The 287,021-nt window shown below is 43.5% G+C and overlaps 6 protein-coding genes and 2 long non-coding RNA genes across 19 annotated transcripts; 3 read left to right on the top strand and 5 right to left on the bottom strand.

Annotated features, from left to right (window-relative positions):
• Positions 1–5,777: 5,777 nt before the first annotated feature.
• Positions 5,778–11,949, bottom strand: ZBTB42 (zinc finger and BTB domain containing 42). 2 transcript variants are annotated; one of them, XM_072865206.1, is made up of 2 exons: positions 11,818–11,949; positions 5,778–10,479 (listed from the first exon to the last, which is right to left on the bottom strand). In XM_072865206.1, the coding sequence occupies exon 2, from the start codon at positions 10,463–10,465 to the stop codon at positions 9,035–9,037; it is 1,431 nt and encodes a 476-aa protein (XP_072721307.1). In that variant the 5' UTR covers positions 10,466–10,479; positions 11,818–11,949; the 3' UTR covers positions 5,778–9,034. The 2 variants fall into 2 exon arrangements, with proteins under 2 accessions (XP_072721307.1, XP_072721306.1); XM_072865205.1 differs by lacking the exon at positions 11,818–11,949 and adding an exon at positions 11,177–11,298.
• A 51-nt stretch (positions 11,950–12,000) lies between these two features.
• On the top strand, positions 12,001–17,880 carry LOC140653285 (uncharacterized). The gene is made up of 3 exons (XR_012043073.1): positions 12,001–12,570; positions 13,144–13,291; positions 13,960–17,880. It is a non-coding gene; the product is annotated as an uncharacterized lncRNA (long non-coding RNA).
• Positions 17,881–43,904: 26,024 nt separating this feature from the next.
• Positions 43,905–118,874, top strand: AKT1 (AKT serine/threonine kinase 1). 2 transcript variants are annotated; one of them, XM_072863815.1, is made up of 15 exons: positions 43,905–44,485; positions 45,534–45,608; positions 51,034–51,213; positions 83,462–83,590; positions 90,246–90,357; positions 93,143–93,290; positions 95,115–95,246; positions 95,413–95,478; positions 97,161–97,229; positions 97,959–98,084; positions 99,429–99,557; positions 103,563–103,777; positions 111,906–111,993; positions 116,776–116,878; positions 117,564–118,874. In XM_072863815.1, exons 3-15 carry the CDS (start codon positions 51,168–51,170, stop codon positions 117,641–117,643), a joined length of 1,443 nt encoding a protein of 480 aa, XP_072719916.1. In that variant the 5' UTR covers positions 43,905–44,485; positions 45,534–45,608; positions 51,034–51,167; the 3' UTR covers positions 117,644–118,874. The 2 variants fall into 2 exon arrangements, with proteins under 2 accessions (XP_072719916.1, XP_072719915.1); XM_072863814.1 differs by lacking the exon at positions 45,534–45,608.
• An 18,206-nt stretch (positions 118,875–137,080) lies between these two features.
• SIVA1 (SIVA1 apoptosis inducing factor) lies at positions 137,081–139,249 on the bottom strand. Of its 2 annotated transcripts, none has more exons than XM_072863816.1 (4): positions 138,821–139,249; positions 138,408–138,614; positions 137,816–137,975; positions 137,081–137,313 (listed from the first exon to the last, which is right to left on the bottom strand). In XM_072863816.1, exons 1-4 carry the CDS (start codon positions 138,936–138,938, stop codon positions 137,256–137,258), a joined length of 543 nt encoding a protein of 180 aa, XP_072719917.1. In that variant the 5' UTR covers positions 138,939–139,249; the 3' UTR covers positions 137,081–137,255. The 2 variants fall into 2 exon arrangements, with proteins under 2 accessions (XP_072719917.1, XP_072719918.1); XM_072863817.1 differs by having other exon boundaries at positions 137,816–137,972; positions 138,821–139,237.
• Positions 139,250–151,412: 12,163 nt separating this feature from the next.
• Positions 151,413–182,520, bottom strand: ADSS1 (adenylosuccinate synthase 1). Of its 2 annotated transcripts, XM_072864570.1 has the most exons (14): positions 180,444–180,469; positions 177,229–177,340; positions 167,906–168,008; positions 166,406–166,468; positions 165,568–165,618; positions 165,172–165,238; positions 163,909–164,016; positions 163,468–163,549; positions 162,391–162,517; positions 161,012–161,166; positions 159,695–159,819; positions 157,574–157,671; positions 156,251–156,400; positions 151,413–154,780 (listed from the first exon to the last, which is right to left on the bottom strand). In XM_072864570.1, exons 1-14 carry the CDS (start codon positions 180,452–180,454, stop codon positions 154,728–154,730), a joined length of 1,305 nt encoding a protein of 434 aa, XP_072720671.1. In that variant the 5' UTR covers positions 180,455–180,469; the 3' UTR covers positions 151,413–154,727. The 2 variants fall into 2 exon arrangements, with proteins under 2 accessions (XP_072720671.1, XP_072720670.1); XM_072864569.1 differs by lacking the exons at positions 177,229–177,340; positions 180,444–180,469 and adding an exon at positions 182,198–182,520.
• Positions 182,521–187,899: 5,379 nt separating this feature from the next.
• Positions 187,900–208,947, bottom strand: LOC140653005 (inverted formin-2-like). Its single transcript, XM_072864567.1, has 15 exons — positions 208,835–208,947; positions 207,560–208,067; positions 205,992–206,134; positions 205,448–205,509; positions 203,889–203,991; positions 203,167–203,252; positions 202,005–202,105; positions 200,699–200,769; positions 200,487–200,594; positions 199,822–199,892; positions 198,071–198,191; positions 197,183–197,347; positions 192,619–192,707; positions 191,066–191,151; positions 187,900–187,923 (listed from the first exon to the last, which is right to left on the bottom strand). The coding sequence occupies exons 1-14, from the start codon at positions 208,916–208,918 to the stop codon at positions 191,142–191,144; spliced, it is 1,722 nt and encodes a 573-aa protein (XP_072720668.1). The 5' UTR covers positions 208,919–208,947; the 3' UTR covers positions 187,900–187,923; positions 191,066–191,141.
• A 5,554-nt stretch (positions 208,948–214,501) lies between these two features.
• INF2 (inverted formin 2) lies at positions 214,502–257,049 on the bottom strand. 7 transcript variants are annotated; one of them, XR_012043208.1, is made up of 23 exons: positions 256,944–257,049; positions 239,537–239,945; positions 238,022–238,137; positions 237,322–237,481; positions 236,455–236,488; positions 235,248–235,389; positions 234,997–235,138; positions 233,500–234,465; positions 232,122–232,267; positions 231,974–232,035; positions 231,264–231,366; positions 231,094–231,179; positions 230,445–230,545; positions 229,059–229,129; positions 228,834–228,941; positions 227,781–227,851; positions 227,022–227,142; positions 226,305–226,469; positions 225,487–225,589; positions 224,477–224,635; positions 222,676–223,440; positions 218,063–218,242; positions 214,502–217,474 (listed from the first exon to the last, which is right to left on the bottom strand). XR_012043208.1 is itself a non-coding variant. In XM_072866211.1 (22 exons), exons 2-22 carry the CDS (start codon positions 239,928–239,930, stop codon positions 217,449–217,451), a joined length of 4,041 nt encoding a protein of 1,346 aa, XP_072722312.1. In that variant the 5' UTR covers positions 239,931–239,945; positions 256,944–257,049; the 3' UTR covers positions 214,504–217,448. The 7 variants fall into 7 exon arrangements, 5 of the variants coding, with proteins under 5 accessions (XP_072722312.1, XP_072722311.1, XP_072722309.1 ...); XR_012043209.1 differs by lacking the exon at positions 256,944–257,049 and adding an exon at positions 245,391–245,775; XM_072866211.1 differs by lacking the exon at positions 218,063–218,242 and having other exon boundaries at positions 214,504–217,474.
• LOC140653754 (uncharacterized) lies at positions 256,154–266,190 on the top strand. Of its 2 annotated transcripts, none has more exons than XR_012043210.1 (3): positions 256,154–256,536; positions 263,820–263,884; positions 266,125–266,190. It is a non-coding gene; the product is annotated as an uncharacterized lncRNA (long non-coding RNA). The 2 variants fall into 2 exon arrangements; XR_012043211.1 differs by lacking the exon at positions 256,154–256,536 and adding an exon at positions 257,224–257,468.
• The last annotated feature ends 20,831 nt before the right edge of the window (positions 266,191–287,021 follow it).

Raw genomic sequence — 287,021 nt, 5'->3', positions numbered from 1 at the left:
TGTTCCCTGGCAGTCCCCCAGCAGCACCAGACCCTTTCCCTTCCAGCAGTGAGTTTCTCCACCATACTCTCAACATACATCAGCTGAAGCGCTCAGACCTTACAGGGCAGAACGCAGGAAGGACTGTCACGTTCACTACCTCATTCACTTACCAACATCACCACAGGCTACACTGTCCTACACTGGTCCAGCTCCAGTCTGATGGGTCTCACAATAACCCCTGGTGTAGCCTGGCCCCTGCCTCCCTTTTCCTAGCATGATGTATCTGGACACCCTCCTTTTGATTTAATGCAAGAAAAATTAGTATCATTAGTAAGAGGCTATTTCTGGGTTATTTCTGAATTCAGAACCAGAGGTTCAGTTTGAAGGCTACAGGAAAGGGAAGGCAACCACGTTTGGTTTTTTCCCCTCTAAAAATTTCAATAGTGTTCATTAAAAAGAGATCAAAATTCTGCCTGAAGCAAAAGCCTAAGACAAGCCACAGGAGAACACAGCCTATGTTTGGCCAAGCAAATGTATGTCCCTAAAAGCTTCCTGAAGAACAAACAGCACTGAGGTCTTAACCTTGCACATCGTACAGAAGGCACTTCGGTGTGCATTGACCCCAGGGCCCATTCCTCATGCTGCCCACCTACAGACAGCAGCTTACGCCCCGGGGCCTCCTGTATCTTACTGGCCATGAAATAAAACACCCAGGGGGCTTTAGAATAAGCTCGTTCTGCAGCTTAGCTGCTTTGCCCAAGACTCTGCATCCAGGTCTAGTTTATAAGTTGGGTCAGTTCCCCACATAAGCCCATTTTTACAGCTCAGTCATCACACCGTTGGTAGAGCCTCCCTCCTTATCCACCTGGAAAGGCAAAAGCATCAGAGCATATGACCTGGGCTAGAAATCAGGGGGAGAAAAAAGCTTTCCAGGCTAAGGGGCAGGTGGGCACCATGACAGATTGCCTGAGGAGGTTCACCACAAGCAGGTTAGACACATATTTGTCAGGTAAAACTAACGGTGAGTTGGCCCTGCCCAGGAACAGAAGGACAGATCAAATGCCCAGACAAGGTCTCTTCCCGTCCTCTTCCAAGGACGGTGTGTATGCTCTTTGACAGTAGCAGGGTGAAAGGGCTTGCTCACAAAACATTTCAGAAACAAAACTTACGTGTAAGAGCATTTCTAAGGAAATAATTAAAAGGAAACCAGCTGCTTCTGACGGCTGATTAGACATCAGAAGAGTTGAAAACCTAGTCATTGCAACTACTCCTGGTCTACCAAAACGAAGGTATTTTTATCTAATTTACAAAGTAAGGGAGAGAGAAGCTTCTGCTCCTCCAAATATCACCGGCCCTCTGTAAAATAGAGATAGCTTCTGGTACATGAGAACTGTCACGACCCATTCCTGGTCCTTGTTCAGTGCTCATTGCCATAACCTATTGCACAGATGTGATGGATTTTTGAACAGAAGATCTATTATGTTTCCTGCCAGAGGCTCAAATGTGTACAGGCTTTCAAAACACCTTGCCAGGTAGTTACTTTTTATACTGACTCAGTATTTGCCGGCAGTCACTGCCAAGCATTAGCTCGAGGTTGGGAAGTCAGCACTGCTAATGAAATTCTTTATATTATCTGGAAGATCATCCTCTCCCCATCCCAGAGCAAAATTCAAGTGATTCTCACACTCGAGGACCTACCCCAAGGCAAACAAGTGGAATTTGTGATACCCAAAGCAGAACTGGCATCACCCTTTCCGCCCCACTCTTGCACCCAGCCCAGCCCCACATGGCATTTGTTCTGCAAAATCCTGCTGGACTAGAGCTGCCTTATTGCCCCACAGGGGAATTCAGCCCCTTGTTTCCCCCACTTTGGAGACACTGTATTTTTACACTTGTGCTTTTGCATCCAAGCTCCCTCAGTATGACCTTGGGAACGAAGATGGCACTGTCGCGTTCCCATCTTGTGCCAGCCAGGAAGCCCAGTGCCTGCCAAGCGCCAACCAGACACCGCAGAACATCACAAAGTGCAAGGGAGGTTCTTCCCTTCCCTGGCCAAAGCCAAAACAGCCATTTGATAATTAACCACCCGGATCGAGCCAGACAAGCCACGACGATGAAGGTGAAGATCGCTGTGCTCCCCCACACAACCTGTGCCCCGCGGGGTGGCCGGGAGGAGGTTAGGGGCTGACCCCAGACCTCGCTGGCAGACTCGGCGGCAGATGTGCCGGGCTTCCCCACGGTCTCCCCCTTGCCTGGCAGATGCTGGCCTCTCTGGGAAAGCGCTAAATGGATTCTGCTGAATCACTGCAGCAGATGGTTCGTAACACCACCTGGATAGCGCAGAAAAGGAGAAAGAGATAAGGAAGGTTGGGGAACAGAGAGTACCTAGTGTGTGGGCTGAGTTATCCCCAGGGAGAAGTAACCTGTGGATAAGGTCATCATTTGAACTGTTGTTTCCCCAAATTCCTATGTTATTAAGACTGATAACACCCCTTTCCTAGCAATTCTGTCCCAAGGTCTACAATGTATAGTGCTTCAAAGCCTCTTGGGATGCCGGAACCCACGCTCCGCCGCTGGAAAACACTGGCAGCGCTGCCCAGGCCAGGCTGCTTTGGCTGGTGGCAGCACCAGCCTTCATCCCTGCCTGTGCCAGCCTCCTCTTCCTGGGGTAGGGCACGTGCAAGGTTGATGCACATACAAGGCCCAAGAATGTTAACATGGGTTTTCAGGGGGTTTTTTGGGTTAGTTTTTTTTTTAAAGCCAGGCTGGCAAGTCGTTTTCTTTTCTGCGACAGATCATTCTGAAAGGGCAGAGGAGCCAGCTGTGTACAGAAGCGTGCAGCTGTACGAGAGGGAACAACAAACAGGAAACAGGTAACAATAACCAACGTGTTTGCTCGCTCTCCTCCCATTAAACAGCATGAGCAATTTTTTTTCTCTTTTTTTTTTTAATCGGGATGAAAACAGCTAGTCAGGAAGAGAGCGGTGGACTACGGTGCATACACAGAGGGTGCACGCTTGGAAAGCGCTCGGCATCCTTCTGCAGCGGCTCATCCCCACGTGTGAAAAATAAGAAACCAGGATCCCTCTGTCCTGTCATTATGAAAGACACCTCGCTGCACAAAGTTGCTCAATCCGTGGCACTTCCAGCCAGGTCCTCACCGGCACAAAACATCAAGTCATTCGAGACAAAATGTTCTCTAGGCAGGTCGCTCGCAGCCCCGTTCACGATTCCTCCTCCTCCCAGGACAAGGCGTTTTCACACACCAACTGCACCGTAGGCTCGACTCCATTTCACTTGAGCCCAGCTTTGTCCTACATAGGCTGTTTTTGCTGGGTCACACCTGCCATTGATTCCCTCAGATAACAGCTGCTGTTTCATGTTCTGCTGTGCGCCTTCCTCAGCAAAACGGCACAGAAAGACACTCACTGGCAAGCAAAGCTCAGGGTGGCACGATCCAGCCCTGAGCACCAGTAGAAGCTGGATGGTGACGGTACTACCAACAAGGTGGACAAGACAAAGATCCCTCTACCCCTCCACCCCAACTACTTCTCATGGGGACTGGGACCTCCCTCATTAACAGGCTTGGAGGCTTATTTCACCTGCAAGTATCTAATTTAAGCAATAAATATGGTCCATCCACACCCTGCTTCCCACAACGTAGGATCCAACAGCACCAGGGACCTCACCTGGTGACAACCCCATGGGTCAGCATGAACTCTTGAGTGGTTGTGAGGTACTCGGTCCAAACCTGCACCCCACCACCCAAGCTAGGAAAAAGCCATTCCTCCGTGGTCTCCGGATGCACAGTGGCATTCGGCAACACATGGCCAGATGCACCCAGACATCCACAGCCACCCCTGTGTGTACCAGGGCCAGATCACCTCCAGAAGGCACTTAGCACTTCAAAACAAAAGTTACAAAATAAATAAAAACGTTTCACACCACTCACCCCAAGGAGAGCCGGGCTTTGCAAGGGTGGCAGGAACCCAATCTGCTGGCATTGGTAGGGCTGACCCTTGCCACCTAAGGAGCCCATTACCTGCTGTAATCCTGGAAGATGACAGCCCTTGCAGCCCGGGGTTAGGACAGCAGATGCTCCCCAGGGGTCACCCCCTTTCCCGCAGGGAAGGGCAGGATGACTCCCAGCATACCTGCGAGCTGGCAGGCAGGGAACCCTGCCTGGAGGGATCCCATCACTTGTTCGGTACGTACACACCCCACACCCCCCCTTTCCAGTATCCGCTTAGTGGCCTGGTTTCTTCTCAAAGCTTTTTATATTTCACATTCCTAAGATTTAATTATGTTATCAGAACAACAGGCATCAGGATTTGAAGTGCCAGAATTCACATTAGCAATTGCTATCAACAAAGAAAATGGGCACAGCATGCCCATGCCAGAGTAGATGTGGGCTGCTCTCCTCAATCTACTCACGGTTATTTATAGCCTGTTTGCAAGCCATCCACCTCCCAGGTTTAGCTTCGAGCTCGCTTCTTTCTGAGCACCCTCTCCCTCAAAGAAAAGCCTTTTGCTTCCCCCTTCCCTAACGCAGCACCCGGATTTGGACACATTTAGTTAATTTTTTGGGGCAGGGGGGATAAAGCACCTTTGAATCTTCTTCCATACATCCACAACAGCAGCAAAGAGTGAAAACAGAGAGTGCTACAAATAAGCAGCTGCAAGGACACCCACCCCCCAATGGTAGAAATTAAAAAATATATATATTTATAGTTTCTAACACTTCACCATGTTGGAGCAGGACCGCTGCACATCTCCAGCAGCTTTTCACCCTCCCCACAGATGGGGACAGAGGCACACGCTCCGCGAGGCAGGACACATGCTTGAACGCAAGAAATACCTACCTATTTTGAGATGATTGCAAAGAAGCGGCTACGTGATAGCAGGAGGGGAGATAGCTGTGCCTCCACACCAGCATTAACTGTAATTTGCCCATCTCTCAACCAGCACCATTTCAAGGCAGTCCGATTCTACCAGGATCCTTCGCCTCCAAATAATTAAGAAATACAAGATGCAGTGCGCGTAGTACAGGTGCAAACCTACCCACCAGCTTACTTTCCTCCCCGAGCAGCAGCTGGCACGGGCAGCTCACGTCTTCTTCCTCTTAATGCCAGCTCCTGCTAAATCAACCCCAGTTTTAAGGCGAACATTAGCAGGAGTTGGGTCAGACCTCAGCTCTCCCAAGCCTGGGAGAGTTTCGGCGCTTAAGAGAACCCCTTCACACAAGTTAGCCAACGTGGCTTTGGTCAGCCCGGTGGTGTTGGGATGCTGGCAGGCACCGGCGCCTTTGCCGGGCCGTCCTCGCATGCTGCATCGCTTCTGCGTTCCCAGGCTTGTCACCCAGTCCCCTGCACCCGCCTGCGGCTGCAAGGCAGCATCGCTCAGGGCAGGGCTGGCCCGAGGCTCACTCAGGGCATCGGAGCGAGAGCCGAGCCCGTTCAAACCTCCCCGGTACTCTGGTTAAAATGCAGAAGTGGTGCTGGTTTGAGCCCTGCCCAGTGACTAAGGAAACGCTCGGTCAGGCTCTGACCAAGATACGGCAGCTCCTCACATGCCTAAAATTCCACGTGGCCCTGAAAAAGAAATAAATTATTAGAGTATATCATAATAATTTTTAAAAAGGCAGCACAACCACCTGTAAAATATTAATAATAAAAAATAATAACATAAAAATGAATATAAATAAATAATAATAAAAACCCCAAACACCACACCCCTTCTTCTAAATGGGGGAGGGGGAGGAGGAGGAGGAGGCTCAAGCTTACAACTCTAGCACGTTTTATTTTGTGTAAATTTATAAAGACAACAATCCTAGTCACGATTGTCACATTGTACAGCACATACCAATACAGTTGCAAACAGAACTCCACGCAAAACTAAGCGCTAACAGTAGCTTGAATCACTCTTCCTGCGATTGTCGTATCTAGACTAACAGTATTACACTAACACTGAAGAAAAAATAGTTCACTATAAAACAGTGATAGAACGTTTTTATAAAATATATTCCATTCCAATAGCTTTTCTACATACTGTATACTATAAAACTCTCCCACAAAAATTAGTGTCTTTAAATATACATATTTAATCTGAACTGCACCAAGATTAAAAACAATTAAAAATATCAATGATTTTTTTTTTTTTTACATTAACTTCACAGTATTTGTTTGCAGTAGAAGACAAATCCAGTGTTTAAAATGCGGGGCAGGACCGTCCCCTACAGAGACAGAAACCGCCCCACAGTGAAATAGTTTATGAAGAGACAAGCATAAGTGTGCAATGTTTTTAGTACTTCTCTGTAGAGCCATGAACCATTTTGAAAACATGCTCCGAGCTATTGCAACTTAAAAATAAGAGAGACACACAGAGAGATAGCCAAAAAAAGTCACCTTAAGAACAAAAATAAGTGCAAACATTTTTTTACTTTAGAAATTCAAGCTATGAGGAGTGGGAACACAAATACCAGACTATGAGAACAGCGGGTTCATGATGTAGTAAAGAATGAGAAAGTCGGGGGGTTTTTTTTTTCTTTTTTTTTCTTTTTTTAAAAAACTTTTGCCCCATATTCACTGCAGTACAGAGCATGCTCATAGCATCAGTTTAATGAATTATTTCTATACTAAGATCAGACACAAACTTGTTTCAACTTTTCCCTGCTCCATACGCTAATGATGTTCTTATGGCACATCCTATTTTATGATCTTAAAAAAAATAAAAAGAAACAGTAATTGAAGACTGAAATGCAAAAAAAGTGTCACAAGAATGCAAAATTAAGGTTACCAGCTTCAGTAATGCTGACTCTACATTAAACTCTTTACATGTTGTTCAACATGCAAAACCCATTGTTATAAAATTTAAAGTGAAGTGTAAATTAACTAGTTTTGAAATAGATTAACAGTAATAATTCCACTTAAAAAAAAAATCTAATAAATACTATATCAAGTATCTTCAGGAGAAAAAAAATAACTTAATTTTAGTAGAAAGAAAAATAACTTAATTTTAGTAGATTTTGTTCAGTGCTATTTCCAATCACAGCAAAAACGAAAAAAAAAAAGGAAGAAAAAAAATGATTAAGTAGAATAAGACCACAGTACCAAAGCCACTTATGTTCAAGATACAGTACTCTCCCACAACTTTCATATGTAACAGGTTCAGCAAAAATATTTTACAGTCAAGAAATTAGACTGAAAACAAAAAAACCCAAAACTATAAATAGAAGCAAAATTTCACATTACATGTACATTCATAGTTTAAGAGATGAATAGTAAGAGGAGGCTGTAACAAGTAGATCCTGATTTTCTTTAAAAGAGGAAGTACTTATTTAAAAAAAAAAATCAATCCCATATTATTTTATGTAGGTAGTGCTCAGTTTTTGGACCAGAGGAGGAAGGCATTGGGAAATTTTTTCTTCATAAGATGAAATACAGTATTTTAAGCACAACTTTTAAAAATAATCTAACTCAGTGCTTCAAATTCATTTTAAAATAAACACTTAAGTTTCACAAAACAACTCCAGGAGTGTCAGGAAAGCTGGTGAAGCAACGCTAATGCAGCAGAACAACATTCAAAACCCTCCGATATTATTATTATTATATTTCAGTCCTGTGTACATGTACCTTGTATGGGTAATTTGACTGGAAGGGAATAATCTGATATTTACCGACATGCACAGACCAAAGGATGCTCTATTAGGCAAGTAATTGAGTTATTTGGAGTAAAACTGGTTAAAGTTACAGGCAGCCTCAGTTTACAAACAAAGTTAAAAAAACCCCACACCTAAAAATACCCCCAAAATCTCCCCTGAAAAGGTGGGACATGGGGGAGAAAGTTGGGCCACGTTTTCCCTCCAGCGGTTTATCTTCATACTACCCCTTCGAAATACCAGCCATTGCACAGAATTTGGCCCAGAGGGAATCACCAACTTCATAAAAAAAATAAAATAAATAAAACTCTGAGCTGCTGATTTTCACATAGCAGCAAACTTTTTGGAGAAGATCGCAGGGCATCTCCTAACACACGTGGTATGAGTTAGCTTGAACTAAGACAGCCCAGGAGCCGCTTACAGGGCTGCTGTCCTCCCGGGGGGGACGGGATCAGCCCCCGGGTGTCGATCCGGGAATGAAGTTACTCACGTATCCTATGATTTTTCATATGTCCTAGCGCACATCCTTCAATATTTCGGGAGTGAATACGCCGCAGACAGAAGGAGTTTTTCCGTCCACGTTTTATGCTCAAAAGCAGCTTTTCAGTAGGTCAGCCCACAGATGGGGATGGGTGGAAGGGAAAATTTAAGTCAAGTCCCGAGGCAAAAACTTCTCATTCAGATTTTAGGACCGACTGCAGAACTATTCTAACATAATAAAGAGAACAAAAAATGACCAGTACCAAAGACGCAGCCAGGAATCCTCAACCCCCTTTACAATCGGGGCCAATTTAAGGTCTCGTCTAGCTCTATAAAATAAGAGTACGGCCACTCACTCTGCGATATGCAGACAAGTTTCTCTACACTGAAATGTATTTAAATCATAGCTCATCTCTTCAGATGTTTCTATGCAACACGCAGAGAACGTTAGGGGAGCTTAATGGAATCCAAATTTTTCTCTGGAATTTGATTATAATCTTTTTTGAAACAAAAAAAAAAAACCCCAAACACAAAAACAACCAAAAAAACCCCTGACCACGAAGCAAGTACTTCCAGCATGAAAACAGACTGCAGAATTACTTAGATCATTTCACATTAATAATGTAACATGGGCGCGCAAGAGAAGACCTAAAGGACAGGGCTGGGAAGGGAGGGTGGCAGGAGAAGGGGGGAGATGGAAAGGTGGAAGGATTGCATTAAAAGGCCTCTGGAGTGTATACCTCTGCATCTTTTAAAGATCATATACCTGAAGTGAATATCACCAAAATAAAATAAAGGAAGGGGGAAAAAAAAATTAAAATTCAGATGCTGCCTTTTTTTCCTGTTTTGTTTTAAAACGATGGGGGGGGGGGGGGACGGGGGGACAGGGACTTAAAAAAAAAAAAATCACGCATCTCAAACAACTAAGGACTTTACAAGGCCACAATGAAATTTGCGGATATGCCTGTACAAATCGCCAGACTGCGTGAACCGTCTCTCGCACCACTTGCACCCGTGGGGTTTCTCCCTGGTGTGCACGACCGCATGGCGGCTGAGGTTGTGGGAATACTGGAAGCTCTTTCCGCACTGGCCGCAGGTGTAGGGCTTCTCCCCCGAGTGAGTCCTCTCGTGCCTCTTTAACGTGTACATGCAAGAAAAAGTCTTTCCGCAGAGGGTACAAGTGGGGACCGAGCCGTCGGGGGACAGGCGGGTCCGGGAGCCGTCCCTGTCGCGAAAGTGAGAGCTCAGGTGCAGCTGAAGGATGTGCGGGCTCGGGAACACCTTGCTACAGAGGGGGCAAATGCAGATATGCCCGGGAGGCACGAGGACGCCCGAGGAGGAGATGTCCGACGAATCCATGTCGTCCTCGCTCTCGTCTCGCTCTTGATCTATATCCTCCTCTCGGGCATGAGAGCTGCCATTCCCCGCGAACATGTGTCCTAACCCTGTCACTAGGCTTTTGGCTGAATTCCCAAAATGCTGACTCTCCGGACTCCTGGCTTCGCCGTCCTCCTGATCTGACAGCAAGTCTTGTTCATCTTTAACAAGTGGCTCGGTACCCTGCTGCTGGCTGTCGGAAGCCAGCTGTCCAAAGACATAGGAGGGGTGTAAGGAATCTCTCCCCGGCACGGGCTTGAAAGACAAATCCAGCGCGCAGTCCACATCACTCGAAGCCAGGGGATGGTTAACAGACCTTTGGGACAAAGGTCCTGTGGAACTATTGACATTAGCCTTTGTTTTTCCAGCTGCTGTGGCGCACGGTTCTGCCTCTGTCGGCACAGAGCTGACACTTATATGATCAGAGGACCAGGCGGGGTGACTGCTGACCTTTTCTTTGCCTGCTGCTCTCTCGTATTCTGCAACGCTGAATTTTTGTTTGTTTCCTGGGTCAAACTCGTGGACCAGGGGCACTCCGGCGTCTAGAAAATGCTCCGCTTTCTCCAAACTAGCCGCCTCATCATTAATCTTCTCTTCCGAACATAATTCTTTATCTTTCAACTTGCCCTTGCAGACTTTCACAATGTCATACATGTGAAGGTAGCTAGCCGCAGCCAGCACATCTTCAACCGGGAGACTGTTGAATTCCAGCTTTCCCTCGTACATGAATTCGAGCAGCAGGCTGAAGGCAGGGGCTGTGACAATGTCACTGTTCAGATGCACAATATCCCTTTTGTCTAACTGGTCCCTGTAGAAAAGATGGAAGTACATACTGCAAGAGGCAAGAACGGCTCTGTGAGCTCTGAATTGAGCTTCTCCAACTAAAACAGTACAGTCACACAGGAAGCCCTGGTGACGCTGCTGACTCAGACACTGCAGCAACTGGCGGCTATGGTCTGGAAACTCCATTCTTCCTTCATAACCTGTTCAAAACAGGAAAAACTTGAATGCTACTGTAAACTAAAGCCTCCTAGCAGCTGTAACAAACAGATCGGCTTTTTGGTAACACAAGCCAAAGAAACAGCCTTGGAGATAACGTTTACTGTTAATTGTCTGTAATAGTTTTACTGGGGGGGGTGGGGGGGAGAAAAAAACCGACACAACATGCTTCTCATCCTTTCGCACCTGCTCCGAACAGGAAAAACTTGATTGTAAGTAAACAAAAGCTAGTAAAGCAGCAGCCCCTCCAACCTTTGTTTCTCCCACTAAGCACTTTAATAAAATTAAGAGAAGGAAAGCACACACACACAAAAGCATAAACTCCCAGGCTGTCTTCCCAGCAACGCTAACTCAGGGCATCTTTTAATAAAGCATATTACCCACGTCACGCACATACACACACGCACATTTAAACTTTATCCTCAGTCGTTATGCACCGAATCACAACAAAACAGTCGCGGCTGGCGCTGGGGAAGCGGCGTTTTTGCAGGGAGGGAGCAGGGTGGGGAGGGGGAAGCGGCCCCGGCCCCGCACCCGCATGCCGAAAGGGGGGGGGGGAAATAAAGGGAAAAAGTTTCCCTTGAAGTTATTAAAAGCCAAGGAGGAAAATAAGCGGCGTTAGGACGGCGAGAGGGCAGGGCTGAGGCTGCAGCCGGCTACCTGCCGCGGCCGGGCGCTTACCTTCCCGCGGGGCGCGGCGGAGCCGGCCGCGGGCGCGGAGCCGGGCGGGCAGGAGGGAGCGCGGGCGCGGGTGCGTGCGCGAGTGCGAGCGAGGCGCGGCGGGAGGGAGGGAGGGAGGGAGAGAGGCAGGCGGGAGGGAGGGAGGGAGGGAAGGAGGAGTGCTCGGTTTGCTAATTACACCGCAAGCTGGAGAGTCAGCTGCTCTGACTTCACTGCGATGGAAATGCTACCTCCAGCTGTGCGCCTTTTAATGCCATATGTTACTCCAAATCTCGCTACCAGCCAACCACAGCTTGCTGCCTTTTAAAGTTCCAGCAGCCCCATTTATAGCCCGCGATTAAATCCCACAAACTTGCCCCGAGCCCGCCCCCCCCAATACTCCCCCCCACCCCCACCCCGGACCCCACCTCCCGCCGCAAAGTTGCTCCCCACGCCCGCCGCCGTGACCTTCGCCGGCGCCCGGCTCCGCGCAGCGCGGGCGGGGGGGGGGGGGGCACCGCGGAGCTGCTTTTCGGAGCCCCCCCCCACCCCCCCTTTGCAGCCGCGCTCCCCAACTTTGCAGGGAGGACTTTTCCCTTGCGGGGGGCGGGCGGGGGGGGGGGTGTAGGTTGGCCCTCCCGGCCGGCTCACCGCGTACTCACCGGCGTGCGACGGCGGGGCTCGGCGTCCGCATGTGCGCGGTGGTGCGCGGCGCTCCGCGGGTGCGGCGCGGGGCCGGCGGCGCGGCGGTGTTGTGGAGCAGGTTGTTAGCCGGCCGCTCTCGCGATACTTTCCCTCCGAGCCGCGGGTGTGTGTGCGTGTGCGTGTGTGTGTGTGTCCCCGTCTGGTGCACACAATAGCCCCCGCCACCCCGGCCAGCCCCGCCGGCGGCGGCCGGTGTGCGCTGCCGGCTGCGCCCTCCCCCCCCTCCTCCCCTTCTTCTTCCTCCTCCTCCTCCTCCTCCTCCCCCCCTCGCGGCCGCTGCATTGGCAGCGCGGCCGTCCCGCTCCCAACTCCGCTGCGCCGCCGCGGAAAGGGCGCGCACGCCCGCTGCAGCCCGACGTGCCGCGGAGGGCGGCGGGGTGGGCCGGGCCGGGCTGCCCGGTGGGGAGCGGAGCCGCCTCCGCGGAGGGCAGCGCGGCAGCGGGAGTTGCGCGGCGCCTGCCCCGCGGCGGGGATGGGGCGGGAGGCGGCGAGGCGCTCCCCCGGATTTATCTTTAGTTGCGCGTCAGCTGATAAATACCAGATGCCTACGGATTTTTCAAGATGACCTTTTCGATAGTTGATTTGAATTTTAAATTTTAATTAGCTGTAATCCCATCAAAAGTGAGCGCCTTCAGAGGGAGAGAGCGGAGAAGCGCGGGGCCGGCGGGCGGGGCCGGGGCCCGGCCGCGGTTCCCAGCGCAGCGCCGGGGGTGAGAGCCGGCCGCCGCCGAAACCCGCCGCACAACTCCGGCTGCCGGAGCCCCGGGCGCCTCCCCCGCCCCGCTGGAGGCCGGAGCGGGGCCGGCGGGGGGAACGTCGCTGCTGCGGGTTGTCCCGGAGCCTCCGGGCTGCAGCGGTGGCGGGAGGGGAGGCAGAGGCGGCCGCGGGCGTGAAGCGATGGGCTGAGGCTCGGGATGGAGGGTGATGTTTAGGGTCTCGCCGCCCTTGAAAAGCAAAAGGGATGCGTTTGAGAGTGCCCGTAGGTTTGGGGGAGCGGAGCACTGGGGTCACGTCAGCGCTCCCCTGCGAACACCCTGCGTGGTGCCGGTCGGAGTCTCTAGCCCGTGCTTGAGCCTCCAACAAGTAGAGCAGGGAAACTCCTTTCTCTTCCTTCCTCTAGGTTGCCTTGTCTAGATTATAACATCCGCAGGATAGTAACTTTTTTTTTTTAATGTATGTCTTCTCCAATGCACAATGGTGGCATTAGCACCGTAAAACATCAGGTTTATTGATTGGTATATTTGTTACTAATTTAATCCCATTCTTCGATATTTTATCTTCAGGCTCTTTGTCACAGAAGTCAGGGTCTGCATCGCCGACACCACTTTTCTCTCACGGACCTCAACTATTTAACTCCATTGGCAGCGAATGCCAGGATATTTGCGTGGTTTTTGAGCATTAACGACTGCATCGTCACAAAGCTCTTCTCAGGTATTTGGTAATACTATCATCCGAACCGTTCAAAGTGGGAAACTCCAGCCCAGAATGCAGAGGTGCCCAGTGCCAGCAAAAGAGTTAAAGGTCCTGGGGTTAAATCTGTCACCGTTCAGTAAAGCTGAGAGCTTTATCTATTTGTCCACGATCGCAGACCCGATCGGGGAACGGGAGCTCTCTGTCCTTTTAAAGACGGTATTATCCCACAGTCACAGCCTGATAATACAGGCTCTACCAAAAGTGGAACAATTTCTTCCCCAAAGTGCAAGTGCGGTTTCCATTAAGTTACTCTGTGGATTTGTCGGCTTGTAGAGTTTCGCTGTCTTTGTACACTGGGAATGTCAGGCAGTCTCTTGTATTCATATGAATTATGCTGCTTGGCAGAAATCCCTTATTTTGTGTAATTCATTGTTCATTTTTCCCTCTCCCCTTTAATACTAAGGGGTGAAAAAGTAAGATAAAAAAAGAACCAGTTTTAATTCCTGTTTGGGTGCTGTAAGCTAGGAATAATTGTCTACAATCTGGCAGTGTCTTATTTTTAGTAAACCAGTTACAGTCTCACAGTAAGTCTGTGGTCATTACCAAGTTTGAAATGTCAGAAAATGCAACAGCATTCCCATTTTCTCTAGGTATCCATTTTGCGCGTTGTTGGCTTGCTTTTTCAGGACTCAGAAATACTATACTCACCTTCACACCAAGGCAACGATAGATACAATACAGGTGTTGTGCTGATTTAACTACGGTTGTATAAAATACTGGTAGTACAACTCTCTAATGTAAACAAGCCCGAAGTCATTACTGGAGGCAAGGCAACAGGAAGAACTGCCCCAGAAACTTTATTCTGAGAGCTCCTGCATTTCTCAAGGCCCTCGTGAAAGCACGCCATGGTAAGCAAACCGTCTGCTTTCATCGCCCGGGCCCCTGAGCCCTTTGCAGGCTGAAGGCTCCCCTACCACGAAGCCGAGAAGAGGCTCCGTTTTCAGTCCTTCCCCAAGGGAACAGAGCCAGGCAGCAGCTGCTCGGCCGATAGGAAACTCCCCAACCGGCATCCATGCTCGGAGGAGATCACGACCATCGTGCCGCTGAACATGAGGACGGCCGAACATGAATGGGGACTGATGGAAGACGTTAGGAGCCACCATGTTAGGCATCCTTGTGCGGCCATGTGCGTTCCTGGGCCCAGCTAAAACCCTTCTGGGTGCCAGTGAGCCTTTTGCTGCTTACGGAGCCTTCTAGAGTTGAGCAGAAAGCCCAGGTTTAGGGCAGAGTAAAAATCAGGGCTAGCCCCGCTCCTGGTTGTTTATGCTGCCTGGACACCAGCCAAAGCCCACAGAAATTAGTAGAAAAACCAACTGGATCAGGTCCATAAAGCCTGAGGACTCATTTCCATTCTTACCCCTTTGATCCAACAAGAGTATATATTTACCGAGTGGGGCCTCCCTATCCCTCTTTGTTGGCCAAATGCAGAAGTGGTAGCAACAGGTTTTTCATGTGATTTAATCGTTTTCTCTCTCGCTGCATTGGGCAGAAGCCTCTTTGTGTTTGTTTCTACATGATTTCAGTGCTTTTATGTTCCTTTTTTTTTTGTAGGGCATCTTGTTTGTGGTAGTCCAGTTGCATTTCAGAGGGAGAGTCAGGGCCTGAGATTGATACTTGCAGGGATTGAAGATATTTTCAGTGCATTGGTCATAGTGAGGTTTATTTGCAGAAGTTCTTCCAAACTTTTGCAAAGGTTGATTTATCCCGTGCAGAGAGCAGCGGGCATGAGAAGGACTGGATGCTTCATTCCCTCCTCTGAAACAGGGAGGAATTTAACCCCAAAGGATGCTGAACCCTGTGGTGTTAAGAGAAGGAGCTGCCATTGGCTTCCACGGATCTTCCCCGATTTGCAATCTACTCCAGCGCTTACCCTGCAGTCAAATCCAAGGTCAGCATTCAGGGGGTTGCTCCATTTGCAGTCAAGTCATAAAAGTGGGCATGACCTTCCCAAAGGTCTTTTCAGGCATGTCATCTAAGACTCAAGGAAGCATTACCTTGCACTATTGCCATTCCAGACATTAATCAGAGCATATATTGCAGACAGTCTCCTGAGCAGTGTGCTTATGTGAGTCGTATTTGTTTTATGGCTGTCCTGCTGATTTCTCCCCGATAATGAGACCCTGTGTGTGCACTGGAGTATTTGTGAGTATATATTGTAGCAGCTAGGACCTTACATCTCTATTGTCAAATCATCCTACCAAATGGATAGGCTCATAGCACTAAGCTGCGTGTATAAATTACATATTAACTTGTTGTATTTGCTATAACACGGCTATCAATAAGGATACACTAATCTAGCGACATGCATTAAGAGCGCAAAGGACTCTGCAGGGGTACCGCTGGTGCAGGTCACGTTCAACTCCGCAGCAAGAGCTTGCAACATCCCCGTCCGAACCAGCCAGGCATTTAATATCACACCTGTACTTCAGCTCCCTTGTCAGCGGCTGGGAGACAGCTTCCTCTCAGCTATTCATCTTCCATAGTTTCACTCAGCTTGCCTAACCCTCAGCTTCTGGTTGGTTTTGGTACAATCTGCCGTGTTCTGGATTTCTAGAAATGGTAAATGGAAGGTACTTTTTCAGCCTTTAAAAATCCATTGGTTTTTTTCTGTAAAGGGAGCACACTTCTTAGTTTGCAGTGGCGAAGGAAATTTGTATGGCATTGATAAGGCACAGTCTCCTTTTTGAGAGGGTTTTTTTTTCTCCCTCTTTCACCCTTGCTAATCACCCTGGCAGCCATATTTTAATGTTGCTTGTGTTTTCTTTGGCACATTCAGAATATCATATAAATTTACTTTAAATAATCTAATACAATTAAGCAAGTTATTTCCTTTTTAATATTTGCTTTATTTATTTATCTATCCATCCCCAGGAAGGAAATCTGAGAGCCTATGTTATAAATTAACAGGTGTATAGAAGTTTGTAGCAGGATATATAGAGAATGACAGTGAAAGGCTGTAAATAACAGTGGACAGTCAGAGACAAAATTGGTGTCTGCTTTGGGACCAGGCGTAAGATTTACCAGGCCCAGACAAAGGTCTTTAAATCAGAAGCTGATGTATTCTCAGATAAGCTGAGCAGCACTGGCAGGGTCCAATGTAGAGTTACTAATTTCTTATTAAAGGAGAGGTTCTTAATTGGCATTGCTCTATTTGTAAGCAAATAATACATCGCATTAACAATGCGCTTTATTTTAGTAACTCCCAGAAGAAAACAGGGCTAAATACTGCAGAAGTGTTTTGCTAGATTAGGACTGGGAAATCTCACAATGGAAATGCTTGCTAAGCAAAAATATAACCTAGAATAAAGGGCTTAGTACTAGCAATGTTCTGGTGCCAGCTTAGCAGCAGTTCCTCAGAAAATGTTTTGTCCCAGGATAAATCAATTTTACCTCCAACTGTTATCCTGAGCTTTGTAAGGCAGAGAGTTGGTGTACCTATCCCACTGTCTGTAAAAGGTCTGTTAAGCAGGATGCTCTCTTGGGACTTGTGGGTTTGGCCAAACATATTCATAGAACAAGTGTTGTGATCCTCAATAGATAAATCTGCAATCTCAGGGCATAAACGGCTCTATCTTTTTCTCATGTGTGTGGCATATAATATTGGTCTTCTCTTTATTTTTGGTTTTCCACGGGGTTTCCAAATCAACCCAGCCTGAGCAAATATAAACAAGCATAAGCATCCCAGATGCGAGTTAAAAAAATAAAATCCCAAACATCTCACTTTTCTCCATTCCCCATACTAAAACCTTCATGTGCTACACAATTCACACCATCATTGCTACAATCTCTTTGTTGTTGGCCTTACTCATGCCCACTTCTGTCTTCCTGAACCCGTCCAGATAGCTACAGCAATCACCTCTACTATTTCTTTATCCTTTTATCGCGTAGCAAATCAAAACCAAGCTCCTTGTTCCCACCTCCAAGACCCTCTGTAATTTGGAGCACTGACAGTGGTGTCATCTTGTAGCCCCCTTCCCTACCCTCCCTGGGTATTTTCTTCTTCCCTCACCCTTGTATCCTTTTTGTGCTGTCCTTTGGGACTAGAACTGCCTCCCCTGCTCAAGGAGCCACACTTCTTCCATTACAAACACTATTTCTGTCTCCAGATACATAAACTACCAGTTTTTAAACATATTGGGTCCGTTTAGCAGGGGCTTCTGTCCTCCTCTTCACCATGCTTCAATATTTCTTTGGTGTCGTTCTCCTCGGCTTAGTCCGAGGAGCTGGGATGAGGATTTTGGGAGAGGTGGCACTGGATGGGAAGGGTTTTGGGGTGAATCTGGGAGGTCTGTGCAGAGAGAAACTGGGCTCAGCATGCTCCCAGCCTGTGCTTAACTCCTTTGGGAGCCTGGGTGCCAAACCCGCGCCTCTGAGAGCAGTCCAGCCCCAGGAATGGAGAGAGAAATGGGAGGCTGGGGATGAGGAAAGCACGACAGACCATTTTTCTAGTCAAAAAGAGCTGCTGTCATCTCAGCGCTGTATAGTAGCCATCACACTGGTCGCTCCACTTCCCTCTGATGTATTCCAGGTGGAGGGGAAGTCCAGAGAATGTCATGTAAGAAATGCAAATAAAAATATTTTTCTAGACTTCCTTCTCTTATGTACTGTCTGCCAAAGTCTTTGCTCCCCTCCTTTACTGTTTTGCCTATGGATGTGTTTTATGCTTTTACCTTGCTCTTCTGGTAAAAGAAGAACTACTTGCTGCGAGTTTACATAACTTGCTTTTTACTGCTCTGGAAATGAATGTGGAACTTTGGTCTTAATTAGACTCTCAGTATAAGTCCTGTTTTAATGAATCACTGAAATATGTGAATAATATTAAGCTTCAGAATATGGCTGTGGAGTCCACGGGAAGTTGGATACTTGAAGCTGGTCGCCCGGCTGGGTCTATGGCGAGACGAGCGCTTAGCACCCGGGCGAAGGTGTAGTAAGGGGGAAGGGACTCCCTGAAACTGGGAGTAGGTTTGAATTTAGCTGCAGGTAGACCCCTCTGCCCATGGAAGAGTTTTGATTTCAGAGCCCATACTTGTGTACTGAACACTTTGCTCCTGCATCATGGCTTCACCGTGCAATGAAGTGACAGGCTTCACAACATCAGGGGTTCAGGCTGCAGTTTGAGATCCAGGCTGTTACGTTACCGAGTTCCTCCTGCAGCCCAGCGAAGAGCCTGAGCTCCACCTGCACCCATAGAGGAGAAGGGTTTTAGCAGTTTGCCCTTGGAAATGAAATGTTCAGAATACGGGATAGTGGAGGTGTCAGCAAATGTGCAAAAGCTTGGGAAAAAATACCAGCTCATTAAGACATACTCCTCATGCTTTTGCAAAGTGTCAGTCTTGTCTGGCCAACCCGGTGACACTTACTAAAGAGCATTTGGAAAAAAGGCTTCCAAAAGACACTCGGCACCAGGCTTAGCTGAGGTCAGCCTGTAACAGTTAATAAGTGAAAGGAAACAACCTGGAATGGTAATCACCTGCTGGGGACCTGCGGGCGTCACTGGTAGGATGTCACCTGGTCAAAGCAGGAAGGGATAAATGGACCGCTGTCGTGGAAATGCACTAAAGTAACACTAAATGGACTAGGAGATTTGCGTTTAAGAAGCAGCTGTGGGCCAAAACCCTGTGGTTTTTACATCTCCCTTAGTTTGGCTGACCTTCAAGACCCAGACTTGAGGATGTGCCTAGATGGTCCATTTGCCTGGGGTAACTGTAGGACCTTGGTTTGCGTAGCCAGCAGTGTACACAAAGTGATGTGCTGCTGCTCATGTCTGCCTTTAATTCCATAGTCCAAAAGGCTAAGTACTTATTTTCAGCCGAGTGAAGCAGAAATAGCCTCCAGCTCAAGTCCAGAGCAACGTTCAAACTACACCTTTGTAATTGGGATACTTTCACGCTTTCTGCTGTGTCTTGGGGATGAATGTGCAGGAGGATTTGTGACTACTCGCATTTAGACCAGACTTGTAAGAAGGCAGGGAAAGAAGAGGAAAGCAGAGGTCCTTTTAAGATCAGTTAAGAAAAAGAAATCCTGGAATTCGTTTTTTTTTGTTTGGTTATTGGGAGTTACACCTGAACTCTTGCAGCTGTTCCAGCATTTGATGCAGAATCAATACTGAGAAGACTGGCTCTGATGCAGAAACTGAAATCCAAACAATCTCTCTCTCCTAACTGGGAGGTCAAATTGCCGATTTAACTCATGTCTACAGGTAAGGTGGGCAAACGTAGAGAGATTTATATAGAGGAGAGATTGGAAAGAAAGAAATTGCAAGTTAAATGGTGTTTGAAGTGATAGGGAGCTCTGGGGAAATAGGCAAAACCTGAACAGCAACGAAAGGATAAAAATCCTGAAGTTCTCTAGAGAGGCTGAAAAAAGTACATTTTATTTACTGGAAAAATAAGATGGGTAAAGGCTAAATCCCACAATCCCTTACTCATGCAAGGAATCCTGTTGACTTAAATACTTGTGTAAAAGTATTTCTGTGGGTAAAGGATTTGTTGGACTGCGTCCAAAACCGGGTTAAGGTTGATGTTTTCACAGAGACGGCAGTTTTTCGTATGCCACCCTGGGTAGTAAACGGCAGTCATGGGACACGTTTTACAGGATGCACCAAATAAATAATAACAAAAAAACCCAACCCTTTGCCTAAGTGCGTGGGAGGTTGAGGGTGGCGGGGGGCTAAGAGGAAGGTGACTCAGTGACCTGGGAGGCAGGGTCGCTGGTTACGACTGCCGCGGCCGAGCGCGGACCCTCTGCCGGAGAACGCCGCTGCCAGCACAAACTCGCACAAGTTGTTTTGGCGCCTGGCCTAGAACAACACGGGGCTGTTTTTTCCCTTTTGTGCTCAACTGCGTTGCACTGGGACAATGTGAGTTTTTTAATTTATACACAGAAGAAAGAAAGAATACAACCTTTTTTTTTTTTTCTTTTTCTCTGCTGGACTTATCTTTGCATTTGGTGATGTTACAAAGGCAGGTCAGCAAGTATTTTATTCTGGCGACAAGTTTTCATGCAAAGGGCGCAAGGGGCGGCTGTGGCGGACCAGGGCACCCATAATAGTCACAGACAGAAGAGAAAACCCAGGATGTGCTGCCCCGGCCTTTAACTTTCTGCAATGGGCTCTTCAGCTGCAGGCTGCCAGGTCCAGCTGATGCAGAAAGAGGGAGAGAACAATGAGCGGAGCAGAAGGGAGGTTTTAGGTGCTTAAAGCCCTATAGACAAATGAGATAAAAAGTCCCGTCTCCCCCGTGCCCTGCTCTTGGCACCAATGACTCAGGGAGCTGAGCTGCAGATCTTGCACTTGTCCAGGTGTGCCTGGATGGAGATGGAGTGACTCTGGCCATGCACGACTCTTCCCACATCTTCAACGCAGGCAGCAGAGTGACTCTTGCGCGTACCTGCCCACCAGCACCAGGAAGGGCTCCACTCTGCCTACAGGAGCCCAGTCTGAGGAAGCTGGAGGAAGACTTCCTCATCGTCCTCATCCTCCTCCAAGACTTTGCAGAAGGTGCCGTGAACGTGCACAGGCCCAATGTCATTGAGGCTTAGTGCTAGGGAGGTGCTCCCTGGATCAGGACCTAAATGGTTAATTTTCAAGTGGCTTCTTAGAGCAGATGTTCCCATGTGTATCCCCTCCTTCCCTCTTCTGACACATTTCCTACACAAACAGCAGATTGCATTGCTGCTGTCCTTTTGATCTGCGGGAGGGGGAGGAAAATCCCACACAAATGATATTAGTTCTCTTTGCAGGCAGGCTGGTGACAGTGCGTACGGGCATGTGCCTCCCTCCCACCTCTCCCTGCCCAGATGTCTTTTCTGGGACTTTCTTCTTTAGCCTCTGACCACTTCTGGAGCCACTTTTAAGGTTGCTTACCTTAAAGCATGGAAGGAAAGAGGAGGTAGGGTTGGAAAAATTATGATTGCAAAACATTGCTGTCTGTCTAAACACATACAGAGGCTGGCATACAGGCTGATCTGTCTGCTGCCACGCTGCTGGTGCTCATGCGGTGCCTCACACTTGTGTATCTGTGCTCCTCGCAGGCGCTGATGAATTAAGCCGTGCTGCCTGGGTGAGGCTTAAGACCTTCCCAGGCAGGAGAAGATCTTTGAGCTTGTGTCCGAGACCATTCCCGATCCCAAACCTGCTGTCCAGACCAGTGGGATGTCGACCTGCACGCCTGCATAGTCTCAGGGTGGTCGCAGGGGGACGGCTCTTGCAGCCTCGGTGCAAGGCGGCTGAGGGAGGGTTGGCAGGAGCCTGCAGGATCAGATCAGTATGGGGAGATCAGCCCTTCCCTCTTTCTTCCAAGGTGAGAACCAGGGACAGCAGATAAACTTGGCAAGACGGCAGGTTCGGGATGAATTAAAGGAGGTGATTCTCTATGGGACTGTGGTTAAGGTGTGGATCTCCTTGGTACAGCACCTTCAGGATGCCAAGACTGCATGGGTTTGGAGGCCCATGAGAAAATTTCATGGTCAATAAATTCACCAAAAGGTGTTAAACACAATGCACTGGTTTTGACTTAGAAAGCCAAATTCTTCACACTGTGTTGACAGTGTGAAGAATATTCTGGGGAAGTATCACTGATTGCTCCCCCTGTTCTCACATTCATCCTTCCACATCACTGCTGTTCTTTGCTGAGGAGAAGACACTCGACTAGATGTATCTTTGGTCTGCCCCAGGATGGTCTTTTTTATGTTATTATCTCTAGATCGAGATGGGGAAGAAAGCTTGCTTTCACCCTGCTACTGGCAGCAGTTGCAGAAGCCCTCTAGACATATGGTGGAGATGATGGAGGTAGATGTGGTGGCCACCAGTTTTCCTGGCATCATCCTCCTAATTCCTTCCTGTGACTTGACTGGTGTGAAAAAGGCAAACAGTTCTGCCTGAGCTCTTTCCTAAAAGACCAGACATCAGAAAGAGCCTTTGGGCTGGCTGGGATGTTTAAAGCTGCCAGTATGGCTGGCCTTGCCACAGTAGCCGGGTGGATGCACCAACATGGGGCAGGACACATGCGTGAACCAGCCTAACGCTGAGCTGGCTGCCACTGAGAAATCTAAATGTAGCCAGTGGAGTTTTGGAAATCGGATCTTTTTCTTCATTTAATTTTGTCTTCTTCCCTGCTTTAGCATCATCCTAATTTCTAACCCCCAGCAGTAGGCTTGTAGTATCAGGGCTCTCTCCTGTTGTCTTTGGAGGCTTCTGTAACAAACACCTGATTATTATGAGAATGATGTTTCTTGAGGCAGGGGATGGGAAGGCTCAAATGTGACACTGTGACCAGCCAAAACAGCAAGCCAGGGAGGGACTGATTGAAATGCTCTAAATAATAAATTCTTTTAAACCAAAAACAATTCCAAAGAGACTCAGCGTATTTGCAGATGTTATTCATATAGAAGAGTCAAATATCATCAAATAACCCACTAAGCCTGACTTGCTCACTGGCTTAGAGAGGATACACTAAGCTTTGCACTTTATTTCACTTGGTTTCTCGAGCTTGTAACCAGAACCAGGCAGTTTGCAGCAGTCAGCCCGCATGTTCAATTCAGCTCCTTCTTCTGTAGTTAAAATTGTTAAAATTGCTCAAGAGTATGTAATGAGCCCGTGTCTGCGCGGCTGTGCACCAGCATTTCTGCAGAGGCATAAAGTACACATGGATGGATGCTGGGTGGGTCTATCGGGGAGGGTGCATGCAGCGATGCAGGCTGGCACGGGCAGTGCTGGCACCTCCGCTTTCCCAGCGCCAGAACATCTGCCCCTGGCACCGGGCACCGGCGGCGAGCAGCCCTGCTCTCGGGGTGAGCCCAGCCCTTTGCAGCAGTCGGGCAAAAAATACACGTAGCAGCAACAGGCAGCGGTGGGGAAAGGAAAGGACAGACTTGTCACGCTCCTGGAAAGAAAAGTGCAGGTTGTTTGTCTTTCATGGTGTTTCAAATGCAGTAGCTTTTCCAGGAATGTTTGGGATATTTCTTAGATGGTGATTTTCCTTGGATTTAGCAAATTTCTGATGTTTAGTGTTTCACCTTGACTCCAGGGGAAAAAAGAAACCTGCCCAGTTCTTTGTCTTCCCCATTTACCTTTTCTCATTATTTCTCCATTGCAACCGATCAAGTGAGCTCTCGTTTCAAAAACTATGGGGGTAGGAAAGCTAGAGTTTGCTGTACTTTCATTTCCCTGTAAATTTTCTGAGGTTGATGAAATGATGAGAAGTTAGAGACTGAAAGGAAAAGCAGTCGGGAAAATGGGGACAAATGAATCCCTCCCACTCCTCACCCTGGCATCTCCCCAACAACTTTTGGTTTATTTTGTTCAGCAATAACAACAATAGGAAACAGAATTATTTGTCAAGTAATCAAATGTCCTTTGTGAATGCTCAAAAAAGTGATTTTTTTAGTTTATTTCCATAAGCATTGGGCTTCGCTGCTATACATTCTCAGGGCTATTTAAGAGGGGTTTTTTTTCTGGGAGAGCACATTTCGTTGAAAGGACACCAGAGTTGCCTGAAGAAAATTAATTTCCAATTCAGATGAAATAAGGTGAGGGAGGAGGAAAAATGGGAAAAGTTAAAAGTAAAAGCTTTGGAGAACAGCAGGTTATGGTAGGTGCGCTTCCAGCCATCAGGAGCTCAGGCTTCGTGTGGGAGATGAGGATTCGCCCAGAAGCGTGGGAAGAGCAGGGTCTCCACAGAGCATGCAGGTACACTTGCTCTTAAATATTATTCTGTCCATCAGATCATATTCTTTGTACTATATCAGTAAAAGCTAAAAGCAATTTCTTTGTTTGTGCCTTTCCCAAAGTTCCCGGCATCCCTCATTCCCACCTCGCAGTTGGCCCATCGCGTGGTACCAGCTCTTCTTCCCAGCTGCTTTTACGGGTCGTCCCAGGAGTGTTAGGGCTCAGGGCTTAGGTGTTTGCCCTTCACATCAGGAGACTGTATGATGCATTTCAGCATTTAAACAGATAATTTTATCAGTTTCATTGCCTTGTGTATAATATCTATTTATGAAGTGTGTGTCCATATGATTTCTACCACTGAGCTTGTAACCCTGTGGCAGCCCTAAGGCTTAGTAGACTTACACACAGAAAGACTCAAATTCTTTCCTTTTAACATCAAATCGTTCGTTACTGTGTGATTTATTCAAAGGCTGCAGCATGGAAAGTAAGAAATGCCTGTTGTTGCCAATAATATAATCACATGTGGGGCTTAATCCTGTAAACATGCACAAGTAAAGTTACTTACATATCTAAGTCTTTGGTGCATGCAGCCATTTGAATGTAAACTCCTCAGCCTGAACGTGCATCTGTACAGTATTTAACGTGAAGGGTTTGAGCCAGCCTGGGGTCTTTGTGCTAAATATATAACAATTATTATACAGAGAGTATTAATGATTTGTTTGTGTGCTGCTCTTACATCTAGTGCCAAATATTCTATAGAATGTGTATCTGGGAAGAATTTAGCCCTTCGTATTTTATATCTGTAATAATCCATGACTGAGTTGCTGGATTCCATCTCATTTGTATATGCCATATTTTTTTCCAGAACATCTGTTTAAACCCACACTGGATAGCTGCCAGATTAGTGGAAAGGATATGGTATAAAGAAGACTTTTGTTTCCTCCGAGCAAGGAGAAAAAATAAGTTACAAGTCGGTGCATATTGCCGAGAAGAAGCAACTTTTTCTCTCCAGAAGCAGATGTCCCGTAGTGTTTGAAAATGAAATGTTTTTGTGTCTTGCAGGCAAAGGTTCTGCGCTTCAACAATATTGATTGTCAGTTAGTACAGGCTGTCAGCCTGCCGTGGTTAACCTACCAGTTGTTGGAGAGACAATCATGAGCAATTAAGAATCACATTTCGCAGTTTCAAATGCATCCATATTGCCACTTTATTCAAAATCCTTTTTTTCATGTTGGAAAGTACATCGGTGAGAGAGAAGGAGTTTTCTTTTTTCCCCCTGCCAACCATATTTTCATTGCTGGCCAAATTGAGAGAGATATATATTGCTCATAAACTTACTGCAGTTTCTTGATTAAAATCTTACATGCAGCACTCCTTTCAACATCAATCTATAATAATAAGGAGGGAGCACATTGCATTGCATGTCTTTGTGTTGCGCCTTAGATGCAAAGCACCGGGGAAGCATCAGGGAAAGATTCAGCTGCAGAACAAGCAGTAGCACAGTGAGAAAAGGACCGTTCTTCGTGAGGACGGGCCTTTGTGATTTGAAATGGGGAAAAGGATAGGAAGATTAAAACCAAGAAGAGCCGAAGGCTTAGCAGTTGAAGTTACAACGCCGCTGGCTATGCAGCAATTATGGGAACGGCTGATAGAAGCAAGGTAGCAAAGTGCTGAAATCAACCCGTTATGCCAAGAAAAACCGCCCACGTGAGAGGAAAGACAGAGTGCTACGCAACCCCAAAATCAGCAGTGCCTGGAAAGCTTGTGGCTCTTGCCACCTCTTTGCCAAGCACCTTTCAAGGCTTTGGTAGCTGGTGGCCTTTTAAAGGTAAATATCAGAGACACTGGGTCTGGGCACTCTCTCAGCATAAATCCATGTGCTACAGCACCTGTGCCAGGCACTATGCACGTTATGTTGTCACAAACTGTGTGCATGCAGTCACCTTGGCTGGGGGGTTTGATCCAAACACCTGGGAACCATCTCAGAATCATCAGCCAGCATGACTTAGAAGGACTTTAGGCAAAGACAAATCCTGCCTCCTTTTCTAGAACTTTTCCAAACCAAATCATTTCCTAAAAGCAACAAAAATCCATCAGTTCTTCCAAGAGAGCACACCACTCATGGCCTCAAAAGAGATCTCTGACCATCAGATGACTCCCTCCATGGGGTTTCTCAGCACTCCGAACCTCAGAAGCCCTTCCCACGCCTCTGCCACCCACCTCTCATGAAATCCATGCGTGGTCTGGGTCCATAATGCTCAGGGGAATGGGACCGGGCGAAGCACCAGCAGGTTTCGCTGGTGGGAATATGCCCCTTGCAGAACACATGAGGTTCTGCCTTACACACAGGGAAGGCAAGCAAATGTCAAGTCCTGAGCAAAACCGTATACATCATTCAGATGTCAAGAGCAACAAGTAGAAAATGTCGGCGCACACTTCACAATTAAGAGGCTCAGAAAGGCAAGTTGTCTGTGAAGCTGTCCATGGAAAGGATTTCTTTCCCACCACGCATTCCCCTCCATCCCATCATCATTACAAAAACCCCCAAACCCTGAGCAACATCAAAACAGACCAAGCCAGCAATGGACCCGAGCCGAGCATCACAGTGCTGCCTTGGCACTGCAGCACTGATGGCTTAATCAAGTGAAATCTTCATGATTTAGGATCTCAGCAGAAGTATTTCAGAAATGATCGACTATTTGGGGCAGCATTACCAGCAAATGAAAGATGCTGAAAATGGGGAATCACAAGAAAAAAGGGAAATTATGTAGCTGAATAATATCGAGAAATCATCTCCCACACGCAAATGTACACAGGTTCTGATACCAAGGCTGGTATGAGTATAAAAGTGAAGAGTTTCATCTTTAGTAATACTTTGTCAATTCAAAACTTAGATTAAAGGGATTTCTGTGCAGTACCTCTCTCTGACCATCTTCACCTCTCTTCTGTACAAAACACAAATTTGTGGTTTCACAATCACATTTTCCTATTTTTAAAACACGTTTTCTCTGCTGTCTTGCTTTGTGAGAAAGACACTGAAACTGCAAGAGAAACTGTCTCGACAGAGGAAACTGAAATGGCTTCATGTATGACATGCAAACAACGGAACAAAGTAAACACCGACAAAAATAGAAAGCAGTGCTTTGTTTTTTCTCTGATCTTATGTTTTTAGGGGATATTTGTGATTACGGAGAACTTCCAACATTTCAGGCAAATGGGAAATTTTTAAACAACTGATATAGTAGAGAGTTTAGGCGTTAGCATGCGATGAAACAATATCTTATTCTCACTGACAGCAGGATACAAAGATTTCTTGTATTTAGGACTCTTCCTGAAACTAGCAAGAAGGACGGATAAATGTCTTTAAATGGACTGCAGATCTTTGCATCACACTCAATAACTAAATGCTCTGTCTCTTTGATTCTTCTAGGATTAAACATTCAAGAAAACTAAACATGCTTTTCCCCCCTCTCCTATGTTTGCCTTTGACTTGAGGAAACGTTTTCTATCAAGCGATTCAAGCTGTGGAAAAAGCCGAGTACCCTGAGTACCTTACTGTGATTTATGATCCCCAAAATCTTGATCCTGATACCAGAGATGAGAAACTTTGGTCTGCTTTGAGAAAATGATTTGATCTTATGCTAATCTCAATCAAACTGTTGACACTGACATTAAGCAAACATAATAGGGTGTAATTACATTTTACACTGATCTATGAAATATTCATGTAATAATAACGAATACATACATGCAATCATATAATATCATCATCATAAACCGTGGTCAAAGACATATGATATTTGCAATGCTTATACCTTGTTCATATAAATAAATATTCATTAGGGCTGAAACTAATTACTGCATGGTCGATGACAGCTGAGAATATTAAGCACCGCTACTGAATTATGCCTTTGAAGGCAATTTTGAAATGACATTCATTTTCAAGTTGTGGGTCAGTTTATTTGTCCAGCTATGATAATATTTTTTTCCAATGGAAAGAATAATGTTTATACTAATCGTCATGAGAATGTCTAAGCATTTTCTGTGACTAGTAATCAAATGAGGGAGTTGCAAGTGTCTGTAAGTACACCAATGTTAGTCTATTTTCATATTTAAAATTGGCCTTTCCCACAGCTCATTCAAGTTTATGTTCTAGCCACATGTCCCACAGATAAATAAACAGATGCTCTATATAAAGAGTTAGATCATATTCTGAATGAGTGAGGAACATATGTCATCATTAAGGGAAGCTTCGGTGCCAACGCTGGCATTAAGGTAGAGGAAAGAAAACAAGGAAGAACTTGAAATAGAGCAACATAATCCCAAGGAAGTTGTCAAAACCAGAAGAGAGGTTATTTGCACTAGAGTTGGCAAGAAAATGTTGTTCAGCAGTTTTTGCTGAAAAACAAAAGAACAGGAAGAGGAATTTTTGATTTTTAATTAAAAAACATCCTCTGTTGTTGGCAGCTTTGGGCTGAAACCAAAAATTATGGTTTTTTACCTCAACATGCCAAACCCCTAAGTTTTGTTTGAACAGAACTTCTTGCACGGGATTTAAGGTGCCCAGTTTTCCAACGAAACCAATGACAAGACGAGTAAAACTGAAATTTCCCAAGAATATTTCTCTTTGTTGGAAATCTAATTTTTTTTTCAGTAAGAAATTTTCATGGAAGTGTTTTTTCCCATGCCACTGATGAAAGGAGGATATTCAGATATAGCTGATAATAGATCTTTACTGTCTGCATGCAACTAGATGACATTGTTTTTATTGTTACTATTGTGTTGTGCACTTCATAAATAGAGACTGGAAAGACAGTTCATGCCCAAGAGATCATTGTAATCTAAATATAAGTCTAGAGGCTTTATTTAGAAAATGTACAGAATCAGGGTTTTTTTAATTGCGTGCATAAATATTGTTCAGAGAAAAATACTGTGCACACATAAAAATAATTTTAGTTCCCGGGATTTGGGAAAATCATAAATGAAAAATCATGCTATAGGTAAAAAAAAAAAAGAAGAAAAAGTTATCTGCAAATGCCTTCACCAATTTATCTGCAATTTGATCATAGCGGATGAGCAGAGGACTAACAGCCCGAAGAGCTCCTTGAAGTACCAGAAAGGGGAGGGAGTCTGTGATGGGCAGAGGAGAGATCACTGATGCAATTAGAGGGTTTATGTAGGATATTGTTTCAGGTGACGGTTGATTTCCTAAACCACAAACTTCCCAAGATACATCTGAAGGTGCAGTGAATAACAACGCGCAAAGCACTGGAAGTTTGTTGGAAATCTAATTTTTTTTTCAGTAAGAAATTTTAATGGAAGCGTTTTTTCCCATGCCACTGATGAAAGGAGGATATTCAGATATAGCTGATAATAGATCTTTACTGTCTGCATGCAACTAGATGACATTGTTTTTATTGTTACTATTGTGTTGTGCGCTTCATAAATAGAGACTGGAAAGACAGTTCATGCCCAAGAGATGGGCAAACTTCCTAAGATACATCTGAAGGTGCAGTGAATAATAATGTGCAAAGCACTGGAAAGACAGAGCTGCTGTTACACTGATTTTTATTTCTAAATTCCCTAAAAAAGGGTTTATTTCTTGGATGAAATCCACAAGAACTGGGGGATCCAAGGGTGGGAAGGAGAGACTGTCTCGAGGAAAGGAAAAGACCCATTTCCCTGCTATCGGTGTAGCACGATGGGATCCGGAAATCGGGGGCAGGCTGGGGAGCCTCTGGCCAGTGGTCCGCAGGGGAGGTGGGACCTTCTGCATCTGCACATGGTGCATCAGCTCTGGACGAGGGTGCTGGATTTAGCGAGCCACTTTCGGCTGCCGAATGGTTGCATTGGTCAGTGGCAGTGTGTAAAGATTTGGCAGTACATGGCCGGATCTGTGTGAGACTTGGCTGCCTGCACCACCTTTTTATGCACTTAATTTGAGAAATGAGTACACGACAGAAATCTCTGATGGCCTGGTGCGACAGAAAACATCCAGTGCTCTGTAAGCTGAAAATGTCCTATAAAGCCCCAGATTCAGGTGTAGTCCCATCTGAAACAAACACCAGCGTGGCACTCTGCATTTGGAAAAGAAACTTTACCAGGGAAGTTGTCAGTAGGTTTTTGGAGCAGGACCATTCACACCAACAAGCTTTGGGCTATTTCTTGTCCACGATTGTGCAACTGTCCTTCTGTCCAGGTCTTCAGCACTGCCACTAAACAAGTCCCACACTGACCAGCCCTTGCCAAGGGGTCCCGAGTGTTTGGGAGTGAGGGAAAGGGACAGCCTGGTCCAGGGTGGCCGCTTAGGTTGTCTTCTCCCAGTTGTTGTGGCTGTCACCACCTCCTCTGGATCTCTTGTATGGGCAGGTCTTCTGAGGTTGACTGGAAGGAGAGCAGAGCCGTGGTTTGCTGAACGCAGTCAGCAGGTGCTGGCAGCTGGTTGGCAATCGGGTACGTTCCTACCTCGCTCCAGCTATTTCATTTATGTGACAGTTTGTGGGAAACATCTGGCACGGCATCTGACTGACACATCTCCAGCTACAGAAAGCTGAGAAAAATCAAAGCAGCCACGACAGATAACAAAATGCAGTTTTATGCATCTTAAACCTCATTCTCTTCTCTCAGCTACCAGACCTGAGCCAGGGTAATTCAGCTAGTCAGTGAAGGACAGGCTAAAGATAGCGTGAACTTTGGTTAAAATGTTCCTGCCTGATGAGACGATCCTTGAACCTGGCCATCCAGGTTCCCCTACTTGCACCATCACTGATTTTGTGTATGACCCTGGGCAAGTCATTTTTCTTTCCCTCACCTCAGTTTCTCTCCCTAAAAGAGGGAAACGAGAGACTGCTTTGGTCATGCATGTTGATATCTGCCAGTGCAGCCTAGAAGAGTTAAACGTAATTACAGCCATTCTGGCTCCATTGATGATTGTACGTAACTTTTGGTGATCATCCAACAGCCAAAGGTAAAACAGGACCAGGAGCTGGAGGCTGAAACTTTTTAAGTTCAGCCTGAATGTGTAGAGCATGTTTTTAGGCAATACTGCCTTAAAACATTGCCATTGAACGTTCAACATTGCCATTGAACCACTGCAACGGCTTACCAGTGACCATGGTAAATTCTCCATGCACAATATCTATGGGCGGTCTGGGAGTTTTTCTGACAGAGGTTCTAGAGGACTAGAAATGTGTTTTAACTTTCATTTTTCCTTCATCCTACACCTGATGTTATTGCTACTATAAATTAAAGATAATACTATTATTTGAGGGGAACCAGGGTCTCTGCAGGGCTCCGATGCATGATCCAGTTACTGCGAGTGAACAAGCTACCTCATGTCAGCTGAGATGTGGTAACTCTGCGGGTACTTGCTCCTACAAGCAGTAACAATAGCTCCCTACAGCAACTGTGCGCTATTTCAGTTTTGCTTTCCCCACCACAAGAAGTGCCATTCCACTGCCTTTACAAAAGACAAAGCGTGCACACGGTTATAACAGTTGCCCAGCTCAGCTGGGCTAGCAAGCACGAGCTTGTCAAATGGCAGTAACTCGATCGAATGTCTGAGCGCTAATATTGAAACTCTGCTGAAAATGAGAAGACCTTTTTGGAGATGTGTTCATTCTTAAGACATGGTAAAAGTGGATGTGGTTGTACGGCGGCGAAGTTCAAACAGGTAGCCCACAATCTTTTCCACGGGTCTACGTGAAGCTCTGCAGCTTCGTAACCAGTCACTGCTGCTGCTATCCAAAGTCACTGCTTAAAATACTCTCTGCTGTTGGAATACACCAGAACAGCCCTCCTCCCACATCCAGCCCCCATACAGAACGATCTAAATGCGAAAGAAATGACAAAAAGAGTGTTTTTGGAAATAATTAGGTCAATTAGAATGTAACAAGGAGAGTGGTCTAGACATAGACAGCATTTAAATTAGCAACAAACTGCTCCATTTGGGTTCTTCACCTATTTAATCATCAATTCATCTATGCGAATTCCTAGCAAATTAGAGAATTTGCTAATTTAACGTACCCTGAAGGTGGTGACTAAATTATGTATCAATGTCACTCATGCCTGCTCTGTCTAAAGCATAAGAGAAACACAGTCAGGATCTTCAGAGAGGGACTTTGGTATCACACGCTCTCCAAGGATCACACAACATGCTGTTTTAGAAAGGTCTGTAAGGTTAAAAAAGTCCCTTTGGTTCTGCATTAGCCAATCTGAATTTCATTTAAACTTTTCTCGCCCCAACCTGAAGCCCATGCACAAAGCCGCCAATACAAGAAAGGGAACTGAAATAAATTTCACTCTCAACATGTCCTGTACTCCAGAGTTGCAGGGGACCATTTCTGACGCCAAAGGTAATGAACAATAATCACTTTTGTAAGTGATACAGTATAAGCAGATCTAAAAGTGGGAGATGATACAGGAAACCACAGTGTCCTCTTATATGATATGCTAAGAAACTAATTCTGTGGCTTGTATAGCACTTCTCCCAGGCCGTGCAAGATGCCATCAGTCTCTCCTAGTGGGGCTGACCCTTACCTGGGGTGAAACCAGCCCCTGTGGAAAGCCTGCACAAGAGTTATCCATCACTCAGGTCGCTCCTCTAATTGCAAGTGGCACATAAAAAAAATCTGTTCTGGCTTTATAATTGATGCCCTGCCAGAAGCCTAAGTGTCCTTCCTCTGGGGCTCAGACGTGATCCTCTCATGTCCTTCTTCAGGACTGACACGGACTTCAGTGGGACTGAAATCAAGCTCTGAAGAAAACAAGCGTACGGTGCGTCTCCAAAAGGGATCTTTGCAGAAAACATGGGCGGGGAGGGAATGGAAGATGAGGAAGTTGGGTGGGGAACATATCTGGGAGGAAAACAAAACCGGAATTTTTGAAAAGTCTGATTTTATGCTGCACAACCTGCGTGTTCTACCCTCTTTCCTGTTCGATTTCATTTTAGACTCAGTAGTTTGAGGAAGCCCCTACTGTGTAGTCAGTAAAAGATTGAGGATTCAATCTTGGGTTCTGCCTAGAGCAAAAAAGATGATATTATTTGTCACACACAGTAGCTCTGCTTAAACATCCCCCAGAAAAAGGCATGCTCCTGTCTGGTGAGACCAGGCTGACGGTCCCAGAGATCCTTTCAGGTATGGTGGATGGAGTGGTACCTCTACAGGTAAGAGGCAGCATCGTTCCAAGGCGAGGTGTGCTTTGGCAGCACACCGTCATCTGCAGGGTTTCTGAGAGGTTACGTGGTGACTTGAAAACAGGCCTACCGTCAAAGGGTTCAGATGCTTCTTCAGTGGTATTCAAATGCCTAGAGATATAGGGATGGGTGCAGCCTTGGCAAGATTTTAAAAGCAAGATAAGGAGAAATGAATAATTAGGCATCTGACTGGAGCTGAAAATTCACATCTCTCCTCCGGATTGGTGAACTGCTTTGGCTAAAATAAGATGCAATTTGAATCTTTGCCAGTTGCCTGTATTAAACTGAACCCAATTTTTTTTTCCCCTTAAGATCAGAGATTGCTTTGTTCAATGTTGGAGCACGTCAGAAATTCTTCTGGGAGCCTTGGAAGTCTAAGTGAGGGGGATGGAGAAGAAGGAGTTACCATATTGCTGCATTTGGCACTGGGTGCAACTGAGTGAATGCTGCCTGCAGGTCTGGGTCTGTGATTCCGCAAGGATTTTGATACATTAAAGAGGCTGCATAGATGCCGGTACCCACCTCGGTACCCCTCCACGCCTGTTTTAGGACATTTGGCTTGGTTAAATATAGTCTCCAAAGAGAGGGTCCCTCTGCTCGCCCCAGGACTGGCTGTTTTCAGAGAGATTTGCCCTTCAGCCCAAGACCTTGCGCAGACACCAGCTTTCTTCCCTAGCCGCTTGCTGGCTTTAAAATGACTTGCTCCCTTCCCAGATGGGCCCGATAATGGCACAGAGCTGGCTGGCCCCAGGCCCTCAGGATTGTAAAAGGTTGCAAGCATCACCGCTGCAGCCCAGAGCAGAGCCAGGAGAGGGGTTACAAGAAAAACTCCCTTTGACTTCAGCAGAAAGTGAGATTATTTGGGCAGTAAAAGAATCCAGCAAGTATATGCTAAAGTGGCCAGATCTGAAATGAAAATAAAGGCAATTTTAGCATTCCTTTACTTTACAGTGCCCGATTGAAGAATTTGGTCACATGGCAAGAAAGAAGGTCACTGAAGAGAGCTCTTTTAACAGAAGCTCATTCGTATTTTAAACTGGTCACATGCCTTTTCATTTGTGTCTTCTCTGACGTGAGTCTCCTCTTCCTTCACCTTTATTTACATTGATCTGTTTTCCTATTTTGCTTTGAACTGCAAGCAGACTTTTATCTACTAGCCACTTTGAAGGGTGGCAGAGGCATCCCCACTCAACTCCTGTTTGCCCTGTATCTGAGAGGAATGATTTTTCCTAATGAAAGAGCATTATGGCAATCGCATTGACACAATGCATTTTATGCTGACGGGTCAAGATCAATTCTAGAAACAAACTGTAGCACACAAGTGTTCCTACTCTTCCATTTGTCTCTGCAGTCAGGCACACGTCAAATACATTCCACGTCACGTCCCGGACCAGAACAAAAGGTTTGCATCTAAAACGGTGGGACTCATAGCTAACATTATCAGAAGTGTTGCATAGTGATGCCACTGTAGCAAAACACAGATTTCTATCGGAGAAACATATATCATGCTCAGAAGGATAGCAGTGTTTGTAAAAGCATGCAGTACATAACGAGGAGAATTTCATCATGCAGAGCAAGGAGATGTGTCGGCAGCTACAAAGCAATAGATTTAATTCATACCTGAGAATAATTTGATCTTCAGTTTTCCCCTACACTACTTACTATGCCCAGACAGCTTGTATGAGCTATTGACGGGCAGAAATTGTCAGGGAGTTATGGCTTTTTAAGATCTGACTTCCTCAGCAGTTGCAAATGCAAGAGCAGAATGCTGATTAGCTCTAAGATGACATATGCATAAAAAAAAGGACCCCAAGAATATAATAATTCAAGGCTACTTAAAATGAAATGTGTTTTTTGTAAACATTACGCAAATAGTGTTTTGGGGAATCTGAGCCCCAAGCCGAAAGCCAGGCTGAATGCATTTCCAGGGAATATGCAGTTAGTACCTCGACCATGATAAGATTACAATGAGCATTTTCGACTATTGCTAACTATAACCAGAAATTTGAGCTGTGTGGGTCAACATGGTGACTCAGCAATCCAAGTTACTTCGTCCTGCTGCAGTCAGAGGACTGCAGTTTGGTTTCCAGCACCATATTTAGGATTTCCAGGGGGAACAGGAGATGAGTCAGGGAATTAGAGCAACCTTGCATTACTTAACTAGTGCTTGTGGCTTGATCAATGGCACTGGGAAGGCTCTGCTGTAGGGAACCCCTGCAACAGTGTCGCAGTGTGCTCGCTGTTACAGAGCGCTGTGGAGGCTGCCAGTGCTGTCAGATGTAGGGGGGGGAAACAGGGGAGAGAAGAAAAAAAATATATGGCCAGCAAATAACGTGAGAATTTACTGTAGCATCACATGGCAGATAATATTTACCCTATTGTGCACGAACTGATACATACTGTATCCCAGCTGTGATGCAGGTAGACACAAAACTTTATATCCCGTGGCTCAAAAATACTATTTTCAAGGTACACCCAATCCCCAGTAAACTGGAACGCACACAAAACCCACGACGTTCCTAGAGCAGGAGTGCATCCTCACCAGTCAGCTGCAACGTCAGGCAGGTAATTAACAAATGGCGGGATAAAATGAGCAAGGTCTTGTTTATCAATCAACATACTATTAATTAGCTCACGTGTCAATTTTAATTGAAGTGATTTGTATTAATAATGGTCGTCTGTGCAAGTTGTATGGCATACCTGCAGGGATCTGTGCTTGCTCCTGGGCTTAACTTTTGGCAGATATGCTAACCTAGGAGATATGCTATCTCCATGATTTCAAAAGTAATAATTTTCTGAGAGATAACTAGCTGTGTAAGTGATGGCTATTTATTAATACAATCTATAGATGGAAAACCATCACCTAACAACTACGTCTGAAATAAAACCAGAATAACAGTGTTATGTAAGAAACTGTCTAGCTGAAGACATGTCATTAAAAAGCTCCAATGACACACGTAAAGGGGGTAACATTATTTGCAAATTATAACAATAGCTTTCCACATCTGTTCTCATGAAGAGGGAAAGCTGTGTGGCTGATGGCATTTTATTTAAGCTTTGAATCTGTCCATATTGCTTTACATTTTGTAAAAAATCTATGACTCTCTTCATTTTACCTTTTCTTACTTTGTTAAGGGCAATGCTGTAGCTCAGGTTACTCTGGGGTTGTCATCATCCCAGGATCAGGTTGAGCCTCTTCTGGAACTGAATCGTCCCATGTGTGCTTTCAGTTTAAAAATGACTCTGTGAGGACAAATATTAGGGCAATCACAGCTGCTTCTGTGCTACTGAACATGATTATTATTTTATCATTTATAGGATTGCCAGAGCTCCCTGGTGCTGTGTGGTGTCCTGGCACCCCAGAAGAGGCAGCGTCTGCCCCAAGGAACCTATAATCAAAAACCAGCGAAGGAGCTGGGGGAAGGGAATTAATCAATGATTGACTTTCTCTGCATTAAATACAGGAGTGTCTGAGGTATGGAGATTAAATGACTTGGCTAGGTTATGCAGAGAGTCTATAAAAGAATTGGGAATTGAAAGTAGCCCTCTTCCATCTAAATGCAGACATGTTGAGTCATCAGTCAATAACAAGACTGATTTCCACGGCAGTAGTGTTTGGAGGCTTTAATCGGGTTTCATGTCCTATTATGCTGGGTACTGTGTAAATATAGAATAACAGATACTCTCTGCAGGCATGTCCTTAAACAGATCCCTGCTGATTTCAGTGGAACTCTACACGTCCAGAAGGGTACCCTGGGGTAGATCTGATTTTCTAAATAGGGATGAGATGCAGTAAGTGGGAGTAAAACCTGCAGGATTTATGGGGAAGAGATTATAAGTAATGGGATCACAGGGGTGCCTGCGTAAGGTATGCAGTGTAGCAACTCTGTTGATCACTTATTTTATTTTGGAAGAGGGTAAATGAGCAAGGGAAAATCATAAACTGTTGCAGAAGTCTGGTAGCTATATGCTTTGAAGTATCTGAATTGCAATGTTTTCCTGCCCAAAAATAAATCAAAAACACTTAAAACAACTGCAGCAAAGCTCTTTTCCATTTTTTCACATAAATAGTCTTTAGCAAAGAGTAACCTCTTTGCCAACTTAAAAGGTGGGATGGTGAAAGATAAATGGAAAATAAAGATGCTATAATGGGAAGAACTGTGAGCACATTTGGAGGACATCTGCTGAGATGTTATTGGTGGCGAAGAAGCCCTGCCCATTTGGTGACATCATTTTCTACAACTTCCAGCGTGTCCTGGCAGGCTCAGGGGCTGCAGTGGGAACGCTGTGCGAGAGCCAGGCTGGATGCGGCAGAAAAATACAGTGGACCTGATTCCCTCCAGGCTGGCAACGAGTACCTGGCCGAGGAGCAGCTAGTTCTCCAGCCGAATGCAGATGACATGGCTGAGGGCAGTGAAGACCGCAAGGCGGGTCAACAGGTTGATTTCTTTCACAGTTGCCTTTATTATTTTAATATTTAGCGTGTATGATAGACGAGCACCAAGAAGCTCCTGCAGAGACTGTGCTCGGCACTGGACACAGACATGCTGAGGTAGGTCCTGTCCCACACAGCCCTGAAGGGATGGCCCTGTTATGCACAGGCTCTTAGTGGACCCAGCTTAATGCGTGAGCCATTCTGTTCAAGGCTGGGATGCGATGTTCAGCAGACGGGCAATGTTTGCAGACCCGAGGTCCAAGAAAACCCGTGTTATGTGCTGAGTATGGTGAGGGGTGGGGTGGGGAGGGCAACCAAGTAGGTACTTGTTGTATCAGCACACATGCAGGGTTTTTTAGCCTGAATTTTGCAGTGTTTGTGCGTATGCCTGATTCTTCTTCCTAGTATCTTCTTAACTTCTGGATACCACCAGCTCATGTGGCATCAACGTTCTCAATGCCTGTGTCTACATTAGCATGTTTGAATCAGTAGTGTGCTTTTGAAGCAAATCTGCTGATCATGCTGAATTACTGTGCTTCAGTTTGTATCACGGACCAGTCTGGGAGTGCGTGAACTGGGCTCCCTTCCAGTGAACCTAAAGCAGTGACGTCCTCCAGTCCAGTTCACATGAACTCCGGCCACCCCTGGGCATGCAGTCCATGGGACCCCATTACAGCTAGCCCGAAGCATCCCCACTTCACTGAAACACCTTCTGTGTGGAGACGGGGTCCTCGACACCAACTGAATCACTCCAGAAAACCCCTCCTCTAGGGCCACTGCTGCTCGTGCAGACCGAGCACATCTCGGCTTGTTGCCCACAGGACACTTCAGGCTGGGGGCGGAGGAAGAGGGTTCAGGCTTGGAGAGGAGCCTTGCCCCTCAAAGCAGGATGGACATAACTTGCTCTGGCCACAGGGTGCAACAGCCACAAACCTATCTGTAGGCACAGCTAACAAAACCAGCGCAGATGTAGCCAAAGGCTAGTAAGAGCACTCAGAAGTTTTGTGACAATAAGAAGTCAGGCAGAAAAGGAGACCTCAGTGATTTCACTGAGGGCAAGTGGTAGTATGAGCTCAAACCTGATTAGATATCCAAGAACTACAGGAAAGAGATGCTCTAACAGTGAAAAAAAAAAAAATATTTTTTTAATTTTTTATATATATATATAAAAATATATAAATTATTACCAGGGCTCTCCTTTCATAGGACTGCTTCTTGTATTATAAATAAAGCAGGAACTCCTCTCTCCTGTTGCTCCATAAGCCACTGCTTTTCGGTTGGTGTCTGATTGGCATGACTGCAGAAACAAGGACGCAGCAGGGCTCTGAAGTAAAGAGAGCACCAAAGATAAGTTATCTTTCCTCTCTTTTCCTCCTTTTATTCATGGTAGTGTCATCTCTCGTACCTATGAGGTGTGAATACAAATGAAGACATCTGTATGATGATCATCTGTATGGCCAGAATGATGCTGAAATGGTCACTTCTGCCCTTAAAAGTTTCCAAACTATACATTTTTGAGGAAGTGATTCAAAGGGTAGCAGATTTTCGTGTGCATGCAGATGCCTTTAAAAATGCACTGAAGAAATTAAAAGCAATCCCTTCTCTTCTAGCGTTAATATACAAATAATAAAAAAAACTGCCAGTCCACTGGATAAATGTCATACGTACCTCCATTTTAAAGGATCTAGGAAGCCCCTGTCACCATGATGCCTAAAACCTTAATAGCTCGATTACAGGTCTTGATCTCAAGGAAATTGCGGACGTCATGAGGAAGACTGACCTGCTCGGCTCTGGCTTACACCTGGAGCTCAATGCAGCCAGAATCAGTACTCCAAGAACCCATTGCTGTGCCCGTGCCCATGTCCAGCAGTGCAACTGCTGCTCCTTCTGTGTTTCCATGTGGGGATCTGCAGGGGTAATCAACCTCTGACACTGCACCCAAGTTAATATGCCCACACTGCACTTAACTCTGTAATTTTAGGTGAAGAGCATAATCAGTGTTAGATGTGCGAGAGTTGGGAATGCAACAGGAACTTGAAAGTTTTTTACTTTTGTTTTAATATGTGTATATAACTTCAGTATTTCAGTCCCAGAGGATTTGCCTTTCTGACTATCGTGAAGATCGTGACGTTTCCTCACACAGATCATTGGAATTTCGGCATTCTCAAGTATCTTCCCAGAACTAAGAACTCACGAAATGTTACTTTATAAGCAAGGGGAAAAAGCAGTGGTTTGAAGCAGACTTCAGTCTCTGTGTCTGACTTCAGACTGTGTCTTCTGCTGCGTCTCTACAGCACCTAATGGTGCCTGGTCCAGACTGGGACTTGTGGTTATTACTCTAACAACAAAAGCCACTGCAGTGGTGTATGGGACAGAACTGATATATTTGCTATTTTTGTACGTTCTGTATCTAACTAGCACATTTTCTATGCAAACCAATTTGGTTCCTGTTTATATACCAAATTCCCCATAGCATGTTTGCTGCCCCGTGTCACAGCTATCATTATTCCTGGCGAAGAGGACTGTACGGCTCTCGCTTTGGAGTTTGTCAAGACCATTTGTGACTCAGCCAGGAAAGCTCTTTGCAGGACTGTGAAGCATGCCTTCTTCCTCCCGCTCCAGCTGGAGAAAGCACACTGCCATCCCCGGGCTGTCCAGCTTTAGCACCCTGGTGATCAGGAACAGAAGCTGGAAACCAAACCTAGGTCTCCTGTCCGACCTCTCCCAGGGTTTTTAGCAAGCTATCAGGAAGAGCTCCCAAAAATGCTTCAGCAAACAGGCATCATTCAGTTCGCTGCTCCTTAGCTGATACCTAGTCTTGTAGGAAATTCATCAAAGTACAAACAAAATCATACATTTATTTATTCAAACAAAATCACACATTTATTTATTCACTAGATGAATTTCTAAAAAGCAAAATGACAATGTTTCAGTATGACTATATTTGTTATTTTTTCCAGATAGCCTGCTATTGTTTTGCTATTGAGAAACACACCTTCAAACATTGTATTCGTTCAGTTTTAGAAGCACAACCATGTTTATTATATTTGGCACTGCAAAATGCACTTTTAATTTGTATTTTTATTGAACTAGATTTTTGTCTGAGACCAAACCCGAGTTGTTTGTTTAAAAGCTGTTAGTGCCTAGTCTGAGATACTAGCTGTGTAATTCTAATAGCATGTCATATAGTCTCTTCCTTTGAGTACAGCCCACCTTTTAAAAAGGGAGGGACAAATTCACTGTTGGCCCATAAAGGTGCTGTCATTACTTGCAATCATGGAACAGAACTTCTTCTACTGGGGGTTAACTCAATAATTTCACTTCATCTTACCGTGCTAGTCTTTCTTTTTATGCCTGACCGGATAAAAAACATCTTTATCCAAAGCTGCATAATTTCAACATTTTAAAATAACTTTTAAAAGTTACATCAAATTATATGTTACCTATATATGTGTTAAAAATGGATGGAAACAGGAGTGCCTGCTCTTCTGGTGTGGTATTGATACACTGTCTAGCAATCAACCATTCTTTGCCACTAACCACTATGTTCAGTATTTTCACCACTAACCACTATGTTCAGTATTTTCAGGTAATATAATACCAAGGAGCAGTTGATGCACCTTATCCTGAAGCACTTAATAAACTAGAGTCAACAGATGTGAAATTTGAGGAAGCGTTCAGGGAAATCTAGGTACTTCCCTGAAAATTAGGGTTTATAGACTATAATCCCATTGATGATAACTGAGTGATAAAACCCACATTGTTTGCATATATAACAATTCTTGAGTGATTTCATTGTTCTCAGAGAAAAAAAAAAAGCCTGCCTTTGTTCATTGTTGATACAAAGTCACTCTTGTTGTTGCAGACCAGGCACTTCCTATTTTACCTGGGTATTTTTATCCACAGTACTTTGCTGTGTTTGAGAGATAAGCCCTTACTCCAGACTCTGAATCGCACTTCCCCCTCAAATTTGGGGAATGTCAGATCCAGATCGGGATCCAAACTTTCTAGTTTGGGCCTGTCTTTCATCGTGGCAAATCAACAGTTGGCAAATCTAAACAATCTGTTCATGTTGAAATGTCTTTTTTTTTTTTAATTGTACTTCCTTTCTAGCAAACAACGGAGGTTTATTTTCTTCTCTTCAGGACAGAAAAGTATGTTTACTGTATGACCTTATTTTTTAAACTGCTGCTTCGTTTGCAGGGGAAGTCCTAATGACCTTGCTTACCGTGCAGCCTGGGAGCTTATCAATCAGGACAGGGTTTGGCAGGAAGGCAAGAAAGCTCTCCTACAATCAGATCGATTACCAGAGATCCCCCTGCCTGGACAGGAGTGTCTTACAGCCAGTGAACTCCTGTACTTACACACAGTCTTTATTGCTAGGTGTAACTGCAGTCTGAAGGCTCAAAATTAGTTCATAAATGAATTTTCTTCTTGTTTTTGGCAAGTTCTACACATGTGCTCTGAGCTGCCTGCAAGCTTTGCATGCTGATGATTAATTTAATTTTAAATATATCTTTAATGCCTACCTACATTTTAATCTACACTAAATATTCTGAACGTAATGCACAGTAGGTTGAAATGTGATCACAAACCCAGATTTTTCCTTTCCATTACCTTTGCATCTTAGAAAGTTCTCACAGCTATTTCATTCTGCCCTGATATCAACAGAAATCTTTCCACTGACTGCAGCAGATGAGGACCTGACCCTAAACTAGGTAATTGGGCCTGTACCACGGGGTCTGCTTATTCCGCTAAGTTGCCCGAATGGTACATTTTTAAAACTGTGCTGAAACATGCCCCAGTAAACCTAAAGGAGAGCCACAGAAAATGCCACGCTGGTGCAGCAGCTCTACCAGGAGGAACTGGTCTGTTCTTTGGTAGGAAAGGAGGTCTTGCTCCGTCTCCCTCCACCATGAAGAAGAGCGAAACCTTTCCTCCTCTGTCTCATTGTTGTCTCCTTTAGCACACTGGTGTACCCAAAATCCAGCGATCCATTTGACGCTCAGGAACCCTCGTGACAGATATGATTAGACAGACCGAGTTGAAGAAAACAGAAGGAGAAAGTGAATTTCACTAAATGTGTACAATCATTCAAACGATGTGGCAGAAAAGCGTCTTATATCAAATAGGTTTGCCACCAGTGTAAATGCTGCTTTACTGCTCTAAATGCATTTTACGCACCTTTATGTAGTTAACAGTGCAAACCTGCGGGAAGATGTGTTGCTTTCGAAATTCCAGCTCGCTTCCGATTGCAGAAATGCGATCATCAGTGATCGTATGTTTCTATACAAATCAATTAAATTCTTACAGCCCAGTTAGCATTTACGGCACTGTCAATTAGAAAATAAACAAAATCCCTTAATGGCCAAAGAGGGCAAATTTTGATACTGGAAGTGCGGCGAAATAATAAATCTGTCAAAGGTATTTCCACAACATCGTTTCTCAGAGCAGAACGGCCCTTAAAAATCTTACAAAATATTGCTGCCCCGTAAGCAATAGTTGAAGTAATTTGTGATGTTTCGAGCCATTCCTGCTGCGAGAGCAGGACGGCCTGGAGCGCAGCAAGGCGGTGGGGAGAGCAGCTCCGGGCCCACCGCCCCGGCCCCTCGCCACCGCGAGTCCCCGGGCAGTCGCTGGACCTTTCCGCGCCTCGCAGCCCGCCTGCTGCGGCAAGGGGTATTGAAATATCCTCCAAGGTACCGGGATACCCAACTGTTTAATCAATCAGTATTTCGCGGGCGCAAGGGAAAGCTCCGAGTGCAGGGTAAGCGGACTGGCACCCCATGCTTTCGGGGAAGCTTGCTGGGGGCACCCCATGAGGTTGACGAGGGCCTGGCCCTTCCCAGAGGTTGCAATGCCGGGGGCTGCCCGGGCCGCTGCCCTACGGCGGCGGCGGGCCCCTGCTTTTTGGGGTAAACTGGCCGCGCTCCGAGCAGCAGGCTCCTAACGCTGGCGGCTTCCCGCAGGGCCGAGTCAGGAGAGGCCGCATCACCTCGCGGGCACGGCGTCCCAAGCGCCCGGGTCAAGGGCCGGGACGGTCCCGGGGGGGGCGACCCCACCGCCGGGCGGCCCGGGGCCAGGCCGCCCCGGGGGCCCGGAAACGCCGCCCTCGGGGCCTGGGGCCGGCCTGGCGGGTGGGCGGCGGGAGGGCCGGGCCGGGCCGGTGGGCGCTGCCCCGCCGCGCTGAGGGGAGCTCCGAGGGCGGCGAGGCGGGGCCGGGCGGCGAGGCCCCGGCGGCGGCGGCGGACACCCCCCCCCCCCGCCCTCCCCCGCGGGGAGCGGCGCGGAGCGGAGCGGCCCCTCGGCATCGGCGGGGCGGGCGGGAAGCGGCGCGGCGGCGGTAGGACCCGGCGGCCGCTCCCCGGAGGATGTGAGCGAGCGCCGCGGAGACGCGGGTGGGACGAGCCCGGCCCCGGCTGCGGGAGCTCGGCCCGGTGGCGCGAGGGGAGGCGGCGGCGGCGGCTGCGGGGGGGGCTGCTGAGCGAGGCGAGGGGCGGCCTCCCCCTCCCGGCCGGAGGCAGGGCGGCGGCGGGGGCGAGGCGGAGCGGCGGGGAAGGCAGGCCGGCAGCCGGAGCGGGCGTGTGAGCCCCATGGGCCGAGCGCCTGCGAGAGGGGGAGGAGGAGCCGCCCCGCCGCCCGCCGCCCGGGGATGGTGAGGAGGCGGCGGCTGCCGGGAGCCCAGTGAGGCCTTCGCTCGGCACCCGCCGGAGAGCCCGCCTCGCCAGCCTCCCCCTTCCCCCGCTCGCTCGCTGGCTCGCTCCCCCCTTCCCTCCCCTTCCCCTGCCTCCTTCCCCGGCTCCCTTCCCCTGCCGCCGCCACCCTCCCATCACCTCCTCCCCGGGCTCCAGCCATGTAAGTGACCCGCTCCCCCGGCTGGGAAGGGCTGGGGGAAGGAAGCGACGGGGCCGGGGCCTGCTCCGCTCGGTCGCGCCGTGCCCGCCGCATTGTGCGGGGCCGGGAGGGGAAGGGGGGCGGCCGCTGACCCGCCTAGGCCGCGGCGGCGGGCGAGGGGCTGCCCCGCCGCCCCCCACCCCGGGCACGGCCGGGCGGGGTGGGGGGGTTGGGGGGCCGGGCTGCGGGCGGCCCCCGGCCGGCGTCCTGCCGGCGGGCCCGGGGCGGACAGGAAGCTGTTGGCTCTCCGGGGATGCGGGGGATGAGAGGGCGGCGGGGCGGGGGGCTCCCCCGGCGGCCCTCGGGCCTGCCCCCGCCCCGGCCCCCGCGGAGCCGCGGCCCTCCAGTGCCGGCGGGGGCTGGGGCCGCCCAGGACCTGCCCGAGCATCCCCCAGGGAAACGGAGGTGGCGGGGGGGGGGGGGGTATCTTTAAAACTGTGGCAAATAAAGTCGCCAAGTGCCCCCCCGTTCTCCCACCTCACCCGCCCCCATTTTCCTCCCTTGTCTTCTGTAGCCGCGTTGTTCAGCCCAGCTCCGCTTTGCGGACCACTAAGTATTTGCCGACGGGGGTGTGATTATCTCCGTGGGCATTTGGCGTGTGTAGGTGGCTGTGCAGCGTTTGTGGACTTGATTTTTTTTTTTTTTTTTCCAGTCGTGTTTTGCAGAGCTGTAGGGAGCTGTCTGCAAATGCCTCCCCCCCCCGCCGCCCCCCAGGTGAAATTCTGCAGTTGCCAAAATGTTCTTGGAGACTTCTAGGACTTTTGCTTCTGTTTCTTTCTAAAACACATAATTATAATCAAGTATATGAACATGCTGGGAATTTTTATTTATTTACTGACAGTACGCTACTGATGCTAATGCTGCTTGCACCTTACTGGTATCCCCCCCCCCCCCCATCCCCTTGGGGAAAGTATTTAACTGTTTTTCTTCTTGCTTTGTTTTCCTACCACCTTTAACATATAAGAAGCAAATCCCTGATTTGCTCTTGTTTGTTTTATTTATACCACAGGAGGGATGTACATTTCAAAATACAGTTATAAAGGGGAGTTACTAACACTTAATTCAGAAGAATATTTGTTTACAGGTAAATAAATTTGACATACTGCATGACTAGTAATTACTTTTATGTAGTAGTTAATTTCCTGATGACAGCCACAACATTTGTCTGAGTTAATAGATTTAAAGACACTATGGAACTACCTTTGATTTTTTAAATAGGAGGGTTTTTGTTGTGTGCGCTGTTTATAGAACTGTTTTTGGTGTGCAGCAGTGGTAAATCAAATTTAAGAATTGATCCAATGTCCGCAAGTAACTTGTAGCTCCAGTGTTCACTTGCCGGCTTATAAAAATGTCCTGTAAGTGATTACATTAAGAATTAAATACGTTCACAACTGACTTGATTTGTTTGGGGACAGAACAAAACTTCTTTTACAAATACTTTAAAATGGAACTTGGTTAAATGCATTTAAAGTTGGTACAGAAGTTCTGAGCAGCACAGTTCTTAAATTATATGAGCATAAACTGTAAAAGGACTTGTTCTTGTTTGGGAACATAAAGAGGATTTTGTCTGGCCTGTGTCTTTGACAGAGAGTATGAAGAAGTCTCTTTTCTGCCGTCACTCAGTTTTGAAACAGGCAGCTTAGTTTGTCCTATCAAACTATGGTTGTGGTTGCAGCTTGGACAGCTGGATGTCGTAACTCTGGCCCCTCACCTGAACAATATTAACCTCCTGTCTATTGATCAGCAAAGACATGAGAGCACAAGCATTTCAAATTACAGTTTTGTAAACCTAGATTAAGCTAACAGGTTGAAAGAGAAGTGGGTGCGGCTTTAGAGATTTTTATTCTCCACTCACCATTTTTCCTGTAGCTCTTAGTATGGGAGAAGCCTTTCTGAACCTTGTGATAAGCTGCACGTGCAGCCATGAAATACCAGTTTAGAGGTGGTGTCATTGGACACAGAACACATAGTAGTAAATACTAGTGACCACACCTAACTCATGGCCCGCAATGCGTTTTTGTAAAGTAAGCTGAGATGCTGGAACAACCTGGTCGCTCTAAGCTTTCTTGAAAGCTGTCTGCCCAGATTTGGTAACTGGGTCACGGTGCGAAGCTACTACTGTGTGCTTAGAGGGCCTTGGGCACGTTGGAACCGCTGCCGCTCCTGCGAAACACCCAAGGCAGGATTTGCATAATGCAGGAGATGTACTTCACTGGTCAAAGGCTGGTGGGGACACCTATCTGTACGCTCCACTTGAAATGCTGGCTGGAGCCCAACTTTGTTGTGTCTGTGCTGTTCAGGTGCAATGGGCTGCCAGCTGTGAGCTTACACTGGGATCTACTGTGGGAAGAGAGCTTAGGTTGCTCATGATATCCTGTGTAATGGGCCCAAACACACACCCCTCTGCCCCACTCCAGTTCCTGTGTGTCTCATCTACTCTGGTGATAGTGTCATGTGGCCAAGGTAGGCAAACAGGGGCAGCTGGATCCTTTTTTGCCTGGTCCTGCTGTTGTGCGTTATAAGAACATGTAAGTATGTGTAGCACATTAGGGCTCAGGGTGTCCTGGGAGTATCAGGACTGTGCCACACCAGGGCAGTGGGCAGTGTGATGGGCAAAGTATTAGTCCAGGAGCATGCTTTGCTGTGACCTGCTTTCTGATGGGCTAACTAGTACAGTCTAGACACAATCTAACATGCCAGGTGCAGCAGTAGCAGGACTGAGGTTGGTGGGTCTGATCCTCCTTCAATCTCTTCCTTACTCTCCTTCATAGATGAGGTAGTTACCATAAATGCTTCTGCATCCTGTAAAGCTTAGGTTTCAGCTTCAGTGTTACAGAAGAATTCCTTTTCTTCCTGCTCTGCTTTAGGGTGCTGAGTAGAAACAAATATAAAATTTCATCTTGGGAAGAGGGCAAGTAGGACAGATTCATCTCTTGATCTTGTAGAGACAAAAGAAGGTGAGCATAATAAGTGGAAGAGAATGAGAGAAAGAGCTCTGACACGACTCTCCCAAATACGGAAAAGACAGTTCTGCTCCACCTTCTGTTGGATGGTTGGTTTGACTGACTCCTTAAAGCAGGTTTCGCTGCTGCAGTGCCTAGGGAAGTGAGTTATCTCATTATTTATGAAGAAGTTAATAACCTTTAAGGAATTAATATATGCATAAAACCAGCATCACCATGATATGATGCTGATGTCATGGTATTCATGATTTACTGCACTTCAGCCACATCAGGAATACTTTGGTATTGAAAAAAGGTATTGCAGAAATGTGTATTGAAAATCAAGCAAAGAGAAGGCTAAGAGAAAGACGGAGTTGTTTAGCTTTTGACAGTATTCAGTCATGTGCAGACACAGGCTGGAGCAGCCAGGTCATACTTACCTCAGATGCCTTCTGTTCACTGGGAACCATTCCTAGATGGCCATAAATGAGGACTGTAATGATTCCTTCCCCCCCCGCCCCCCCCCCCCAAGGATTTTGTAGAAAAGGAACTTTCTCTGGTTTACGCATTTTCGGCAGTACATTGACCTGTAGTTAACTGGCTCTTCTGTTCCGAGAAATTACTCTTACTTGCTGCCACTGTCTTCAAGAGTGTCTTTTACTAAAATAGGTATATTAGGCACAGCTTGAATGTGTGTTTTAAAATATACAGATAGAGTGGGTTTGCTTCTGTTGGAGCTGTGTCTATGGGCATCTTGTTGGACAGTGAGAAGGGATTCCCAGCTCTTCACACTGTGAAGAAAAATTAACTTAAGTCACCCCTTACAAAATAAGCACTCTAGCATATCTGATTGAAGGACTAAGGTGGAGCCCATGCTGCAGGTTGGTGTCAAGGAATGCTTAGTGTTTTCCCACTTCATTGTGCCGTGCTACCTGATCTTCTGTGCATGGCTCCTTTACAATACCCACTACCCCCTTCACCACCCCTCTCTCCTGGAAAGAGACGGGCAGGTAAAGACACATAGCTGATAGCAGGGCTGCAGTAGCAGGTGGGGAACGTTTCTTGGGTAGAAGTTGTGGGGAAAAGGCAGTCCAAACTTTTTGGACGCCACAGAGAGTAGAAAAAGTAGTTCCTCTGAACTTTGTATTTCTTTGTTGATCTGCTTTTTTGGACTGTATTGTCATTCAAATTCAGATTATGAGATGACAGTTTAGCTGATGACAAGCAGGAGGCTGCCAAGTGGTAATCTTGGCAAGCGTTAACCCAGAAAAACCTGGAGTAAGTTAGCTGCAGATTGCAGAATTTTGGACCTTTGTGCTTTTTTCTGTTTTTAATAATAGAATTGTCCTTTCTACAGACTAGTTTGGCTTGTAGCTTCCTTTTTTACACATGGTTACTGAAAAGAATATTGATTGTTCAATGTGGCTAAATTGTTGAATTCAAGACGCAGAGGTAGGTTGCATAGTCCCCGTGTTCTGTTATGGCACAAGGTTAGAAGTGTCAGCTTTCACACCTGAGTGTTGCATTTCCAGATGTAAGCTGTGATAATCTTATGGGTTTTGTTCAACACTTTGCAAGTTGCTTGATGCTTAAACGAAGCCTCTAAATGAGGTCTAGTCTCCTCTTGACATCAACAAATAAGTCTAGCTCGTAGGACTGTTGTGCATGCATTTTTGAGAGGAGAACAAAAGCCTGCCATGTTCATCAGGTTCTATCCGAATTGCTCTGGAGCTAACGGAATTTGTTCCAAGGTAACTCTGTAAGCTGTGGGTTACTGGTCTCTATTCTGTAGCATATGGTGTTCTCATATTTATTTATGGAATTAAGGAATTCTTACATGCCTCTTGTTCCAATCTCATTTTTTGTGTGTTTTCCCTCCCTCAGGCAAACGACTTATCTGTTTCTTGGAGTTGATAATTATAACCAGTGAGATATGGCAGATTTGTAATTTGGTAAAAAAGCCCCAGCTTGTTTCTTGGGAAAAAATAGAAAATAAAGTGTTACTGGAAAAGCTGAGGAATAGTGATAAACAGTGAAGGTTCATAGGCAAAGTATCAGGGGAGTGACCTCCTTTCTCCCAGTCCATTTCTGCTTGCAGTGATGGAACTTGTTCAAATCTGACCTCCTTGCTTTGAAGCCTGTCTGTTTCAGAGCACTGGTGATGTACGGTACAGAGCCCTCTGTCTCTGCTGAGGTTTCACTTTTAGATTGGATTCATTTTGACCACCTGTTTCTTCCATCCAGTGCTGTGTCTTAGTGAGTTATGGGAAATTAGTTGCTTTTTAATCTAGTTCCTGATGGATGGCTATCACCTGCATGCTCAGAGATAACTGATGCATGCGTGCATGCAGAGATGGTATATATTTGTTAGGTGGGAATGTGATGTCTCCGTGGTTGGAGAATGACTCCAGTAAAAGCCAGGTTTTTGGCGGTGAGTTACAAATGCTGCTGGGTTCTGTTTTATTAAACTTCTTGGTTATTGCTGGGAATTTGTCACCAATTATGTTTTTTGATCACCCAAGTAATACCAAATTGAATGGTGGTATGGACACTTCGGAGAGCACAGAAGTCATTAAAGAAAAACAAACAGAACATTTGTACCGCAAGAAGAAAAATAATCAGATTCAATTTAGAAAAATAATAAAAGCTAATGCATTTGGGAAGAGATTACTTTCATTGAAGGAGAGAAATGCGAAGAACATTTCTGTGGTAGTCAGCCATGAGCTAGACACATTTTCAATAAGATACGGCAATTTTGAGCTATTTCGATAGGAACTTCATCTCATAAAGCAGAGGGGTAAAAATCCTAAGTTGTGCTTAGGTGTAATTCATTGCGAGAAAGACAGTTGCAAACTGCGGTGCATTCAGGGAAGAGCAATAAAATTGATCAGGGTGCTATAAGGGCTGATTTAGGATAACAGAAAGGTATGTGAGCTTATCTGAGATTCTTTGTATACCTCTAGGAGAGGTAGGAGTTATAAATATCAAAGATAGAGAAGACACTTTCTGGGGGAGTTGAGGAGATCTGAGTGAGATTAACAGGATGATGCTGAAGCGATGAAGATTTGAAGGAGAGTATTAGCAATTTTTACTGTTAGGGGTATATCTCTAAGATGCACTGTGTGTTATTTGATAGATTGCTATACACCGAGCTATAAAGAAACCTTCCAGAAGACATTCTGGAAGTCTTCTTACCAGGAAATATTTAAACCTAGACTTTGTGAAATCTCAGAATTTGTATTGTTGTGGAGAGTGAGGTGTTGTTGGAGATATGGAGGTCTACTGGGCAAGGTCTTGCATCCACCTCTAATCCAGACAGTGTCTGGTGTTGTTGTGAGTGTATCAATCTGCTCAGTGAACTTCAGCAAGCACATATTTTGGCACCTCCACCCGCCAAGATATAAAAATCTTTGTGAAGAGCAAAGCCCTCGTTTAGGATTTGTAATAATAATAAAAAAACCCCCAAACCAACAACTCAGCAATGAAAGCTACTCCCTGTTGTATCCCTTACTGTACATATGTGACATACTTTAAAATGATGGTGCACTCTTCTTTTGATCCTTTTAGAAATAGCTGAGAAGGAGAAAAGCGGAAAAAAAAAACAACCCATCCCTTCTGTGGAGCCTTCTGCGGGAGTTCAGGAATTTCAACAGAGTGATCTTTTGGCATAAACTGGTTTTTCAAGAGACATTCCTGCCATTATGAATGAAGTAGCAATAGTGAAGGAAGGGTGGCTTCATAAACGAGGTAAGTGTCTCTTCTCTCCAGGACAGGCTTTCTCTCACGTGGTGATCTGTCCTTTAGCAGCATATCTTCAAATGGTCCGTTATTTTCCCGTTCACCCTAATGGGAAATGGCGTATAAGGAGTGTGTGTGACTTTCTGTCAAGTTTGAGAAAACGCATGTATAAGGGGTTTTCTTTGGGTGTGTGCGTGTGTGTGCGTTCACCAAAAACTGCGTCAACTGCTTTGAAAGCGATGATAAAGATAGCAACTGAAGGAGATGCTACTTAGAGTGTTAAAGGTTAAACTGCAGCAAATTATTTTGTTTTATGTATAGGTCTGTAGCTTTTCTTTGTGTATTAGAAGGTAGAATTGTCTTGAGGTGAATCTTCATTTGAACGGTGAAAAATGTGCCTGTATTTTGCGAGCAATACTGTGCCCTTGCAGAGACTTGCTAGAGAATGTGCTGTTTTGTTTGTGTCTGAACCGCTCTTGGTACCAGTGTCCTAGACTGGAAGAACAGCCTTGAGTTTGTGCGCTCTGTGCATTTCTGTTGTACCACTAACAGCATTTGATTTTTATAAAAAGTCTTTATTCTTGACTGTGTGGCAAAACTGAAATAACATAATTGTGTACTGTTATGCTTTTTGCATTCTTAAATGTTTTATTCCCAAAACAGTGGGTTTGTTATTTTTTGGGGGGGGATAGGGGAGTGTTTGTTTTCAAGTAGTACAGCAGTGCTCCTATAAGGTACTTGACTTACCTGTTTCTTTGTATTCTACTATCATTTCCTGGAAAGGAGAGGGTGGTATTAGGTACTTTCCATAATATCGTCATTTTTTTGGACCAAAACCAGAATCTGTGTGCTCCAGCAGTAGGGAAGCTTGCATGGTTCTGCAGACTCAGGACTTTTCTAGAGGGTTTGCAACAACTTGCTTAAAGGTGCAAAGGTGTAGCATAATTATTTCTGGAAGAAAATGGAAATACGTTATCATAACCTTGATAAAGGCTGATGGTTCTTCTGCAACAATAAGAAATTTCTAAGAATTTAGAAAACATGTTGGTAATCTGTGTTTTAAAAGGGTGGAAACATATATTTCTAACAGCTGGATATGCAGCTCAGTTTAGCAAATTGCCTGATGCTTGATGTAAAAATGTTTTGATAAAGTTTTTTCTGTTTTGTTTTGTTTTGTTTTTTTCTGGTTTATTTAAGTTAGAAATGCCTTTCCAGTCATTATCTTAAATAACTCATTTGATAATGCTGGTGTACCCAGGCTACCTTGTTCTGATAAAGTATTTGAGAATTATGCTGTGTTTGGATAAAAGAGGAGAAAGAAACACAGAATTATGCTTCCCATTCCCATTTATTAATTCAGAAACTCTTCAAAGAGATAAATTTTTAGTTTTAAATTATGTTTTTAGGCTGAGGATTTTTTAACTGTCTATTGTTACAATTCTTTCTGCACTTACTTGTAACTTTAAAGAAAAATTATTTTGTTATTTTGAGGAGCACTGTACAAAACTCTGGGGGAGAAACATTTACTTTGAAAAGTATGAAAATGGAATTGTATTGTCAGGATGATTCAGAGGCAGATGTGTCTGAAACTTTAAAACAGTCTTGTTGTATTTCCAGCTTGTCCGTATTTACTCTTGAGAATTGAATTTTCGTTGTTTCTAGGATTACAATAAAGCTACTTTCAGGTAAGGAGACCTCTGGAGGCGGTCTTAGTAAAAGATGCCCTGATCTCCTGATCTGATTTTTTTTTTTTTTTTTTTTTAAATTACCTTAGAGAAACAGATTATTATCTCTGATGGTTTGCTGATAATAATATGATGAGATTATCTGCTGAACACATTTCCATTTCCAAAGTGTTACTCTGCATTTTCTGCATATTTGAGACTGCAAATTTGTGCCCAAACGCCCAAACTGTTAAATGTATCTTGGTGGTTTTTGGATGCCAGGTTTTATAATCTTTTTAACCTGCTCCCCAATGCCTTTTCGCTTTCTGGGTATGTGCAGTGACACCTATTTCATTCCACTTCATTGACTTTGCAGCTGTTAATTTGGTGCTGTCCATGCGAGGAGGGTTTTAGAAAGCAATGCTGTCTCTCCTCAGCTTGCCAGTGTGTCAGCTGTTACTCTCTTGGTTTTTGTAGCTGGTTTTGGGATCAGTTGACAAATTTGGTTCTTTTGGCTGGGGGTGCATGTGGGGGGAACTGATCCACTCATGTGCGCGTGGGTTTTTTAAAGGATTTTTTTTTTAATCATCTACATTTATTGCCAGACCCTATCAGTTTGCTGGCTCTGCAAGATAAAGTGCTTCAACCACAGGATGTTTCCAAAACTGATGTCTGATACCGTGAGCTTCTGAAGCAAAGGCATAAACAGTAATTACTGCAGGGAGGGACTGCTAAGGGAGGATTTTAGATATAGGAAATGTATATTGTTTGTCTTTTGGGTCATTTATAAAACTGAAGGTTGTGCTGCATGTGTTCTTTAAAGGTCCTAAGGCTTTCCACATGCAAATATTTTAAGTAGTGACTGGCCGAGATCCAGATTGGGCAACGATGTTCCCCTGTTCCCTCTACCTAACGTTCCCCCATAGCTTTGGTTGGATATGGTGTCTCTTAGTTCACATCCTGAGCAGTTGAACAGCATGGCTGTGTGCAGTTAAACAGTTGCTACATCTCACCCCAGCAGTGGCTTAATTTTGGTGGTTTTAATGATTTGTGTATGTATAAATCAGGCTGCAAAGTGCTCTGGAGCGCTTCTGGATGGCAGGTGTATATAAGCATAAAGCCGTCATTAGCAGGAGCAGGTGTTTTGGCCTGGCAGGGAAATAGCAGGGCTTTCTAGAATTGTGGGGTTGTTTTCTTCTGTCAGCATGCTTTACATTTGTTTTTGTTTCCAAGATTAAAAATACAAATGGAGAAATGAAATTAAACATCGCTGCCTGGCCGAGAGCTCTGTAAGTTCTGTTCTTAAGGCAGTTCTGTAAGTCAGTCGCTTAAAGGAAGCTCTACTTCCAGTAGCGCAGATGTTTGTTTGTGCAGGGGCCAGAGTCATCTCCATGACATGTCTAACCTCAACCAGGCAGAAATAGAATAATTCATGAATGAACTTTTTTTTTTTCCCCCTTTTTTCCCCGTTGGCAGCGCTTGGTGCTGTTACTCCAGTCACAGTGAGGTGATAGACTCGTGTGAAGACAGAAACAGTAGTGAAACAGTAGTGAAAATACTAACCACTCTTTGCATAACTGCGTGGCTGAAGTGTTCCAACACACACGTAGCAAATGTGAAGAAGCTCAGACTTGGGGTTGGTGTATTGTACATGTACGTCCAGAATATATAGTCCCTGGTTGTGTTACATTGAAGGTTTGTTTAGTGGGAAAGGATGGGGGAAATGGGTCCATGCAGAGGTACTGTAATTGTCATTGAATATGAGGGGAGAAGGAGAAAACTATCTGCCCAAATTGCTGCTTGTTGAGTTCTGAGATTACAGGTTTTCTGGATGTATGTCATGAGCATCCTTAATTTTGGTCATGTGTTGTGGAACTTTTGGGTAAAAGAGGTATGCCCGAGTGTATTTTATTTACTTTACTGATCCCTTTTAAAGATCTCATTGGATTTCTTGAATCTTTCTGCTCTGGTCCCTGTTTATAAAGGTCCTTCTATTGTCTTCAGTCTTCATCCTGTTTTTTTTAAGTCTTTCTGCAAGGCTAACAAAGAGGGGGATTGTGCGTTTTGGTACTCTGTCATCTCTGTCTTCCCTAGTATGTCCGGTTTTCTTATTAGGGCATAAACTAGTATGGAAAAAGGAGTCTTTTGGAGACAGGGAAAGAGGGGGAGGGAAAAATGTACACTGACATTTAAAGAAGGAAATAGAAATCTTGATTTCTCACTCTGAGAACTCTGAAGCAATTATAAGCAGCAGGAGAGACGTGTGTATTCATCCATTAATATTTAGCAGCAAATGTGGAGCTACTTTTTGCTTTTGTTTTTAAATAGTATATAAACACCACACATTCATTTTAACTGTGAAAACCAGAACATGTCCTCCAAATGTCAATTTGTGTGGACCTTAGGCAGGTAAAACTATTTGACTGGCTGGGAGTCTGACTTCCAAGCTGATCAAAATTACTGGAGGTCCTTAAATGAGAAATTATACAAAAGATACTTATTCCACTTATGGAAATTCTGCTAATTTTTTTTGTTAAAGAATTATTTCTGTAATGAAATAGAGTTATACAGATGTCCTAATAAATAACCAGTAGTCCATGTGATTGTCTTCCTATAGCTTCATTGCATAAAATGAATGCAGGATCCATATGTAAAATACAAGCCAGGAATTAAATGCCAATTGTTGCTCTTTTAACCTTGTCTAGCAGAATAGAAGAGACGGTGAACTTTAGCTTTGTTATTTGGAGTAGAGGTTCATACTTTCAGTATTCTGTTAGTATGAATCAAAACAGGATCTTACAAAGTGTGACCATAAGTTAACTTTTTTTTTAAGCCAGTGGGTCTCTCGTGTTGCTGTTTTTCTTCACCTCATCTTTCTTCTCTTTTCTATTCTCACCATGTTCCCTACCTCTTTTTGTATGCCTGTGTGTGTTTTATTTTGGGGTGGTTTTTATTTTTTACCTTGGCTTCTGTCTGTCCCTGGGATGTAGTGGTGCACTTTCTTGATGACCTATGTAGCCAGAACCTTTAAGGTTCAGATTAGTTCAAGGATCATCTGGCTTTCATGGTGTTTCAAAGGAGTGGCTGTGGCACTTGATGCAAAGGATCCTAAGACACATCTGAACTCTGAAGATGCCAGCTACAAAGGGCAGCTGCTTCAGAGGAAAAACTGGGGGGAAGAGGAAAGGTAAGAAACAAGATAGGGGCTGAACAAAGAACGGAGGGGGGAAGTTTGTAACAGAGGGAAAGAAGCTGGTGCTACTTCCAGAGCTGAAGGGTTGTGTTTATAGGGAAATCAGTTGCTCTTCTTATTGGAAACAAAAGATAAGCTGTGTCAGTTTGTGGTTTTTCTTGTGTGTCTCTTTTTCAACACAAGGGGCAATAGTTTTGCAATGCTAGCTCTCGGTTGCTTTCATTTTTCTTGCCCTGTTCTGGGAAAAGGGGACTGGGGAGGAACCAGGAAATTGTCAACCAATAAATCTGACCTTGGTGGTAGGCAAGATGCTAGAGACATTAAGAAAGGATGAGATCACAAAACATCTGGAGAAATATGAGCTGATAATGGCTAGTCAGCTAGACTTTCGGAGGGTAAATCTCATCTGATGGAATTATTTGTGGAGAGATCATAGGAAACAGGCTGGATCCAGTGTACTGTAAAAAGTCTGCTTTGGATGACAGGGAAGTCAGTGCTGAGAATTACCTAGTACAGTGTGACTATGCTGTACTACATCTTTGAAAGAGCTAACTTAGCCTAGAGATTGCCCATCTTCCTTCCACTGAGCAGGCTACTTAAGTCTTTGACCATCTTTGTTACTTTCCAGTGTCCTTTTAGAAAAGTCGTTCTTCCAGAACATTTTTTCATGTAGGATAACCTGTTCTTCAAGCCACAGCTTCACATTTTTGAAGGGTGAAGTCCAAATGTTTCTTTTTTCAGTAAAAATTACTCCCAAAAAATCTTTATTCCAACATTTTCCACCACCTTTTTTGCAAAATACTTTCAGTTCTTTAGAGGAGTCATGCTAGGTTAGATGTTTTTCTCTGTGTTTGTAAACTGACTGTCTGGAACTTACATGCGAGTGACACCAAACACACTCTCACTTTGAATGGCAAAGAGGAAGAGCTCAGATGTTTATGCCCACATTATTTATGTCAGTCCTGGAGGTTTACTTTCATATTCTGTTTTGTTGTACATGAGAAGCGAAACAAACTAGCTCTCAATTTTATCTCTAAAAGTGGGGTAGCATCATAAATTACTGCTACTTGTCGTTAAAAGAGATTTGAGAATGAGGCATCTAGGGCGTTGCAAGCCCTGTTAAAGCAAGCCTGGGAATGCGTGATGCAGTGGATCATGCAGAAACTGCCTGCATTGGCTTTGATCCTCTCTTTCATGGTTCCTTCATTTTCGAGAAGGAAAAGGTAGACCTGTGCAAGGAAAAAAAAAAAGTTCTCCACATGTGGTTTTCTGTTCTTTTTTTCTCTCAGTAAGCATATTGAGAAGTCATCAGGTTTGGATTTAGGAAGAAAGAAGTACTAAGTGAGTATGCTATTTTGAGGTAAAGAGAGAGCAAGAGAGTAAAGCTTTCTCGTTCTTGCAGGAGTGGTTTTAGGCAAGGTGCTGTGCCATGCATTTTAAGTTTGGCGCCTTGTCCTCACTTGAAAATGTCTTCCCCTGCAGCCCCTGCGTGGATGCCAGGAGGTTCCTTCCCTTCCAACATTCCCTGCTGGCGTTCCCGCTGCCTAAGCACCATCAGTTGCACTCCTTGCCTGTGCCTGCGGCTTCCCCTGCCTAAACTTGCTCTGTGTTAGCACTCTTAGCCCTAGACTTTAGCATCTGAAAAAGCTGGTGAGGACTTGGATGCTCTTAGAGCAGTACATGGTGACAGGTAGTGTATCTCCTTTTATCCGCAGTTTATGTTACTGGCAAATTCTCTTAAAAAGCGGGGTAGTTGTTGGTCTCAGACTCATTCAGGAAACAAACCTTAATATATGTTGGAAAGAGGGGTTTACTTAACATTTGAACATTTAATTTGAATGCATTTTAAAAAACAGAGCATTGTAAAAACATTAACTGTCAGCCTTGTGTTTTTTTTCCCATTTACATGTTGAAGTAACTGATTTACTAAGAAAAAAATGAGTTCAATCTTATTTAAAAAGTCATCTCTCATGGGGGGAAGACAGAGGCAGGATTATTATTTTCAGATGTATTATGTTGCAGGTACAATGTGCCTCTTAAAGGGGGAACAAAAACCAGGAAACTATATGAGGAAAGAGGAAGAAAAAGAATGGAGAAAGAATAGCACCATATTAGGTGTGAAGTAGTGTGCTTCTGTGAGAAATATTTACTGCAACTGAAAGGGGGAAATAATGAAGCCTGACTTTGAATGCAGTTGGAAAACATGTTACAGAACTCTGGGATTATTCTCCCACTTCTTTAAGTTGAGCCAAAAATGTGAAAAAGATAGCTGGTCAAACAATATTGTGAAATTTGTCAATTTATTCAAAAGTGCATGGTCATATTTGAGGACAGCAGATGTAAACAATCATCACAGACTGTGGGCAAGTCAGTTACTGTTTTCCCGAGTCTCTTGGGTAAGTTGGGAGAGTGTGTTTTGAAGTGCTGTCCAAAGCCCAGGCCTTTGGTGAACTGCACGTAGGAATACGCCTTGGAGTCAGTGGTTCTGTGCATGACTGCAGTGGTATTTCATGTTAATATTGAGACTGAGTGCAGCATCTGAATCATTTACAGGGCTATCAAATCAGTCTCTTCTGCTTGTGCTTTACTAATGTACTTTTAATGAGGACCACAGAACGTGCATGGTGTTGGTCGTGAACCATCACCTTCATAGGAGATACCTGTTTTGGGAGGGAGCTCCAGTCATGGAATCACAGAATGGTTTGGCTTGGAGGGGACCTTTAAAGACCATCTAGTCCAACCCCCTTGCTGTGAGTAGGGACATCCTCCACTAGATCAGGTTGCTCAAAGCCCCATCCAACCTGACCTTGAACAGTTCCAATGATGGGGCAATTCATGACTTCTCTGGGCAACCTCTTCCAGTGTTTCACAAGCCTCACAGTAGAGAATTTCTTCCTTATATGTAATCAAAATCTACCCTCTTCTACTTTAAAACTGTTACCCCTTGTCCTATCACTACAGGCCCTAGTAGAAAGCCTCTCTGAGTCTTTTTTTATAAGCCCTCTTTATATGTTGAAAGGCCACAGTAAGGCATCCCCAGAGCCTTCTCTTCTTCAGGCTGAACAACCTCAGCCTCAATCTCTCAGCCTTTCTTCACAGGAGAGGTCTTTTAAGACAAGCATTATTATGCTGATAGGAAAGTCTAACTCATGAAGTTGATGCTGGTGTTATTTTAGTGGACTTCAGGTGCTGATGGGGGTCAGGGCTGCTTACAGCAATTGATGCCAATTCTCAAATTTTAAGTGCAGCCCTTATGTTTGTTGTGGCTTTATAAATCGGTTCCCACCTGTAGAAGTGGCAAGATTCTGAAGGTTTCGCCCATTTTTCTTTCTGAAGCAGAGGAGCTTGCTAATCCTTGTGATGTAGAGGAAAAACTGGAAAACATAACTTGAGTGCATTCTTCACAGTTTAGACTAAGGAGAAGAAAAAGGGCTGTTTCATTACTTTCAGTAAAAAGTCTCAAAAAGTATACGATTTAAAATAATTTATAATGTGTGTTTTTATTTTTCTGAACACTCAGCCTTAGCAGTATACCCTACTATTTCTGCAATTCTGTCAAAGGATCTGAGGATCAAGAAATGTACCCTGATTACACTTCAGACAGCAAGCATTGTGAAAGAATAAATTTGCATTTGCTGCAAGAGGCTTGACTGGTCTAATGGCTAATAGAAACATACAGATGAAACTATATTTGACCTGCTTTTTTATCCATCAAACTCCAGTTAAACTAAATCTCAAGGTTTAAGAGAAAAAATAGTTATTTAAAATTTTTACCATGTGTTTCCATATGAGCCTTTGTACATGCCATATTACATCTGCCACATTAATGCTGCCTTGTTTGGAATGATGTAGTTATACCATTGTGGAAAATACACAAAGTAGGGTTTATGCCCTGAAATGCAAGGATGCACACTATTTTATATATTCTTGCCATTATGCCTAGGTTGGAGCTTCACTGCTGAAGTGTCAGTAAGAAGTTACACCCTTGGAGAAAATTGTTAAGCAGTTCAAAATCCATTGTAAGGCCTCTTCATCCCTGCAAAAGTGGGAATGCTACCTTATATTTGCTGCTTGCTTTTCAAGGACTTCCAGGCATGGATTGTCTGGAGTGGGTTTTTTTTTTTTGTGGGTCATACATATCCCTGTGCCTGCCTGCGGTCTGTAAACCTTCTATAAATAGTGGTCAGTTAACTAAATGAAAGAGTTTTCTCTGTAATGCAGATATTTTTTGTGTTTTGTTTTGTTTTTTTTAATTTTTAACTTTTGATCATGCAATTTCCTTTCCCTCCTGTCCTCATTAAGGAGAAATGAAACTTTGAGAACACCAAGAGAAGTGAAGGCATTTATTTCTTAATTGAAGACTTGACTTAAATGTGTAGTTGTATAGTTTTAGCTATATTCCACTGCAAGTTTATGCATGGAGCAGGCTAGAATCCAGTTGTGATAATCTGTGGTGACAGTGCTGGTTGTGGGTCTTGGAAGTAGTTTTATAGGTGGAAAATGATTTCTGGACATAGGATATGAATCCCTTGCCACTAGAAATTAAGTAATCAAGTCACTTTGTGCTAAGTGTTCTTTGTGTTGCTCTGGCAGTGTCTTGAGAAGACCATGCTTTAGATTGGGTGGTTAAACACCACTAAACATCATGGCTTTTTCCTCAATATTTTTTTAAAAAAAGAAATCTTGCCTTTTTACATGGTTGTTAATAGAAAAATGGTTTCGCTGCTTTAATACAGCCTTTGGTGATATGTTTCAGCCAGTGAAAGAGTAGGATAGTAGTTGACTTTTTCAACTTGAAATTTTCTTTGCATCAGAGATCATTGTAGTTGTAGGTCTTCTTTTCTGGTACAGATACATTTTTACTATAGCACGAACATTTGAAGGTATGTAAGTGATGTATCTCCTGGTGTGGAAGTCGAAGTTGCCTTGTTACTTGCATGATAGGAAAAGTATTTATTCTAAACCAGAATTAGGGAAAAATTACTTTTTCATACATGGAAAATCACTGCAAACTTGCCAGCAACAGCCTTCAGCTGACTTGCAGAGATATTGCCTATTGAACGCTATTGTGACAGCTTGTTTCTGTCGTTTTCGCTGAAGTTTAGCCTGTAAAGTCAAGATATCTTGATCCGAGAGATGGGGAGATAGTTAAATTACATCATCATGGAAGAATACCAGCATACTTAGTTTTAAAGCCATTCAAGACTACATTGGCACCCCTTTGTTATACAGTGTAGCTGAAAACGAACTGCAGCAATAATGAACCAATCCATCTAAATCACAGCAGCTGAACGACTGACTGTTCTATCTCAAAATGCAAATGCCTTGTGCAGAATGGATTTAATTGTAAATGTTTGCTTAGTAGGGAATATGAGCCTTTTAGTTTGCGACAATAATCGTGAATACAAAGACCCACAGAATTTTAGGGTTTACATAGCTTGTCCCTGTTCTCATAACAGTATTTCAAAGTCAGTTTTTTAAAATGTACCATTTGGCTTTTTTCTAGCCAGTGAATAGAACTCTAAATGCCCAATCTCTAAGTGGTGTTTCGAAAACCGAAAGATAAATTTAGCTCTATGTATTTAGATCAGGCAGGATTTTCTGTTGTATTTCTTTCAAATCTATATGAGGACTTTTATATAGCATCAGATAATAAGAGGGAAAAGTGCTGACCTTCAGAGCCTGGATTTGTTTTTGCAGTGCAGAAAGGCCGAGTGTAACTTACAATATTAACATTTTCTTTGAGGTTCTAGTAAGGTGCCTCTTAAACAATTAAAAGGTTACTGTTAGTAATTGCTATTCTAGTAAAAATCCCAAGCAAACAAGCACCACCACCCCCCCGTATTAAAATCTTCTTTTTTTTTCTTAAATTCTTGAAACCTGGCTGCTGAATGCAACTAATGAGGATGAATCTCTGTCACCGATTTGAATGAATTAAAATAAAATAGCATGGCCATTTTATGGCAAGGAAAGGAAAAAGCTTTCAGAGCTTCACTAGTAAAAAGAGAGAAAGCAGAAATACCTGCCTCCAGGCTGTTCAGAGGTATCTTTACGTGTAAGAAAAGACAGATAAAACTTCGAAAACACACACACACACACAGAAAGTGTGCATGTTTATGCTTCTGTTGGCATTTTGTATGTGTGTTCTTTAATAGCCTTCACATGTGGATTAGTCCTTCCGAAAATAAAAAGGCAACCAAGCCCCCTGAAGAATAGGCCTTTGTGACACTGGAGAAGTTTAGTGCGCCAAAGTTATGGTAAGAATTTGTAAATTTTGGCTGCTAGAGTACTTCCTTCCCCTGCTATGTTTTTAACGTTGGAAACGTATAAGTGTGGAATAGAGGGTGTGTTTTTTGTTTTGTTTTGTTGTTTGTTTGGGTTTTTTTTTAATGATAATGCAAACATTCATTTCACAAACTAAACTGCCTGTTCACATGATGCTGCTGGCTGTATATAAACACCCTGTTGATCTTATTCTGCAAAAGTCTTCGCTGGGCTTCCTGAGTCATACAGAAATGCTCCAGTACTCTTTTCGGGGCTGTGCTGTGGACTTAGGCTGTATCTGCTCAGATTTAGTTTGCCAAATTAATGTCCCTGAAAGAAATGTTCTTACTTGGAACAGGGCCCTCAAAGCTGGGATGTTTTTCTACGTCTCTTTTTCTCTGTGTGTTTAAAATACTTCATTCTGCTATCTTGGGAATGGTTTTTGTTTTGCCTGTATTCCTTGGATAAAGCTGAACCTGCCGGGGAGATGTTTAGTATTTCTTAATTGCAAAACTGTCTTCCTCTTACATATGATGTTGTTTCTTCACGCGGATCTTATATTGAATGTTTTAGTTTGTGGGTAGGCAAAATAGCTTGGAATGAGAGAGCACAGGGGGCTGAGAGGACACCAGTAGCTGCACTGCCAGGTGAGCTTTCCTGGCGGCCCGGGATGCTGTGAGGAGCTGTACAGCACAGTTGACTTCACAGGGGTTTTCTGGAGTAACCAAGGGCAGAATTCAAGTCCAAGGCTAGACTGTCATGGTGACAAAATATTTAGAAAACATTTTCTTGCTTGAAACAAAAGCTTGGATTGTGCAACATGAAGTACCGTCCCAGTGTAATAAACGACGTTGTGTATTTTTAAAGGGTTCTGTGTGTTCCCTGACCATCAGCTCTTGCCAGATTCAGTGTGTTCAGGTAAAACGAGGTATTTTTCCTCCGGACTGCTGGCTTTACAAGCTGGGTTAATTCTCCTCCTTTACACAGTGGAGTTTCAAAGATGTAGCACCCAAATCTGGCCTCAAATTTTGAACATAGTGGACAGCCCTGTTAAAGACAGATGCAATGGAGCAGCTTCTTCTCTTCAGCCATGGTAGCTCAGCTGCATTAAGAGGAATTGCTTGAATCTTACACCTTGTCATTGCCATAGACTGATCTGATCCCGAGTAAGCTCTAGGACTAGACTTGGTGATTGCTTTTATTGGGTTAGAAAGTGCTGTTCTTGCTGCAGTAGGAACCTTTTGTACTGTAGGCGTTTCATCCTTCCATAATAACTGCTATAACTTTTTTTTTAAAATGCCTGAGCTTTTGAGATGTCCTAGCCTTATTGATATCTACCCTCTGACTTGAAAGGAAGCCAGAGGTCTGAAGTGGCTGTATTATATTGTTCATTGGGAATAATATAAAATGATTTTAAGGATGAGCAAAGCTGTGACAACTGAGTGAAGACTACTAGCCAGCTGCATACAATTCAGTTCAACATAACTGTGCCATTTGGAGTTAATGCAATTTTTCCTAGTCTAGTCTGTCGTCTTGGGTAATATCAGTTGTAATTTTGGAGAAAAGCATGCTTTTACAGGTATACTGCCTTCTCTGCTTAGAGCAGCAGGTGGCCAAATTTCTTTCTGAAATAGGGACTTCTCTCGGCTCTACAGCAGCTATAACCAGATCATCTGCAGAGACTATATTTTTTGATCTTCAAAGAAGTTGATGTTTTCAAAGTTGCTGTAGTTGTTGGAGTATACTGTTATTCAGGAAAATGGAAAACAAAAGCAAAACATGGAGGGGCGGAATATAGTTTTCTAAGGTTTGCATCATCTTGCATCTTTGTATGCTTGGCGTGTAACCTTGTCCCATTCAGAGTGCTGCTCTGAACAGGGCAGAGCTCGTTCTTTGGGCTGCTGCTTTGTTGCTATCTACTAGTTCCTCTGTTGCACTGAGCTGCAAAACCAGCTGCTTTTGCTTTTCATACCTATTTTTACCAACTCTAATTTGCTATTAAGATGTTAACTTCTGCCTCCAGTTAGCCGGGCATGTCTCTATACTGACACCACAACGCGGGGGCAAGCAACCGCTCTGTGCTTTCTCTTGTGCTACCCTTTCACACTTGGGAAATGGTCCCTGTAAACAGCTGCAGTACTGCTTTATTATCCTCTTTAAAAGCTCTCGCTCCTTGTGTTGCTTATAAAAGGCCTTGACAAACTTGCAGTGCATGTGTACCGAGACTGCCGTTCACTGAGATGCCCGGTATTGGTCCCCCTTTTTTGTGTGTGTCTGTCTGTCTGGCCTTCTGTTGTCCCTGTCTTATGACAGTAAACTCTGCAGAACAGGGACTGTCTCATTGTTTTATTTGTACAGCAGGTGGCTCAGCTCCAGATGTGTATCTAAAGTTGCGGTGTTCTGCAGTAATACAAATCATTATGGTATAGAAAGCTGTATCTAAAATAGGAAAAAATAAGATCGGATTTACTGTTACTAGTTTTGTGCATTTTTAAGGGGTTTTTGGGCTGTTTTTTGTTTGTGTTTTAGGTTTTTTTTGCATGTTAATCTTCTGACTAACAGGTTACTGTCAGGAATGTGCAAAAATCAGTATATATGAAGTTTTCTTCCCACTTCCCTATGGCCAGAGGAAAGCTTGCTTCTCAGCAGCAGCTCCAGTCTGCTAGGAATGGGCTACTTCACACCAGTTCTTGTTGGTGTCTTGGAGAGTTTTACTCCCGTGACTAGACTGGGTGTGCTTATGGCAAAACCTCATGTTTCTGGAGACTTTTCTCTTTTCGGGCACCATTTTAGAAGTGAAATGACACACAACAGGATGTGTGGTTGTAGATACATGTTCTTGCTTCAGAGGCAGTGCATACCTTTTTGACCATGTACAATCCTGTGCTATTTCTCTTATGATTCATGTGGTGAAATAAAACATGGAGGAACACAGAATTCATTTCTCCTTTTTTTGCCCAGTACACACAGAGAATATTTATTGATTTTCATCTTTCTGCTGACTCTTACAACCCTCAAACCAGTTACTGGGGACAAGGAGATCAAAATGAGGGCACATGGCCAAGCAGACTTGAGGTTTTGTTCCCTGAATTTGATTTGAAAGTTGCAGTTTGATAAAGTTGCATTAATTATGTTTTTTCCCTTTGTATTTTTATAATTTTCCTAAATTACCTACATGTACTATTAGTGTTGGGATTTCTTTTGTAGCATTTTGAATGGCCCTGCTTTGAGTGGACGATTAGACCAGATCACCTCTAATGGCTCCTTTCAACATAAAGTGTTCTGTGATTCTTGACCGGTTTGGTATTGGGAATCTCATGCAAAGCCCAGCCTGATTTTGAAGGAGAATAACAACCCCATTTGTAGAGGTGTTTGGTTTTAGTTTTGATATTCCTTGCGATGGCCGACAAACAGAAAATAAATAGCAGTTCCTCTGTTGTCAACAGGCCTTTTCATTTTTCAGTGTTGGCTGATCTGTTCAAATACAGAAGCTGTTTTTTTTTTCAAGGAAAAGGTTCAAAACATGTAATAATAAACAAACCTCGCTAATTTACTACTTGTTGTTAGTGTTCTGGGTCTGTGCTTTGGAACCAAAAGTTGCTTTTTGCTTTAATTACTAGCATGTCTGGTTTACTAAGATTGCTATGTAGCTGCAAAGCTGCTGGGACTTTTGCTTTCTTTTGTTTGTTTGCTTGGTTGTTGTTGCTGTGAGGCTCACTGTCAGAAAGTAGAAATCTTTCTAACCTCATCCCAGCCTTTCTCCTTCACCCTTCTGTAGTCCTGGTGTAAAAGAAGGGGGAGAAGTAGGGGTAGCAGGATGTGTGGTGGGGCTAGTTCTGTTCCTTCTGGTCCTCTCCATCAAGGCTTCAGTTATTTTATGTCACTGATGGAAGTTAAATAAGGTGCCTTGATGGTCACCTTCAGCAATAGCTGGTTGGCTGCAGCTTCTTGAGACTCTGACCATGGCAGAGGAGGTGTGCTCTAGATTTACATTGTGTTGCTGGTTGTTGAAGTTTACAGCAACAGCCTGTTATAAAAGTAGAGGCCTGGGCCATGAGGTCCAGCTTATCAGCAGCAATTGACAGGATAGTCTACTGATAGCAGAGGCAACCTGGAAGCTGAGCATGGCTGATATGGTGCCCTCAGCTAGTACCAACACACAAATTTCTTCCTTTATCCCAATCGAAATGGTGACCGTGCCCTTCATCAAGGCCTGTTCATGTTGGTAGTAGCGGTCTGTTATCCTTTGGCCGTTATGATGAGCAGCCACCTTTTGGAGTCAGATTTGATAAACCAGGTGATCCATAGGGTGATGGATCTCTGCTGTTTGTTCCAGGGTAATAGTTGCCTCAAACAGTTGACATCAAATGCTGCTTTATGAATGCCCTTAAGTTGTAGAAGCTTGTTTCACAACTGGTGATCTGGATGGCTGCAACCGGAGTCCCAAAGGACAGAGTAAATTTTGGACCTGAGATGCCATTTCACTCAGAAAAGAGAGCCTTTGAGGGCAGGGTTGAAGTTTAGCCCAGCCAGAGATGGGAAACCTTGAGCAGTCTCCAGCCTCTGGAATTTGTTTTATCTGAGACAAGATTGTTGTGTGAAGTCTGGAGTCAGGGTCTCCTTATGAAACTACATCAGATCTGTGTTTAGATCTGTGTCTGAAATGAGATAGCTGTAGTCCCAAAGGGATTTTTTTTATTTCTTACTGCTTTATAACGTAAAATCTCCAGAACAGGGAGCTTCTTGAAGGATACATGTCTAATACCAGCTTCCTATTAAAACTTTCACTCATTTTTTTAAATTGTACTTATGACCTGCAATGGATTTTTTTTATTTTTCTACTTTGAAAACTTGATATGCCTTCCTTCCTTTTCCCACAATACCAGGATAGTGCTGACTATTTTGGAAATTGTTTTCTTTGTTCAGATTTGGACTTCTGAATACAAACCACGCCTGCATCTGATACCCTCTTCCATTTTTGCTGGAAATGCTGTTAATAAAAGGCATAGTCATTCCCCATTCCTTGTTGCCCAGGGGAAATAAGTAGGTCGGTCAAACGGAAGGCAGAGCATCTAGAAGCTGAAGAGATGGCTGGTGTATTAGAGTACCGTCCTGGAACTGAGAATCAAAGCCAGTCCTCCCTTGCTCTGCCACAAACTTCCTCCTATATGATCATCTCGGATAAGGTTATTTTAATCTCTCTGTGCCCCAGTTCCCTATCTGTAAAATGGTGATAACAGCACTTCCCTACTTCACAGGGGTGTTGTGAGGACAAGTGCAGCTCAGGCTGTGGGACTCTTGGATACTGTGGTAACCGAGGGCACAGATGGAAGAAGGGAAATGTTCCGCACAAAAGCTTTCTGTTCTTTAAGCCCAGCGGTAGGTTACAGCACTGATGTGAGTGTGGTTTCCGCTGAAGTCATGGCTTGACTGGTGCCATGTCTTTTCCCCAGGTGTTTCTTTGCTCACTACTGTCTGCATACCAGCAAAGCACTTAACGTCCTTGCTAAATGCTATTGTTTGCATCCTTGGCTGCAGGCTCTGAGAGCCCAAGCGCTGGGGTGAGACTTGCTACTCGTGTGTTTGCTGGCGTGGGCTGCTCACAGTGACTGAATGGAGTCTGTGCTTCTGGCAGCAGCCACCCAGTGCATTTCACAGACTCACTCAGACCCTGGAAGGAGTTAAAAATATGTATGAATGGACTTTCACTTGTGAAATTCAAACTACTGTAGCAGTTACTCTGAGCAAGCCGTGGACTGCAGTCTGACCAGAAGAAAGCAATTGTCCTTGACATAACTGGTTAAATTTCATAGAACCACATCCTTTCTGTTGCCACTGACAACATAACATTCCTTAACGTTTGATTTCAAGTGGTGCTTTATTATCCAGCTGTATATGCAAACATACTTTCTTTGGAAGAATTCCTGTCCAAAGACACCCCAGAAGAGTGCAAACCTCTTTCTGTTTTAACATGGACTTCGTAGTGCTTGTTTATATATAGTACAAGCAGGTGAGAGACAGGAAGCCTATCTGCTTAGCATTTACATTGTCACATGTCCAAAGGGAAGGCTGTGGTGAGTTGAATATTTGTTCAATCAAACCTTGCTCATGCAGACTGAAGTATGTTTTTGGGGAGCTTTTTGGGCCAGGAGGTAGGAGTGTACTTCGTTTATTGCTTGCTCCTTGACACATGTAGCTCATGTCATCTTCCTTGTTCACCTGCTTTGATAAACTCTATATTTAGTTGTCTCTGCCCATCCACTTGAACAGGACAAAAATAACTTCAGTGTAATCCATCCTCTCTGTCCTTTCCTCTCCACCCCTTCCCTCCCCTTTCCTGCCACTGGGTTTAGGGCATTCAGTTGTTTGGGAAGTGGTGGATTTCTTGTTTGTTTTGCTTTGTTTCCTTACAAGTAGGGTTGAGGGGCAGGAGAAAACATTTACACCCTGCAATAAAATTGTTGTGAAGAATATGCAAACTGTCAGAAACACTTCCTTCTCTCTTATAACATTTGCTGAGGGGTCAGCATGTGTGCAGAGTGCGTGGAGGGAGGTGGAGCAGAGAGGTTGGGAAATGACTTGCATGTGGCATACATCTGTCTGACAAAAAGCCAACCGTGCCAGGGGATAAATGGACAAACAAATAGTGTTTCAGTTCTGAACTCTGAGGTTGAACCTAAAGTTTGCACAGGAGCAGCTCTTCAGATAAGTTTCTGATGGACCTTGATTCCTGTTGTGCAAGCATGTAGTAGGTAGCACAGAGACCGTCCTCTAAATCCCTGCTCGCGAGAGGATGTACGCATAGGCTGTGCTTTGCACGGCTTCTCCTGTGTCCCATGATGGGCATATATATATCTATAGTCATAAAGTCTGACACAAATCAATGCTGGCCCAAACACCCAGAAGTATTTAAGCGCCTAACCCCTTGACTTTAGCATGAATTAAGAACCAAATTAGTTAAGCACTTTTCTTAATCTAGCTGTGGATGTTGACTGTTTTTATCTGTGAATTGGATAAAGAATGTCCACTGAACTTACCAAAATGTTTGCTCCTGTGTTATCTGAAATATTATTGTCTTCCACTATTAAGCTGATAGGGATTTGAGGGAAACTGTATTGTTTTGGGGAAACTGCTTTGAGATAGGGCCTGCCAAGTTCTTGTATCTTGAGCTGAGTGTTGGGTATGTTGTTGTTCCTGACAGACACATTGTCTGGAGATGTAGGGGGAGAGTTTGTTCCCACCAAAAAAAATTCACTTTTTGTAACTTCAGCGATTTTTAGGTTGTATTAAAGGTGGTGATGAGGAACAGAAAGATTGAGGAAAAAACCCCTTAGTTGATGCCTAACAGAATTCAAGTTGTTTCTTGTTGAAATTTTTCATTCGGTATCTGCTTTTCAAAAGAAAGTGGTTTTGGTTTTTTTTTTTGCCTCTTTTTGCATTCATAGAATTACTTTACTGTAGGACAGGAGGAAGAAAGAATTGTTTTTGAAAACTGGTCACCATTTTAAAGATTAAAATTCTCCTTTCTTCCTCCTCTTTTGCCTGTGTGCCGATGAAAGCCTGAGCCCCGTGGCAGTGTCAGGGTGGCAGTGCTGCCCCGTTTTGACTTGCAGCACCCTGGGTGACGCAGCCATGGAGGACAACTGACAACTAGCTGGAGGACACCAGATCACGTAGGGACTTGTGAGACGTGAAGTGTGTTGGGCAGTACGGTGGAACTGCTCACCAAACCTGGCTTTCACTGAGGAGCCTAATTCCCGGTTTGAACCCCCAGGCTATGAACTTGTAACAGGACTCGCTAGCCAGCCTGCCTTGCCACCTCATCTCTGTGGGGTGGCATCCGATTGCCTTGGCCCCCATGCTCTGTCCCGCTTTTAAAGCGAAGGGCGCTTTAGTTTTTGGGGATGTTAATTCCTTACTTCACAAGTACGAATATGCGCTCTGGGTGTTTGAAAAGAAGCGGGCCCTGAATTGAGAGTGCACTTCTTACGCTTCCAGGCATAGTGTAATCCTGTTAGTAGTCTGGGTTGCTGCGATCATACCGGGCAGGCCAGGCTGCCTCGCAGGCATCAGCTTCTCTGCCTATTGAGTCAAGTCAATATCCTCAAAACTGTAATTTTCACTGTAATGATGGATTGCGCTCGTCACGGTTTACAGAATTTTGCCTTGCGTGTTTAATAAAAGAAAACAGATTCTAACGCTTATTATTTCTGAAGTCCAATACATCTGAACTAAAGCTCAGCGTATGCAAGACAAACTACGCTTTAATTTTACAATTGTCTGATGGGACTTTGCGATTTATTTGTTGTTACTTCCTTAATGATGTTGCAGTCAGAGGCACTGTTTTGCTAAATGTTGTGTAAAAAGTAAATTGTAGCACAGCAGATGTTGGTATTTGGATGGATGTCGGTGCAATGGGGGGACAGCAACAGTCATCTCTGTCAGCTGTCTTCAGGCTCGGCAGGCCTGCTGCGTGGTTACTTTGGTGTGTAAAAACAGCTCGTTTTGCAACTGGGAAGTTTGGCATTACATTTGGCACCGAGCCATGTAACTGGGTTAACACAAGTGTTTATCCAGCGATTTTCTCAAAATTGGTAACTTGGAGAAAATGTTTATTAAACTTCAGTACAAAGCAAGGGGGAAATATGGCTGGATCTCTTCTTTTTAAAAGGCATCATGTTTGTAATGCTGAAAACCTTTTTTATTAGTATTTTTATTTCTTCCACCCCTGTCTGTCTTTTACTGTTTTATCATCAACCTTTTTGCAGCTTACTGTTTATAATTTCCTTTTTAAAGATTAAAACAGGGAAGCATACCAGCTGAAATACAAAGTATATAGAGTGTTGTAACTATCTTTCTCTCTGTCCTGTGTGCTGTCATGAATTAGGTGCAAAGAAGTGAGGACTGCGAATAAAGCTATGTAATTACTACCACCCCCCATTTGGTAGGAGTTCCAACTGCAGCATGGAACGGGAGCCCTGATCTGCAGAGCAGTTAATTTTTGTATGATAAATTACTGTAGATTTTACCTTTGGGTTAAGTACAAGAATCCCTGCAGGCCATCAAGAATTTTTCGTAGAACTCCAGTCAATATCGGACATATTTCTTTATGGAAATAGCAATTTGAACTGCATTTTTAGTAAGGAGGGGCAGGAGAAAGCAGTAGTTTCGCAAAGCAGCAGGAGTTGCAATCAGATTTTATACCTGAAATTGGGAACCTGTTGATTTAAGGTTCAGGAAGCTTTATCATAATGGAGACATTTAGTTTGGATTAATTTTCCTAACCCATTTTAATCTTGTACTGCCCCTGTGGTTAAATAACTAAATGTCTTAATTGCTTAAAAAGGCTCCCATCTCTTTTGGAAAAGGGAAGGTGATTAAATTAGGAAATTTGGATTCTCTGGTGAGAGGAAGAAAAGTATGTAGAAAAACATATTCTCAAACCAATGACAGTGACCCAGTAGTGGGCTTGTGCTTAGTTAATTTTGTAGTTGAACTGCAATTTTATCACCAAATGTAATACCAGGACGGTAATTTTCATCTGGGTCCTTTGTTCTCTCTCTCTCTCTCTGAGGGTGTTACCTGTACCTTCCAATTTCTGTACCCAAGCATGGCTTTGTTTAGAAAACCATAATTTGCAAGAAGGTCTGCCCACTACAAAGATTCATTTAGTGTGCTGTGGATAAATGAAAATTGCAGATTAGCCACTGCAAGTGTGCAGTGACTGTTTTTTGGAAACTTTTTTTTGTCTCTTAGCTTGATACTGAAACTGTAATCCTGATGTTAAAATGTTTTTTTCACAGTATGGAGGGGGAGGGGGAAATAAATGCAAGGAAGCATTAATCTGTGGATATTCTAAACTTTATAGCTTCCCCAGACTAGAGAGGGTGGGCTGAGTCTTCGTGGCCAGGCTGACTTTTGGAAGATTTCACTGTGAGCATTGGCTCTGCCTGTGCTTGCCTGTGCAGGATCAGGGTCAGTGCAGCGATGTTGTGTGCTCATGGCCAGGCTCTGCGTTAGCTCTGTTTCATGTATGTACGTATGTGTGTGTGTGTGTATTTTAAAGGATGTAGCTTTGCTATTTAAACTTGCTAGAATTTGGCCATGTTTCAAGAATGAGGTCCTGAATGGGGAGCAATACTCTCCCCATGGGCTGAGCACAACCTGGGGGCCCCTGAGGCAGGACCAGGACCGGGACTGGTGATGGCCACAGGCACAGCTGGCATGGCCTGGGGTGAGGGTCGGGCTGCCACCTCTCCCTGCCCTGCCTGTGCTCTCAGCAGCCCAGCGCCATTACCCCTGCCCAGCAGAGACCCAGTGCCGGGGACACCCCAGCTTGTCCCTTTGTCAGCATCCTCCTCTCTGATACAGCAGAGTCCAGCCAGAATTGTGGTAGCCACGTCTTGGCTCATCTCTCCCACGCTCTTCCCCCTCCACAGGGTGCCTCTGTCTTCCCCCTTTCTCTGCCTGCTCCCCTCCCACCCTGCTGGCAACAGCAGCAGGGTTTTCAGGGTGGCCTTGCTTGTCTTGACCCCTGGGGCAGCAGAGGAGCCCCTACGAGCTGCTGCCTGAGCTGATAGCATCAGATCAGGGACCAGTAGAAGAAAATGCTGTAACCAGAGCGTGTGCTAAGCATCGACCAACAAAGCAGGGTTTGTATGTGGAGTTTTCTGTACGGGTGCATGTACCTTCCTTCGCAGAAGTCTCCGGGGCATGAACATGGCCCCAGATGACCTTCTTCAGGAATGTTACCCCAGGTGACCTGTTGTGAGGTTTTTCCCCCCCCCTCTCTCTCTCTCTTTAAATGTTTATATACAAAGCAAAAAAACCCCTCATATGAGTTTAAAGCTTTATTTATGGCTTTCTGGTGTTCTCACAATTAAAGTATGGGAATCTAACTCTTGTGGATGTTTGCTGTAGTTGTTGTAAGTTCTCCTACAAACCTGAAGGGTAGCTATAACCTGGCTACGCAAGGGGTGTGTTTTGGTGTTTGTTTTGCTTCTGTTCTTTGGGGGCATGCTAGTGAGAGTGGGAAGATGAACTACAGAGAGTGGACTGTGCTCAGTCATGGGATGGGGCTTTTAGGATTCAGGTGGTAGAGGGGATGTGCGTGGTGAGGAGCAGTCGTGTGGTGTGGTGTGCTGTGCTTGGAAAATCAGGTGCAGAGGAAAGGTGGAGCCGATGCAGCAGTCCCTGACCTCTGAAAATCCAGTGGGGCAAGTGCCCCGCAGGTTTGATGCCCGTGGAAACTGGTATGAGTTTAGGCCTGGCTGGGGGTGGTGGTGGGGGTGATGTTGGTTTTTCCCCAGGGAATAGGAGCAGTTTTAAAAGAGGAGACTGGAATTTTTGCCATGGCTTCCCAAAACAACAGGATAGGGCACTGCAGGTTGGAAAGTGTAATTCAAGCTCCCATCTTCCTGTGCCCATCTGCTTTTTGCTTATGTGGTGTATATCTTTCATTTTTGATGCTTTTTTAAAAATGAAAAGTGGCTTTAATGTACCAAGATGCTGTTGCAACATGAAAATTAATTCATGGTAACAATGTCAAGGTAGATGAGTCTTTATTCAGGTGGGTCTTTATTTCATTCCTCCTTGTGTAAGAAACAGATTTTTGTGTGACTGACTGGAATGCATCTCTCCTGGAGCTTAGAGCTGTTAGGGACAGATATGATGGCTTACTATAATAGATGACTTTGGGGTCCAGAAAATAACAGTCATGATTATATGTATGTGGTTTTAGTAGTACATACATATATTTCAGTGTTATAGGACTAAATTGTGGTACCACTGAAACTGAGCAGGAATTTTGCTGTTTGATTATATTCCAACTCAATATTTTTACTGTATATTGTAAAAATAAATGAATTTTAATAGTGTTTAAGGTGACAGAAGTGTGTCTAGCTGAGCCTGTGACCCTGTTGAGGCAGCAGCGTGGATTGTGCTCCGCTTCATGGTGATGACACACCTCAGTCCAAGGCACAAAAATCCTTGGCAAAGTTTCTTACGCCTGTGTTACTTGGCTAAGCTTAGCACCAGAGCTATGGTGGGTGTTTACTCTCACGTTAGCCAGTGGTGAGGTTGCTTTAATAAATTCTCAGTATGCAATTAAGTTACTTTGCAAAATTCCTCTGAACTGAGGCAGGCGCTCCTGTTATCTGGAGGAGACTTTCATTGCTGAGTATGGGGTAGTGACTCAGTAAAAGTTATCTGTGGAATACTAAATTTGGAGGCGTAACCAGGAGGTTGCTATGATAACAAATATTAGAACTTGCTTTCTGGGAAGTGCTTGTAATTTTTCCATTGATGGCCGTTAAATGGCTCAAGATAAATGAAACGTTTTATTAGAACTAACACGGTCTCCATGTGCTCCTCCAGAGTTTTGCAGACTTTGCTAGTGACGAAGTGAAGAAGGGAAATCCAAATTAGCCCCAGCCATATAAACAGCACACCCATTTTTTTGTTGCTTCTTATTTTTGCCATTGAAATATTTGCTTAACTTGGCTTTTATGCATCTTTCTACGAAATATTTACCCAGTAACTGTTTGTACAAACATGTTTAAAATTCTGCATTGATTTTTTTTTCTTGGCACTTTTAAGAAATTTCCTGATGCACAGCATGATCACACAATTACTGGTAGAGCTTTTATTGTAAGTGGCCTAAAACAACTCTTGTGTGTTTATGTTGAAAATTAGGACTCAAACCCAGAAGCTAAAGGATAACAATACGATGTGTTAATTTCTTACCCTCCATAAAGTGCTTATTTATAAAAGTCCATGTTCTGCAGCTTAGTTTTTACAAATAGAGCTTTTTTTTCCATTTCAAACCGCCTCTGAAGTTGGTCCATATCATCTGTTTTAGAAAAGCTGCTGTTTCCATAAATCTCCCCTAATGTCCCTTAGCCTTTTTTTCACCATTTCTTTACAGTTCCCCAAGGTTTTTTATTTGCTTTGTGAATGACACAATGATCTAGTAATGGGAGCCTAGAAGAGCGAGCCAGGGGCTTGTGAGTCCTCGCCACGGATGTTTTCTGCACGGCTGTGTCCTGGTTTTTCCCTCCCAACTCTTGCTTTCCCATGTGCTCCCCCCCCCCAAGTTACCAGCTCACCTCACAGCTTCACCAACTTTGGGATTTTAATGGGGAGCCTCTGCTGAGTACTTTTCAGGTTTAATGTTCGCAAAGCAAATAAATGCATCATAAAAATCACTCTCGCCTGAGTCTTTGCCTCTCCTAATCTTTTTTTAATGGGGCAGAGTGGGGGAAGGGACCTAAAATCAATTTTTAATCAATTAATGATGCTTTTCCTGAACATCCTCTATGTGTACGCAGCCCTAGGAATACAAGCTAAAACTGTGCTTTCGGGCTTATTTTATTTCATCTCTGGAGGAGCTTTGGTTTGTGTGCATTTCTTTGCTTTGTCCCCTCTTACACTACCTCTCAGTCTCTAGACAGGATTTACTGAAGAACAAAACTGGGTATGTCATATTCAAATAAGGCATGTGTTCAGGTAAGTGCAAGAGTCACGGCTAAGGATGCTTATGCTAAGAGGTAAAATAATTAAATCAGCTTCTAGATGATGTCTAGAAAAGCCCTTCCTTGTTCAAATACATCAGGGTGTGGTGCATTTGGTGGTTTGGGTTTGGGTTTTTTTTCTTTGTATTTTTAGTAGAGATCATAAAATCTTTGGAGGATTAAGTCACACCCTTCATATAAATACATGCAGTGTATTTAAGAGCCTGGTTTGCAGAAATACTGATTGTATTAACTTCAGATTGAACTCGAGGAATAGTTGTAGGTACCTCCCTCCTCTAAGGGAAGATATTTAAAAAGTTGCAGAGGCTTATTAGCTTAAGTGCCTTGTTAGCTGCTTGTGCTATTTTCCATCATAGTGTCAAGGTAAAAATTACTTGGGGAGAAATAATTGTTCCAAGTATGCCTAATTCAGTTCAGTGAATCTGACACCTCCTCTGTCATCTGTATTTATTTATAAAAATGAGAGAGAGTTGGGCCCCTGTCAAAAGCAGGGGAATATGTGATGGCACTGCCTGTTACAGGAACATTTTATTTTGTTAAAATGCTGTAGCGGCTTGCGAGCATATTACAGAAAAGATTTCTCTAATTGTGTTGGACACCTCGTGGCAGTTTTAAGTCCTTTTGCTCCCACCATGAGGTAGTGGAGATGCAATTCACTCTGAGATTGTTTTCAGCGTAGCTTAAGAAATCACTTTATACTTTCCTGTAATGTATGTAGCTATCCTTAAAACTGCTGTTTTTAATGAAACTTCATTTACATCTTCTCCCACTGGAGACAGCTGTAGGTTAGGACTAGCCTGACTAAGCTGTGCCAAAGGTAGGAGTAAGGAGTTTTTTACATGCTGATTAATTCTCTTTCAGTCCTTTGGGAATATCTGGTATTGCTTAAATTGATTGCTGTAAGCAATATGGCAACATTTTTGACCTTCTAAACTGAAATTCAGCAAAAAAAAAAAAAAAAAAGATAAACCTCCGTATTTCAGTTTTACATAACCGTACAGTTGAAATACAGTGATAAAAAAAATACAGAGCTGTCATCTTCTGTAGTGGTGGTGTTGGCTGGTGATCTTAAACCCTTTGACAGAGATGGAGTCGGAGAACGTGGTAGTTGTCCATCCCCTGCATGGAGAAAGTATTGGGTGAGAATCTGTTTTTCTTTCTCAGTAATCTGACTTCTGATCTCTCCCATGGCCTAGCTTTGTGAATCACAGCACCCATTCCTTGCCTTCGTTAGGTGTTTCCCATCTGCGCTGTTGTGTAACTAAAGACAGAGGTAGCTTCCAATACGCTTATTTTTCTACTCAAGCGCGCCTGTAGAGCTTTGTGGGGAGCGCTAAGCCAAGGCCGTTTGTTGCTTTCTGCAGTTAACGTACAGATGTGGGGTGCCAGGTGACCGGGAGCAGGCCTCGAAGGGCAGACCGCTCAGCCGTCCCCCTTCGCCCCAGCTCCCCTCTTCCTTCCCTCCCCCCCTCCCTCCCCAAATTCCCCCAAGATATGATAATGAAGCAGGTGCCCTGTATTGCAGCTTTGTGCGAGCGTGAGAAACGGCAGCAGGTTTAGAAAAGCCGGAGCCGAGGAGGAGGAGGAGGCATTTCTTCGTAACCTGTCGGCAGTCACGTCAGTCACGGCCGTGCGGGCTGCCGGCGCACCGCACGACCGTCCAGCTGCCCGCGGGCGAATAAAGCGGGGAGCGGATTTGCCGTGCCCCGAATTAGCCCGTTGCGACCGTGGGACCCCGCGTTAGGGCCGCGGACGGCGCGGAGGAGCCGGGCTGCGAGCTGTGGAGCGGCGGCCTGGCGCAGGCGGGCGGCGGGCTGACCTCCCCGCCGCGGAGCGGCCCCGGCCGGCGGCAGGCCCGGCCGCCTCATTGAGATTCAGGGCACAGGCGGCGCCGCCGCAGCTGTACGCTGAGGCGGCGGCCGAGGAGGCATCCAGAGAGGGGCCCAAAAAAATCATCAAAGAGCCGGCCCCCTTCGCTGCGCCTCTGAATAGGCAGGCAAACCAGAGGTCCTCCTCTCTCCGCGAGCCTGTTGGGAAAGGCATTAGCATAACCCCCTTTTTTTTCCTTCTTTCTTTCTTTTTCTTTTTCCTTTCCCCAAGCTACTGAAAACCTGGCACTGTGTTTAAATATCTTGTTTTGACAGTTTGCTGAGGGAAGGGAAGAGTGCTGCACCAGCCTGGTGGGTGTCTGTGCAGCTATTTAAAAAAAAACAACACCAAAACATATTTGAACTGAGAGTTTTCATTCGGGTCACCCTAGACTTGTTTAATTGTTTGGTGTCAAGTCGTTAAGATCCAGAATTAGCTCGCTGCGTTTGGAAAGGGCTTGCTTCCAAATGCTTTAGAAATGCAAAGGCGAGTTTTCAAGCCCTGCTTTCTTTTTCCAAATCTGTTTTGATTTCAGCTGATTTTGAAGCGAGCGGACACATACCCTATTTACTCGAGCAGCAGAAACTAACTGTAAATCCACGTCCCGCTCTCCAGCGCGCACGAGATGGCAGCTCCTGAAGGCTTCATGTCTTTAAGGAAGCTGGCATCTGTTTTGCCAAAACCTTATTAGGCCACCAGGATGCAGACCACTTCTCGCAGCCATTGAAGTCTCAGAAATGAGTCATTCCGCCTTTCACTGGTGGCACATTAGCGCTGCGATTGGCATAGCTTTCGCGTTTCCCTCGGATGGTTCAGGGCTGTACAATCAAGGAATGGCGTACGTCTTCGGAGCGGGTGGGAACGTAGTGAAGGCTTGCGTAACTCAAAAGCGCTAATATTTTGAGCGTTAACCTTAATTGTAATTAATGGCGCTACTTCTGATGCTCAGAGCAGAAAGTTTAATGCATTATTTATCCATAGATTTGTGGTAGCCACTTGAGTGCATTTAATATAACTGAGACCTTGTTTTCAGTCGGTGCTCCTGGGCTTGTTCTGGTTACTTTGGGGCATAAGAAAGTTAATAGTTGGTCCAGTGCTTTTGTAAATATCAAGGGTATCATTGGATGCTGACTTGGTTAACCTAATGATTTTTTTTTCAAACCATTGGTATGTATGAGTTGATTAAAAAAAAAAGCAGAGGCTTCTTAAATATAGTCTGTTCTGAATTAAAGGGTGTGGTGTTGGCTTTGAATGAGCTTGATGCAGCAACAAGCATGCAGCAGTTGGTAAATAAAGATGGATTTTCTTTTGTTCTGCTGGTGCTTGCTGCTCATTATTCTCCACTTACCCCGTGAGCTTCCCAGGGAGTGGCAGCTGTTTCTGATGTTAGACACTCTATCAGTGGTAGACAGCTCCAGATTCGGTGAGATACTGTTGTGGGGAGGAGAGGAAAATAACCTAACCCTGCATTATTGTAAATCCTCAGTAGAATTAACTTTTCATGAACCAAAAGAGTTTTGTGTTTAACTTTTTCTGAAATATTCAGGCGTAAGCGTGCTTTGCAGTATGTGTTACTGTGAAAAAGCTTTTCTGGCATGAGATGGATTTACATTCTAAGTGTGTGTTAAGTATTTTAATGTGCAGTATGTGGGGGCAGACACAAGGCAATAAAGGGAAATCGGTCTATAACAATCTTCATGTATATTTCCAGATATATACAGTTTGGGAATCTTTGCAATTTGGAAATTGCTTGGAGTAAACAGAATGGTACATAAAGATTTTAAATAATAAAGCTAGCAAGCTACAGAGGAGTCTATTTGGTTCCAGGATTTTATATGTAGGATTTATAACCCATGCTTTTGCTTTCCTGTCTCTGCAGTGTTAGCATTCTGTTACTGAAAACAAAGAAGGCTGTGCCAGGGCATTACACAAGCAATGAATCACAGAGGAAAAAATGTTTTGCTTTGTAAATTGTTCACTTTTCCATGGTGGATCATTATTATTATTTTTTTTTTTTTTTAGTGTTGTCTGATAGAATTTGCCACACATGCTTGCATTTACTGCACTCGGTACAATTCTTCTAGTGTGCCTGCATAAGTACTAATATTAGTGACTTCAAGTAACTTCTTGCTTATGACTCTTAAAACCAAAACCACAACAGGAACAAAAAACACAGGGCAAAAATTGAAACAGCTCAGTTCACTCCTCAGGCATGACAGCTTACTGAGTATATCAGAGGAAGGAAAAGGTGTTAATGTTTTTCGGTCAGCTTTGTCCCAGCGATTCTACGTAATTATTTTTTTGTCTGAATTGACAAACTTTTCTGTGTAAAATACTCGGATTTGCTGTCATGATCAATGTGGTCCTTCTCACAGGTTGTAGGAAGTTTATAGTGTTTTAGCTAATCATACAAATATAAACTTGTTTCTTAAGAATATGCACTTTGTACGTTTTCTCGATGACTATGTTAGTGAATCTGTGTTTCAGAACTTCGTAGAGGAACGATAGTTTGCTCAGGCTTGAATGTAAAATTATACTTGCAGATTTTCTGATTGGGAAGTCACACACGAGGCAACGTCTTGCCACTTTGCTGCAAGATGCAGAATTATAACCTCAGTGTGTTACATAGTAAAATTTATACCACAGATGCTGCAGTGTGCCTCATACTGTCCTTGGCAAGAGCAATCATCAATAATATGTATGCTTGCCATATTACAGGATTCATTAAGCTCCAGACATGTGGAAAAAGAAGTTTAAAATCATGTTACTTATTTGCAAATTAAAAAGGTGGATCAGGAACCAGAACCAGCTAAAGCAATGGGTAAGGGAACGTCCAAGTAGAATGGTCCTTGCAAAATGCCTGGCAATAATGAAATCCTTGATTTTTCACACAGAAAGAGTGAAGAAAGAGTGAGTGTGGAGGAGGATGCTATATATGTATGGAATACACCGTTTTAAAGACTATGTGATTAATCCTGTTAGATGATATGTTTCTAACAGAGAAACAGATTGGTGGAATAAAGCTGTAAGAAAGTATGAGAGCCAAACATAAGCATCTAATCTAAGAGGAAGAGTCTCTTGTGACAGTACAGTGTAATTTTGTGTAAAATCATGCATACCTCACTGAAAATAACCAGATAATAATTTCAGAATTGCAAAAAATAAATGTCTGCTCTGTAAATACCAATGAGGAAGACCTGTAGCATAGATTAGGGAGTAAGGGAAATGGAAACTCTCTGTCTTGCTCCTTTTCAGATATCTTTTGTCCCATCCAATCTGGATTTAGTCCTAAATGCAGGTATGATAAGGGGTATGAGATGGTTCCTAGGTCTCCTGGGTCTGCTTTATGCAAGAGAAGAAAATACCAACGAGTCAGGTACGTAACAGTGCGTTCCAAAATCGTGATAGTCCAGGCAGCCGCCTCCCCAACCTGCTTACCTGGCAAACCCCTCGGCAAGAGCTAGACTGAACGCGCCATGTATCTTCTTGTCCCTGTAGTCACATCTGTGTGTAATAGTAATGAGATTGCAGTAATCTCACTGGTCTGGGCTGAGTTGGACTGGTAATTTAGATGTTGAAAGGCTTCATAATCTCCTAGTGATCCCAGAAACTTTTCAGCTTTTAATTAAGGTCAGAATTAAAAAGACGACGACAACAAAACCTTCTACATTTACTGCCTTGCTTATAAATGTTAAGCCATGACAGCTATAGGTGAGTTCTTCTGAAATTCCTAAAGCGATGATGACACTTTTGTAAACTCCTTATAGGTTAGTATAACACTTGCAGCTGTAACAGACGTCTCTAAAAGAAAGACTGGAAGGTTTGTGCTCACTCCTTTTCCTCTCATCTTTCTTGCCTCGCGCCCTGTTTCATCAGTGCAAATGGATGTTTTCTGCAGACGTGGCCACTGTTGGAAAGGTAGCTCTGTGTAACTCTCCTCTGGTTTTGTAACTCTTAGTTTTTTGCTTTAGATTAGCCTTTGTTAAGCTTTTAATTTTCTAAACAGGTGAAAGCAGCAGGTAGGGGTGTGCGTGCCCTTGGCCGTGTGGCGTGGGTGTTGGCGTTGCTTTGTGCTTCTGTGTGCAGGAGAGAAAAGTATGAGTCTGAACGGAGAAGAAATGGCACAGCTGGTGCCCGAAGCAGGTTGAAACTGCACCACAGAAGGAGAGGAGGTCTGTGGGGAGAGGAAGGAGGCAAAGCAGCTGCAGAGGAGTTCCTGGGGCAGGGTGCACATCGCTGGGAGAGAAATTACTGGCGGAGGAGAGCCGAGCAGCAGGCAAAGAGGGTGTGAGTGGAGCCTGGGAGAACAGGAGAGCAGAAGGTTGCCAGAGCCGATAAATCTGGAGAGCCTTTTCTTCTCACTGCTCTTGGTGGTTGTTTGAAGAGCTCGCCAGCAGATGAAACCGTGGGCACTGGGTACCAGCCGCTGCAGGGGCAGCCTCGTGGGGTGCGCAGGTGTGCTCCTGCTGCGGCAGACCTGAAAGAAGCTTGGCTCCTAGTCTGCTCCCTCGTCCTCTTCCTGATGCTGAACAAACAAACGAGAAACCATACTGGAGGGAGGAGGGTATAGCTGCTGCCCAGCTGTGGGTGCTTTGTAGTGACCACTTCTTTTTTTAATTTTTTTTTTTTTAAATCAGTTGTTTTTGGGGTGAACAGAGTTGGAAAAGTGTGGCTGGTACCCTGATTTGAATAGCGCCTTGAGTGAGGCTTTTGTGAATGAGCCAAATAGAAACGTTACTGCAGGGCTTTGTAGGACCTAGAGGCCCAGCTTGACACCATGTAAAGCTATTTGAGGTTCTGGAGAGACTGCCTGAGAAGATGACAACATGGACATTGAGCAAAGGGGGAAACTGAGGCACATTGACAGAGTCACCTAGGAAAGCCACAGGTGGAACGCCTGTCTTCCTTCCCTGAAGCCCATCTGAGTAAATCCAGTAAATAACTGAGGTTTTGATCAACTCTTTTCTTTTTATTGTACGGCTGGAGATTTTGAACGTGGCTGTAACACAGTCATGCGAGTGTTACCTGTGCAGATTACTCAGATGCGCAGTAGCGTGGTGTGAGCAAGGGATGTTTTCTGTGACAGAGGTGGAATATCTTTCAGAATAGGTGTTTGTTTTCTTCTTTGTGGTGGCTATACATCATCCAGTGTTTTCCCTTTCATATTGTGACACATCATCTCGTGTTTCATGCTTGAGATGTTGTGAGAGGAGTGAGTGATGTTATGTAACTTAAGCAGAGAATTATCATCTTAGGTTCTAAAAGTGACTGTTGGTTTGATAAAGCAGTTGACTAATTAGTAAATTACCCATTGTTGTTTAAAATACTTGCGCTGCAAAATGTAAATGAAAAAAATTTCTCCACTTGTCAGTATGAAAAATGACAATAGCAAAAATAATACATAGGACATCTGCTCTGATTTTTTTAAAATTTAAAATGCATTTAAGGCAGATGTTGCAGAATTTGAATGGAAATCGGAGTAGATGGAAGAACAAAACATAGCTGTTTACCTTTTATGAAGTCCCATTTTTATGGTTAACATCACTAGCAATATCTGACTCAGTGCCTGTATTTTTCCACTGTTTGTATGAGAATGAACTGAATGTTCTTAAAACTGCTGCTATGTCAGGATGACATATAGTTTCAGTATTAAAAAAAAAATAATAATTGTTGGTGAGTCAGTGTTTCGGGGTGTTTTCTGATGATCTCTCCCTTTGCCCATCCTTTCTTTCCAGGAGAATACATAAAAACATGGAGGCCGCGGTATTTTCTTTTAAAGAACGATGGCACGTTCATTGGCTACAAGGAAAGACCTCAGGATGTCGACCAGCGGGAATCGCCTTTAAATAACTTCTCAGTAGCTCGTAAGTGTTTTTACATACTCCCTCATCCAGTTTGGGGGTTGATGTCTTCTTGTAGTCATAGCGCCCATAAGCTGCATCAGTAACATCTGCCCAGAGCGATGTATCTAAACACTAAATGTGTTTATTTAAGATGTGTTTCTCAGGAGTGACTGTGATGTGGACATTTGATGCTCTGTTTTTTTGTTTTTTGTTTTTTTTTTCTTTTATTTCTTTTCTGTTTTCTACTAATTTACCGTTTCTGGTTATAGAATAAAATGGGTTTATTTGTTAATATTTTGTATGTCTGTTTTTCAGCAAGTTGCTTTAAAGTGAAAATTAACCCAGGTGCATGTCTTGGTACTTGGCAGGTAGGCACAGCTGAAGCATTTCATCCTCTGTTCTGCCACCAAATCTGGATTCAAGTGGCATTGACATAGGTCAAAGTTATTTGATTATTAGCATAAGAGAACATGGAGCAAGCACTGCTTTTAATGCAAGACACTCAGTTTTTCTTAATTTTTAAGACAAAACCATATTTCTTCTATTAGAGCCAACAAAAAGGTCTGGAAATAATAACATCTCCTAACCTCTGCACTCTGTCCTATGCAAACATTTCCGACTTTGCTCAGGTGCTGCAGCACAGGATGTGATAGAAGAATCTGAAGATAATTTCCTTTTCTTGCTCATGTTTTTAACCTTTCACTGTATACTTCCAGCTTTTATTTTCTCCTGTTCTTAATCTTTCCTGTCTCATGATCTGCTTGTGTCTCGTTCCACCACTTAAAAATAGATCATTGTGGCACCTGTTATTAACAACGATCTGTTCCGTGTTCCTGGTGACTAGTGGAAGCAAAGCTCTGCAGAGAGAAGGGTAGGGGCTTTCCCTCTTCATTACAGGGTAGCTCAAAATATATGGGGTTCATCTTTGTAGTTGACCTTTAAGCAGACAAATATTTTGGAACACCCTAGGCCTGGAAGAGGGCTGGGCAGCACTAGGAATTAATGCAAATATTAATTTTTTCCTGCTGGTAGCAACATATACCTGTTCCGACTGACGACTGGAATAAGTAGTGGACGTGCTGTTGCCTGGTGCCTCTGTGAAGGGATGCCAAGAGCGCTTTGGGGTTTTTTGTCTCGTTTTAGAGAGAGAATTGTCGTAGCGTTTTCATTTCGGTAATGACACGGTACTTTCCTCTTTAGACTGGTATCTCCTTATGGATCAAGAAGGTAAAGAAAAGCAGCAGAAAGCCATTAATTCATAAATTAATTCAGTACTTGGTCTGTAGCCAGAGGCTTTTAGCAAATGCACTTTTTGCAGGACACTTCCATCCTGTTGCTGCTAACTGCATTACTTAACGATAATTATTTACTGCAGCTCAGTGCTAAGGAGTAAAAAAAGATGCGTCTGTTGCCTTCTCTTTGTCCTAGTTCCCTTCAAGATGGGTTAACTGAAATTGGTTTTCACAACAGGAATATGGTGCTTTTCTTGGCAGATTGAGCCCATCAGTCTTGGCATTTATAAATATATAAGTTTGTTACCATGGCATCGGAGCATTGTCGAAAAAGACGCGACACACGCCTATAGAGTAAGGTGTATCCCTCCTAAGAGGGATTGCGGGAAGGGTGGTGGGTGGAAGGATGTTCCTAGCAGTGGCTCTTGCCTGGTGAACCAGTGGCAGCTCGGGAAGGCCTTGGTGATTATGGGGAGGCCTCCTTGCTAGAAGTCATTATTGTGGTTTTGGTTTCTCAGAAGCAGCTGTTGCCCCACCAGGATTTAATTTCTCATGTAGGCACTGGCATGCAGTGCTGCCAGCACCTGATGTGCAGTTCCCTTCTGGGTACCCTCCACACTTGTATCATTTGGATGTGTTTTGCACCACAAGTTTTCCCTTTGAACCTGCTTGCTTGGTACTTTCATTTGGGTTAACTTGTCGAGTTAGCGTGAGTGAACTTGAGCTGCCTCTGGAGGAAGGCTCAGGCCAGAATGCAGCCTTGCGCTGCAGAGGCAGCCTGCGGAAGCCTCCTGCCAGTGAAAGGTGGGGGGAATTTAGCTTAAATGTTCTGTAAAAATACATCCTTTTTTTTTTTTCTTTTTTCTTTTTTTCCAAGAGACCATGATAGCCCTGACTTTTTTGTTAATTAGTGAACTAGATTTTTATTTTAATGAGATGGCAGGCTGTCTCTGTCAGTCTGTTCTTTGGAAGTGGTCCCATGTTTCTGATTAAAATCTTTACCCTCTTCTGCTGTAAAATAATGTAGGCTTTTTTGTCTTTGCAAGTAAAAGGTTTTTTTCATGACTAGGGGACTCTTCGTACTTGTAGTGTAAAATTCATATTAAGTGATTTTTGTCAACCCATGAGAGGTAGGAAATATTCAATTCAGGAGAAAACAGTGAAAGAAGATAGTATCTAACGATGATTTGTCTTTTCCCTTAACAGGTATGAAGAAAGTATTAGCAATAAATACAGAGCGTGCTTTCCATGTGCTTGACAGTCTCTTCTTTCTCTACACTAGCCTTTTCCTTTCAGTCTGTGAGGGTTTTGATCATACATCTTTGAAAACTTGTTTATAGGACTCCCCATGTGTAGAGAGGCTCATTTTTTTTTTTTTAAGTACCTTTTTCTCCACCTAATTTTCCATTTAAAATAGCCATATATCTATGTTTGTAATTCAATTATATGTTTAAGGAGTTTATTTTCCCTGGAAGTTACCTGTTGTTGGTTTATTTAAAAAAAACAAAACAAAACAAAAAACCCCCCAAAAAAACAAAAAAAAACCCAAACAAAGCAAAACTTCTGAAAGATGGTGGATGAGCATTTAACTGTGATTTTTGAGCCATATTTGTGTTCATGTTCTGTATTTCACCACTAGTAAGACAGGAGGAATAAAAAAGCCTGTACCTACATAGTTCTGCTCCAGAGACCCTGCAGATAAATAACCAATAGAGCCTGTGTTGTAAATCTGCCAGATAAGTAGCCTTCATACCGATTGTAATCTGGGATTATCATGTATGTCTGCCTATTAGGTTATAAGCCTTTAAAACCATATAGCTGAGAAGAGCAGTATATTGTGAAAAACCACATGGAGAGAGAGGCTATTCCTGTTAGAAAGAAGGGATTATTTCTCCGACTGTCAAAAAGGAGGGTGGACTGTGGTGGTTTTGTTGTACAGCTGAAAACGTAATTGCTCAACAATATGAGTGCTCCTTTTGGGACAGGACTGCGTGTCTGCAGTCAGGCATTTATCACAGGGCACGGGGTGGCCCAGATAGTGGACTGGTTTTCTATGTCTGCTGTTACTAGGGGCCACCTTAGTCCAGGTCTGTAACTCAGGGCTCCCAGCTCCTCGCTTCTGCCATGCTGAGCTGTTTGGGGGCAAATCTATCCAGTGGTGCTAGCAGAAAAGGAGCACTTCAACATAATATTCCTGTTCACCTTTCCAAAGTTTTATTTATTTATCATTCTTCTTGCCTGATATACCTTTTTTTTTTTTTTTGGTCCCCCATCCCCTTCCTTGAAGAAACTAAAGCAGGAATGGGAAGGATTCTTCCTTTACATTATTGTTTTAAAGTGTGATGTCATTATATAGGGAGCAGAGTTTGACACTTTCATCGCAAGTAATCTGCCTTTTAGCTTAAGTGCTGGGGAAGCAAATATTGTGACATTTTAGAAAGTCACCGGGATAATACTAAGTGTCTTTCAAATACAAAATGGTAATTTACATTTGAATGCCTTGGTGTCTATTCCTGTTAGGAACAATTTCTCTGTCCTACTTACTTTAAAAGACCAAATGCCAGGAAAGAATCAAGAGGTTCTTTAGAGCAATTTAAATCATTTTTAACAGGCTGCTGTTTATAGTACTTACTTTGTTGCAAATGGGGAATACTTTTGTTGGCCTGTTTGACAGGAAAAACTGTCTTCAGTGTGGGTAAGCGACCCTCAGCCCGTATTTGAAATGTGAATGTTTTTATAGCAGAACCCCCAAACATGCCATGAATCAGACCTAATATTATATAGCATCTGTAGTTTGCTCTGCTGTAGTGGTCCATGTTGCGGTACATGATTATAGAAGGCAAGTTTGGCGCTTCTCTAGCTTGCAACTACAGTAAAGAGCACAGAGTCGGTTTTAAAAGTAAGAAAAAACCTACTGCTTCATTGTTTCGTTGATAAAATCCATGCGGTTGTCGTATATGGGGAGAACTTAAGTGGTAGCGTCAAACTTTTTGAAACCTATGGGGTACAGCACTTTGGTAAAGCAATTTAAAAATAAAGCCTTCTGTATTTCTTGATATGTGCTGTTATGATTGAGCAGGGTAATTAGACAGCATATTGTTCACTAAACAAAACACTTCTATGTGACATACTTGAATTATAGTGGTTATTAACTGACAAATCTCTATTATTCATCTTGCTGTATGCCTTCAAGATTGCTGGATCAGCAAGCTTAACAAATATCAATGGACAGTGCTGATTTAGGGGAGAAGTGGTGATGTTTAATTGGTCCCCTTCTATGACAGAAAATGCCTTGTGTGGTTTATTATGCTGAAATTTAAATGGTTAAAGTTTAGAGTTCATGGCTAGTTTAACTATCTGTGCTGCTACTTCAGAATACTTAATCTGAGGCACTAAATGTGAATTTAAAGGCTGTTTTAAAAAAGTAACCAAAACCTCTCAGTGTATTTCTTGATCATGTTGCACTTCTGGATAAGTAAAGGAGAACAGCTCTGGATTTGCACGAGGTTAGAAATAGCCTGATTTTCTTCTTCGAGTCTTCAGCCACAGGATTCAGTATGCTAGGGCTGCATTGTGCAGGCTCACAGAGGACAACCCCAGCCTTCATCTAATCATGTTAGGCAGACAAAAATGGGAGACAGAACAAACAACAAAAAAAGGAAGAGCAGCTAAGTTAAGGTGGACGATTCGGGAGCAGGAGTGAGATCTCTTGAGCTGAATTTATCAGGACCGGGCTTACTGGGTTGCACCAGCTCGTGCAGTTGTGTTCGGCCTTCGCTGCCATTCTGCGGAAGCTGGAAGGCTAAATATGGCAGTCTGCAAGCACGGCTGCATCGCTGTGTGGAAGTTCTTTAATCTCGGTGAATGAAGGAGTGCCATTTATCACACTAAAACCTTTTCATGACTCATTAATAAACTTTCTCTTATCTAATTGCAGTGCTTTAGTAGGATGCAGTATAACCTCAGCGTGCTATTAAAGAAAAATTAGATTTTTTTGTCATGAAAAATGCAAAGTTACTCATTGAAAAGCTTATAATTCCAGTTGCAAATGAGGCATGAAATATATTGCCAAAAATACGGCGCCCAAAAACACTGGTGGTAAATATTTTATCTTGGTGCTAATTAAGAGCTTGAATTTAAAACTGAGCATTCTAAATTTTCACAATAATAAAATTAACCTAACGATACCAGTGTAGTCTTAGTAACATGCACTGGTACTCTGGCCAGACATTGTCCTCGACTTGCGCATTGCTGATGGTGGAGGATGTTCATAGCTCTAGCAGTAAGCAGAAATTTGTTCTTGTCTTCATAGTGCCTTTTTATTTACTTGGAAGTTGATTTAGAACCCGAAGACCAAATAATAGCAAGCTTGTGGTTTCATTAACTGCAAGGAAAAAGAGTTTAATGTAAGAAAAAAAAACCCCAATTATCTCTCCCCCCCCCCCCCCTTGGTTTCTTAATTTGACTTTCCTTTAACAGGAGCTGTTTAATTAGCATTAGATTTTTCTATTAATATAAATCTGAAAAATGTGGTGTTTTGTCTTCTGTTGTTATTTCCTTGATTTTCTCTTGTTTTTCTGATCCTCACTTTTAGTATAGCTAGCGTGCCCTTAATCAGGTGCATTTTCAGGCCCAAATTTGAAGGATAAACACTCATAACATCCTATGAAGCTTAAAATAGTAGGTGTGATTTTAAATTAAAAAAAAATGAATGCTCAGTTCTGGAGAGAGCATTTTTATGAAGGAAGTGGTGTTTTTGCATGTAGCCGTACTTCTGTAGACTTTTTAGGTTGTGCTTAAATGCTGGACGTGATGGAAGCTGTTAGCTGCGTGTCCGTACAGCATCCAACTCTGCGGCAGCTGTCCCAAAGGCATTTTAAATGGGGTCTTTTCTGGGGGTACCTCTGCAGTTTGATGTTCCCTCTAGTGTTTGAGGACTGGAAATGCTGAGTCTAACCTTCATCAGGTCGCTGCAAAATGACCAAACACGTTCTGTAGCAACTCCTTGAAAGCCAAGGACAGGGTTTTATGCTGGGAAAGTCAAAGGGAGGGAATGTGGGGGCTTGGCTTTAGTTTCAGTGGATGTAATTGCTGCATTATCAGCTGACTTTGTCCGTGTGCTCTGCTCTGGATGACCTTTGGAGTGTAGGACCTGAGTCTGAACGGCTTCTGTGTCATCACATCACATTTCTTCTTAGCTCTATGGGCAGACCAAATGTGGAGCCTGTCTAAGCAGAATTTGATTTCGGTGCTGCTTAGATGACTATCTCCCAGGCTATTTATTGGTTTCATCAACACAGTAAATTGTCTCAAGTCTCCTAAAGAAGTACTTACAGAGATTTCTGTGGCTGATTAATCGCAACAGTTTGCTAGATAAGAATAAAGACAAATGATTATTTAAACCTGCTTATGTACCATGACTCTTTCTTCCTTGATTGTGGTAGAGTGCCAGCTGATGAAGACAGAACGACCTAAACCAAACACATTTATCATTAGATGCCTCCAGTGGACCACAGTAATTGAAAGAACATTTCATGTGGAGACTCCAGAGGAGCGGTATGTTTCATTCATATTTAATACATAAACTACTTGCAAAAGCAGATGCGAGCGTTCAGCATTAATAGCGAGTCCTTTGCTGAAGCTCTTATTTATCAGATGATGTACATCTAGACTGAAAAGCGACAAATAATTTTTGAGCGCCTCAGTTTTAGTGCGTGTTCCAGTACAAAATATACCTTAAAGGGGGTTTCAGAGAGTGGATTTTGAGTAGTATTTGTAAATGAAATGTTGCTAGGCTGGTTATCCAAAATGGACAAGTGCAGGTGTGTACCAGCACACAGGTGGTTATTTCTGGAAACTCAGGGTTCATTTCTCACTGGAAATGTTGTGGTACGTGAAATGAAGGGTTTCTGACCTGGGAGTTTCTGGAAGGATGAGCGCAAGTGAAATAGAGATTCAGGCAAAGTTGAGTTGTATCAAAATACTGACTTTTTAAAGTCTTGTTTTTAAAGGAAAAAAGTTAGTTGTATCATTGCTGATTGCTAATGTTTTATGCAAATTAGATAATAAAGGTGATAGTTATCTGCTGCAGGTGCAGATTTCTGTTTCAGCTGTTAGGAAACAAAGCTAAGAGCATACATCCTGTGCTCTCATCATTGGAGAATTGATCTCTTACCTCCTGAGAGAACAGTTTTCCAGCACAGCTATTCTACAACTATAGAGTATTTAAATATTTACTTGCTCTTCAGGAACTGAACTTAAATTATTCCAGTACCATTGCCCTAGGGGAAGGGGTATTTTAGAACCCTTCTCCTCCCTAGATATGATACTGGCACATGTTTATTTTTAGGATCAGCAAATTCTACCTAATATTCTTTGCTTTTTTCTTTTGTAGCCTTTGCATGCACTGATTTAGAGAAGGTTCCTGTTTATTGCTTTTGATTCTACTACAATGATCAGAAGAAGGTGAAATCAAATTAAAAGCAAAGAAAAAGAAACTGGTCCTTGTTTCTTTTAGTAGCTTTGTGGTCAGTGACCCTAAAGGGAGTGAATAACAGTTTCCACTTGGGGGAAGATTGTATTTCAGTCTTGTTTTTTTCCCTCCTAGCCAGTTAAGTCAGCTTTGTGACACTTCAGGGCTCGGAGTGTTAGTCACCTCTGTTGTGTACACTTGAGACATAAAAGCTGAGGGTGAAATTCTGGTCTTCCAGAAATCAAAGATACTCACTTCAGGAGGGCTGAGGTCTCAACCAAGTCAGTAACAAATCCAAAAGAGATGTGAAGGTAGATATGCCTTTAGCTTTCTCTGTGCCTTTAAACCCAACATTTGTTTTTTGAGAGAGAAGGAGAGATAAAAATACAGAAGAAAAAGTTCTTTTTGTAATAGTTCTGAATATGAAAAATGACTAATAAATAAAGGAATGTGTTTGTGATGGTGAGTGAAGTAGTCTGTGCTGGGAGTATAGGGAGAATGTTCAGAATGTTTAGCATTACCTTGCTGCCCCAGACAGGGCTGGATAGTGCACATTCAGACAAAATCCAAAATAAAAAATACACAGGGTGGGAAAGACCTTATGTGTAATTGGTGCAGTTTTTATTAGAATCTTATGTTGGGTACTTTTTCCCATGGGCTTTTTTTCCTCTGGGGAATGATCTGCCTCTTCCATCCATCACAAACTTAAATTCACTTGTTCAGATATGAATTATTATTTTTTTAATATAATTTCATAGTACCAGTAAAAATTTGACATTGATTAGGATGGCATGGCTTCACTGCAGATCATACATGGAGTTGTTCAGCATTGCCTACTTCTGTTCCTGCTGTAGGAGCAAAGTATTTTACCTGGGGTGTCCTTGGGAGAAGAGTTTAGCCAGTGCCCAAAAAATATCAACTAAACCACTACATCCCGTTCCTTACAGATACAAAAGATAGTAAAATATGATAAATTCACATAGTCCACTGAACATGTCTTCAGCCCCTGTATGCCTTAAAGCCCATCCCAAAACCCTGTAAGCCCTTACGAGTTGTATACTTTATGTTCAATAAATTTGCAGTGAAATGAAGTGAAGGCCAAGAACTTTCACTTCAGTAGTTTCCAGAGGTGTGAAATTTCCCAAAGGACACTGGAGTGGAAGCGGTCTCCATAGGAGTCGAAGGGGTCAGTATTAGAGCACACATTGCTGATACAGCTGTGGAAACTTTATCGTAACCAAGACCTGTGCCTAAGATAAAATGTCACTGCTCTTGCTGACATTCTGTTAAAGTTTACATAGGAATTGCTGTACTTCTGTCATCATCTTTACAACAGAGGAGTAACCTGAGTATCCTGGGCTTCAGTACCTTCTCCTAGAACACACATGGCAAACATTAATATTTGGGATATGTGTACGAAGAGGTGGCATAGTGCCCCCAGCAGTTGGATATATGTGTTTCAGTGTACCATAGGAATGGAGAAGCTGTGTTTAATTGCTTTGTGCTGCATGGGAGCCTTTTGCTTTTTGGTTTCGGCAAGTCTGGTTTTGTTATGTAGAATTCTGTATCACCAGGTCATATCTGGAGCTGCTGACTGAATGCCTATTAGAAATGCTGTTGTCTGAAAAGCCTTATGTTATGTCCGGACTGTGAGGACTTGAGTTGTCTCTTGTTTCTAGTACGATTAATAAAGATATATCTTAAAAGCGCTCTTAAAAATGCCTTTTTACAGTGCTTGAAAATGCACATAATTCAGTGTATTGATTCACCAGAGAGCATTAGTTGCTCTGTATTCCTTGGTGACCCTTGCCACGGCAGACAGTAATCTAAAGTCACAAGTAACAAATGTCTTTGCTTATATTTTGCCAGGGAAGAATGGACAAAAGCCATCCAAACAGTAGCAGACAGCCTCAAGAAACAAGAGGAAGAGATGATGGATTTTAGGTCTGGCTCTCCCAGTGATAATTCAGGTGCTGAAGAAATGGAAGTTTCTATGACAAAGCCAAAACACAAAGTGGTAAGTGAGCATAGCAGGAATAACTATTTTTTAGGTCTTCTGGAATATAGACAAGAAATAGCCATCAAGACACATCTGTTCCCATAACAATTACACAGTTGGTTGTAGATGCAGCTTCTGGAGGAAACAGTTGTCTGAGCTGAGCAGGTACCAGGCAAAGCCTTGTCTGGGTCCACCGGAGTTCCGACTTCAGATGTCCTTACTGTATGACTTTCAAGGCCAGTTCAGGTCTGGAATTAGTTTGTCTATTTTCCTGTGATACAGAGCCTGAAATCATAACTCCTGCTGGACTGTGTGATTGTGTAAACTCCTTGCAGGCTCGTGCAAAGATTTGCAGGACTTACGGTGGGTCCAGTGGATTTAATTGCTCTGGGTTAAGGGTTTAGGCTAACTCCCAGACAGCCACTGCAGTGTCTGTCCATAGTGTTCCTACAGCTCAGGTTTTTGCATCAGGCACAGCATTGTCTGAATGCACAGGGCCGTCTCAGCAATGGCCTTCCATGAAAGGAGTATGTGCCAGAGGAGATCTTTGCCCTGTGGAGCCCTTTTAGGTATCCGTCTTCAGCTCCCTTCACTGCTTTCTACCCCCTCATGGTCTCCTGTTTGGGTTTCCATTTTCCAAAGTGTTCCCATCTGCTCTTGTAAGAAAGAATTGATAGAATCTTCTCCCATGCGAATGGGATGTCTGTGGATTGTACCAAGGCACTTCTTTGTGTCCTTATCTCACCATTGTCGTCCCCACTTAGTTTCATAAGTTTGTTTCAGTTTTGGGAAAACTGATAAAGTTTTTAAAGAAAAAAGATAGCCATCCACCAGTGTCATCACTAAGTATATGTGCCAGCCTTGTGTCATGTCAGCGGTTTTAGCCTGTTGTGGGTGGCTACTTACATGTCACTCTGAATTGTAGCTGCCATTAGTCTTCTGTGTCCTTGACTGAACAGGTACTGCTCTTGCTGAGCAGCTCTTCATAGAAATGCAAGAACTACCTCGTTGGTCAAATATACATGTTCTTCTGAGACAGTGACTGTCTGGGCATCTGAGGATAGTCAAAATGATTATTGGGGTCCTGGCATCGACTGTATTGAACAATTAGCAGTAAGTGTCCTCAGCTGGCTCTAGGGAAGAATATGGAGAAAGTTTGCTATTGGAAGCATATTAAAATTTTTCCCCAACCTAGGCTGCAGTAGCCTTTGGCTGTGTAAGTCTTACTGTTGCCATGTTGGCAACGGTCATTGATATGACAGTACAGAGACTATCCTCAGTCTGCAACAGATTCTGATTTTCCCCAACATTTTTCCTAATGGCGAAACAAATAAGAGCGAATGGCTAATCTGTGAGGCAGTCGTTTTGTCTGTGGGTTTTGGTGCTGTTCAATGGAGCCCAAGCAAGCTGGTCCCTTAGAGAGGTGGGGAACTTCTCTAGGGGAAAAAAGGTATGGGTTTAATCCCTGGAATCAGAGCAACATGTGCTTTTTAGTGAATGGCTGCACTGACAAAGTGGTCAAAAAGTCTATGGATTAATAATAATACGTTGAATGGTATCTGCACAGTTGAGTGTTGAGTCATGTGAAAGAGCGTTCTATTAATTGAAAGCTTATGGTTTTCCCTAAATAGTTTGATTGATTATCTTTCAGAGTGCACTGGTATTCATTTTTATGGAAGAATCATTTCTGCTCCTGATTTCTACTAAGCAAAAGGATTTAAAAAAACCACATATGCAACATATGCAATGCATTCTCACATGAATGAGAAATTCTAGTCTGAGAATGATATACTTGCTGTTAGTTCATGTAATTCAGTTCTTGTTTATCTGTATCATTAACAGACCATGAATGAGTTTGAATACCTTAAACTACTGGGAAAAGGCACTTTTGGAAAGGTCATTTTAGTTAAAGAAAAAGCAACCGGACGGTATTATGCTATGAAAATTCTGAAGAAGGAAGTTATTGTAGCAAAGGTGAGTAGATGGGAAAATTGGGAATGTGGTTCATCCTTGATACAGCCTTTGGGGAAGTCATACCAAGGATTCTCTGAGTACTTGTAAATAATTGCTCCATTAGTGTTTGAAATGGACCCCTGATCTGGGGAATCACTTTGCTGATTTCCTTCTGCTTGTGTTTCAGGATGAAGTAGCACACACGCTGACAGAAAACCGTGTTTTACAGAACTCACGGCATCCATTCTTAACAGTAAGCATTTTTCCCTCTGCTGAGTGTAACTTGACATCATGACAACCAAGACTTTCCTTATTTTTTGTTATTTATATAATACATCTGAGATCTGTGTTTTCAGAGTGGCTGTGTATTTTTGTACCGTTCCATTTTTGGGAAGCACAAATTAAAATGCTTTTTTAAGTCTTCTGATTCTTGCAGAGCAGGTCCTCAGTACCTCTTGAAGACAGTGTTTCAGGGTGTGGTTTGACTTTATGGCTCACCCATTTAATGGCTTGCTATCTCTGAGAGAGGTATCTGCTTTCCTTGTCCTCCAAATGCTTGGTCTCTTCTTTGTAGCAGAGATCAGGGTGACCCTGATCTTGTGACAAACAAGCTCAGGAAGATACAGTGGGGGGAAAAGCCTTTAATTTTGCCTTTGTTGTTTTTTTTACGCTCCCAGAAGCAGCTCGCTATGGAATCAGAGTACTGGTAATGCCAGCCAAAGAATAGTGGTGGGAGCATGTGGGATGGGACAGGGAAGAGAGGACTGTGCTTTATCCGCTGCTTTCCTTTTGGATTGGCTTAGCTGTAAAATCAAACCATACTCTCAGTTTAGACCTCCAACACCAGCAGTCTTACTGGGTTGAGCTCAGATACCCAAGTTCTACCTCAAGATTTTGTTTCTAGTATTTATGACAACTTGGCTCTGAATTGTTTCCAACCGCTTAAGTCCTCTAAGAGACCTGTGTAGGATCCTGGTTGTTTCCTTTCTCCAGGTACACAAGGGCTTAACTGGAATTTAGACTTTTAAGTGTGGCTTCTGGAAGTAAATATTGGCTGTATTGGGTATAATCAGTAAATGTTTGTTGACATGTCTAAAACCTGATCCTCCCTCTCTCTGCAAAAATATGACTGGTTTAAAAATGCCACCCCTAGTAATGAAGACGATGATATCATATGCGGTATTTTCTTTTTAATGCTTTCATAAATCCAAATACCTAAAACAAGGGCTGTCTTGAGAAGTCAGCTACAAAGACTGGGTTACGACCAAGAAACTTAAGACTGTGGCAAACAAGTTGATGTTACTCTTGCCACAGGAATACACGTGACAGGACTGTACAAAGGCACCTTGTGCCACTTCATCACACCCTCTGTCCGGTACATTTTTGTGAATTGCTCACAAATTGGTATTGACAGCGTTGCTCAATCCTCTGGCAGGCTATCAACAGGGAGCAGTTGCAGGCAGCAGGGCAGAGACGAGGGGGCTGGTGTGTGTAAATATATATGTGTTTCATACAAGAGGGCTTGTAGCCAGTGCAGTAAAACCTTGTGCTCTGGGGTTTGGTTGTGGCCTCTTGTCTGTGTAATGAAACTAGGGGAGCTTGTGGCCTGGGCACGAAACTTCAGAGCCACTATTGGTACATTTTGTATCACTGTTAATGGGCCAGGACTTTGTTTCACACCATTGTAGGCATTACTGATAGCTTCTGCAAGGGATTGTTTTAATGCTTTATTAGATTTATTTAATGAAATAAGTTGGCAGTGGATCAGTCCTCAGCTGCAACAGGAAAGTGTAAGTATTAGATAAGATCCAAGGACAAAAAGTCCACTAAAATAGAAGATTTAATGTCTGTCTATGTTTCTGAAAATCTATTAAAAATGCTTTTATAACTGTCAGTGTGATCTGTCTTCTAAGTTTTGGTTTAAATCTGTTTCAGGCTTTAAAGTATTCCTTTCAGACACATGATCGCTTGTGTTTTGTTATGGAGTATGCTAATGGAGGGGAGGTAAGGGAAATGTAATAATGTTTAATACTTTAGGATTTTCTTGTACTACTGCTAATTCTGCTTGACATTATTTAGCTAAGGTCCATGTTTGCAATTCTAATTAATGCAAGTTGTCCCAGTTAAACAGAGCTGTTTGCAGGTTTAACTAATACTAAGAATTAAGGCTCTCAATTTTCTTAACTCCATTTTTAGAGAATAGAGGTTTTGGGTGTAGGTTCATATTTTACGTGACAGCAACATACTGTAATCTGACATTTAGTAAATCGAGAAGGCAAGGTTGCTTTCTAGTTGCTCTGCAGACAACTTTTAACACTTTTTAATGAATATTGTGAGCACGCATTACTTTGGAGGGAGAACTAGAAACAGCAAACTACTGTTAGACAGCAGGAAGGAAAAGTTGGAATATTAACATGTCTCTAAATCGTGCATTAAGCTGTAGTTTTAATATGTAATTGTAGTTCAATCAAAATGGGTTTTTATAATTTTCTGTACGTACAAGAATGTGCAGTATACAAACTGGTTATCGGTGTGCATCTGTGAATATGAGATATAATTGTCTAGTTATTTAATTTATGATGCTTTTTAACACATTTGGGAACACAGCTGGGTGAGGATGGGAAGGGGTTTTCTCTTAGGTAATATCTTATTCCAAGCAGGATGGCCTGCAAAGTGCGAGACATAACTCAGAAACATGTGCAATCTAAAGGTAACAAATTATCGTTCTCGTAGTTGTTTTTCCATCTGTCAAGAGAGCGTGTCTTTTCTGAAGACCGGGCTCGGTTTTATGGAGCTGAGATTGTTTCAGCACTGGATTACCTGCATTCAGAGAAGAATGTGGTTTATAGAGATTTGAAGGTATGTAGAAAAATAATTTCATAGGCTTTTTGGTTTTGGGCTTTTTGTTTGTTAGTCACAAAAGCAAATGAGCCTGAACTATAAGAAGGTCTTTCCTGACTGAACTTTAACATAACAGTTATTGCAGCTGTTGGACTTGAATGTACAGGATGTCTAAACACTTTTATAGTCTAAGAGGTTGTATAATGCATTTATCAGGACACTGGCAGCATTTCAGAGAATATGAAGGTGTACTGAGCTACTTGGGTTGCATTTTCACTTGCCTGCTTATGTTCTAAGAGAAACCTTACTGGCTCTTCTGCATGGTGGAACATAATCCTGGGCTCTTCATCCTCGGTCTTATCAGATAGATGCAAATTCATACTGTGTGGATGTTGTGCTTTCTTGCAGTGTGCTGCGCAGCACTATCTTCATAGTACCTGCTTGCAGTTAGAAAATTGGATAAGCTTCAAGTTACTTATTTGTTTGGTGAGCAGAGAAGGGGGAAAAAAAACCCCAACCAAACAAGAAATCTCGGGGCAAACAAACTTGGGAAATTCTTGAGGAAAATGCAACAATAGCTTTTTTTTTTTTTTCCTGGATAAGTGTATTCAGGAGAGGATGAGGGGATACCGGTAGTTCATTTAGGAGCAAGGGGATACTGGTAGTTCATTTAGGAGCAATCTAAAATGAAGCATGATATGTAATGTTTTCAGGCTACATCAAAGTCATTTTGGGATTCCTGCTGGGATTTTGTCTCCCTTATCACTGTGATTCCTTTGAAAGTGCACTTTATTTCATACACAGTGGAAACTCTGTCCTGAAATCTGGATGGCTTTCTCAAAAATGAGTGGCACAGGCTAGGATGAATACCACGTGCTGAGTAAATGTATGAAGTGATTCTCATGTAAAGAGTCTCCTTGGAAGTGGTTCCTTAGCCTTGTATTTGATTTTTTGTTTCATTTGCTATCCTTTACTGGTACAGAGTATTTCATAAAATCACTTAGAGTAAAAGCAGGGATGAAGTTGTGTGAGGGGGAATACTTAATATATTTTTTAAAGAACTGGCGTTCTGTTGGTGATAATATTGCAGAAGCATAAATACGTCTACATTGTGCATTCTTTCTGTATATATGATTGGTTACCCAAAGACTGCAAATTGGTTACCTAACGTTCCCTAAAAAACTAAAGAAAATGATATAAATGTATATTTACGTCATGCGTGCTTTGGCAGCTGCTATGGTTCTGACCCCAGTAAGAACAAGGTTGAAAACTGATCTGCAGAAATTCATGTCTTTCATTGACTTGCTCAGGAGCAGCGTATGTTATACGTAATAATGTCTTTCACTTGGATTTTCTTTTCAGTTGGAAAACCTTATGCTGGATAAAGATGGACACATAAAAATAACAGACTTCGGACTGTGTAAAGAAGGCATCAAGGATGGAGCAACAATGAAGACTTTCTGTGGCACTCCAGAGTACCTTGCACCAGAGGTATGTTTATGTTGGCTGTTGTACTAAATTATCTTCTTAAATGCCATCTGTGATAGCAGTAGCGGTACAGAATAATTCCTGGGCTATAATGTGTTCATACGGTAACTACTGTTATATAACAACACACACTGAGAATCTTTTATTCATCATGTTCTGGGACATATCTTTAGCATAACGGTATGTGATAATTTTGGGGCAGGGTAGTATCTTCCTTCCACTTTAGGGAATACTTACATTTTACTGGAACAGTGCTTGCTTCTTGTGTCAGAAATCTGATTTAAAAAAAAACACTTCTAAATCACTTCAAATACTACTTCATGGATTGGTCACTGTTTTGCAATTTGTTTACTGTGCGTTGGCCTATTTGAAAGCTATCAACAGGACTTCGCTTAAGAAGTAGAAGTATTGTCCAGTTCTTTTACTCTTTGAAGACAGTATAAGGCAATGTGTTTTCAGAAACAGGACAGACCAAGCTTTTTCTGCAGTATTTAGCATGGTATGCATTAAAAGTGCCAACCGTTTTGTGACTGTAAAAGCACGAGATGTTTCTCAATGTTAATTTCAACTTTTCAGTTTCAGAGGAAATAAATCCAAGCAGGGGATCTTGGTCCCCAAGCTGTACGTTTTGGGGATTTTTTTTTGCTAATTTCTTTTTTTTTTTAAGTATAAAACACAAATGTGTGCTTGCAACTTTCATCCTGGCAACACCCCTTCTGAGAGTTGTGCAACACAGGTGGTGTTATAGCTGTGAGTTAGTTACGGGCAGATCAAAAGTGAAATTGTGTGATGGAAGACATACGTATACATGGTATTTTGCAGGCAGACACTAGTTTTCTCTGCCCACGCTCTGAGCTATCTGGAAGCAGACTCTCTGTATTAGTAGGGCACCAAGCCTGGCCTAATGCGGTGTGCCTCACAGAAGGGCTCGTTGCCTTGCAGTGGGTGCTTTGCTACCCATGGCGTTAAGGCTTCCATCCAGCTCAGAGCACAGGCAGAAGCAAGTCTTGGGCTGCCGGCAGAATATATATTGTTGGCATAGCCAGGATGTAGCCTTTCTCTGAGGTGGGGGACCTGGGCATTGCAAACCTTTCCTGAGTTGAAGTATGCAGAAAACCAAAGTGGAGGAGGAATATTTCTGCTGAGAGCTGATGTCTTTGCTGATCAGTGCTTTTGCACCCTCTGCTTGCATAGCCGTGGCAGCGTGCTCTTGGTTTTTTTTTTTGTTTGTTTTGTTTTTGTTTTTTTTTTTTTAACTCCCAGCTGCTTTCAAGGGCCTCCAGTGTCTTTGTAATAATGAAGAACGTGGGCACCTGTCAAAGTAGCTTGCAGCAAGGAGGTGGAGCCAGTCTCATGATAGCTGCCAGCTCTCCATGGATCACCAGAAGTCTTCAGTGAATCTAAATTGGGGTCCATGCGCCACTGTTTGAGATTTACTGATGCAGGGAGTAATTAGCAGCATGACAGAGTGTTTATTATTCATAAACATGGCTTTTATTTTAGCTTCCCTCTTAAAATCAATTGCTGAACTTCAGTTTCTCATCAAGAATTTTATGAGGAGACTAAAAATATTTATTGTTTTGGGTTTGTTTTTTCTTAACTTGGAATGTGGGGATTCCCTGTGCAGGCGTTATGTTGTTCTTTTTGTTATATTATTTGCTATTATTTTTCTTTTTAATATTTATGATGAGTTGGCTCATCCAAAACCCTGAAGGACAAATCCTTTTGATTAACCCAGCTCTCTCCCTTACTTGCAAATCCCATCTGTGAGTTGGAGTGTTAAATTCTGGAGGCTTTTGTCATCTGGTTGATAGCATGCAAAAAATCTAGAAACTGTGCGCGGGTGATATTCCCTGCGTTTAAGGTCATACATCCTTAAAAGCAGGGGTCTCAATCTTCTTGACTGCATTTGTAACTTGAGTCTGGCATAGCGGCGTGTTTGTACAGTTGTTGCATCGTTGTTTTTAGGTTCCTATTGGAATCTCGTGCATGGATGACAGTGACTGAACCATGTCAACTTTGATGTGTCAGATGCATCGAGGGCTGTGATGTTTACAGGAGGTGAAGAAAAGAGTTGTAGTTAGTAATCTAGATTATAATACAGAGTATTAATACGCTTACTAAAGTAACAGTTGAAGTATTTGCTGTATTTTGAAAGCACCTGTAGCATTTACTACATATACAACAAAGGCCTCCGTGGTTTTGTTTTTCTTTCAGTCCTCTCCTATTGCATCTCTTGCAGCAGTTTAAAAAATAAAAATAAAAATCGGAGGCCCCGTGACTGTTTTATTTTAGGTAACCCAAGTGTAGAGGAGTGCGAACAGGAAGCGCTTATTGAACAGGGTGACTCAGAGAGCAGTAACTGCATTGTCACACAATATCTCCTGTGAGCTGCAGGGCCGCGATGCCTTGGGAAGGACGGGGCCGGCTCCTGGAATCCTGTCCGGTCGGCAGCTGTGTCGGCCGTATACATATACAGGGCAGCTGCAGAGCCAGCTGTCGTTTGGTGTGAATCATACGGCAGGGGATGCTGTAAATAGACCAATGTGGGGTAATCTAATACCTGGCAGCCTTTTGATTTTTAGTGCAGGCCCTTTCTCTCGTTCAGATAATTAAGGGGAATAATTAGTGAATAAAGAGAGGCTGAGTGCATACAGTTGTTACATGGAGTGTCTCGATGCTTCTTTTCTGTGTGCAAAACCTTTATCAAGGTTTGTAAGAGGTTCAGATCCTGCCTTTGTTAAACTTGCATCGGCTTCGTTTGGCTCTTTCACCCTATTAATTTTGAGCGTAAAAGTATTCTGAATTGTAGCAATGTAAAGCTCACAACAGACACCATGCAACAATAAAACATGATGGTGGTGCTGTTGTGGTTTGCGCTCTTAGCAAGAGTAAGCAGTTCAGTGCAGACCCGCGAAAAGAGTTAAGATGACAACTAAAACCTGAGGACAGGGTCTGGAACATGAGACTGTTAGTGTCAGCTACGGACAACTGCATAGGAGACACAAAGTCTAGAGAAGTCCTCGTAACATCCACTCCACAAGCCACAAAACACTCCCCACTCCCTTCGGCAACCTTCAGTGCAGATGATCAGAAATGCATTATGACAGGGCTTCTCCGGAGCAAGCAGGAGAGATGGAGGGCACTGCTGGGGTCCTGAGTCCCTGCACCAGCCGGGGCGGTATTAGGTAGAAGTGCCCAGGGGAAGGGAAAAATGAACTGTGCTGGACTCCTCCTGCTGTGAGACCTGGCAGAAGTCCACCGCACTGACAATTCCTGGGCTTGTAGCCCCCTAAGCAGAGGCAGGAGTGTTAGAGCTAGTGAGCAAGTGCCTTTGGAGGGGGGCAGAGGGGAGGAGGGGAAACATTTCCAGACAATTTGGCTGCCGTTTTACGGCCTTACAGCCGGTCAAATGTTAGGAGTGGCTTTCTGGCTCTGAGTGTTTAATGTAGATTAGTCATTTAGTATTTATGGGTGGTCTTTCAGGATGTGCAGAGCCACCCTTTGGGGGATGCAGGTTGATATGAAGATGATGGGGATGTTTGGCTTGTCGCTTGTGAAGTTACAGGTTGACGGTCTTCTCTCTTCTCCCTTTACTGGCTCCTTAGTGGTTTGGGGTTTTTCTAAAAAATTGGATCCCATTTGGAACAGTTTGTGATGAGTAAGTGAGAATTTAACAGCTGGCTCTGTAACGTGAGAACAGTTCTCAGCCTTTGGGCTTTCGAAGGTTGTGCTTATCATGACCATAATGTGAGAGGGAAGGTGGGAGGAAGAAGAGAAGGAAGCTGCCGTAACGTACCCGCTGCCTCCTTTTCCCCCTCCTGCTCACCTAGCGTGGTGAATGTGGATGCCAGTTCTTCTCAAATGGATCTTCTGCAAATACTCTGCTGGTAGATTCGGCTATGACATGTGAAAAGATGAACTTCCTGGGGTAAATTTTGCCTCGAGTTCTGTGTTCATGCCTAGTTTGGGAATGTCTTCTAAGGCCTTTTCCTTACATTTCTGCAGGTGCTGGAAGATAATGACTATGGTCGTGCAGTGGACTGGTGGGGTTTAGGAGTTGTGATGTATGAAATGATGTGTGGCCGGCTCCCTTTCTACAATCAAGACCACGAAAAGCTCTTTGAACTCATCCTCATGGAGGAGATTAGATTTCCACGCACTTTGTCACCTGAAGCAAAATCTCTCTTGTCAGGTTTGCTGAAGAAAGATCCTAAGCAAAGGTGAGACTGGTGCTTAATAGTTGCACTTTTAAGCACTCATGCCCTCAGAAATACCAAAAAAAAAAAAAGGGAAAAAAAAATTCTGTTAAGGGCTTCACAAAGAAGTTAATAATTGTGCTATGCAGAGGCATGTCTATTATAGGGAACTATCTTCAAGACAAGTGACTTAAAAGTGACTATTTCTATGCTGCCATATGAAAGGCCTGTATCGCCATCATTGAAAAGCAATTGAAAATGGTACTGCACAAAGGGCTACTGAATGCATGCATGCCAGTTGTTTTTCTTTATTTACAGTTGAGGAAGGTATTTAAGACAAAATTGTAGTTTTGTTTCTAATCCATTCAAAATGATCATCCACTAAGATGCAGCAAGTGGACCTACTCGTTTTTATTTTAACTTCTGACATGAGCTGACACTGCAAATAGCGACATGAAGCAGCTTTGGTGATCAGAAGGCTGAACTTCAGAATACAATGGCTGTCATTAACACAAAACTATAGCCTGAGACAAAGCAAGTTAACCCTGCCTTCGGTCATATTGAATCCAATGGCTGCTGTGGGTTATAAGCTGCTCTACAGTGAATGCTTTCACCTGCTGTCCCAGTTCAGGCTGCTGTCCGTTTTCTGAATTTTTGGTTAAATCTGTGCCAGTGATTTAGCATCGTGCTTTGGACAGTAGGTGGTGGTGTTTGTACCACATTTGTGGTGGAGTCTATACTATGCTTAATCTACTTTTCGCGTTTCCTCCTTTTGTTTTTTGGGGGTTTTTTTTGTTTGTTTGTTTGGGGTTTTTTTGCTATGCTGTATTATTTAAAAAGTAACCCTTGATTTAAAAACAGAAGAAAACAAAACAAAAAACCCAAGCCCTTAATGGCTAACAAACAGAAAATAGAACAAGATCCAAAAAGGATGTTGACCTTCACACCAAGATAAACATCAGTTTAAAAACCTGCCATCTTGTCAACCCAGACATTTTTAAAACAAATAATACTGTGACTCTGCCCCTGATGTCCTGTCGTGAACCTTCCACCGTAAATGGGCCCCAAATAGGAAATCTTTCATGTGAGGTGTAAGCAGAGTATTCTGGTTTGCTTTCTGATGTTTGTTTAGTCTGTGTGCGTGTGTGCACATAGCAGGAAGATGGGTTTTGCCAGTACGCGGATACTTGTAGCAAGGATTTTTGTCATCACCGTAGGCTATTTCCATCACTATTTTTGATGGAAAATCCTGTTGAGACATCTTGTAATGCAAATCCACAACTTGTACGACTGGAGGATTCAACTTAGCGGTGACATGGGGAACCAGGAACGGTTGTAGTCAGGATCATGCCAGCCTTGTACTAGGTGGCAACAGCTGCACACCCCTCCTGAACCTGGCGCCTGCAAGGGGACCTCCAGGAGAAGGTTGTGTAACTGATTAGCAGCCCCCCCAGGCACCATGCTCTGCGAGCGTGGTTGTAGCCCCTGCCAACAGGATTCCTGTCCAGGAAAGCACTGGGTTAAATACAATTGTGACCCTTTTGTAGCTTATTCAGGTGGGGCCTTTCAATCACTGGAAACACAAGCAGCATCTGCTGTAATTTGTTCTTAAAGGAGCATCTCTGATGAACCAAAATGCAATTTGTTTACAAACAAAGAACGCCCACTTGTTTCTAATTACAAGGTTTTCCCAATGCCAATAATTACTCCACAATATGCTCATTTTATACAAATAGCCACTTCTTCACATGTATCTTCTGCAGGCTTGGAACCAGCGAGGCTCTGATCTGTTGGACAGATGATTTTCATGCTGCTGATAGAAATAACTATAGACTAGACAAGCCTGCACACATGCCCGCAGCTTGCTAATTACACTGGTGCTTCCCAAGCTTTTTGGATCATGGACCGTTCTTAAATACTGGTTTCTCACCAATCACTGTTCACCCAACTTTTTAACTGAAGTTGTGATTCTGCAAATCCACTGTGCTTTGTGGCGTTTTGGGCAGTACAGAGAACTGAGCTGGAAGCACTAGGGGTAAAAGTCCTGAGTTCTGGCCTTGTAGTTTTATTTTCTTTTTACTGTGTGGTCTGTGTGCTGGGTGGGCGCCTGGGGTACTTGGTAGTTGACTCATAGTGAGTTCAGGGAACCTTATTGAAGAAAAACAGCCAGATAGCTACGAAAATACATTCAGTGAAAAGTTAAATAATGTGCGATAGTCTGGTTGACATTAGCCCGTTGATGATGCTTTGGGGAACCACTATGTAATTCAACAGAAATCCCCTCTCTCACAAAGCCCAGTGGTGGACAGAAGTTGGTGTCATTGTAACATTGTCTGTGGCAGAAAACATCAGAATTGGCAGCGTTTAGTAACTGCTGATGAACTTCAGAGTGGGATGGAGGAGACAGCCAAAACCATGAGAAAAATGAAGCTGGGAGATGTTGTCCCTTCCTGTAAAATCCTCAAAAAAAACCCCAACAACAAAAAAGGTTGATGTAATGAATCTCAGTGATGAGGATATTTTAAGTTAAATATCAAGGAGCTAGGGAATTGTGACCTGCATCAGTGAATTAAATCTTAAAAATTACCTGTTGTACCTGAGATGGATAGAAGTAGTCTTAGCACTCTGCATCCGGTAATACCAGTTCAGTCTCGAACTTACAGGCATATGGGAAAATGTGAAGAACAATAAATTGCATTCTGCTTTTAATCATGGCTGTTTTCTGAATTTGGTCATATAAAATCCATTTTGTAAGAGAAAAGGAATTTTGAAGTTTCTTTTGGGATTGATATAAGTTTATTAATCTTGTAATGTGAGCCCTAATTTTCCTAAGAAGGAAAAAATATTCTGTAAATATTTCCTTTTAATGTGACCTGAAATTCTCCTTTGCTGTTTTGTGACACGTATCAAATGGAAAGAGGTGATCAAAGCATTTTTTTTCACATGTGAAACAGCAAGGTTTTTAACTTTTATTATTCTTTCTCTGGCTGTGGAGACTGCAACCTGTGAAAGTGGGCATGGATCAGAGTGCTCCATGTAAACGAGCTGAGTTTAGACGAGTGGGTGGGTTTGTAATCAGCAGAGTGTCTCGCAAGCTCTGAATCTTGGCAGGTTTTAAACTTGAGAGAACTTCAGGATGGTTTCCTCTGAATTTTGATCATGTGTATTCACTGCATGCCTTAGTGCTCCCTGTCATAGGTCAGGGTTGTTCAGCCTCTTTCAGATGGGGTTTGTCACAAGCTGCTTCATCTACTTCTGTCTTCTGTGGTGCTGTTGGACCTTGCCATTCAGGAAGAATGAGAGAAAGATGATGTAGCATTTCACAAACGCCTGTTAAAAGATTTAATGACTTCACAGAGTTGTAGTTGTGGCTTTGGAGTGCTGAAGGTGGTCGATGGGAACTGGTGATCAGTCCTTGCAGCCACACAGAGATCTGGCACTTTGTTCTTTCTAGTGATGGTGGTTCTTTCCACATCCAGAGTGCAACTTTGGCTGCAGATGCTCAGGAAGATCAGGGTCAATCAAGCCTTTCCCTGCATGAAAACTAAACTCCTTGTTTTTTTTTTCCTTGTGAAAGGAGGCGATTTGTAGTTAAGGTGTATGTCTCTGTCCTCTGTGGTGCTCTGCTATGGGAAGGGCAGATGGCTTGAGCAAACTTGCTCTCGGACACAACTAGGTCTGCAGCCCACACAGCCACTGCTGGAGTTGGAAGAGGTAGAGGTGACAGTCATGGGGATTGCAGGGGCCTGGAGGTGGTCTCAGCTAGCTGGTGGCAGGCAGGAGGAAGTAATCTTGAATAGCTGGTCCTCTTAGGCAGCAGACTTCATGCCTTGTGGGCATCCAGAGTTTTGAAACCATGCATGACAAGTGTCTTGTGTTTTCTTTGAAATGTGTGTGTCTTGAGTACAAAAGTGTTTCTATCTCCAGACAACTCCAGTGTCCTGGGTATCACTTGAAATGCAGAGTGCTCATCAAGTCTTCATACGTGTTTCACCAGGTGCTTTGAGGTAGACTGAGATTTAGTTGTTGTGCATGGTAATTTTAGTCTAAATCGGTTCAGTCCGAAGCTATTCAGAATGAGTTTGGGCAAACTCAAACAGTTCACCCATAAGAAATCTAAATTGAAGCTGAGGAAAACATAAAAGGCAAATTTAAAGATATTTTTTCCCAGCTTTCTAGAAATCAGTAGTTTAGAGACTTCCCAAGCCTCAGCATCCTCAAACATGACTCCTTTGTGGTTACTAATGTTGGAGGGTGGGAGCTTTTTCCAGTGTTACTGGATCCACTATGTTTGTGTCGCATGCATGTGGTTAATGAAGAAGTGGGAAAGTAAAGCTCAGCACAGAGCTGGGAGTTGCATTAGGCTTTCCAAAAGTCTTAATCTCTGAGCAGGAAAGCCCCCAAAGACTGTGTGTACAGGGCTTTGGGAAGAATATGGCCTTTTCTTTCCCAATCTGGAGTCATCAAATCGTGCTGTTCCCAAAGCCAACCAGAGCTTCTCCGTGCTGCTAGTGCCCGTCACAGGAAAGCAATGTAGGTGCAGTTCCTAAATCCTTCCCTGTGGCTATTAGAGACCTCTGAAGGTAAGGGCCATAGTAAAAGAAGTTAGTAGTCTCCATCCTGACTGTATCAGAGAAGGAGAAATGCGCATCTGTGTGCTCTGAGCTGGTGAACGCTAATAGCTTTTGCTGAGCTGATTTTCTTGAGCCCAGTGGGTATATTGGCACTGTTGTAGACCCAGGTTTGGGGGCAGGGGGGAGTCAGAGAAACCATGTGAAGACAGAACAGCAACAGAAGCGGTGCCTAAAACTGTGGCCGTCTTCTCCAGTGAGGATGGTGCATGTGCAAATCTGTAAACAACAGAAATTGGTCACATAAAAGTATGACAGTCTCTTCAGATGAGGATTCGCCCACGGTTAGAATCTGTATTGTGGCTCCTAATGTGGTGAAGCACAAGCTTATGGATGGGATTATTGGGCAGGGCAGAAGGCAGTTGCTGCCCACTTTCCTGTGTTGGAGTCTGGCCATCCTTACTGTAGAAGCTTTTTAACTATAAAACTAAAAGATTGTGGGTTTCTTCTTAAAGAGCTGGGAATGGACCTGGGTGCTGAGCACTGTTCACTTTTTCAAGGACAAGTAGAGAAGCAGTATTTTTCCTGTGATCCACTAATTGCAATCTTCTGGCCTGTGATAATACTACTTTGACTGTTGACCGTGTGTATAAATACACTATATTTTATATATATATATAAAAAAATAAAATTACAGTACACATTTATAAAAATATTTGCATATGGTTTCTCTGTGGAATGATAGTTGATTGCCCTTGACTCATGGAGCACAGACATTTGTCATTAAATGATTAAAGTAACTTGCAAGCAATACACAGTTTCATAAAAACTAAAAATGTAGAAATGGTTTCAGTTTAATATTGATGTTGCACTTTATTAATAATTTTCTCCTTGGGATTCAGCTGAAACATAGAAACAAAGGCTCTCAAATATAGATGGAAGTTAAATGTATAACCAGAACTGTTTGGCAGGTATTTTTTAAGGAGACCAGTGTAGACAGAAGTTTGGGGTTTGAGGGGTTTGTTGTTTGTTTTTTTTAATTGCTTTTTAGCCTCTACACTTTCTGTTATATTTCCTTGTATACTGTAAATCTCAGTAGCATTTTCTTTTTAAGTCCTATTTATACTATTTTTCGTTCTGTCTGAAGACTTAAATGCACAGAATGTAACTTTCTTTAAAAGATTCTTGTACAATACTTTTATTCCTGCTGTATTTTTCTTCAGTTGTTTTATGTCCTTATGAAAGGCAAACATGCTGCTCTTTCAGTTCTCAGTGGTGCTTAACCACGATTTTTGCATTAGGTGCTGATTTAATTTTGCTCTCCTTGAGAGGGTCCTTTCATAATAATTCTGAAAAACAAGAGTGCATTTTGGAATAAGTCCATATCCAAAATATGAGGTTTCTATCATTTCCCCATTCACTTTGAAAGGATTTGTTTAATAGTATAGATTTTTAAAAGGTAAGTAAAGCATCTGGGGTTTTTCTTGGCATTTCCCTGAGTACGTATTTGCCCTTCATGGAACAAAGGCTTGTATTAGATAACGTGTTCTCCAAAACACTCGTACATGGCTGCAGCCAGCCAGCCTTCCTGCGTGCTTCTGCAGAACACGATTCAGGTTCTTCTTAGCTCATAGTCACTCCTGAAGTTCTGTGCAGAACTGCAGTCTGTTGACATCTGTGGATAAAGAGGATCGACTCCACCCTCTTCGTCACTGGCCATCATCTGCGCTGGGGAAGCAATGAGGAGCCTGGCAGAGACTTGGCAAAGCCTCTAGAGCTGTGGGGAACCAGCCGAGAGATGATTACTCACAGAGTTTGTCTCTGTTCCAGGCTGCTCTGCAGCTGTATAACGTGCTGCCAGGCAGATGGGAGAGCCATCATCCAGCTTGGTTTGGCCTGTGGAGCTCTAGAGTGCACTTAGGCTTGGTCTTAGAGCTTACCTGGGGAAGGAGAGCATCACCCGACGCTTTGCAACTCGAAGACTGGGGATCTGTTCCCTCTTCCACTGCACATTTCCTGAAGGAACGTGAAAGAGTAAACCCCTTAGGCTGCTGTGCTGCTAAATGAAAGAGGGCCAGGAAGCAAGCATGGACTCTGAACTGCCCGGCGCTTCTGCTGCTTGGTCTCTCTGGTACAGCTGTGGCCTCTGCCAGCTTGCGCTCTCTGAAGACAGTGCTCGGGCATGGCTGAGAGGGTTGCATGCACCAGGATCCATTCCCAGTCGGCAGTATGGACAAAAAGTGTCACTGTATTTGACGACTCCTCGCTAAACAATCGTCCAATGCTGTCCCGATAGCATTGTGCCTTCAAACTGTGTCCCAGAGCATGCAGTACAGTCTCAAGCTGTCAAAATACCACTTCAATGGGCTGTAGCACAGCCTTCACATTATCTCTGTTATTCTGATCTGAAACCCTTCCCTTTACCCCCAAATAATGACATATTGGGGCCACAGGGTTACCACATGTGGCCCAGAGGAGATTCAGGGCCAACTGCTGTGCAGCAAGGATGAGACCTGGCCAGGCAGCTTGGCTTCAGGTTCGAAGCACGGTCCTTGGCTCATGTTTCTGTAGCAGTATAGCTCTCGCCTTGGTCATGTAGAGCCGTTGTTCCAAGCTCTTAAAATAGGGATAATATCTCAGTTTGCCAGTGGCACCAAGAGTCAGAGAACAGGCAGATACTAGAGGTCAGCCTGGAATGACACGGTGACACCTCTTGTACTTAAAATTCTGAGTGTCGTCTTAACCTTTTTACCTGAAAGTAAGTCTCCTGCTGATTACTCAGTATGTGTTTTGTTTTCTCAGTGCATGCCTTTGCTTGCAGATGCGGTTCAATCTTTTAGAGAACATTTTAACCTCCATAGCAAAATTTAAGCATCTGTTAGCTCAAGACTGCAACTAAACTGATTGTATCTATAAGCTGTGTGGACAGTTTTATTTTGGAATAAAAGTGCTTTATCTTGATATACCTTAAGTCAATAAAACACCCTTTGTGCTTTTGTGAAGCCGAGGAGGAGGAAAGATTTGCATACAACACGATATTATCGCTGCAGTTGTCAACTGTTTTCTTTAATGGAAATTTAAAACAGGTTGCATAAATCAGTTTGTCTTAAAAATCCTTGCCTCTCTTACACTTCAAAATCAAATTCAGTTTTACTGCTGGCATTGCTCTGCTCTAGAAAATTGTAAGGGCTAGTCAGTTCTTAATTTGGAAAGAGAAGGGTGGGTGTGGCTCATACCTTTTACTTGCAGGATCTGCCGTGGTCCCTAGGACAGCATCTTTCCTGAAGGCCAGGTCTTTGGAATTGTGATTATTATTTTTTTTCTTTGTTTGTTTGTTTAAGAGAGACCTTTATTGAAATTCTATTTGTTAGCATGTTTTCAAATCTTTTAGTGGAACTGTGTTGAAGCCTAAAATAGACTATCCTGCAGCCCTTGCACAAAAAACCAAATATGAAGCAAATGCTAGAACTGCTCCCAAATGTATTATATAAACTCAGAATTTCTTTACTACTATTTAATAAAAATTGTATGAGAAAAATAATTGTACTCAAACATTTAATTACCTATTTTGCCCCAAACAGGTTAGGTGGCGGTCCTGATGATGCCAAGGAGATTATGCAGCACAAATTCTTTGCTGGCATTGTTTGGCAAGATGTATACGAGAAAAAGGTACTTATACAACTGTTCTCCCAAGGTGAACTGTAGCTGTGGATATACTGAATGTTTCAAGTTTTTTTGCCCTCTGTAAGGTACACAGAAGCCCTCTATGGAAGAGGTTTGCAATTGTTTTTAACAAGGCTAAATTGCTTCATGTTTCTTAAAATACTGTAATCGGATTACTTCGGAACCAAAGCTTTTTTTTTCTCAATGAGAGGAGTATCTCTCAATGAGATACTTGTTTCTGTGACTGAATAAATAGGATGTAACCAAAATTGCTTCCCAGTTTAGACAGTATATAAGCTTTTAAAATGGCTTTTCCTGCGAATTCTTGTTGCCATTCCTTGCTATCAACTGACATATCCCTTGCGAGCCCAGGAGTTATTGTTGGTTCCTGAGCATGTGGAAGCAAAACTTCCTAGAAGCAGTAGTGGAAGGTGGGCTGTTTATTCCCTTTGAGTTTTTGCTGTCTTGAATGATGAAATAAGACTGAATAGGCAAGTGCAGGCTTTTACATCAATCCAAACCTTTTTTTTTGGTGACAGAGGGCAGATGGGAAGTGTCTGCACTTTGTGGTGTTTCTCGTGGTTTTCCTTGAGACCCGCTGAGTTTTTCAGTGGGAGCCACTGAAGTCAAAGAGCCCAGCCCTTTCCGTATGAGTGTGTTTCATCAGTTGTCTGTGCCTCGCTGTCCTTTCGTTCACGGATAACTTACTCCACTCCTCCAAGATGCCCTGCTTTGTGCTCTCAGGGCAATCTGTTGTCCTCTCCCATTTGATTCTCACCAGCCACATTTTCTGTAACGCTCGCGTGAAATGCAGCTAACTAAAACGTGGGTCTGATGATTCAAGGCTCCCATCAACTGGTGCCACATGATCTCACTCAATCCCAGCCTTTCCTGATTTCCCTCCTTCCCCCTGCAGCCCCTTATGATATCAGATCTCATTTGATCTCTAAATACAGTTCAGTTTTCCCACCAGTTGGTGGGAGCAGGTAAGAAACTTAGCAGAAACTGAGTTTTAATTCTTCGGATTCTTTCGGTAAAACTAATACAGTGATCTATTAGCATTGTTTGTATTCTTAAAAAACAGAGCATAACATTGCTGGTTTCCATGCTGTAGTGGGAAAATTGTTCAGTGCCTGTATACAATTACAAAGAGTGCTCTGTTTCCTTCTCTTCTTTCACTTCCTCACAGATTTGTGTGGCTAAACGGAACTGAAAAATCATAAAATAAGTTTTTGTACCTTGAAAGTGTAGATAGAGTTTAGACCTCTGTCCTTTCAAAGCATCCCTTGAGAGTGAGCTGTGTGCGGTCATGAGGGCAGGCGGGAGTTGTGTGGAGTTTATCCAGTATAATGTAAAAAGCGTATCTGCATTACTGGTCTAAACAGGAGGTTATCCCCATTTTCATCCAGCTGACAAGCTGACTACTGTGGGGTTTGCTATTTTTTCGCAGTTAAGGTAAAAAGTTGATAACGGGGCTCAAATGTCTTCAGTGAAGTTATTTGTTATTTGATGGTAGTCCTGCTTCCCTGAATGGAGGAGAAATCATACAAGCTGGAGGCAATGTATTTATCCATAGGACTGAGAAAGCCTTCATAAATTGTCCCATAGTAGTACTGACTCAGATTGTTGTGGAAACTACCAGGAAATTCCAAATGTTACATATTTTGGAGAAAACAGGGTGCTAATTGAGACTATTTCTGACCTTGGAATATCCAGGGAGGCTGGGTTCTGGTTTTGCTCCTGTCCCATTAGCATGTGCATTTGAAATTGGATGTAAACCATTACCTACTGTAGAAATAGCCATGCTGTGCAAATGAAGAGATTTCAAAAAGCCTGTGAGTAATTGCTGCCTACATTCTGGGTCGTCCAAAGAGAATCTTGCAGCATTTACCTGAAATGCAGTTTCATGGATAAAAGCTGAATTTTGTCAGCTGCTTAGAGGTGTTTATGTGCTAAGCTTGGTTACCCACTATCTCCAGATAATGGTGGATATGTTTATGAATATAGGCTTGGGGTAATCGAGAATACTCACTTTGTAATTAAGCTTTTTGGAAACATAGCTTTTCTTTGAATTATAAGGAGTTTTGAATAACTGGGGTTGTCCCAAGAATTTAAAATATTCATTAGCCTCTCCTGAAAGAGCGTTGTTGTTTGTCTCTGGTGCAAAGAAAGGTGCGATTTAATTTGCAGAATTTTTCCCACCCACAAGCCAAACATATGCAATGAGATTTTAATCACATGTTTTCTTCTGGTCTTTTTTGTCTCTTAAACCAACGTAAGCCTGCGGGTGTCGTGCTGGTCTGCAGCAGTGGGAAGCTACAGGTGGCACCTCTCTGCCAGTTGAACTGCAGAGCTATTGCAGTGACAGCTTTTCAGTAAAGCAACATATTTGCTTGGTAAAGCCAGCGTTAGAGCTTTCTGCGGCTTCCCCTCTGTTTCGAGCTTAATGTTCTGAATTTGACAGCTAGGGGGAAAAAAAAATGTCTTGTGGGTGCATCATAATCTGTCTCAAATTGCTTTTAACAGATACTAAAATAAAAGGGAAAATGATACAGGCAGCGCTAGCCCATTACGCGTGTGTTCTGACTTAGGATTGCTGCTCTGAGTCGTTCTGATGTGCATAGTTCAGGTGTCTGCTGCAGTGCCCAAGTCCTAAATCACTCTGTGCTGTGCACAGCAAGCTAGAGCGACTGGGAGCATTGCGAGTGCCAAAACCACCATTAGCTTAAAAGGACAGATAGAACTTCACATATGGATGCACGCACAGCTTGTCAAAAACAAACCAAGGTTCGCTTTAAGGAATAGGCAGACAACTGCTATAAGGAGAAAGAGAATAGACTTAAAATGTGAAAGAAAGAATGCTCATCCTCATCAGGGTTTTTATACATAATATGCTGGTTTGACTTGATTGAGAATAGCATTATTAACATTATAATGCAAAGCGTTCCCTCTTCACTAGCTTCAGGAAGACTGTAAGGCTCAGAGTGACTTGTGGTTTTGGGATATCCTGTTTCCATTTCCTTTTAAAATTCAGGACATAAAGACCACTTCTAAGGACGTCATTTTTTTCACAGGAACATTTGCCAGGCTCCTTTAAGCCATCCTTGGGCACAGAGGATCATTGATAATTCAGAAAAATGATGATGAATATATACTGTAATTGTGCTCTTTCATAATAAACAGAATTTTTATGTCCCTTTATTTTTAAAGATTGGTTTTAAACTGTAGAATGTTTCTTTGTGTTTGGAAATATCACCTTATGTGTAGATTATATTTCTTAAAGTGTTTACTTGAAAATGAAGGAGCTTCATTGGATTGTTGTTTGTTGTTTTTTGCAAATCCAAGACGGGACAACACTCTTAGGCGCTCTCAAAACAGATCAGAAAGATGATCCTGCCGATAGGGAGCTTGAAGCTAGTGCTTTTCTTACTAACTGACTTGCCAAGCAAATGGTTCTTCAGATCTAAGCTGGAGGAAAAGTTGGGGGTGGGGAAGAGGTGTTTTGTACACTCAAGATTTGCTGATGTTTTCCAGGTGGTGATTTCTGTTGGTGGTGTTCTTATTTCTGTCAGAGCAGAAGTGCAAGTCTCGGGGTCACTGCTTAATTCCAGTTGGAGCAATTTACCATTTGCCTTGATAAACCTTTCCCTGCAGTTTCAGATTGGAAGCAGTATACTTCCTCAATCACGCTCCTAAATTGTTGCCTGGTGTGGCTCTGTGCTATTAAAAGATGGCCATGCTTAACCCCAGTGGTGGGCGAACTGAAGCCCAGCGCTGAGAGCTATTACATGTCCTCTGTGGGAGGGCTAAGAACAGTGTTTACATTCTGTTTCTACCGCATCGTGCAGCGGGGAGGTGAGCGAGGTCTGAATCCCAGCTCCGTTGCCCTCCAAAATTGTACGTGTTCCAACTCTGTGCATCTGTATGCAACCAGCTCCGCCACCCCGCTTCCCAGGCGCGCTCCTCCTCCAGCCCCAGTCAAGCAGCTCCGCTCCATCTGGAGTTCCTCTTGCCAGAGCTTGCCTAGGTACACATGGATGATTTTTAGCCTGTCTGCCCAAGCGAGTGTCAAGAATAAAACCCAAATAGTGCGACTCGTGGTGTAACAAGAGGAGAATGTTCACCACTAAGCATGCTCGATTTCTTGTAAGCACTCCAGATTTTCTAAGTTCAGAGTTGATATCAAACTGTGTTTGGAGACCAGGAGTGTAAATGCTTAATGTTGCTGCTGCCTTGTCCTAAATTCTCCTGGGTTGGTCCAGCCTACAGCACAGTGGCAGTCAGAGCTGCATGGGCACAGTAGCTCTGTAGCTGAAATTTTTTTGTGAACGTTACAACCCTTGTGGTGATACGCAAGTCTAGCTGATCAGTTTGGTATCACTGAGTATCTTTCTTACTCGTTTTCATCCTCCTCAAGCATAAATCTGACTAGAGGCAGTTGACAATTTCCACATAATTAGGTGGGGAACCAGTATATACTATTATTTTTAAAATTTGTAAGCATGTTATTTATTACTTGAAGAAATGTTAGGATTCTAGGTTTTTCTTTGTGCAATTAAATCCTAGAGACAAAATGCCTTAAATTCCCCATAAATAGGAAGTATACACCTAAATAAATACTTTTTACTGTATATGGTTCCTTCTTTATGAACTGGTGTTTTTTAAACTTATTTTAGGAATGTAGGAAAAGGCACTATAGCTTATAACTCTATTTCAAATTCTACCTGTTTCAAACAGTACTGCAAGAACCTGTAAATGGACAGGTTTTTTTTTTTTTGCTTTTCATAGCTTGTACCTCCGTTTAAGCCACAAGTTACATCTGAAACAGATACAAGATACTTTGATGAAGAATTTACAGCACAGATGATAACAATCACTCCTCCTGACCAAGGTAAAGTTTTCCCAAATGTTGCCCACTATGTTCTCCAGACGACCAGAAATAATTTGCTGTAATGTTACCTGGTCTCTTTAGACCATGTGAAAAAGCATCAGTTTAAACTTGCTGGTTTTCCATATATGTATTTGACCAAGAAGTTGGTAAACTGATGTGAAACTTTCCCGTTTGGGAAATGAAAAACCTGGTTTAGAAGATAGTGAAATTACTTGTACTGTTGTCTTTTCCAAATCTGCACATTCCCACTGGAAAATACTTCTGTTTGTGAGTTTTGCTTGTGTACATCTGCACACGCACTGTGTATATGCAAGCAGTCAGTTGACTATGGACTAACGTCCATATTCAATCAAAATATATTTTATTTTCATGGTAACTGAACACGTTTGATGCTCTGAAATAGCAATTGCCAGAAATTCAGAACACCGAATATGGATTCAAGCAATGCAGCTCCTAGCAATTTTAAATGGACATCTGAACAACTGTTTGCATACAACAATCAGGGTCCTCTGTGATGCCCATTTAATGGGGTGAGAATTAAGACTTCCTGTTTCTTTGTCCTTTCAAGTTGTGGAAGAAAAAGCCGACAGTGAAGTTTTCTGAAATAACTTTACAGTGCATTATCTTATTGTTTGTTTACTTAAAAAGGTAGCAAATGTTGTCTACTGTTTTTTTCATTTTTCAGATGACAGCATGGATTGTGTAGATAATGAGAGAAGACCTCATTTTCCTCAGTTCTCCTATTCAGCCAGTGGAACCGCTTAATGTTTTGCAATGTTTTCCCATTCAGAAACAAAACAGACTGCATTTTGGGGACCTTACTTCAATGGACACTAGAGAACTTTCTATATTATCTGAATTACAAACTGTGTTTGTATTACGATTTAGATGAATTTCTAGGAAGCCTCACAGATTCTGTATTTAAAACAATTCTTTGATGCATTTTTGAGAAGGAAAACAAATCCATTCTTAAAGTATTACGTCAAGGCTTTTATGCTGAATGACCATAGGTTTTTAAGAATATACACCAAAACTGTTTACTTTAGAAATAATTAAGGTATTCAACATATCAGCAACTCTGACCAGAAAATCCCCTTATTTTATTTATTTCATACAGTTCATTATCTAAATATAGAATCTGCACTCTGAACAATTAGATTTATATAGGAAGATATAAGACTTTAGTAGCTAGTGCAATAATATAAGCAACAAAGTGAACAAACTCTGGAGGGTTAAGGTTCAAACTCATTTTGGACAGCAGTGAAGTGTCATCCAACTCCAGAAAACCAACTATAGGAACAGCATTAATGGCCTCAGTGAGGTAAATCAAAAAGCAAAAGTTATTTTTGTTATAACATCTGCTACAAGGCATTACATATCAAACTGAATCCAGTGGAATTGCCACGTCGTACAGATGAGTATTCCATTCTAGGCAGTGCATTTAATTATTCCATTTGCATAGAGTTTAGGAATACTTCATAGGATTGGCTTCTCAGAACCTAGAAAACGCTTAATTTACCAATCTAATATGGAATGCAACAATGCAAAATCACCCACTTTCACCACTGTATAAAAATACCATACAGGTCTAAGTGAGAAATCATCTTAATGAGTGAGTCAACCAGACAAAAGTACATTTTGGCACTGAAGTAATGACTTGTTGCCGCTTTTTTTTAATGAAAAAAATATATGAATATATATAAACACTTAATGATTTTTTGCATCATGCCAGATCATTTCGTCTTTCTTGAGTGTGCATTAAAGGTATCAGCCAACAGTTCGTGGTGCCTTCTCACTCTTGAAGATTCACTTTAACAGTGTTTCCCATGTATAAGGAAAAAACTACATTGAAACTTCGTATGTGTTTGAATAATAATGGTGTTCAAAAAGTGAATTTTTTTTTTTTTTCATTTTTAATCTTAGTGGAAAATTCCCCACACCCTATTTTTGTTGTATCATGTTTCTTTGTAATTTTCATAAAAGCAGTCTTATTCTGTCTCTGCTGCGAATGAATTTATTCCATTGTAGGTTGCGTTCTCTTAAATTGCTTTTTTTTGTTTTTCATTCTCTTGACTGTATAAAAAATGATGACATGTACTGCAGCTAACTAGCATTTAATTTTTTTATTTGAAAGGGAGTATGTTACGAAAACCCTTGCTTCCCCTTCCCATCAGAAACTGCTGTGTTTGCACAGAGAGCCCATCATCTTGACTTTTTTTTTCTTTAACTACGTTCAACTCTAGTATTTTTACTCATGATATGAAAGTTTCCATCCAAATACTTAAATAAAAATTGCTTTAACAAGTTAGGTTCTTATTTCTTGTGGTAGGAGCCTTCTGAATTTGTAGAGATGCAACAACTGCTCCAGTTTCTTGAGTCTGATGTGCACATCACTGAGGGATTTAGGCTTTTCTGCCCCTCCTCAGTTGTTTCATCTCTGTGCTGATCATTATGCAAAGATAATTTTGGAAAACGTTTGTTAAGAAATACACCATGTGCCAGAAATAGTTTGTCTTGAGGTGAATGAGGACAGGCCTCATTTTGCTGCCTTCCTGATGCCAGTGCGATTGTGTTACTGAGGCCCTACTCTTCAAAGGTATTTCTATTCCAGTCACTTGGGCCAGTGTACAATATATAATACTGCGTTTCCTTTCTAGGGACTAATATTAATCGCTTCTAGGAGGTAGTTATACAAGGCTGGAATGTCCTTTTTACAGAGCAAAATACAACAATGTCCAAGAACAACTGCAGTATGCTTCAAACTGAGCACAGAAGTTGCAACTGTGGTAAGCCATTAAGCATCCAAAACATTTTTTGGTTCAAGGAATAGGCTATAATTCCCAGTATAATTTACTGCACATTTTATGCAGGGAGGGAAGGTGAAAGGAGGGATCTGTGTTTCTGTAGGGCATACCTTGCACTGATGCTGGACAACCTATCCCCTTCTGCAAGTCCCATCTCCTAACTGCTCTCCTTCCTTTGCTTCCAAGCCTTCATCTGAGTTTGCAGCCAGCCTGGGGACGAAGTCCAAAGAACTCTTCTGCAAGTCTACAAGCCCTGACAAGTTCTGAACTAACACACTTCACGCATCCAAATATAGGCAACATGAATGAGCAAAGGTTACCATCATCTGCCCCAGGAAAATCTGGTCTTCCAAATGCAGGAACAGACATGGATCGGGTTGTTCTGTTGCGGCTGATTATGTCTCAGAACAGTGTTTTTCTGTCGTTGCTAATGGATTTTTGTTTTAATTCCCATATATAAAATGGAACTTAAAAAAAAAAAAGCTCCCCCAAAAGTCTGGGAATCTTAGTGTTGTTAGCAACAGTGAGCTGTGAGGCCCACACCTGAATGCAGGGTCTTCTGGGTATTTTCCCTCATTTTGCCTGTGATTATTCAAAACACCTTGCCTGTTGTCTATAATTGAATGATTACCGGTGTTACAGCTGTCTGCCTGCAAATGTAAAGTGTGTTCTTCAACTTTTGATTTAGCACGGAAAATGAGGAGTAGCATATCCATCACTGTTAGCATTCTGTTGTCTTTCCCTGCCTATGACAAAAGTCTGTGACCTGAGTGCCGTTCACCTCGGATTGCTTTTGTACCATATACGCAGAGACTGCTTAAATCTTGCACTTTCCTTTAGCTCTTTTATTTGAAAACCCAAAACTTTTCTAACTGTCTGTACAGCTAAAACCTCCTCATTCTTCCTTCTGGCATTGACAAATGTCAGCTAGCTCTGGTGTTGTACATTGCAGCAAAGATGGTGCATCCCAAGTGCAGAACAGTGGTAGCATACGTGTTACAGCCCAGGAACTTGGTTGTAAGCTCAGGCTGGGAGAAAAACAGAAAAAAAAACCTTTGCAAGAGCAAATAAGTAACATGCAGTTCTCTGTGCACCACTGACTACAGTCAGAAGAGGAGGTCAGCTGAGCACTGGTCAAAACAGAGATACACTGCTGCTTGTGCTGTTTGTGGTTAAGAGACATTGGCAGAAGCCAGGTAATTCTGCAAATTCCATTTTATATTCTCTTGTGTTAACTAAAACATCTAGTACAATCCCATCAGGATATGGCAGGCTGTTCTCCCTTTACACTGGATGAAGATCACCGTGGTTTATAGCCTTCCCAACTCTGCACAAACTATGACCTCTCGCCCCCCACGATAAAATAAACTGCTCTTTCTTAATTTTTCTTTCTACACCCTCACCCCTCCAGAAGGTAACCTCCACTGCCCTCATGCAGGCCTTGAGTATCTCAGCTGCTATTTGAATTTGTTCCTGGTTTTCCACCTGAGAAACAAATTACAATAGTTTTTGGAGGTTTGAGGGTAAAAACTTTCCTTGATTGTTTGAATTGGATGAGCTTTGCTTTAACTGAGGGTGAATTTTCTTGTCTGCTACTTTGGATGCTTAACGTGCATTTAAATGCTCAGTACAAGAGTACTGTATTCTTCATACTCCTAAGTGTTTGTGGGGTTTTTTAAGATCTTTGTCAGAGAAAATACCCTTTGCTTTTTAGAAAGCATATGCTAAGTCAAATTTTTATCTCCAGTAGCAGGATTTAAGATGGTGGTCCCAAATTAGAGGTCACAACCTATAGTGGGAATGCAAACTCCAAGGAGACGGAGTTGCAGAAGAGAAGCCCACACACGTAAAAAGCCTGTGAGAGTTGCGTGGGTTTTCTGCCTGAGAAGTTTGGGAAATTATAATTTAGGAGGAAGGTTTGATTTATTTCACTGCATCTGAAAAGGCTTCAGAGGTAAAAACACATTTGAAGAAATGGGCATATGTAAAAGGATCTTATTTCTTCAGTGTTGCAAATGAGTGTTTTTGTCTTCCACTTTTAGCTCAATTTTCTTAATAACAGGGAGGTTAATTGCCACTAGAAGTAAAACGAAAAGAACACACAGTGCCTATAGCAAATGGGAGCTTATTATCCCCAATGCAGCTGAGCGTACAGACGTTTGGTAGCTCTGTCTAATGGAACATATGTTGCATTCTAATCAGGTGATGACTACTTGCTCTGTGTCTGAAATCATTTTAAACAAAACCATTTTGTTACAGTAGTCCCTGCATGCCACTTTTTTTTTTCCTTTTTTTTTTAATTTTAATTTTTGTAACTGCTGGTCACCATCCTGGTTTTGTGAGCGTGGTGGGTTCTTTCTTGAGGACCAGATCAAGAACTTTGTATGTGAAAACACTACTTCCCTTTGTGGTTCTTCAGTGTGCTTCTAGCTGGGTTCTCAGTTTCTCCTTCACTGAAGCACGGCTTCACATGGTTGTCTGCCTGTTACTGCGCACTACCTGTTTCTGTAGAGATGGGCTTCGTGAACTTCTTCCTGTGTTAAATGCAACCCTGGTCTATGCTAAGGTTCCATTTTTATGAATTTTTCCACACTGTTTCTTCATGTCTTCTGTCATATTACCGTAACTGCTTGTATTTTGCATCTTCATCAGGTCTTTCAGTTTGTTTCAAGAAGATAACAACAACAGCACAGACGGCGGCTGCTGTATTTTCTGGATTCTGAGGGTCTCTCTAATTCTGCACGTTTTTAAAATAATACATAACTTTCACCCCACAGAAGATACTATAATTATTTTGAGTACAAGAGTGAAAATTCTTCACAGAAACAGGGGAGACACAATCCCTACCCCAAATGTTGTGATCTTTAGTTATTTGTAAAGTCTACCATATCTATTTCCTTGCACTGTTACGTTCCTACAGTAGTGATGCTGTTAGCCAGAAAACGGTTGTGCAGTACTGAGAAAACCTGTATCAGAACAAAAAATAGTGATTGTGATCTTCAGCACAGTGCCTGGGAATGCACTGAAATTGGATGAAAATTATCAGTAAATATGTGCTTAAACATTATATTGTTTGGGGAAAAAAGCAAAACCAGTAATACTGTTCTTTTTTCAGCTTACTGAGGTACAGCAAGTGGAACAAACTGGACTCCTTTGGGGAAGTCTTGCTGACCATGCTTGGAGCAAGGCACTGAGCTAGACAATCTCCAGAAATCCCTGCAAACCTCAACTAGTCTGTGAGTCTATTTAATGATTTAGGTCCTGGATTGGAGAGCACGTGCTTTAGTGAAGGAGGTTCTTCATGGTATTTTTCCTATCATCTCTGGTATGTATTTATACTTCCAGACTGACATGACCTGTCTACTACTTATGTACAGTCTCTGTGACTCAGCACCAGCCTTGCTTTGAGATGCTTCCAGTAGTACAAATCCTGCATTCTTCTCATTTTCTTTTATGTCATCGGCCCTGGTCATCCCAAGTTCACTGCGCTTACTGTTATAAGCAAAGTATGTATCTATCTTAATTGCATTTGTACATGTTTTATTAGATTATAGTTTTGTAAGTAATTTTCTCAGGGATATGAAGAGTACATTGTATTCTGGTATATTGTCACTTACTGACCTGGAAGTTGTCAGCGCATTCCCCTAAAGCAGGGGAATGTGCCCTCGCATTGCTTGAGATGGGTGCAGGCAGGCTGGATGCTCTAGGTTTCTTCCTGGCGTGACTAGGAGAGAAAACCCTGAGCAATATTTACTCTTTCAGGTGAAGGATGGTGTCTGCTTCACTTCAGGATTTGCACGTTAACAGGATCCTTTGGTTGTTTCTGAAAGGCTGCAGTAACAGCATCACCACCAGGCACCTCCATCTCTGCTTGGTTTTGGTGGTTGCAGCTTTTCCTTTCCACAGTGTCATGCCCAAAATAGATTCCTTTAACGTTCTTTTCACCTGTCTGACACAGGTCACTCAGAAATTGTTTCTAGTGCAGGCTGGAGCTGCCAGCTCCCTTAAGGTGGCTGGCACCTGGAGCTTCGCAGCTGTACCCCATGGATTTGCATATGCTTCCAGTTTGCCGACTGCTGTTGAAAATGCCAGTTTGACGTAGGTCTCCTGACAGGATTGAGTCCAGCAGCTTGCCAGATGTCAGCAACGCCTCGGTCAGGTGCCTCAGCGTGGCTGAGGGCAAGGTCTGCCCTGCAGAGGCTCCTGAGCCTGAAATTGGGTTTTTGTTTTGAATTCAGTGAAGTGCAAATCTGACTATGAAGAACAAGTGCAACACCTTGTCCCACACACAGGCCTGGCATGTGGGGATGATACAGCATTTGAGTGGTTTTTTTTTTTAATAGCTAATGAACTTTTCTAATGTATTTGGTAAATTGCTCTAGTGATTTTAAAGGCTTTATAGATGTGCAGAAAGATCAAAACATAAGCCCTTTAATAGTGAAAATGGAGTGATACTATTCTTTAAGATGATTGCAGCATATAGTAAGCTTTCCATACGCTATGTTCAGCTGCTGCAGTTGTTCCTTATTCTGATATTATTGGGGGAAATGAAACTAAAGAGGAAGACAGGAATACCTGCTGACAGTCCAATAATGAGTATAAAATGAAACTGAATAAAAACAAAGTGGAAAGCGCAAGGTGACTTGGTGCAACCGCCGACTGGAAAGTTGCAGAGGAAGGGAAGTATAAGCAGAACAAAATGTACTTATTTACACAGGTGAGGTTGTCATAAATGTAATGGGTAACTAAGATAAAGGGATTAAATTTAGTATCTCCCTTTACTTGATTGTAAAACTTGAAATCATGTTACCTTTCCAAAGTTTTACTTTCTGTGCTCATATCCTCAGCTGTTAAGGAAGTGGAGATCAAAGGTGACTGCTTGTTATTTAAAACAGATTTTTTTTTTTTTTTATTCTAGTAAGCAACAAACTGAGTTGTGATGAGGGTGATGCTTCCTGGGCTGCCCAGTAGTTTTCCAGGTAACTGAGAAACTTGTCACATCTGTGCTTTGTTGGAGGTAGGAGAGGTAACATAACACCGTAGGAAAGCACTGAGACTGACTGACAAAGTCAGTGCATGAGTGACGCAGTGGTGTCTGGGGTTCCTCTGTGCAAAACAGTCGTGTCAACTTTCTTTTCAGCTCAGTGCTGGTGGCCCAGTTTTTATTAGCAATCTCCCGATAATGAAAAAACACGGGCGCATGTTCCAAGAAAGGAGAAGTCAACAAGGATACTTTTCAAACATGGAGAAAACCCAGATATAAATACACCTATTTTTCTAACAGGTTCAGCTGAAATTTTCACAGTACCGAGATGCATGTGTGCACATGTCTAAGTAGCATATGATACGGGTACGCAGACTGGTGGAGGCCCCGAGCACTCGAGGGCTGCTGGAGAGGAAGGCTGTAGCAGCACAAAGAGGCTTCCAACTCCCCATCTGCAAAAATCCCCCACAGGAGCACAGGCAATGGTAATGCCATCTGTCTCTTTTCTGCAGAGCAGCTCTCCTCCTGGGAGCAGGAAAGCAAGCTGGCACATGGAGGTGGGCTTTCACTTCCCTGCTGCATGGAGGTTGGATGCAGATTGCTGGGTGTTACCTGTAGAGACCAGGCTGCTCTATTCTGTCCCCTTTTTTTAGTCACTTTTGTCTGAATTCCAGTTCTCTTTATTTTACCTTTTGACTTTTTCCTTATGACACCTTCCTCCTTCCCAGTCTCTTCCCAGCAGACAAGAAACAGTGGATTTCTTCCTCCTCTTCTCCCCTGCCTTTTCTCATTCTTTTTTATGCCTTCTTAGCCTATTTCCGATCTTCTTCTGCAGTCCCTTCTAGAGGGTGTGTTATGAACTGACATAATATCTCTTACTTTAAATAATTATTTTCTCTTGGGAAGTGTCCTGATGCTGGATGCTCCTTGGGTCACTGTGAAGACTTCAGAGACACAGTATACAGCTAAGCTCCCTTTTAAATGGTAAAAGGAAGCTGCGGACAAGTGCAGGTTTAATGAGCAAAAGGAGGTACGGCAGTTCAAGCCTGTGGTGTAGTCCTCCCTTCTCCCACCAGCACTATCTGGTGTGGCACACAAACTGGGAGGAAGTCCTGCCCGTCGCCTCCAGTGTGGGTCAGGGCTGTGCCTGCCGCTGGTCTGGGTGTGGTGGCTTTCCTAGAAGATACAAAATACTGAAGACAACCAAGTATTTGACTTCAGGGATGGACATATTGGGTGTACTCTATCAATGATACTACATGATACTTATTTTGGATACTACAGTTCCTTAATGTAGCGAAGCTGGGTGAGTTAATTTTGTCATCTGACCCAAACCTATAGGCCCACTTTACATTGTCTATATAAACCTGCATCCTCAGGGTTTCCTGTAGTCTTGACTGATGTATTAGGGCATGAAATACTGGCCTAACCAAAGAAAAGAGCATGTCTCCCATTGAGTTTTAAAGTGAGTTCCTATTCCTATTGATATTTTTAACATCCTTTCTGCTGCAGAAGCACAACTAATAATCACTAGGGTAAGAAGAGGAGATAACCGCCCAGCACCTTTCAGCATTCACTCCTCTTTCTTTAGTAGAGTTAGAAGGGAGCCAGTTGCTTTCAAAAAAAAAAAAAAAATCTGGTCATCCTTCACTGTCTAGCATCCATTTCTGTTCCAGGGCATCCCTAAATTTGTGTGGTTTTCCAGGTGGTAAATTTAAGAAACCTGGGGAAAACAAAACAGACCATTTCTCTGCCCTTTATCTAGCTTGTCTTTTCATTGTGGTATGAACTATCAAGTTTAACCTATCCAGAGTTCTCTATAAAAATACAGTTGAATCCCTGATAAGACATTAAGTGAAAATTGCTGATGGAAGACATTTACATATTTTCTTTAACTCTTTAAAACTCTTATAAACTCTTAAGAACTCTTTAAAATCTGGGAAACTAACACTATCCTTCTTCAGCATCCTCAAGTTCACTGCCTCGGTCTGCAGCCTGTACATCCTGAGACCTATTTAATCCACTCTTCTAGTGGTGTGAAAGGCTTGCGGTCCGACTCAACAAAATTGGTTAAGCTCTTGGACACAAGACTTAATCATGTCCTTTCCCATCCTGCTTCTGCAGAACCACTGAGGCTTTCCATCTCTGGCACCCATCCCTCATTATCCCCCGGGAACCCACTGATCCAATTTTCTAAGAGGAACTGGGGGGAAGTCCTGCCAGGCAGCTCTGTGGAAGTTGCCCAAGAAGTTTCAACACCCTATTCCTGGATGATACTGTCCCATCCTATAGTTACCCTGCTTGGCTCCAGCTAGTCTGCAGATGCAGCTTCAAAATAAAATCAAGACAATATAACCTCCGTATTGCTCCCTCCCACCCTTATTTAGACAGCTAAGTGAAATACAAACATACGGACTCCATAAATTCTTTTGTGAATGGCCTTGTGTTAAATACTCGGCCAAAGCAATGGTTATTGTTAAACAAATAATGACAACACTAGAGCGTAACACAAATTATATGCAGGGCGAGATCCTCAGCTGTGTAGCTGTTTGCCCAATGACACGAGGCTGATTTACACCAGTCCTTTGGGCTTGGTGTTAGTGCAATCAGCTAACTGCTACAAAACCAACAAGGGATCCACACTATCCTCTTGCAAACCTTAAAAGAAGTGCTCTTGCAGCTTGCTAAACTCGGAATGAAATGATGTTTGGTAGTGTTTGCAGAAGAACAGTACATGATAGCAAATCTTGCAATAAACATACAGCATAATCAAGAATGTATCCACAGCTAAGCAAACCGGACTAAAACAACTGAAATAAAATACTGCTGGAGACAGGTTTAAATATAGACTGACTCAAAAGCATGTGAAGAGCAGTTCTGCTGGGACAAACTGCCTCTCAGTAATATGAAATGCCATAGGGAATGTGTCAGAATAGTTTGCTATAACAAATAAACACACATGCACACACCCCCCAGCCTACTGAAATTTTTTTGTAATTAACAGTAAATTCTTATGTACAATCTAGGTATTCCCAAAGCTTTCTGAAGAGTAATGAAACTTTAGAGCATGTTACATTAAAATAAGTATCAAAATAATGATCTTAAATTTATGTCACACCTTCCGAGGAGCTCAGTTCATAGCACTTTTGCTTGTGTGGCATCTGACCAGATTGTCAAAACCCATTCTTACAGGGTGCTGCAGGGTACTATAACTTAAGTGATTCATGCATGCAGCTGTTGGAACTGCTTGTTGGGTTGTGAAAAATGGTGCCAAGTGCTGATCTAAGAGAACTCGGATCTCCATCAGCCGTCTTGGCTCTGAGTAGTTACTGAACAACAGATGGTTCAGCCTGACTTAGGCAAACTAAGAAAATATTCTGAGTGGAGGAATAAAGTTAAAAGCCTCGCAAAAACTGAAATTCTCAAGAAAATACAGAGAACAAGGGTTGAGGTTTGAACTAGTTTTCATGGCCAAGTGATGTACGCCACTAAACATTAAAGGGTAGTCTCATTTCTGACGGTGTTTCTGAAGCATTCAGTATTATGAAAGTTTTCATTTAACTTGGGCAGAAGACACTACCTGTGAAATTAATATTACAGACATTTCAGATACAGCTCGAAGCCACAACTCTTGCAAATTAAGCTATACTTGCACAGTAAAACACAACCAAAGACAATATCTGGCACTAAGAAAAAGATGAAAGAACCCCAAATCACACTATTTTGCAGTAGATTACAAGCACCAGCAGGAATGAAGGGACAGCATCATGAGCTTTGACAATCTCTTCAGCAGAGCAGGGACAGCACTACACTTCCACAAATGGAAAACTTACTAGCGTTAAGGTGAACAGAAGTGCACAAGTTCTTGCTGTATCCATCAGTAGCATCAGCACAGAAGGGACAAAGTCAGCGGAAGAGTGGACAAAGAGTGGAAGACTTGTACCAGTGAAGAGGGAAAGTCCCTCTAACTTGGTTTACAGCAACTTCTAGTTCTTGGTCTCAAGAAGACAGTGCACTCCCATTTTGGATAAGTGAGGAACAGAAGATACGTTCAGGACTTACAGATGCTTGTGTTGAACAGTGCCGATGATATGAACTCACATGAATTAAGCAGTTTTCTATAGAACTTCTTTACTCCACACGATGGCTGAGCAAGAAAGCTCTTGCATTCATGTGAAAATCTCACCCGTCTAAATACAGAGGTGTCTTAAACCAGCTCTGTAAGTAGCAATACATGTGACTACACCCAACTGAGACCAAGTTCTCTGATTTTCGAGAAATGAGGACTTCCAGAACAATGTGGAGTTAAACTACTCAGCAGAATATGAAACAAGGTATGAAGGAAGTATTTGAGCCGGCTTTCTTTTAACATTTTTGTGAGGAGACCATGAAAATTTGCACACTGACTATATATTTACAGCCTTACATTTTACTATGCTTTAATTCCTTATACTGTTCATCCAAAATGACTACAGTCTCAGGTTTCTATGCTTGTTTTTACTGGGTTTAAAAATATTTAATATCTAGTTTCAGTCAGTAAATAATCTTGCTATCATGGAAAGAGAAATCAGAACAATCAGATTACTCATTTAGTGAGGTATTACTCACTGCAAGAAAGCGTGGGAGAATCAAGCTCCTAAAATGAAACTTGCTGGGACTGAGATAAATAAAAGTGCATTAATTTTTGTATGTAAGCTACTTGGCTGAAAATTTAATTATTTCTTTAGGCTCCGGAACCTATATTCTGCAAAGTGCTGCACTCTACAGCACAGCGCTGCACTCTACAGCACAGCCCACCAAAACACTTAAGGATATGAGTAAGTTTCATCATATCAGTAGTTCTAGCAGAGTAAACAGGATGTAAGAGTGGACATACGCAGACCACATATCCTTTTACCAGTTCCTCATTTCTGACAGCTAGCAGTAATCAATGCTTAGGAGAACAGAGGAAGAACACAGCAGGTCTAATAGTGCTGAAGAGTTTCAACAGTACTATAAATTCCTAAGTGTATTCAAAAGCACCATACATGAATACACAGCCTCAGAATCCCAAGAAAAATCATAAAATATTTGTGCTTCTGATTGATAGACTCTGAAGGCCACAGACATGCTCCACCTGTGAACTGGAAGTCACCAGCCTTCCTGTCCGTTAGCGTTGTCTCTGTGCCGCAGGGTCTTCAGGACAACTAAAGCCTCTGTGTGCAACACTAACACCCCTGGATCTCCGGCACAAGGGAACCCGTGCTGCCTCTGCTCTTGCTAACGCAGCCCAACGTGGCTGCCTTTACCATGGCAAGGACACACCGTGACTCAGGTGCAACACGCCCCAGGACACCCAGGTCCTTTTCTGCAAAGCTGTTTTCCAGTCAGTCAGCACCCAGCCTGGGCTGTGGACGGTGCGACTGTCCCCAGGGCCAGGACTTCGCACTTACCCTCACCGAGTCCAGGAGCCCCCTGCCAGCCCGCTTCTGTGGCTTGCTGGGGCTCCTGTGCTGTCCCCTTCAGGCACTGACCACTGCCCCCAACCCAGCGTCATCCAGGGACTGGCTAAGGGTCTGCTCTGTCCCATCATCCAGGTCATTAGTGAAGACATCCAGTAGCATCAGTTCCAGTAACAACCCCCGAGGAATGCTACTGGTAATCAGCTGCTGACTGAGTTTGCCCTGCCTGTCACAGCCCTTTGTATCGGACAGTCCAGCAAAGCTTCTACCCACCTTATGGTTTACCTGCCCAAACCATACCTCTCCAATATGGCTTCCACAGCAGTACTCTGGGGGCCTGCGTTGAAAGCCTTGCTAACGTCAAGGTGGAAGACATCCATTTCTTTCACCGGGTGATGCTCAGTTAGCTTGGTCAGACATAATTTGCCCTTGATAAATCTGTGTTGACTGTTCCCAATTACATTCTTGCCCTTCATGTGCCTGGATGTAGTAGTGGACACAACTTTTGTGAGGCTCCACACTATAATTTACCTGTGGACTGAGATCAGACTGACCAGCCTGTAATTCCTCAAATTGTTCTCTTCAAAGAATGGCATAACCCTCACCTCTTCTCAATCATCAGGATCATCCCCCAGTTGCCACTGCCATTCAAAGGCGATGGACAGCAGCCTTCTAGTGATGTTAGCCTGCTCACTGAGCACCCTCCGGCCCATTTCAAAATCCAGCTTTACAGTCCTACTATTGGCATAGCAATCATCGTACCCTTTCACATCTTTACGAGAAGCAACTTGTATGTGATACGTTGCTTTAATGCAACAAAATGTGGAATGTGACATAAGGTGTTTGGGTTTGTTTGTTTGTTTTTTAAGAAAAGAGTGATATAACTTACATATTGTCTGGCATATAAATACCCTTGTTTATGATACTGATACCTTAAAATTCAAAGAAAAAAATAGCGTGATCAATTTACATTTATGCATATGATTTACATTTTGCTTTTGTCTTTGTAGACAGCAAAATGGTCCATTTTGAATTTGAGGCTATGTATTATGAATGGTACAAAGTATTTTTGGATAAAAAATTATTTTTTGGAAGCATTTGTTTTGGACCTACAGATTTGAGGGGGATATTTTAAAACGCCCCACCACCACCACTAAACTAGCAGTCCAGTTGTAACAGTATCAATCAAACTGTGAGGACTTGAGAAAAAACTAAGAACTTGGGTAACAACCTACAAAAAACTAACACAGTGTTGCCACCCTGTGGCTATAACATGAAACTTGTACTGAAAAGGTAGGCTGAATGGTTATGTTTTATCTTAAGTCTCTAATCAGGTTAAAATGGACTTCTGCACAAGGAGCCACTGGCAGTTTTCAGAACTTCAGTGCAAGTTTAAGAGCATATGTTTGTAGAGCAGATAAGACAGTACCTGGTGAAACTATGTTGATTTTGACATTGCTGTGCAGGTTATCAAGTGGACATCTGGCTCCACTACCTACAGCTGTATTTGTGAGGGAAAGAAACAGAAAAACATCCGTATCTTACAGAGTAAGTGACAACAGAACAAATGAGAAGGGGATAATGATTTCAACTGTTACATTTGAGTAAAACAATGTAAGAAAATACAATTCAATAAATCCTAGAGTTTAAAGTAAATCCTACAACCACAAAATGTTTAAGCAATAATCACCTCTGCAGGAGATAAGTAACATAACACCTATCATTAGGTTTTAATGGAAATCACAAACATGAGAACTAAAAACTTGTAATAAAAGTGTAAGCTATAATCATTTGATTCCAGCTGAGGCTGAGGCTTTTCCTTAAGAAAAAAAAAACAAAATAACAAAAGCCCAGAATTCACAACACTAGCGAATATCATTAAAACTTGTATTACAATGGTAGCAGTTCAAAAATGCAATCTACTATAAAAAGTATATTTCAATTTCTTTAGAAATAAAGTATCTACACAAAAGGAATACATAGAAGAGTTATATATATAACTGTGACAGTCATTAAAATATTATAAAATATACGGTGTCTGATAACTTTCACTCTATTGCAATTTTATTAATGTAAAATAGAAAGTAAGATTTAGAATAATTTTCTTCCAATTTTTCATCCAGAAGCAGTGTTGGTCTTTGAATTATATAGCTCCTATTTATTTTTTAAAAAAGCATTAACATTTTCTGAAGCCTCCTTGCTGCTTCTAATAGGTTAACCAATTTTCTTCAATGCAAACAAAACACAATGTTCAAAGTTTTGCTACCTTCCCCTGTAAGATTCAGTAATGACAAACCCTAGAGAGTGGAAGAAACAGCACAAGGAAACTCACCATCAGGGTACCTGTGGTCTTTCTTAGCCTTATCTGTCCTCATGCAAAAGCCTGCTGGAAGAAAGACGCTCTCTTGGAAGAGCCTCCCACCAACCCTCTCCTTTCACATTTGCAAAGCTGTAATACCCAATGTTATGCGACAAAGTTTGGCTATAGAATCTTTTGTGCTGCTGTAGCAGTTTTGTTCTGCCCGTTGGTACAGTGCTTCTGTTGGATGGTTTGAAGTTTTCCTTCCTCTGTTTGGACAACCCCACATATTTCTACAATAGCTTGGGATCTAAGCTTAGTCTGACAACAGATGGTAAACCACTGCATAGAACAGAGGACAAGCTTGACATATACAGAAAAAACTGTGGAGATATACTGCCACGCTCTATACTACCCGGAGTTTCACATGCACTGAGGACTTCATGCCTAGGTAGTCAGCACTACTGGAATCTAGATGGAAGGTAAAGGTGGCACAAATAGCTAATAGTTGCATCATCTGCCATAATGAAACAATATTAGAACTAACCAAACATTAAAAGGGAGCAATATATCTAAGTTTGTATGCATGCAGCATAGGTGGGAGTTCAATATAATTTAAGTTTTGCTAGGATTCAATTTTTTAATCCAGTCTGATCTTGTCAAAACACAAAACCATCATGAAACTACTAGTAGGGTCCTGCATGGTGAAAGAGAGAAGTATGTATTATTTGCGTACTGCTGGCATTTGCTGTTGTCTAACCAATTCACCTAAGAGCTAGTTGTGCATTTTCAAAAGAATGAGACTTAACAAACCTAGGGACAAAGATACTGTTTCCATTTCTACTTCTTGGTTGCGCCTCTTCAGTAAAGACTGAGAAGATTTAAACCATTCATAGATTGCTGCCACTTCTTAGTATCTCACAGCTGATGGCAGCAAATATAGCACAAAGCATAAATGTCCTGCCCATATTCATAAAGAAAAAAGGACATCATCTTTTGATTGCACCTAAATAACTTGGGTTTTGTGCCCTGTCCTGAGATAAAATACAGCTGCATCTAGTTATCACCTGCCCAGAAAGAAGAAAAAAAAAAACAAACAAAAAGGCTATGAATTCGCTACAAGTCAGGGTCCAAATGGGTAGGATGCTAAAACGAAAGGAGGGGAAGAGACTTAGGTGCTGGCTGTATTAAACAAAAGAGGTACCAATCACACAATGGCACTGGTTAGATTTGTGTTCCGAGCTAAGATTTTTATTTTTTCTGAGGGTGTCTGGATCATCTGTGTAATGGCTCACTTTTTTCTTGGAAAGCAAACAGGCTTCTGACCTGATCTACAAAACACACAGGAATTACCCACTGCGTGCACAGGACCAAGGTTATTTGTGAAACCACCAAATCTGATCTACCCACCAAGAACACAACGCTACTATGAGGGATGCATGTAATGGCTAAATGCTATTGAAGGACGTAACTCAAGTGTATTTGATCTTTTTACTGAAGTTCTTCATCATAATGTGTGGTTTTGTTCTAATGCAGATTGTAGAAACCAGAGACTAGTGAAGTCATTTACCACCTTAGATTGTCCCTACAGGAATATCTGATATCTCTGAAACCATACATTTCTAGTATTTACTCACATATGAGGCTTAAAGGAAATTGTTTTATCCTGATCAGATCAGTTGACTTCCTTTTAGACATAAAACTGTGCTCTTTGAGATGTATTTCACCAGTAATGATATACAGGCCTCAGAAGAAGTTTCTCATCCATCTGTAAAATCATCACTGTAGGATATTTTTGCCCATCAGTATGCTGGCTCCTCAGAGGATCTCCTTCCCTGTGAACACCAGGCAAACTTTGATTTTTGACACTTAGCACTGAATAGGAGGGGAAGAACATATGATAACAACAAAGGACAGTATAAAAACCAATTTCCTGCTCAACTAATAAACCAGACAATTTCTCTGGCTCTCCTATGCAGTCCCAGTAGTACCCAATGTACAGCTCTATGACCAGTGGCAACAGACAAGGCCTTGTGAGTAGGAGTTCATTAGACAAAGAGAAAAATCTTCGGACCTCTCACCCAAAGTTTCTTCCCTTCCCACAGGTTTTCTCTGTAGGCAACACAAAGATTTAAAAACAGTCCCCAGTCCTACCTCCCGTTGTTCCTCTAAGAACTGCAGGACTAGAGGAGGAACTTTCCTCAATAACGAGATCTGAGTCTTTTGGGAGATACAAGCACACAAGCAGCAGTTTTTCACACCTTCTGAAGCTAGAGAAGCAAATGTGCTGGTAACCACTAAAAAACCATTTCTTACATGTATGATGCACCCCCCCAATGCAAGAGTTGACCACACTGTTCTGTGCTCCTCCTGCCCTGCTCCTCCCAGCCTCCAACCATTCTCTTGCAGCCCTCCTGCTTTTTTCTTCTCCCAGCTCTTCACTCTGCACCAGGTTATCTATCCTAATGAACAACCATCTTTCAAGGGGCAGGCTAGAGGATAACAAATAAGAACTTTAAGCTATGAAATCCATGTCATTGTTTACAGAGGACAGCTTTCTATGAAATACAGCAGTGACTAAATGAGCCAAAAAAACGTATCTATCAACTACTTTGAAACATAAATCATCTGTAAACAACATGTCTCCTCTCTCCGGGAGCCTAGAAGCAAACCAGTATTTTCAGTCTCTCGCCCTCGGGAGAGAATGAGAAAAAGCAGACACATACTTAAAGGTTTCAGTTTGAAAAATATGCTTGACTGAAAAACATTTTTGTTCACTGCTTAGAGCTTCAAATGAAACAAAGCCAAGTTTTAAAATTCTTTCCTAAAACTAACATTTACATGCAGTAACCCACAGATTCTTCCCATTCATAAAACTCAGCTTTGTGTTTTAAGATGATTACCACAGGAACATTTTTATCTGCCCTGATACCTGACAGCTGGGAACTGCACCAGAGACCTGCCATCATCCTGACTTAATCTATTACAGTTTTGAAAAGATAGATAATACTGTGGAATTACTGCACACTCTGACTAATACTTTTACTGCTAGCTCACCTGACTGACATAGACTTTTGTTTGCTTGCTTTGGGGGTGGGGACAAGATACATTCTAGAGTTGCTCAAAATCAAGACTGGAGTTAAGAACTAGTAAACTCTCCCATTTTAACCGGCTATAAAGCATGCAGAAAAGGGGACAAATGTGAGTAATCAGCCAGACTATGCTAGCACACAGATGGTTGACCTAGCAGTGAAGTGACCCCCCCCCCCAGGATACCCTAAAGGGCACAAGTGCTTTTAAAGTGTCTCTGCATAGTTATACAAGGTGTTACGCTGGGGCTAGAAAAAATGTCATCTTGCACCTCATTGTGGCTGATACATCCAAAGCCACACACTGTGCAGCTATGAAGTAGTGCTATTCAGCAATAGCTATCACCCCGCCCTTTGCTAAAGCATTTACTGTTCTGTTTGGTTAGTTGCAGTATTCTGAAATGTAAAAATACCCAGTATGCTTTCAACAGCATGTCAAATACTCTCTTGTGGGGACATCTGTAAGCCTCTCAACTTGCATTGCAAGGGCCTTTCAATTTTTTCAAATAGAAATGGCTAGAGGGGAAGGGAAGAGGTAAAAAAAAAGTTACTCCACGCAAAACATACTAATCACAGTTGAGAAGACTGGGAAGCGTGAGTGGCAGACTTTGCTTTGGGAATTCAAGGCAAATAATTTGCGAAACGGAGCATTAGCTATGAGTGCCATGAGAATTTCTTTTCTCTGAAATCTGTTCCTTTTTTCCTACAGTCTGAAATCAGCCACTTAAGTCATCATTTTCCTGAAGTAAAGACCACTGTAGTTTTGTCTTACATATGGTTGGTTTGCAAGATAAAAAGTCTGGAGGTTTTATTTTTAAAACCAGCAAAAATAGTAAGAGAAAATTACTTTGAGGACCTTTCCAGTAGTACTTAAGGATAGTCTCATTCCTACAGCACAACAGTACTAAGCAAACTGGTCTCTGCAGTGACATGACAGGAAAATGAGGAATGAACTAGTTTATGGAGACATACACTTGAGCGCTGACCATTTTTCAGACCACTTCATGAGCTACTTTTGAGTGGGTATTCAGGACAATATGAAGTTTACAGCGTAGATTATCAACTCCCACAAACAAGCTGCTTTCCAAGAAAGACCTCGCAATGACAGTGCAGGAAAATTAGTCTTTCACACTTAACTATTGAGAAAAGCTTTTCTGCTCCAGGCTTGATGTATCATTGTTCTTTCTATCAAAGTCACCACAGAAAGAACAATTAAAACCATTCAAGCTGTCAATAATCATAAGATGTTTGTGGCAGCTTAAAAAAAAATTAACTAGAAATCAGCAAATTCTCTATTTGGAAAAGCCTTCAGGCCTGACTGATTTTTCTAGTTAGCTCACAAAGAAAATGTTGTGTGTCCAGAATAGATTTACGCTCACCTGAAAGCACGCAAGGAGCAACTGATTTCTATTCTGATCCCAGAAAAGCGTGTCCTAACACAAGCAACAAGTGGAGAGACACTGAATGAATATTCTGAATTCTGTATCACAAAAGGAACACCAGCTAAGAGCACAAAGTCGCTCCTTCCAGATAAGCATATCACAACTAGGGAAAAAGAGAAAATTGACTCGAAATAATCTAGAGATCTTCAAAATATAAAAGTTTATTTAGCTACAATATTAAAAAGTATAATATAAAGATATAAAACATAGAAATTCCATAATTAATTCACATGCTAAAAGGATTAATTGACCAGCCATAAGGAGGAGACTTCATGAAATTTACGGACATCTTAGCCATAAAGGCTATTTCATCAAGTTTCAGACTTGAAATATTGAACAGCCATTGCAGAGAACTTGCTCTCCCACATCACCGTAACTAGGGGGGGAAAAAAAAAAAAGAAAACCAAAAGAAACAAAGTCAGTGCGTCTACTGTTTCTGGAACATAACAAAGAATGCCATCTTATTCCATTATGAACTGTAACCATGGGACTCCCACACAATATTGAGCACACTCAATATTTCTTTATATCATAGAACTGTTAACAATGATGGCAAAAACTTAAGATTACTCCTTGGGAGTGTATTCATTCATCACTGGCCAACATACTATATTGCTGGCAGGAAAGCAAGAGGACGTTTTGCCTCCTAGAACATTTAAATGAGAAGCTAAACTAGACTTGCACTAAGACTGATTAGACTTCACATAGGCATTTTATTCTCCATGCTTCACACAGCTTTACTGCTGCTAAAGCAACACAAGAAGAGTTCTGAGTTCATCACGTGGAGGAGCTAGATATCTTGTTGGGTCTTCATGTGCTACAGCCAATTTTCAGGGCATATATAATTAAAATAAGCTTAAAAATTCAAAAGCACTTACTCAGTGGTGGAGCACAAAGAACAGGTAACCGTGTTACAGCAGCTGCAGAGCCTGCTGCAGTTCTGGCAGACAAACTGGTCGCACTGCGTACATGCTTCCTTGACATCAGCAGTTCTTACACACGATGAACAGGCTTTGGAAACTCCCACGGGTGGAACTGCTAGGAAAAGATGCGATTAAGAAGAGATGTACTTTGCAGCAAAACAGAGAAAGCACCTGGAAGTTCCGAGAACCGCGTAGCATGGTATCTCCACTCAGCTTTCCAGCTACAGCTGGCAGCACTTTGCAGAACACGCTTGCAGGCACCAGCACAGGGCCCACTGCTTACAGCGTTGCTGGCTCTTTTTTTATTCAATGGCAAGACCACTCAGAGACTGTCAAGCAGACCATACACGCAACAGTTTCTAAATCCGTCAGTGAAGCTCAAATCTAACACTTCCTTAAAAAAAGAGAATAGAGAAGCACTACGGAGGGACACGCACCCCTCCGACGAGTGCCAGGAAGCCCGGGGGACGGAGACCAGCGCCCGCAGCCTGGCTCACGCAACAGCGCAGGGCAGCGCCGGACGCCTGCCCACGGCGGGGCCACTCACCCTTCCCCGTGGCGGCGGGGCGCCTCAGCAGTTTCCCGTCGTGGCCGATGAGCAGCTGTCCGCTCCAGCGGCGCCCCGCGCCGCCGTCCTGGGCCTCCCCGCCCGGCTCCGGCGAGCGGGTGACCGCGCGGGTGGCGGCGGGGCTGGCGGGCCAGGCGCCCTCCATGTACGCCTGGGCGCCCCTGAAGAGCAGCCGCCGGGTCCTCTCTGCCGGCGGGAGAGGAGAGGAGAGGAGAGTTAGGGGCGGCTTCCCTCACCTCAGCCCCCGCCGCCAGGCCCGCGAGGAGCGAGGCGCTCCCTCGCCGGAGCGGCCGTGGGGAGGCGGAGGCGGCCGGGGAGGCCTGCGGGCCCAGGCCGGGCCCGGCGGGGCGGCGGCTCCGGCGCTTCCCCCTCCCCTCCGCCCCCCGCCTCACCGAAGACCTCCCGGCGGTACTCCTCGCCCCGCACGCCGCGGCTCAGCTCCCGCAGCCCCACGCGGGTTTTCAGCTGGAGCGGGGCCGCCTCCCCGAAGGGGCAGGAGCGCTTCGGCATGGCGGGCCCGGCCAGGCCCGGCGCCGCCTCCGACGGGCGCCCTCGCTCCGCGGCGTCAGCGCCGCCCCGGCCAATGGCGGGCCGGCAGGGGAAGCGCGAGGCGATGGCGGCGTCGCCTCAGGCCCGGCCCGGCCCGGCAGAGCTCCCCTCCCCAGCCTGAGGTATTTCGGCGCCGGGACCGCTCGGCTCTCGTCGCAGGCAACCGAGCGCTTCGTCTGCAGGCAAATTTCGCTTTCCGCCGCGTCCCGAGGGCCCGCTGCCGCCCGCCGGGGTTTGACTGCGGCGCCCGGCCGGCCCTGCCGCTCCACCCGCCGCTCTCGCGCGTCTCGACGGCTGGAAGTTGTCTCCTCCCTGAGTCGGGTCCTTGGTGTGAGGGACCCGGCAGGACAAAGCGAAACAAGGCTTTGAAACTCGGGTTCGCCAGTAAACCCTCTTTCCCCGTTAGCGTTTTCGGACTCGTCTTCCTTTCTGGAAGTCCTGCGGGTTACATTTGTGTTCAGGCTCAGGCAGTTCTTCCTAAAGCTTAAACCGCCTGCCAAAGGTTGAGCTGTCTAAATGCTGTAGAACCAACGAAAATGTGCTCAAGTGCAAGAATTCACCTTTTTTTGAAACCAACCAGGAGGCTGGAGAACCTCCGGCTGGCCAAGGTGCTCCGCAGCACCTGCTAACAGCAAGAGCGGATTCACCACTCGTGGCGCTCAGTGGGGCTTCAGGGACTGATCCTCGGTTTCAGTTAAATCACGGAGCTCCCTGAGACTTTCTGCTGTCATTGTGTGATAGGGAATTACTACAATTAATTTCCTATTTATAGGTAAGCTGCCTATAGCAGTCTAGATACGGTTTCATGCATTAAAAGCATCACGTTCAAGTCCAAGTAGCAGTCAGTCTGGTTACTATGTATATTTTGAAAATACATTGTTTTCCTCAGGGCAAACAAGACCTTTAAAACTGATGTTGGTGTTCCTGGCACAATGTTTTGTGTCGTTTGACGAACCTAATGAGTCACGACAGTTGTATTTCTTCCAGAGAGGTTTCTGAATTCAAACCTTCACCTATTTCTGGACAAAATCACAACCAAGTATAGGAGTGATTTTTCCATCAATGAAAACCAAAACCATGCTTCCACTGGCTGCTGAACTGCTATTAGGTTGCAGGTACAACCACACTGATTTCATACTGGTTAATCTGATTTTTTTTTTCTGTAGAGCTGATCAGCCCAGCCTTGTGGTCTGTGGAGTGGAAGCTACGGTTGTAATGCACAGTAATTCACAAAAATCCCTTCTGAGCTGGAAAGTCTGACTCCTGCCACGCTTTCTTTAGCTGTGAAGATTTCTACTTTGGCTTTTTCTGCATGTACTTGCAAATGCATGCTTAAAGATGTTCAGCAGACAATTTTCCACTGCACATTGAAAACTCATGGTCTTTTCTTTCTCTCTAAGGAAATTTCTTTGTAAATATTCATTACGTAGACACTCTGATGTCCCTGAAGCTCTCTGGGGAATATGGGTGGATCAGAATGTAATCCCAGTCAGACAGAGCCCTGCCAGGATAGAGGGCAGCAGATCACACATATTTCATTAAAATGGCATAGGATAAGTGTGGATGGAACTCGGCTGTCTGAGCACTGGATGAAGTAAAAAGAAGAAAGTTAAAAGCGCTGTGCTGCTTGTGAAGAAGGAGTGCTCTGAAACGCTGATCTCAGAATATGCGGTAGATTTGAAAGCGAGCAGCGTGTGCTGCAGCAGTGCTGCTGGTGCTGTCACCAAAGGGTAAATTTAAGGGCACTTTCCCTGAGGGCTGGTTACATTTGACGGCTGCCACCGCCACCCCACTGCAGGGCAGACGCAGAAATCTTCTGTTGCAGCTATCTGAGTCAGCCTCAGGTGGTGGCATCTCTTAATTGCTGTGCAAGCATCAACCTTAACAGCATGTTACTGATCAGCTATTGCCTATTTGCAAGCTATAAAGGCAAAATAATTCTGTCTGGTCTGTACCAACGTACCTTAGCGTCCTACGGGAAGGGAGTCAGTTCATCTGCTGATGATCACCCAATAGAGTAATTCTGAGTTTTTTATTAGTTTTGTAGCAGTCAGCCTTGAGGAAGATCCACCGTTGATCTGAAAGGCTGAGATCTGATCTGGCAAGGCTTGCTGGTATTGAGCATTCATGAAAATGAATGCTGACAGTTTCCCAGGTTAGTTAATGAGACTGATTGTTATGTTACACAGCTTCTGAATATGAGAAAAACAACCCAAACAAATCCCAAACCGCTAATGGTAATTGTGAAATATGACGATTTTGGTTTATCCTTGAAAACCTGTTTGTGAAAAAAAGTAGAGAATAAAAATGACAGTCATTTTCTTGATACTTTGCTTCTCCTGTGCCTGTCTGAATTGCAGACAAATTGCCTGGTTGATAGCTTTGTCACTTACAGAACAAAGAAAAATTGCATTTCATTTTTTTCCAATAGTTTTCAATTCCAGTAAGCAATTTTAAAGAGAAAAATGGACTGGATTATGCTTGCTAAGTCCATCTCTCCTAATTTTCTACTTCTACTGGTGCTTCAAGAAAGTCAGGGCAGACACAGAAGGACTCTGGCTATAGTTCACCTTCATTGCTTCTAGCAGTTTAGAGTTCAGAAATTTTCTGAGCCAAAATTTCCACCTGGATCTTAATATTTAATAGTTGTCAGTAGGCCCACTCTTCATGAATTTGTCCAGTCCCCTTCTCAAAACTGGTAATGTTTAATTTCTTATTGTGTCCAGCAAGGTCTATAACTTAGCAATATATTATTTAAAAAAAACGCTTCATCTGGTTTGTTTTCAGTTCGCCACCTGTTAATTCCGTTGGATGTCTTCTGTGTCTGGTTTTATAAAAAATAACAAATAAGCATTCCTTATTGACTCTGCATAACACCCATGACTACAAAGATGTCTGCCATATCATCCTCCTTCATCTTTTATTCAAGCCAAAATATTTTGTCACTGCTTTGAAGCACTGCTTTGCAGTGCGCCAGCTGTGGGCCTGCTATGCATTTGGACAGCATAAATATAAAGAATTTTTCTTCTTGGCCCCTTCCCCAATAATTCCTAACATCTGATTTGTCATTTTGATTACTACTGAAGTACCAAACATGCTTTCAGGGAACTATTCATAAATGGCTCGCAGCATCACTCCCCTGAGTGCTAATCACTTCATTCAGAACCCATCGCTCTATGTATATAACCGAGGTTATTTTCCCCCTATGTGTGTTACTGCATACATATGGACGCTGCCGATTTATTGCCTGTTTGGTACAGTGAGAGCCTCGAAAATACACAGCTGTAGCTCTTCCCAGTTGCCTTTTAGATCTGACTTTTAACAAGGAAGCAGTAAACACTGATAGCTCACTGCTCATCTCCCTTTCTCAGAGTAGTTATAAATACATTGAACTGCCAGAACCTTCCTCAGCTTTACTTATACACAGTCCTCAGGATCGCAGTGACCCCTTTGTAAGAATTAGCATCAAAATCCTTTCACACTGAGAACAACTTAATTAAATATATCCCATTCAGACCTGAACTACAATAGACTTTGCCTGCAAAGTGTGTAGATCTAGAGTTTAAATACTCCAGTAAGCCATGACAGATTTTAAGATTTTTGTTTCTGATCCATCTGTAAGACAATCATGATAAATGCCTGTCAGCCAATGCTTCTGACCCCAAAATATAATTAGAAATAAACAGGTAGACAGAAATAAAAATCACAGTGTACATCACAGACATCGCAAATTGAGACTGGATGCTTTCTTAAAAGAAAAAGAATGTACAAAGTTGGAAAAGAGCAAATTGAGGAAAATTATGCCTTCTGGTTTAGGCAGGGTCAGACAAAATATCCACAATGGCTGATTTGGCTTTGTGAATCTAGTTATTCATCAGTCTTACTTCTTCTTGTCTACACCTTGCTTTGCAAGCAACCTTTATCCATTTACTGTAACGAGTGTTCCATTTTAGGAACAAGTGGCAGATAAATAGCAATCCAGGACATAATATGAGCTTTTAAACTGTTCCAAATGCCTAATAGTAGGTTTCCATAAGCATCAGAGGACCTTAAAAATATGTTATCCTTCTCTTTAAAATCAGGAGTTTCCTCAATGATTCCGCTCCGTTTTTACTGATACAAAGAGAGTGTATTTTGGCCAACTTGCTGGTTCTTTTCTAATGTCTTAATGTAAAATGGTGAAAGCAATATTCTGGAAATTCTTTTAAGTGGAGTATGTGTTACGGTAGCTGATGTAGTTGGCCGTGCGCCAGCATGCAGCCTGTGTTAAGTCGGCCGGAGTATCAGGGTGCACCCGCATCCTCTGTGAGGACTGAAGTAAAGCACAGCGCCCCGTGCACTCAGCCCCGCCGTACTCTTCTTTCTCTGCTCTGCAATATGGATTCGAAGATAAAAAAACCCCTCCTTGCATAAACCTGCTTGTATTAGAATGGCTCAGGGCCGTTTCCTTTCTTCTGTACCCTTTTATTTTCATATCGTATGGTAGCACGTCAGCTTTAACAGACAACACGCTTACAACTCGGATCAAGGGGTTACTCACAGTTCAGACATTATCTGTTCACAAGTACATGTCATTTTACTACGACTCATTAGCAACAGAGTTCGTGCCCTCATCCTGATGAGTCAGTTCGCGCGTCAAAAAACGTTTGATAAGCCAGTGATGTGCAGGATTAAGGGCTGGCTCTTGGAGTATGCTGCTCTTAAGCCAAGGTTCTGCCATCTTGGAACGGCAGCCAGTACTCACTCTTAAATTAGCATGGCGTGGTTGAATTTCATAGCATGTTACTATTCTGCCAGCTATGAGAGACACCAGTTCTGCTCAGCAGATCAAAACACTGGAAGGTCCCACTTACACTAGAGGGCAATAAATTGTTATTGCTGTTGCAAAGATGTTACTGTTCTGCTGACAGCAATGGGCAGGGTTTACAAAGGGGCTGCTTTCTCCAAGTTGTTTTTCATGGCTGTTCTTCTGGCCTTTCCACTTGGGTGCCTTCATTTCTGCTGCACACGGTTTCCTTTTATTTTGCCTTTCCAGATTATTTTAATCTATCAAGAAAAAAGAAAACTGAGCTCTGATGGTGATAACTGCCATTACTGACCTAACATGGTGCCACAGTGTTCCGATTTCTTCCTCTGCAGGAAACACCGTTTTTCATTTAATAATAGGTGGTTGTCCTAAGAATTCTTTAAATCTGTGTCCGAATGGTGCTATTCCATTATTCTATATGGATTTACCTGGGAGAGGCTACAGGTACCTCTGCCCTTTCACTAGCCCCACACAGTACAAACCATCCTCTCCCTCACATGGCATGGGAAGGGCTAGGCAAAACCTTTCTCCCTCCACACTGCAGCTGCATCCAGCCCTGGTCTTGTAATTTTGTTGTGGAAATGAATCCTTGCTTTGAGACAGCTCTGTATGTTGTGCCTCCCATGCTTGCCTTTATCCACTCCCTAAAGCAGCCGGAATAACCCAGGGCACATCTGTTCAGCTCGAAGGGACTATGTCAGCACATGCTGGCCAAAGAACCTGGCTCTCGGCCCTCACCACGTCTAACAAACGATTCCCCAGCAGCAGCCCACAAAGTGTGTTTATTTTAAATATGTGTGGCTGTATTGTCAGTCCTGGATAGAAAAGATCTCTGTCCAGAAAACAGAAGCTGCACAGAGTCAAAGCGAGTCCCTGAACGTTGCCAGGATAACGTGCCACAGCTACAGGGACTATCACCAGGCTAATATGGAAATTTTCTTAGTGCAGCCTTTTCGGTTGAAATCTGTTTACTCTGGGAAGTCTTGAAGGCACTCATTCTATCTCTCTGCTCTCTGCTGAGCAGTTCCCATGAGTGGTGTGATATAAGCTATAAAAGTAATGTTCAGTCCTAGGCCTACCATCCAGGGTGCCAATTAATAGAATGAGACTTTTTTGCGCTGCTGGCATGTTTCCCCTGGATGGAAATCATCAATACATTTTGCGTAGGGCTCAGACTTCCATCAGTACCAGCTTTGGTATTTTAATTATGTAGCCTGGTGCAAATCAATCTCTAATAGACAAAATGTCTTATCCCATTTGTAATGCCTTAACTAGCTTTTATTTCTCCCACTTGACCTCTTTTGCATGTATATTAAAATGTGTTATAACTTATTCTATATATTTATGCTCAGTACATTCCTGCCATGTATATGCACTAATCTTTTTTTCTTTTTTTTTTCTTTTAATTTTTTTTTCCTCCATGGGAATTTCAGAGAAGATTTTGATGTGACACAATCATATCTTCTTTTCTTCTGTTGTATCTTTCCTGTCTTCAAGATTTGGAAGATCTCCAGATTGATGGAGAAGTATTGCCTCTAATACTGATTCTTTATCACTACCTAAACTCAAGGAAAAACTACCTATATATACAAGCATATCATCACCACTGAAACTGGTGCAAATATAAAACTGTAATATTGGCATCAAATAATTGACAGAATAACAGAGCAGAGTAGCCTGATGTTCCTCCTAGCCCTTCAACATTCACAGCCCTCCAGTGTTCGTCCCAGACAGCAGTCATTCTTTTGGCTGAGTTCAGCACCCAGCACATGAGCTTGCTGCTGGTTTATTCCAGCTTCAGTTCTTCTGTCACAGTTGGAGATGCTTCTTTGTCCAGCCCTCTATTTATTGCAGTACTCAATATAGGCAAGTAGAGATCACTAAAGGTATGTTCTTATTTTGTCTGCAGAATGTATATACTTAAAATCAGTGGACCAAATACTCAGGAAAGGGGTTTGATTTCTTAGTTACCTTCTCCAGTAATCTTCTTTAGAAGCTATAGATAGAAACTTAATGCTGTTTCAGAATGGCAAGGCAAACCTTTTGTGAACTTACTCAGTAAATGTCTTCAAACTCTATTTTATCTCACATAGACATGATTACAGCGTCGTTGGTACAGATATAGACTTCATTCCAGAATTCTGAAAGAATGGGTCTATGCAATTTCAAGGCAGGAAGAAATGCTTGTAATAATCTTTCAAGTTGAGAGTGGTATTGCATTATTTGAGAACTGAAAATGTAATACTTTTAAAGGAGGCAGTGAAAAAAATTATGCTGATAACCAGAGGGTTAATAGTCTAGACTCAGTAGTTTGCAAGACTTCAGCAATTTTTTCAAGGAAAGGCTCACTAAAAACATGGAGGTAAATGCAAAATGAGATGAAATGCAAAATGGGCTTAAAAATAGATGACCCCTGAGTATCTTGGATAATAGCTGATTTTATGGGCAAAGGAAATGCAGTAGTTATAATCTATTTAGACTTCATTAAGTATTTGATATAGAACCATACAGAGAATAATTAGTTAGGGATTAGTATAAAGTGAACAAAGAACTGTATAAGGGGAGATGGAATGGCCCATGTTCAAAAGCTGTGTCTGTATTAGCACGCAGTGCAGCCCTACAGGAACAAATACGCAAAGTAGTTGGTGCTCAGGACCCGATATCCACACTGTAGGTGGAGGGTTGCTTCTGACCAGCTCTTGTGTGGCTCCATGGACTGAACTCTGATTAGCATCCGGGCACAGAGGGGGCCACAGCTGGAGAGCAACTCTTGTTGAGTTTCATCTGAAAGGAACCCAGTTTCCATGCTGACACTACTCCAGAGTGCAAACCAAAGTGTTTAACTGTGATAACAGCCACTGCAGAGCAGGATGAAGCCACCACGAGGGCAGAGGCTCGATGGCTAGAACAACTGAAGCAGAAAAAACTGCAGTATGAAATGCAACTTTCAGAATTTGAACTGCATTGCCTATTTTTCATGCTGTAGGATGCTAACTAAGCAGTAAAGTTGTAACTGTAGTACTGACGTACATGTGACTGTGCACTGCAGCCACTGCTACTCTTATCTGTAGCAAGGCAGATTCCTGAAATAAGAATGTCACATCAACTCCCTGATTCTCCTTTTCTTCTTCACCCATTTACTAAGGACACAAAACATGCCATTACAACAGATACCAGTGGACATAATAACCCAGTGGACCCATAATCCAGGAGGAAATGGTTAGTGACCTGCTACACCACTTAGACATTCCCAAGTTCTGATGAGAACTTGAGTTCTGATGGGTTCTGATGAGATCCACCAGAGAGTACTGAAGGAACTGGCAGATGTGCTCACCAAGCCCCTTTCCATCATTTACCAGCAGTCCTGGCTAACTGGGGAGGTCCCAGTTGACTGGAGATTAGCAAATGTGACGCCCATCTTCAAGAAGGGCCGGAAGGAGGACCCGGGGAACTACAGGCCCGTCAGCCTGACCTCGGTACCAGGGAAGCTGATGGAGCAGATCATCCTGAGTGCCATCACACGGCATGTAGAGGATAACCAAGGGATCAAGCCCAGCCAGCATGGGTTCAGGAAAGGCAGGTCCTGCTTGACCAACCTGATCTCCTTCTATGACAAGGTGACCTGCTTAGCGATGAGGGAAAGGCTGTGGATGTTGTCTACCTAGACTTCAGTAAAGCCTTTGACACCGTTTCCCACAGCATTCTCCTGGAGAAACTGGCTGCTTATGGCTTGGACGGGTGTACTCTCACTGGGTAAAGAACTGGCTGGATGGCCGGGCCCAAAGAGTGGTGGTGAATGGAGTTTACTCCAGTTGGCAGCTGGTCACAAGTGGTGTCCCCCAGGGCTCTGTGTTGGGGCCAGTTCTGTTTAATGTCTTTATCAATGATCTGGACGAAGGGATTGAGTGCACCCTCAGTAAGTTTGCAGATGACACCAAGTTGTGCGGGGGTGTTGATCTGCTTGAGGGGAGGAAGGCTCCGCAGAGGGACCTGGGCAGGCTGGATCGATGGGCTGAGGCCAATTGTAAGAGGTTCAAGACTAAGTGCTGGGTCCTGCACTTGGGTCACAACAACCCCATGCAACGCTACAGGCTTGGGGAAGAGCGGCTGGAAAGCTGCCCAGCAGAAAAGGACCTGGGGGTGTTGGTTGACAGCCGCCTGAATATGAGCCAGCAGTGTGCCCAGGTGGCCAAGAAAGCCAATGGCATCCTGGCTTCTATCAAAAATAGGGTGGCCAGCAGGACTAGGGAAGTGATCATCCCCCTGTACTCAGCACTGGTGAGGCCGCACCTTGAATACTGTGTTCAGTTTTGGGCCCCTCACTACAAGAGGGACATTGAGGTGCTGGAGCGTGTCCAGAGAAGGGCAATGAAGCTGGTGAAGGGGCTAGAGCAGAAGTCTGATGAGGAGCGGCTGAGGGAACTGGGGTCTGGAGAAAAGGAGGCTGAGGGGAGACCTTATTGCTCTCTACAACCGCCTGAAAGGAGGTTGTAGAGACGTGGGGGTCGGTCTCTTCTCCCAGGTAACAAGTGATAGGATGAGAGGAAATGGCCTCAAGTTGCACCAGGGGAGGTTTAGACTGGATATTAGGAAATTTTACTTCAGTGAAAGGGTTATCGAGCATTGGAACAGGCTGTCCAGGGAAGTGGTTGAGTCACCATCCCTGGAGGTATTTAAAAGACGTTTGGATGAGGTGCTTAGGGACATGGTGTAGTGGTGGTCTTGGTAGCGTTAGGTTAACAGTTGGGCTTGATGATCTTAAAGGTCTTTTCCAAACTATACGATTCTGTGATTCTGTAACATTTAGCATCAATCAGTGGTACTACTCACCAGTATGAGTAATGGGAAATACCTTCCCTCCATCTCCTGGCCATTATGCCCCTGGTATAGCCCAGTAGACCATTTGCTTTATTCAAGATGCACGTGCATTGTTGGCTCATATTCACCCTGGCATCTGCTGTAAACCTCAGGTCCTTTCTAGCAGAGCTGCTCCTCAGCCAGGTGCTTCCCAGTCCGTACTGAGACATGGGGAACCCTGTGCTTCTTCCCGAGCTTCGTGAGCTTTCTGTTGCCCAGTCCTCAAGCTTATCAAGGTCTTTGCCATTTGTTGTCAGCCACTCCTGAATTCGGAACTCACCAAAGGACAGGTTTCCATTCGTGGCAGAGCACTGCACTATTTTAAGAATCGCAATGGAAATGTAACTCTAAATACAATAGGTTTGTAACTGGGAGTTTCCTCTTCAAAAGCAAAGAACACCATCAAATACTTTTTTATGATCGTGACTGGTAACACACTGTATTTACCAAGTTGTCATTTTGTCAGGCTCACCAAAGGTTGACTCCAGCACTCCTTGCACAGGAGCATCTCCATTTGCAGGCCAGCTGGGCTTCCACAAACCTCAGCGGTAAACACCCTTTCCACACATTTGAAGAATTAGGCCAAGTTCGCACTAAAACTTTTGTCTGATAAAGGGGAAGATGAAGATGCATGCTGCCACCTCTGCTGTAAGGGCACATATAGCTGACTGTATTCTGCTGTCCTTAAGAAACACATCTCCAGTGCTTCTGCCCAGGGTATTTTAAGGATTTCAGCAACAACCCAAACTGCCTGAAGTGCTCCGCCACTTACCAAGCACTGTAAAGGTATCTCCTGAAACCTAACACTGTTGTCTGAGGCACTATTTACAGGCCTGTAATGTAAACTCTGGTGTCTGTACTCAACTTCTAAAAGGTAACGCCTGTCAAAGGAAGGGTACTTTCTCAAAACTGCGAAAACATTCAAATACAAGTGTTATTTTTTTCCTGACAAAGACATTTCCTTGCCAAAGACATTTTTGTAGACAGTGTTAAAATTTCTGTTTCCAACCACTGAAAAATGCAGCTGCTGGCCCAAATTTTCTACATTAAAGGAAGCTATAAAGTGTATGTGCTTACAGAAGATCTTTCCTGTTTTTTTTTCTTACAGGCAGTCTCATAGGGCTGATGGGCAAATATTTAATGCACAGTCTCTACTCCAGAAATGTACAGATATTAATAACGCATGGAAGTAATTTAGAACAACTAATTTCCTGTAAGTTTATAAGAGATTAAAAGGCAAAATCTTGAAATCCTTATTTAGACTTGACTTCTTTAATGCCTCACTCTATGGCTGACATCTACAATGGATAATTTTTTACTTTAAATTTGAGCAATATATAAGGTTCAGCCAGCCCCATCCAAGAATAAAAGGTGTTCCTTACCAAAGCTCCTTTGTGATGGACCTGTGATTTGGGAAGGAAAGAACCCGTTTTCTTACCTCCCTGAAGCAGGCTGTACACCACCAGTTCGCACACACCATCAATCCCACGCAGTGCTGTGACGGTCGAGCAGGCTCCACACCTCAGGCACCCTATTTTCATTGGCAACACAGATCTAATAAAGGCATGAAACCAGCACTAACAAACTCAAATTAGTAGCCAACAAATCCACAGGCTACTCCCCTGATATTGTGCCTGTATCAGAAACAGGGACTCCTTCTAAAGATCAGATGGTTGGAGCTGGATTTTCTATTCCTGCCTGCTGCCTAGTTAAAAGGGTGATGTCAGCTCATCCTTTTTGCAAACATCCAGCACTTGAAACCAGCTCTCCGATGGATAGGAGAAGTTACTGTAAAGGAAGCTGGGCCACTTCCACAAGCAATAAGGAGTGGGTTAGAGCTTGACCCCATGTAAAGTATTACTAGAAGAGGACAGGAGCAGGAGAGTCATCTATTAATTGCAGCTCTCCAGAGACAAGATGGTTGTTGTTCCCATTTTTACCGGTGCTGGGGAGGGAGGAAACAAGATAGACAGTCTTAAGACTCAGCTCTCCAGCTGACAGACAACAGATGGACCAGTAAAAAAACAGTTTTTTCCCAGTGGGTAATTTTTCTTCCCAGCAAAGAGAGACTCCCTCAGCTTTTTTAGTTTTGGGGTTTTTTTTTTGCCTTGGGCATTGCCAGCATCACATGGAGTTAGATGAAACTGCTTCAGATGCTTCGGCTACCAAAGACCGTTATATGTAACTGATGTGAAGAAAATGAATAAACATTAATTAGCAGAGCAGTTCTCATACAGCTCTCAGACATTGCCCTGAACTGTGTACTAACCTGCTGCTGTTTACCGGACAGGTGACTCACCTGCTGTTCCAGGCGACTTCTAAAACGGATGAGAGAGTGATTTCTATAAAGGCTTCTGAAGGCCCTAACAGTACTTGTCTGAAGCCCTCCCACATTTTAGAGGTGATAATTATGTTATCTGAGACAGTATCTACCTTTCCTTTCTAGCACAGTGCTGTTGATAAAGAGCTATATGAATTCAAATCAGTTGCTCTGAGACAGCTGGTACAGCAAGAAAATTTTTGCATCAATTAGGAAATGTTTTTTTTTCTTCATACAATCACTGTTCACTCAGGTGAGCTAACTAGAGATGACTAACCATGAATCCCCGGTGGTACACATGGATCCCTGCTCAGTTTGTAAATGGGAAAGTGTGACGAAGTTTATAGAATATGTAAAAAAAAAAGGCCAAACGCTGAGAATCATAACTTTGTATGACGTCTATGTATTGTGTTAAAAAAAGAATAGAGAAATAGAGACCAAGCACTGTTACTTTAAATTGGTTTTAATATGTCTTTCAGGACAAAATAAACAGGTGTGGATCCAAAATTCATCTGAAAAAATCTGCATAAGGTGTAAATATAGTTGTACATTACTATGGAAATGCTTAATTTTCTTTCCTTTTATAAAGTGCATTATGCCAGAACTGTAAGACCATATATAGCCAAATTAAAAATTACAAAAGCGTCAATATCCTATACTGCGTGTGTTAGGAAGCATAGACCTGACTATGAAGGCCATATTGTAAGGGTAAGTGTGAGAAAACATGTCAAATACATTAATGTGCCTGAGTGAATCAGTAATTGCTACTTTTAAAAAACTATAATCTTTACCACAAATTCTGCCATTTTGGTAGACGTTTACCCTTATTCTTCCATCCAGATACCTAACAGGATGATGCATCAACCAGTTTTAGTCATTATTATTGCATTTGGCTGGGGAGAAAAAAGAAAATAAATTCATCACAGTGATTGTTATTAAAATGAAATTCCAAACAATACAAAATAATACACAAGGGAAACAGCCAAAATGAAAGCAAATTCACATGAAAATGTTCTTATTAAGCATTGTGTCACTCAGTAGATTAAAGAGCTTTTTGATAAAGGCCTGACCTTACTCACATTTAACTCTATGACAACACATATGAAATTCAATAGGAGTAGATCTTTCATTTAAAAAATCCATGCTATGAAATGAAATGAAATGCCTGATATTATTTTTACAGTAACAGAGTAAGTCACGGGATAATTGCCTATTACATCATGCCCATTGACAACATCACTGGGTCTCTGATGAACCCTTGAATGCAAAGACAGGCAATGTGGATCTACTGGAGACTTAATGGAAAAAATACTTAATGGAAAATAAAAAGATTAGGTGAAAAGAAGAAGTAATCCTGTGAAAATTAAACTATAAAACCTAATTTTTTCAATATGTCAAATACTTCATTTAGAGTTGATCATTTAAGCCAGTTATTCAGCACACCAAGGGGCCTGTTAGTCATTGTGGACTTTGCCTATAAATCAATGAAAGCTTAAATATAGTGGCAATCTCCTAACACAAATGCACTGATGAAGATGAGGCCAAGAAAAGGAACAGGTCTAGATCATCCAGTAGGCAAATGTCACAAGGTTAAGCCATGTGAAAACAAAACTTAATTACTGCATCTCCAAGCATCTTTATGCTTAAATGACCTCATATAAGTGAGGCACATTTCACAGTGCTTGTAATAATTAGCACTTACCAAGCACCTTTCAGAAGTGCTTTGCAAACATTAAATAAGGTCAGAAATCTCATCGCTCTTTCGTTAGAACACCCATAAATCTGACAGGGAGATCTTCCTCATCAATGTCAGAGCAAGGATTGCAGGGCTTGACCCACCAACCTCCAAAAAACAGTTCAAAAGAGGTGAGGCAGTATTCCTAATGGCCATTTTACAGATTGCAAAAAAGTAGCAAGGAGATTAAACAACTTGTCAAAGATTGAAAAAGGAGTTGTAGCTGAATTAAGGATTCATGGCTTTGGGCTCTTTTTTTTTTTTTTAAAGAGATAAAAAGTATTTGATTGTGGCATAAAGCCCCAGTCTGTGATGAACTGGGGTACGAAGAGACTGCACTGCAGCTGGAGGGTGTCAGAGTTCTGCCCTACAAGCAGCAATACAACCATAAACAGTTAAATTTAGTGCTTGCTTGCGATGTGCTTGTACTGGTACTTTTGTAATTGCTTCTTGACACAAATGGGTTTGAACATTAACCATTATTTAATATTGAGCGAGAAAAGACAAAGGGGATGAGTATGACACCAGATACTCCAGACAGGTTTTTCTTCTTCCCCATCTCTGATGCAAAGAATGCCATTGTTTTGTATCCTTGGAGTTATCATCTCAGAAAAGGGATATTTTCACACACTACATAATGGCATTACCGGGGTCGTGATGCCATTTCCACAGCCCCTGGGAATGATACAAAAATATTGTTATAGCTCTCCAAGACATATATAGAAAAGGAACATTTACTTGGAAAATTCCGCAGTTAGGGAATAACTCCGTTTCTAGTGTATTCTTTTTCCTCTACAAGAGGTAGGCCTCTTTTTGAGAGCTCTTGAAGTATAGCCGTTACAAATTAGAAGATCCACAAAGAAATCCAAGTGTATTCTTGAAGATTCTGGGACCTCTCCACGGCTTCTACACGTCCCAACCCTGGCAGCCACATGTCATCCCCTTCTATAAATAGGCATTACATTTTGCTGAGGAAGGTCAAAATGTGTGAGGGGTGTAAATATTGCAACAGTCACCATTAAGTCATGCGTTGATTTATTCTTGGAAACCTAGGAGCTGTGGAAGCAAGCGTGCCTTACAGAGCTGCAAGTCCCAAGTTCCTCAGATAACTACAGTAAAACTTTGGAAATTACAATCGCTGCATTAGCAGGAAGAAATGTCTCAGGTTCACTGAGAAAACACAGCGTGCTGTCTTGGCTCCACTCTCCCCGTGTGTTTTGCACCCTGAGGTCTCTCTTCCACCTTCACTCACTCCTTCCCTACTGCATAAAATAAAGACTGCACATCTGACAGTCTCCACAGGGATTGTCTGTTAGTACACAGGACATTTGAAAGAATTACTAGACAGGTCAACTTTCTGCAGTTTGGCCCCTCTACAGATGTCATCTCAGTTACTAGAATAGGCTCTGTCATAAAAATGCTTGAGCTGCTCTCCATTCATTTTAGTGGGCTATTAAAAAATAATTATATAAAAATTATAGATAATTGTGTTTGCTTTGCTTTGTGCAGTCAAAAATACCTACCTAACTTCACTGTATTTCAGAAACTGAAAATCTGTATAATCCAACCAATTTAAGTACACGGTATCTGTCTTATTACTGCCAACCCAGATACATAGACATTTTAACATTTGAAGTTGAAGAACAAATCCAAGCGTCACAATTCTAAAGTTACCCAGTAACTACTGGAAAAGGCTTAATACTGGTTTCAGCAAGAAGAATTAACTCTATATGGATGTAAAATACTTTCAAATAGTAACATGGCTCAAATTTTTTTAAAAATTTTTTCCTTATTTTGGTAAGAATACTTTTTTAATTTTTTTTTTTATGATGACCACCAAGGAGATTTTACACTGAATTTACTGAGAACTTAAGGATAAATAAAATGTTACAATACAGAATATATGTTTTTTTTCTATTCAATTCCTAGAAGAACATGTTGGTTTTAAATAGCATCTCCATTTAAAGAGGAAGCAGTAAGGAACAGATGAATGCTAAATTGTGCTTCTCATCACTGAAGTTCTTCATTTGTTTAGAATAGCTGGATCATCGACTCTCTTGATTTTCCAACTCCGACCCATTTAACTAGGGAGAAAAACACATCTATTAGAACAACTACTGAGAGTAAATATTATAATCAATGAATTGGAATAATTTTCACCTTCCATCACGCTTCACTATAAACTAGACAACTTTGTGCTGAAACACAATGCTAGGAAGTTTTACTGTCAAAAATCACTTTACTCCTGCTGTATTACCGGACTAGAAGTGCAAGATACTGAAGTTTGAAAGCATGAAATATTTATACCATAAACACAAAGCATTGCAGATGGAAGGCCTAACAGAAGGCCAGGCATGTTTGTTGCAGGTGTAACTATCATTGTCTTGAGTGATAGGATGTCTAGCTAAATCCCTGCAGAGAGGAAGCGAGAGCTCTGACAGACTGTGAAATTTTCTTGATGCGGACCAGGAGATAGTGATGCACATATGCTACCGTATTGTTAAATGTAAGGCTGCAACTAAAAATGTTATCCAATGTGAGCAGCCACCCCAAATACCATCCTATAATTGTTCCACTGCAGTTTTTAATGCCCACAGATACTATAGAACTGACTGTAGGTAGGTCTCCTTTAGCCATCAAACCCACCAAGGCACCCTGGCTTCACACTGAGAACCAGAGAAATAAAGTAAGGGGAGCTTTATTTACATATCCCATCGCCCACACCTGTGTCCATGACCACACACGAGCCATCCACTGAGTTTCAGGCTTTGCTATCAGATGCTTCCTAATCCATGAACAATACTGGAATTGCCACAGTTGCAACTAGCTCACACTCCCCAAATGTGACCTTTGAGGTGCTTTATGGAAAACAAAAGCACACATGCCAGCTTTCTAAGTTTGCTACTGTGGAAATTCCCTTTCAAACTCCACCATTTATGCTCCACCTAGCTCTTGGCATCTCTAGAGCTCTAGCAATTAGATTTGAAAAAAACTGGATGGCTTAACCTTTGGAGACCGATCACGTTAAGATTCTCATTTTTCCAAAGGGCAGAATTGGGCTAAACAATCTTGTATGTGTTATGCAACACATCTCCTGATATGGGTAAGTATGGAAGAGAGGAAAAAAAAGAAGGGGGAAAAAAAAGAAAGAGAAGTCTATGTTCAAACAGGGATGCAGTGCAGGAAGTAAAGTGAAAGGAAGAGGTTAGTAAAGGGAAGACATTAGACTAACTATGCACTGAAGCATGGTGCAGAGATCCCTAAGTTTTCACTGACAGAAGGCAGCAGTTTGCCAAGAACAATACACATTTATCTTTCCTCTGGTTAAATCCTTGTCAGCAGCAGCTTGGAGCTCTCTGCAGACCTGCCGCAGAACACCACCCCCTTTGCTGCTTCTTGGCAAGCTGTCATTTACCATTGTCAGCCCAACCACAGGTACTTCCATTGCCTCCTGCCCAAATCAAGGCACTCCCTGACTAACGAACGGAGCACTTTTACAGAGCTGCTCCTGTCTGCTGTGGCATCCTCCTATGTGCATCTACAGAAAGATTTACCTGGCACTCCAACATGGTTCTCCACGCAGCGGATGTAATTCTGGGCCTTGGGTGGGAGGTCCTCCCATTTTCGTGCACCAGTTGTGTCGGTCTTCCACCCAGGCATTGTTTCATACTCTACTTCCACCTTCTGTAGTATCTCCTGATTAGCTGTGGGAGAACAATTTTTATCACTGTTGATTTTAGCTGCTCCACCTTAAAAGAACAGACCCATGGTTCTTGACCAACAAAGTCTTTTGACAACATTTAAAATCTGATAAATAACCCCTCCCCAGTATTTCTACCGGTTGGTTAATTCATTTATTCTTAATTTAAATTAATTTCTGTTACTTAGGAAGATAACTCTGACTCAAGAGGATCCAGTAATCCAGTTTCCTCTTGTCAAAACCTTAGGATGCACTCTATGTTGTCAGAAGACTACAGTAGTATTTTTAAGGAAACAAATTATTTGACATTTACAGTAGTTCCACTTTTTGGTTCAGATTTGCACATAATAAAATAGAAATCCTCCTGTAGACAAGGCACGACTTTCTCAAAAATTTTTACCTTCATGGAACAGGGTTAAATCAGGCTTGCTAAAAACTTAAATATCTGCAAGCCTTTCCCCACTGGAATTCTCACTGTGCTGCTGTCCACAGCCAGGAACTGCCATCAGTGGTGGGAAAACTGCCTGCTGCCAGCCCTCCCCTTGCCTCCAGAATCCCCCATCTCAACAGAACAAACCCCTCATCTTGCATAAACTGTTACAGGTATCTTGAAAACATCATTAATGTACGAAAATTACATATTCTTATATCTTAAAAATTTTAACAGGAAGCATATTCATGAGGCAACGTATACTTTTGTTAACCACAATGTTGTTGCTGTTAATTACAGTTACATGATGGTAGCTCATAAGCACCTTTATTCTGCTTGTATCCATCTCGTTTTTGCACAGCTTAGGCACTGATTTTATTTTTACCTTACTTCATTAAAGGCTATTGCCAAAGGCTATACCACAGTCACTGACTTGAATCTTGCTGACTTTCAGATCCCTTGTGTTGTCAATAAAAAAATCTAATGGGACAAGACATAGAGGCCCTAACACAAGATTTTATTTGCTCTGAACTTCTTGTCATCATACATACAGACACAAGGTGACTAGAAAATGCTAATATACTGATACAGTAGTCTTTATCCTGATACCTCAGTTCTGCAAATTTCTACAGAAGGTCTAGAAAAAAAGAAATCAAGCCTGATTTTAAAAAGCAAACAGTCTTTCCCAACAGGTAGGACTCAATAGGCAGGAAAGAGAAAAATGAACACAGTTATTTAACAGCATACCTGGAAAATATGGAATTCTTTTTCCACCCAATTTGTAAGCAACACCAATTTTAATCTCATCAAGGACATCCAGAATATCCAGTTTTGTTAATGCCAAACTGTACAGAAAAACATTGGTTAGGGTTACACACATGATGAATCTCCTCTTTAATACTTTCCACCTGTCTTTTTTTTTTTTTTTTTTTCCCTCTAGTTTTGTATTCACAAATCCAGCTCAGGCAACCCAGCAAGCAGAAATACACAAATATTAAACTATGAACGTATTAAACTATGAACATTGTTAATTGAATTCACACCTCTCGGGTGAACACATGACTGAGTTACTAAGACACATTTCCAAATGCTTGGCTGCTCATACAGGTGCACAGCATTCCGTTCAGCACGTGAAAATGCAAGCTGACTATGTAAAGTGGCACGACTGGACTTGGCTTGGGTGTGTATGACGGCATGTCACTTTATGTCACTACTACTGATTATTTCTGTTATTCCTACTGATTCACAACAACTGTAGGACAGACTTATTTACTAAATTACACTTTTAAAACAGACTTCACAAGCATAATCTGGCTACTAAAATCATGTATACAGTTCAGTAGGAAAGATCCCAGCCTGACTTTCAGTGCCCGGGCTGTGCTGTCAGGGTTGTCAGTTTAATGAACCTTTTTAATCTTTTGAATGAACACAATGGAACACAAAAATGGAATCTCAAGAAGACACCGTAGCATTCACTGATCAGAATAAAACTACATTTTAAAACTAGTCAAATTCTCTAGAAACAATATGCCAGACCTTGCTTGGTAAACATATGAGTAGCTAAGGACTTAGACAGGTATGTACATAATAGTCCATGCTATATGCTCAGTAAGTATATGATTAATGCAATGATTAAATTAAAAGACCTTTTGGGAAAGAAGGAGCATAGAGCCAGTTCTTCAACTTTTTTTAAGTTTTTATCTCCCCATGTTTTTTAACTGTCACAGTTACCAGAGATGACATAGTTTTGTTGATAGAAGTGCAGTAATTGTATAGAACTGAAATGGAAGGAAACATAACGCCTTCCTAATACTATTTCCACATAAAGTAGAACCGTCTAAGTTAAAGCAAAATATAAATCCAAGTAAAAAAAAAAATTAAAAACCCCTTCTGGTAAATTAATGAACAAAGATCATTGTTCCTTTGTAATATTAGTAGCATAAACTATATTAAGTTAAGTCTCAGTTTACAAGATATTAAAATGCCTGGGGTCATGTGTTTGCATATATGAACAAGTTTGCCTGAATGCATGAGGAAGTCTACACTTTATATGAACAAAACTGTGATGAAACTTTTGCAACTTTTTCTGAAAATACAGATTGGTAATTAGTTATAAATTAATGACTTGTTACAGTTACTAGCATTTTAGCATTAGACATAAGCTAGCTTGATGGCATTATGATCTTGAACAGTTCCTTTAAACAGCCACTTTTCTTTTAAAATGTCGATTTAATATATATTTTGAATTGTAAAATAATTTACCAATCAAGTAAGTTTCTCAGTCCCAAAGAAAATAAAGCTCAGCCCATTAAAAGCAGAATTTATAATAAAATATTAGACTACATCTTTGTAAATAAATGAACCTGTTGGGACTGGAATGAAAGCTGTGCCAGTTGCTGTACACTTTGTGTCATTCCCCTTATTTCACTTCAAGAGGTAGTGGTTCCAAATGATGCAGAATTGGTCCTACAAGTATGATCCACTAGAGTCAACCAAAGCTCAAAACCAGCGGGTTTTAGATCATGACGTAAGTCAGTATGAAAGCACTGGATCAAGAATGCTAGAGCAAACTGTTAGAAAATGGATATATAGATCCAATCTACTTGGCCATCTGATGTAAGCAAAATGAAAACATACATGAAAAAAATCACTGCTATGATGTTGTAAGATCACTTGATTTGAAAAAAAAAAAGTCAAAGGAATTAGATTAATATTAGCATTAAGACAATTCTCAGTTGCCCATTGTGAATTATTTTATTGCTTAAAATGTAACACTTTACTGGACTTATATTAACGTTACCTACATATTTATTCTGCGAAGCACAAAATTATCACTTCCAAATGTAGCGCAAAATCTGTGATGCTTACGCAGTGAATCCGTTGATCATATGAGCATATTTCAAAATGACAAGATCTAACCAGCCACAGCGTCTCTTTCTGCCTGTAGTTACTCCCCATTCGTGGCCACGGGACTGTAAAAGATCTCCAATTTCCTAAAAGAAGACAGAAAGAATGCTGATGGTATTTCACTGAAAAATAGCAGGAAAACAAATATAGACAAATAGCAAGAAAAATATAGTTGTACAATTCCAAGTTTTTTTGGTAGGAAAAAAAGAAAAAATATATTAAGTTTTATTACAAGGGGACTAAGGCGGAGAATAAAGCCCCTCATGCACAGGATTGTTGTATTTCAATCACTAGCATTTCCAAAATACTTATTTAATGTGACTATTTAATGTTCCAAGGAGACACTTTTCTTCCTTCTTCATCTCATGGGAAGACTTCCTTGACAATTCAGCCCTGTTTTTAATTTTGTTTGCATTTACTTTCTTCATCTGGTCTTTTGGCATCTACTGTTTTTGGGGCAAGATTGTAAATGCTTGGGACAAGATCAATGCTTGTACAATGCCTAGGTCAAAAGATTCCTTGACTGTGCCTAGGGCTCCTAGGTTCTACCACAGTATGAAACTGCCAACTGTTCTCTTCGGGCTGGTAGTGTTTATAATGTGTTAAAAATGAAGAAGAAAGAAACTTCATGCTCATGATTCATAAAACTAAAGGATATCACCAATTCATTTGAGTCATTAGAGAAAGGATTTTAGTGACTAAATCCTTAAATTAGATTCAGATCACTGACCTAGAGATTGCTGTGTGCACAGCTCATAATCAATACTCGGAGCTTTCTAGTTTCTTGATAATGAAAATACAATAGACAGTTTAAAAGAATCAAAATCTCTCCCCTTCTTTTTATTGATCAGCTTGTGCATGACTGGCTGATGCACACACCACATTTATTCTATAAATCACTCAGAACACAGGCTGTTAAGCACAGAAGTTGTATCTTGCAATTTAAGCTTTCCTGTGATGCACTGACAGTTCTAGTCTACAACAAACTCTTGCCACTGAGATGCACCTAATAGTATTACACAAAATTATGAAATTTGTTTTCAGATCATTCATTACAACAGAAGTGGGGTCACTGTAATATAACATCATCACACTCGTGTTTTTCTCCTCTGAAGGAAAATACCTTAAGTTTATAATGTAATTCTCCTCTCTTCGTGAGCGCAATTGCTTGGCATTATTATTATGGTGCTTATTTATCGTTGGTATACCCTTACCCCATTCCATTGACCTTACTTTTTTGGCAACTGTATATATTGCATTTTGTAACATTAAACCTACATTAATCTGCTCAGTGGGGAAGGCTCCAATTCCCACCCGAGTAGTATACGCCTTCACCACACCATACACATCACCGACATGCTGGGGAGGAACACCAAGCCCGGTGCATACACCACCTACAGTGCAGTTCGATGAAGTCACGAAAGGATACGTGCCTGTCAGAAAAACACAACAGCACAACCCTGTTTCAGCAATTGTAAGAAACAAAGATTGATTTTCCTTTCTGAGTTGAAAGGAGATTTTCTCCTGTATGTTTGGTTTTAAAGCTAAACTGAAATAGCAGGCAAAGAGCAGGACAAATTTTTCTTACTACATGTCCCCATTTTGCTTTTAAGAGGACAAATTAAGCTGTTCTTCCCCAAATTGCTTCATCCTGTAGTGAATAATATGTATTTAGATTTCTAAAGCTCCACAGAAACCCCTCAAACTGAAGGATTTTTTCCACTCAAATAGCTGACTTATCCTGGCAATTTGTATGAGCATATTATTAGTGAGCAAGAAGTTCACACAGACAAATAAGAAAATATACTACTTTCTTATAAGTAAGGAGGTATCCACTATGTGCGATCTGTTCCAATGTGTAAGCTTTTCTGCATTCATCCTTTGCAACTTTCACTGAGGATTGCCCGCAAGGGAGAAATTTAAAAGCATCTCAATACTACTTCCCTTAGGCACTGGATCTATTATAGGATGCTGCTGCTGTGTAAAGCTTTTTTCACTGTCCTGTGTATCTCAGAAAGTATTTCCGCAACATCCACGGAGAGCCTGGTGTAAAGGTCCCAGTCTGACATTCCCAGTGCTCTGAGTACACAAGTAGCTCTGAGTATCTGCAGCAAGTTTGCTAAGCCTTAAGAGGTTAATAATGATCTCTACACTGTGACTTTGGATGGGAGCATCTCTCCAGTTCTTCATTTCATCTTCATGGAGACCTAAGTGGTTTAATTAGGCTTTTGGTAAGAGAGCAGAGCAGAGATTAACTGAAGAAGCTAGATTTACAGGTTATCTGCACTAGTTTAATCCTCCCTCCACTGCAGAGGAATTCTCAGCAGCACTGCAATGGCTGCTTGGAATGTACGGCAATGTGCACACACATTTAGAAGTAATAAAGACAAGAATATCGGGAGTGAAATTTCAACTCCACTGGAATAAACTCCAGTAACAGTCAATATTTAAACCCTAACCACTTAATCCTGTTAATGATACAATCTCTGGCTTACTGTGCTTTACTTTTGGGAGATGTGTTCCTATTAAAGGAAAGACTATTTTGTTTCTCTACTTTCCTGCTGTTTGCAAAGCTGATATAAACACAAATCAAAATAAAACTAATCAAAATAAAAGTAATCTCTTAGGATTTAAACTGAGTTTAGAATTTAACTTACCAAAGTCAATATCAAGTAACGCTGCATTGGCTCCTTCAACAAGAATCTTCTTTGGGGAGCCATGAAGAGCTTCATACATAAAATACACGCCATCTCGAACCATGGGTCTTATTTTTTCAGCATATCCCTGCAAATTTGAGTAGAAATGTCAGCTTCCGCAGACAATGGCTGGAAGCAGGGAACACTGGGTTCACTTTTGAAACACAAAACATACAGATAACCCTAACATGCCAGCTTCAGTAACTGTGTTTTACCTGAAAAATACAACCATTAGCTTATATTCTATTGAAAACAAATCAATGTATTGAACCACTCACATAAGAAAACATGACTTGTTATGGCATTAGAGCACCATAATTTCTGTACCATTTCTATTCACAGAGATATAATCTCTATTATAGTGTGTCTATAGTCTAGACACACTGAGAGTGGGACTTAGAAATAGTGCAAGCTCCAAAAGAAAAAAAAAATCACTAGTCACTAATATTAAAAAATATCTTTAAATGTAGGGTGTCAGCTCTGAACAAGTACCAGACAAAACTTGGGAAAGGCAAGAGATTTTTTTAGCATCCTCTTTTCTTACGTATTCATGAAAGGTGTTCTACCAGTAGCTCTTCTGGATTTATTTATAAAAAGACATTTTTCTTGTAATACCAGGATCTTGAAACAGCTTCCACAAACAATTCTTCAGTAAGCATGGAAGTCTCTCAGACAGACTAGATCAGTCATGGCTGGAGACTGCTAACTGCAAGTGTCACCTCGCGTTCTCTTGGCTACTTTAATACAACAGTTATTTTATGTCAAAAAAGTAAAATATTATAGGAGAATTAAATCATTCACAAAAATTATTTTAATGCCCACAATAAGAGAACATTCTATTACAAAGCATAGCTACTGCTTATTAAAAGGTTTTTATAATAATGAAGAGATGCATTTTTCATTTAAATTAATTAATTAGTTTAATAACTAGTAGTTCTGGTACACTTCATTTTTACTTTCTAAATTAAAATAAATATTACTGTTTTCTTCTATACTGTCCCTGAAACTGAACAAATATTTCAAGTGTTAAATCCTTACCTTTAGCTTTTTCAATTGTCCTTCTATATCTATTTCCAATGAGGGAAACATTGACTTGTATTGTTGTGCCAGATTTTTAAATCTGCAAAATATTGAAATCATATCTATGAAGAACACTCTTTGAGTTACTGTTCATAGAACCTTTGGCAAGAGCTCAACTTATATTATACACAGTATATACCAAGAACTATAGGGAGAAAATACCCAGAACTTCAATACCTCAACCAGTGCATTTCCCAATGTACAAAATTATATTTTAAATTATGAGAATCTCTGTGAAGTACAGGAAATATACTGACATTCTTTCCAGTTTTCTTCTCCTTCTAGACAATTTATATACAAAATTCAGACACATATTTAAAAACATCTCCTTAAAAGCAAATCTGTCAGCCAAAACGTATCACTCTTTAACATAATATTTAGAAATTAAAATAGTTGTACCTTGAAGAAAATTCATCAAAGTCAGAAAGGAGATCACAAATTCGAAGGCCTGTTCGTGCAGCTTTGGAAGAATATGTTGGTCCAATCCCCTTCTTTGTTGTGCCAATACTAATTAAAAAGAAACCCCCCAAATGTATAAATATATGCAAAAATATGTTTTATGCTAAGTAATTTTGTTAAAGCTCTTCAATATACCATATACTGGGCAGAAGATCTGAGACATAAAAAAAGACTAAAGTTCTATAATAATAAATATATAGCAACTTCCATGCTTCAGTCAATTTGCATAAATATTGCTAATATTCACAGTATGCAGTAAAGCATTAAGCCTTGAGTCTGGCTGAGAGAGGCTTAGTTGAAACTATGTGTATATATACTTATATTATACAGTAATAACGGTTACTATACCGTCCTGTGGTATTACTACATTCCTTACCACAAACAATAGGAAGCAAATGTCATTTTCACATTTTCACAGTTGCAGCACTGTCTATAGTTGTAAACAACAACCAGTTCTGTGAGCGATCAAACTGGTTTCCTATGGCTTTGGCATTATTCATAACATCTCTGTCCCTATGAACTGTTGCTGCAGCCTTTACCTTGATGAGGATAAAAATGAAACTGTTTCCCTACCCACATGCCTATTTTCATGTGCACTTTAAAATACAATAGCTTTGAGACCCCTATTTGTATGTTAAGTGTGGCTGAAATTGTCCAATGAGATCAAAAACTAATAGACTAACAGAGAGAAAAATACAGTGTTCACATAAACCTTTGTTCTTTCAGAAACCGGAATAATGAAGTATGAATAGTTACATACTGTGCTAAAGTGTAAGATTAAAATTAAAATAGAAACTAATATCTCCATGAAGTATAAGTGAATATACAATAACCTATTACAAGCGTGGAACCTAATCGTGCCAACACTTCAGACCTGATTCTGAAGAGCATCGCTAGTCTGATATCAAACTGGATTGGAAACATCATTTTAACGGAAATGGGTTTTGAGGATTTGGTAGGAATTTCAAAAGTCTCTATATGTTGCAGAGAACTGGAAAATGGAAATATGTAAGAATTCATACCCTGCCCTTTCAGTAATACCTCAGAGTTTGTTCACTAACATAAGCAGGAGCAGAACTGTCACAGAATTAGTAACATCAGCAAGGCTCTTTAGAGATATATCGCATTTCTGTTTTCCAAAATTACACTGATTTTTCAAAACTGCATAATTATTAATGAAATGAAGCTGCTGAAAATATTTACTTTTTTCCTTCTTGTGCTTGACGTTGCACTTCCTGGAGCCCATCTACTGCCTGGTGAAAGTCAAACACTGCAATGAAAAATCAAATGGACATAGTGGGAGACCAAAGGAGAAAAACATTCTTTAAATCACAGACATCTACAATTTCAAGACAAAGTGCCTTTGTTATCATTGATAGTGCGCAGGTCTCCTCATGTGAAAACAGAAGGAGTATTCCTTAAACATTGTGAAAACATGTAAAACATCACTCTTTAGCAGATACAAATTCCATTATTATGCTCCAGGTAACACAACATATAAAGAAGCTGTATTAGATCAAATACATGACTGCTCTGTGGAGTAATAATGTAGTTTAGCACCATTTGTAAGTTTTTTCCCCTCCTTCAATCATCACTTACCTATATGTGCTCTATCTGATATAATCAGTCTTTTCTCCCAATCTTTTAAACCTGTCAGAAGATATAAAGGAAAGTAGGATTTCAGCTGCGCTGATTGGCCAAACTTTGAGATTTGCTGTTAGTTTTTGTATGTCTTTCTTCTAGTTTATATAGCTCCTTGTTAAGAAGACTGTAGACAAAATGGATAAAACATAGGTGAATATCAAATATCAGCAATGTTTTCATTAACAAACTTTTCTCTTTCTTTACTTTTTCAGCTTTCTCATTTTGGTATGGACAAAAGACACTCACTTCTTCTTAATGCCAGAATGCTGTGGCTTACACGCAATTCTTATTTTAAGGAAAGATTCTTGTTTAACTCGCTATACGATAAAACACTTAAACTCCATTGTGCCTCAGAAAATAGAGAATTTATATAGAGAGAATCATAGAACAATTTAAGATGTAAGGGACCTTAGAAGGTCATCTGGTTCAAAGCCTCGCTCAAAGCAGAACCAACTGAGTTTATACTTGAGCACAGAAACAGGGACACAGAAACTCTGGGTTAAATCACCTCAGTTTGAGGTCAAAGGGACCTTTGCCACACACTTCAGGATTTTATTTTCTGTCTAATGTGGTATCGAATGCCACAAAACTCCCTGAAGACCCATGAAAAGATTGCTTCTGAAAATCTGTCTGAAAACTACAACACAATTCAACATTTTATATGCTGGTTTCCTCGTTATTTAAAATCCAGGATGTTATTGCACTGAATATTTACAGTCAGAAACAAAGGCTTAAAAAACCCCTCAACCTGGCTGCCAATATAAAGAAAGGTTAAAAATTACTCGATACAAACCTTTCTTTTCATTCTTTTCAGCTTCTTCAAACAGGCCTGGTAAATGTATAACCACTCCATTACCTTTGGGAACATAAATGGTTTATTTTAAAGCAAGAAATAAAATACTCATTCTTAGGAGGTAAGGCATGTAAACACTTGCTGTCTGAAATTTTATTTTAAAAGTTAGGTTAAGTTTCTCACATTTCTCACAAAGAGAGCTTGAGAACTTTTTGGATAAATCCTCATTTTGGGTAGCAGCTGTAAGCCTGCTAAAATCAGAAAAACCAGAGCTTGCTTGTTTCAGATGTGAATGCCGGGCCTGCTCCAAAGCCAGCTGAGGTAAGCGGATTCTTGTCTTTGTTTGTGGTGGACCTTGCACCACGACTTCAGCCTCAATTGTTCACTGGTAAAAGCTCAAAGAAGTCCATGGCCTTACAACACTGACAAGTCTGTGTGACAGTATTTAAATTTTCTTCAACAGTCACATATTTGTCTAAACTCAGCTCAAACTAGTGCTGTAATACATTACCAATGCCTTCTTCCTGCTTTTGAGCTACAATTTAAAATCCACAAGCAATACAGAGCATAACTGATGAGATGTGGAGGATTACTGATGTAGTGGGCTGGAAACAGCTGCTGCTTCCTTCTTGGGAACATCAGAAATATCTGCAAGAGCCTGTCCCAGCCTAAATTTAGGATAACTTAAGTTATAGTCTTTACTAACTGACAAGGGAGTAAAGTGGAAATCAAGGCAATACACCATATTTAGCAGAGAGAAAAAATGTTTCATGTATTTCAATCATCCATTTGGGAATTATAAAATGGAACAAAACTGCAACTACGGTTTCGCGACTCACTAAAACTTACACTTATTTCTTGCACAGTCTGTATACATTTTTTTTTTTCTGTCAGAAAGAATCATAATTTTGGACAAGTAAAAGGCTTAAGTTTGCCTATCACTTAAATATGAGTTTAATGTCCAGTAAGCAATGCAAACTTTTTTATGATGACATTTGCATTGAATACAACATCACCTTAAACAGCCGATAATGTGAACAAAAAGGAGACTGGATGATGACCTTCCAAGCAGAGCCCTGTATCCTGGGGCCTATTTCTGGAAAGTCAGTAAAGAGATGCCAGAGATAAATGATATTATTTATTTAGCCTAAGAGCTGGGTTTTGTGTCCTCAAAGAACAGCATTTATATTTCTGAAAGTGTAAAAGGAGTATGCAAGTAGAAGGTGGGATCCAAACTTGTACCATAAAGTACAAGAAAGAGCAACATGACAGAAAGAGGGGGTTCTTACTTTCAGTTTTCTAGTAGCAGACACTAAACTGACACTGAACATAGAATAACTCTTCACATTAAAGCAGCAGTGAAATAAAAGACAAACAGCTGAAGCTAAAGCAAATCTGACTGACAGTCACCTATACGTTTTTCTTTGTTTGCTACTATAAACTATAGTTGCAGCTACCCATCAATGTAATTTTATTTAATAAGTTCCAAAATTGTCTTACCAATAAAAGAAATTGCCTTTGGATTAATGATGCCACTAGGAAATAGGTGAAAATCATATTCTTTCCCATCAACCACCACAGTATGGCCTGCATTATTCCCACCCTGCAACAGAAAGAAACACCAGAAGATTAATGGTCTTATACCACCACTCTCAACTCTCAGCAGATTTGCCAAGGTCATCTTTTTTTATTTATACATTCACGTCTTGGGTCACTGCTTTCTCCACCTTAGAGTTTCTTGAGATGCTGTAGTATTGTTAAAAGGGCTCAGACAGGACAGTTTAGGGGACTGAAGGATTTCAGCAGGACTGTGTAGCATTACGAAGCAGAATGACACCACGGAGTCAAGGCAGGACTGGGGCAGGGCAAGAGTAAATGCAAGAACGGTGGCAGAAGCTAGAAGAGAACTGAAGTTTTCTGGGAACAAAACTGGATTGAACTACCATGGGAGTCCTGCCTCTGACATGCCTAGACAAGCCCATCCTTTTTGGGCATCTTCTGTGCATGGTCATCTCTTTACAGTTAAGCCTACAATGCCCTATATTTCCTTCTGAATGGAAGCTCTTCCTGCCTGCCCACCCACAAAACAGCTACTGCTTCTCTAGGTGTTCACGATGGAAGGTCTGTATAGAGTTGGAAGCATGTGCAGTCTTTGCAGCTTCACAGAATCTCCCTGTCAAGGGATGATCTTCCCAGTTACCACCACCACCACCACCCCCCCCACCCCCACGCCCCCTCCTTTTATGGAGTCTACTACAATTCATACCTTATACAACCATCTACCAGACCTGAGAATGGAAGCTGGTATTTTCTTCAAGAAACTGATTTTTCCCAAAAGGCTTTAAAAGAGGATGATGAGACAACAACAAACTTGGGAAGAGGTGAGTAAATCAAGGTCATGAGCTGATTTGAATTGAAGCAGTGAAGTTTTGAAAATTAAAGGTCCAGTTTTCTCAACAGGCTTAATGTTTGTTGCTGTTCTGTGGTGATATAACTTTTTCTCCTACTGATAAGGTTGGGACATCTGACTACTTGTCTGCTCTGATGCTACAGGCCTTCCATTTTCCAAAGTGATTACAAAACTTTGTGGATTTGATATGAGGTCCGAATGATGTAGATGTGTCTGGAATGAGGGCATACTGGAAGGAGAGCTGAGACTGTGACTGGTAATTTGTAAATAATGAAGAACGTTGGCTGAATGAGTGGAGTTGTTACATGATAACTCTGAGAAAGAACAGTCATATATAACAATTAATATAACACACTTTCTTCCAGAGTTTCATTTTCTTGTTTGCCCATTTGTTTGCATGTAATATACAGGAAAATAGCAAGTGACATTCCTTTCAGAATGTGGATATACACTGAAACACAACACTAAAAAAAAGATACAGGCTATAAAAAAATGCAAGTTCTTTTTTAAGCAGTGGGATGGAGGGAAACATTAAGAAATATGCCTTTAAATACAACAAAAATAATTCTCATGCTTTGGAAGATGTGAGTTCAACAACAGAGTTTAAAAAGATAACCTGCTAAGGGAGAGCTGAGTACGAGTTGTAACACAAAAAACTGGTACATGCAAAACTTCATTTGATTTAGTGAATGGCTGGGTAGCTCATCCTTGGGCTGGGAAGGATGGAACAAGACTCCCAGGTGTCTTGTTAACGCAGAGTTATAATTTCTCTGGAGAATCCTGAAGAAAGCAGGACCATCCTGGGTATGTAGCTTGCCTCCCAGATATAATAAGCCAGTTGTAGGAACCTGGATCTAGTTAAAGGTACTGAACAATCTAGCAGGCTAATAAATCATGCAGGAGACTCCCTTACATGATATTTAAGAGGTCTGAGACTGGATGGATTGCACTGGTTGAAACACTAGCTTATTTTACTATAGTGGCTTGAGAAAGAGGCTAGTAACTTCTTCAGAAACCATCAGCTTTCCTTTTCTGCTTGCCTATAGACAGTGGCAAGATGGGGACTTTAAAAGTATGAACTCCATCATTTAACACTGATTTAATCTCTACTACAAAGAACAATTTTCCCATTTCCTGAGAAAATGGGGAACCAAGCTCCTTCAAAAGTATTTCTTGTCACTAACAGTATAGTTATATTCTGCTTTTCTTAGTCAACATGAACAAATGAAATCAGGCTTGAGGACTCGCAATCTGAGATAACAGCACTCCTAAATTATAGTCAGAAGTGTTTTCTTCTATCCTAAAATTTTAGAAGGTGGGATATACCAGTATGAGAACATTTATGAAAGATAGTTTATTATTTTGGAAATTTTCCTGAACTACTCATACCCAGACAAATGCTGTTTCTTTCTTTAGCAAATGCTTAAAAAGGGACATTAATCAACCAGCTGTGAAAGCTGGCATACATAAAAAAAAGGCTGAAGCACAGAAACATCAGCAGATATGAGACATCCTTTAATTGCCAAAATCTCTGAATCCACTTTCAGTTCCTCTGGACAGATAATATAAACCAAGAATTCAGTGACAGACCTTATAAAACAGCACTTCTCTAATCTAAAGCTAATGTTGACAGCTATGGAACTGTTTTTGTGCACTGCTCATGTTGGTCTGCATTTCCTAAACAAGTGTCTTCTGAGTATATTTTTACAGCTCAATTAATTAAATTTTTACAAATATAATTAAAGTGGTAGCAGAGCATTGAATTACCCAACAGACATGATATAACTTGCAAAACATACGGCTGGTCTGATGAGATACTTTCTATTTATCATCTGGTCATCTCAGTAATTTCTCATGTTCAGTTTCATAGATATTCTAACAGCATATTGGCAGTCTAACAGCTCAGATATTAAAGATCTCTACTCCTTTTCTAATTTTACTTGAGTTCTAAGAGTCAATATAGGGTCTATATGAGCCATATCTTTTGCTAACAAATATAAGGGGGACCTAAAAGCTTGTATGGGCTTAATCTGAAGATTACATGATTGAAGGTGCATGGTACACTGCAACCATGTAAGCTCCCTTCTTTTCCTCAAATGGTATTTCATCAAAGTGGTGTCAACACTAACACACCTAGTGACATTATTCTCTGGACCCTCAGGATGGCCCTCACCTGGACTCCTCACTTGGACCAAGAAATCTTTGGTTTCTCTGCTTGGCCCTTGCTTCAAATGCAGCTCTACATAATGAGCTCCATTTAATGCCCAGACTGAGCTCACAGAATCTCTGCTGTGCACCACTGATCTCACCTGACTTTTATTTATCTTTCATCATTTCCACTTTCCTAGGTCTCTAGAGATGGTATCTGCCTTCTTTTGTGGTTCTTCAAAAACTTCTCTAACAAAGGGAATGTTAAGGCAACAATTTCTGACAGATTAATCACCAATGCCACTTCAGCATCATCTGTATTGCAAAATGATGGTATGACCAGAAATAACAACTAGCATTCAATTCCAAAACCTGGGAAGCCTGGGTATTCCCATTAAACTACTCTGGTGTGGGAAGTTCTGTTCCAAAGAAGGCTGAGTGCAACTGGGATGACAGCAGTGTCTTGAACATTAGGATCCACTTCAACCTGAAACCTTCCTTACTGCTTCTGCAGTGATTCCAACATGTTCAGTAGCACTTGTGCCCCTTCTATTAAGCCACTTTAATCTCTAGTGACTCTATTAAAACTGTACCAAATGCAGGTGACTGGGGCTATCAATTACAGCAAACTGCAGCAATGAAGTGGGACTTGAGAACTAGAAAGTATCAAGCATGCCAAAAACATGATAGACATCTTGCTATAGTAATAAAAAGACCTAAATATAATTTAGAAAGCTCATCTCCAGAGAGCACACAAAAATCCTTGCTTTGAGGCACTGCCTAGATACAGCAGTACTTTTTGACTGTGCAGCCATGGCTGCTGTTCTTCATATTAGCTATGTGAAAATTTCAAAGCTGGTAAACGCTTGTTTCTAACAGTATTGGTAGGTGTTAAAGTTCTTCACCTTTAAATCAGGCACCTAAGAAAAAATAACTTTCATTGAAGTAATTCATAGCCTGCAGTGGAAAATTAGTATTCAGCCTTTTGAAAGTAACTACATTGCTTAAGAAAACAGTTTTTATTAACTTTGAAAGCACTAGAAGTTGAGGCTTTATTAACAGCATTAAATATGTATAATTTCAATATATGTTGCCTAAGGAATGCTCTATTAACTTGTGGTGCTTCAAGCTATACCCCCTTTCTTCTAAAATCCAGCTGACCACCAGCAATGTGGTTTAAATTCAACCACCTAAAATGCCTGTCATTCCAGGTTGGAAAACAGACTTTAAGTTAATGGAAAGAGTTGCAACACGTTTTTGAGAGTTAAACAACAGGAAACATACTAGGCACTATTTTCAGAGCAGAGTAATTCTATATGGTGAGGTTTGGTTGTTTTGGGTTGTTTTAAATGATTTTTCAAGAATGTTTAATTTGGACTCAAATAAAAATGAGATTTTTTTTCTGGAAAAATTTAATCCATATTTTCAGTTCTAATAATCAGTGTGTAAAGTTACATGTTCTCCCAGTACCAGAAGCAGCTAAAGGAACTTAAACTGCCTTATAAAACATCCAAATGTTTTTTTCAAGTACCTTATTTAAAAAGAAAATACTTTTCCAAACTTTTTATGTGCTGACCTATTTGTGATATTGGATTCTTGCACTGAAGTGAGGTACTTTGATTACTATTCTATAGTGTGTGAACACAAGCACTGCATCAATACACTAAATTAAGAAGCTATTCCATTTTACTAGTGTTAACAACTGTATGCTTCTATAAATACTATATTTCAGGGAATTAATAATTATTATGAACAGGCTGGCAGAGGAGAACACAGTCTTTATCTTGTTAGTAGAACTTACAAAAAAGATGAAGAAACAAATCCATCTTCCAAAGTGCTCAGCCATTTCAAGGCTGATGTTTTGTTCTGTATTGTTTTTTTTAAAATCATCTCTTCTATTCTCTGTAGCTGAAACATCCCAAGGTACAAACAGAATTTCTATTCAGAGCAGCAGTGAGACTGTTCAGTACCTGCAGCAGGAACTTTTTCCTCCCAGCTAGCCTTACAATACATGTTTGAATAGGAATGAAATGTGTCCTCATGCTCAGATGTGTTTCTGCGTGCTCTTGCCAGCCAGGTAGCGTGCAAGAGACTGCATTCTCCATATGTGGGAGGAGTGTTTTCAGATGCTCTGCTGGTTTCCACTGGTTAATGCATCTTTCATTTGCTCAGTGCTCCCCACAATGCCCAAACATAACTTGATTAACAAACTAGATTGATATGAAAAATCACCAGAGCACATATAAAATGCCTTAAGACCTGATAGTTTCAAACTATAACTAGAGTATGAACACAAAACAGGTAAGTTTCTGACAGGTTTCACGGTGATCAGTTCTCACCCTCTTCCAGTTAGCAATGTTAATCAATGCAAGGGGGAAAAAATAGAAACTCATTATTGAAGATCTGCAGCCGACACAACTATCGTTTGAATGGTGTACCAGCAGTACACAGCAGTCTGAGCTCCTTAGCCAATTGGTATATGCAGTGAATGTATAAAATGTCATGACCAGGTTTAGAATAAATTAATTAGAATCAAAAAGATAGGCCAAACTTTGGATGGGAGACATCTGTGCTAGGAAGCATGTGGAGGTGTCTGAACACAGTTTCACTACTGGCTGATATGCCTAAGGTGAACCTCGCATGTATAAATGGGAATATCAAGCAGGAGTAGAGAGATTGTATTACCTCTCCTTGTGGCAGTAGTGCAACTCCTACTAGAATATTGTGTCCTTGGTACTTGGACAAGATTACAAGATGATCCCCTCTAGCATTAAAATCTATGAATTTCTAATCTATGAATTGGAATACCAGCTACAAACCAGCAGTTTGGGAAGTCTGCATCTGAAAACAAATGCTATGATTCCTGTCTATCTCTTTTCATTGTAAGTGTCCCAGCTCTACTAATTCCATCCATCGATGAAGCAAAATATTTTCTGAAATTCAACTGCATCTGCAGGCCAAATACCTCTCATCATACTATGAAACAGACTATAAAATACTTCAGCTTTCTTATCTGGATTGAGTAATATTCTTCCATTTATAGCATTTCATATATGATTCTGAACAAACAAGAAGGAGCATAGTTACATAAATTGTTTCTTCTTTCTCTTTACAATTTAATTAACGATAGCTATTTCTAACTTACATTAGCAACTGCCTGGACCTAACTTGAATAAAACGTAGCTAATAAGTGCTACCAGCATAACTGGCTTTGACATGAACTTTATAATAATATAAATCCATTGCCTTTCATGATATTTCTCTTGATTTACACCATTGCAAATGAGTTTAGAACATCATTGGTTTAAAAAAAAAAATCCAAGGCATTGCATTTGTCTGTGTGTTAAGTGCTTTGAACACTCAGACCCTTAGACACAATGTCACAAAATCACCTGTGTGTGACACCTTTTGTCAGATGACCAAAAGTGCTGTACATTCCGGTTGGGAGGCTGCTGCCATAGGTGCTTGTTATAGTTTCCTTTACTGGAAGTTTTTTCTTGCTAATTTTTCCAGTTAAACTATCACCTGATAGCACCCAACTCAGCCCAACTCAGTTCCAAGAAGTGGATCATAACTTTTTTTTAACCCAAGCCATTGGAAAGAGCTGGGTTAGGGAATAATCAGAAGTATACTTAGACCAGAAGAACTGAGGGAGCAGTGATTTTTAAAGCTACGGTGGTGACAAAGAGCTGGAGTGAGTTCCAAGTATTTATCTCCTGACACCAATCATCATCAGCCAAATCGAGTTGGCCTTGCTCTTCTTCCCAAATAATATGTTTGCAGTAATGGTTTCAAGTAAGAGTAACTCTGCACAGAACTGCTATGTCTGATTCCTGCATCTGTTCAAGTGTGTTCCTGCTGTGTCCCTTCTCATAGAATGAACAAAATCCACAGGATCCCACCTTCCCAAGTAAAATAGTGATCTCTTAAAAAACTCCTGAATTCCCATGGAAGGAGACCTTCTAAAGCCTAATGAGACAACTAGTATGATTATAAACACAAACACTCTCGAGAAGAACTGAGCAAAACTTCTGACCTTTTAAAGAAATATATAAAATTATTTCTAGCGCAAATATAAAAAACCTGAAGCTTACATCATATTTTGCACTAATAATGTAGTATTTTTCCTTTACTACAAATTAAAAGTGACCCTGACTTATATGGATACCTTGATCTTCCAAGTATCTGAAAAATGCAACTGGAAAAGCCAGGTCTTATTCAACTCAAGTTTTAAACAGCAGTCAGTGTAGGCAAACTAGACACTCTTAAACTCTCGTTATTTTCTCTCAAACTGAATTTAAAGTTTTGTCAAACCATGTAAAAACAATCTACTATGACAGACCACTACAACAAAACACACACTTAATTCCAGCAGAAGATGTAAAGAAAATAACAAATTTGAGGTATATTGATAGAAAATGCTATAGTGGAAAAAGCATTCTGACTAATGTTAGCAGAATCCTCAAATAAAGGAAATCAAGCATGAAAAACCTAGACGTGTCTGCTCATCTTTAGTCCTCTCTTCTGAAGAAGTGTAGTCACATCTCTGTGGGAAGTAATCTGATCCAAGGATATGAACATAACTTTTCTTATATCTGTAAACAAGTTAACAACAGCTAGTGAGTTACAACAGGAATGAAACAGAACAGATGTCATTTCAGCTTAATTTTCAGCTGCTTTCTTTTGATGCTTGTAGCGGATAATAAATTTATCAGGCTCTATAAAGGGGATTGAAAATTAAGCTTGCTTTCTTATGGAGATTTGGAAACTTTAAACCTGACCTTCTCATACAGTATTTATAATCCTGGTGGTCCTGAGATGATCTCGCTGATGCCCAAAGGAGAGGCCAGTTTAAAATAGCAATGTTAGCATGTTGTTCTAAAGCCTAAAATGATATAGTGTAGCATGTAAGTATGTATAAGCAAAATGAAAAATAAAATTTGGAAAAAATACCTTATAAGTGACAGATCGCTACAAAAAGTTTCAATTTTGAAAGGGTGGACTCCTTTATTGTAGCAAAGGAAACCACTCACACTTAATGAACCCTCTCCTGTGTTAAATAGCAAAATAAAACCTACTTGCTTTTTTGCAGGGAATCTTGCAAAAAATTACTTAGAAAGAAATATGCCTGTATGAATGTACATGTATGTACGTGCAAATGGGATTATCAACCTTCCCAAACATTAGAGAAATCAAAACCGACAGTCCTGCAGTCACTGCACACTCATGGCTCCAAGGTCATCAATCTCTTCACTGAAGATCATCAAGCACTAAATCATTAGGAGATTAAAGTCTTTACATGCTACTTTATCCTGTAGGGAGAAATTATACTAAGTATCAGGGTTAAATCTCACGGAAAGGAGCGCAACACAATACATACACACAGAGAAAAATAGTAGCCAACAAGCCCCTGTAACTCCACGTAATGATCACATAAAACTGCCCTGATTTAATCCCCCGTTGCAAACAGTTCCAGCAGCCCATGATCACAGTCAGTCACAACAACACGTGGATGCTTTGCGCTGCCATGTCAGCAGCACAACAGAGGAACAAAGGAACAGCCCTGTCTCGCACCTAAACCACTGAGAAAAACTTCTCATCTGGCATTTCTGCCACATTTGGGTTTTATTATTTGATCACCTGCCCACAGTATATTCCTTTGCATTCCTCAAAGTACCATTTCTAATATATACAGTATTTATTTGTATTCATTAAAACACTAGAACACGGAAATAATGAAACTGGCAATAATATGCAACAGTTACTCATACCATAAGTGTTGGGCATGTCCCTTCACCCTTTCCTAGGTTGTTCTCTGATGTTGCAGTGATACCTCAAACCCAAAACGTTGCTAGGCTTTTCTTACTGGTCAGCCCCTCTCAATCTTATTTGTTAACATCTGCTACATCAAGAAAACTAGCCACTCAACATCCTTGGTGTATGATTTGGTTAAAACTCTTTGGTTCAAATGACTGCAAACTACTCAACCAGAAAAGACCTTAACAGCACGTTTTTCTGGTACCTTTTTCAACCTCCTCGGCTTTTCTTCAGTATTAACATCAACCATAATTTTTCTCCATCTGCCTCAAAAGATCAGATGATCCCTTTTAAAAACCAAAGCAATTCTTAACGTGAAAGCATACAAACTTGGATAGAGGAAATGTTTTAAAAAGTGACTGCATATTTAGTGAAAAATAAAAGCACATTAATATGAGAAGCTTAAGAAATCTAACAACAGCTCTTCTTATTGCAATCACATTCTTACAATTTGGTGTTGTTTCTTCAATGACAGCTCTTCAGGGAATGCTGATAACATCAGGCAGATTGTTTCCAGACTTCCAGAAGGCAGAAGTGTCACAGGTCTCACACATCCAGCACTGTCATGGGCAACACAGGAATAGCAGTGCCAAATGAAGGCCTGAAAAATCTTAAAAACTGTCTTGGACTAGTCCCTGCTGCTGAATCATTGTCACTGGTTTCGGTATGAAGTGAAAGAAAGGCATGCATTTGTGCCACAACTGTTTTACCAATCTATTCAGTAACTGAGACCAAACCCGCTGCCGGTAATGATTATTATCACAGGGGCTCTACTAATTTACTCGCAATATTTTTTGTACCTTTCATATTAAGCTTTTGGAAAACCTTTTTTCTTTCCTCCCCTTCAACTTTTTTAATCGAATTGTTTATGGGGCATTTTCCTTTGGTGCTTTTGGATATTTTGTTGAAAAACAATTTATTGCACAAGAAAACTTCATCAGGAAAGGCAGAATTGTTTACTCTCCATTACAACAGGAATTCTTGGCAACTAGACATTCTTGGCACACACCTAAATTACAAAAGAAAAAGCATCTCATGAGTCATTTACCATTATTGGCAAAGATGCATGGTACTTGTCCTGCCATATATGACAATGCACGCTATTTCCTTTTCCATTCACACCCATACAGAACTGTTCAGTAAATATGTTCAGTGAAAAGTTATTATTACCAGTGTAACTTACGTAGTCTCAGCTTAAGGAAACAGCTAGAACTGTATGACCACCAGCTGTCCTCAGTGAACTGTGAACTCACTACAGCAGTTCTATATATGACTTTTTTTGGGAACAGATCTAGTTTTAAGTGGTGCCTCTGGAGGCACATCACCTCGGCAGTCGTGACAGTCGACTATTTGTTCGATCATGCTCCAAACCAGATCTGAGAAATTATCTAATTAAAACCCCGGTAGGTAAAACCAGCCACAAGCTCTAGTTTTGAAGGTAGCCACACAACAACATATGAGGTGATGTGAGAAAGTACAGCTGAAATGAGAGCTGCCACTGAAGAACTCACAATCTGGAGCCATGTTTTGAACAATGCCAAACCGCTCTTCATCAGTACGTTACGTGTATCCAAATTACTTAAGCTTACATTAGGACTTCTTGTTCTATGACAACATGCTAAGAAGCTAGGTAAAAAGCAAACTTCCCTCTTTATGTCTGATATTCTATCAGTTTAAAGCTTTTAACGAATGTACAAAATCTGTTTTTAAAGGAAAGATCAAAATGAAATATTTGCAGTTGAACTCTTCGATTGTACCCTTCCCTGAAAACATACAAGGAATTAAAAGTATTGCACAGCATAATGTGACAGTTCTATGCCCCAGAAGGCCACAATAAGAAAGCAATATTAGCCTCTATCGTTCTGCTTCTGAATGCCTTTGCTTGCTGAAAGAGCAATTTAGAGGAAAAATGTTCTTGATGCTCTCCATTAATAACCCAAACTTAGACAAACCTACTCAGTTCCTTAACAGCCCTAAAATGCCCGTTATTAATTTATTTAGAAATACCTTTTCTGCTTGTTCATATGGATATGTGTGCCCATGTATCTGGTATTTTAATAAAAGCAGTCTGTGAAAAGTTTTGTTCAGCATCATCTACGCGAATATCCAGAGATCTTTCATCCTTATTAAAACATCCTCTTTCACAAAGAATGCTTCAAGTATACAGGTGAAATGAAACCAATTACTTCAGGCGAACTAAGATTTCGTATTAAAATTATGTCACATATTTCAGTGTCACGAATGTGAAAAATTAAGTGAATTATGGTGTGTACCTAACTTGTTTGGGCTTAGACTGTGTATAATCTAAGAACTGAGAAAGACTGAAACAACATGATCAACAAAATAAGGCTCTTCAATTCATGTGGAATTAAATTCTGAAAGCTCAGGAAAATTACAGAGGCCAGGGTTTGAATGCAGAATTTTCTTTACTTAACATATTTTGAATTCCCTTGTGCCTGTGAAGGACTTCCTATTCCCATTTGCCTACTTGCCTTTCTTTCCAGCATCCCAGGAAATATAATTTCATTTCCTCTGTAGCAATCTAGCTGTCACAGATTTTTTTCTCACTAAATCAACACACTAAAAATACTTGAGAAACTTTTAATGAAAATTATTTCCTTTCATAGAGATATTAGGAAACTACTATTTTGAGAAAGCTCAAACTCAGTTTCAGCCCTGAACTGAAATTCCTGTTCAGAAGGGATCCTATCCTATCCCTCTTTCAGATATTCATTGTCTAGCTCTCCCTACTTTCATTTCGCTGAGGACTATAACAAGCTGTTGAACACTGCTTCCATCAATGTCTCAGAAAATGGAGTGGACAGGAAATAACCTTGTCAATCATCATATTCTAAAACACAAAAAATTCCTGATGGAACTTTTTCTGACATTTTCTCTAAAGTCTCTAATAAGGGAGACCCTGTTTCTTAAGCAATCTCTTCTAGTACACAAGTGCTATCGAACTAAAAGGTTTTTCTTAGTCTCTAGGAGGAATGTGAAGCAAGCAAGACTCTGGTCCAAACACTGATGTTTTTCATGGCAGCACACAGCATTAATGAAGTCCCTCTCAAACTCATTACACCTATAAATTAATGACCTACCATTATCACACTGAGAGAACTCATCAGTACTGTTCACATACTTAGATGTGTGTGTATCTACTAACCTTAACAGTCCCATCTGAGTTCTCACAGAGGCAAAAATCATACACCGTTATCTACTTGCATGATCGGCTTCGAATGTAGGAAATATTAAGTTATTAAAATGGCATCTTTTTAAAAAGCACCCTCAAAATTGCCAAATGCGCAAAAACCCCACTTAAGTATTAGAAAAACCACACTTCTCACTTAAGTTGTATAATATTTGCTACTCAAAAGTAAATCATTACCCATATTTTCTCTTTCAAATGTTTTATATTCTTCCCTAAACTCTAAATCTGAAGACACTTCGATTAAATCAGTGTATTAGTAATCCTATTGTAGTCTCATACACACAGCGTGTGCGCACGTGTATCGGTGAACACTATTCTGAAAAGAGTCCAGAGCTCTTCTAGATCCACCTGCCTTCCATCCATCCCGGTCTCATCATCAGAAAGATGATCTAGATGTGCCTGGCAGCATATTAAACCATCAAAGCCATCTAGCCTGTTGTTAACACACTAACCCTTCCAGCATGCTCACGCACGCAGAGTCCTGTATCCTTCAAAGGGTATTCTGAGGCTGCACCTGGGGCCATGCTTGTAAATTAGTTCTCTGGGTGGACAGCAAATCCATCTTGAAAGCAGCCTTCAGGGCATCTCTCAAAAGCAGGTCTAAAGAGAACCAACATGACTTCTTGCAGCAGTAACAGTAAACTCATGAGAAAGCACTGTTGGACTGAGGCCTATATGAAATGCTCCTCCTCAGCTAAAGCTTTTACATTTTGTTTTCTCACCGAACCAATTATGAGACCTGTGTTTAAATTCCTCACAACAGTTTATGGGGGAGGAGGAAGAAATAAAGATGGAAAAGTAGCTATAGTCCTGATAATACATATTCATTAGCTAAGTTTTGCACAGAAACTTCTCCCCAAGGTGATTCAAGATCTTGGGAGTTTAATGTCCCAACTGAAAATACTTCCTCCGCCTTCTAAATTTTTAACTCACATGACAACATTTATTTCCATAATATACTTAATTACACAAACGTCCTTGGATTTATCTCAGATTCAAGGATATCTGTAGCTTTTCAGTAGCTATTGTGCATTTCAAAGCAGAATAAATTTCATGGTACATACCAACTGAGCTGGACTAAGCTGACTACTTATTAATGCAGTCATATAGTTTACAGGGACAACTGAACAGATTATTAGCTGTATTAGCCTAATATGTTAATAATTAATGTTTGAAAACAGTTCCTTTAAAAGTTATTACTATTATTTGGGATCACCTTTGTGCCTAATTTGGTTTATACTAGGCAAATAGATCGTTTTAAGAATCCTTGCATTATATTCCATTCAAAAATACATATAAGCAAAGGCATGTAAGACGTTCCCTGTTTTCATCAAACCGCTTAAATCTTGTACTTTTACATAACTTGTTTTTTCCATTTTACTCACGCTCCATTTGAAAACACTTTTAGAATAAACTTCTAGGCGTTTCGCAGGGAACACAACCCGCCTATCCAAAAAAGCCCCTGCAGTTAAAACTTAGGAAAACTCCTGATGTTTATGAGCGGCCGGTCTTCAGGCCGGCCCAGAACGTTTTCTTCCCGGAGGAGCAACAAGCCCGGAACACCAAACCCCTTACAGGCAGCCTTACACCCTTGCAAGCGACGGACCCCACCCCAGGCCCCGGGGCTTTGCCTCCCAAGGCAGCCCAGCGCCGGGAAGCGCCCGGAGCGCGGCCCTCCGCCGACCGCCCCCCCCCCTCCGCGGGCAGCGGCCCCCGGCAGCGCTGCCCGCCCCGCCCCAGGCAGACGGCCCCCGTCCCCCCGCCTCCGGCACCTCGGGATCTTGTGTCGCTTATCGTGAAGGGTCAGCTATTTATATTTATAGTTCAGGGCTTTTTCTTTCCGAGTGGCATTTCGAGGCGCAGCCGGGACGGGGTGGGGGGGTGCGGGGGGCACATGGCTGCCCACCGGGGCACATTCGCCTCCCACCGCTCGCTGCGGGAGAGGGGACGGGGAGGAGGAATAAGGAGCGGGGAGAGGAGGAAGAAAACCAACAGGAGGGAGGAGCGGCAGAAGATAAAGGCAGGCAGGCGGAGGGAGACACGGCTGGGGAGAGAGAAGGGAGAGCAGCGTGGGAGAGAGCGAGGGGACCCGCGAGGGACGGAGAGCGCCGGGCCGAGGGGAGCGGGGGGTGAAGCGGGGGCCGAGGAGAGCGCGAAACGCAGGGCGGGGGAGCGGCGGGCAGAGCCGGCCCGGCCCGGCACCCACCTGGCACCGGCACACAATGTCCGACTCGGTGGCCAGCAGGTCGACCACCTTGCCCTTGCCTTCGTCCCCCCACTGCGCTCCCAGCACCACCGTCACTTTGTTACCGCCCGGCTCGCTGCGCGCCCGCTTCAGCCCGCCGCCGGGGTGGCTGCTGCGATCGTTGGACGCTCGGGTGCCCGACATGGTGGGTGGGTGGCTGGAGCCGCCGCCTCGCTCTGCCTCGCTCCCCCGCCGGCGCCGAGCCCAGCCCCTCCGCGCTGCCCGCGCCGCGCCGCCGCCGCCGGCCTTTAACGGCGCCGCCGCCGCCCGCCCCGCGCGGCGCGCTGACGTGCGGGTCCGGCTGCCGCCGCCGCCCCGCCGCCGCCGCGCGCGGTCTCCGCACGGACACGCGCAGTCTCCTCACGCACACGCGCGCACCGACCTCCGAGGCACCGGGGCTGTGGCAGCGTGAGGCGCGGACAGTCCTGGGGCGCGCGGGTGACGGGGCACCTCAGAGCGACGTGGGCCTGCGTCACCCTCGGGCACGCTTCTCTGAGGCAGCCAGGCCTGTGGCACAGACAGACAGACAGACAGACAGGCGCTGGGCTGGGCCGGGCCACGCGGGGCTGTGTCACTGTGAGGCGCACTCACGCAAGGGTCTCAGGCGCGCGGCTGTGTCACTCTGACACAAAGCTGAGGCGCGGCTGCGTGACGGAGAGACACAACACACAGGTCTGTGGCAGTCTGAGGCCCGTGGGGCCGTGTCACGGGGACGTACGGACACGTGCCATCCTGAGGTGCGTGACTGTCACCGTGAGACGCACGAGCAGCGCGGACCTGCGTGTGAGGGTGTCACAGCAAGACAGACCCTTAGTCTGTCTCTTGGTCTTAGGCCCAGGGGCTGTGTCACTGTGAGTCATACACACAGTCCGGAGGCATGTGAGCCTGTGTCACTGCCAGACAGACAGACGTTGGCCTGAGGAACACTGGCTACTGTCACTGCAAGACAGATGTTGCTCTGACGCATTTGGGACTGTTGCTGTCAGGCACACAGAGAATTGCACACACAGAGCAGCTTGACACGTGCACAGGTACGCTCACGAGTACCCTGTGGTACATAACAGTGGGAGAAGGACAGGCACACAAGCTACTCCGGCACACACGGGTCATGAGGCACAAACATCCACCCGCTGGCCCGAGAAACATGGGCAGGCGCACTTTGAGTTTGACAGACACACACGCTAGCCTAAAATACATACAACTGTTCTTACTGAACTGGCACATACCCTGTTGACAGGCACATACATACCCTGTCCTGGTGGCCTGAGACACCCGAGACCATTTCGGCAAGGCACACATGCACACCCACACATACACTCACACACTGACCTGAAAAAACAGAGGGCCGTCACTGTAAGACAAATAAGCAAGCGAGGCTTGTGGAGCTGTGTCACAGGGACAGATTTACGTGCCCACTTCCCTGGTGTGACAGGCAAACAGACAGTGCCTGGCACCCATAACCCCTTCGCCGTGCACAAGCCATGCACAAGGCTTGACTTTTCCTGTAACACACATCCTCTAGCTCCAGGCATGTGGCACCGTGTCCTTAAAAAAGGCAACTTGAAAAGTGTAAGCTTACAGGCTAGTCTGAGGCACATGCAGCTGTGTTAGTATGAGGCATATATATGCACATACATGCCTGCAGACCCACGCATGCACAGAAGCAAAACACCAGCAGAACATACCAGGTTGCAGCTTCAGACAGGAGGAACTGCACCAGCTGCTGCTTGCGTGCTCCTCCCAGCAAATGCACCTCCCGGCACATGCATGCGTGTGATTCCTACTGAGAAAGCAAGTGACAGAAATTCAGCATTTTCAAGTGACACATTCCTTCTCTTACACTGTGGCTCAGATGAGATACCATGATATATACTAGATCACACAAACACATTGTGTATGCAGTGGTCAAAAATGCAGAAAGGTACTCATACAATCTGTTACTCTGGTATAAGGATGAAAAGAAAGTACTGGAATACTTGAATGAACTCCTGAGGAATAAAAATACAGCAGCATGTACAGCCCATTTCAAACATGCGTATGAGGGCTCTGTATGTGTGCGTGTATGCCTATACGCAAGCTTCTACCCATGCGTATATGTATACATGTATGCGTTTACGTATGTGCATGTATAGAAATAGCATAGAACATATTCCAGAGTCCAGCACCTTGTAAGCATTCATGGTGGCAAACAGAGCAGACATTTGCCCTACTTCATTTCTAGCATTTGCAATACTTCCTCTAGGAAAAGGAGGTAGGGAAGATTTAACAGTCTGTATGCTCCAGCTGAGTATTTAGCATCGACCGGTGGAGGTGATACATATGGAAGAGAAGTCTGGAAGGGAGCTCCTGATGTTTGAGCCTGGTTTCCCCTGCTACTGCAGTCAACTAAATCATACAACACCTTGCTGTTCCTACTGAATAACTGTTCCAGAGCTGTTCTAGTTAGAAACCTCTGCTAATTTCCAGCCTTCTGGCCAATTTATATCCCTATGTTCTGTGCTGACGTTGCCATTTAGTTTGAATACTTCTTCCTCTCCCTTTCCTGTGTATATATTTATAGAAGGAATTACATCCAGTCTCTGGCTTTGTTTTGCTTGGCAGAAAAAGACAAGATTTCTTACTCTTCTCCTCTAAAGACTGGCTCTCAATTTGCTGGTCATGCTCATCTGCCTGTCCGGCACCTGTTCTGAATTTGGTTCATGTTTCTTGAATATGGGCAGCTAGAATTGTACACTGTGGTCCATGTCAAGTTCCTTTACTACCCTCTACATGGGAATTAATGTCTTCTCCTTTCAGCCGGAAATATCCCACCTAAGACATTCCCGGACTTGTCAAGTTTCACATATGTGACGAAAGTCAGCTCCTCTCCCACACTTCCCTGCACTGCTGGTATCTCACACACTGAAATACCTCTTCTGCCATTGGCACTTCACATGCATAATACAGCTACTTGGCATTTCACATATATAGTCACAGCCAGATGCCACGTGCAATCTAACATGGCCTGGAAGACAAGCCTCCAGCTCGGGTTTCAGAATTTTGCATTATAGAATTTTAACTTTACTTTTATTTTGGCCATTATTTCAGTTGTAAGGGTGGAAGGTTACTGTGAAGTCTTTTAAGACATTTGGTTCCTGTGGTCTAATACGCACCACATGTCTGGCCACAACTCCTCAAGCATAGGCTTTACGCCAAACTCTTTGGGCTTCTTGCCCTGGTACCAGCCAGTCTAAAGCTGCCCAGCGTCCCAGACCAGTTGAGCTTGAACTTGTTCCACCTGACATGGGAACAGCCAGCACTGGCCATGTTTCTCTTCACAGCCACGCACTGACAGCTCGTGGACCTCATCTGAAAAACTTCTGCACTGGTCTGTCATCTCCTCCATCATTTGCAGCCAGCTGTGCAACAGAAATTATTGTTAATGACTTAAACTTCTTTTACCTGATACCTTAGCCCCCTTTGTAATGGTACTCACCCCATACTCCGCACCACATTGAGTGTCTTAATGAAGTCCGTGTCTACTGCATTTGGTCTATCTTGAGAGTTGGCAAAGGAAGCCAGTGCCAGAGTGATCTGTTTCTACTTTTGCCCGTCCCTTTTGTACTTTATCCCAGTTTCATTCCCCTCCAGGCTTTTATTTTCTTTCAAAATTTCCTCTAAAGCTTTCCTTACTGTTCCATCAAATCTTTCAGATTTTTTTGCCGCTTAATAACAAAATCATTTTGTCCATTAAATAATAAAAATTGTGTCATCTCATTGTGGAATAAGTATTTGTCGGGCATTACATTTACGGTTGTTTTTACAGTTTGAAAATATGAGCACCAAGGACAGCAAAATGTAGCAGTGCTGTCACTTAGTTCCCTCACACACACACACTAATTCTCCTCAAAACTGAGAGCTTGCGAGTCAGCTCCACACAGCTAGAGTAGAAAAATACCCTTTGCTGCAAGAAATACGTATTCCTGGTGCTGTTCCTCTGCAGGAGAAGCTGTATACAGCTACATTTTGAAGTCAGAGAGGATCCCAGGGTTGTATTTATTATTATTTTTATGGCATTTAGCATTGCCATTCTTGCATGGCTTTTTTCCTCTCTTTATGATACTCTACACCTATTAGCATAGGAACTCAGATTTTTTCCCAGAGTAATGTTATTGCTGTTCTTTTGTTTGGTTGGTTGGTTTTCGGTTATGCTCTATCTGTTTTTTTAAAAGCAAACCATCCTGTCATGTAAACTGCCCTGCTTAAGGACAGAATCTAGCCTTTTTAACAGGAGATGACAGTGTTTTCAGCTATTTGTGGCTGAGAACCACAAAGAACATGTTAATAACTTTCATATAGCTTCAAAGTGACTGGCTTGGTGGAAATGTCTGCATTTTTTTGTGCAAAGAAAGGTGCAGTTTCTCTGCTCTTACTAGCCAGAAAGTATTCCAAAGTATTCTGGGGTTTTCTTCTTATGTTATTTCAGATGCGGCAAACTTGCAAATTTTTTAATGTTCTCTTCAGCATTTCTGTAATCAGATCCACTGTCATTCTGAGATGGTCAGAAACTCCAGTTGTATTTTCTTTCCAGTGCCAACAATGTCAAACCTCCCATTTCTGTAAACTGTTTTACATGAAAAAATTAGTGAACACTTTGCAAGCAAACTAATCAACCAAGGGAACACTTCTCTTTATAAAAGTTCAAAACATGTAACTCAGCATAGAAATAATATGAAGCAGTTCATTACTTGAAGTGATTTATTACTCTTCTTAACACCATTTTAAAAGCAAACGCAAGTACACCGAAATCAATGGATTTAAATCCATTTTGATGTGTGAGATGGAAAAAAAAAATCAAATTTTCAAGGTAGATTTTGCTCAGTTGAAAGCAAATGTTTGACTTTTAAATTGAGTAATGCATGAAATTAACAGTAAGGTCGTGAAGAGTGACATGCGACTTGTAAGGGCTGCAGGTATGCAGTGTCCCGGTCCCCGGTGAGTCACCTGGTGCTGGGTACTGACAAAGAAGGGAATGAACTATTAGCTCAGTAATCAGTATCAGTATCTCAGAGGAGCTCCCTGCTCCTCAGAGCTCTTCCATTAAAACCAATTCATCTGATGACGCTTGACCTTTGCAATTTCACAGAAAAACTTTCAAGCATTTGCCTTCTCGGATAAAAAAACACAGTGCTTTTTACTTTAGAGAAACTAATAGGAGCAAAATATGATTAAAGTAGTGCACTTTAGATTTACTGCAGAATAAATTAACCAACACTATACTGTTTCTTTTCAGAACTACATTTTTACCAAACACTTGTTTGTTCACAGCCCTGATAAAAATAGTAAATTGGTGCAAAAGCACATGACAAACTGTATTCAGAGAGTAGTAAAGAATTATTTATTTGGACAAAGCACACATCAAACCGTAAAGGCTGTTTGTGGTTCAGAATTTTTTCTGGTTCCATGAAAGACTTGGAGTGTGCAATAGAGAGTGCACTTACTGAATGTGCAGATGGCATGAAGCTGGAAGCGACAAGAATCACGCTGGAGACCAGGATGTTTCTCTGAATAGGAGTCACAATGTTATGTGGTTGCAAAAGAAGTCAAATATCATGCTGAGATGGAAGAACAACCTGTAAAATGCAGGACGATGTCCTTTCACTCTCCTCAGCCCTGTTGAACCACCCAGCTGGAGATCCAGCACTGCGCTGTGAGGAAGATGAGATCCAGTTGAAGAAAATCTAGAAGGGTGCCACAAGTGCATGAACACAGATTTGGAAAACCCTAGGATGAAAAAAGCAGGAAAGCCCCAGGATGAAAAACTGAAAGGGCTGGGGTTGTTTAGTCTAGGAAAAAGAAGACCAGAGGTGACATGGTAACAGCCTCCAAATATGCAGAAGGCTGCTGCAAATTAAAACAGAGTGGTATCACGTTTTCTCTGTGGTGGATAGGATGAAATGAAAAGAGTTTGCATCTTTTATTAGACTAAACCAACTGATCTGATAAACGTGGACAAACTTGAAGGCATATAAAGCTTTATTAAGCTTGAAACAGAAGCTGTGAATAAGACCAGCTTTGCTCCGACACTACTCCTAAGGATGGCATTTTAGCACAGCAGCATTTTAGCACCATCTTAGCACAGCAGCAGCAGCTTGTCCAGGCTGCAGGATTCCTGTGTCCTTGGGAATTTTTTGAGAAGAGATTAGGCAGAAATGATTGAACATTAACTGCTTTGAATTAGACCAGCTTTACTAACTGTGTAAGTCCCAGTGCTGTAGGTCTTTTCTGAAGACTTTGGCCCAAGCCCTCAAAAAGTATGTATCCGTCTGTTTAGATGCGCAGGTTGAATACTTAAGCAACACTTAAAAAGCTGCTCAGCGGCCACTCAATCCTGTAATCACCTACATGTCTGTGGGTGGGCACAGGCAATTTATCCCACAGTTCAGCTTGTTGTGTCAACCTATGAGAGGGGTCTCACATCGGCTATTCTGCTTTGCTACCAGGTCCCTCCTTCATGAACAGTGAATGTATAAACCAGAGCAAATGCCCCCCAGAATTGTATTTAGCCTATCACCACAGGCTGGCTGAGGAGTTAAGGGTCTCAGCTGTGATGTGACAGACACTGACTGGTTCAAATCTGTGTTTTTCCCTTGACTAGAGACGTGAACAGGAACTTTAGTCTCCAGCATTCTAGGGTGAGCCCTCTAATAACTGAATTATGTAGCATCTTTCTCTGCCCAACAAATAATCAAGCTGATACCAAAACCTATCTTCACATTATTTCAGCTGGTTGAGTAAATAATATCCACAGAAATAAGACTGCATAAAACCTATGGAAAGATTTGAAAACACATTTTAATGAAATGAGCTCAGTTTGAGTCACCACTCCAGCCAATATAATGAGTTGGAGATTCTGCAGGGCGATTTATATTTTAAAAAAGAGATTAAAGGAGCATTGCAATATGGTTATGCTCCTTTATGCCTGTGAGAGCATGGCCTGAAGTCTGCCAGGCTCCCTGTAAAAGAACTGTGGCAAACTCATTGAACTCCAGGGCGCAGGGTCAGGCTTTTTAAAAAGAAAATCTTTGCAGTCTTCTAGAATTCATGTGGAATTAATTTAACTGCTTAACAGTTTTATGTTGCCACAGGCAATTAAGAAGGTTTTTCTCATTTATTCACCATCTTATTTAGAAGATTAAGATCCAGATAGTCTATCCTTGCAGTTGTGCTTAAAAATAAATAAAATAAAAATACCATGACAGTATTCACCATCAGCACAGGAAAAGCAGTTGCTTGGGATCTTATTTGCTAGTATGTGGTTTAAAACCACAACTAAGCAGCCTCACAGATTCAGGAACATTTGTTTAGCTCTGTTTACTAAAATGAACATATACAAAAGCGAAATACATCCTGGAGTAGAAATACATACTAGAGTACAATGCAGTTCTAAGGAAACTCTGCATTGAAAGTTGGACTTGTCCTTAATACAGTTTTTAAAGCATTATTAACATGCTTTAAAAAGCAAATCCAAGCAATACAACAGTAACCCAGTAAGCAGTAACCTTTTAGCAGTAGAACATTTGCTTATTTCCCCAGCTCTTGTAGATTTATGCTGATTATATTTTATCATATATCAGTTTGTTACTCACAGCCACATGAATAAGTCCTGTGTAAGTAGAGACAATAAGAATTTTGCCAGAGAAAAGCGCTTGTATTTGATGCTGAATATATCAACATCAGAAATTGGACTGGGGAGTCTGCTTGTGCAGTTGGATTCTATATGTAACGATGGTAGTTATGCTGTGGAACTCCTGTACATCAAAATTTGTACATCAAAATTTACTTGCTCTTCATCTTTTAATAGCATTGCATTTTCTGCTGCAGTTACAGCAGTAGAGCTACATACATAAATTCTCACCAGAAATTGCACATTTTCACTTTTTGCTCTTAAGTGTTTTTGTTCTGTTGCTTACTCTGGTCATGAGCTGTGTCCCCAAATTTGCATTAGAAGCAGCTCATTTTTCCACTTGGTTAGCTAAAGAAAACTCTATATATTTCTCTTGAAACAACATATATATTATATGTTATATTACATATATATTATATGTTATTTCTCTTGAAATAACATATAGAATTGATCTTTCAAGTATCTGATACAATTCTGCTGAAGAATTTAAATGCTCAGTAACGGAAGCTGCTGCAAGAGAAGCTGAAGAAAATAAAGCAGGATAGTTGCTTAATCCATCCTCAAGTATGGAAAAAAAATCTTAATGTAAATATATATGTAGACATGTTCAGAGGGGTTAAAAAAACCCCTAGATGTCTGAGTCTCTGGAATCAGCAGAAGCCTGTCACCAAACTTTTTTAGGAAATCATATCTTAAATTTTATTCACAGAAAAGCTGTTTTTAATACATGGAATCAAGTAGGATATTGCTCTGTTCTCTTAATCGTGCCATACATTTGAATTTTGGTAACAAATTCTGACTCAGCTTGGTTCTCAGCAATTTTCAGTAGCTGCAAGCCCTCCCTTGTAATCTGTTGATAATACATCAGTGATGGGTGCTTCTGCCTTCACCTCTTCTGTTTGAATTTAGGAGCGTGAGATTATTGCCAGCCCTAAGAGACTTCGCTGCTGTGTGCTATCCGTGGCATATCTGTCAACTGCAGAGAAATGATCCTCAGGCAACTGGATAAACCAGATATTGACACTGACGGAGCATGTGACTGGAGTTAAGGTCAGAGATTCAAAGACTGTAGGATTGGGGCCTTAAAGATTTATGCACAGGATTACCCCGTGTGCTGTATATCGCTGGCTTCAAGGGAATTACCTGCAAAGTTAAAGGTGTACCTAATTCTTTGTGGAACGAGGACTTGATAATCCTGTAAGCATATGCTAATAGGGTTTCACCAGATTTACGGTCTTTTCATTCCCTCCTTCAGAACATAAATACAGAAAATAATTACTTAACTTGCTAATTATATGATAAAAAAAAAGAAAAAAGGTTTTACATGGACTGAAGAATGTTAAGATGAGCTCCAACATCCTGCCATGCCAGATCTGATACCCTCTATAATTTGTGTCACCATATTCTGCTGGAGATTAAAATAGATTAAAAAAATGCCTGATTCTCATTGTCACCAGTGCTACGCACAGTTTTCTAAAATATGTACTGAAAAATAATTCAGAGTCTAAATGCTCTCTCATGTTTAAGTTTATACCCCAAGAATTAAATCCACCTTCTCACAAAGGACCAAAAATCACTACAGTTCCATCTAAACTGCGTGTTGGAAGTGCAGAAGGTTCTTCTGGTCTGCTGCTCCTTCTCTTCACAGGGTTGAAGCACACCTTTAATCCTTACAGCTGCTGAATGTTGCTTTATAATTTTATTTTACCATATACTAAGTTACTTTTCTCTATTTACAGCAAAAAGGTTTATTGTTTTAATTTGCAGCTTTACATTAAGCATGTTACAATTGCAAAGTATGTAAAACGTATTTGTAGTACAGCTTGTCAAGACAATATTGAAAACTTTGTTTTGGTCAGTTTTCAATGAATTTTATGTATTTTTAAAATGTATTTCTAAAGATGAGTAACTGTGAAAGGGGAGCTAAAAGAAGGCAATTTATTTAGACACCAGATACAAGGAAAAACATAGTCTTCCAAGGGGTGAGCATCTAGTGTAATATTTATATGAACTCCACCGAGATTTACTAATGTCATTTTTGCAGTGGTTCTCTGAAGAATCAAGAACCGTAACCAAATGTTATTGGCAGAAATCTTCAAGAAAAGTGGATGTCAATTATTTGCCAAAATAAAATTTTAAAATATACACATGCCAATGTTAGCACCAGAAATGCTTCAAACCCAGGTAGGCCCAGCACAGCAAATGCTTTTCTGCATTTATGTCAATCAGCCATTCTTCAGCAAAGCACAGACACTCCTTTAAGCACACACATAACCGCTTTAAGGAATCGGACCGCTAATCAGAAAAAAGCAAATGCTGTGGTAACAGTAACACGTGACACAACTTGCCTACCACAGTGACACAGCGCAGCTTGAAGTTCAAGTATGTGCAACTTTCTATACCCCTAAAAGTCTTCCAACAACTATTCAGAGCAATAGCAGGATGTCACCCACCTCTAAGCAAAATGGTAGTAACTTCCTCATTGGGAGTGGTATGCTTTCTAACATCCCTATCATGATTTCTTCTCATCATTCACATGCATGTGAAAATTGATGTCTTAATATACTATCTGCTTGACAACTACATCATCCGTGGCTAAATCACTCTCATTGTATTAGATCAGCCACAGCTAAACAGATAATTTCTGCCTAATTAATAAAAGGCTGGCTAATAAAACCAGAATTAATTTTTGTTAAATGTACTGCTCTTTCCATACTCTCCCTTTAGCCTCTTCGCATCTTCTCCTTTAAGCTGTTTCTTCCTTTTCTCAGATTTTGCAGCTTGCTCCTTTCTTTCTTGATTTTCCTGCATTCAGACAGAATGACACATTAAAAAATAAATAAGAAGAGTTACTGGAGGAAAAGCTGGTTAAGAAACTCTCAGTTTGCAATGAATAACTATTCCGAATGTGCCCTATACACACTTAGGTGTGCTGCCGGGGTTTGAGGGTAAATAGCAGAACAGAGCTTCCTGCTCAGTCCCTTTGGCCTTCTCCATCTGATGATGTTACCAGCAAACTATTTCATTAGCTTTAACTGCAAGGTTCAACTGTGGACTGAAATGCATTCTTCTTAATTAATCCCTTTGTCCACAAAACAGAACATTAGTTTAACTTCATTAGCATTCTAGAGATTTATCCCATAGCAACCTTGATTTTACATTGTTTGTATTCAGGGATTTCTACTAGAAATTTCAGGAATTCAACTCTGTTCAACAGCAATTCACAGTTTCTCTTCAGGCACCCGTTAAATTTGCCAGCTGTATTTCTGCACTGGTGTTCAGTGGCAGAGTCCAAGCTGGATGTCTGTTGGTACCAGTCATAAAACTGCCAAGATGGCATAAATCCTGTTGGGATTTATGCAGACAGGCAGGACTGGTTTCCACAGAGCTGCTGGTACTGGGATGATATGAGTAATGGAGGAATTCCGAGAAAGAAATTGAACGATTACTCCTAGTAAAGGAAGACCTTTACTCAGTGGAAGAGTATTTCTGGGTTTTGATAAGTAGCGCAATCGTAGGAGAGGGTAGTTCTGAACAACTGGGCTAACTGTAGCAGAACATCAAGATGACAAAAGCTATTTTCTTAAAACCTTATGCAGCCCTTGTTCCAGAGCTGCAATCATCATCAGAACATTGCCATCAGCACCTGGAAGCTTGCCTGCTTTTGATTGCAACCACTCAGTAGCTAATACCTACGTGTTGTAGGTAGATCGGTAGTTATTTGGCCTCCTGTCATAGGGATTTGTGATGTTAAGAGGAGGGTGCTGCTGTTTCATATTACAAAATTTAATAATGTCCAGGAAGATGTTGATGATTTGGTGCAGATAGGATTCTTGATGAGACGTGTCTGGTTTCCTTTGCAGAGAGTTTAGCAGCAGCAAAGACATTTTCCCATAGTACTGATAGATTTGGTTGATTGGTATGGATCATTTGCCACTATTTCCATAAGATGAGCTGAAGAAGTCCCAGAAAACATGCATGAGTTTCTTAGAGCCTTTATAGAAAGTAAAAGCCTAGGATCTTTTGGACCAAAAAATTTTCCAGACAAATAAAGCAAACCTGTGGACATTGGTAGAGTTAGTCTCTCTGAAATACAGGAGCATTATAGGCTCAAGGCTATGGGGACGTTCACTGGATGCCTAGAAAAGGAGAGAAAAATGGTGTACTCTTGACAAAGAAAGAAAAGAATACATTTGCCCTGAATGGAGGGTGCTTCTGAAAGAATGAGGTACAGGTGGTGAAGTCTAATGGAGAGACTTTCATCACTGTATGCCTCCTACGTGCTTGCCTGATAAATTCCTGCTGTGTCTTAGCATAATGTCTTTGAGATATTATGGCTGTTGAGAGACTTGCAGATCTGTGGGCCCTGGGAGAATGTCTCTACGTAACATGCCACAAGAAATAAAGGAGGTGAATTCAGGGATACATTGTCCAGCTACTTGAGCAGCACACACAGTACTGAGAACAAACCAAAACACATTAGGAATAAATTTATAGATTGAGCAAGCCTGAACTGAATTGTTCAGAGAAATTTAAAAAAACCCAACATAACAGTTTGATGCAAACACACTGTTAACAGAGTTTCTTCAACACAAGAAAGCCCAACAAGGTCAAGTGGTAGCAAGGTAGAGGAATGAATATTCACAGTCCCTTCTCCATCTCCTGGATTACTGAAGGCCGCTGTATGGATGAGATTAAATGAAAGAGGGGTGTCACTTTGGATTTGCATTTTGTGGGACATTAGATACTTGCTTGATCTTTGAATTAAAAGATGCTCCATGACAACTGTTTATCCCCACACTATTTAAAGCACATCCTGTTCCAACACCATATGCACCCTACTGAGGAGCAGCTGCTCCAGCTTGGTTATCCTAGGGGAGCACTCAGAGGACCCTATCCCTGCGCAGAGCTGTCTGTATAACCTCTGTCATCAACGGAGTACTTCCTAGAGCAGATTTTTTTAAAACATTTTTTCTCCTTTTCCTGAGGTTAGACAGCCTCTTTGTGGGGAGCTCCCCTCCTTGAACAGCTGCAAGTGCTAAAGGAAATAAAATGTTTCTCCCAATCCCCTGTAATCGCAGTGTTTCTTTTTCCTGCAATTTTACAACTCAGTTCTCAGTGTATCTCCAATTCTGTTTTTTTATCTTTGAGCTGGGAAACTATTTTCTCCCCATCTCCTTCCTCCTGCCATCTGCTCCTTTTAATTTTTGAGAAGTGGTGAAACAGTCATCAGCCCTGGGTGACAAACCAGCTCCTTTTCACTGTGTCACTTTTGGGGATCATTTGGGTGTTTGAAAAGCTTTTTTTTTTTTTGTTTTCACCTCTTCAAGTAGATGGAGAGGAAGAGGGCAGATTCTTATTATAGTAATTTCATTTGTGTAGCTCAGCTTTTGTTACCTGAAGGATAAGAGACCAGAAAGAACCCTCAGGGAATGGAAAAGGATTTTGTTTAAACAAAACCAAAATCTCTCTAGGTAAGCTTAGGAGCCATGAAGGATCACTATTTATCAAAATTATTTCCCTTCTTATTTGATGTGAGAATGGAAAGTTAGCAGTAACAATTTTGGTAGTGCTAAGAGACATGCTTTACACAGAAGACTCGTCTCAAAAGTTACACCTTAACCTTAAAGCTTACATCAAATGGCACTGGAAAGAGATGATGCACATGGCTGATTCTAGTGCAAAAATCAAAATCACAGGAAAAAAAGATGCTTTAAAAATTAAAACCTTCAACTTTTCATCATATTGCTGTTTCAAGCACAGACAGCATCTTTACTACAGTGATAGGGAGAAAGCAAGGCAAGAAGGGAGAGGAGATTACATTACAGGTCTGCAATGGAGGTAACAGAGATGCATACAATGTGGCTAACAGCTGTGGTACCTCTGAGGTGAGGTGCTGCTGAGAAATGGAACCAAAAATAGGATGAAAGGGAGTTTATATGTTGGGTAGATAAAAAGCAGCTTTTTCCTAGTTGCTCCAGCCTGGCTGTGAACAAGCAGCACCCAAAAAAGTAGTTTAAGTCTTCTGCAGCTGTACTAGGACGCTACATAACCTTTATTGGGACTGTTTCTTAAAAGAACTGCAGTTGCTGATTTACCCTTCACAGCAATTTTCCAGTGCTGCTCTCCATGGATGCTGATCCATGATGTTCTTGACTCTTTAATTCTTTCCTTCCTGCCTAGAGGTTTAGGAACTCTAAGGGTCAAGCATATTGCCAAAGGATCTGTGGTTTGTAGGGTTTATTTTCTAGACTGTGGTGCTATCACATCGTTTTGGAGCCTGGGTAGCTGTATTGCTTGCAAAATTGAAGTCAAATGCCTCACAGGAGGAGGAGGTAGTGGGAACATTACAGGATATATTTTTCATCTTTCATCTTCCAACATTTCCTCAGAAGCTCCTTTGTTTTGATCTGAAACTAGGATCTGCCCTAAAGCACTCCTTTACCCTCTCTTGTCTTGACACTGCCCAGCATAGTTGTCTGTATTCTTCAATACTTCTTGTAATGTGGATGATTCCCTCTATAGAAGGCAAATCCAGTCTTGGGCTCTGCTGGGGTCAGCACAAGAGTGGGTGATTGTTGCTGTTAAAATATATAAATGTGAAGCCACTATCACCTGGCATTAGGAAAACCCTAGAGGAAGTACATTAGTTCAGGTATGAAGTATGCGGTAGGGGATGCAAAATGGATGTTCACTGGAAGCTTACTAATTGGAAGGTGCTCTACACAACTTTTATGGTGAAGTTGCTGTTTTCTTACTCTTTACTGCAAGGAGTAAAGTCTTAGAAACTAAGAAAGTGCCGAATACAATCTCTTGGGAGATTCATAGTTTTGTAGGAGACACAAAACATATTGTTTTGAGCTAACTAGTACAATGAAATACCTGCATGTAAACATATCTTCCAATTAGGCTTTGCCTATTGGCAAATTTACCTTTTGCCTATTGGCAAAGCCTATAAAGCATGTCAGGTTGCTCATTCTTTCCCACGCCACTAAGCTCCTATTGCATTGAGGCCTGATCAATAATTTTACAGTGGGAAAAACATCTTGGAGGGTTCTTAGTTCTCCATAGCAAAAAAAAAAAAAAAAAAAAAATCACATTTTATATTTGCCCACATGCTTATTTCTTGTTGCAAGTTGCAAGCAAATAAAGTTACTTTCTTTTACTCCTGCAGTCTGTGTTTAGGTAGCCCAGCTTGGAGTAGAAAAAAGAAATTCTTGCTTGCTTAAAAAAAAAAAAAGTTCTCAATCTATTTCTAAGCAGTCACAAATGCAAGCCACCTGTAAGGCCTTGAGGAAGAGGTCTCTGAAGGTTTTCATTGTGTTAAATACATCTTCCAAAGACAATTTTTTTCGGTCTTCACAAAGATAATCAGCAAGTTCTTCCTTCTTCTTTTCAATGGTGGCAAACTCCTTCTGCAGGTCCTTTGAAGCATCAAGACTGTCCTGAAACACAGTTTGCAACATAATTTATGCATATTAAGAAGCAGCATATTCTGAGCTGCCCAGAAGATTCAAGCCAGTTAACACAGAGCAATCAGTTTTAAAAAACTGACAATTAAGATTGGTTCAAAATGTGTGATATTTTCTTCTTAATCGAACCATCTGCATTTCCCCTGGTTTCATTTGGCCCAAAGCAGCTCATTGTATGTTGCCACTTTCATCATACAGCCACGTGGAAATTTGGTATAACCTGGGATGACTGATCAAGGGAGATACAGCACCAGGATTTCTGCCTTTTAGCTTTAGTTACATGACCCTGTTTTGAGAACATGAAAAGCTAGGATGTTTGGAAATATATGCAAAAAAAAGCATATTGCAAATCTGTTCACTTTTTTTCCCCCAAAGAACAGTGAGACAAAACATGTTTCTGTACGGCACTGTACGCATTTATAGTTTCATCCTACGTTTCATTTTTAGGGCCTTCCTTTCTTTTGCCCACACACAAAGCTGACTGGTCGTCAGCTGTTTCTTTATTGTGATACCACATTGCAGAAGTGGAGGAAAATGTGGGATGCTCCTTCCACCAGGGCACAGGGGGAATGTAGTTATGACCCCTTTCCCATAGAGCTCTATATCCATTTGCAACCTGAATTACAGTGCCTTTGAGAAGATATTTAAAGTATTTAGGAAGAAAGATGGGAAGTGTGTCACACCCATATTACCTACTTGAACAGATTTTGCATGTCGTATTTTTAAATCATCTGTTGACAAAAATAAATGCTCCTTTATTTCCAACAGTTTCTTCAAATTGGCACCTGCCTCAGCCCGCATAACATCGAAGTGGATTCTGAAAAGTCCACAAAAGGGACAGTACATTAAAGGGGTGAGCCTTTTGTTTTCATTAAGTTAAAAGATTATTATAAACAATATCATGTCTGCAAATTAATGTAGAATTAATTGTCCAACCCAGACCCTACCTTTTGTAGGTAGATCTCTGTATACATCCTTTTTTATGTGCTCAAACCCTCATCTAAGAAAGAAGCTGTGCTTTTGCCCTCACTACCTCCCTGGCCACTGGAGGAACTGTGGAAGACTGTTGAAGAACCTCACTGTTCTAGTATTCAAAAAACTCGTCCAAAATTTCCAGCCTGTTTTTATTCATAGGCAACACATGCTCATCTCCCTTGTGCCAATACTGTCCTTACTTATCTGGTTCTTTTCCCTCCTTGCCTTTTCTCCCTAATCTATTTATATTCCAAAATTGTACCTCTTCTCAGAGTTCACTTAGCTCACATGGAGACCCAAACATGTTACAATGCCAAACCAACATCTTTCATGGTTCTGACCTGCTCTTTGTGCCAGACGAAAAATACTGAATCAACAAAACCTGATGTGGTGTTTCACGGTGCATCCAGATGTGAGCAGTGTTAGAAGAGTCCCATGCAGGATTTGCATTGTAAACAGTTCTCTGGAGGTTGATTAGTGAATCAATTTTGTAAGTTTGAGAGTTTGACTAAACTAGAGGGCAATTACTTTATAAAAAAGAGCACATTTGTATCATCAACCAGCAAGATTTAGTTTTGGCTAACAAAAGTATTTCTGTTATCACACAACCCAAAAAGAAATTCATGTTTCAAAACAACATCCGACTTAAATTCTGCATGGATAACTCGCAAAAGCCATAATACTTTCTGTTGCATTACTGAATAAAAATACTTTTTATATTTAAATATTTAGCAGCTACTTAACAATGTAAATCCATCTCAAATTTACATGTTACCCCCACTTCTAAATACAAGCAAAATTAAAACACTTAAGGTTCCTATACATTCATAACAGGATTAAAAAATATTAGTCCTGGTGCTATAAATTTGGATTTTTATTGGTGGAATTTAACATATCTCCATGTGGTTGTTCTGAGCTAAACAAAAAGATCTGGTGTTAGACTCATGAGGCTTTCAGGCACACGGAGAAAAGTCTGCAGAAATAGATTTTTTTCTTTCTACCCAGATCTATTGGAAACTTGTGCTGATACTCAACTCGGAGACTCCTGAGGTCCCCTGATTGCCAGTAAATTGCCCCAGTCATTCCCTCCTTACACCAGCTCTGCGGATGTACCTCCTGATGGGCTTGCACACGAGTATGACTGAGAAATTACAGGGAAGATATGTTTCTATTGCAATATGTGGAAGAAGAATCCGGTCCTTGAAAATGAGGGAGTTCACTGTTTACACAGTTTTACTTCTAACGTAGTACTGGAATGTCCGAAAGTAAAAATCCCACTGAGCTCCACATAAAGAGTCTTAACCAGGTTGATTTATAAATCTCAAAACTGTTTGGTGTTAGAAGGAAACCTCTCTCTCCCACAGCAGAGAAGACCTGTGACCTTATTACACCACCATAAAATGACTCAGCTCCTTGTTGGCTTTAAAGAGGTTGGCAATTCATACATGACAAAACAAACAATAATGTCCTACCCTGCTGCCTTGGAAACAAAGTCAAGATCTCTGGGAAGCTGCAGCAGATCTGTGTGTTTTTTTTCAACCTCCTAAAATTGCAGTGACAAATGGTTACCTTGCACAGTCAGTCAAAGAGTATGAAAGATTTTCAGCTGGACAACATCAGGATTGAAAAATTAACACTTCAGTTTTCATTCTTATAAGCATAGGGGTAAATTTAGTCTCATTCATTCTTTTTCATGTTGGTACCCATAGGGAGTTAAAAAGAAAGAAAAAGGCTCTTTTAACTGCTCAGGCTTACATCTCGTGTGCTGTGACAGCGCACAAGCTGACCTGAGATTTTGTCTTCATACCACTAAAATTAATTTCATTTGACAGCTGCGTTTGGGAGACACGTCAACACGAGAGAGCAGTTGCAAAAGAGAAGAAAGAAAAGGACAAGCAGAAATGTTAAGAAAACTTAAGAAAGGAAACCTAGTGTTAACTCTCTAAACATTACTACACATGGATTTGATCCTGTCTGCACAGAGAGCGGTGGAAAAGTTTTCATCGCCTTTCAGGCACAGAGGCTCACCCTCCAGACACCTACTGTTGGATGCTACTGAGGTCAAAGCCCCTTAGTTTCTGGGGAATGAATATTTGAGAATAATGCACACAGGAATAATTTCACAGTTTTGTTGTACCTCCAAAATATGGTGAAGCAGAGTAATGTGGCTTTGGTTTGCTTTTGTTTCTGTTAGTCTGAGCAAAGCACTAATTTTAAAACCTCCAGCATCTCCAGTGTGATGCCCCTAGAAGATACAGAAAAAAGTTTCTTCCTTCAGTTTCTAAGTCTTGCATTTGTATTTTCTGGTATCTTTAGAAATACAGCAATTAAAGAAATCAGTTTACTTACATAGTTCAGAAAGTTTCCAACTTTAAGAATCAATTGGCAGAAAAGTGGCAGTCGCTGACTGGTAAGAAGTGCTGAAGAAGAAAAAGAGAGACATTTTCAATAAATTAAATTAAATGATCTGAAATAGGATTTTTCCTTAGGTTTGACAGTGGGGGTAACAAAATTCTCATCCAAGATTATGTCAAGCTATTGTTATGGATTTGGAAATATACCAGTACAGAAATGAATCAGCTGAATGGAAGTGGAATGAGTAAGTTTCTGTTGTGGTCTCTTCTCTACAAATAGATGGAAAACTATTTTTCCCATCAAGTTTGGAGTATAGATATGTCATCCCTGCAGCCGCTTATGAGAAAGCGTGTAAACTTGTGAAAGTCCATAGCCCCCATTTCCAGCACATACTATTCTAGGTTAAGAAAAGCAAAGGGCTTTTTGCCTGGTTGTCATCGTTAGTGAGAGTGATAACCAGAAGCTGTGCATTTTAGCAGGGGAATCTGGAGTAAGAATAAAGTTTTTGGCAGAACTAGAACAGAAATGCTGACCCATGCAACGGCATGGAGAGGGGACAGGGATGACAGGGTGGGACCGCAGGGAGCTGTTGATTGCAACACAGTAAAGAGGAACTATAGCACTGATATCAGACAGGCAGGTATAGCCCAGTTTTATGTGCAAACATAAACAAAAGTTTTACAGTTTAACTGTTTAACAGGTCGTCAATGACTCTCTAAAACTATTGAACTGAAGCTAGATCCAAGAGCAACTTCAAGAAAGAGCCGCCTTAAAACTAAAACCAAGGATAATTTTATGTGGAGGGGGTTCCTGAAGCACTGGTGAACATCATCTGGGACAGCGGTTTTGGAAGCCAAACCAGGTTCTTTTATGTCACTGCGTCCTGCTCTACCGCAGAGCTAAGCCGGACTGCAACCAGTGTGCACTAGAGGAAAAGCTGGAACCGATTCATTGTTATGGACAAAAATCTCCGCTGCACACAAAAATTTAACCTATATTCAAAGAGAATCTGGAACCGATATAAAGGAAATTTTCTTCTTCTCTACAGAACCACTGATAGGAGAGAGCTTTGTGTTATTCATGACAGAAGGTCCACTTTAGACCAGGGCAGCACAAATTGCAATTCTGCAGAACGAATTCTAGAAGCAAGAATCTGCAGAATCATTTTGATGTTTGCTACACATTCAGCAATTAAAAGGTTAATTTTTATTAGATTATAGCATATGCTACCACTGATGCTATTCAAGTAGAAGAGGAGCTTCCTATGCCTGAGCACTGAGTACAACACTGATGTACTTACTTTCACAGGCTGTCCTGATGGCTTGTGCTTTTGGCCACAGACACTCCAGCAGAACTTTTGTTTCCTCACAAATCAGCATACATTCAATCCGCAACTGGTAGCTAAAAGAGATCGGTAGAAAAAAACCCAAGAAACACCACAAAAACAAAACGCGCAGGCCTGATTAATTGACTTGTGCTCAGCAAGAGAATCACCCATTTTAGGCAAAGCGCAGTACCAGCATTGTTATGTTCTCTTTAATGCTTTGACACGAGAACTGGATTATAAATAAATCAAACATTCAGATATTTCCAAAGATGTCCTAGAAACAATTATCATCTCTTCTTTCAGAAAGCAATGTTGCGCTGACATCTGGCAGTGACTTCCTAGCATAATGAGGCTGTAATTTTTGACAATTCCTGGGCAGCACTAGCCAGGATTTTTGTTCTTCCTTTTAACTTCCCAAACAGAAATTCAAAATACTTCTGCAGTGATGTCCTTTAATGATATTTATGCCTCACCATGGATTAATGTTGTGGAAGAGCCATGAAAACATTTTCTAAAGTACTTTTAAAGCTAGCTGTAAGTCTGAGAAAATAAAAAGCCACATTTTCACCATGACGTTTTCAAAAAGTGCCTCCAGCTCTGGCATGGGAACTGATCAGATTTACAGAGGACTATTCCTATGAATTATGACATATCACCATGTTTTTATGAACAGCATAAAGATTTCTCTGTTTGTGTCTCATCTGACTTGGTAAAAATGAGGGAGGTGGTGAAAACACAGGCACTGCTGTGATTCACTTACGGTTTGTGGGCTCTCTTTGGTAGACTGGAATCTCTAAACTAGGGGTGGAATGAATCAGCAGCCTGGTGGCAGGATTCAGCCTGCAACTTCGTGCCATACAGATAGTAGCTGTACAACAGTCAGGAATTTTCTCACAGACTTATTAATACCAAGGTTAATTTAACTGTGGTTTGCCAAAGGTGTCTGAAAACCTGTTTGGCCTTTGGGACGGAAAAGTTTCTCAAACCAGCTCTACTAATAGCAGTCAGATGATTTATTCTGAAGGCTGAATGTCAGGAACATCCCTCTAGCACAGGAAACAGAGGCCTTAATTCTTATGGACAAATCTTACAAGAACCACACTCATGGGTTGAAGATAAAGAAAATTTTGCTTACCTGGGAACTTCCAAGAGATGGAGGTAAAACTGATCTGCATTTGCTAGTTCTGATTTTTCTTCTTTGCAAGATTTCAGGCCATTTATCTAATGGGGAATAAAACAGTAAAATAACCGCACAACTATTTCTGGTGCCCATTGCTTCTCACAGGCATGAAATTGGCTTTTCTGAACTTTCTGTGTGCACAGGCAATGGGACTGAGGCAGATGAACAATAAATTGCATATATGAACTCGTTTGCAAGGACAAACACGTAAGTTTTGTTTTGACTGGAAGGTCATCTGCATTTGTACAGCACCTTCTACAATGAATCCCTGATCCACAGGCAGGGCTTCAGCAAGCTACAATGCATCCAAGTCTAGCAACCCCTTTAAAAAGATGGGTCCTTTCTCCTCATTGAAACCTGCTCTGAAAGGCTCTTTATTCACCTGAGTCCCCAAATGCTAATGTACCTCATGAATCTAATTAAAATAACAGGAATAGAGAGCAGCACTTGGTCTACACCTGTGTTGAGTCTCCCAACGTGCTGTTGCCTCACCTTTGTGTGAAGGGGCCAGACTGTTGCTGGGAAGACTTCCACGGCTCTACCTTGGAAGGTTATTGACTGAGATGGTGCAGGAGGATGTGGGATCTGGTCATAGCTTCTTGCTTTAGCAGTGCAAGTGTTTCAAGCTGAGCACAAAGCACACTGAACTCCATCAGAATAACACACTTAATAGATACCTCATGGTCATCAGGCAGCAGTTTAAGTAGCTGCCTCAGTATCTCAGCATCCAGCTTGGATCTATCCCCTTTCTGAATCATGGCAGCGATCTCTTCATTGGAGCTGTATGAAAGAGAGAAGTGCTGTGGAGCAACTGTGTAGGGAGGAGTAACATGACAAACAGAAGAGACCCCAATCTCTCAGCTAGCACTGTAGGAGTAAATGAGGAGTAAATTCTAACTGCGCTTGCCTCCCATTACATTTTGTATCTTAGTCCTCAGGGGTACAGTGGAGATATGAAAAAACAAAGGATTTTTTTAAGCCTAAAGCAATAGTCCTCATAATTTAGATGTGCTTTCTGGGCTTTGTTCATCTTTACACAACAAACCCTGAAGGCTCTCCCTTTACTGTGGGTGTCCGGTGTCACTGAGAAGAGATTTACTTTTGAATTTCTCCACTGCTTGCAGCAAAGCCAAGCCTAAAACCAATGGCTCTCCTCCTGCTGAGAAGTATTTATAAAGATCCCAGAAGGTTTTACCCAAAATCCTTGCCTGAAACTTTGGCAGACAACATGTCTTTGAAATGAGTCCAGACTGCTCTGGTTTGGGCTCTGGAGAGCTTGGCTCCTGGCAGCCACCAGCGTTAATAGAGACAGCACCCGGCTGCAGGGCAGCCTCATCCCTCACGAGTGCAAGCGAGGCTCAACTCTTTGATCCCACGGTCACTAGCTGCTCTCGGGAGAGCTTAACCACTGTCCAGGGAATCATGCAGAGAGAGGAAATAGCAACTGGATTAGGCTATGCACAGCTCTTCCCCATTGAGAAGCAGTTTGCAATGGAAAAAGAATAAAACAAAATTAAAAAAAGCCCTCTGACTCTGATTTATTCTTAACACAAAGGAACTTCTAGGATGAGTTTCTTTTTGAAGCCCTTGTAACATGGGCCATTGCACAAAGGGCAGGGAGAGAGCAGAAAATCCGTCTTCATCCTGCAGTAGTTTCAGGGAATCTAAAAGTAAAGATATTTTGCCAAAAACTACTACAGATTCCTTTCTTTTGTGCCCCCCCTCCGCTCCCCCCCGAGGACTGAATTGGTAAATTTCTATTTCTTTAATTATAGAAAGTGTTTCCTATTTATAGAAAAAAAGAAATAAAAACTATATGTGATTTTGGATCTGAACCCCTGGAGATGTCCCTTTAAAAATCAGTTAAGTAACTTGAAAACTTCCAATCAGGAATCTTCACTAATGGTTGCTGCCAACAGTTGATATTTATGTCAATAATACCAAAGAAAAATATGTTTCCACATGATTTTCCTGTTATTTATGAATATTGTCTCTTTAGAAATTACTGGTCCATTTAAGGTTTAATACTAGTTCAAGACATGATATTAATTGTCTGGAAAGATACTGCCACATCTCATTAGTTTAAAAAAAAAAAAAGGAAAAAAGAAAAGTTGACTCTTTGCTAAAGAAAGATAGTGGTTGTAAAGTATTTCTGCTAAATTTATTTCATTTAATGTCTGAATAAACACATAGACACATCAAATAAGTAATTCAGATGGTACTCTCGAAATCTTACCACTTAAACTGCTTCAGAAATATACTCAGAAGGAGGCTTTTCTTTGGACCTATGAATGTGATCTGTGAAAAGAAGAAAAGCAGTCAGCTAGAAATACATTTACATTCATTTTAACAGACATTTTAGAGCTTTTGTTTGTTGGGTGAGATTCATTCTTCTCTGGTAATAACATTATCAACAATCTTCATTGATCAAACTCAGAGCAACTTACAACAGTATAGGTCATTAGATCTATTTTAGAAAGAGGAAGAGGCAAAAGCATACAGGAGGGAATTGATTTGTCTAGAATATTCCAATTTATAAGAATTAATACTGAAATTCCCATGTCCTCCCTCTCTCAGATGAAGACCTGTCCCTCAGCAGAGTTACTTCAACATGTTTAATTCTAAACCTCTCCTGTGCTTTTCTAAGATAATCTTAGGCAATGGATATAAAAATATTTCAAACTTCCTTATTATAAATGATTGACAACAATAAAGAGTGAATAAGCTTTTCACTTCCAAGACTTTTGCCAGGCTCTACAAAGAGCAAGCAGTCCAAGTACCTCTTTTGTTTTCTTTATTTTTAGCCCCATTTTCTCCTTAGGTGCTGTTGGTGGGACAGAGAAAAGTAGCTCCAAGCTTGCGTAGTCAGGCTCTACAAGCTCCTTGCTGCTGCTTGGCATCACAGCCCACATGGAGCTGCTTTCTGGAAGAGAATAACACTTCAACATGGACCACAGAGGCAGAGGAGCACTTTCAAGGAAGTGTGATTTGTGGAAGGGAAAACACTTTAGAGGATGAATGAAATACGATGCTCATTAGTCCTGGACAAATTATTTAAGAGTGGCAGCTCCCACAGACAGCATCCCAAAGGTTTGAAGGCTAATTAAACCTGGAAAACTACCGCCACATTCAATTTACTGAACTGAAAGCAGCAGATGAACTTAATGGGCTGCTCCAAATTCTTTTTGCTATTGCTGACCCGCTAGACATCACTGATTTGTGGTACCCAAGCAGGAGATGTTGCGTCCAATTAGGTAAATGTCTCTCTTTGCAAGAGATAAGGACTCCCAAGCCCAGCATTATTACCGGAATCATCAGGAGCCATCCGAATAACACATGGCACTTCAAAAGATGAACTTGTCTACAACACTGGAATCTTTAACAAAGGATCTCACCTCCTTTTTCTTTAGGAGAGATTGCAACAGTGGCACTGAAGACATTGGGGCTGAATCAGAATTTGTGTTCCTGCCCAAGAAAGTAGACTGTGGCTCAAACTGGATTTTTTACATGCGTGTTTATGTATTTTATCATAGCAGCAAGTTCTTACCCCCTGATGTCCCCCTTTCTTGGTGATAAGCACAATGGAGAACAACTACGAGATGTGTTGGGTGAACTGAGTATTAAAAACTGCAGCAAAAATGGAAACAGGTTCACAGTCTCCTTGCTGAAGGTTGAAGAGGACTTGCAAACCCCTTTGGCAGGCCACATGTTAACCACAGACCTTAGTGTTATTTTGTGTGGGGAAAAAACCCACACAAATCACGTGGCTGTGGTCAGCATGAAATGAAGTTGTAGGCTACATCCCACCCTGAGGGTACATGTTCCCCAGCCCTATTGGCAAGAGTTTTCAGCCATGGATCTTGGCTGATGTATCTTCTGGCTGTGCAAGGAAAAAAAAAAAAAAAAAAAAAAAAGTAAAAGCTTCAGCTGAGAAGACACCCACCGGTGATGTGCCAGGAGCTCATTAGGAAGAGCCACAGAGCATGACTGTTCAACAGATCTTTCCACTCAACACACTCAGAGCTTTTTGCAAACCTTAATTAGTGGAGACTCACAACATCACTTTAACAAGTAACAAATAGACACTGAAAGGTTAAGATAATTTTAGCAGCCACAGAGCCTCAGTTCAGTGCTTTTCCTAAACTACTATTTCCTCCGTTTATTGGTGAAGGCCTAGCTTTCCATGTTTATTTGTGATTACTAATTTTTTGTAGGACTGAGAGCAAGCAATGGGATGACCTACGTGACCTGACTTATTGAGTCAAGGCCTAGCCCCCCAACATGGGCATTTTTGTTTGGATGTGAAGTAAATGAACCGATCAGCCCAGTGTTACAAACAAGCACGTACGTCTCACCACATCAGAGGGGAGCTTCTGCCAGTGAAACACCTTCATCCTCAATGTCGGTGTCTTCTTAGGGTGGGGCCGTGCCCCATATCCACAAGTAAGATGACTGCACTCGGGATTACTGCATGGCTGGGGAGGTGGGAGCGATGGGTCATTTATGCCAGGCACGGGAAGGGGTGGAGGAGGCATCTTACACCCGGGGGGTAGGGGTGGAGGGGCTGGCAGCAGTGGTACCAGAGCCGGCATGGCAGACTGTCCTTGGGAGGATGAGGAAACACTTTGCTGGGAAGGTGACATGTTCCCTGGAGACTGCTGCAGCTTCCCAGAAAGGACTGTTGTTGGAGAAAGGCTCAGGTCTGCACTGGGGTTCTCCTCTTCCAAGTCCATATCAGCTTGAATGCTTTTGTTCACCTTTTGAACAGATCTTCTGGACACTGTTTTGTGGTGATTTGGGCACCGCATGCTTGATAGCAGGTTCTCCATGGCTTGTCCTGGTCCCATTTTCCTGCTCTACAAGACAATAAGGAGGTGCACGGGTCAGCAAAGTTCCCCACAGCTGCTGGCTACTGCTAACTCCCACAGAGAAGCAGAAGTAACAGTGACCTTCCCATTAAGGTAAATGGCAGAAACATTTCTATCTGCTTCACAAGTGACATTTTGTGGTGGTTTCAGCTGTGTGAGTCAGGAGCAAAGCAATACTGCTGGCCATAAGGCTCCTTTTTGACTTCTCTTGATCCTTCTACCTTCTTGTTGTGACACATAAAGAAAGGAAGAGCAAATACCATCAGCATTGTAAAGCTCTACCTGGTTGCTCTTTTCCCCTTGTTGCTCGGCCATTCTGTGGGATTTTTCTTTTGCAGGGGTAAATGGATGCCTCCTATGGAAGTTGCTACAGGTACACTACGCAGGGGACTTCTCAGACAGCAGGGACACAGTCACTTCTTCCTGAGAAACCATGTTACCACAACTTACCTTGAGTGCAGAAGGGTGGGGATTTTGAGAGAAACTCTCAAATAGCCTAATAAATTAAACAAGCTACAGCTGAGGAGGACTCAGGCTGGGCTGCTTATGGACCTGTGACCACACAGGGAAATGACTGGTAAGCATTAAAATGAGTAAGATAGTCTTACTTTGCCTTTTAACCAAATTTTCATCTAGGACAAATCTTTACATTTGCTCTGAGACTATACAGTTTCTCTTGGAGCCTCTTACAAAAGACTATGCAGAAGTCCCCATCTTGTACACATGCCCAATTTTAAACATGGAAGTAGACCTACCAAATTCAGCAGAGGTACTTTCTGGCCCAGGACTTGGTTTTGTTTGTTTGACTGACAGAACTTTTCTTTTGCAAACACTTGCATCTCACGTGGATGAACAGTGTCCTGGAATGCTTAATCTCAGTAGCTGTAGTTGCTTTGTGATTTCCCTCTTTAGCTAATTTCCATAGCACTGTCTATCAGCAACAGTAGAAACACCACCTGTTAAATGAGGAGCAATGAGCAAACTATCAATGCTCCAGAAATGACACAGGAGATGCAGCTTTTTTAGGGACTGCATGTAAACAGAAACAAAGGTCCCCATCATCCCAGCCCTTACACAAGTCTTCAGCAAAACATACATTAGTAGCACCAGCAGCTTTAATGGAGTTAACTGGATGGGTACTTTCATTTTTATGTTTAGTGCAGGATCAGACTTATTTGATATATACACTATGTTTATGTTCCCAAAGGACTAGATTAATACTTATGAATGACCATTTTCCTCCTGATGCAGCAATTTTAAGTAATGACTTACACAGACAAAACTCTTTAAGGGATCTGCATTAAAACCTACAATTGATGCATCTCCAGTCCATAGTACACCTCTAAAGTGTCTCCTATAATTTGAAACAGTTTGTCTTTGAAACCTAGCAGTTCATACTGATGATAGTGTCTAGCTCTTACAACAGCCTCAGTAAAACTGTGACCCAGTGGATCCAAGGCAAAAGAAAGCAATAAAAATTTGGATTTGTGTTTTTAATCTTAATTTAGTAAGAAATGATTTAAATTAAAAACATTAAATGTTAAATTGACCAGAAGTAACACTTGATTTACACAAAATGGAAACAGTTAAGATAGCTAAGCCAAAGGCCTATAATAGAAAATTAGTATTAACTGTATTTGCTTTTTACTTGAATTAATTTGTTGTTGGCTTCCATAAATTTTTTTTTTTTTTTTTCACAAATAAGCACTAACACTTTCCCAAAGGTAAAGCAGTCTTGCATTTAATTTATGTAAACAACTTAATGTATCCCCTTTAGGACTTCACAATCTTTGTGCTAAACTTGTACAGATATCTGTAATTACCCTAGCAGCACAAGTGAGGGATTCAGCACTATGAAAGAGCCTAATGAGAGATAAGCCACTTTCTGCTAGAAATATTAGGAGTAAAATGAGCTGATTAAAAAAAAAAATCTTATTAGAAATAATCATGTTAAAATTCTGCTGCTTGTTTATTTTAATTAAGCTATTGGAGGAATCAGTAAAAGACTATTAATTAGGAAGCTCTTTTTTTTTAATCAGAGTGCTCGTCTAAATTGCTACAGGGTTTGTGTAAAGGAAAGTCTTGTTTTTAAAAATCCTAATAAACAAGGAAGACTACACAAGAAACAGCTAATATGCTTTGAATGATAAATAGGCTTATAATAATACCTCCAAAGATTATACTTTTGAGACTGTGTAGAGAAATCCATGCTCTTAGGAAGATTAAAGCTTTGGTATAACTTCAAGGCATCTGTAACTTACATTGCTGATACTGTTCAAATGAGCTTGTGAGTATATTTTAAAAAAACCTGTGTGAAATTTCTCCTTAGAAAGTGCAAAAATCCATCTCTGGTAAATATATACATAGGTACATACACACGTCTCAATGCAACCAGACAAGGACTAGCATACTGCAGAATGCTCCAAAAGCTTGGTAACTGGCTGGTACCATTTAGGCAGGGCAGGGAACAGAGATTGATTCAATATACCAGTCCAAATCTGATGATCCAGTTGAAATCAATTAACTTGCAATTAACTGTGAAGCTGTTTTCAGTGCTCTGCTACTCTACCTTTTGTTTTATTGGAAAAGCTGCTGATGTTTGAGGACTGCCACAATACAGGCTTTTGTTTTCATCTGCTTACTGACATGCTAAAAATAGGCACACTTCTCATTAGCCTAGAAAAATAAGTTGTATTTTGATGGCATAGGGTTTAGATTTTAAGTCAGATCCAAAAAAAAATCTTACCTCTGTGTCTTGGGCCATGTAAGCACTCTCATTTTTTCATTTCTAGTGTTGCCAATGGGCTGATATGGGGCTATATTATTTTGTAAGACTTGATTTTCTTTGTAGCTGGAAGTTCATTTATTGGTCGTCATTATGCTGGAAACAAGGATTTCAACAAATGCTTCAGAAAACCTGGTATTGCCCTTGTGTGCTATTCCTAAAGGGTTTTTTGGAGGGGGGGAGTTGTTTAAAAACTATGCCACATACAATTTCAAGGTAACCATCAAAAGTGTAAGTACAAGAGTTAATATCTGCAGTGCAAGATATTTTTGAGGGTAAGAAGATGTACTGCTTACCAAATGGCTGAAAGTGAGCTACAGAATGTATAACCCAACCAGGGAGATGGTTAGTCACTTGGTTATGCAGATAGATGGTCCCGAAGTAGTACAAAGCTATTTTTCGTTACCTCCCAATAGGCTACACTTGCTATGGTTTGGATTCAGGGACCTGCTTGCATTAAGAAGCTCCCAGTGTGATATTCTTCACTGTTGACTTTTCAACAGGTGTAATTTATTCTTGATGCTTATGATTCTTAAAAGGATAAAAATAAGAAGCAGAAGAAACTGCAGATCTTAATCCTTTCTTGCACAAACAATCTTGTAGCGATAAGGGTCACCCTCTTCCTTTCAGATGCATTCCTAGGGGTTTCCAAGGGTTTTCTGCTATCTGGGTTCAGAGAGGTCTTAGGGGAACAGTAGTTCTTTGAAAGTTAACCTCTTCATTTTGTTTTGACTCTAATATGGCTGCAAACGTGTTATGTCAGAAAAGAGAAAAAGAGAAGTATGATTTTATTTTTGCATATTGCTAACAATATTTCTTTTTGGTGTTTTTCATCACCAGTTGGCAAAGCGTTTCAAAGGATACTATTGCCCCCATTTTAGAGATGGGGAAACTGAGGCACAGAGAAATGGCTTGCCCACAGCCACTCAGGAAGCCAGTGGCAGAAAATGGGTGATCCCAGTTACCCAAGTCCCTGGCATTTCATTTCAGTGCTCCAGCAGTCAAAAACCTCTTCTTTGCAGAAACCAAAAACCTAGTCTTTGCAGTCTAGCAAGTTACCCACCTCTCCCTTATTAAGATCCAGCTACTGCTGTGCCTCGGTTTTCTCATTTCAAAAAGCTGGAAGCAGTTGGAAACAAAGTAAAAGTGCTCACTCTTCACTCTGTTACTGCCTCTGTAGTACTGTTACTACCTCCTCTGGCTGGAGGGTGGCTGTGAAGTCTATGTGCTTAATGCCTGTGGGCTCGATCCTAGCGATGGAGTTAATTAAAGAGCCCTCTAAGGGAACTGGCTGCACTTTTTGCCAGCTGGTGGGAAGGCAGGAGCCTTGGGATCTGCTGCAGACAGAGCCTGGACCAGCAGCAGCAGCCGTGGGTGGCACACCTTGGGAGAGACTGCTGCTAAGACCCCTTCGCTGGGCTTTGTGCCCTGCGGTAGGGCGGTGAGGCAGTTCAACCAAGGAGCCATGTGAAGATGTATGTAGAGTACAGGGATGGGCGAAAGGTCGGAGGCTGGGAGAAGGTGGGCTGTAGGACTAACTGAGGGCTTTGTAGAGAGTAGGGGTGAACTCTTCAAAATGGAAAGGAATTTTGGCAGTTACTTTAATTGGGGCTTGTATGGCTGAAGAGATTAGTTGACAGGATATAATAGCTTTAATCTTTGGATGTTTGCTAGGTTTGAGATAGGTCATGGTTTGGAAGAGATTGCCATGTTGGCTGTCATTTAATCTACAGGCAGTAATGATGTGGTCTGCACCCAGACCTGCAGGCAGCCATGCCACAGAACTTGCCTTGTGGTGGTCAGGGTCTCTCCTCTATCCTCTAGACCTCTGCAAGTGAGGTAGAGCAGTTGAATGTACCTGGAGGGAGAAAAACCCTTCTGTCCTCCTGTTCTCTGTGGGGTCTCTCCAATTAAGGAGGTCTTTTAGAGAAGCAAACCATTAGTCTGTGATTCAGGATGGGTTTATAGACTGCTACTATGGTGAATGTAGTCACTACTCCTGGGGCATATTCTTCTGAGTATATGATACGAGTTCACCAAAGAGGATTAATGTATAGACATGAAAGGGTTTCTGAACTCCTACTACTATCTTTTCTGAACTACTCTGCTTCTCTTGTATCTGGTTCTTGCTGAACAAAGAATCAAAGAAATGTTGGTTGCAGGGGGACCCTGGAAAGGGTCTTGTCCAAGCTCCCATTCAGAGGACTGTCACCACCAGTATAGATCAGATCAGCTATGGTTTTGTCTAGTTGAGCTATGAAGAATGGAGACTACAAAACATGGCAAAGTGTATAGAAAAAGTCTGTTGGCCTCAAAGGATCACTCCCGGAAATTGTGTGCTATTGGGGGTTTCATTTAGATTACAAAATCAAGTTGTGGGTTTCAAAGGTTCACAGCAGGAGACGTTATAGACCTGTTACACCTTTTGCCTGGGCTGCCTCTTCTTCTTTGGGCAAACCCTGTCTCTCTGTGGTAGCTCTGTCTTTCTCCATCTATTCTGCCTGATGGATTTGGTAATTACTTGTCACCAATTCATGACTAAACTCACTGCAGATTATGTTGTATGAAGCTGCTTAAGTACTAAACAAACACATCAGGTTCTGCATGCCCAGAGCAGGGCAAACCAACCATAACCATAATGTAGGTGTCATCAGCAAAGACTGCTAATCCTAGAAAAAACCTACTTTGATGGGCTGGGAGTGTATCTAAACTGACTTGATAGGAGCTGACTGTCACAGAGTGATTCTCGTCTTCTGACTTTCAGTAATGTAAGCTGAGTCTGCTTAAAGTCTCCATTAGGGAAGAGCAGAGCTCCTGCTAATTCCTACCGACACCTGGCTCTGTATGAATTGTCACACACAGTTCTTACAAGAGTTGCTCATGCTGCAGCAAAGAGAGCCTTAGAGTCCCTAATGAGAATTAAGTGCTAGCACAGCACGGATGAAGGAGTGAGTCACACTTACAGTGCTGAATATGCTGATGAACTTGCAGTGATCAAATTCTCCACTGGCATTCAAGGTCTGGTACCTGCTTTACACTAAGGAGTTGGAAACCTTTCTCTTTACTATGGACCTGTATTGCCATTGCAAATCCTGCAAACAATGCGATTATTCTGCGAGATTGTCACTGTGTAGTAATTGCAAACACCCATCGAGGTCCCTTCACTGTCACTGCCCTATTTTTAACCCTCTGTAGTCACACTTCTAGATGTGGCAAAGCTGTTTTTCATACCCTGCCCACAGCTTAATTGTGAGGTGACCAAAGAAAATGTGGCTTGTGATGGAATTGGTTCATGACTGTATTTGCTTTCAGATCCATTAGGTGAACATAACCCCATGACTAACATGTTCCCCCATGTTTCATGGCTGTGACTATTACCACATAGATAGATAGAGCGAGCTAGGATTGGTACAGTGCTGACTTTTGGTATTGGTAAGCTTGTATGTTGTACTCAGTTGACCACTGTGTACAGAAAACCAGAAATATGAAGCTGTAGAACCAGGATTTATGTTTAGACAAAATGAAAACTGGTTAATTTTGCTGAAACGGGCTCATGCATTTTTCTTTTATTTCAATTTATCCTCTCTCTTTCTAACCAGAACAGAAGGTATTTCTCAGCCCCCTCTGCTCTACTGAATGTAGAAGACCAAATGGTACGCTCAAAGCGAAAGGCACTGGAATAACTTTGGATGCAGAGATTTCAGCCATGCTCTAAGTACAGTGCAACGCTGTGGTGGTGCTCATGTACTAGATATAGCTCCACTTATACATCTCTGTTTCTTTGAGAGAAAACAATGGATAATTATTACTAATCATATACAACAATGATATGTTTAGGTGTTTTATAAATTATGTGGCAAATATAGAACTTTGACGGACATATTCTGGTGAATCATAGGCCTTCCCCATCCCCACAAGAGAGAGGAAACTTGTCAAGTACTTATTTTATTCTAAACTTTGAAATATTTTCAATATTGAAATTAAAAAAAAAAACAAAACAAACAAAAAAACCCCCCTGAAAATCCATCCCATTAAACATATCTGAATTCTGGTGTGAAATACTTGGAAAAGACTTCTGCTGATTTCTTCCATAGCTTCATTTTATCATATAGCCAATACTTAATTAAGGAATATGCAGTTATTTGGCAGTGAGAAACTTGTGGTGTTCACAGGCTGGTTTACATACTGGACTCCATGTGCAGTCGCTGTAATATACCACAAGAATTCTTTTTTGAGGTCCAAACTCACTGTTGGCTTAAATGACCACAGACCTGTTGAAGTAGCTGCAAGTGATGTTGTTTTTACCAGCAATTAAATTGGCCTTGCAACCACTGAAAAACCTTCAGGAGCATGAGCTTTATTTCAAGGTCACAAATGGAGCAAAACTGCACATCCCAGTTGAACATCTTTCTTTGGCCTGCTCTCACTCTGTCCCCCTGTTCTTCTTAAATAATCACTGTAATGGAAGCAGAGCTGCTCTGGAGTAATAAATTATGAATGCTGTGCTTCAGCCTGCTTATTGGGATGTGATTGTATAGATAATTTAATATAGTTTTCACAGATGACTATGGAACAGAGAACAGGCAGTGGCTTAAAATAACCCATTTCTCCATAAACTCTTGAGGGTAGTGGAAAGACAATGCCAAACACCCACTCTTTGGAGGCCAAGGTAAGAACGCAGAGCAATAAAACCTCTGGCTGTGTGAAAAGAGCTGCGCTCTCTAGGTGGAAATGGGGGTAGTTGAAAGACCCAGATGGAGAAGTGGACACCTGCTGCAGCATCTGAGGAGAGCAGCCCGTGGGGCATCAGCAGGTGAGGTTCCCTAGGTGACACCCAGAAAGCCTGCTTGTTCCCGAGTCCTGAATCTCAAAATGATGTTGTTCCTATTGATAAAACAGCAGGGTGGGGAGGAGGAGGCTGGCTGCTGGAAGGCTCTTGCTGGAAACACGGAGGTTGCAAAGCTGCTGGGAAAACGTGTTTGATACTCAGATTTTTGTAGCCTGGGGTCTAATCTGAGAGCAGAGAAGCTGGATTAATGGGAGCAAAAGGACTGATACTTTGGGTGATGTGCTCTGAGACTGGAAAAGAGGAAGAAAAAGGGGAAGCCTGTAAATGTGACAGAGACAGTCCTGCAAGTCAAACCTGGGGCGGGTTACGTGGTTCTGCAGGGAACGGTGGGGCTCTGCCTGCTTCTGCCAACCGGGAACGGGATTTCAGCTGCAACGGGGCTGTGCCGCTCTGCAGGGTCTCCTGAACTGAAGCTGCCCAGGCGTCTGCTCTCAGCTGATCTTTGCTTTTGTTAACCGATTCTCAATATGCCCATAGCAATGCTTTGGTTAAAATAAACCGGTGATTTAATTCTTGGTTTAACTTCTGACTTAGTCCAGCAAAGTTTTCAGTATTACAAGGACATTACAAGTCCCATTAAGCAAAGCAAAATAAGCTTTAGCCTGAACATTAGTCTAGCCACAGTGAGTTACCATATAAAGGCATAATTCTTAGACATACCCAGCTCTTCCACTTGATTCATGTTTCAGCACAGTATCACACCATAGATTCAACAAACATAGATCATTTTAAATGGACAGCTATGTACAAAACTATGATACAATGTTATTACAAAACTTGAGAAATAACCCTCTGAATCTTGAAAACACAATACTGCACACTCCCAGTTTTAAAGCAAAAGTAACATGAATCTACACGGTCTGCAGCTTGAACACAAAGACTTTTGGGTGCAAGCAGCTGACAATGGCATTGAAACCCAAAGATTTACTAAAGGATGAGCTGAAAATGTGTCCAATAGAGCACTCTGGAAAACCTCTTTCTGGTGCTTTAATAACAGGAACAGGGGCCCTGGTTCTCCAAAAGTTGATGGATGCATCTGTGCATGTGAGAAGACTACTGCAAGACTACTGATGAGCTTCAGCTTAATTGCACATAAGCATCATGTAGGAACCAGACATGGTTTATATGGCCATATGCTTACTAAAATACCTACTCTTTTTTTTTTTATTTTTTTTTTCCCTGTAACCCATTTCCCTTGCTTTAAATGATTGAGAGTAAAAATATATTTGTCTGATCTGGGTCTTGGACCTGGTCCAATATAAATTGTCAGTGGGCGGTGAGAAGAGGGAGTAGCATGCTTCCACCTGTGATGGTACAGCCACTGCTTAATTTATACCCTTAATTTAGTTGAGGCAGTGCTATTTTTAAAATTTCTGTGAGGGCTAAACACTGCAGTCCTTAGGCCACACTCAGCTGTCGTTTCAAGAGGAGTTTGGCCTAAGAGCAGGTTGAAAGACTTGGCTTTGAAGACAGCGGGCAAGAGGCCTTTCAGGCCACCGGGCGCAGAACCGTCCCCCGTCCCCGTGGGCCCCCGGCGTAAGGCACGGGACGAGGGGGCCGAAGTCTCCGGGGAGGCTCTTTGGGTCTTGGGGAGGGGAGCGAAAGGCTGCGCGAGGAGAAGCGGTGCGTCCTGGTGGGGCAGAGGTGACCACGGTAGCGTTTCGGCGATGCAGAACCCGGCTTCTGAGAAGCTGGCAGCACGCCAGGGACGTGTGAGCAGTTCTCTGGGTCTCTGTTATTTTTTCTGCCTTGCCGTGACACCTGCAGGAGGAGGGGGAAATGCAAATTATTTGCAGCTATAAAACAAAAGCGGTGTGTTTTTACACGTGTGTGTTATCTAACGGTCGGGGTGCTACTAGGGAAACCAGTTTCAGATAACCTAAAAGCAGGTAGAGCTAAATCTTTATGTACTTAATAAACACCTCATGTTTCCAGAACTGATCCTGATGTTGAAGAGTTCGGGCAACTTTACTTTTGAGCTGGGCACTAGTTCAGTCCAACAACATGAGGCTTGTGTTTTCCGAGCAGAATATTGGAATATGCTTCTAGATATTAAATTGCTGAACTTCCTAAATCTAGAGGATGTAGCAGGACTGTCAGAAGGGTGGGGTGGCACACTGTCATTTTTAAGAGCCTGTCTCACTCCATAACCAAAGCAAATACCATTTCTAATGACAGACAGGAAGGCAAAGGCCATAGGAAGATGAGCATTAGCTTGATTACATTCTTGTGGTCCATTAGAAAACTGCCCACAGACAGTACTGAGTCTGCAGAAGGGGAGGTGAAGTATCTGGTTCTCCAGAATTAAAGGAAAACAATGAAAGAAAAAAAAAAAGAAAGAAGGAAAACCTTGACTCTCAAGCCCTGCTGTCTCTTTGCAGGGGGAGGCTGACGTCCCGCTGTGCCATGTGCATGTCGTAGCTGCTGGCAGGCAGCACTGTGTCCCCTCCTGCCCCTTCCTCCCTCTTCACCAGGCTGTGGTCCTGGAGCACTGGCCTATGCTCCCTGTTTGGTTTGTTCTTTTATTTTCTAGGGAATAAATCAAGTAGATTTGTGAGCAGGGAAATTGCCAAAGCCTGGTTGCTTATGGATTTGTGCTTTCAAGACTTTTGTTTGCCCTAACCTTTCTAAGTGACATAAAGATGGCAGGAGAGGAAAAAGGGAGTTGCACAAACAGACATGAACATTTGTCTGCAGTGATTCTCTAGGGTCTAAGACAAGGGAACTCAAACAGCATCTCTCCTGAGTCCAGGCATTTGTATCGTCTCTCCTCTGTTTGACTGTCAGCTTTTGTTAAATGGTCCTTCTTCAAGCTCTTTCACATTTGGCTGGAAATGAGTTCAGATGTTACCAGCACACATATGAACACAGTGTGACCACCAGTGCCTTGATTCCATGGGAAAACAGGCTTAACCATTTCTTTCAGGAACATGGAGATAATGTGGAATACCACTCTTTGGGTGTAGAAGCTGACATTTAAAGAACATTAACATTAATACAGAAATTGCTGCATAACAAGATATAGTCAAGGTGAGGCAAGAGCTCAGCAGCTGATTACAACAGTCTTTTACTGAAATATTATTTGAGCCACAGTCTGTTCCTGCTGTTACTCTGCTGCTGTTACCGAAGCTCTAAAAACTGATAAGGGGATCCAGTCTTGATCCCTGCAGCTGGATCTGCACAAGAAAGAAGATTCCTGCAGTTTCACTGAGATCCAGCAACTTCCACATCCAGAAAAGCTACCAGAGAGAGAAATATCCTGTACCAAAAGAGAACTGGTGCTGTGACCTGAACAGACCATGTGCACTTGGGACAATAAATAAAAGAGAAAAAAAAAGAGGTGGAACATCCTAGGAAAAAATATTGATGGGGAGCACTCTAGGCTTGCGGAGTGTCATATCAAGAGGGACGGACTCGAGCTGCATTTGGGTGAGGAAGCACTGTGGCTAGACACTAAGAGAAGCAAAAGGATTTTTGTTTCCTCTAACCTTTCCAAGTGACATAAAGATGGGAGCAGAGGAAAAAGAGAATTGCAGGTTTCAAGGTGCAGCTCGGCTCTGCCCTCCTGGCACTGAAGCACAGCCGGGCGCTGCCGGCATGACGCGGCTGTGCCAGGCACTGCAGTTCACGGGTGCGCTGAAACCGCTGCCTGACTCGGTCACTTCATAAAAGTACTGCTTGTCCATGCATTCCTCTATATTGCTTTCCTATGTCTTCTAAGGGGAATTCAAAGCTCTGTATGATGTGTCTATTTTTTTCAAATATGACGGGTTTTTTTAAGCCTGCATGCTGGAATCCCTGTGCTTAAAACACACATAATCCAAGTTGTACTTAACTCACGGTTTCAGCTGCCCTCCCTGTGCAGCACGACCACTGGTCCTGACATATTTCTTTCCTGTGTCTCACTGCTACTATTTTCTGCTCTTGCTGCACATCTTCCTTAGGATTTTTAAACCGACAGAGCTACTTCCCTTTTCCACTTGATGTAATCCTGTGGTACGGCACGGAAAGGGCCAAGAGGAGGGCAGGAGTAAGTCAGGACTGTAACTACCCAATTTATATCTCCTTTTCTCTTGCTAGCAATGATGCTTCAGGTGCAGGAACAAAAACAACCCTGTGTGGAAATCCTGCAGAGATTTTTCTGCCACCTTTCTCTACCACCTCAGGGGCTGGGAAGGGGCCGGGGCCGCTGGGCTGCATGGGAGCAGGGCTCCTGGCCGGGCTCCCAGCCCTGGGCACTGGGGGTGCTGGAGAATAAATACATTCCTTTCAGGAAACGAGACAGTGAAAGATTTGACATTATTGATTCAGTTCATAAGAGATACTCATCAGCGTGGAAAGGACAATGCGTAACTATGCAATTTCAGTACAGTGGGTGTTTCGATTGTTTCTTTTTCTTGCTTTTCTTTCTACTTGCTGTAAAAACAGGCAAAGTTTTGCAAATGAAAGTCGCATCCTGAAACTCCTTAAGTTTTCTTTTGGGGGGCAACTGTATGTTGCCAGCATCAACGAAGGATGCAGGGAACCTGGTACACAGTTTCACTAGAAATTGGGTTTACCTGTATTATTTTGGGGGGGGACAAAAGCCAAATCACACCCCTCCACCCCTATCCCAGAAAGCTGCATTAATGCACCTAAGAAGTAGAATCATAGAATCATTAAGGTTGGAAAAGACCTCTAAGATCATCTAGTCCAACCATCAACCCAACACCTCCATGCCTACTAAACCATGTCCCGAAGTGCCATGTCTACATGTTTTTTGAACTCCTCCAGGGATGGTGACTCCACCACCTCCCTGGGCAGCCTGTTCCAATGCTTGAAGTGTGCATGGTCCGTTTGCTCCAACGGACTACTTTGCTTGCAACTCTGGAACTGAATTTGGCTTTGAGTTGGAGCTGGTATCTTGCCCCAACTAGTTCTTCTCCCCGGGTCCGGTGTTTTATTCCCTTTTCCAGATACCTATATTTAAACAGTGTGGAAGGAGGTGGCTACCCGCAAGCAAAGCAAACATTGTTCTTTGCAGGAGGTAGGTACTGAAATTGCATTTTTACAGTTTTTGAGAAAATAATGGGATCAAAGCAAGGACTTTGTTTATCACAGGAAGCTGGATTCACTTGGTTAGAATAACCAACTTGGTTAGAATAATGACTTTTAATTATCTGCAGGGAAAGGAGGTTTGGCTGCTGCTAACACAGAGGACAGACATGTGGGCTGTGACCCTGTGTCAAGGGGAGATCAGCACTGACTCCACTCAACACCAGATCAACACCCTGGAGAGTAAAAATCAGAGTAACAAATTTATTTTACATGTATTTGTGATTAGACACAAAGACAAAAAGCTTAGCTGATATGCTGAATACTGATTAGGTCTGTAAAGTCCCAATGCTGTGGTTAGTTCACATAGAAACACCTTTGCGAGTTTACATACCTCATTGTACCACACAACCTTTTTTTGTTTTATTATCTCCGGTATCAGTCTCAACCTCTGCTTTTAAACAAAAGACAAACACTAAATATAGCTGATCATGGCAAGGCAAATGTAACAACAGGGAACTTTTTATAATGAAAACATTGTCTAGTAGCAGAGAGGTTCCTACGATGCCATCCCTGGGTGCCCAGGGAGCCCGGTGGCTTTTGGGGGGATCAGTTCCTTAAGCCAGAAATACTAATTTCAGATGTCAGGAAAGCATTGCCACGGCTGGGAGTGTGGGGTGCTCCCGTTGCTGCAGCTCCTCCTGCTGCCTCCTGGGAAGCAAGTTTGGGAACCACTGCTCTGGGAAAACACTTCTGGTTTGTGGCTTGTTTTTTAACTAGGGGAAGGTGGCATGTTCAGAAACGTAAATAACTACAGCCCCAGGGCATGCCGGCATTACAGGGGTAAGTCCCTCTGTGGTGGATGCTCAACCCACACCGTCTTTCTCAGCAGTGGGTGTTCAAGCCCTCCTTTCCTTTCTCCTCCACCTTCCCTGGAAAGACAAACATTAAACATTGACAAAAAGAGACTTTCACCACTTCCCTGTGCATTTGTTTGACCCCAGGATCTTGCAGAAAACAGGCTTTGAACAGGATATTGCATCTTTCTAAAGGCTAACAGACCCATGTGTCTTCCCTATGAGGCACCTCTAATTTGGGATTAAAGTACCCACCCAAGGGCAGCTTCAGCTTGGTAGAGTCTGAGGGACTCGGATGCACTTCCCAGGTTTGGCTGTGGACGTTCGCCATGAGGCAGAGACCTGGGTGGCTCCATGCCTCCGGCGGCCGAGCTCTCTCCTGGCACCAGTGGGGCAGCCCAGTGCGAGGGACTGATTCAGCTGGCCAAATATGATCCTTCGCAGAAGCATCAGCAAGATGCTCTTTTTTAATTGTTGACTTTTTCCCCTCACCCTGCCGCGATGGCTTGAGGGCCTGATGTTCAGGAGCTACCTGAAGTACCCCTGGGGCAGGCTGTTAACTCACTGCAGGCAAAGTGCTCTTGCAACAGGGCTTAGGAGAGGAAAAACCAAACAACCCCACGGCAGTGCTGATGTTGCTGGTTTTATGTGTTTATAAGTAGCTGACAGGGGGTGATCGCTGATTAAGTACCCAGTGTTAACTGCTCTTAATCACTGCTCTGGAGTCTAATGGAGCTCTTGTTTGCACATAACCGTGCCTTGTAGCTGTCTTTAGCACACTTGACAGATGTGCTTATTGCCATCTTTACTGCGTGTGTGTAATGGGCTTTTTAATTATTGATTCATCATTACCCCTATAAACTACTTATAAATGTCAAGAGAATGAACAATGCTTGTGTTTTTCTTTTTAAATCTCTTTCAGGTTTAAAAAAATAACAGCTCTATGAAACAGTGGCTCTAGGGGCAGCGGGCATCGGACCTCAAAGTGGGAAGAAACAGATATGTAAAAATATATGAGGAAGCATCCCCAATTTAACTCAGTCCCCAAGGGCTATATAGGAAATAGGCTACCTGAGGAGCTTTTGCTGTGCCTCTTCTTCTTCCTCCGTTTCCCAGATGGCCTCTGCTTTTCTCTGTCGGTGGGAGTTTGCCCTGGGGGGAGCGTTGCTGAACAAGAGGAGTCAGTGGCTGGCTCCTCCGAGAAGGACTTCTCTTGAGAAGTATCCAACAGCGAGTCTGTACCAGGGTCTACATTTTCCTTCGCCATCTCTTTCAACTCTGCCCCATGAGCCTCATCGCAGGGAGCGGACTGAGCGCTGCCAGGGTCAACTCCGGTCTCACTCGGCCAGGTTTCTGGCTCCTGTGCCATCCTGTAGCTCTCCAAGCCATCAGCTGGGCATTCCTTGTCCTCGCCTTCTGAGATGGACCCATTGAGTTGGTCTCTCAGAGCAGTGCCTGAACTGCTGCTCGCAAACCTTATCCCCATGCCTATGTTAACAGAAGAGAAGGCAATAGAGCCGCTCTTTGTGCTCGGCTGGAGGCTTGCCCAGCTGCCTGCCTGCTCCATTCCGATGCCTGGCATGGGCTGACTGGCCCCATCAGCTTCCACCAAGCTTACTGAGGGGCTTTCCGTCTGGGACTCTGGTGGCAAATTTCCTCCAGCATTGTTTTTAGATAACACCTGGTTTGAAGCTGAGGCATTTGTAACATCTCCACCCATCTCCACCAGGGCAGCGGTTGAGTGGGGAGTGCTTTCTGAGGGATGACCGTCGTTGTTTTGCTTGGTCTTATCATTGACCTGCTTTCCTGCTGCTTGTGGATCCTTAAGGCTCTTTCCTTTAAACAAAAAACATGCAATCAATCAGCCAAAGCTGCAGAGTTGCACCTCGGATTGACCAAGGTGTTTCTGCCACTGGGAGAGCAGGTGCCTGCAGAGGGTGCCCTGACCTTAAAGCAGCTTGCAGAGACAGTACCATTTTATCCTCCAGATACCTCCCCTCCTTATATCCCATGTGGTCACCCCAGTTGAACTCCAGCTCAGGCTCCAGCTCAAGGCTCCAGCTCAGCAAAGCCCCTCCTCTGTTTTCATCAGGTGTTTCTGTGTCCTTGCTGCCAACCAGCTGATTTCCATGGAAGCCACCGGACTTGCAGGGGTGTCTGAAAGCCCATGGCAGGAAGAGGGAACCCACCTGCGAGGTCCTGAACCAGCTGAGTCTGCTGGCTTGGCTGCATGAGGACTTCAAAACTGCCCATCAGCCAGCCTAATCCTGCCCTTGCAAAGCAGGTTTAGGAGAGCCACAGTGCACAAGTCAGGCTCTATGGTAGGCCAATGTCCTTGGACTTCTCTCGCGTGCACTGACACTGAGGTCATAAGACCAAAGAAAAGCTAAACCCATGGGCATCTCCTAACAAGCACCTAAAGGACTTGGGTCCCTCTGCAAATAGGGGTTTCTGGTCTTTTTTAAGGGCTGCTTTAGACTCCCAAATGTAGATTGAGACAGGGTGCAGCAGTCTCCAAGGCACTGACAAGCTGTGCTACTGAGACTCGATAGCACGGAGGGGATTCATGTGGGGATGACACCAGCACCCATCAGCATGGTACTGTGGCTGACCCATGGGCCATGCCTCTTGGAGGGTTTATCAGCATGGGTACAAGGCCATGCTGCTCCACATTGGTGCTAATTCTGGGGCAGACCTGACTGTCAACAGCTCAGGGCTCTCTGCTCCTCTTCTCCACAGCACCGGCTGCAGAGCGTCCTTAAATAAAATGCCCCAAATGCAAACAAAATGGCTTCTTGCTTGTGTGCTTGGCTCAGGCTCCAAGGCAGATGGGAATGAATAGCTGCAGGTACAGTCGGGTCTGTGTCCTTACCAGACTGGCTCTCCTCTGGGCTCTCTGCAGGTGACGTTTTAGGAAGTGCATCTGATTCGTGTCTGTTCTTTGTCTTTCTCAGCGTGAACCCTTTCCTTATGTCGGCCAGCAGCGCATCGATGACGCACACCTCCTCCTGCTTCACCACCCCCTTCTTAACTGGGATAGAGAGAGACGGGTGTTAAATCTGCCCATGAGATAGGGCAGAAGGACACTTTGCAGTAATGCTATTGCTTGGGGCAGGTACTGCTGTCCTGGTACAAGCAACCACTGGGCAAAAGCAAGGCACCAATGCCAGGCCTGGGAGCAGCCCGTGCTCCGTGCCCCTGCAGCAGCATGTCCTGGCTGAAGTCAAAGGGTTTGCCCCAAAGTCTGGGTGCTACAGGCTGGCACCAGTAGCACCAGCTCTGCCCGGACTTGTGCCTGGTTGTGCCATGACCTTGAAACACCTCCTGTTTGCTGTGTCAGTGGGGGCCTTTTTTTGGGGGTGGGGACACGACAGGGACAGAGGGAAAATAATCTTGATTTTTCTTTCTTCTCAGCTTCTTCCAATTGTAGTTTTCAGTTGTGCCTTTCATTTTCATCCAGAGAAAGGCAGGTTTAAGTTAACTGCAAGATTTTTGGGATGTCAGTAGTCTGTGGTAAAGAGAGACTATTCAAGTGTATATAGGGATTTTGGTGGGGGGTGGGGAGGAGAAGTAAAATGTTTCTTGCTAGATTTGGGATTCAAAAGTAATGTTTAGAAACTGAAAAAGTTAACAACTGACATGTTTCAATTTGATGTTTTTTCTCTGCTGTTCAGTCAGCAAACCTAAAATTAACTTCTCTGCCCAGCTGCAACTGTGAAAAGTCAATTCTGAGATATGGCTGTAAGACACCTAAAAGCCTTTAGTCAGCCGGCACCTGGAAACCCACAAAATAAATTACCCCTACTGGTCCATTAAAGCAGGACCAGCATAGAGCTCCTGTCAGCTCCATCTCTCTTTCTTAAAGCTCTTTCAGATACTCACTGACTTTTCCATTTTCTCCCTTCTGTCTCTTCCCCTCTTCCTCTTCCAGCTGTTTTTTCCTCTTCTCTGCTTTGGCAGCTTGCTCCTTTCTGTCCTTGTTTTCCTGCAGTGAGGTAACAGCGACATAAGAAGGTTGGCTAAATGTCTGCTAGAAAAGCCGATGAAGAGAAGGATGATCTGCAGGTGGTTTGCAAAGAAGGAAAAGAAATTCTGGCCTTATCCTGTGCAATAAATAAAACGGGCATGGGGAATAAGGGCTGTCTTGCCAAGAGGGTGAGAGGGAGACCGCTGGCTTGGCCAGGACTCTGCCACATCCCAGTAGGAGGTGGCAGTGCTGGTCTGCCTAACACAGCTACCTTCCAGCGTGCAGATCTTCTGCCTGACCTTTAGCTGAGGCAAAAGTGGAAGGTACTGAAGCCACAATTTTCTCCAAATTGGTGGCTTTTTTACTATACATCCCCTTTCTGAGCCTGTTTGCTCAGGCTGGAGTGAAGGGTTAAGTTTTATATAGCCATTCCTCTAAAACTTCCACACTTGACTCCAAAGCGTCTTTGTGACTCTGCAGCTAAAGCTGCACTGAAAGCACAAATCACCAGAGTCTGGGCCAGGCCAGGAGCACCAGCACTGCATGAGGGTGCGGTGGAGGAGGGATCAGACACCCCTTCCGCAGGTGACCTCATGCCAAGCGCTGAAAGGAGGGGGTTGTAACCAGCATCCTTCCCCCCACCAGATTTGGGTGCCCGTCCCACCCCTGTCTGTCGGAGCAGAGGCATGCACCAGTGCTAAGGCTGCTCAGCATCATGTGCACAGATGCCAACCTTCAGGGCTCGGATGAAGAGATCTCTGAAGGTCTTCATGGTGCCAAATATGTCCTCTAAGGACAATTTGCTTGGGTCTTCACAGAGATAATTTGCAAGTTCTTCTCTCTTCCTTTCAATGGTTTCAAATTCTTCTTCCAGCTTTCTGGAGGCATCGATGCTATCCTGAAATGCATTTAATATACACAGTAAAACACCATCCAGAGGACAATGAGTGAAGTTCACTTAAAGAAAAAAGGATGTCAACGTAAGAGCTTTGAGCAGGGCTCTGGAGCCCTGGTGTTTAACTCCAGCAGAGCTTATCAGGTGGGAAGAAACTGAGATTTGCAGACGATCTTTGCTCCTGGTGACTGTGCTATTGCCAGTTTACAGGGGTGGCTTGAGCAAGGCATGGAAAGCTCAATGCAAAGCTTAATCCCAAGAGAAGGGGTTTAGTCTGGTGATCCACACAGAGGGTGAACATCTTCACTCAAAGTGAGGAGTCACACAACAGAGTGGAGAGAGCACTTGGGGTGGGGGCCTTAGGTATCTAGGTTTGGGGTGGAGGTGGCAAATAAACACCAATGGGTTGTGTGGCATCACAGCCTATTTCCAAATCTGAGAGCATGTCTTGTGGCACTATTTTCCACCCTCTCATGAGCCTCCTCAGCTGCGTATGTACCGCGCACTGCATCTGTGTGTGTAATGGAGGAGATACAGCGGAGCTCCATTACTGACCTGGATAGGTTTCTCATACTGTTGTTTCACAGCGTCGTTTGATGATAAGACCTTTCGCTGAAGATCCAGCAACTTCTTTAAATTGGTATTGGACTCCGTGCGTATAATATCAAGATTAATTCTGAAATCACACAGAACCCCACCATTAGTTGACACTCCAGCATCCTGCGCTGGCCAAAGAGTGGACAAGTCTGAGCTGGCAGTTTGGTTGTCCCTCTGCTTCCCACCACTTCACTGAACTGAAACCTGAGCTCTGAACTCTCTATACAGTCTGAGCTCATGGAAAACAGCCTCCCTCCGCAGCACTTATGAACAGGCTGCCAGGTCTACCTACAACTTTGTGTATTGAGTAGAAGAATGCCAAAAAAGTCCATGCATTCAAAGGGCTGTTCTCCACCCTCAGAGCTTGGCATTAGCTCACTTTCCCTGGTTGAAGGCACTTCAGAAATGCTTCTAGGTAGCTGGCCTTCACAAGCTCCCGCTACCACAAAGGCAGTGCAGATTTTGGAAGGGCTTGGGAGGCAGCATTAACTGAATGCTCTGCAAATTTCAGCCCTAAGTGTTGCCAGCTGTAGTAGAACTATTATATAGTAAAGGGGTTTCAACATTCATGAACCAAATCTTTCGGTTAAAACTAAGTAAGATGCCATCTTGTTAATGTGCTATACCAGCTGTGTGTGTCCTAATTTCTGGTACATTGTTGATGTGTATGGGATTTATTTTTGTTTTTAATTCGAAGGAAGTGACACACAATTTTACCCTGCTGCTTTTGAAACATATTCAAGATCCTTTGGCAGTTCCAGTAGGTCCGTGTGGCTGTTTTCTACTTCCTGAAGGGGAAGAGAGAAAGAAGTGTTATTTGCTGTGTGGCAGGAGCTGAGAGAGGAAGCGGGGGAGAAGAGACACGGGCAGAAGTGCCCAGGAAGGATGACTGTGCCACGTCTTGCTGCTGCCCCCCCCGTGCAGTTTGCTTTGCCTCGCAGAGCTGAGCCGCATTCAAAACAGGACAGCACGATCAGAGAGGAAAGGTATTGCTCCCAGGCTATAAAAGCGGGCTAATGTTCACAGTTCAAAGCAAAGCTGACCTGCTGCTGAGCTCTTCTTCTACCCTCTTCTGATACACCTACTCTTGGCCATGGGAGGAGGCAGGACTGTGGTTTGATGCAGTCTGACACTTCCTATGGTCCCAGGAGGGTATTAAAAGGGCATGAATCTTATTTGCATGAATTACTTTCATGGCTGTGGTTGCTGAAGCTACTGCCAGCTAAAGTGGGGCTTGAACATGCATAACTGGAATGGAGGGACCTTGATGAATGAAGGTGGCAGAGCAGAACATGGAGAAAAAAGAAAAAAACCCCAGCAATGCAGGGAATAAAAAAGCCATGGGGGTTAGAGGGGAGCATGAAAAGCTCAAGCATAGTCTGGTGGAAAAGGGAGAGGCCATGGAAAGGCAGAAGGGCTGGATGGGTACAGACCAGCCAGGATAGCTTTGGTAGTCATGTGCTCTGTGGTTTGCAGCTGCTCACATGCAGATTGCATAAATATGAAAAAGGAAGTTCCAGCCATTCCGGAGAAAGATGCTGGAGGAAACCAGAACAAGTCTTAACATTTATTTTAAGCTCCCCGAGTAGTGCCCACAAGCAGCCTCCACCAGCCTAAGTGAATCAAATGCTCCCAACTTGTGACACTGCAGCTAGCCAGGGAGGATACAAATATGAGCGTGTGGCATTAACTGAAAGTAGAGTAGGAGAAATGGTTCATCTGTGATAAAATCCTCCCCCTTCCTTATCGCTCATGACTTGGCAGTGGTACCTCCAGAATATGGTGGAGCAGCGTAATGCGGGTTTGGTTTGCTTTGGTTTCTGTTAGTTTCAGTAAAGTGCTGATTTTAAATCCATCAGCATCGCCTGTGTGACTTCCCTACAAGACAGAAAGAAAGCAGATGTAACTCCTGTGTCCATCCAAATTACAACCCTGAAGGAGATCATCCACATACTGTAATGACTGGGGGGAGGACAAGACAAAAGAAGTCCTTACATAGTTCAGAAAGTTTCCAACTTTGAGAATCAGTTGACAAAACAGCGGTAGGCGATGACTGTTCAGAAGATCTGAAAAACATAAAGGACTTTTAAACAAAAGCTTCTGTTACACCAGATCATTTCCCAAACCGCATTGAAATTGGGATTCTGAATTTCACCAAACCAAATCTGGTATTTCAGATCTGCAGCCCAATGGCCCAACCTGCAGAGAAACTGATTCTATGTAGATTCAATTCCACGAGTTTGGCTTAATAGAAGTTTTTGTGACTTATGTTTCTTTCTTTCTTTACATCTGGTCTCTCATTCCTAATCGAAAATAACCTGGAGTTGGACCCTCCTCACTAACAGCCATCGACTCGCTGCCTTCCTTAGAAGTACCTCAATTTACCCTGGTGTGGGCGAGGATAACTGGGCTGTAATTTTAATCTTGCAGACTCTGTTCAGCTGTGCAGTGAAGCCAGTTCTGACAGCCCTGTGATTATCTGTCAGCTCCTAAAACCAGACACACTAGCCCTGTTCTTGGTCTCGCATGGTGGAGGTGATTATCAGGGCATGAAGGGTACAGTCCCTGTCCTTGCTCTTACGACAGGGCGCTGCAGCGGTGTGCTTTCTGAAGCACTCAGCTTTGAGGCAGGAACAGCTCCAAAAGGACAGCTGGGCTGCTGGGAAGACACTTTTTGGGGGAAGTTTCAATTTATCCCAGCAGGCAGCTGTAATGCCAGCTGGAGAAACCCCCGGCAGGAGTTGGGGGAACCGGCTCTGTAGGACAGGCAGCCCTTGACAGTGAGCATCCTGCTCTCAGCAGAGTGGGACCTGAGGTTTCTGCCACAGGAAGCCAAAACCTATTGCATAGTCTCTCCATGTACTCACAAAATGGGAGCATCAGCAATCTATAGCCCAAAATAACAAACTTTTTCTTCTGGTTCCATTTGTAGGCAGGGAGAAACTAAAGCATCACTACTTTCTGGGTTAAGTTTGGGGTGTGCTTTTCTGGCAGCATAGAAAGTTGCTGTGTGAAGGTCTTAACATGGTAAATAATGCTGGATGAATTAGCTGTAACGGGGCCAGCTCTGCTGTCTAAATTCAGCAACTTTGAAAGGGCTGACGAGCTTCCAACGCTTCACTGTTGAAAATGTTTCCGAGGAATGCATCTGCTGCAGAAAAAGAGGCCTGCGGGCGAGGGAAAATGATCTCTGGTCCTATTAAGGGCTTTGACCATCAGTGGAGATACCTAAAGCTGCATCCTGTATTCTGCAGTGAACCAGTGAATGGACTGCAGAGGAGTTTTTGAGGGGCTGGGTAGCTGTAGAGCTCCAGGGGAGTTCTGGGGGGCTTAAAGCTTCCTGTCATAAATAAGATCCAGAAATAAGGTCAGGTTATTTACCTTCGCAGGCTCTCCGGATGGCTTCAGCTTTCGGCTGAATCATGTCCAGCACAACGGTGGTCTCTTCACAGATCAGCATACATTCAATGTGCAGCTGGTAGCTAAGGACAGAAGTTGATTCAAAGCTTAAAGGCACTGTGATCTTGGCCAGCACAGTGTCCCTCTTCCCACATCACCGGTAAGTCTGGCAACCCCACAACATCGCTGTCAACCACACCCACATCAAACCATTGTCTGTGGATTGTGGAGGGAGGCGAGGGGCTGCCGCTTGCCTTGGGGACCAGTGGGGATGTAGTTTCTGCTGATGCACTGTGATCAGCAAAGAGAAGACAGACCACCGTGTGAGATATGGGTCCCCCGTCTTGGCATTGCATTTGGCACTGCCTTTCAGTAAGTTATGGGGCCTCCTTGGGCAGGTCTGACCCTAGGTCTGGGCCAGCTTCTGCTGCTTCAGAGGGAGAGGAGGTGCTGGAGCAGCAACAGCCCTTCATCTAAGGGCAATGGGGAAAGGGATGGCTCTAAGGTGGAAGGGGGAATCCACAGCTATATCCATCACTGTCTGTCTGTGAGGCTCCTATAAAGAAACTTAAACTTCCCAGAGGTAAACCAAGAAAAAGATTGGGCTGAAGTTTATGACCAACACCCTTACCTGGGAATCTGAAGGAGGAGAAGATAAAACTGATCTGCGTTTGCTAGCTTTGATTTCTCTTCTTTGAAGGCCTTCAGGTTTTCTATCTAATGAGAAATAAAGAATCAAGACTGCAGGACTGCACTGTGTGTTCAGGTCTGTGAACTAAGGGTACAATTTTTCCTCCTGACCTCATGCTTTTCAGGCAGCAGCTTCAGCAACTGCTTCAGAACCTCAACGTCGAACTTGGTCCGGTCCCCATTCTGGACCATGGCAGCCACCTCTTCATTGGAGCTGCATGGAGGAGAAGCAGAGTCAGCTGTCACCCAAAGACCCCTCTTCCACAATCACACGCTACCGAGACATGTATCTGTGCAAGCGCTCCGTGCTTTCCCTAGTGAGAGTCACAATAATCCAAAAGGAAAGATATGTCCCCATGATTAACTTAGAATTGGGGCCTGGATCCCTGCTACGCCCCAAATTTTGTTTCTGGCCCTGGTCAAATGACTCAAGGCCAGAGATCAATCCTGCAACTCAGACCTCTGTCTCTGGGCATTTGACTACCTTAAAAGAAAATTTAATTCTTCTCCATTGGCCCTGTTTTGAGGAGGGATTTGACCTCCAGAGGTGTCTCACAGCCTAAGTCACCACTTTATCTGTAACATGGAGATGTAATGCCTTTGCCAACATACAGGGATGTTGTATGTAAAAAACATAATTAAACCCCTAAACTGAGTATTTTCAATACAGTGTAGGACAAACTGAGAAATGTTCAGATGTTTCAGCAACACAGACCACCAAAGTGCATTGGCTAGAATAGATTTCATGAGGACCTTCCAGATATTATGCAAAAACCTGCTCAAAGTTTTGTCAACTGTCACAAAAATTGGCCATATCTTACCATTTAAATTGCTTCAAAAATATGTTCAAATTGAGACTTTTCTTGGAGTCCAAAAATGTGATCTTCATTAAAGAAAAAGAAGATATCTCATATTAGATGAGCTGTCTGCAGTGATCTTTATTCGAAAGAATGAGAGGGACCTCCTCACCTCCTTCGGTTCTGCCTTCACTGGTGCGGCCGTTTTCTCCTTGGGGGTTGGTTGTGGAAAGCAAAACAGCTGCTCTATGCTTGTGTAATTGGGTTCTATAGTTTCCTCACTGCTGCTGCTCACTGAAGCCCACATTGAGTGACTTTCTGAAAAAAGACAAGGTGTTCAGACTGGCTACAGGGACAGCTGAAAGCTCCTGGCTTTTGGGGCAATGTGAGTTGCTAGAAGGGACACTTCTCAGAAGATGAATGAAATAAGAAGAGACATCTTAGTCCTGAACAAATGCTAATTATTTAGGAGGGACAAGTCCCACAGGCAGGATCCAAAGGGCCTGAAGGGTAATTAAACCCGGTGCTTCACCCCAAGGTACGCTGGTAAGGGGATGCAGTACTGGGCACACAGAGGCCATACAGCCCCATCCCTCCCTGTACAACTGCATTCTCCTCCACAGTAGGCAAACCGAATCAGCATGAGAAGGACCTCATCCATTTCTTTCCTAGTCCCATGCCTGATGTTATTTTTGCTTCTTTGCATGCTAGCTGAGGGATTGGCCACAACCTGGCCATCTTCTGACTGTGACCTTCCTCCATTTTTCAATCAAGCCTCCTTGTATAATGCTGGCTATAGGACTGCCTGAATTAATTCCCACTGCACTTTCTTAAACATCTTTTAAAAAAAAAAAAAATCACTCAAACGTGCCTGTAGAAGTCTCTACTGAAATAATCCCAACAATTAACTGCTCCTGTGATTGAAAATATGCCTTATTTAGACTTCACCTATGCCAACTTCCATGTAGTGGATGCCTTGCCTGTCTAGGACAAAGCTGATGTTGCCTGTCCTGGCTTCTTCTCACATTTCATGCTTCTCTTTGGATCCACTAGGACAGGGAAATGTAACCCAAAAATCAAGAGACAAGTCAATAATTCTGCCGGCTCGAATTCTTTCAATGTCCTTCTTGAACTGTGATGTGATCCTTACCTGCAGTCTTACTCATGACTTTAATATACCCAGATGCAAGTATAGATGAACTGGGGAACAAAAGTCTGGGGAACCCAGATCAGAGCCTGTTGAGAACTCAAGCCTAAGGCATGTCATGGTGGATTAGGGAAATATTCCCATCCCTCCCCCTTCTTTTAATTTCAATGTATTTTAGTTATAAACAAGCTGTTCCAAACTACTGATTCAGTTGGAATGGTTGTTATATTATATTAGTAGTTTCATGCCACTTTTATTTATTTAACCTCTGCAGGTCAGATGTAATGGAAATCAGGGAAGTTCTGTATCTAAATGGAGTCAACCACATCTGACAAACTCAAAGAGTGTTTTCTCCCCTGGGTCACCCCTAAAGCACCAGTGGCTTTATGACAGAAGCACCCACCTCTCACCACGTTGGAGGGCAGCTTCTGCCAGTTCAGCTTCTTCATTCTCAACGTTGGCGTCTTCACCGTCTTGCGGGGAGGCCTGCCCGAGCCAAGAGGGCAGCTGAACTGGGAGGCCACCACGGCTTCTATATGATCTCCTGCCATGCCAGGCAGGAGGGGTGGAGGGGGAGGGATGCCACCCATGCCGGGCAATGGGGGTGGAGGGGGAGGGATGCCACCCATGCCAGGCAACAGGGGTGGAGGGGGAGGGATGCCACCCATGCTGGGCAATGGGGGCGGAGGAGGAGGGATGCCACCCATGCCGGGCAATGGGGGCGGAGGAGGAGGGATGCCCACCATGCCAGGCAATGGGGGTGGAGGAGGAGGGATGCCCACCATGCCGGGCAATGGGGGCGGAGGAGGAGGGATGCCCACCATGCCGGGCAATGGAGGTGGGGGTGGAGGGATGCCCACAATACCTGGCAATGGGGGCGGAGGGGGAGGGATGTCCCCCATGCCTGGAAATGTGGGTGGGGGTGGAGAGATGCCCCCCATGCCTGGCAGTGGGGGTGGGGGTGGAGGGATGCCAGGGAGTGGAGGGGCTGGAGGTGCATTCATCATGGGGGACGTGGGGGTCACGGCTGCTGTGCCAGAGGGTGGGGGTGGAGGTGGTGGGGGTGGAGGTGCTGGGGCAGGAGCAGCGTTGGGTGGAGGGTTAGATGTCTCCGGCAAAGCAGAGCAGGCTGTGAGCTGGGAGGACGAGATCTTTTCGTTGGCGGGTGGCCCTGAGGGAGGTGCTGGTGCCTTGGAGGGGTTTGATGATCCCACTGGGGTCCGAGCTGCACGTGCACATGGCTCTAGCTCAGCCTGGATGCCTCCATTCGCACTCCCGGACAGCCGGTTTTCAGCTCGCTTTTGCTTGTTTGGATGTTTCTTGATAGATAACAGCCTCTCGATGACTTCTTCAACTGTGTTACCTTGGACTAGAGAAACAGGTTGGGGTCAGAGAAAGGGATGGGGCCTAAAGGTTGGTTCACACTATTCAGCCCTCACCAAGCAGCAGATCTGGAGCCACAGAGCCCACTCCCTGGAGTCACTTTACACAACTGCACTTTTAGCTTCCAGGCAATTTGCTTCCCATGGTCCTGGCCCATAAACACTGTTTTGAGCATGCCTGCCAGCAAGACTAGCCAGCACCAGCGGCAAGATGCCAATGAGGACAGATTCCCCCTGACTCCCATGACCCAAAGCTCAGGGCTTAACCATCAGAGTGAGAGTGTGAATCCCAAGACCACTGCTAAACGTGGCCAGTTCTCACTGGCATCTGCATGGCTGGGGCTTCACATCAAGACTTGACGCTGTGCAGCAGGTGTAGCTTTGTCCCAGCTTCTGTTCAGCTCTTAGCAAGTCCCAGAGATTATTTCTTGTGCATTTGGGAAGGACTTTTGTGGGCACTGGGTGGGACAAGGAAAACAAGAGGAGAGTGCAAGGCTGGATGGATACGTCATTCTTACTGTCATTTGCGAGCAAAAGGGCTCTGTTCACTACCGCGTCCAAGGACTCCCACAGAAGAAGGCTGGAGTGATGAGATGGTTCCAAGTGCAGCAGGCTCTGGAGGATGGACAGCAGCTGGATGGAGATTGGAGAGCGGCTTACCTGGAAGACAGGGCAGCTTTCCATCACAGCAAGGCTGGCTCCAAGCAAAGTGTGTTTACTTTGCCATTGCATGACTTTGCAAAAGGGCCCCACGTGAGGGCCTACTTACTTTATTGAAGAGAGATGAAAAGACCTCATGATGATCGTTCATGTTTATCCCGTCACATATCTTTAATAATTCCTCATCATCTTCTATCTTGAACTCCTCAAATGTATCACACTGGATAAGCAGATCCTCCTCCTCTATGTCTCTGCAATATTACAGCATTCATTTTCACTGGAGAGCCCTTCACTGATTTTCAGATGATTGTTTTTGTCTAAATATCTCTTATCTCTTTGCCTCTCAGACTCAGCCAGTCGGTGTTGAAAGTACCCAACTCTGCCTTATTTATAAAGGATCAAATGCCATCAGTGCATCCTTTCTTGAACTGAATGTACCTCTTTCTACAGTCGACACATACAAATGAATGGGACTTTTCATGGCATAACTTGGCCCAGTGTATGCTTTGTATGGACTTCTCCTTGAAGCTGTAACAACAGAGTGGCGTTTCTACCTTTTTGAAACTGGGCCACCTTCTTCTTTTTTTTTTTAATGTCAAGACAAATTGAAAATATTCCACGGATGTTTCTGTTTGAAAGACTTCCTTCTCTGTTACTCAAAATTGGATTTAAAAAAACCCAAACACTCTAAAGCCAACTTTTTCAGCACTCTTGAGACTACTCAGTGCAGGAATTCTACCCTTGCTAGTTGTCAGTATTGAAAGATTGTCTCTTCCCTAATTGTTATGGGGCTGAATGGAGCAATTCCAGTTACATGGATAACTGCAAGTCACATATAATGTATTCTAGAATTTATCATGGGTGTTTCTGACAGAACATCATTTTTAAATTAAGAAAAGGAAAGACAGGTATGTCCAGATACACATTAGTAAAGTGTCTTAGCTGGATGCTTCTGGGACCAACACCAGCAGTGAAGGGGTTTGGATACAGCAAGCTGCTCAGTGAGCCCACAGCATGACCGGAGGTTCCGTCCCAAACGCAGCCTCAATGAGGATGTCGCTGAGCCTTGCTCCATCTGTGCCCAGAGCCTCTGTCAATGCCATCTGTGCCAACAGCTGTCCCCGTGACACTGCGGCTGGCGAGAGCACCTTTGCGCTGGCCTAATGCCTCTGGTTCCTGTGTACTGGGCGCACACTAGCGTGGTCCACGCCACCTGGGTACGCTTCACATGACTGAAGGCTGATAAGTATTAACTTCCCACAGCTATGTCACTGTGAATCTCATTTATAAAAGAAAATTTAAACAGTGATCCTTACCTTAGCTTGTCTAAAATATCCAACAGCTGAAGCCCTGGGAGAACGAAAAAAGAGATATATTGGCATTATGACCTATTTGGTGCTGATCTATTATCATCTTTATATAACGTTATGCTCATAAACATTTTCTTCAGAGAGAAAAAGTGAAAATATCTTCAGATGGATCTGTCAAAGTAGGTAGGGTCATCTGGTAAATGGAAAGACCCATGGTACACGTCTGCAGCTGGGTGAACCACTGCAGCATCCCCCTGGAGTTACTGAGGGACACAGGCACTTCTGGGGCATGAGTCACCTCATTCCGAATTAGACATCTAAAATCAGCCAGATAAATGGTGTTGTCAAATGTCCCTTGCTCTCCACAGGAAGAAATGGAGCCGAGGCTCATCAGCTCAGATGCGCACATTACGTGAGGTGAATCCTATCAATGGTACCTAGGATCCCGGTATTCAAGCAGTTGGAAAGTATTTCTGAATCACAGGGCAGCTTCTGTGGCTCAACGGAGTAGACTCAGGGTAAAGAAACCTTATCTACTCTTATGAGGAGTTACAACATATGGAAATGTGGCTACATCTTAAGATGGTTGGTTATAGAAATGTATTGAATAAGCTCAAGTGATACAGTGCTGCTGGGATTCCAGAAAAGATCAAAGCTATGGGAAAGCAGCAAAGTTAAAAAAAGCTGGTTACAGAAAGGTTGTTGAAGAGAATAGAGACCAAAAGAAAAAAAAAAAAGGAGTCTGACTTTAATATTTGCAGTTTTGCTCCCCAGCCCTCTTCAGGCACCTTATGGTGACTTTCACATGTGAAAATAAAACTGCTTGGCAACTGATTTTCTCCAAAGAAAGTTAGGTGCAACAAACATCCTTACCTATGAACTCGTTTCTGATTTGTGTCCTTGTTCTTAGCTCTTCTTTCCCCAGTATGATGGCATTGATAGCACTCAGCAGTGTCACCATGTATGGCACATTATCTGTGTTGGAGAGCTCGTTCATTATGACGCTGAATCGATACTGCTGGTTCTTCACACTCTGTTAATAACACAAGTGATACTTCTGTTCAGACAGTTCAGAAACATCTACTACTTTGGTGCAGGCTCTCAGATGGAATTAGCATCTTAAAACCTCTCAATTTATCCCACTGTGCACAAGACAGGAAGATACAGGTAAAAGCAGCCCTCCTCCATTACGCACCAGGATCTGGTTGGCAGAGAAAGTCAGTGAAACTCCTCTTGGATCCCTTTATGCTTTCTGAGAACTGATGCACCTACCTGAGCTTGTGGCCAGTGAAAGCCATGGATGTGGCTCCATCTGCTTTGCTAATCTGGTAGTGTTTTTCCTGCCAGAAAGGACCTTGTGGTTGGCAGTCATCTGTCCAGACAAGTCACAGAGCGGCACTGTGGACTTATGCTGACCAGGCCAAATTTCCTACAGTTTTCACCTTATAAATCCCTGCCTCTCTCACCAAAATGATGCAAAATGACCTTCATTCCCAGCCATTTTCTGTGGTACATGGATCTACCTGCATGGATCAGAGCAGAGCCGTACCTCCTGCTGCAGCCCAACACTTGCCTTATAATGGTCCAGGGCATCCAAAGCCAAAGCGTGGCCATCTGATGAGTAAATGCACAGTGCAGCCAGGAGCTCAAATACTTGCTTTTTGACCATGACATTAGTTGTGTCAAGTGCTGGAGGAAAAAAACCAAACCAAAACAAAAATAATTTATAATGACATTGATGTTCTGAATCTTAGTGTCTTCTGCTACATGGCTTATGACCAGTGGTAGAAAAAAGACTGAAGGAGTGGAGCCACTACATGGAAGATGGGAAGAGAAATATTCCAATGTATAGAGATCCCATCCCAATAGCATTATGTGATAGTAAATTCTAGCGGGAACAGTAAATGCTACAGGTACTGTACTGACATTTTGGTGCTGCTTGTAGTTATTCGTCTCTTCCATGTACCAGTGGCATGCTGCAACAGCAGCCAAGATCGCAGCACTCACAATCACACATTTTATTTCCCATTTTCACATATGGGTATTTTCTAGAAGAGCAGATGAAACATTTTCTTCAATTAATGAGACTTATTTTTAGTGCAGAAACACCCAATATGCATATCAAGTAGGCCAATTGTCCTAACCAGTCCCCATGTATTCCCTTTTTTCCACTACTCTTTCTCTGTGAGCCCTGGGAGCTGGGAGGGAGTGTATTAGACCATCTTATTTTTCCTTTATTAGTGCACAAAGAAGCTTGACCGCTGAAAAGCCCAGGGTCCCCCCCTGTTTTCCACAGTGCAAAAATGCCAGCTCTATATTTCACACTGGTTAAGAAAATGCAGGGTGGAGAGGAAGGAAGAGGACTTCAAAACTGAAGAGGGGAGCAAGCTAGCTTTCAGACTAAATGCATTTAAAAGAGCTATTAATAAGGGTTTCTGGGCACAGCTGTGATCTCAGCTCTGTGGAGCAGCACAGAAGTTATCCTCCCAGCACCACCATCATTAAGTGCTGTACAATAAGTTCTAGGAGATGCCCTGATGAGTTTCATACCTAATGACGAGCCAAGTGAATGGCAGGAGAAAGTAAGTGGTATTACCTACCACCTTCTAGAAGGACCAGAGTGAGCAGCACAGAGAATGGGCTCTCTTGAGTTTAAACTATGCCACCCTCCCTCCTCTTTACAGGCTACAAGTCTCCAAGCCCTTTCAATTCCTCTCCCTCTGCCCTTGGGGCTCACAAAGACTAAATAGCAAATGAAACTGAAGGGAGCAAATAGCAAACAACTAAATAGCAAACAACTGAAGGGAGACTTCTCATGCTCGCATATGGCTAAGGCTGGGTTTATCCCTGGCTTCTCAGTGAACTATGAAGGCATTTGTGTGGAAATGAGCCCATCTAAATAGCCTTGAGTGGCAAAGGCAATGCCATTTCCAAGCAATATCATTTTAAAGAAGAAAACGATCTCTGTCATTAATCAGTTGTGATCAACAACTTGCAAGAAGCTTGGAACAGGGCAGGAGGATATGCAACAAAAGCCCCCCCGCCCCATGCTGCATGTGATGGGTGAAGCAGGAAGATGTCTTCTCACCTTGGAAGAGTTTTCTGACATAGCCCTCATTGCTCACAATGTATTCGATGCCTTTATGGGAATTCATGACTGCTCGCACACAGTTAATGCAGGTGAGCTGAAGCAAGGCATCAGAAATCCTGGCCACTCCTCGCCCGGACAGCCTGTCCAGGGCCTCCAGGAGGAGGTCCAGCCCGCACAGCTCCAGGAACTGGACCATCCAGGCATCGTCGCTGTTCTCCAGCCGCTTCTTCAGCCCAGAGTAGTTCACCACCGACGGCATTTGCAGGAGACGGATGCACAGCTCTGGCTCTGCATTTTCTAGATTGGCCTCCGACTGGTCGGTCTCCTGGGGTCCAAGTTTCTCCTTCAGGGCAGCCCACTTCTTGTGGGCACCTTCCTTTTTGATTGACATCGTGAACAGTTTGCCCTGAAAGAAAAAGAAAAGACAAAGTGAGAAGTTTGTTCTGGACTGACCAACAACCCTCTGGCAGCCCTGGTTTTCCTCCTAGCAATCGGGACGTAAAACTCAAGTGCAGCAGGTCCCTGCTCCTAGGCCAGCTCTCCCGCACGCAGGGCACACACTGGAACCAGTCCTCTGTTGAAGAAACTCAATATATCCCCTCCTTAACCACACACATTACACTCAGGCCCTGAAAACTCTGTAAAGAGACTCTTAGCACATCTAAGCCAGCAAATACAGCTTTAAAAGTAGCCAATTTACAGCAGTCAATAGCCACTACCTACTTTCATGCAGCAAAAGGATAAGGTTGGAAGCAGCATTATCAGCTCTGAACTCCTTATGCCCATTAAACCACTTTAAAATCTCACTGTGCTGGAGAGGCTGTGCAGTTTCTAAGTATTTGTAATGGGATGGAGAAGTCATTTTGAGCATACCCTGCTCATAAGAGCATCCGATTACCCTGTTATTTTTTGCTTTTGCTTCTTTTGACTGATGCAGAGGTTAGTTTTATAGCACTCACTTAATCTCTTCCTGTCTGCTGTAATAGCAAATACGTTTGCAAAATGCGGTGCTTGTGCGTGATAATGTGAGAGCCCAACAGGTTGCAAGCGGAGGAACGGCAGCGGGAGACTATGAAAACAGCAGTGCATCTTTTCGGAGATGGGGAGCATCTCTTCAAGGCCCATCTCCCTGGAGGACATGGCCTGTCTCAGCCAGGCCGTTAGCAGCAAGGAGGGTGAGGAGCTGATTCAGCACAGAGAAATAGCAAAGCCAAGTCTAATTAACCCTTGGTGCCAAATTTTATGTTTTTAGGCAGGATCCTTATTTTTCAGACCAAGATCCTTCACCCTCCTGCCTGGGAGGAGGAATCCACTGTCCTGGACTTTTTACCTCTGCACAGGGGATGGGCACAAACGCAAGGGCTGGCAGCGGGGCCAAGCCCTGGCTCACTGGCTGGGACTTGTCCCTGCTCTTGGCTCTGCCATAGCCCAGGCTCTTTCCTCTCCCCAAAGTGAAAGTGTGCACCAAGCAGAGAATCTGGTTTTGGGCCCTGTGTGTGCGTGGAAGAGCTTCGTGGTCCCAGCGGGTGAGAAACCCTGCGAGCGGCCACTGGAGGAGGACGGTCCTGCTGGCTCACGCCCGGGCTCTGCCCTGCCTGGAGCTGTGCCGGGGCTCGTGCCGGTCAGCTGAGGGGCTGCAGAAGTGGCTGCCGACCGCAAGCTCCCTCTCTCTCGGTCTGCCTTCTTTTTATACTCAGCAAATCACATTTTTTACTTGCATATGGCTAAACGTTTCTTAGCAAACCAAATAAGAAAGCGGGCTGGCTTTTTGCTCCCAGTTGTACAAATACTTCATTATATATCGTACCAGCTACAGAAAGTCAGAGAGATTATGATAGCATTATTGACCTTAGGTTTAGCTGATTTTCGAAAATTAAGCTCAACCAATGCAACAGGAGACAGGAAATACCGACAGAGCATCCTGTTTACCAGCTGAATTGTTCTGAATTATCCTTTCCTCCCCACCTGCTCCACACAGATGTGAAGCGGTGAGAAACAAACCCAGGCAGGTACCTCTCCAGTCAGTACCAGCTTGTGTTTTTATGCACTAAGCTGAACAAATTGGATTGATTAACTATTGTCTCCCACAGAGAGTGCACACTTTTTCTGGGGAAGAAAACCAGACGGCTAACGTATCTAATCGTAAAAAGGGAATAAAGTAAATTGGAGCTGTACTATATAAATGGAAAGGAAATAAATATGGAGAAGACCGCAGAACGATTCTGCAGATGGTGTGATAAATCTGTTTACAAACACAGATATGAGTGATATATTATGAATGCAACATCTTTCCATATTTTCCATGAAGCACAGTGTTGCAAAGCCAGTCAGATATACATCTCTAAAGGGCTGGTAGTTTCACCTTTTATCTCTGACCATAGGAGCTTATTGGCAGGTAAATGATCTCAGCAGAGTGAGACAGATAAGGGATTAAAATGGAACGCATGTATCTGGCTGTCCCACAGAGGCCATTTAGACTATGCTGGCTGAGGAAAGGAAAGTCCCCTGACGAAAACGAGACAAGGCGTTAGACTTAAAAGGCTGAATACATCTTGCCTCCTACCAGTAGAAGGGAATGGGGAGCTTTGCCTTTTTCTGCCCAGGCCATTGAGGAGGATGCGATGGTGGAAGCAAAGTCCCCAGCCTCTCTGTCCAACCGTGCTTGCAGCACCCATGGTCTGCCCTCCCCAGGTACGCGCTCAGCATCGGTGCCGAGTGCTGCTCCCGAGGGCACGTCCTGATGGGGCATCTGTGCTTCCTGCTGTGGGGACACCCACAGCCCATAACCTTCACTGAGACAAATGCAACCCTCTCCTCATCTTGCTTCTCACCCTCAGAGGCTGGTTAGGCCTGATGGGGAATGACAACTAAAGAAGCATCAGTGTAAAAATACTCTTCATTTGAAGAGTTTCTTTGGGAAACATAAAGGCATCATAAAGGCTGCTCGTCCTCTTGCACCTGGCCACAGCAACATTGCGGTTCATGGTGCTAACTTTTTGGATCATTGGGTTTGCAAAGCTGTGGTGTTCCCTGCCTCCACCCAACCCAGTTCATAAAATTTCCTCCTCCGTTGTTTTTGAATCAGGTGCTTCCCAGATGCAGTTTTCTGTGTCCCTCTGTCCTTCAAGTCAGCTCCTAGGGAGATGACATCTGTGGGAGATAACTCAGGGCACATCAATACTTTCTCCATCCTGTGAAGCTGTGGAGAACAGAGCTGCACAGCACAGCTTTCAGTCTAAATTATTACATGCCTCCAGGATGACACGGATCACAGCAAGGACCTGAGGACATGTAAAAAGAGATTTCTCTTTTTAGTCCAAGTATAATTGCAGCCAAGTATAATTGAGTGAAAACAAAAGGGAGAAAAATTACAGGCCAAAACCATTCCGATTTTTTTGGAGCAGACCCGCTGCCCATGCTGGAGGATGGGGGGGTGCGAGGGGAACAGCAGCCCCTTGCTGCCCTTTGACGAAGTCTGATCTCACGTGCTGCCCTCACGTCCTCCGCTTCCCTCCGCAAGGCTGCTGGGGCACACCGACCGCCCCTGAGAAAAGCTCTTTTTTTGCTGCTCAGCCCCTCCTCCCTTCCATGCCTGTTCCTGGCACCCAGGAGCCCGTTCTGCCTGCCTGCCTGCTAATGATAGGTTTTGCTTCTGGGTAGTTCCAGTTTTCACTCTGCCACTGGGAATATGCCGAGCCTTTGTATTTTGCAACATGTCAGACTACTCAGTCACTAAAAAGAAACAACATCCTGGCTTTGTGCTTTCCAAAGCCACTTCAAGAAGTGTGACGGGTTTGTTCCTCCTCTCCTCTTGCTTTCATTTGTACTATTGTGTTTTCCTGTGCAGCATCTGAACAGCTCGCATACATACAGGCTAATGAAATCATCCTCCCACGTGCCAAAAGAAGTGGGGGGGGACCACAAACCTCTATTTGAGAAACCAGCCTGACCCCTTGGTGTGGGCCCGTTAGCACTGGTAGGAACTGGCAGCGTTCATAGTCTCCCAGGGGAGCCAACAGTAAGGGTATGGTGGGAAATGGAGGTGTGCAAAGAAAGGCGTGGTTTGCCCAACAGACCCTGCCTCAGCACGCAAACCAGCCACTGCTCCATCCTTTTTCTGCCATAGCCAGTAGCCTCAGTCACCTTCAGATGTAGGTATTCTTGATCCTCAGCTGTATCAGAGGCAAGACTGAGTGATTTATGCTTAAAAAATTAAAAGGTCTTGGAATGAGTGCCCAATCTTGCTCTGCAACTACTGCAGAAGTTCATAAAGTCTCCAGCCCACTACGCTTTGCTTTGGCACAGCCCATGTGTGAGGCAAAGAGGAGCTCCCACACAGCAGCCCGGGTCGGCTGTGTCCTCAGAGGTGCCGCGTCGTTACAGGGAGCGTTTTGTCCTTAGCAGACGAGGGAGCAGGGACACGCAGCCCACTGCGGCCGGCGGGCAGGAGCTGTGCCATCCACGCACTGCACATCCAGCTGTGCATCCACGGTGGCGGCACGGGGCTGGCAATGGCTTCTTCTGGCAGCAAACTCCCAGAAAAGGACTTCAGTGCAGAGACAAAAAGGACTGTGGCCATAGTGGTATAAATGTATATGTGTTTTGCCAGTATAGCTTATTCTTTTACAATGAAAGGAAAAACACATTGTCCTGATTCAGTCCCATCCACCACTAGTAGGATGCTGTGTGCCAGCACAGCTTCTGTCTCCTGGGCAAATATAAGCTATGTTACGGTGAGATGCCTTGCACAAGTGGTAAATGTGTCCATTCAATATGTATTGGTAGTGGTGGGGTTACACCAGGATTAACTACACCGGTAAAAATAATCACCAGTGCCTTCTTCCTCGCCAGTAAATAAACAAGTAAATAAATCATCAGGCTACTACAGGTACCACATACAAATCAAGCTCAAGCGAGACGCTCAAGGATGTTTATGTTAGGATCTTCAGTGGCATCTAAAGCCTTATTTATATTTAAAGGTTGCACTACCTTAGCTTTAAAGGGGTTTGAAAACATTCTTCATTACAACAGTAGCACTGTCTGAGACGCTCAATAACCAATTTACCTTAACCTGGTAAGCCAGGTTTAAATCAGGTTGGTGCAGCTATCAGACCTTCGCTTCAGAAACGGCCACTGCCACCGGGGAGACCTAGCCAGAAGCAAGGTGCCAGCCTTCCCTATCTGTTTGAGTGCCAAGTCAGCCAAACCAATGTAAAAAGCTTTCCACGGTGGACATGAGCCCTGCGGCATTGTCGCACGCTACCACAGGCCTTCGGAGGCATGGCAGATTTCAGGTTGGAGGGATGCCAGGTGGTAGCCAGCACTCGCCCCATGCAGAGGGTGCCGGCTCCCAGCTGCGCTGCAACAAACAGGACTGCAAAATCTTCAGCCCGGTCTCACCGGGGCTTCCTCCCTGCTGTCGTTTAGCAGACCCACGGGAGCCAGCGAGGTGTCCTGACCCCAGCCGGAAAGGAACGGGACTCAGGTCTGGATCCCATGAAAATCCTGACGGGGCATAAGGCGGGTCTGGAGGTCCCCCCGCTCCCTGCTCCAGTGCCCGTACACCCCAGCATCCACTCTACAGCAGTGATTCCAGCATCATTCAGCATTTTGAGATGCAATTTATTATGATGATTTGGGATTCACGTGAGAAGCAGAAACTGTTACCCAGCAACATGGGCAGTGCAGTGGTAACTTTCTAAGACTCTCCTGGTTCCCACTTAATGGGAAGCTGTCACAAAAACAGATATTACGAGAGCCAAAAACCTTTTATTGCTTTTTTGTTTGTTTTTAAACACCTCCACAGGATGCCACGAGGACAGAGAAAACGGACAGAGGAAAGAATTCCTACCTCGGAGCTGAAGCCAAATTATTCTCTTGTCTCTCTCGCACGAAGGATCCTTCTTGACCGGCTCCCCAGCCAGCTCATTTTCTCCTTCTCTGCCAAGCAACCTTCAGTCGATAAAGTCTAAATCCCTGAACGAGCGTGTCTGCAAATTGCACGCTCTAAGAAAGTTCAACAGGATGTCGGTGTCTGATGGCATGTAAATACCAGTCTTCGGAAAGGTGCAAGCAAGTGACTTTTCTGTAGCCTCCAGGAAAGGCATTTGCATGTCATTTGTCACCCCCCTCATTCACTCGGTGCTGGCCACTGGGAAGGTGACACTTCCCCATAGGCTGGGAAGGAGGGAGCCTTGTACTGCACTGCACATCCATCTGCCAGCACGAGAAAGCACAGGCTGACTCAGAGCAAGGAAATGATCAAAGCAGGGAAATGATCTGGCAAAGGAAAGGGGGGGAAAAAAAAAAGAAAAGAAAAAAAGAGGAAGAAGGATGGCTGGGGCGGCTGGGATGGAGAGTGCGGGGGTGGCAGGCGGTGTGGACAGCCCCTTGCACCTTGTATCAGCCATGCGGGGTTTTCTGGCTTTGTGGCACCAGGGCTTTAAACCCTGCAAGATCTCAGAGGTCTCTGAAATGCTGGGAGGGCCAGGACAGCTTAAAATAAGGAGGATGTCCGACCCAAGGCTGCCCACCCTGCGACTGACAGCCAGGAGAGGGGTGGCACAGCAAGGGTCGGAGGCTCAGGCAGCGACGCTCTGGGCAGGGGCTCGATGATGGGAATCCTGCTCTCACCAGGGCACCCCTAAGGTCCCGCTGAGCTTCGGTCCAGCCTGGCTTTTATGGGCCGAGCAGACTCTGAAGACTTTAAAAGTTCTTTTAAACAGAAAACATCTCTGCGCCTTTCTGGTTGAGATTTCACGTGGAAACTAGCTTGTGAGCCACAGCTGTAAAATGCATCCATTCAGCCTCTCGGGAAGTGTTACCCGAAAGCCAGTTATTACTAAATTGTGAATATTTCAACATGGCCCATTTTAGCAGAGACCTCCTGCCTGGCTCAGGGTAGCAGTTAGACTTCAAATACTGGGTTTTTTTCTTACTCCATGAGGCCTCTGCCCTGAATTGAACCCCCTAGATCAAAAGTTGGAGCCCACAATAAGTTTTCCTGCCTTGGTGGGGAAACTCAACCCTTGTGTACACAAGCACAGCTCCACCAATATTAGATATACACTGACCTCTCTGCCCTTCGGTCCAAATTCAGCTAGCCTTTAAAAGACGAACTTGGCCACGTGCTTTCTAATTAAGGCAGTTTCACCATAACAATGCAATGTCCAGGGAAATGACTCTGCACAGCTCCCCATCCTGCTGTAGGAAGCACTCTGAGGGTGTGTTTATACAATCCAAGACAAACATTAATTCATGATGGGTTTTACATCGGCGAATGGATTTCACTTTATGTTACGTGCACTCCTGATGTGTAATCCTCAAGTCCTCAAAAGATTAGTCACTAATCTGGTTCTGGGGAGCAGGATGGGGCTCACAGCAGGTTTTGGGGAAGAAAATAAGAAGTTAAGAGAAAAAAAATCCTGCAAAGAAAGACTGTTGATGTTGCAAATTCCTGTCCTAGCAACCATGGAAGAAATTTAAAGGGCTATCAGCTCCCATCAGATTTCATCTGAAGCCTGGACATGTGAGACACACCAGAAAAGTCTGTGTTCTTAGAAAGGCTGCGTCATCTCCCATGTAAAAACATAAGCAGAAGCAGAAAAATTGGGCTAAAAAGCAGAAAAACCAGCTCTAGAGCTGCAGTGTTCCTCTGCGGGCCCCATGGCACAGCAACAGGAGCAGCAAGGGGCAGCAGCTGAGAAAAATGAGGGGGTTTGGATCCCAGCTCCTGCTCCCAGCTTGTGCATCACTTGTGCTGCTTCCAGGTGTTTGCAGGCCTGCCTGGCTGCTGCAGGCAGCTGCCCGCACCCTCGCCCCGCTCTAACGCCAGCCTGGGTGGGAGCAGCTCACGGCCAGACGGATGCTTCTGCACCCTGCGAGCTCAGCCCCCAGCCGAGGTCTGTCGACCCGACTGTCCGTAACTCGGCACTAGCGAAGGCGTTTGCTTTCCACAGCACGACCAGAAAGAGTCCACGCACGGGGCTGTGGCTCTGACTGAATGCTTTGGGCACTGCCTGGGGAGCGAGGGTCTCCTCAGCACCCCTGGCCTCCTCTTCCTCTGGAGGAAGCAGCGGCAGCCCCATGCTGATGTGCTTGGAGAGGGGTGCCGGTGGGGAGTCCAAAGGCTTATCTCCCAGGAGAGCCGAGTGCTGTCCTGGGGAGCAAAGATTTGCCCCCTAACCCACGAGGATGTAGGATGTTAAGGGTGTAAATCCTTTTGTGGATCCATCCCTTCATGTCTGAGCTTCTGTCCCAGCAACTTTGCTTTCATGTTGCTCAGAGAGGGCGAATGGTTTTCCCCCAGCGAATCAGCTCAATTTTATCCCGATTTTCTAGCAGATGATTTGGTGGTCCTCTGAATAGTAATTACATCAAAATCAGACAGATTAAATCAAGAACTGAAAGTTTAGTCCCATGTTAGGTAAAGAAGAGCCGAGACCCTCTACACCTCCAGCATCGCTCTGCTGCCTCTGGATCACAGCGCAGTGGCTCCCCTGCCCACACGGCAGGTCCACGAAATGCAGGAATCTAATTAAATAGAAATAAATACATCCCATTTGCCCTTACAAATTAGATTATTCCTAATTACAGCAATCAGTGTCTTCTCGCTGCTCTACATTTATGTGACAAATCAGCTCCCGTGCCAGTGGTTTGTCTTGTAAGTTGTGTCAAGGATTTTGGAAAGGAGACACCCAGCTCATTTCTGGCTCACAGGGAGAGATGCCAGCCAGAGGTCTGCTGCGATGGCTCTTTTTAGATTATCCTGCCTAAAATGCCTAGTATCATCGGCTGCTAAATTACTAAACATCAGCACAGCCAGTATTCAAGAATTACAGGTATAATATTCACCTCCTCATCTCTGTAACTGGCTTGTTGGGTACTGAGGGTCCTATGGAGCCAATGAAGACAACCATGTCTTTACAGGGGAAAAATTAATGAAAAGGGGTTTGGCGAGATGAAGACATAAAAATGTAGGGAGAGAACTCAATCCTCCCCCTGCCCACAAGGCAAGGAAGGCGTCTGGCCTTTGCAGCATGACCCTGTGCCGCGGGGACACCGGGAAACCCCAGAAGAGCTGCTGGGGAGCAGATGGGGTGGGCCAGCAATGACCTTCCCAGGCACCGGGAGAGCAGAGCGAAAGCAGCCGGTTTGCTCCCTCCTTGGGGAGCAGCTTCCTGAGCATCCTCAGGAAGTCGCGGGAGCAAGATGGGAGCTGCAAAGCTGACTGCTTGCTCTTCTGCTTACTGAATTTCTCTGCTCTTCTTGGAGACTGAACACCCCTCCAGCCCTCCCGTCACAGACCAGCTCTCTGACTGCTTTTCTGCTGGATACATTCACTTTAGATGATGCTATAAGGAGAAAAAAAAAACCAAAACCTTCTGAAGTAGTCTTTATCTGATGGATACTTCAGGTAATGAAAATAAAGGACTCTGCTACTGCCAGCACATGCATATTTCCTGGAACTTTGTATTTAATGGGGTCGATCTGCTTTAAACATTCAAAACATTTGCTCTGCAGCTCTTCTGGTAGGAAGATTCTGCAACAAAAAACATTCTGTTTTGGGGAGGGTGCTTCCAGCTGGGGAGACTACTCCCTTAACAGTGGGGAACTCAGTGCTTTCTTTGGACAGGCAATGACAAAATTTTCTGTCAAAAACCGAAACTGCACCAGCAAAGGGCACAGACCCATGCACGCATTTCTAAGGGATGTATGTGTTCCCAAGCACAGGCTGAGTAAAGAGCCTGATACTTATTCAGTTTATTTCTCCTGCATACATGTATTGCACCCATGCTGAGGTTGCAGGGGAACCACTTAGGAATTGCCAGGATGAAGGCTGCCCAGGCGGCTGCACCCTGCTCCTTGCACACACACTGGTGCTGCAGTAGTGAGAAGACGTAATTACAGAAAAAGACCTTTTGAGCCCTGCCCCGGAGGGAGAGAGGCAGGCAGGGCCTGTGCTGGTTTTAGCCATACTCCTCCTGCACGGGCACAAACCCTCCTCACTTGCACAAGATGAAGATCTTTGGGCAGGGAATAGCTCTTCCCTGAAAACTGGTGACACAGGAGGTCCGCAGGGGAAAGGGTTGTAGGCACCACTAAGCCAAAGAGCTGCTCGGATCCATATCAACGTTTATGGACGTCCCTGCTGAAAAAAGCCATGGAGACACCAGAACGGTGCACAAGCAAGCAGCTTTTCCCAGCTGTTCTCCAAACAGGCTGCAAACGCGACTCCCTCCTATCGAGATCAGCTTTTCAATTCCGCTGCTGATGAATCATGGTGGTTGGTATCTCACCTGGTGAACAGCCCAAGAGCAAACATCCTGAACATTTTTGTTCAGATAAGGCTGAGCATAGCCAGGATTCCTAATTGCACAGGCAAAGCATATACTGTACACGTTAAGGAGAACAGACCCAGATACTGCCAGGTACTTTCCTGTAAGCTTGTCTGAATATGAACGTTATTAAGAGTAACCAGAGAACATGCTCGGCTACTAATTCAAAAAGTTAAGCATTTGAGCCATTTAAAATAAATTCTTGCACAGAGCAGAAGAGTGGCTTAGCATGATTTCGAAACTAATCCACTCCAAAGATGCCTTCAGACTATTTTCTCTGCTGCTGGGTGAAAAAGTTTGAAGTCCCTGTTTTATAACGCAGTAATCCTAGAACATTGGCTGGCTTAACCCTTCACTGTGCTACAGTACTTGGTCCAACTGTTTCAGGAGGACCTAAAGCTGTCAGTCCTAAAAAATCTCTTTCCAGTTCTAACCCACAGTCTTGGAATTAATGTGAAAAGATTTTAATATGGCCCAACCAGCTGGAGGTTTATGATGAGATATTCTCATGCTGGGGCAAAATTACCTTACTACACGTAGGTCTAACTTACATGCAGGGTATCTTATACCAACCCTTTGATCTCTTTTAGTTTTCCCTATGTAATATTTTAAATCACTTTAGAAACAAGTAGTTGATATTGTTTTTTTCTTTGCAAAGAAATCAGTTGTTCAGTCATATGCTCAGGTTTGCATTAGTCCAAACAGCTGCAGTGCTTTACGCCAGCCGAGCATGTGGCTGTCATGGATCTTCAAGAGAAAAATCACTATATTTGTCTGATAAATAAATATACAACTAATATTAGGATATAATTTTATAAGTGATTCATCTCTACACATATGGCTTGCTCCAACACTTGCTTACAAGTGTTATCAGAACAGGGTTTTGCAAATTGCAGGCTTGTAAATCGATTTAGCTTTGTGATAGTCCTTTCCCTTACCTTTCTTCTGGATAAATAGAGGCCATATTTAGGGCTTGGCAATGGTTGTGTAGGTTCAGTGCATTTCCAGTAATGGAAATAACAAAACCCAGAATTTATCTCTAGGCTTATAAAAGAAGCCTCAGGACTAGGCAAATACAAAATAACTCATTAATATTGGACAGCTTGTTCTGAAATGTGGAACTACAGCCCATCGGTGCATAAACAAGCGAGCAGAGCCAAGCAGGCTGGAAAGCAGCCTTCAGAGGAAGAAAAGGAGCCGCTCAGCCAGGCTTCAGATGCAAGCTACTCGGGGAGCCGGGTGCCACATCAGCATGATGTAAACCAGAAGGGAAACAAGTTATAAAACGTATCAGGGAACAAAAATATTTGTTCCGCAGTTCCCCTTCATGGAGGGCTCAAATTTGCACCACTCGTCATATAAGACAAGAACAAGACACGTTCACAAATACTTCCTAAACTACAGAGCCCACCGCTGAACTGCCACGTAAAAATCACAACCCATGTTTTCTTTTTCCATGCAAACTCTTTTGCTCCGGCTCGGAGCACATTTGCTTTACTGCATTGTACAGGCAGCTGAAAGTTAAGCCGACCAACTCTAAAGGATTTCTTCTTTTTTTTTTTTTTTTTTAAAATAGCAGAAGTAATTAATCTGCTTCAGAGAATGAATCAGTCTTTTCTGAGCTAGAAATGCACAAAGGAGGAGACTGTGGCCATTTCTGGGGCGGGAGGGAGGCTTACTCACACAACCAATGCAGCAGAGGCAGCCGGCCAGGGTCCACGCCTGTGGGCAGCAAAGGGGGGCAAACCCCAAAGCTGACCCCAGAACCCCCCAGTGCCACCCTGTGCACCTGGGGGACCCGCTGCACCAGAGGGAAGGAGCTCGGCGCCGGGCAGCAGCGCTGCAGCACGGCTGGAAGAGACGGGCCAGTGCAAAACTAATGGCACGGGGTGGGCTGTGTGGCTTTGCCTCTCCTCCTGCAGCCCCCTGGGTCCCATAGACAGTCCCTTCACCCGCACAGGGTTGCACCCACTCCTCGGAGTAAACTCTTTGGCAGCAGGGACCATCCTTTTATTTAGGTGAAGCACCTTGATCTGGGTCAGGTGGTGGAAAGAGCTGATTTGCCACGGCTTGGTTTCTTGGCAGGCTGTGGGATGAAAACCATCGCTCACAAAAAGCTGCTGCCTTGTACCATGGGACCTTCTGTTTCCACCTGGGGCCTCCGTCAGAAAATAACGCTAACGCTTAGCTCGCTGCTTTCAGTGAAAGCCACACAATGACTTAACAGAAAAGCAGGATGGATGAGAAGTAGACAGTTTCCAGATAGGGAAAACCAGCACAACAGAAGCAGCACGGAGATAGCTGCCTTATTAAAAATAATGCAATTTAACTGACAGCGCGGAGGGTAACAAAGTTATTCCTTAGCTACACTGACACAAACAGAGCTGCTTACTGAATTTATAAATAAATAAATAGAAACGATGCCATCCTCATTCATCGACTCGGGGAGAGAACAGGGGCTCTGCTGCAGCCCGGGGCTGCTGCCGCTTCCCTCCCTTCGTCCCCTCCGCCTGCCGGGGCAGGCTGGGGAGAGGCTGTGTCCCCAGCAAGGGCCAAGCTCGCCGTGCAGCCCCTGGGACAGGGACGGGGCTGGCACGTCCCCCGTGCGGCACCGGCCCTGCCAGGGGATGAGGGGGAGCAGGCGGCCCCGATTCCCCGTGGAGAGGCTCGCTGCAGAGCAGACGGGAGCGGAGCAGACCTGCGGGTCTCCAAATTCATCTGACCTCCGCAAAGGCAAAATCACCAACATTTTCCATTTTAAACTACAACTAAATTTAGAGGTTTTATGGTTGCAGGGTTCCTCCTTTCCCACACTTTCCTGGAGTGATCTCCAAATTCCTCTGCTGTCCTCACTCGTCAAAATGTGACTCAGCTCTCCCAGCTGGAAAAGTGGAGACCCACGCAGCCCCGAGGTGGCCTGCTGCCGTTGGTGATGTCCTGTGTCGGCATTAACCGTCAGCTTGGGAGCAGCAGAGGCAACAGAAGGCTTTGCAAGTCGGATTTGGGGAGAAATCAGTATTACTGAACCTGCGGGTACTCTGTGAGCAGCTATGCAACCTATCAACTGGAGTCTCTCTCATGTCCCTTTTGGGAAAGCCCTCCCAGCACCAAGGATTGACCAAGGACACCTGCACAACAGACTCTAATGGAGCAGCAATGCAAAGACCAAATTCCTCCTCTGCCCTTAAACATTCCCCCAAATTAATACCATATACACCTCAGCCGAGGCAAAATAATGGTCATGGTAAGAAAAACAAATGGGAAGTCAATGCAAAATAGCACCATCTGGTGACACCTACTACAACCATGCCAAGTTCAACACTGCGCCAACTACCAACTACAAAATTCGGCAGCTCTTCATTCGCCTTTACTTTTTTTACCGGACATAGTGCTGAAGCAATGTCCCTTCTGAAGTGAGCTGTTACTTTCAGGATACTAAAACATTTTGGAATTGGCTGAGTGACTCCAATGCTGGGATGAGGACTCCATCCACCAGCTCTCAGTCTTCTGCCTTTGCCCAACCTCCTCTATCAGCTCAGCAGGTTTCCCAGAGCACCTCGAAGTACACCATCAAACGCTACAGAGCTTTTTGCAAACACCATTGCTTGCTTAAGATTTTCATTGATCTGTGGCTTCAGCATTCCCAGCACTTTGAAATGTCAGCTCAGGTATCAAATGAGTAGAAAGAGCTGAATCTGTGAACAATACCTGTTCATTACATCAAATAGAAAAACTATCACGCTGTTAGACCCTCTCCTGATGCTTTCCGCAGATGTGAAAGGCTAGGTTGACAAAATGGCAACAAATGTTCACCTGCCACATTGTACAACCACTTACTTTTAACTGCAGCCACTCTTGTAGATGCCAGGCTGTGACTTGGGGGCTCATGAGCTCCACACCCCCTCTTCCTATTTGTTTCTACATTCAGCTCCATAAAATTGGCTCCTCGTCTACTGCTGACGACATCTAGTAGCAATCACAAGGCTTGGCCATTGCTCACTAGTTATTTTTTCCTCGGAATAAGGAACCAGACCATACCTGCCCTTGACGAGGATCCTGAGTGGCACTGAGAAGCCGCACAAACGTAGCGAACCCTTTTTTGAAGCATTCCTGTCTTGTGCTTCGTTCCAGTTCATACAGCACGCCTGCAGAACTGGAACAACTGGAATGCCGTGACAACCCCACACCAGACCTATCAGCATGATGCTGCCCTCCGTTAGAAGGAGAAAGCCAAGGCTCAAAATTTGACGTAACTTTTTTCCTTCTCCCAATTTGGTCTTAGCATCTCAGTGGACAGCACAGGACCCAAGAGCTCTCTGTATAATTAAAATACAGACTGTTTGCCCACTCTGTTGCAGCACTTGGCGCTCTCAGTGCTTTTTCTGGCCGCTGGGAGATGAAGGCAGCCTCTGCAGCACAACGCTCACAAGCACTGTGTGATAAACTGCTGCACATGCAATGCTGAGAAACACTGGAATAAACTTGAGTTTGGTGGATAATACCAAAGGGATTATAATATATTAGGTCAGAAACACATAGTCATTCTCAAGCCTCCCTCCTGCGCTGAACACCAGCTGCAGGGCTGTACCTAGCTTCTGCAAAATATGTAGCTGTTTTTCACCTAGTTAGATAAAAAGCCATGTACAATGTTAACGAATGGAACAGGGATAACTCCTTGTGATGTGTTTGTCCGCACCTACCGACTGCAGTATTTTGCACTGAGAAGAGCTGGATTTGTTCAGTGCCACTGTGTGATCCCATGAGTTGACTGTGTTGATTCAGTGGGTGGTATTTCCTCTGAATCATTATTGATAGACCTTATTGCAAATATTAAGAGTGAGGATATTCAACTGGGAGTTAAATCTGAGCTCAAATCTGAGCACTGAGTTTGTCTGAAGTTCCTCCAACTGTTTCAGCTCTACGAATATTGTTCACTGCCTAATCTATGGCATTGTGTTGCTACCCGCTGCCGAATTACTCCCATCTTCTACTCATGGCTGGTTATGGTACAATGGTGGGATTAAAAATCTCTCATCAACAGAATAATCATTGCAGAAAAAAAAATAATAATTGAAGACATGGAAGTAAATGGGGGGGGAAGAGGAACAAAATGCAACTTAGTTTTCTTTGATAAGAACAATTTTCTACTCAGTTGCTCTGAGAAACCTATCCGGCATACCTGGCACACAAGAAAGGGGTAGAGTTCAGCTTCCAACACATTTGAAGCACAGCCATTTGCTACACAGCTCAGAGTAAAACCAGGAGTTAAGCCATGAAAGATGAAAATCTGTAATAAATAGGGTACAGACCTAAAAGGATCGGACAGCCAGTCCCATGGAAGGGGTCAGTCTGGCAAGTTCTAGCGTGTTTGGCATTGCACAGCAAAGAGAGAAGCATGCAACTCCTATTTCTACACTGATAAGCGACAAAAGCATCAGACTGGGAGAACTAAGCAATCATAGCTCAAATACAAAGTAAGAGAAAGCCATATATTGGGGAAAAAAAATATAATATCAGTTCAGTAAAGTTCAGAAACTTCCCAGGAGACCAGGAAGAAATGAATTACAGTGGTGTGCAATAAGGGGTAATATCATTCAGTGCTTTGATTTGCTGACCTGCCGGGTCCCTTCCTGTCCTACATTTAGATTATCTTTTACACAATGGTGCTGAACACTGCTTGCATTTTTGAAGCAAAATTCTTGGACAAGAGCCTAGAATGGGATTATTAACTTATAACAGGACAAAAAAATCACATATGCTCATAGTTTCCTGCACCCCCCCCGCCCCACCCACAATTTTGGCAGCCACTGCTCCTCTGTGTAGTGGAAAAACAAGCTTAAGTGGATGGAAAAGAAATGAGATTAGTGGCCAGACAGCCCAAATTCTGAGCAAGTTCAGTAGGAAGACTGCAACCTTACTGTAACTCTGCTGACTCCAACTTTTCTTTTTAACTGACTTAGGCCAAAAGTTTCCCCACAGCCTACCAGGAAGCCTGATGTGTTTTACAGCCAGCAGGCTTACTCAGAGAAATTCGCCAGTCTTAGGAGTCTGAGAAAAACAACAAACAGTTCACAATGCGGATCTGGTACGGGGAGGGAGGACCATGAACACCGTTTTGGGGTATTTCTCCTAAGATTGTGTATCCAAGCACTCCTTCCCCGCCCCCAAGCTCTGGAATTCAGCTCCGGGTGCTGATTTTGCAAGAAGCCACTTCATCATTGCAGAGCTATTGAGCAAATGGGAGGAGGAGGAGGCACGAGAGAAGTATGTGAGCAAACCTGGGCAGGACTTGGGAGACCTTGTCCGAAAACCACTGGATAACAGAATCTTTCAAAATAAAACCCTAAAACCGGCCCAGCCCCGGGAGCAGACACAGCAGCCGTACGCTATATGCTAGTAGATGTACTGTCACACCCAGGCACAGCAGGACCACGTCCCGCCTGCACATCACACTGTCACACCTGATCTGGACCACGTTGCACCTACACGTCATAGCGTTGCAACTGCAATCAGGACCACGTCGCACCTATGCATCGCGTAGTTGCACCTGCGATCCGAACCACATCCAGCCCGTATACGGTATCTTCGCAACTGCAACCCGGACCAAATCCCACCTGTATGTCGCATCGTCGCACTTGCCGTCGGGACCGCGTCCCACCTGTACGTTGCACTGTTGCACCTGCAATCCGGACCGACTCCCCCCTGCCCGCTGTGCTGGCACACCGGCAGTCGGGACCGCGTCCCGGCGACGCGCTGTGCTGGCACACCTGCAGCCAGCCCAGGTCCCCCCTACGCCTCCCCGCCGTCGCACCCGCAATCCCCCGGGCCGCTCAGCCAGCACCGCTCCGCAGCGCCCAGCAACACCTCCGAGCAGCCAGCGGGGCTGCCGGGCGTCCTTCCTCCCTCGCTACAAGCCCGTCTCACCAGCTGGGACCGGGGGAGAGCCGGGGGGAGGATGCCCAGCCGGGCTGCAACCCCGGCGGGGGGGGGGGGTGGGATTCAGCCCAACTTCTCCCGACCGAGGGGACCCCGCTCCCGCCATCGCCCCCGGCGGGGCTCAGCCTTACCGCGGCGGCCTCCTGCGGGCGGCGGGCGGCGAGGCGCGGCGGGCAGCGACCCTCCGCCGCCGCCCGCAGCCGCCGGGCTCTGCCCGCCCGCGGGAGCCGCGCCCGGTTCCGGGGCGGAGCGCGGGCGGCGCGGCGGGGCGGGGGGTCCGGACCGGCCCCGCCGGGGAAGTTTCTCCCCGCCCGGCGAGGGGTCGTGCCGCGCCGCCCCCGCCCCGGCGCCCCGCCGGGGGCATCCCCGACCGCAGCCCCGGCCCCCTCCCCCGGGCTCGCCCTGGCAGAGGCGCGGGCAGAGCCTCCCCGGAGGAAGGGCCCTCCCCGGAGCCAACGTGCTGCCTCTCGCCGCAGAGGGGTCCTGACCCCCCCGGGAGGGATCCCCCTTCTTCCTGTCGCCCGTGGGCATCCTGAAGGCAAGCGCTGCCTCCCGCCCCGGCAAGAGGCGTCTTGCAGCCCGAGCTGCTCGTTGCCCCGGCGAGGGGTCCCTCTCTGTCCCGGGAGAGGGCTTGAACCCTCTCCGGGGGCTGGGAGGTGAGTGGGGAATCACGAAAGCTGGGCAGAGGCTGCCCCCGCGGTCAGAGACCCAAGGGACCCTGCGCCCTGGCCTCTGCAATTTAAGCACTTCACTTTATGCGTCTGTGGAAAGAGGGGAGGGATGCCTGTACCTTTAGCAAAATGCATCAGCTCTACAGATGAGCAGTGAAACGGTGGCGTTAAGCCTACATATTATCAGCCAAGTGGGGAGACTTTGGTGGAAAAGTTTGTTTCCCGTCGTGGGTCAGCAGTGCTGTCTCCTATAGGCGTTAAGGGCCGGACTCGGTTCTGCCTTCAGGCAGAGCCACTCAGCTTCAGCACCCGGAGAGACAACCTGGCAGGGAAAATCATGGGTGGGGGAGAGGGGGATAGCTGATGTAAAAATCATGATAAAGTGCTTTGCAAAGGACTGCTGCAAGCCTGTGAGAGCCGAGCTTAGACCACTGAGTGTGATTATAGGAGACTGGAGGATAGTTACAGGGTAAGAACACAGCGCTGAGCATCTCGGAGACTTCAAATTGGAAGATGAGACCTGAGATTTTACCATTTGCTCGTAAAACACTCCTCTGTTTTTAGTGGAAGAGGAAAGAAATGAAAGAAGACTGCATCTCTCAGGGATGGCGGTTAAACAGCGTGGCTCATCAGTTTTTCTTTTACCCAAAATAAATGTTTCTAATTGGTATCTTATGCAATACCCAGGTGGGTACGTAATTTGTTCTACAAATCTACACAGCAGGAAAAATGGATGTGTCCCCTGGAATCTTTCTCTGAGGGTATAAACCTGATTTTGAAAGAGCTATTTGTTATTTAGGAAATAGTAATTGTCTTCTGCTGCTGCTGCTGGTTTTGCTTTAGCCTTTTTCCCTTCTCTGCAAGTTTCTGCTACTTTGGTGTGTGAAGAGGAACAGGGAACCCAAATCTTTCCTACTCGAGTGCATTTTTCTTCTTCTTTGCCTTTGTCTGTTCTCTTTTCATCCGGGGGCAGCCCTGGCACATAAGCAGGGCTGGCCACGCAGAAGGCAGGCAGGAGACCTTGCTCCTGGCCGTGATGGGACCTGCGGGGCTTCCCCTCATGCTGCCTCATGCAGAAGCCCATTTCAGGCATTTTCAGCATCAGGTTTGTGGCCTCTCTCCCACATGGTGACTGTGTGTGCTGGGGCAGATGGCCAGTGGATCCTTTAATCCACTTACCAGCTGTGCCATAGGACCATGGGGTAGCAGGGAAGATGGGGGGCTGCGTTACAAGCAGGAGACCTGCAGCTCACCGTGACCTTGTACTCGGGGCAGATAAAAGACAGCAAGGGAGCTCTTCCCCTTCCTCTGTGTGTCACTGCTTTACTCATCCTTACCCTAGTGCTTGACACTTGTCAGTCATGCTTTCTGACCTGGACATGAGGGGGACAGTACACATGGCCCTAAAAATTGCTTATGGAAGATAAATTATAACTGCTGGGCTATAAAGGCTCTCACCATCATGTAGGAGTGAGGAGGAAAGGTCAGAAAAGACAAGGCAAGGAGAGAAACTGAAATTCTGCGTAAATGCCCCTCATTCTCACCAAAATCCCTTTTGACCGAAGCAGATATGAGCGCGGGGGTGAACAGTGAACACACAAATGTTCCTTTGTTGGGATAAAGCCACATTGTGCATGTGTGTCCAGAGCTGGGTGCACACGTGATGTGGCCGAGGGGATGCAGGAGCTGATTTGCTTCCCCAGACCTGTATCTGCAGTGTGCTTTGCACCTTGAAACCTCGCATCCTTGAAAAGCAGGCTGAACTCTTCCTGGGCTCTTCATCTGCCTGCCTGGAGGGGCTGTGATCACTGAAGGTGCTGTTGAATGTCTGTCTAAATTGCCATTTCTGTTTGGTACTATCACTGCCAATTATATCAGAAATGTGTAAATAGAAGTGCACCATATGGACCAAATTCTCCTTTGGTTACACCATGAGCTACTTTTCTCTTCTGATCCACAGCTGGCCATTTTTTTGCTTGGGTTTAGGCAAAAGAGCTGATGGCAAGTCTATTTTTGTTCAACAGCACCCTCGTGCTGGTCCTCAGTTCCTTGGTCCCACAGCAAAAGGGATGGAAAGAAACACCACTGCAGCTGGAAGATGGGGCTTTGAAGTTCGGGGGGATTGTTGCCCTGGTAGGATTGAGCTCTTAAAAAGCAACTTTTTCAGTGGAATGAGCTACTTCCAAATCACTCTTAGCTTGTATTGCTCTGTGTTCTCACTGCCTACACTAATATAGAATAGAATAGAACAGAACAGAATAGAATATTTCAACTGGAAGGGACATACAATGATCATCTAGTCCAAATGCCAAATATTTGGATCAAAGTTTTTTTCTTCTGATCTCTCTTTTCTCCCTGTCCTGGGATCCACGTCAGGTTCCTGATAGTTTACCTATGGTTGTGCCCTGCCCCTCCGGAGGACTGAGACATTTATTTGGGGCTTATGACATGAAGGCAGGGCTGCAGCAGAGCTCAGGAATGTCTGAGAGACATGAATGTTTGTTCAGACATTCCTCTTCCCACCAATTAGCTGGGTTTTAGATAGAGATCTGCCATGCCGAGAATGTCATTACCGCACAGCTGCAGGAATTGTTGTCCCAAGGTCTGATGACGAGAGCTGGTTTTGTGTTTGTCCCTGCTCGGATTGAAGCGGGACTCATTTCCAGCAGTGGTGGAGGTTAAGAGCATGTACTGCACAGAAGGATTCCTGATCTTTTGTTTCTTCACTTCAGCCCTTTGCAATGCTTACAGCGAAGGTCAGAACACAGAAGAAAAGTGCTTTTTGGTTTTGTGTCGCAAAGCGGTGGCATCGGTTGAATTTTCCAGAGGGAGGGGCCCCGGGAGAGTTAAGAGCCTCAAAGATGAAGATATTATCTGTAATATCAAGCGCACAATAATCTTTGTGTTTTAGTGTTCCCTGAACCACAGGAGATTAAATAAGAACACTGGGGAGCAATCTAGTGTTTGTAAGTCAATAATGGTGCATACATACACGAGGATTTAGACACACATTTTCAGTTGTTGTAATGGGAGGAAGACAAAAAAAAAAGTAATTTATGAAGCCTAGAGACACAGAATGGGTAAAATGCCTCAGATTGTGTGATTTAGATAAAGACTCGCTGATGTCCTATTATATAATGTAGCTAAGCACAGTCAATTTTTCTAAGATGTTTTCAGTCACTCTGCCTCATATTTTGTTTTGTTAGAGGCGACACTTGGAGAGCGAGAGAGTCCTTTGTTTCAGAAGGGCTCATCTGCTCCTCTTGCCTGCTCCCCACTTGAGAGCATTTTTTTCTTCATGTGCCATCATGTTTATTGTCCCAGCAACAGCGATTGCATCTCAAACATGATTTCAAAGAGGTTAAAAGCTTCCAGAACAAACGCCCACTGCAGTTAAAGAAGAGGCTAAAGTCTCCATCCCCTCACCCCCAGATTTCTACCTAATTGCAATTTAGGATTAATGGCTGTGTGTCCCATGTAATGGATTTTTAAAGCACTGTAGTTCTGGCGCCGATTATTCAGGCACACCCAAAGCATGGACTAACGGGACATAATTTTGTACTGATTCAGTGCTCTGGCTTTCCTATAAATCTCTTACTCTTCCGTCTACCTGGTATTCTTCCAGGTACACAGCAAAGCTACGCTTGCTGTCACTTGCCATGGATAAGGGAACCGGTTACAAACTCAGGGAGAATATTCATCCAGATATCCCCCTCACTGGTGGGATACACATCTGTCAGCCAAACTGGGGGTGCAGGTGATGTGTGGATCCCTGCCCCTATCTCGTATCCAGACGGTGTAAAGATTTCTCAGTCTGCCAGAGCTTGAAAGGTTTCCAGCTCTGGCAGGAAAGCCTTCTGCTTTTATGTCTGGCTTGCTTGAGTTCAGGTCCCCACTGCTAATAACTCAGCTAGGAGCATCCTTTGAAATGCTGTGTGTAATTCTCGCTAATTCCCAGAATGGTGAATTTAAAGTGGAACAGATGCTGAGAAGGGGAATGCTAGTGGTGATTTACAGCGTGAGATTAAAAGACTTTGGCTGATATAGCGTAACAAAATGAGGGTTGAGAGGGGATGTGATCGTCTCTGAGCATTTCAGGAAAGGTGTCAGTGCCATGCAGGAGCAAAATCCCCCCAGCTATTCCAGCAGGTGAACTATACTGGCACAAGAACAAATGGGTGTTAATGAGAAATGAATGCATTTACACTGGCAATGGGAACAGGTTTTTTAATGGTCAGAAAAGTGATATCTCTGTCAGGAGATGAAAGGCCAAAAATCCTAGTCTGAGTTAAAAGGGAGCTTCATTGCTTTATGAAAAGCGCTTGAGGATGGGTTTGTCTGCAATAGCAGAAGCCAGTTTCAGTGACCACAAAGGGATTTGATCCTAAATTCTCCTTTCCTTTTACTTAAAAATCTTTCTGTAGCCTGAAGGAATGAAGAAAGGCTGTGATATACAGTTTTGCCCTCCCATTTTGGGTAGTGATCAAGGACAGCTGCTCTTGCAATGTGGGGTGGGGTGCTTTTGGATAGGTTATCCCTCCTTTGGTTCCCTTCTTGTTCCTCAGATACTCACGTCAGGCTCAGCCTACATCTCATGCCTTGGTTGTGGATCACTGGTGGCTTCCTTTCTCCCTTCGCATCCTGTATGCCCGGTGTGTTTCATACACTTTGAGACAGAAGGTGAAGGTTCATGGGCTAGGTAGGTTTGACTGTTTCTTGTAATGGAAACTCCCTCCATCATTTGGATGACCAATCCACAGCCATAGGAAGAAAGACCAACCAGCTTAAGATGTGTGTTACAGGAACTAGTTATAGCCAAATTACTACATTAGTGACAGTTCCTACCTTTTTGCCCTCCCCAGAATTCTGGAGGTGCAGATATGGCAAAAATAATGCTAGGTTTCTGGGAAAGGATTTTTGCAAAGGCTTGGGCCCTACAAGTTGTTGAGCATTGTGGTTGGATGCAGCAAAAAACAATACAGTTATTTAGTGTCTTTTCCAGCAAAAGAATTAAGAACCTCAGAAAAAAAAAAGTGGAAGAAAGGTTCAAGGCAAATAACAAGAGATGATTCCTCACACAACATGATGTTAAGTTGTGAAACTCCCTTCTGCAGGATGTTGCGGACATTAAAAATCATGGAAGACCAATTCATGGAAGAAAAATAGACTGAGGGCTATTAAGATAATACTTCTGGCTCTGGAAGTCCCTAAGGTGCAAAATGCTGGAGGCTAAGGAGGTGTTGTGGGTGGGTGCTGTACTTAGACAGGACTAGCAACTGTGAGGCACCTGGTTTGGCCACTTACAGAGACTAAATGTGGGGCTAGTTGGATGAAGACTTCGGTGGGGTGCAGTACAGCTGTCTTATGTTTTTGAGCTTTCTTTCAGCCTGCTCCTCATAGGTGGAGGTAGCCCTCCACCATCTGCAGAGCCTGGTTCACTATCCATTCTTTGAAACAATGTCTGCAAAATCTTAGCTAAGTGACTTAGCAGAAGACTGATTAAAAAGATACGATGTCTGCAAAAGGCTGTCTCACTTCTTCCCCAGAAGGTCTTTGTTCTGGTTTTGAGCAAGGCATGGGAGTTTTTGTTTCCAGAGACAGCTTGGTGCTAAGCTAGTGCTGAATTAGCCAGGTTGCCTGAGCTGATGGAAGGATGGAGGTACCATAGCAGGCCAAGTCATGGTTCATTCTCCTTTAGGATCATCACTATTCCTGCCATCCTAACTTGCCGAGAAGCAGCATGTTCTGCATGTTAAGTATCAACATGGCAACAAATTTCATGCACAGTTTTGATAAATAAAATCTGTGTTCTAAGCAAAGGCACCCAGACAGAGCCCCTTTGTGAGAGTGAGACTTAGACCTAGTGTGTGTCTTTGGGAGAAATGCAGAATTCATTTGGGCATGGAAACTGATACAAACAGCAGGCCATTTTCCTTTACAAAGGCTCTCTTTCAGAGCTGGTGCATGCAGCAGAACAAAGGCTGACCCCATAATCTGTACTCAACAATAGCTTGGAATATTTGATAATTTGGCTATTGTACATGAATACATCATGCTTGGCCGTAAATAAATAGGGCCATGGTTGGATCCACTGTAAGGATATAGTCAGCCTGTTTCCCATTACCATGCTGGTTTCAAGGAAATGCTTATTTTGTGTCTCTGCCTTCTCCTGGCCAAACTAAGTCCATCTGGCCACCAAGGCCAAAGGGTCTCAATTTCAAGCCCAATAACAAAGACACAAAAGATTTTGCCACCTTTTAGAGGAAAATTCTTTATTGATGCCAAACTGGTTCATCACTTCTCTCTCCTAACCCTGTAACTTCTGTTTCTTCTCAGAACCTTTTATTGGCTGAATTCCTGTCCAGCAAACGAGCAGCCCAAGAAGAACCTGGGTCTTACAGGTAACTTGAGGTCCATGCTATGGTAAATGTATAGACTAACTCTCTGCACTTCTGTTCCTCATGTGTAAAAGGAGGAAGATACAACTTCTAAAGCCTATCCTTAGATTCCTGAGACACTCCAACAATAGAATAGTGGCATTTGCTCAAGCACGTAAAGCAGTGGTCTGCAGATTAATGACAGTTTTTTATAAGTTGTCTGCAAAGTTCTGTGGGGATGTAACATATTTGCTCAGTTCATTTTGTGGTTATGCTCATAATGCAAGGAAAATTTGGGTTGCTGTACTGGAAACATAGAAAATCACTGGCTTAAGACACAATGTGTTTGCAATGTAAACACTTGAGCCTTTGTTAATATAATTGGCTATAAATGGAGAACAAAGCAACTAGAGTGAAACTCTTGCAAAATCATCAGTTGTTTTACTGGGTAAAGAATTTTTACTTGGACATTTTGATCGCATTCAGTTCATTGATTAGCATTAGGCAAGAGTTTTTGCAGTGGCAGTTGTCAGAGCTTGGCATGAATTACTTGTCTCCTATGTACATTACATGGCATAACAACACATAAACATTTTCTAATAACATCAAAATCTTTGTGTGTGTTTCAGTATTCAGGCAAAGAACGCAGAGATCTGTTCCAGCAGGAGAGCTGATGACATATATGACTCAGTACATGGCATTGCCTCTAAATACATAAACACTTGACTACCATCAGCATTTACTCTGAGGCTTTGTGACTTTTCTATAAATTGACCTTTTTTTTTTTTAAATTTAGTATTTGCATTCCTCAAAAATTGTGAAGACACGTAGTGATGAAGGGTCAGATTTTCTGGAGAACTCAACAGCCAGGTCCCTTAGGATGGGGGTCTAGGAAAGTGTAGGAAAACTATATGGGAAGCTTCAGACTGTCCTTGGAAAATTGGTAAAAAAGAATAACAGAGGATTAAACTAATGCTCAAAGGGGTAAATATAAAAGGAACAATCAATCAACCTATAAAAGGAAGTTACTTCCATGGATTAATGACTGGTTAAAGCATATGAAGCAAAAAGTTTTCACAGCTGAGAAGGGATGGACTATGATAATAGACTGCTAAAGTGATCTATCTTGGGTTGCTTTTCTGTGTATTCGTAAGTGATCTGGAAGAGGAGTGAATAAGGAAGTGACAGCAGTTCCTGATGATACAGAGTTTATTGAGAATACTAAAAATTAAAACTGACAGTAAAAATTAACAGAGGGATCTCATAATGGTTATTGGCTGAATGGTAGAAAAGCAGATGCAATTCACGTACTTAAGGAAAACAAAATATTCCTAACCGTGCACAGTGGTGAGGTCTAAAATTAGCTATTGCCACTCAGAAAGAAGAGCTTAGACTCATCACGTATAACCCTATGAAAATGTCAACTCAATGCTCAGCAGAGAGAAAATGGTAAATCAGATGTTAGATATTGTTCAAACAGGAAAAGAACACAAAAGAGAAAACATAACAAGCTACTCTAGAAATGTTTTGCACTCATGGCTGGGATGCTGCACACCAGAGCAGTGCATGCAGTTCTTAACTCCCTTGCTGGAAAAAAAAATTAAGCTGAAGTAGAAAGGATGTTGAGAAAGGCAACAAGAATGATAAAAGGAATAGGACCACTTCTCATGAGAAGACTTTTTACTGACTAGGAAGAGGGATGACTGAAAGGGTCTGTGGTTGAGGCTACGGTGTCATGAGTGTAATGGAGAAGGTGAATAGAGAAAAAAATTATTCACTTTTTCCCCCCAAATGAAAACCTGGGGTCATAAAAAGAACTAATTTTTTTCAGTAACGCAGTTTTTAAACAAACAAAAGAGAGTACTTTACACAGTCTGGCATTAAACTGTAGAGCTCACTGTTCTGTGAGATGCTAAAGAATAAAGGGCTTAAAAAAATGGTTAGAGAAATTCAAGGCAGAAAAGTCCATTGGGGCTGTTAGTCATAAAGATCCAATACAAGCTGTAGATCAGAAAGTCCATAAACTGCATGTGGATTAGAAAAATATTGGGATTAGCATGCCGTGTCCTTATTGCCTAAGTGTTCACTGCTGTCAAAGACAGGATACGGTCCCATACCGTACATAGGGCATACGTGGTCCCACAGTAAGTGTTCTCCCCTCCAAGCTGTAAAGAGCTGTAAAGCTGTAAATTGGGTGCCAAGCTTCTTTTTAAAACTGACCTTAAAAACCTGGTGCTAGACCTTGAAACTCTGACCTTTCCAAGGTTAGAGGAAGATGGCAACAGAGTCTTCAAGAGCACTCAGATCTCCTGTGTCTGCATGGGATTACGTACCACGGGACAAGACAAACCAGTCTGCCTCCCCACGTGCAGTTCTGCTTCTGTTCTTTGCAATTAAGGTACCTTTTAATCACTTGCTAACATTTTCAAAACATTTATCTCCTGCCACTGATAGGTTTTGAGCTCATTGTGGTACAGAGAAGCTGCTTTTTCAGAAACATCTGAAGACGGCAGTCACAAAGCTGATGTTACAGGGAGTTTCCATAGCTTGCTGTTGCCGCACAAAGGTTTGCTTCTTATGACTCAGCCACGGATGTGACTTGGTTACTCAACAGAAAACTGCTTGAAGAAAAGACTAATTTTGAGATGAATTTGATTAAGATCTGAATGGTGGAGCTGGGGCAGAGGCTCAGAGCTGGTGTTAGCGGTAGGATGGGATAAGGAGGACTGACAGCTTTCTGCATCTCACTGGTGCGAGCTTCTGCTTTCATAATAAACCCTTCCCTCCTTCCAGCTGCACAACAGCTGCACTGAGCCCCAGGGGTTTGTGTTCACCTCAGAAAGCAGCGTATTTAGCCCTGGAGCCTGCTCGAGGGACCTGCCTGCCCGTGTTCTCGGCCGTGTATGGACTAATGTGCCCTCTCCTGCATCTCCACCCCCTGTTTATGGGACCAGACAGCCGAGCCAGCATGAGAAAGGCTGTTATTTAACATTGCCGTCGGCCAGCAGTAAATGCTTCTTTTGGTTGCAGGAGGAAACCAAAAAGGGAGTGGTGATTCACGGTGAACCTCTGAGTCATAAGGCTTGCAAGAGTTTTATATTAGGGTAGGGCAGGATATACCCTACCCCTTGCTTGATGGCAAGCCTTTAAGTCACTGTCTAGCTCTTGTTTCCCTGCTATTAGGAGCCTGTGCTGCCTTGTGCTTGTTTCATTCATGCTATATTGCCTTGCCCTTCACCCGACTGTTTTGATAAAGAGTGAAAATCGTGTTCGTGGCCTTGGCGTTGTGCAGTGAGTTGCTTCAGGCTGGACAAATCAGTCCTCTCCCCACAAGGCCAGGCTCAGAATGAAGGATGGGTCATTGCAGGGAGCTTTTGTCAGCAGATGCAAAGCCAAAGCAGCACTGGCGCTTGTGTGCCCAGAGGAACTGATCGCAGATGCAATGAAGATCTATGGGTCTGGCCCTCCTGATCTCTTTTTCATAAGATTTTAAGTGCTCCCTGTCTCCTGAGTGTCCAGCAGACAGGGACCAGTGGGGACGTGAAGCTGGTGAAAACAGGAGGGAGAAGTGTGGCTGCAGAGGTTGGGGGAGCTTTGCCCCTTGCCTTGCCGGCAGCAGAAGCTGGCCTGAGAGGGAAAGCTGGAAAAGCATTTCCAGTGTTGCCTTTCTGCGCTTGGGTCTCACACAGGTTTCAGAGGAATCACGCCTGCTGAAGGATCGCAGGTGGGCTGGCAGCACCGAGGCCTGATTTCCCCAACAGGGCTTCTTGGTGTGGCCGGAATAAACACTAAAGATGGCTCATTTCAGGCTGCCAAATCTTAAGGATGAGCAGTCCATGTCATGGCTCCCAGTTGCACAGCACAGATCCTACAAACCACAGCAGTGCTGGCTGTTCTTGGCTGCAGACCCATAACTCTTCCCCAGAGCAGAGGAAGACCTGAATCCAGAAGCCATCCTGTAGGAAGTCAGACCAGATCCTGCTGATGCTGCTGAAAGCTGCTGTGGACTCCCTAAATATTCATGTAGCCAACTATTGCTGTAGCTGTGATGCTCTAAGGATGTAAGCAGTGTGAGACACGCAGGGAGAGAGATCTTTTGTTATACTCACTTCAGTTTTCTTTTATTTATTAAGAAATCTGCGCAGGGCTTAGGAAAACTGGTCTTTAAATCTGTCATCAGCTTTTAAAAAGACGAGCCCAAAAGCTTCAGCTTGGCATTATCTGACAAATTTGTAAGACAAAAGCTGGGGAGGTGTGTAGGTGCTGAGCTTTATTTTCCAACTCCATGAATGGAGCTGTAAATGAACAGGGAATGGATAGCTCACATCTCCTACCCACATCAACAGCTCTGCCAGAAAGGGCCTGTTTCTCCACTGAGCTCACCCTACTAGAGGTAGTTATGCTGGTGTAAGACACTACCAAGTCAGAACAGCAGATTTGTCCGATCTGACATGCTGGGCATGGGATTTACTCATTTGATGACTTCTTTCCATTCCCTCCCTGCAGATGCAGCGTGTTCATGGGCAGTATTGTACCGTGGTAGCTCCTCTGCGTTGGGATCCCATGTGTCTGGTGCAGATGCTCCGCTTGCTCTGTGAATTCCCCATCAAACATGTAGAGGAGATCCCAGATGGGAGGATGGAGGCAGGGTCCCTTACAAACACCTTTCACTCATTTTCACTCCACAAAGTCCAGACAAGTAAACATCAGCCTTGAAGTGGTTTCTTATAGTAACAGCATGTTGTTTGCCCTGAAAATGAAGAGCCTTTTCTCATTTTCAGAAGCAGTATGATAAATATTTTCATTTCAATATGTTTTTTTGTTGGAAATCACTTTCATTTAGCTTCTTATCACAGTGACTTGGGGGCTAAGAATAACTAGCGTCTAGCAGCTCTTAGCTGGTGAGACATGTATTTTGAGAACTGAGTTCAAACTTGGATTACTCATAAGAAGCAAAAGCTACTCCTGCACTGAGCTCAGCTTCCTGTGGGCCTGAGAGAAAGAAGAGAAAGATCAATTTTCTTTTACCTCATCAAAATTAAGACCATTAGGAGCATGCTAACTACTCCAATCTCTTTGCGCTGAAGGAGCTTGATAACAAGCAGGACAGCGATATCTGCCTTCAGCCCTCTGGCTGGAAATAGCTGATAATTCCCAGAGAGCCACTGCTGGAGATACCCACGCAAACCTTATTACTGAGGCGCTGGCTTTTGTTCTGAAGGTTTGTGAAGATGCTCCGTGCACAAACCTCTACGTGTTCGAGTGCAGCGAAGCCCTTTGCAGCTGGCAGGTTTGCAGTTCACTGGGGGCATGGCCTGATCCCCTGTTCAGGTGAGGCAGCTGGAGACCTCCCCCAGCAAGGGGGCTGCCTTGGACCTTTGGAGAGCCACCGTACACCAATGCAGCAGTGTGCAAACGTGCCTGTCTACACTGGCCAGCTTTTATCATCTAGTGGTGGTGAAGTGAGCTGTGAAGACACGGTGAGGCACTGTCCACAGAGCACAAGCCAGATGAAGTCTGCGATCTGGTGGCTTGGCTGTGGGGTGAGCTGCCTCCTCAGGCAGCTGGATTAAAGCTGGTGCAGGTCCCTGGGTTGATGTCTCACCTCTATTTTAGAAAGCTGATCTCCAAATTCGTACCCTTGATTGGTTTTGGAGGGTTTTTGAGGGATCTCCTGGTGGTCAGAGAAGGGAGAAGGGAGATAAGGCAAACGCTTTTCAGTTAGAGGAGCTCAGCAGGGCTCTGTGTGCTCTGGCTGCTCTGCGTACCCAGTGTGGGGGCAACGAGCTTTTGGCTGGGTGTGTTACGCGTGCTCTGGAGCTCCACGGTTCGGCCCTTTGCAAAGCCTCGGGACCAGAGGTGGAGGCTGTGCTTTCTGAAGGGGAGAGGAGAGTCTTGCCTTTCCCGTGGGAGCAGATGAGGACAGCGGGGAAAGGCCTGCGATGTGGGAGGTGAGCAGAAATGCCGGAGGAGTCAGGCACTTGGAATGGGAGGGGGCAGATAAAGCCCGCGGGACTGCCCGGGAGGAGCGGGAGGCAGCGTGGGAGGCTTCGCTGCCATGCAAGGGGCAGGGGAATTGTGGAGGGCTCCAGTTTTCGGCTTGGAGGTGGGATTGTGAACCTCAATCCTTTTTGCCTTCTTCAGGCCAAAAAAAGGTTTCTTTCTAATTTTTTTTGTTGAAACCCACATTTTCGTGTGAACAGGACGTAGAAAAGAGATTTGTGTCAAATGAAAAAAAGGAAGCAGAAGCAAAGATATATGCTGAAGTGTCTGAAACATGGTATGAAATGAATGGCCAGTGTGCTGTTTGGAGTTACATCTGTGTGAAGGCAGTGTCACTGCACTGAGGTTGATGAGGTTTATTAGATTTCTCTGCCATAGATGAGATTACACCCCCGAGAAGCCAAAGAGGAAGCTGCGAATCTTGGCCACTTTTAGAATCACAAATCAGTATGAGGGGGAGGAAATTTGGGCTCTGATTAAAAACAGAGAATCACAGAGCCTCTGGGAGTAGGGATGCATGCAAAACAACACTCAGCTACACAATGTGCCGGTGACCCAGAGAAATGGGTATGACAGGATGTTCTTGAAATTGGAGCACTGCCAGCAAGCTGTGGTGCTCTCCGAGAGGCTGCAGGAAGATGCTGATAATAATCAAAAGCAGAGAGGTCTAAGAAGGTTTTCAAGGTTTTGCCTTGCGTGGAGGAAGTGCTATCACATTCCCTCCGATAGTAGATATTAGTGTGGTGCAGCCACTGGGGAAACGACGGGGACAACCAGGAGGCAACCGGGAGGGCCAACATCTGGCCATACTTCTGCACCTGGATGGTGGTGTGACTCTGGTTTCAGAGCCCATTAGGTGTCTGAAGGCCTTTGGAGATGTGTATCTCTGTCCCCATGCCCTTCCATTAGAGATATCCTATTTGCCTGTGTTAAGTGCTCTGAGATCTGCTGGGCTGTCGAGCTCTGGGTTATGATCCCTGCCAACTTCTCTGTGGAATGTGAAAGGGGCTTGTTCACAGACTGTGTGATCGCTCCGCTCAAGCCATCACTGGCCCTGGGAGGGTCTGGGCATCCATCCCTGCCAAACCCTTTACATCAGGCACTGATGTAAAGATGCACTTTGTCTGGACAAATGACTGACACTCATTTCTGGGAAGATATAAAAGGGTAGCTGGCAGTTACGAAATAAACAGTGCTGAGTTGTGGTATCAGGAGGCCTGAGAGGATGCCTGCACAATTTTTTTCTGTTCCCCCCCCCTCATGTTTAGTAAATACTAGCTAGGGAGAGCTTAAGCAATGCCTTCAGCTTCTGCACTGTGTGGGTCAGATATGGGGTTGGTGGAATCAGCAGAGACTCCATTAAATTCCCCTCTGAGGATCGATCTGAAAGCAGCAGTAACTCCATCTGTGCTGGTTAGTCACAGGCCAGGTGGGAATTTCTTGCCATGGATGGAAAAGTGAGCTTGGGAAGAGCTGGGCCATCGTTTCTAGCCGAGATGCAAGCACATGTGCTTATTGTGCCTGTAACTGGATGTGGACTCCCTTCTTGAATTCATGCTGATTTAGAGAAAAAAATCCCTCTTCTAGCTGTCCTCATTGAACAAGATGAAAACATGCCCTGCCAGCACAGGTAAACCCAGTTCCGGGCTCAGAAACCTCCAGGCAGAGATGTGCAGGTGCTTATTCCCTGCTCTCATACCCATCTGCACTGCGTGACCACAGACCGAGCGCTTTGTTTCTACTTCCCATTTTTGCAACTGTGGTTTGATTTCTCATGCGGAGCTGACCTTGCTGGGGGCTACAGTCACCCCAACAAGCTCCAGCTGCCGTTTAGGAAGGGCACCTGGAGCCAGAGCTGCAGGAGGAGGCCGTGCTTATGTTGTTGGCAAGAAGGGATTTGAGCCCCGTCTCTCACTCTTGGGTGAAAGCTCTTCCTCCCCTGAGGACAGGGATGAAGGACGGGATATGTCAGGCCTGAACAGGAATGACTGAACACTTGCCTGTGATGCTGGCAGCGTGGCAGCCCCTTCTCCTTGGCCTGGGTAGAACTGTGCATTGGCTTTCTCATCAAAATTACGTTGCATGGGGCAATTAATCTGGATGGAGAGGGAGAGGCTCAGACATTCAGCTGGGTAAGAGGAAAGCCTGAGCCTTCAGGGCCCTCAGTGCTGCTCTGTGCTCTGGGTTAGCACTGTCACCCCGAAGTGATATGGGACAAACCAGGCAGAGCCCTATTTCCTGTCTCCATTTTCTGAGGAAGGACCAAGTGAGGTCCGTAACCCTGGAGCAACAGCCGAAAAAGCACTCCTTTTCTCTGCCTCTGGCCTGCTGGGGCAAGTCTCTGCAGGGCAGGCTGAGTTTCGGCTTGACCGTCTTCCCTAATGTCTGTAGAGATGTGGCTGTGCAGGTGTGAGGAGACCGGGGCAGTGCCCAGAGGGATGGGAGCCCCGACCCCGCTCACCAAATGCCTGTGCCAAGGAAGAGGAGGATGGCCCTTGCAGCAGTGGTCAGGATGAACACTGGACTAAAGGGGTCATGAAATCAGCATCTAAATCCCCCCACTTGCCATTTAGGGCACATATAGGGCTCCATGAGGAAGATGGGGGTGGGACGTTGTGTGCTGCAGGGAGAGACGTGGCACTCGGGGGGTTGCAGGATTGCACCTTCAGCTGATTTTCTGTCATCAAGAAACAGCCCCACTTCCAAAATATTCATCCGGATCCTGCAAATCATCTAGGTGCCCTTGTGGCCCCCAAGTCAGTAAAACATGTTGGCCTCAGCTTAACTTCAAATTCATGGCTAATTGACATGCCTGTGAGTTGGACTGTTTTGCTGAAGATAAGTGGCAACCGATTAAGCCTTCTTCTAAAATATGGCAGTTTGGCACAAATTGTGACATCTGGGAAACATCCCTTCCAGGGACTTTACTAAGGAGAGTTGTCAGATGAGGACCTGCCTACATTAAGTGTGCTTCAACTTGTCCATCCCTTCTCTGTGTCAACAAGTGAGTGCCCACATCATTTTCCATACTGCCAGTGTCCCTGTTGATGCAGTGCAGCTCTCTCTCTGGGTACCACACTGGAGCACATCTTCCTCTCTCTCATTTGCAAAGGAGTTATTTATTGCCCCCAGACTGCAAGATGGTGAAGTGGCTTGGGGCAGCCATGTAAAATGGCTTGCAGATCATTGATTGCCACAGATGAGAAGACAGCAATTACACTATTTACACCACAGTTGTTTTGTTTTACAGCCTAATTCACATTCGTTCCCCTGTAACAAACTCGCAAAGAAAAAGCACCCGTTCATTGGTGTTACTCATCTGTATAATTAAACAGTAAGTGCCTGATCTGTCAAACAGACACAGGCTCATTCAGGTTTTGCTTGCAATGTGTTTGCTCAGCGGAAGGGTGGAGCCCCTCAGAATTGGCACAGCTCCATTAAAAGCAGCTCTGTTAAAGCGATGAAAGGAGGTCTAGATAGTTACCCAGACCACTCCTACAATGGGCAAGAGTGCCGATTTCAGACAACAAGAAGCTTGCTTAGGTTTTTGGGTTGTGTTAGCATCCCAGAGCTTGCCAGGTTGAGTGGGCTGAGCATTCAAACCACTTCAGAAAAAAAAGAACCAAGTGTGTCCCCCATCTCCAAACCCTCTCCCTTTCCCAGGGTACTGGAGAGCATGTGAGGATGACCCCTTCCCTTCTTAAACTGTAACTTGACAGTTTCAAGGTGGGGATATCTTGTACCAGCTCTTTACCATCTGTATCCTTTGTACTTGGATTGTGCACGGGGAGTGAAGGGCACTGGTCACAGCACATGGCACTGCTATTTGATTTTCTGGTCTATAATTGACTTGCATTTCCTAGTTGCCATGTGCTCTTTGCTCTTTACAGGGAAATGACACAGTGGAGCCATGTGGGCACAGCTCTGTCCCAGATCACCCTGTCTGTGAAACAACCCCGTGGGAGACTGCGTCGTCCTGCTCTGACCATGTCTTTGTGGCTTCATTTGGATCCCAAGGAGATGCAGCTATGAGGATCTAACCCTTGCTAGCCTGGCTCACAGGGGCTGATTTATTAATGTTGGACAAGGTTTGCCTGCCTATGTTGCATTCCTTTAGGTGGTCTGCAAGGCTCAGTCTCTGCATCCGCAACTGAGGCTGAAATCCCTTTTAAGCAAGGCTTGTAACTCTTATTCTGCCTCTTCTCAGGTCATTTGGGTGCCAATGAATTCACGACAACCATGCAAGACCATATAAGCTCCTTATAACGACCAGAGCAGTGCTCCTTTACACTACTTGGTCCAACCATTGCTGTCTGTGTCTACCTTTTCTGCACTTCATCCTGTTGCTGGATTTCACCAGACCAAGTCCCCTGAAGGGACACAAATCAGGCTACACTGAAGAATGTTTGCACTGGTAGAAGACAAAGCTTTCAGTGGAGGATGCTTCATACGAGCCTCTCAAGGGAGGCTTATGGAACAGGCAGTGTGTATCTGATGCAAGGGATGTGCCTTTTGCAGACAACAAGAGCAGGAGCTGTGAGTACTGCATTTGTCATTTTGCATTTCTCCAGAAATACTAAATGAATATGCACTGAATATGCAGGCCTTTGGAAAATAAGGTTTCCCTCCTAGAATGTGAGGACAGCCATATTCCAGGTTTTTCCAAAGAGTCCTCACTTCTTGCAGCTCAAGCTTCAGACTTTTTTATGTTTAGGCATTGACAGTGCAAATGCCCTCAACACGGGTGAGGAAGAAGACTGTAGATCTGTGTCGGTTTTTGCTCTGGGACTTGTGTGAGTGGGTCTGGTGGCCAGCCTTCGCTGTGAGTCAGCCTGGTGACAGCATGCCACCTTCCTGTTGCATGGTTCTGGTTCCTCGGGTTTGTATTTTTTTACATTTTTTCTTTTGAGAATCATGTATCTAGTTCTGTGTTCTTTTATGGTTTTTAGAGAAGTGATACCTTCAGATTGAATGCTCTTCCTGTGCAGGCGACACTGAGGGCAATGGGTAGTGACTTGAAATAGATATTAATCAGATCTGCTCTGCACTCCTGTGAACTTAGAAAGAGGAAGTAAAGCTATCTGAGATGGATCAGTCCTCCCTACGTTACCCACACACATCCTCCAAACTTCTGGCACCTCAGCATATGCTGCTTACCATGGGTACTGCTGGTGAGTCGGGCAAAGAAACACAGTGCTCTCCCCCATTTAGGTGCATGTACCCTTAGTGCAACAAATATATGTGCTTCAGTAAGGAGGTATTTTACATGTGTGTATTTCTTTACGTTTCTATCATTGCTACCAGAACTTGATTGGCAGTAACAGGGCATGTGCTCAGCTTTTAGATTAGATTCCTAATACAATATTGGCTCGGGTGCCCAGCTTGGGAACACTAAGCTTTCTGTTGCTTGTGGAGATATTTTTCTACTCAGAAATGTGGATTAGTTGTGTGAATAAACTGTATTTTGCTGAAGGGAGAAAAGGAAGAAGTCTGGTAGCTCACTCTGGTCTTGCTAATGGCCCCCTTTGTAGACTTCCCTGTCTCTTTGCTTCTTTGGCACCCCAGACCTCCCAGAGCTGCTTTAGGTGAGGGTGACAGCTCACCATGAGTGCTTGGGCAATTAATTCACATTCTCCCCTCTTTCTGCAGTAATAACATTTCCCCAGCTTTCTGCCACGTTTCCTCTTTGAAGAGAAATACCTCCTAAATGTATGGAGATTGAAGAAGTTTCAGGTCTTTAATCTCCTTTCTTTCTTCCAGATGCCCACAGAGCGTCCTGCCAATTTGTGTCTTTTTTTGCCAGGAACTTAGGTTTCATCCAACCATCAGTGTCTGCAGCTTCAATTAGGGTTTAAGAAGCTCTAAGGGTAAGCAAAGAACAGTGCTGGGATAAAGTCAGTGACCTTGAGGCTTTCCCCAGGGAAGCAAGAAACCCATTGAGAGGCAGGGCAAGACTTCACTGGCATTACACTGCAAGGTCAACCTGGTGCTCCTTTTCTTGCTGATTTTCTCTTAATCATCTAGGCCACTCTGTGGTCAACTTGTGAGCCTGGGAGCTTAATTTAGGTTGAAATTCCCTCTCCTCCTGCAGTCTCTTTGTGCCTTTTCAAGCAGCAGCAAAGTCAGGAGGTGACTTGTGAACCGGCTAATCTGAACAAGTATTCACAGGTGTGGGAAAACCCATGTTCATGACCAGAGGTTACTTCACTGCTTAGTTCCACATCTTGTCCCTAAACCATGTGAGACAGGAAATTTTGTGTTTTGCAGGGGCAAAGCAACGTTTCCTCCACCTTAGCCTTGTTGGAAAGAGAGAAATTCCTTTCTGGCATGTTTCTGAAAGCCAGACTAACTCCCCAGATATTCAGCCTGAAATGTGTACATGGTGGATAAAACTTCAGCCCAAACAACAGACATTTGAAAAGTTATAGGGAAGAAAACCAAGGTAAGCATAGAGTAACCTTCCTTGAACCAGTCCTACCAAGCTGATCAGTCCATAGCAAAGTGTTGCTCAATGTTCTTCTCTCTGGTGTTCTTGTGGGTAGGCACCACTCCGCTTACATGATTAGATAGCCTATATCTGCAAATCCTACTAAGCACACATTGAACCAGCAGGTATCTTAAGAGGAGGAGGTTTATCTCAGTTCTCAGGCAATCTCTTTCTTTGGGTTCTTATCCCCTTTGATTTAAGATCTAACAGCAGGAAAATAAGCCACCAGAGTTGCTACATTTAAACATAAGTATCACTTCTCTGCTGTGATTCTTGAGTAAAGGAAACCTGAAAAGATGGCTGTGTCCCTAAGAAAACAATTCCTTAAAAACTAAAACTAAGGAAGTAGAAATTAGGATATTCATAAAATATACCATCTCTCTGATGATCTCAGTATTTCTGTTGTTTGCAAAGTTTACTAAAGTTGACTCAGTTCCCATTGAAATCTCCAAAAAGATTTCTGTTGACCTGAGGAGAATTTGATCCAGGCCCCCCACACAAAATCAAGCACAATAGTCCAAGAGTCAGGTTGTTACACACGGTATTTTGTGTCTCACCCTCTGAGAGGCATCTAAGGCTGCACGTACTCTGACTGTTTCATTGCTCCAGGGTCTTGGGCTTCTTGTCCACACTTGCCCCTTGTCACAGCTCATTCTGTGCTACGCACTGGCATATTTTTCATGTGGAAGCAGAGCATGTTGGTAAAGGGAGGGCAGGGCTGGCACATGCCCATGTCCAGCTCTGATAGCAAACTGGGACGTGGCTGCAATCTGGGAGCTCCCAGATACCTCAGCTTAGATTTATCAGAAAAGTACATATACAAGTCAGTTTAGGGACTGCACTATTGCTTCTGCCTTGGAAGTAAGCCAATGCAGCCATGCTGATTTGTACACCTTAAAAACCAGAGAAAGCAAACAGAGAACTCAACCAGAAACCTGCCTTGCAGTAGCTCTGGAAAGGGGCAGGTTATTACACTTGGTACTGCCAGAACAGGAGAAGATCTTAACTTGGAGCTGTGACAGATTCACCATCCCTTGGGCTCCTTAAACCATGGGAAGAACGCTTTGGGGAAGACCTGCTACAGCTCAGACAGCCGTGACAGATATTTTGAGGTGATGTTATCTGTAACAGTCCAGAAGTTTATACAAATAACTGAGTCGTCTTCTCTGAAGGAACTTCACCCAGGTGTGATGTTGTTCAGACTATTCCCAAAGTGCACTTTGCAGGCACATCTGAGCAAAAGGGCTTTTTGGTGACCACATCCTTCCCTGTGACCTGCTCGTGCCTCAACCAAGACGCAAGCCTGGCTGTGTCACAGCCTCCAGGAGCCCCCCATCCCAAAGAGCTAATACAAAGGGGACAGAGACTGTCAGGGGAACATGGCAGGGGGATACCCTGCCGAAAGCAGCAGAGCAGTGCCCTGCTTTTGTGTCTCCACTTGCCATGTCCTCCCAGGTGGATGTAGCTCTTGGCTTCTCCAGCAGAGAAGCAGCGTTTCAAAGCAGGGAGCTGGACTGCAGCAGCGCAATGGCCAGGTCATGCTGGCAATAAGATGTGAGGAAGAGGTTCACTTTGCTTCCTTGGCTGCACGCTGTGAGTGCTAGGCTGTTGTAAATACCCAAACCTCCTCCGTGGCCACTCTCAGGCAGCTGTGCCCATAGGCTGGGAAGACGGGTGCTCTGCCTGGTTGGGCAGACAAGCCAACGGCTCTGCTGCTGAGCCTGCGCTGGCAGAGCTGAGTGAAATGCTGAGTTGCTCAATCCTGGCAAGCCTGGGCACTGAGGCTGAGCACCGGTGCCTTAGAAGTGCCAAAGAAGAAAGTCTGGGTGTTTCTGTGGTCAGGTAATAGCTGAATGAAGACTTTCTTGAGCTGAGGCCTTGGCTTTGCACCAAAATTTAGCTTAAATCCTTTGTTGCATCAATTCCTTGTTCTTGGTCATAGTTCAGCTCCCTGTCCTTGCTACACGTTAATATTTTCACGCTTCTTAGAAGTGCATTATTTTTTCTTCATTATTTATCTAGTCTGACTAATTGCCTGGGCATTATTTCTGTTCCTTGTTTGGGACCTCCCCCTTGTCCTCTCCTATTGCAGTGCGATGACAGCATGAATACTGCTGGCGTGAATGTTTCTGTGAATACAAATTCTCAGCAGCTTTTGCAACGCTTCATGTGTGCCAACATCCAGGGAAAGTGTAAAGCTGAGGTAGCAAATGCTGCCACACAATCTTCCTTTGAACGAAATCTCATGAAGAAGCTTGTGGGAGATGTCTGTATCTGCCTCTAGTTTATCCAAACATCTGCTAGGAGAACAGGACTCTCCAAAAGCAGACATGATTATTAATGAAACTCAGGATTTGTATGTGTTAGCTGAATTTCACACCTCCCTGCAAGTAGTGGGGAAAAATATTTAGGCCTGATAATACGTAACAAGTAACGAATCCAGATGTTTTTAAGAAGACGAATGCATAGCCACAGGTTGTAAATCAATCCTCTTTTTTTGACAAAGCATTTTAAAAGAGGGTACAAACTATTTCAGTAGTTTAGAACTACTGGTCCTAAGATGCTGTCTGAAATTCCAGTTCATCTGTGCTCCAGCAAGGCTTTTGCTTAGAGGATGCAAGAAGCAGCATCCAATGTTTGTTTTTTCTCTGACCTACTGCTGAGTAATTGAATCATCCCAAGCACCGAGCTAATGTTTTTCCTCCCTGGGAGAACATAATGTTATCAGGAAAAGGAGAGGAGGAAAAAATAAAAAAGGCAGCTGCAGGTGTTTACTCCTGTTGTGGTTTAACCCCAGCCAGCAACCGAGCACCACGCAGCTGCTCGCTCGCCCTCCCTTCCCTGGTGGGATGGGGGAGAGAATCTGAAGAGCAAAGTAAGAAAAATTTGTGGGTTGAGGTAAGAACAGTTTAATAATTGAAATAAAATATAATAATAATAATAATAAATTGTAATGAAAAGGAGAACAACAAGAGAGAGAGAGAGAAACAAAATCCAGGGAAAAAAAAACAAGTGATGCAACCGCTCACCACCTGCTGATGGATGCCCAGCTCATCCCCAAGCAGCTATCGCTGCCCCCCAGCCAACTCCCCCCAGTTTCTATACTGAGCATGATGCCATATGGTATGGAACAGCCCTTTGGGCAGTTGGGGTCAGCTGTCCCAGCTGTGTCCCCTCCCAGTTTCTCGTGCACCTCCTCGCTGGCCAAGTATGGGAAGCTGAAAAGTCCTTGACTTAGTATAAGCACTGCTTAGCAACAAGTAAAACATCAGTGTGTTATCACATTATTCTCGTACTAAATCCAAAACACAGCACTACACCAGCTACTAGGAAGAAAATTAACTCTATCCCAGCCGAAACCAGGACAACTCCAAATGCCGTACAGTGTGTATCTGAGACCAGGAGAGAGCATTTCTGTAGCTGAAGGAAATATTCAAAAAGCCAAATGAGCACGATGCTGGGTGGTGCTGAGCCCCTGCCGACAGTGGGGTCTGGGAGGGTACAGCAGACCTGGCTGATGGCATGTAAAAGCAGATAGGCAAAGACAAAAATGTAGGACCTGACTTCTGGTGTATTTTTCAACACTCCCAGGGTAGATACCTGAATTATAGATGCTCAGAGCTACCAGAGCACCAGCTCAACAGACTGGCTATTTCCATACAGCAAACAAGATGCTGAGAGAGGACCTGCTGGGCTCATTTTGACTCTTAGTGAGTACCCAAACAAACATCCATCTTCCAATGGTGTGGGTGGACTAACCACTTTGGGCCAGGATCTGTTGTTGGTAAGTTTTTAATTTGCTGTCCTGTGGGCAGGCAGAGAAATTGGGCAGAGAATCCCGCTCCACTGTTCTGGACAGAGGCTGGCAAACTCATCACAGCTATTGCTGCTATCACCTAGTAGATGCTAAGGTATCAAAAAGTATTTCTTTGTCATTCTGTGTTTTGGCCTGCCTGCCCTCAGAACGATATGGGCACTTACTGAAAGGAAATCATTTTTTCCTAGTCGTGTTGTCACATAAGAGGAGTAACTTTGGGGAGAAGGATGGAGAGGAAGCTACCAAACCATGTTGGCCTGCATTAGCAAGAGCAGAGGCAGCGTGGTCCCCGTTGTGCATGAGATTCAGAGGTGTTACTGTTGCACACAGAGACTTTAATTGTCCAGAAGACCATACAGTGCAGAGAGACAACACTAACAGACCGGAAGCCTGGCGACTTCCAATTCACAGATAGGGCACGTCTGTGGCTTTTGGATCCTATCACAAGCACATTCTCCCTTGGAGAATATAGAAGGAAGAGGAAAGAAATGAAATTATTTAAATAAAGCAAATGTTTCCTGCATGTCTGCTGTTTGCTGCTTCCATGGACAAGGTGCTGGGGCTGCCTGAAAACTTCCAGCAAAACATTTTTTATTTTGCAAAGGCAAACTGGTTTTTGCACAAAATAGGTGTCTTTGGAATGTCTGGTTTCTGTAAAAAGATGCAATTTGGGGTTTTTTTGGTTGATGAAATGTGTCCATGGGGTTTTACTGAAGTACTGCCTTTAGTTTTCCTTTTTATTTTTTAGCTCTACAAAAGCTTCTTTTTCCAGAAGAAAAATAAATTTTATCTGTATTCAACGTGCTCTCCAGAGCACTAAGACAGGCAGATCAATGGCTGCATTTCACCCATCGTCTGTATCTCTGTTACCAGTGGTCACATCAGTGGTGACTGGAATGTGTCCCTGTTCAAAGCCCCATCCAGGAGGAGCCACCCCAGCGGGTGCTGGCTGCCAGCGCTGCCATGCGCTGGGAGGTCCCATGTCACCCAGCTCCTCCACCCCCAGCAGTGTTCGGAGGGGATCCAGGTGGGCACGCGTTTGCCCTGCTCTGCTGTACCTGCTTCGCAAAGGGAGGATTTCAGCTCTCAGATGTGTCATTCTTGCCTCGTTCGTGAGCACTCAGCTCAGCTAAAAATATGAGAGTGTCATCTCAGAACTTGTATTGCTGTGGCCACCTGTGATTTCAGCTCAGCTGCAGCATCCCAAGAAAGCAGACTGCTCTGCGTTTCCAATCATATTAGAGCACCAGCACAGAGTGCATATGGTAGCTGCGGTGGGGGGGAGATTACTGTCTCCATTACGTGGGTGTGGAGCAAAAGCAACTCAGCTGAGGCTGGTGCAATTATACACGCACAGCTTGGATCAGGATCCAACCCTTGACATTAAACAGCCCTCAGTGATTTTTTTTCCCCCAAAACCCAAGATTTATTTTAGAATAATGAGATCAGTGCTCTAAATAAAGAGTTTTAATGGAAAAACATTTCAAAGGTGCAATTTCCTGCTACCCGTTTTGCCCTGCAGATACAGTTCAGGAGCACCTCTGCTTTATCGGGGCCCAGCTGTAATTTCTTCGCTGGGTTGACAACCTGCCAGCATTCCTGGCAGGGACACGGGGACTTCCCAGTTCTTCAGACCTCTTGTGTACTGTGATTTGATGATACAGTACATCCAGTTTTAGGGTTCCCAGTACGAGAACAAAAATACCAGAATCCTATGCCACAAAGTGCTGATGTTGCATAAACTCCCTCTGCCCGCCCAAGCGTGCGCTGAAGGCACTGCTGGTGCAGCACCGCACGGACACGCTTTATGCCACATCGGCTGTCGCCTGCTTTCCTGCAGCTGGAAAAACACCAGCCCAGACTCTGAGCTGTGCTTTCTGGCTAGCTGGGGAGATCAGATGCCTCTGCCTGATGCAGCTCCGATTTACGCTGCTGAGTGCTGGGTGCAGCCCGGCTGCCTGGGGAGCGGCGTCCAGAGCTGCAAACCTGGCCTCGGCCGGGACTTGCCTGAAAACAGGCAGCGCAGCTCCCCTCTGTGGGGAAGGAGAGAAAGCAGCCGGGGAGCTGGCACGGGGGATTTCCCCGCTCACCGGCACCCCATCTTCTGTTGGGATGCTGAGGGGGAGCCACCGGCTCCCCCCACCCCCAGGTCTCCCCTCGTCCTGCAGTTGGGGGCTGGGAGCCTCACCCTTCCTCAGGCTGCTTTGGAGATCTCCCCTGGGATGCGCTGCAGCTCCCTCCGCTTAACATTTTCTTACACTTACAGGCTTGGAAAACAACAGCAGGTGACTTTGGGAGGAGGTTGGACGTGAGACCAACAAAGCCCCATGGAGGACTTTGCTTTCCATCTTTGAAGGTGTGTTTCTGCTCGCAGGGGATGTCTGCAGCAAAATTCCCCTTGCCTCCATGGGGAGCGGCCCTGAGCAGGGGTTAATCTTCAGCTGCTTCACCGGCTGCTGCCAAAACTACCTCTTCAAGGTGATGGGCCCAGCCCTTACGAGGGGATACCTCCATGCCCACATGGCGCAGAGAAATCTCTAGCACCATGCTGCTCGGGCTTGCTCTCCACTGATTAAAGCTCCCTAGGGCGCTGATAAGGTCCTGAGCACCCCTGGTCCTGAGCATTGCTGGCCTGGGCAGAGGGTCAGCTGAATGCGGAGTGAACCCTTTTCTTGGGGACTAACTGCTGGTGGCAAGGCCAGTCTATGGTGCAGCAAGAAAGGCTAGTGATGAAACCAGGCTGCCTCTGCCGGGGCTGCCAGCTCTCCATTATGGGGATGCGAGGGCTGAGTACTGCCAAAAGACCTGCCTGATGCAATATTCCTGATGAGCTGGGGAGCGTGGCGAAGGCACACTTGTTCTGGGATCAGTCAGGCTTGGCTCCAGTAGGGATAGGTTGCAAGGCTGATCTGAACAAGTCACTGCTCCGTGTGTCCCCTTGAGTAGCAAGTGCTGAGGGTGTTTTAGGGCATCTGGCAATGGTTAGTCTTGTATGCAGCTGATTTCTCCTTGAGTAGTTTTGCCCTGGGTTGAACTTCTCCCATGCTGCCCTCGGAAGGTCACCAAGTGAATAGTGCAGCAATGTACAGTTTCAGCTTGGTATTATTGAACGGGTCCAATTGCTTCCCTTTTATTTTGGCTGACAAAGCCAGTTGTACCCTTTAACTGTCACAGCTTCCAGCAAGCTTTTTGCTCATCTCCACCCCTAAATGTCATCAGCAGTGACATGGATCCCTGAGAGTCTTGTTAGTGTGTCTTGCTGGCGGCATCTCTACTTTTGATCCCAAATGACGGTCTCAGCCATCTGTACTTCGATCCTGGTGCTCAAAACAAGGCAAGGAAGCTGCTTTCCTTGCCTAGTAGTTCATACCAATCTCCATCTTTGGCATCAAACACTGGGGATATTTTTTTCCTGTTGCCAAGTCAGGTAACATTTCTTTAGTGGTAGGCACTTGGATGGAGGTGTGTTCAGTGGACTGTTTAGCTTGCTTGGGTCTGTTCAAATGTGCAGCTTGTTTTGCTGCCTTGATAACTGCGCCATGGCTAGAGTCTCTGCCTTGAGCCACCGTTTGCTATTTGTTGTATTGCTCTCATTATATTTTCTCTTAGCATGCCATGTAGTCAGAGAGGTACCTGCTGATGGCTCATGTGCTTTAAGGCTGGAGTCTTTTAGCAGCTTGGATGTAAGGAGATTGGGGATATTGTCTGCTCTGGTTTCATTTTTTTATTCTTCTCATGTTTTTACCATATGAATATTTCATCCCAGGTTTGGCCTCACTTGGATTACAAGATTACACAATTTTATCGAAGCTGTGCCTGCTGTATCCAATACCAATAGCAGCTCTATTGCTTCTTCCTCCCTGCTCAGACTTGTCATGTCCCAAACCTGGGACCCAGTCATTCACCTTCCGCTCGGTGCCATGTGGCAGTGGTCTCTGAGGCAGCTATACAGCATATCGGGACACCTCTCCAGGCCCCTCGCCCATGGTGACATATCCAGTTGTCTCACGTGCTGCCAAAGAAAGTACTTGAGGGCCTGAACATCTTGTGTGTAATTTAGAATCTCCTCAGGGGTGTTTGGATCCTGCCAAGCTTTAATTTTGCTTTGTTTAATTGCAGGTTTGGTTTCTTTTTGCATGATGCTGAGAAATGCCTGGGAACCCAACCTGCTTACCGTCATTCCCTTTGCCTGTTTACCTTCTGCTTTCTTCTTAATCCTTATCACTTCAAATCAGTAATACTTTTTTCCTTTCCTTTCTTGAAGCTTTGATGTACTTATTTCTCTTGCAGTAATTACTGTTGATGACCTTGTGTGGCATTTGCTGATATACCCTGCCCTTCACTGTTTGGAAGTAAAGCACTCGCAGTGCATTTTTTTTCACCAGATTTTCCTCCTCTGCTTTGTCCTTTGTCCTCCTCTGCATTTGCTTGTAAATAGCTTCTGGCGCTGTTTTTCCATGTGTTTCTGGGCTTTTCCAGGCCTGCTTAGCGAACCAGCTCTGTGTCTGCATCACGCAGGCTGCCTTTGGAGGGGTTCTCACTAACTACCTCTGTGCATGTGTCCAGCTCTTGGGAGGCAAATGGAGTTTCTTTGAGCATTTCTGAGCACTGCCCTAGCATCTTGGTATTGTCTGCTGCCTGTAAAGGACAGGCTCTTTATCCTCTGCTGTGAGCCCATAGACCTTACAACTTTCTCTGAAAGAAGTGCCTGAATTTGTCCTGGCTGTGGATTATGCCCCTGCCTTACCCAAGAGGTCCCAGGAGCACATTTGCACAGTGCTGTTGTGCAGGTGCCAGCTGTGTGTGTGCAGCGGAGGAGCTGCAGCACGTCCCTCTGCATGTAGCCATGCACAGCTGCCGACTGCTCCCCCTTCTCCTAGATGTGACTGCAAGCAGGGACTTTGGTCTCTGGTCTCAGGAGAGAGCAGAGCTGGCTGGCGAGAGGCACGAAGCTCTCCACAGCACCAGGACGCTGTTGGGATCAGGCACTGTAGTGCTGGAAAGTGTCTGTGAACACGATGGTGGTTGTGGTGCTCCTGAGATGTACAGATCAGAGCTACGGGTGAGCTAGACCCAAACGCCACCGGTAACTCTTGGACATGATGGGATGTGCTGTTATGTTGTGGGCAGAATAGTGAATGGGACCTGGGCTCAGCTCTGCTACCACCTTGCTGAGTGCCCTTAGTCTTGTCACTTTGCTCTCTAGACCAGCATTTCTCTGTGTATTACATGGGGATTTTGTGGCTTTATGGTATATTTTAAGTTCAGCAGAGTGACAGTTGTACAAGAGATAAGCCTCATTCTTGTATCAACACGTTTTCTTTAGCAGGGCTATCCCTAAGGTAACTGCTGATCCAGATGCTCTTGGAATCAACGGGGGGTTTGTGCATCTGTTCCTTGCTGACATGGCGTCACGTCCAAATCGTGTGATTTATGATGCTAGTGCTCTCTCAACACCCTTCTAATTTTTTAATAAAGATACTTTTGTGAAGTATTCCTCTTTGAGCCCAGCCTTATTAATGTGTTTAAGGTATAAACAGAGCAATTGGTGGAGCAACAGCTGTTTAACAGACCGGCGTGGCTGAGAAAGAAGACCTGCCTCCTCTGCAGCTACCCCCAGGTGGGGGAGTTGGGAAGGCACAACAGCAGATTAGTAACCTCTCTGCTGATGTCTTCTTACTACATCAACGGTATATTGGCAAGGAAATTGCAGGCTTCCCACTTTGACATAGTTATGGTGATAAATTAGGTATACAGAAGAGATAATGATGAAATTAAGTGGAGTTATGAATATATATTAGATCTCTTTCCCAAGGTCAACCCTGGATGACACACCAAAGACATTATAATAACAGGTAAGTGTCAGTCAGTGATGGGCAGCATGTTGCTGAAGCCTGGATGCTAACGTTTGTTAAAGGTGTACAAAGAGAAGGAAGAAGAGAGGAGCTTTCAAGTCCATGGTATCTCCGTCTGCTCTTGGTGGAGCCCTGTTTTTTAATAGGCAATTTTGCCTGCTGCCACCCTGATGATTAACTAACCCGAGCACCCCTCACGCTAATGTGCTTCGTTCAGAAGCCGCGCAGGTGCAGGACTCGAGGGCTGAGCTCTGGGCGCTGGGTGCCACAGAGACACGTCCTGTGGGGACGTCCAGTGTCCCAAAGGATGGAGACTCGGGCTTTTCAGATGCTACTCAGCAATTCAGGAGGCAGTTCAGTTTACTTGGCCCCATCCCAGTCTCCCCTGTATAACCTGGGGCAAGTCATTTGGGTTGACATTTCAACAGTGACTGGAGATTTTTTATTCTTTTTTTTAAGCACCTTCATGTTTGATTGTTTAGCTTGGGGCAACTAAACTGGATTCAAGCCAAAGCTGCCAGCCTCACCTCTGCAAGTAGGGCTCTCTCAAGTAGCATATCCCAAATACAGGACTCAGAATTGCCAGTTGCTTCTGAAAAGCCTCTCCTTACATCCTCTGTCCCCAGTTCCCTGCGGTGCACGCAGATAACAGCGCTTCCTTTGCCTCCAGGAATGCTGAGGGCATGGACACAGTAAAAGCAGAAGGGCACTCTCAGACTCAAGGGGATCAAAAAAGTGTTTTAAATAGATTTTTTTATTTATTTATTTTTTAGATTTGATTCCATTTACAAAGTCTTTGTAATTACTACCATACTGAAGTCATACAGTTCCGCAGGCTTCGCCCCAGTAGCGGCTGCTACGTCATTCTGCAGGAGCTGCACACCCTGCAGGGAAACGCTTTGTGAAGCGGTTCTTGAGAGACGTCCCTGTGCTTTCTAAGTGGTATGAGAAGTTTTATTCACATTTCACCAAGTGACCTTGCCCAGAGCTGCCACTCTG

Source organism: Ciconia boyciana, chromosome 6 (genome assembly GCF_034638445.1).
Source record: "Ciconia boyciana chromosome 6, ASM3463844v1, whole genome shotgun sequence".
NCBI lineage: Eukaryota > Metazoa > Chordata > Aves > Ciconiiformes > Ciconiidae > Ciconia > Ciconia boyciana.
This window is presented reverse-complemented; position numbering and strand designations above follow the sequence as displayed.

Bases quoted from the DNA above. Each gene is read 5' to 3' on its own strand.
- ZBTB42 (XM_072865206.1), bottom strand. From the start codon at position 10,465: ATGGAGTTTCCAGACCATAGCCGCCAGTTGCTGCAGTGTCTGAGTCAG.
- AKT1 (XM_072863814.1), top strand. From the start codon at position 51,168: ATGAATGAAGTAGCAATAGTGAAGGAAGGGTGGCTTCATAAACGAG. The intron at 90,358-93,142 runs GTATGTTTCATT...ATATTTTGCCAG, and splicing joins GTGGAGACTCCAGAGGAGCG to GGAAGAATGGACAAAAGCCA. The intron at 97,230-97,958 runs GTAAGGGAAATG...TCGTTCTCGTAG, and splicing joins AGTATGCTAATGGAGGGGAG to TTGTTTTTCCATCTGTCAAG.
- SIVA1 (XM_072863816.1), bottom strand. From the start codon at position 138,938: ATGCCGAAGCGCTCCTGCCCCTTCGGGGAGGCGGCCCCGCTCCAGCTG. The intron at 137,976-138,407 runs GTGAGTGGCCCC...ATCTTTTCCTAG, and splicing joins CCCCGCCGCCACGGGGAAGG to CAGTTCCACCCGTGGGAGTT. The intron at 137,314-137,815 runs GTAAGTGCTTTT...TTCCCCCCCTAG, and splicing joins TCTTTGTGCTCCACCACTGA to TTACGGTGATGTGGGAGAGC.
- ADSS1 (XM_072864569.1), bottom strand. From the start codon at position 182,380: ATGTCGGGCACCCGAGCGTCCAACGATCGCAGCAGCCACCCCGGCGGC. The intron at 166,469-167,905 runs GTAAGACAATTT...ATGTTCCCAAAG, and splicing joins AAAGGCAATTTCTTTTATTG to GTAATGGAGTGGTTATACAT. The intron at 156,401-157,573 runs GTATGCTGTTAA...GTTCTCCCACAG, and splicing joins AAGAATTCCATATTTTCCAG to CTAATCAGGAGATACTACAG.
- LOC140653005 (XM_072864567.1), bottom strand. From the start codon at position 208,918: ATGCAAGTGTTTGCAAAAGAAAAGTTCTGTCAGTCAAACAAACAAAAC. The intron at 208,068-208,834 runs GTAGGTCTACTT...ATTGTCTTGTAG, and splicing joins AAGTACCTCTGCTGAATTTG to AGCAGGAAAATGGGACCAGG. The intron at 205,510-205,991 runs GTACTTGGACTG...TTCTTTTCACAG, and splicing joins AAATAAAGAAAACAAAAGAG to ATCACATTCATAGGTCCAAA.
- INF2 (XM_072866208.1), bottom strand. From the start codon at position 239,930: ATGTCAATCAAAAAGGAAGGTGCCCACAAGAAGTGGGCTGCCCTGAAG. The intron at 230,546-231,093 runs GTAAGGGTGTTG...TTCTGTCCTTAG, and splicing joins CTCCTCCTTCAGATTCCCAG to CTACCAGCTGCACATTGAAT. The intron at 228,942-229,058 runs GTAAGGACTTCT...TCTGTCTTGTAG, and splicing joins TTGGAAACTTTCTGAACTAT to GGAAGTCACACAGGCGATGC.